The sequence below is a fragment of the Lepisosteus oculatus genome, chromosome 2 (assembly GCF_040954835.1).
Source record: "Lepisosteus oculatus isolate fLepOcu1 chromosome 2, fLepOcu1.hap2, whole genome shotgun sequence".
Classification (NCBI taxonomy): Eukaryota; Metazoa; Chordata; class Actinopteri; order Semionotiformes; family Lepisosteidae; genus Lepisosteus; species Lepisosteus oculatus.
Window position 1 is genome coordinate 74,561,222 of NC_090697.1, and position 217,536 is coordinate 74,778,757.

The 217,536-nt window shown below is 52.9% G+C and overlaps 6 protein-coding genes across 25 annotated transcripts; 2 read left to right on the forward strand and 4 right to left on the reverse strand.

Moving 5' to 3' along the window:
* Window positions 1-13,474: 13,474 nt before the first annotated feature.
* avpr2ab (arginine vasopressin receptor 2a, duplicate b) lies at window positions 13,475-36,318 on the reverse strand. 3 transcript variants are annotated; one of them, XM_069183354.1, is made up of 6 exons: window positions 35,420-36,318; window positions 26,725-26,824; window positions 19,399-19,757; window positions 17,516-17,761; window positions 16,618-17,050; window positions 13,475-15,289 (listed from the first exon to the last, which is right to left on the reverse strand). In XM_069183354.1, exons 1-6 carry the CDS (start codon window positions 35,459-35,461, stop codon window positions 15,090-15,092), a joined length of 1,380 nt encoding a protein of 459 aa, XP_069039455.1. In that variant the 5' UTR covers window positions 35,462-36,318; the 3' UTR covers window positions 13,475-15,089. The 3 variants fall into 3 exon arrangements, with proteins under 3 accessions (XP_069039455.1, XP_069039457.1, XP_069039461.1); XM_069183356.1 differs by lacking the exon at window positions 35,420-36,318 and adding an exon at window positions 29,690-30,073; XM_069183360.1 differs by lacking the exon at window positions 26,725-26,824 and having other exon boundaries at window positions 35,420-36,317.
* Window positions 36,319-67,389: 31,071 nt separating this feature from the next.
* On the forward strand, window positions 67,390-133,955 carry l1cama (L1 cell adhesion molecule, paralog a). Of its 6 annotated transcripts, none has more exons than XM_069183374.1 (30): window positions 67,390-67,634; window positions 90,562-90,669; window positions 96,113-96,471; window positions 100,843-100,857; window positions 105,323-105,428; window positions 106,348-106,541; window positions 108,006-108,128; window positions 108,297-108,467; window positions 110,949-111,060; window positions 111,550-111,734; window positions 112,675-112,806; window positions 113,077-113,220; window positions 114,948-115,059; window positions 115,252-115,409; window positions 116,718-116,877; window positions 117,309-117,433; window positions 117,671-117,772; window positions 119,246-119,443; window positions 119,895-119,965; window positions 120,803-121,028; window positions 121,658-121,773; window positions 123,163-123,421; window positions 123,922-124,044; window positions 125,469-125,645; window positions 125,742-125,855; window positions 126,657-126,806; window positions 127,580-127,711; window positions 128,059-128,131; window positions 128,588-128,599; window positions 130,034-133,955. In XM_069183374.1, exons 3-30 carry the CDS (start codon window positions 96,342-96,344, stop codon window positions 130,272-130,274), a joined length of 3,861 nt encoding a protein of 1,286 aa, XP_069039475.1. In that variant the 5' UTR covers window positions 67,390-67,634; window positions 90,562-90,669; window positions 96,113-96,341; the 3' UTR covers window positions 130,275-133,955. The 6 variants fall into 6 exon arrangements, with proteins under 6 accessions (XP_069039475.1, XP_069039485.1, XP_069039499.1 ...); XM_069183384.1 differs by having other exon boundaries at window positions 96,116-96,471; XM_069183398.1 differs by lacking the exon at window positions 100,843-100,857.
* A 496-nt stretch (window positions 133,956-134,451) lies between these two features.
* Window positions 134,452-152,173, reverse strand: LOC102685226 (structural maintenance of chromosomes protein 1A). The gene is made up of 25 exons (XM_069183402.1): window positions 151,806-152,173; window positions 149,588-149,776; window positions 148,972-149,084; window positions 148,399-148,602; window positions 147,372-147,610; window positions 146,694-146,952; window positions 145,995-146,135; window positions 145,634-145,716; window positions 144,683-144,890; window positions 143,185-143,370; window positions 142,475-142,654; window positions 141,792-141,938; window positions 141,178-141,315; window positions 140,908-141,024; window positions 140,700-140,806; window positions 140,228-140,369; window positions 139,892-140,037; window positions 138,725-138,878; window positions 138,401-138,514; window positions 138,166-138,322; window positions 137,741-137,895; window positions 137,065-137,216; window positions 136,425-136,494; window positions 136,163-136,273; window positions 134,452-135,896 (listed from the first exon to the last, which is right to left on the reverse strand). Exons 1-25 carry the CDS (start codon window positions 151,912-151,914, stop codon window positions 135,816-135,818), a joined length of 3,702 nt encoding a protein of 1,233 aa, XP_069039503.1. The 5' UTR covers window positions 151,915-152,173; the 3' UTR covers window positions 134,452-135,815.
* A 27-nt stretch (window positions 152,174-152,200) lies between these two features.
* On the forward strand, window positions 152,201-157,313 carry ribc1 (RIB43A domain with coiled-coils 1). 2 transcript variants are annotated; one of them, XM_069183407.1, is made up of 8 exons: window positions 152,201-152,453; window positions 153,733-153,957; window positions 154,638-154,867; window positions 155,351-155,465; window positions 155,672-155,790; window positions 155,989-156,210; window positions 156,714-156,880; window positions 157,070-157,313. In XM_069183407.1, exons 2-8 carry the CDS (start codon window positions 153,759-153,761, stop codon window positions 157,149-157,151), a joined length of 1,134 nt encoding a protein of 377 aa, XP_069039508.1. In that variant the 5' UTR covers window positions 152,201-152,453; window positions 153,733-153,758; the 3' UTR covers window positions 157,152-157,313. The 2 variants fall into 2 exon arrangements, with proteins under 2 accessions (XP_069039508.1, XP_069039513.1); XM_069183412.1 differs by lacking the exon at window positions 152,201-152,453 and adding an exon at window positions 152,561-152,717.
* Window positions 157,314-157,871: 558 nt separating this feature from the next.
* Window positions 157,872-162,657, reverse strand: hsd17b10 (hydroxysteroid (17-beta) dehydrogenase 10). The gene is made up of 6 exons (XM_069183422.1): window positions 162,569-162,657; window positions 161,493-161,657; window positions 161,009-161,173; window positions 160,726-160,854; window positions 160,125-160,233; window positions 157,872-158,787 (listed from the first exon to the last, which is right to left on the reverse strand). Exons 1-6 carry the CDS (start codon window positions 162,590-162,592, stop codon window positions 158,597-158,599), a joined length of 783 nt encoding a protein of 260 aa, XP_069039523.1. The 5' UTR covers window positions 162,593-162,657; the 3' UTR covers window positions 157,872-158,596.
* Window positions 162,658-164,715: 2,058 nt separating this feature from the next.
* Window positions 164,716-217,145, reverse strand: huwe1 (HECT, UBA and WWE domain containing E3 ubiquitin protein ligase 1). Of its 12 annotated transcripts, none has more exons than XM_069183485.1 (82): window positions 217,052-217,145; window positions 208,591-208,660; window positions 208,247-208,345; window positions 207,777-207,983; window positions 206,784-206,936; window positions 206,591-206,653; window positions 206,137-206,214; window positions 205,856-205,903; window positions 205,698-205,766; window positions 205,501-205,600; window positions 204,937-205,037; window positions 204,569-204,719; window positions 204,303-204,430; window positions 204,038-204,178; window positions 203,310-203,415; window positions 202,860-202,970; window positions 202,513-202,614; window positions 202,308-202,388; window positions 202,053-202,159; window positions 201,547-201,724; window positions 201,273-201,364; window positions 200,799-200,998; window positions 200,112-200,169; window positions 199,526-199,702; window positions 199,121-199,366; window positions 198,779-198,912; window positions 198,438-198,547; window positions 198,006-198,203; window positions 197,532-197,748; window positions 196,888-197,010; window positions 196,001-196,238; window positions 195,549-195,791; window positions 195,279-195,401; window positions 194,667-194,762; window positions 193,645-193,914; window positions 193,030-193,182; window positions 192,519-192,646; window positions 191,875-191,956; window positions 190,942-191,118; window positions 189,989-190,157; window positions 189,036-189,529; window positions 188,048-188,243; window positions 187,407-187,574; window positions 187,076-187,224; window positions 186,358-186,424; window positions 185,780-185,994; window positions 185,434-185,645; window positions 185,130-185,312; window positions 184,530-184,702; window positions 184,170-184,309; window positions 183,903-183,978; window positions 183,509-183,607; window positions 183,043-183,173; window positions 182,743-182,902; window positions 182,227-182,455; window positions 181,749-181,927; window positions 181,449-181,538; window positions 181,027-181,187; window positions 180,779-180,824; window positions 179,618-179,926; window positions 179,269-179,479; window positions 179,018-179,142; window positions 178,139-178,359; window positions 177,591-177,985; window positions 176,362-177,010; window positions 174,925-175,672; window positions 174,330-174,430; window positions 173,356-173,512; window positions 173,108-173,240; window positions 172,497-172,699; window positions 171,083-171,165; window positions 169,347-169,446; window positions 169,062-169,211; window positions 168,663-168,908; window positions 168,293-168,410; window positions 167,964-168,104; window positions 167,528-167,815; window positions 167,194-167,299; window positions 166,990-167,107; window positions 166,564-166,745; window positions 166,293-166,483; window positions 164,716-165,714 (listed from the first exon to the last, which is right to left on the reverse strand). In XM_069183485.1, exons 2-82 carry the CDS (start codon window positions 208,633-208,635, stop codon window positions 165,612-165,614), a joined length of 13,548 nt encoding a protein of 4,515 aa, XP_069039586.1. In that variant the 5' UTR covers window positions 208,636-208,660; window positions 217,052-217,145; the 3' UTR covers window positions 164,716-165,611. The 12 variants fall into 12 exon arrangements, with proteins under 12 accessions (XP_069039586.1, XP_069039581.1, XP_069039553.1 ...); XM_069183480.1 differs by having other exon boundaries at window positions 170,900-171,165; XM_069183452.1 differs by having other exon boundaries at window positions 170,900-171,165; window positions 172,497-172,710; window positions 173,107-173,240; window positions 188,039-188,243.
* Between the last annotated feature and the right edge of the window lie 391 nt (window positions 217,146-217,536).

The window sequence follows — 217,536 nt, forward strand, 5'->3', positions numbered from 1 at the left end:
GTATGGCAGGTATGTAGCCTGGTGCTTTGTGCCTTACGACTCACAAAGTCAATACCTACACAATAACCACTGTGTGTAGCAGCATCACCACCTCCTAGCCTGATCAGTTCTGCAAAACCACCACTGGGGGGCGACATAACTTCACTCTCTCAAGTGGTTTTCCATCTCGGGTTGGGCTCGTGAGTTTAAAGCAGGATGTGTCTGTGCACTGAGCACTGAACCCACACCTGCAAAATCCAGCAGGTCCCTCGTTTTACATCCGAGTTCTGGAAAAGGCTTTGGAAGCTTGGGGGTGATTGCATGCCACATGGAAGCAATTCATTGTAATAGGCTCCCGGGTGATGGGGAAGAGAATGTGGATCATTCCTCCAGGCTGGAGGGGAAACCACCTGGAGCCGAGTGTGCAGGGACAATATGAACCACTGGCACACTTTCACAGGGCGTTGGATACCTTCACAAGACAGCTCACCGAGAGATGAGCTGAGTGCACTGCGCGGGGCGTGATCAGAGCAGCTGGCAGAGAGGGCGGGTCCCTCTCACTCTGGTGCTTCGGGAGGGCTCTCCGCCGGACCAGGCCTGGACACCCCCGCTGCCCGGGATCCGGGCTGGAGCGTCCCGCAGCGTGGGAACTGGGATCCGTTCCATCTCCGATCCCATAGTGACAGGCAGCTCCCAGGCCACACTGGGAATTGGCCCCCTCACCCTGCTTAACTGCTCTGCTGATTCCGATCACATTCTGCTGCTTTCGCGTGAGAGAGGATTAAAACAGCTGCCCCGAGATCAAACTGAGGTCGCTGGGTGTCTGTGTCGGCTCTGCCTGGGTGAGATTTAAACACTGTTGACTGCTGGGTGTTTGCTTATCATCGTTGTGGATTGTTTCTCTTCGCTCTTAGGTCTGGTGCTCATTTCTCTGTCCTCTCGTTGTCTCTCTCCCTCGCTGGCTTCTTCTGTCCTGTCTTTCAAACTCAGACTGATTATTGTTGTTGTTGTTCTTATTAGACTCACTCTCTGTCCCTCAGGCTGCGACAGGAGATCACACACTGGGCTGCAGCTCTGAGTGTCCTCCCCCTGTAGGACTGGGGGCTGTTTGTGCAGGTGTGGGAATTCTGGGATTAGAACCGGTCATTTAAGGAAGAATGTTTGTCTGGTGGAGACTGGCGGAGAGTGCTCTGTGCCCAGAGTGCAGAGTCTGGTGGAGAGTGCTCTGTGCCCAGAGTGTGGAGACTGGCGGAGAGTGCTCTGTGCCCAGAGTGCGGAGACTGGCTGAGAGTGCTCTGTGCCCAGAGTGTGGAGACTGGCGGAGAGTGCTCTGTGCCCAGAGTGCGGAGACTGGTGGCGAGTGCTCTGTGCCCAGAGTGCGGAGACTGAGGGAGAGTGCTCTGTGCCCAGAGTGCGGAGACTGGTGGAGAGTGCTCTGTGCCCAGAGTGCGGAGACTGATGGAGAGTGCTCTGTGCCCAGAGTGCGGAGACTGAGGGAGAGTGCTCTGTGCCCAGAGTGCGGAGACTGGCGGCGAGTGCTCTGTGCCCAGAGTGTGGAGACTGGCGGCGAGTGCTCTGTGCCCAGAGTGCGGAGACTGAGGGAGAGTGCTCTGTGCCCAGAGTGCGGAGACTGGTGGCGAGTGCTCTGTGCCCAGAGTGCGGAGACTGAGGGAGAGTGCTCTGTCCCCAGAGTGTGGAGACTGGTGGAGAGTGCTCTGTGCCCAGAGTGCGGAGACTGGTGGAGAGTGCTCTGTGCCCAGAGTGCGGAGACTGGCGGCGAGTGCTCTGTGCCCAGAGTGCGGAGACCGGCGGAGAGTGCTCTGTGCCCAGAGTGCGGAGACTGGCGGAGAGTGCTCTGTGCCCAGAGTGCGGAGACTGAGGGAGAGTGCTCTGTGCCCAGAGTGCGGAGACTGGCGGCGAGTGCTCTGTGCCCAGAGTGCGGAGACTGATGGAGAGTGCTCTGTGCCCAGAGTGTGGAGACCGGCGGAGAGTGCTCTGTGCCCAGAGTGCGGAGACTGGCGGAGAGTGCTCTGTGCCCAGAGTGTGGAGACTGGCGGCGAGTGCTCTGTGCCCAGAGTGTGGAGACCGGCGGAGAGTGCTCTGTGCCCAGAGTGCGGAGACTGGCGGAGAGTGCTCTGTGCCCAGAGTGCGGAGACTGGCGGTGAGTGCTCTGTGCCCAGAGTGTGGAGACTGGTGGCGAGTGCTCTGTGCCCAGAGTGCGGAGACTGGTGGAGAGTGCTCTGTGCCCAGAGTGCGGAGACTGGCGGCGAGTGCTCTGTGCCCAGAGTGTGGAGACTGATGGAGAGTGCTCTGTGCCCAGAGTGCGGAGACTGGTGGTGAGTGCTCTGTGCCCAGAGTGCGGAGACTGGCGGCGAGTGCTCTGTGCCCAGAGTGCGGAGACTGGCGGCGAGTGCTCTGTGCCCAGAGTGTGGAGACTGGTGGAGAGTGCTCTGTGCCCAGAGTGCGGAGACTGGCGGCGAGTGCTCTGTGCCCAGAGTGCGGAGACTGGCGGAGAGTGCTCTGTGCCCAGAGTGCGGAGACTGGTGGTGAGTGCTCTGTGCCCAGAGTGCGGAGACTGATGGAGAGTGCTCTGTGCCCAGAGTGCGGAGACTGGTGGTGAGTGCTCTGTGCCCAGAGTGCGGAGACTGATGGCGAGTGCTCTGTGCCCAGAGTGCGGAGACCGGTGGCGAGTGCTCTGTGCCCAGAGTGTGGAGACTGGTGGAGAGTGCTCTGTGCCCACAGTGTTGAAGCTGGTGATCTCTGTACCCACAGTGTGGAGGCTGGAAAAATGTGATTTCTATCCATCTTCTAACCACTTTTTCCAGAACAGGGAAGGCAGTCTTCCCAGCAAATAACAGGCACAAGGTAGGATACACCCCGGACAGGACACCAGTCCATCACAGGGCAGACAGACGCAAACACAGACAGGCACAGGCTCACGCCTGAGCCAATTTTTTTGCAGAAGCCAATTAACCTCCCCCCACAGCATGTTTTTTTCTGGAGTGTGGGACAAAGCCAGAGCAAGCAGGGGTCAACCCACATGAGCACAGGGAAGAACATGCAAACTCCACACAGACAGCCGGGTCCCAACTCGGCAAGACAGCAGTGCCCACCACGGCACCACCGTGCCGCCCCTCGGCTTCCCAGGGCCGGACAAATCACGGCACAAACAGACAGACGTGGTGATCTGGAGATCGACGCGCTCTACTGAAGCCATTGCGAAGGACTGGGACTTTACTGACGTTACGACGCGTCTCCCGGGACCTGACCACTTCTGGCCTGAGCGCGGCGCTCCGGGGGTCCGGGCTGAGGTGAGGACAGGCGCAGCGCGGCGTGGAGGAAAACCGCTAAATCACCCGGGAAATGATATTCCGGTGTGCGGCCGTGGGAACCCGACAGCGTTTGTTCCGTGCTGTAGCTCACACGGGAGCGGGATTATTTTTCTGCTCAATATTGCAGCGTTTCAAAAAGTCAAAACAAGTACTTTAGCAGCCTGCCGTTTTAAATTGTACGTGACAGTGAAAACTTGTTAAGTAGATCTCGTTAGACGTGCTGTAATTCAGTCTGGAACACCGGCACAGGCTCCTTCTGAACAGCTTAATCAAATCCATCAACCGCTAACGGCAAGCAGACGCATCCCCGCGGACAGAAAGAAATATATTTAAAACGTCTTTCAGTGAGCCTGGATATTTTCTCCAAGTGTGTTTTATGTCAGACGGCAGACTTCACATCCTAGCACGATGTCCCGAGCGACACGGGCGTTTCGTTTAAAGTGGACTAGGAGACTATCACCATTTAGAAGAAATTATTGGGCTTTTTTTTCTTGCATTCGTTACCATTTCCTGAAGCAATAGTTGCGGGCTGATATAATGCAGTTAAAACCACAGGGGGCTGCACGAGATGACTAGGAATATTAACGAGCAGAAAGCGGAGTAATTTGCGATTATGCCGAGACGGGGGTCTCGCGGGTGAAGGTTCTGCTTCCTGCCGCGGGGCCCGGAGATCCGCGAGCCGCTGCGAGTCTGGGCCCTGTCTCGCGGTTTCGGACCCTCAGGGGGCATACAGGCTAACTGGTGCGAGATCTCGATTGTGCCGTGGGCCCATCGCGGCTCTGATATGGGGGAGGGAGGACTCTCAGGGGCCCAGTGCTGCAGAACAGCTCAAATAATTCCTGAAAGTAATTTAGTTTGGGGTACGGTAACTGTGTGGAGAAAGGTAACTGATATTTTCTTCGCTCAAACATTTTTTTGGGGGGGATATATATTTTAGAACAGGGGTACTGCAGTTATCCTTGGCACGTCTATTGCAGGACTTGGAGCTTTCCAGTAAATTCATTGCCGAACCGAGCCTTAATCGCTTCACAAGACCAGGTGCTGCAGATGGTTCCGGTGTTTCAGAATCGGCCCGATCAAAGATGTGGAACGGCAGCAAGCCTCAGTGTCTGTTCCACAGGCTAGAAGGGGATGTATATGTGCCTTTACAATTGTCTTATACGAGATTATTCAATCCGTCCTAACTCTCTAACCACTGGGGAGCTGCAGCAGGCTCAAGGCAGGGTACACCCTGGACAGGACGCCAGTCCACTGCAGGGAACACGCACTGGCGCCAGGGCCAGTTTTCCCAGAAGCCAATTACCCTCCCAGTATGTCTCGGGACTGTGGGAGGAAACTGGAGCACCCGGAGGAGACCCACACCAACACAGCGAGAACATGCAAACTCCACCCAGACAACGGTGGAGGGCGCTAACCCCGAGCCCCGCCGCTGTGTGGCAGCAACGCTGACCTGTGTCGCCCCTGTTATTGAAGAATTTTCTGAGCTCCTAGAGTCTCCACGCACGCACACACGTTCCCTTCGCACTCTCCAAGGCGTCGTAAGAAAAGTATGAGCTCAGCGCGTTGTGCAACAAAGTTCTGCTCAGCACGTGTGTTTCTGAATAACAGGGGCGAGCAGCAGGGGAAATCACAGAAAAGCGATTTTCCGGAGACGAAGGAAAAGTCCGAACCGAAGGGAATCCCTTGCAGGGCGCCGAGACGTGTGGGTTGATCAGGCTGGAAGGGAACGCGGAGCCCGGCGGTCCGAAGGAGTTGGCGTTCGGAACAAACCGCCTCTCGCCTCGCTGGTTTCCTTGCCTTTTCGCATTTGTGTCCTCGTCCTGGTCATAGTTTCAGATGTTGCACGCAACAGGTCTTAACCTCGTTAAAAATGTCCGATTTCCTTCTCTTCCCCTGGTGCCCTGCCGGCAGCTGACACGGTGCATTCCTGCAGGCAGTGAGACAGGCTGCTGCTGCCCAGAGGAATGTGAGAGGTCAGTCTTTCACCTCTGGAAATGCATTTCAGCTTGTCGGCACTTAGTAAACCAACACGTTTTGGTGTCTGGTTACCCCCTTTTCATTTATTTTTTGAATAAAAAGGCAGGATGCTAAAAAAAACGATGAACCATTTCTACCCAAGAAAACTTATAAACGTGACACTCTGCCAAGTGTCTTCAGGCAGGGCTAGGCCAAGTGACACCTGATAGTGCTGTGTTAGTGGCAGCTCTGCTTTATGCCTGGTGTTGTGTTGCCGTTGCTGGCGGTGTTGGGGAGGTACGTCTCTTTCCCTGCTGGACAGACACTTCACGAGTTCTGGGCCTAAAGAGCTCTGCCTTAGCAACACTTATGTTGTGATGACTCTGTAAATCAAGATAAATGTACCATAATTAGTGACAGGCATGTATTAAGTAAAATTCAAAACATAATAATGACTGGAACTTCAGTCCAGGAAAAAGTGAACGAACATATTCTTTCTTTGTTCCTGGTCTGAGGGAGACCAGAGTTCTGGAATCACAACGGGGAGCTGCAGGCTCTGGTGCAAGGCCGTCGAGCTCCCAATGTCTCTCGAACCCGCTCTGTTCCAGATTTTAGTCTCTGCTGTGGCACAGACCGCGGCGCTGAGCCAGAAAAGGAAATATATGACGTGTCGTTTTAAAACACACGTGCGGTAGACCTGAGCAGGTTTAATTTGCATGCCAAATGAGCTGCCAAGTGTGAAATACAGTATCCAGCAGCTGGTGCCGATATACTATATATACTGTACAAGCGCCTGCAGCTCACCGTAAAGCCCGGATCGGATCAAACTGCCACGCAGCAGGAGTTGGGAACATATCCCCAGCACCGAAGCCGTGAAAGCTGCACTGGGTGACTGCAAGCTGCTGGAGTCTTCCAGGAGGGGGACAGAGGGGGACAGAGCTTGCGGCAGCCGCACAAGGCACAGCGAGGTCCAGCGAGGGAGAGGAGTGGCACGGAGCCGAGGAAGAGGTAAGCGCAGTGTGGGAGACTCCCTCCCGGAGCGAGAGGGAGAGGAGCTGAGCGCCGCTGGGCCGGAGGGCTCTTTCTCTGAACTGTTCCCATGTTCCGGAAGACTGCTCACAGGGAAATTGAAGACAGATTTGTGTTTTGGAAAAGTCCGTGATTAGAGCTGATTTGATCCTGGCTCGGGACCCAGTTTTGTAACAGCGTACCGGGGAAAAGGTCGACCATCCGAGTACCTCCAGCGTGAAATCTGATTTGTCCCAGCGCTCCACCGAGCACCACCGAGCATTCTGTAAATGTCGTTGGGGGAGGAGAGCAGGACCACCAGGCACCGGGACCTCCAGGAGAAACACAATCGGACACCTTGTATGGAGACGGGCCGCCGCAGAACAGTGGTCAGGGGCTCGGGACCCGTAATCGGAACCGTGTGTCTGTGGTCCGCAGGCGGACGTGGCTGCAGAAAGGAACTCCACCATTGTTGGGGGTGACCCCACACCCTGGGAGGGGTGCTCATGAGTGTTCTCAGACACACGTAGGAAAGGTTACATGTGCTAATTCGGCCCACAGACCCCACTGGGGTTTCCAGTGATGAATGGATCCAAGGATCGAACCGTTTCTTGAAGGAAGCCAGTGTAGGTGTTCCAGCAATGAACAATGTCTCTGGGTAACTTGTTCCAGATCCTCACCACCCTTTGTTTAAAGAAATGCCTTCCTTCCTAGCCCGCCTCATGGTACAGAAACTGGAATAGGCTCCATTCCTGTAAGAGAACTCTAGACACAAATGTGGACAGAAAAGAGGACTTAGCACAAGCCACACAGCTTGAGATACCTCCTTTGTCAAACTTACCTGTGATATTTTCCCGGGTATTTTAGTTTTGAGTTGTCATTATTCGTGTTTCACTGTCTCAGTGATCTTCATCCTTACTGATTTTGCTGATGTCTGGAACGTGTTGAAGGTCTCCTGTGCCACTGTGTACGGACAGGTTGTGTACAGCATCAGGCCACCTGTAGGGTTCATATACAGCAGGGGAGGTCAGCACTAAGCCTTAATGATCAAAGTCATCTGCAGCACATAGACTGATTAAGCAACTGAGGATCCCTTTAGTGACTGAAATCTAGCCTCCAGGATTGGCCACTCCTGGTGTCCAGTGTTCAGACTCCCTACAGGGTTCATGTACAGGGCATCTCTATATGACTTGTGTGCAGTGGCAGGTAGCACACAGTCGGTTTAGCTCCCACTGTCATTTGTGTAAGTACTGTAATTACAGCTTGTCCTTTATAATTCTATGGGATTTGTGTGGAATAGCATGGATTCCCATAGGACTTGTAATGTGTTATAATGTTTCTTTATTAGCCCTATACAATTTCTTGCATGTGTTATGTGTTATAATGTTTCTTTATTAGCCCTATACAATTTCTTGCATTAGGAATTCGTCTTTTCGCATACCCCAGCTTTTCTCCATGGAGACACAGACACAGAGACAGGGAGAGAAGCTTGGGGTCAGAGCGCAGGGTCTGCCATTGTACAGCGCCCCTGGAGCAGTTAGGGTTAAGGGCCTTGCTCAGGGGCCCAACGGAGTAGGATTCCTCTGCCGGCCGTGGGATTTGAACCGGCAACCTTCCAGTCACAGGCGCAGATCCTTAGCCACAGAGCCACTGCTCCGCCCCGTGGAATAGCATGGATTCCTATAGGATTTGTGTGGAGTATCATGGATTTCTATAGGATTTGTGTAGAGGGCATCTTTATAGGGTATTTTGGAGTAGCAGGGCTTTCTATAGGGTTGTGTATTGGGCGTCTCTATAGGGTATTTTGGAGTAGCAGGGATTTATAGAGCCCTTGCGCACACACACACACACTGCCGGACAGGCAACTGGAAATTGGAGATTGCGATTCGGATCAACCCCTCTGCCCTCTGCTCCTCCTCCCGCCTGCTCTCTACCCATTTCCCTCCCTCTCTCCTGTCAGCCCGCCCCTCTCTCCCCCTCTAGCCCTGTTCCCTCGTTCGCGCCCCAATTCACCAGACCCTGTCTCTCCTTCCACCTCTCTCCCCTCCTCTTCCTCCCACACACCCCCCCTCCTTCCTGCCCTGTTGCCCTTGCCCCAGTGTGTGAGTGTGAGAGAGGCTCAGGGCCTTGCTTACTTTATCTTTTTGTAATTATGTGCAATTTTCATCATTTTGGGAAATGTAATCCTTTTAACATCACAGCTGGAGGCTATGTTTTTACTTGACTCCGTTTAATTCAGAGAGTGTTTGTCTTCTTCCTCAATAACCACATCGTGTGTGTGTGTGAGAGAGAGAGAGAGGCTTGAGTGAGGCAGGCAGATGGAGAGTGACAGGGGAGGTGGTCAGAGAGTGATACAGACCAGACAGTGAGAGAGTGAGACAGACTGAGAGTGAAACAGACTAGACAGCAAGAGAGTGAGACAGATTGAGAGTGATACAGACCAGACAGTGAGAGAGTGAGACAGATTGAGAGTGATACAGACCAGACAGTGAGAGAGTGAGACAGACTGAGAGTGACACAGACTAGACAGTGAGAGAGTGAGACAGACTGAGAGTGATACAGACTAGACAGCAAGAGAGTGAGACAGATTGAGAGTGATACAGACCAGACAGTGAGAGAGTGAGACAGACTGAGAGTGACACAGACTAGACAGCAAGAGAGTGAGACAGATTGAGAGTGATACAGACCAGACAGTGAGAGAGTGAGACAGACTGAGAGTGACACAGACTAGACAGTGAGAGAGTGAGACAGACTGAGAGTGATACAGACTAGACAGCAAGAGAGTGAGACAGATTGAGAGTGATACAGACCAGACAGTGAGAGAGTAAGACAGACTGAGAGTGATACAGACTAGACAGTGAGAGAGTAAGACAGACTGAGAGTGACACAGACTAGACAGTGAGAGAGTGAGACAGACTGAGAGTGACACAGACCAGACAGTGAGAGAGTGAGACAGACTGAGAGTGAGACAGACTAGAGAGCAAGAGAGTGAGACATTGAGAGTGATACAGACCAGAAAGTGAGAGAGTGAGACAGACTGAGAGCGAGAGAGTGAGACAGACTGAGAGTGATACAGACTAGACAGTGAGAGAGTGAGACAGATTGAGAGTGATACAGACCAGATAGTGAGAGAGTGAGACAGACTGAAAGCGATACAGTCTAGACTGAGAGAGTGAGAGATTGAGAGTGATGAGGAGACAGTGAGAGTGAGACAGATTGAGAGTGATGGGGAGACAGATTGAGAGTGACAAGGGTGACAGTGAAAGTGAGACAGATTGAGAGTGATGGGGAGACAGTGAGAGTGAGAGATTGAGAGTGATGGGGAGACAGTGAGAGTGAGACAGATTGAGAGTGATGGGGAGACGGTGAGAGTAGGAGAGATTGAGAGTGATGGGGAGACAGTGAAAGTGAGACAGACTGAGAGTGAGACAGATTGAGAGTGATGGGGAGACAGATTGAGAGTGAGACAGATTGAGAGTGATGGGGAGACAGATTGAGAGTGAGACGGATTAAGAGTGACAAGGGAGACAGTGAAAGTGAGACAGATTGAGACTGATGGGGAGACAGTGAGAGTGGGACAGACTGAGAGTGATGGGGAGACAGTGAGAGTAGGAGAGATTGAGAGTGATGGGGAGACAGTGAGAGTGAGACAGATTGAGAGTGATGGGGAGACAGTGAGAGTGGGAGAGATTGAGAGTGATTGAGAGTGCTGGTTCAGTATAAACTCCCCTTTCAAATATCTGGCTCTGGCAGTTTGAAAATGTAACTCAACCCAGTGCCCTGGCAGACCTGGCTGTCCAGAGAGGACTGACATTAGAAAGAAGAAGAAACAGAGATTGTAAGGAATTATGATTGTTGTATTAGAATGCCCACACCTGCTGGAATCAGAATGGCTTCCAATCCTACAGCGGGAGGAAACTCAGTAGCGCAGCCTGAGGAACAGGGACTGACACTCTCAAACACCAAACGTTACTGCTGCAAACGTGTGTTTCCTGATGGTTGTTATTGCTCAGGCAACACTGTAATCCACTGGTCATGCCACTGGAGCCCGCTGGTCAGGCTGGACTGGAGCCTGTGAGTGTGGCAGACAGGCGGTGGAGAGACGTGAGACAGAGCCGGGCGTGGAGACAGGAAGCAGGGCGGGCGAGTGATTTGTGCTCTCCCTCCTGCAGTGACCTGCTGACCCCACGGCCCTTCAGCTGTGGGCAAGTTAGCCCGAGTGTCGAGGAGCTGTCCTGTACCGTACGGGTCTGATGATGCATGTGGAGTGCTGGTTTGCTGGAAGCCGGAGGCGTCAGCGTCGAGTCCCTTTTCCTTTATGAGTGATCTGCAGACCTCAGGCTGGTGAGTAGTGTGTTGCTGGGCCAGTGAAAGAGGTCTGAGTTAGACAGAAGGTTAAAAAAACAACAATGGTTTATATTGGTCTCATCAGTGCGCATTGCCGATGGAACCACCCACAGAGAAGAGGGGCGCAGACCGATGCCATGCAGGCTGGTGCGCCCCAACACACGAGCCATCCGGGGGAAATCCGTCTTTGGAAGTAGTGTTTTATGAGGAACAGGGCCTCGGCTCATCGGATGCTAACTCTCTCTCTCTCCCGCCGGAATCCTGATGAGGAATCTTGCTAATCTTGGGCATTAACGAGTCCCAGAAATCCTTCCGCAGTCATGGCAGGAAAACAGCAGGACTTTCCGACTGATGATGAAGAATGACAACGGCACTTTCTGCTGCATTTCAATAAGTATACATTTGAGGTAGCTGCTCACTTATGTTTTGCTCTCAGTTGTTAATGTACAGCCACCTCCCCATAAAATAGAAAAGCACATAAAATATGTTGCAAACACGAGACGGGCATTTTTTGACAGGTCCCAGAAATCAGCATGGCTCGTGTCTTCAGGACTTATTTCCACCTCTGCTGTAGGACAAATGTCAACATCTCTATGTTTGCAGCACCTTGTTGTGTGTGTGAGGTCCCCTGGTGACGCAGCGGTCAGGCAGAGCTGGGGCCCAGGGGTTAATGCCAGAGCTGGGGTTCTGTTTGTATGTTCTCCTCATGTTCACATGGGTTTTTCCGGGTGCTCCAGGTTCCTCCCATGGGCCAAGAACATACTGGCAGGTTACTAGGCTTCTGGGAAAATTGGCCCTGGTGTGAGTGTGTGTGTCTGTGTCTGCCCTGTTATAAACTCCCTTGTGACCCTGGATTGGAGGAAGGGGTCAGATGATGGATGGATGGACAATCCTTGTGACTGTTTCATAGGGAACTTGCTTGGAAAAGCCAGGTGGAGGACAAGTTCCTGTTCCGGGGTCAAAACAGACGTCCAGATCCAGATCCAGATCCAGATCCAGCATCGTCGGCTCCACTGTGCCGTGTGAAATTAGCTGTGTTCTGTAGAGGCTGTCTTCCACTGACAGGCCGGAGGAACAGAAACAGAAAGTCTTGAACAGAGAAGATTCAAAATCCTCCAAAGTTTTGGCAAAGTCAACTTTCTTCAGTGTGAACTTTGAAGCATGAACCAGAGGACACAGTTTCCTCATTTAGAGGACACAACTAAAGTCCTAAGAAATATAACTAATTTGCTTGGAAGCCAATTTAAAACCTAGAACAGGAGAAACGTCTTGTTCCCCCCGTGGGTATCCACCTGGGTGACAGACAGCAGCCATTCTGCACCAGCTGCACCAGCTGGGTGAAGGAGTGAGAAATTAATTCACCAGTCCAAACGGGGGGATCTTTAGGGAGGGCAGATGGTTGAAGCCCAGAGTGGAATTTAATCCAGGCACTGGAGTGAACACCCCTACTCCCACCACAGTGTCCTGGGATCTGAGTTCCTGACCAAGCAGTCAGGACCTCAGATTGTTTGGCCCTTACTCTACAGCACAGTGTTGCTGGTCGCCATACTGGGGCGTTGTTATGGACATAACATTTCAGAGGGAGGAGCGCCCCCTACTGTGTCACCCACACCACGTACAGCAGCAGTCTGCGGTTTCCTGCTGATGTGTTCTACAGTTACACTGTTTCACCACCGAATGTTGAACAAGAACAGGAAACGGACCTGTTCAGTACAAAGCCAGGGTTGCCCTGCGTGCCCAGGGTCCTGAAATGCAGGGAGTGTGGCCTGAGGGATATTCTTCAGCGCAGACCGCAGGGGTACCTAGGGGGTTTCAGATTCAGATCTTTTTCATTTTTCAAACAATAACAGTGTGTTCCTGGAGAGGCTTTCCAAACCACAAAACCAGCCTTTGTAAGCTGCCATTCCAGCGGGACCTGCGTGGTTTGTGTTTCTGTCACTGCGCCGGCCATCGGGGATGATGACAATTATGCAGCAGAAGGGGAGCTCTTGATTCTTGGGAGATCAGAAGCGTTTTGGGTTTTTTTCCCGATTAAGAAGAAGAACGATTTCCCGCTCAGCGACGCGGACTTAAAAAAGTAAAGTGTATCTATCTGGAAGTGCAGACAGACTGCCCACAGCGTGTCAGTATTTCCTTCCTCGCAGACTCAAGCTCAAGGCCGAACTGTGCTAGTCTCGGAGTAGCTGCTCTGTTTTCATTTTTAATGGTGAGACCTGAGTGTGCTTATTCAGGAATCTGAAAACTGTGAGTCAGCTGCAATGTAATCCAGATACAAACAATTAAATTACAGCTTTTTACAAACTGTTACATATTTACAAAAACACATACCAGTCAGTTCCCGGCTGGGTGTGGCAGCGTACAGCGGTAATATGGGATCGATTAGACGAAAACTTGCTTTTTAAAATAAAGCGTTTTTAATTCGTTACACGTGGGTCCAGTTTACAAACTTTGACTTTTCCAATTAACTTCCCTTTTCACCCAAAGGCTTTATGTACAGTACTTGATTTGTGTTTCGAATTATAAAGTCTCCCAGCGTTGTTGTTTTTTTTAACTTTGCTTTTCAACAACATTCCAGGACTTGTGTTTATTTTTTTAGTCGAACAGCCTTTTCAGAACAAATCTTTGGTTTTGTTGACATCAAATAAAAATACTTCGCTCGACTGCAACCAATTGCACGTGCACTCTATCACTCTCGCGCACACAGGGTAAAGCTGAATTTATTTGGAATTTATCAGATGTGTGTGTGTCTCTTTGGGACTATCCACGGACAATGGGCACGTCTTTGCCACACCCATGGGAAAATCAAACTCCTAAAGCAGAACCACAAAACATGAAAAACCAAGGAAACACAGTGAATCCCAAATTCTACATTTTAATATAATACAAGGAATAAAATTACAACCTTCAATTCTAAGTCTCTCCTTCCATCAACTACTGTATGTCAGAAGAAAGCCTAAAATACACTGCTTTTTAAGTTTGGGATTTGTATAGGTTTGCTGTGCTCCGTAAAGTACTTCCATTATAGTTCTGATTGCTACTTTAATATTCACTAGGTACAACAACATCCAAGAGCTGAATGCCTTCTGTATGCTACTTGCAAACCAGAGATGGCCCTAAGGCTCCTGTTGCATAGTTATTTGCTCCGTGTCAAGTTTTAGTACGGGCTGCTGGCTGTTGCTAAAAGTATGCTTGTGAAGCAGAAAGACAACAAGACAGTTTCTCTTTCTCAAGCAGACACAGTGACCAGAATAAATGCTAGCAGTAAATCATAGTTTAACACCCCTCAGTGTGTTCGGAAATGTCCGGGTACAGTCATATCTGGTAATGGCTCCTATATAGGAGTCCCTGCTTGAAGTGGTAGAATCCCGAGCTGGTCCTGCACAAAGGCCTGAGAGAAACTGAGACAGCAGCAGCATCAATCAGTTCTGCATTGTTCTGTTTTTTTTTTAAATAGCATTTGATGGCAATTGGATAACAAAATAAGAAAAGGTAGGGGGCTTAGTCATCCTGGAACTGGCTAGGTGCCTGCTGTCTCCTGGTGACAGCAGTGACCAGCTTGTCCTGTTGGGCGTTGTAGTGGGATTCGTGACGTTATTATGATGAAGTGGAACCACATCACAGTTTGATCACAGTTTGCTCAAACATTGGCTTCTGCAATGACAGAATGTTTCGATATGAGGGTTAAAATCCTGCTCATACCCTGCACCTGGACGATGTATCCACAATCGCAGGGAATCCTGGGACGGCAGGGAGAGTTGGCAGTAAGTGGGACTCGGCGCATGCAACATGACGTTTCTCTTTTTTCCCTTGCACCCTGCTCTGAGGGCAGCTGATCCTCCTTCATCCCCAGTGACTGCTCAATTTGCAGAAAAGCAGGATAAATTCCCCTCCAATAATCTTGGACTCTGAGTGTTACTGAAGACCGGAGTACAAGTGTTTATTTGCCAAGCTCTCCTGCCCTTCTGGTGCCATTCTGCCTCTCACACATCTCATTCTAAGTCCCTCTGCCCTGTAGCTGCTGTCAGTCTTCAGAAATCCCAGGTTTGCAGAGAGGTCTCTGAGCACAGAGACTACAGCGCCTCTATTCTAACATTCTTCCCACTTGCAATCTGTATGCATTTTCACCTGTGCAGGGTACTCATGCCCAAACAGGTGCAGATGCTGCTACCGAACTGCGCATCGGCCATACGACTCCGGAACGCTCAGACAAGATAACTGAGTCGTGTTTTGCTGGCGCCCCTGGGCACGTCCTCTCTCGTTCCCTGTCCTTCAGTGCGCAGTGGGGTGGAAGTTAGTGGACGGTGAGTCTCCGTCTCTCAGCGCGCGGTCTCTGCCCGCGTCTCCCCATACTGCACGTGCACAGTTTGTCTCGGCGCAAGGCTCTCGGACGGCGGTGGGACCCGCGCAGGGGTCCCTGGTTCTGCGTGCGCTCCAGGGGGGCTCGGTGCCGCCTGCTCCCCGACCCAGTCAGTACGCGGTCTCCTTGATGGTGGTGGACGCCGTGGTGCTGGAGTCGTCCGGGAGGGAGTTCCTCCGCTTGGCCCAGCGCCGGCAGCAGAGCAGCTGGCCGAGGTCCCGGGACACACTGCTGGAGAAGGCGGTGTAGATCCAGGGGTTGGTGCAGCTGTTCAGGCTGGCCAGCAACATGAGGATGGTGAACGCCACGCCTGGGGGCAGGAGGGAGGACAGGCTGTTATGGCTGGCGCAGGTCTCAATTAACCCGTCATTATCCAATTTCCCTATTTAAACCCTCAGCTCACATGGTAACATCGCTCGGTATTAGGATCTCTTCCGCCTCCTGAGCTCACCTCGCCCTTTTCCTCCCAAGTCCCCTTTCTACCTCGTCTGGACTCCCTCAACGTCGGCTCTTTGGTTTTGGTTTTGGATTTCTTGCTTTTGCCTTGCCCCTGTCGGATCTGTCTGCCTCTCTTCTGGACTTGTCCCTGCCTGGAATAACCGAGCACTCTACCTCGCCGCCTGCCTTGGATACCTCAGCTACCGGAGACCCGCACAAGGTTCGTAAATGACACTGTTGTCACACAGGCAGTCACCGTTGTGTAGACGGCGTGTCAGCACGGCCAGCGCTGTTGTCAGGCTGTTGTGCTCCCAAGAGGGAACATTACAGGCAAGCCCCGTCTTCTCCTGTTTTCCTAATTAAACCTTTACGAGCGCCCGTCTCACACAGGCTAGTTTATTGTAACACAGCTGGCTTGCACATCCCAGAATTTGTTCTCTCTCTCTCTTTTTCGTGCCCCACCCATTGTTTTCCAAAGTTTTATCCTGGCGTTCCCTAGTGTTGCCCTACGGCACCGTGAACTCCAATGCTGAGCAACGCCGTGCTTTTACAGCGCTCTTGTCTGGTATGGTGACCGTGCTGGTCTGGGCTGTACTGGAGCAGACTGCGGGGAGTGAGGGAGGGCGAGGCAGGTGGAGAGGTGGAGAGGGAGCCGGCGAGAGGGCAGCTTGTCTCCCTCTCCACGGCCGCGCCTTGCTGCGGACTTTGAAGAGCAGAGCAGAGAAGGGGTTTACTGCTCCGTGCTGGCGAAAGAGGCGAGGTGTGGGAAATATCGAGGGAGAGAGGGGTGGGCCGAGACAACACTCGGAGATGGAAGCTTACCCTCAGCTTGCCCCAAAACCCCCAACGTTCAGCCGTAACACCAGCCTAACACCCGACCTTAATCTCGACGAACCTTAATCCACCCTTAATGGAGACGCTGAATTCTCATCCCTTAGCCTCCCCTACTATGAGCCATGACCCTACTGTATTTACAGTTTTAATCCCAATCCTTAACAGTAACTCCAAATATAAATCCCAAACCTAATCCATAATCTGATTTCACCCGTACCCTTGTTGCTGTAAATCCCTCTCTCACCCCAATCCCACCTCCCCGCCCTAGAATCCCGATTCAGTGCTCCAGAAGCATTCAAGCCCAATGCTGAACTAGTTAGTTCCTGACTCCTGAAACGTCCCCCGCCGGTCAGCGGGAATGGCTACCTTGGTTAGGGGGGTTGGGGTCCCAGGCGGCCCAGAGCTGGACGATGAAGAAGGGCGACCAGCAGATGGCGTAGACGAGCACGATCACCAGCGTCATCCTCACCGTCTTCGACATCGCCTTGGAGACGCCCGAGTGGGAGTGGTGGGAGTGGTGGGGGGGGTGGCTGCCCGCCCCCCCTCCGCCTCCGTTCCGGAACTGCAGGGCGATCTGGTTCTTCTTGACCTCGGCGGAGACCCTCTCCGACTTCAGGTAGATGTTGTTGTGGATCTCGCGGAAGATGCGCACCTGGAACACGGTGATGATGACGGTGGGCACCACGAGCACCGCCAGCGTCATCCAGGTGACGTACGCCTTGAGGCCCCAGGGCTCTGCAAAGTGGCCCCAGCACTCGAACACGCCGGGCGCCACCTCTGACTTGGAGAAGATGAAGACCTCGTGGCAGGAAGGGAAGGTCAGAAGAGAAACATTTCAGTGATCGCGGCCTCAGTCGGGGTCAGGCAGTGCATTTAAGACTGGGGGGGGCACTATTTACACAAAGAGTGGTGGGAGTGTGGAACAAGCTGCCCAACGCTAGTGTTAATACTAATACCCTGACTTCTTTAAAAAAATGTAATCCTGGGACCAATTAACAATGTCCTCTCATCTCCCACCTTTCTTATGTTCTTATTTTCTCCTTAGAGGAAGAAGTTGAGGTTGATTCCACACTGAAAAGCTAACAGATAAAACCCCACAATATTTTAGCACGTGTCACCTGTAGAAAGCTTCACCCGAAAAAGCCACGACAGCTTGGGAATGCTGTCTCTTCTTAACCTTTTCAGCGTGGAAGTAACCTCCCTGCCCGAGCCTCTGGAAGTCAAAGGCGCTGTACAAGGTGGTGCTACTGCGGGCGCAGCTGACCTGCGGCAGGCTGAGCACGAGGGACAGCGCCCAGGCCACCGTGATGGGAGGGTTCCAGCGCGCCGCCCCCCCGCTGCGGTAGGCCATCATGGGGTGACAGATGGCCTGGTGCCGGTCGAAGGTCATGGCCACGATGGTGTAGGACGAGGCGAACATGCCCACGATCTGCAGGTACTTCACCATGCGGCACAGGACGTCCGGACCGCGGAAATACTCCGTGATGTCCCACAGCAGCTGGGGCAGCACCTCGGAGAGAATAGGGGAGTCGGCCGGTCAGGCTGGAGGCAGAGGGCAGCAGCGTCCCTGCGTGTTCCTGTTCGCAGGTGTTTGTACAGCGCGACGTGACACAGCGTGTTCGTATTTAAGCCGCTCTCACACCAAGGTCTGCTCGGGTCACACATGACATTGATGTGTCCATGTTTGAACAGGACAGAGACTGAGGAGGTGAACAGGACTGTTCTACTGTACTGGGACTGTAGCCCCTATTGTAACAGGACTGTTCTACTGTACTGGGACTGTAGCCGCTATTGTAACAGGACTGTTCTACTGTACTGGGACTGTAGCTCCTATTGTAACAGGACTGTTCTACTGTACTGGGACTGTAGCTCCTACTGTAACAGGACTGTTCTACTGTACTGGGACAGTAGCCCCTATTGTAACAGGACTTTTCTACTGTACTGGGACTGTAGCCCCTATTGTAACAGGACTTTTCTACTGTACTGGGACTGTAGCTCCTATTGTAACAGGACTGTTCTACTGTACTGGGACTGTAGCCCCTATTGTAACAGGACTGTTCTACTGTACTGGGACTGTAGCCCCTATTGTAACAGGCCTCCTCAATCTCAGTCCTGTTACAGTAGGACATACAGCCACAATACATCACATCCTCAACATTGCCCTGTTCAGACAGCACCTGTAGATCTACAGTCCACTGATCACCTCCTCAACACTCTCCTGGTCAGATGTGACTGTAGCTCCATTCATGTGTGCTCCTATTGTCAGAGTCAGTGGGCGTGTCAGAGAGTTGATGGGCATGCCAGAGAGTTGATGGGCGTGTCAGAGAGTCGATGGGCGTGTCAGAGAGTCGATGGGCGTGTCAGAGAGTTGATGGATGTGTCAGATAGTCAGTGGGCGTGTCAGAGAGTCGATGGGCGTGTCAGAGAGTTGGTGGGCGTGTCAGGTAGTCAGTGGGTGTGTCAGAGAATCGATGGGCGTGTCAGAGAGTTGATGGGCATGTCAGATAGTCAGTGGGCGTGTCAGATAGCCAGCGGGCATGTCAGAGAGTCGATGGGCGTGTCAGAGAGTTGATGGGCGTGTCAGATAGTCAGTGGGCGTGTCAGAGAGTCGATTGGTGTGTCAGAGAGTTGGTGGGCGTGTCAGATAGTCAGTGGGCGTGTCAGATAGTCAGTGGGTGTGTCAGAGAGTCGATTCTCTGACTCTCTGCGTGTCAGAGAGTCAGTGGGCGTGTCAGAGAGTCAGTGGGCATGTCAGAGAGTTGATGGGCGTGTCAGATAGTCAGTGGGTGTGTCAGAGAGTCGACGGGCGTGTCAGAGAGTCGACGGGCGTGTCAGAGAGTCAGTGGGCATGTCAGAGAGTTGATGGGCGTGTCAGATAGTCAGTGGGTGTGTCAGAGAGTCGATGGGCGTGTCAGAGAGTCGATGGATGTGTCAGATTGTCAGATTGTCAGTGGGCGTGTCAGAGAGTCAGTGGATGTGTCAGATTGTCAGATTGTCAGTGGGTGTGTCAGAGAGTCAGTGTGCGTGCAGTGGCCTCAGTGGGTGTGTCTGAGTCAGTGGCACAGGTTGCACCGAGTCGTGAAGAGCTTTCCGACGTGCCTCCTGCTGTGCCCCTTCCCCAGTCAGACCCGGCCCAGTCCGGTTTACCTGGAAGAAGGCCACGACGAGGTCCGCCAAGCACAGGTTGACCATGAAGCCGTGCATGGGCGCGTGGTGCTTGCGGCGCTGGAGCAGCACCCAGAGCACCAGGCTGTTGCCCAGCGTGGTCAGCGCCAGGATGGTGGCCAGCACGGCGATCTCGGCCCGGGCGAGCTCCAGGTCCCTCTCGTGGGCCGGCAGCGCGCTGCCGTTCCCTGTGCCCTCCCAGCCCGGGTACAGGCCCCGCCAGAGCGTCCCGTTGTGGAGGGTGGCGTTTTCGAAACCCTCGGGCCCGGCTGCTGTCCTCCCTCCGTCACCAGCACCGAACCCTTGAGGATCTGACCGCGGCCAGGACTGATTGTCCATTCCTGTGGAGGAGGGAGGGAGGACACAGCCTGCTAACTGACAGGAATACACAGAGAAATAAGCAGCCGCAGGGCCCACTGAGTGTGTGTGTGTGTGTGTGTGTGTGCACAGAGAGAGAGACACAGGGCACAGAGAGGCAGGTCCTCTCTCCCAGTTTCCCACACTGCCATTGGACGATGTGGGACTTGCCGAATCCTGTCACATTCCCAGGCTGTCAATGAGTGAGGGAGACAGAGAGTCGTGGAGAGACTGGAAGAAATGGAGGAAGGTCTAATTTTAGTTTGGGAGAGTGCCTTTCTTTCTCCCTACCTGCCTTCCTCTGCTCCCTCTGGAGGAGCAGAAGTCCAGAGAGCTGTCACATCAGGGAGAGCCGCTGTATCCAGTGTATAACCAGTGTGCAGAGCCTTTGTGCCCAATAAGTGCAGTGTACAGAGTGCGCTGTGCTCAGTGTGTGCAGGTGTACAGAGAGCGCTGTGCTCAGTGTGTGCAGGTGTACAGAGTGGGCTATGCTCAGTGTGTGCAGGTGGACAGAGCGCACTGTGTTCAGTGTGTACAGGTGTACAGAGTGTGCTGGCTCAGTGTGTGCAGGTGGACAGAGCGCACTGTGTTCAGTGTGTACAGGTGTACAGAGTGTGCTGGCTCAGTGTGTGCAGGTGGACAGAGCTCACTGTGTTCAGTGTGTACAGGTGTACAGAGTGTGCTGGCTCAGTGTGTGCAGGTGGACAGAGCGCACTGTGTTCAGTGTGTACAGGTGTACAGAGTGTGCTGGCTCAGTGTGTGCAGGTGGACAGAGCGCACTGTGTTCAGTGTGTACAGGTGTACAGAGTGTGCTGGCTCAGTGTGTGCAGGTGGACAGAGCGCACTGTGTTCAGTGTGTACAGGTGTACAGAGTGTGCTGGCTCAGTGTGTGCAGGTGGACAGAGCGCACTGTGTTCAGTGTGTGCAGGTGTACAGAGCGCACTGTGCTCAGTGTGTGCAGGTGGACAGAGTAACATGCACAACCAGTAACTGTAATCAATTAATCCAGAGCTCAGTTCCTTTCTTATGCTCTAATGCGCAGCGAGGCTGGACGTGTGAAGACTGGCACAGCTTCGCAATGTGCAGTAAGGCCGGGCTCTGGCTGGTGAAGTGTAGTCAATCCTGGAGCTTTCCAGCCCCGGGAGTCACTGTGAAACTCTCTAAAAACCAGAGCAGAACACAGTTGTGGTGGTGAGACCCAGCAGCGCGGAAATCTGGCCGGCGCGAGGGGGTCGCGGCGGCGGGGCTATGTGAGCGCCCCGGGGCGGTGCGTGACGTCAGCCGGCTCCCTGGCGGGCCGCGGTTTGTTTTCGTGGCCTGAACCTCCCCTGCGTAGCTGACCCGTCCGCTTCTCGGAGGGACGGACGGATTCTCGTGTTTGTTTGTTTTGGTTTTTTTTTTAAAAAAAGCCCTCGACCCGAGAAAAAGCCCGAAAGAGACAGCTCCTGCTGGTCAAAATGATCTTCGCGGTGGGGGGTAGGGGCGAGGGGAGACACGGCCGCGGTTGCTGAGGCCCCTCGACTACCTGGCTGAGTTCGGAAAACCAGAGCATGAGGGAAAAAAACAAAGGACAAAATAAAGAAAAGAAGAGCAATAATAATGTAACGCAACGGGGGCTCAGGCGGGCGCCCTTGCCGCATCTGGTCGGCCCAAAGTATAGGTGGCTCGAACCCGGGACTTCCGCGTCTCTCTGCAGTGACCTAGCCCCGTGAGCTAGAGAGAGATCTCTTTACAGCCCAGTAGCTGTGGTCCTGCTATCACAGGGAAGGGCCGTGACGTCACCCGCTCTGGTACGCCGGCTCTTACACACAGTGCTTGTCGGCCGTAAGCGTTACAATGATATTAATAATAATAATAATAATAATAATAATAATAAATAAATAAAAAAACGCGTCCCCAGATTCCTGGCAACAGATCAGCCCGATCCAGTCCGGAGATCCTTATTCAAATTCGATAGGGCCCGGAGCTTCAGACTCAAATCGGATCCACTCCGGGTCGTACTGCGAGCTGTAGCCTGTGCTACAACTGCTGATCCGACAGAAAAACGATATGTATTAAGAAGTATAATAGCTCTACACATCCCGTTTAGACGGAGTTATAGTACCAAGTGTGAATTACTCAACTCCTAAAATTGGCTTGGATACAAGAGCCTGCAACTCATTAAAATACTAAATCCAGAGAAATGACTCTTTTCCACTCAGTCTGATGTGATGGAGAGCCTACCACGATATTTTCTGTACTTTCTCTCCAAAGATAGTTGGCTCTGTGCCTGGACCTCATTTTTAACACACTCACATAGCATAGGCACATCTGTTATTGCATACTGGGGGAGTGAATTGTGTTTGTGTAGCACCTATAGATAAATTTACAGGATTAACTAGGATTACATACAGCAAACACTCCCAAACAGAAGAGCTTATTTAAGGTTGCAGCACACATACAGTACAGTAGAACAGTCCTGTTACTATAGGAGCTACAGTCCCAGTACAGTAGAACAGTCCTGTTACAATAGGAGCTACAGTCCCAGTACAGTAGAACAGTCCTGTAACAATAGGAGCTACAGTCCCAGTACAGTAGAACAGTCCTGTTACAATAGGGGCTACAGTCCCAGTACAGTAGAACAGTCCTGTTACACTAGGAGCTACAGTCCCAGTACAGTAGAACAGTCCAGTTACAATAGGGGCTATAGTCCCAGTACAGTAGAACAGTTCTGTTACGATAGGAGCTACAGTCCCAGTAAAGTAGAACAGTCCTGTTACACTAGGAGCTACAGTCCCAGTACAGTAGAACAGTCCTGTTACAATAGGAGCTACAGTCCCAGTACAGTAGAACAGTCCAGTTACAATAGGGGCTACAGTCCCAGTACAGTAGAACAGTTCTGTTGCAATAGGAGCTACAGTCCCAGTACAGTAGAACAGTCCTGTTACAATAGGAGCTACAGTCCCAGTACAGTAGAACAGTCCTGTTACAATAGGGGCTACAGTCCTGTTACTATAAGGCCTACAGTAAAATGTACTGTAGAAGAGTGGATTTGCATGTTTAGCTGACTCTACACAGTATTCTACTAACTGCATGCCTGAGCTGTCACCCTTTCTGCTGCAGTGGATTTGGCTGTTGTGTGTTTAGGAGGCTGACCTGGGCACTTGTGTGTTAATATTCCTGCAGGTAGTGTCAGCAGTAACTACCAGTGGCCATCGAACAGCCTGAGGAGCGTTTCTCTTTCGTCTCTCACCCAGCCAGAGTAAAGGGAACAGGCCTGCGACACGAGCTTTATGTGTGGCGAGTGTGTGTGTGTATAAGTGGTACGTGAGCGCGTGTGTGTACAAGTGGTTTGTGAGTGTGTGTGTGTGGCATGTATAAAAGACACCTGCATCATCTTGTAAAATGAAAAAGTGCCCAGACTATTTGTATGCGACTAGTCTGAGCCCCTGAGGCATTTCGTCTGATTGGAGAAGAAACTAGTAAAATGAAGTAAAAATAGAATGTAACTCAACGGCTGACAGGACTTGGAAAGTAACTAGCAGTGTGCTGTTTGTTGTGTGCGGTACATTACAAATCCAGGCTCGGGCATTCCTGATGCCAGAGTCCCGGGGGGCTACAGGACACAGGTAATCAGGGATGTATAGACAGGGCACCAGCGCCAGGTTCTGTTCGGTTCAGATCGGTTCTGTCAGGAGTGTCCTGGTCCCGGCGTCGGCGGGGGTAGGTGTGAAGGTGCTAACTCCAGAGACAAGCTCGCGTTTCTCCATTAATTGTCTGCCTGAGTGGCAAAATGTCTTTAGAGACAGCCTACAGACCCCGCTCCGCCGAGCGCTGTATCCCAATCCCGGAGACTGGAGACAGCTGTGGGGTGTGGGGGGGTGTGGGGGGGACTCAGGGCTCATTCCGGGAAGGTTGTGGATTCACATCCCAGGTGGGACCCTGCTGCTGTCCCCCTGGGCGATGTGCCGTGGCCAGATCTCTGCAGTAGAGCGCCCAGCTGTGTAAGTGGATCCGCATGGAGGAGTGCTCTGTGCTCTTGCGGATAGAGCCGTCAGAAACGAGTCCAGCAACCCTCTTCAGCGCACTGGTTTTGATCTCAAACCACGGGGAGCTGCTGCGTGGTTTTCACGGTGCCCTACATGATGGGAGACAACCCCAGCTGTTTCGGGAGGGCATCCATGCGAGTCCCCAAAGCGAGAGTTTTTTTGGGTGTGTGCTCTTGTCACGCCCCACACTCTAACTCGGAAACGCCGTTCTGTCCCTGTCACATTCCACACTCTCCCTCGCAAACGATGTTACATTCCCGGAACCTCTGCTTCACAATCTCATCCCTGATTGAACCCATCACATTCTCACATGCATCAGATTCCTCATATTTCTCACTCCCTAACCAATCATCCAATCACACCCCTTTCCTTTCAGTATTTAAACCCCCTTCGCCTAATGGCAATAACACTATTAACACTATTAACAATAACACTATTAACACACAAGTGCCCAGGTCAGCCTCCTAAACACACTTACACCTTCCCATGCTCCCTAATGAGAAGCCTTTAGTAGTATTTGCCAGTGTGTGTTTCCAAGCCTTTTGACTGATCTCCCGTTATGAATCTTCTGCTTCCGCCTCTTGACCTCGCCTTCTGGATTTTGACTTTTGGATTGTTTTTGGATATCTCTCGTTACCGGACCCTCTGCCTCCCTTATCGACCCAGCCTTTGGATTTCGTCTTTTGGATCGTCCCTCTGCTACTCTGCGTCCTGTGGGATTCCGGTCGCGCATGAGGATCCTCCTATTCCACATATAGGTTCCGCGACAGCTCTGAAAGCTGTTTCAGCTCGATCTGCAGAACAGGCATGTGCTCGTTTAGAGAGGCACTCGTCAGTCATGACCAGTTGGGCAATCGCATCGTGATCATGTTCGTTTTCACTCAGATTTCAGCTCTGCCTCATGGTGCTGAAGTGGTTGGGGTTCTTTTGTCAAAGTTAACTCGGTGGATTCAGGATCGGCAGCGAACGTGCGAACCAGAGGATGTAAGGGGAAACTACAGGGAAGGGCACAGATTTCGTTTCCGATTTTTAATCCTTCGTGGGGCTTAGGAACAAGTTGCCCAGCCACGTTGTCAAAACAGATACGCTGGCGTCCTCCTAGAACTGGTTAAATATGATCCTGGGGTCAATTAGCAACTGAAAGAAAAAGAACAAACGTGCTCAGACTGTCTGACAGTCTTCCTCTTGACCCTCATTGTTCTCACGTTTTTAGTTGATAGGCAGCCCGACACGCCTGTTTGAACGCAGAGAGCTGGTCGCCATGGTGCCGGAGTGCCAACGCTCCTGCCTGTGGGCCTGAGCACCGTCTGTCAGTGTGTGCGTTTGGGCAGCATGGCGGGCTCAGGGTGTGTCTGGTGGCCAGAGGGGGCAGGAGTTTCAATTCTTGACCTCGCGCTTCTGGGGGGTGGCTGGATAAGGGGTCCAATGGAAGACGATGAGGAGCTGGGGCGGACCCTGACGGCGTGGCGCACAGCAAGGGGCTGTGCACAAGGGGGTGACGTTGTGTTGTGTGTGTGTGTGGTTTCCCACGGTGCTAGCAGGCTGTGTGTGTTACTGCTCTCACAGCGCAGAGAGTTGGTGGGGGGGGGGTCTGCCACCAGCTGCCCAGCCATGTTGCTAAAGCCCATACCCCAGCTGGAAGAGATCCTCCAGTTAGGGCAGGAGCCACTTCTTTACACAAAGGATAGTGGGAGTGGGAAACAGGCCTCCCATCCATGCTGCTGAAGCCCAAACATGCGGAGGAGATCCTCATTTCAATTAGCTACTGGAACCCGATGGGCTAAATGGCTCAGATGACCTCTCCTCACTTGTGACCTTTCTTGTGTTATGTCTATCACAGGTCCAGCCTGCCACACACACCAGATTTCACCAAGTCAGAAAGAAGCATATAAACTGCTTCAGTTGGCAGGGATGCTCATAAACAATCCATTTTCTTACAATTAAGATGACTCAACTTTATAAACTGTAGTTTTACCACCATGCTTAATTGCTGCCTAAACACGAAAGACTTTTTTTTTAATGTTTAAATCAGCAGTGATTTTCTATTTCATACCCCGCCAACAGGGGACGGGCCACTGATTACCTGTGTCCTGCTGCCAGCAGCAGAATGAGGACATGTGCCTGCACCCCTTTGACACACCCACCTGACAGAGCCTTTCGCCATGTGGCTCGGGAGCGGGCACTGAGTCACAGTGGGCCGGCTGGCGCCCACCAGGGGTGGCTCTGCTGCTGGAGCAGCCTACCCAGCCCTAGCAGCACCCCGGCTCCAGTAAGCTAATGACAGCTGGGGCATAAGCAAGCGAGCACAAGAGCGCCCCCTACGGGGCGAGCAACCTGTAAAATCTCAACGACGTGCGTGTGTATTTGCCATTTTTTTCTGTTAAAGAAACTCCCCTAAACTTCGGTGCTCTTCTGCAAGACAGAAGTTTCTGATTTCGAAGATTTGACTTGATTTTCTCCCTTTTTGCCACGAGTTGAACTTTTCACACCTATTTCATTCTAGGACGGTGTTTCTCCTAGGTTGGTCGAGTTCTGTGTCGGTCACTTATGCACAGTTTTTAGAGATTTGGTTGAGGCATCCTCCTTTGCCTTTCTGCACCCTGTTTATTTTTCAGCTTCCTGTTCCTTCTGTGTTTCGAGCAGGGTGCGTTTTCTCTCGCGCATGTCCTTTGAGTGTTGCTGCAGAAAGGCGTCTCGGACAGCGTGCGACATTAAACAGGTCCAACGAGACCTGGCCACACTTAACTAACAGTTTTTACTCTGCTTTTACCACACACTTAGTGTAGTTGGCATCCTCCGGTATGGTATCTCTCAGCGCCTCACACTGCTTTCACCACGATCTCACTCTGCTTTCACCACGAGACTCCACAGACGAGGTTAACGAGGAGCTGCTCTCCTGGGAAGCAGTAGCTGTCACACTTACCCCAGTCGGGCTTCTCCTTCACAGTTGCAGGCAGGAGAGCCGTGGGCCTGTCTCGTGAGCTAGGTAATGCCCTGGAGCTCGTTACCGACCCTTCCAAAGCCTGAGAAGAGGTGTTGTTGACAAAGTAAAGTTAAACAAACAGAATAAATCGCACGTCATAAATCGCTGCACAGTGCTGATTCTGACCCAGGCGGTCAGGGCTCCCGTCTGCAACTGTATACGACCCCCCCAGCTAGCCAATCTGTTTATAGTGTGGAAGCTGCTGACCGCTGAGCAATTGCAATTTGTGACCCCCCCCACCGGGGTCAAGGAATTTCCAAGAAGACCAGGCGGGCTGCCATTCACCCTGGCACACCCCATGACCCCTGCATCCTCCAGGGGGCAGTAGATAGCCCAGTTCTGCTCTCTGCCCCTGTCACGCCTGGGGGTCAGGCTCGGGAGCCAAAGAGCTTCTGGATTTTTGCTCCAGCTGGGGCTTCCCGATTAATACCATTGGCTCACGGGGACATACTGTATTCGTTTAGCAAGGTCTTTGGCGTGTGAGGATTTAAATGGTGTAATTGTACTTGACTCCTTTGGCACACCAGGACTGCACAGTAAGTCCTCACCTGTAAGCACCTCCTCATCACGTCCCTCGTTCAGCGTGCACCTGTATAGTCCACTGATCACCTCCTCAGCACTCCCCTGTTCAGACAGCACCTGTAGATCTACAGCTGACTGATCACCTCCTCAGTCTCTAGTCCTGTTACAATAGGAGCTACAGTCCCAGTACAGTAGAACAGTCCTGTTACAATAGGAGCTACAGTCCCAGTACAGTAGAACAGTCCTGTTACAATAGGAGCTACAGTCCCAGTGCAGTAGAACAGTCCTGTTACAATAGGAGCTACAGTCCCAGTACAGTAGAACAGTCCTGTTACAATAGGGGCTACAGTCCCAGTACAGTAGAACAGTCCTGTTACAATAGGAGCTACAGTCCCAGTACAGTAGAACAGTCCTGTTACAATAGGAGCTACAGTCCCAGTACAGACGAGCAGTCCTGTTACAATAGGGGCTACAGTCCCAGTACAGTAGAACAGTCCTGTTACAACAGGGGCTACAGTCCCAGTACAGTAGAACAGTCCCGTTACAATAGGGGCTACAGTCCCAGTACAGTAGAACAGTCCTGTTACAATAGGAGCTACAGTCCCAGTACAGCAGAACAGTCCTGTTACAATAGGAGCTACAGTCCCAGTACAGCAGAACAGTCCTGTTACAATAGGAGCTACAGTCCCAGTACAGACGAACAGTCCCGTTACAACAGGGGCTACAGTCCCAGTACAGTAGAACAGTCCCGTTACAATAGGGGCTACAGTCCCAGTACAGTAGAACAGTCCCGTTACAATAGGGGCTACAGTCCCAGTACAGTAGAACAGTCCCGTTACAATAGGGGCTACAGTCCCAGTACAGTAGAACAGTCCTGTTACAATAGGGGCTACAGTCCCAGTACAGTAGAACAGTCCCGTTACAATAGGGGCTACAGTCCCAGTACAGTAGAACAGTCCTGTTACACTAGGAGCTACAGTCCCAGTACAGTAGAACAGTCCTGTTACTATAGGGGCTACAGTCCCAGTACAGTAGAACATACTATTTTCCTCTACGCAGAGCCACTCAAAACTTCAGGACGGCAGGAACTGGGCTTAAAGACCATCCAAGAGCTACCATTCCTTTAACTTCACACTAAAGAGGCGCTGACCCGCTCCCCCACAGCCTCTTTCTCTTTAATTGTCCAGGGGGAGGTTTTCACTGCTGTTTGCTTCCTTCCTGCAATCTCAGCTGCTATCTGGAGAAGCCATCACGAGGAAGTCGTTGGCAGCAGTCGCCACAAGCTGTCGTTCAGAGCTTGTCAGGGATTTTAATGTCTCAATCTCCGGGATCCGACAGCTCCAGTCGGGCTGTGCCTGTGGGTTCGCTCCAGCTTCGTAGGTATGCTCTTGCACGTCACTCCGTTTGTCAGAAAGCCGCTTCTCCCTGGCACAGGTCACGGGATTCGGGAGCCCATCCTGGTCATTTGGGGTGTAAGATGGGGCGTCGCTCAGGGTGGGACCTCAGCGCACCGTGTGCCAATCACATGACAATAACCACCTGACACAGCCAGTGGGTCTCTGGGAAGCTGTAGGAAACCAGAGCTCCCAGAGAAAACCCAGTTGGCCACAGTGGGAGGGGCGTGCAGACTCCACACAGAATGTGCTCTGGACCACAATAGATTCCTGGGAGCCCGGGGAGCTGTGATCCTAGTGCCTTAGGCAGAATCACCACCGATTCTGCAAAAACACTGTTATTTCTTAACGGGAAAGAGCTGACCTTCATTAATGCTTGTCACCCTCAAAGGTGAACCCCTGAAGTCTATACGATCCACAGTTTTATGCTCAGCCCATACTATGTAGACAGTATAGCATCACAGCACTGTGTTATAATAGATCCACAAACAAAAAACAAAACAAAAAAATAAACAGAGGCTACGGTCACACAGTACAATAGAACAGTCCTGTTACAATAGGAGCTACAGTCCCAGTACAGTGGAACAGTCCTGTTACAATAGGAGCTACAGTCCCAGTACAGTAGAACAGTCCTGTTACAATAGGAGCTACAGTCCAAGTACAGTAGAACAGTCCTGTTACAATAGGGGTTACAGTCCCAGTACAGTAGAACAGTCCTGTTCCAACAATAGGAGCTACAGTAACAGCACAGTCAAACAGTGCTTATATTATTCTCTACACATGGCCAAAAGCTTCAGGAAGGCAACATAAAAGCTCGAAACCGGGTTCAAAGACCTGTCAAGAGAACGTGTCCTTTAACCTCAGACTACTGAGAATCCCGTAGACAAGTCCAGTCCATCTATATGGCACTCTCCTGCATGCAGAGCCAGCCTGATTACAGCAGGACGAAAACAAACCCTGACACGGTGCTGAACAGAAAGGAGCCAAACCTGTCTGAAGCGCAGAACAGCCCTGTCCGACAGAGCTCAGTGCAACCCGCCTGTTTCAAATCCGCCTGGGTTGATGTGAACTTGGAGAGGGGGAGAGAGGAGGGGAGGGGCAGGGGAACAGGGCTATAAATCCAATCCCAGCACCAGAACAGCTTCCCATCCTGTCTGGGGAGGAAACTCAACAGAGCTGCAGCCCAGTTCTCAGTGATCTCCTCACAATAATATGTTATAATTGTAGATATAAATGTCTAGTTAATTGTTATTTCTCTGGCAACGCTGTAATGCGTTGGTCGTGCCAATAGAGCTCATTGAATGTGAATTTAGGAGGGAGAAGCAGGGCTCAGGGCTCAGTAGTCCGTTCTTGGGTTTGTTGTTGAGCTGGGAGTCGGAGTCCAGCCTGACGCAGACCTGCACTCACAAACACGCTGTAATCATTAACTACCCCTGTGAGGACCACAGGGGCTCTGGAAAAACAACACTCAGCTCCAGCTGGGAACCCCATTCCCTCTGACACTCTGCCCCTGTATCTCTCTAGCTCTCCTCCCCATCTCTCACAGTCCTCTCTCTCACTCCCCCATCTCCCTCTCACTCCCCTCTCTCACATCTCCCACTGTCTCCCCTCTCAATCCCCCATCTCTCACACTCCTCTCTCACTCCCCATCTCTCACACTTCTCCCTCTGACTCCCCTCTCTCACTCTCACATCTCTCACACTCCTCTCTCTCACTCTCCCACCTCCCTCTGACCCCCTCTCTCACTCCCCCATCTCCCTCTCACTCCTCTCTCTCACTCCCTCATCTCTCACACTCTTCATCTCCCTCGTCCTCACGTCTTCATCTCCCTCGTCCTCACGTCTTCATCTCCCTCTCCTTCCCTCTATCCCGCTCTGTCCTTCCTGGCCTGGGCCTTCACCCTCATCCTCTCATCCTCCTTCGGTCCTTCCCACTGCCTCTGCTCTCCCCGACCTCCGCCAGCATGGTCCCGGGATCGAGGAGGAGGGAGGCTACAGTCTCTTGTTCTTTACAGGTTAGACAGGGGGGCAGCTTCTCTCTTGCTGTACGCAGAGGCACAGAGGTCAGTAGGGCGTAGATTAATGGACACTTATTATTTTTCCCTTTTTGAATTCCAAGATGTAAAAGGATCAAGATTCAGGTGAAAATCAGTCTTGTCCCATTAGCCCCTCCCTCAGGATTCTGGGCTCGGAGTCAGCGCGGCGTGGTCCGTCACACAGGTGCTTCTGGGCTCTGTGCTGGACACTGGACACTGGGGCTCAGGGCCGGAGTTATTTATTGGTAACAGATGCGTTTACACACTTGGAGCAGCTTCAACTATTTCCACACGGAGACAACAGCCTGTGCGTTTTGCATCTGGCAGGCAGGCAACCTGGAATGTGCATCTGGGATCACTGAGGGTGAAAATCCTATTGGAGCCATGAAAGAAGTTTTCCAGCCCGGGGTTTAGAGGTGGGCGATGCTGTTTCCTGATCCCGAAGGTTTTCTAACGAACCTGAAATGCTCTGGACTTGGAAACGAGTGCTCATCAGGGTCAGTGAAGTCAACATCCATCCATCCACTTTTCTGACCACTTCCAGTACAGGATTGCAGTGGAGCCACTGCCTATCCCAGCAAACAAGGGGCGCAAGGCAGGGTACACCCTGGGCAGGAAGCTCCTCCATCACAGGCCACACACAGGCACACACGCATAGAAAGGGACAACATACAAACTACACACAGATAGCACCCAAGGAACTGAACCCAGGACCTCTGCACTGTGAGGCAACAATGCTAACCCCTGCACCACCATGCCACCTGTGAAGCCAACAGTAGATTCAATTCTGCCATGACGAGTAGAGGTGGAATAGGAAGGAAGAGAGCCTCCTGTTAGCCAGGGGTAAAGATGGGGGATCTGGATGCTCTGATTTTCATTGCATCTGCCTCTTTACTGGCTAACCGGAAGGGCAATTGTCTCAGCTAGTCAAAGTGAATTCTGAACTGTAGCCAGTGTTCGGAGCGACCTGTGGCGTCTGGGATATCCCAGAAGAGGCCTTGTTAAATCTCCACCAGTTGAAAGCCGTGGAGGAGGGATAAAGTGCCCAGCTTTTTGCAACTACGAGACACAGAAAAGGCCAGTCGCAGTACATAGGGCTATCCGTGTTGTGTTATTAGCCTTGGGAAACAACTGAGACCCTGGTCTCTGTCTGAAGCCTGAAGAAAATAAATATGAAAACTCATAGGATCCAGCGATAAGGGATTGTGTTGTACAGGGGATGTTCCACGTTTCTCCGGACTTTCGGGTGACCTGTTGCTCAGTCTCTGGGTGTACTGAATGTGGCCAATGGAAGGCGCAAATGTCCAGGCTGATAATACCTGAAGCTGCTCCAGCTGCTGGTGCTGGCATACTGTACCTACAGTATGTTCCAGCGTATCTGGGGTGTGAATACATTCACAGCCAGCTGTCGGCCCAGTGTGGCCTCTCTGCAGTACTGCGCTGGGGCAAGAGCAAAGCACCAGGCCCTAGCTGATCGATTTACTGCTTGGTGAGCTTTCCCTGCTCTGTTAGTCCTGCTGACAGGCTCTAATCTAGAGGTGTACAGGACCAAAAGGTTCAAGATCCAAACCCACACCAAATTCACCAAAAAGGGCCTGGTTTCGGAATAGCAGATCAGTCAGGGGTGGTCAGTCTCGTCTCCGGGGTTTCCTGGCACTACACCCACTAATCAAAGTCACCTGCAGCACCCGGGCTAATTAAGCAGTTAATGATCCAGTCAGTACTTGGGCTACTGGGAGGTTGAGAGTCCTGTACTAGCCTGGTGTACTATATGTGCTGTTCAGAGTGGCTGGTCGGGCTGACTCTCAGTTTAAACACAGTTGTTTGCTTATGTATTATTTTATTTTTGCTAATTATTTTAGCATTCCTGGGGAGCCCCAGTCCAGTCAGTCCAGGGGTCACCAGCCCTGGTTCTGGGGAGCCCCAGTCCAACAGGTTTTGTAAGTTACCATTAAATCTCCAATTCCTACAGACATGGAGCAATTCCTTTGTGATTAATTAAGCAGGTGATTTGTTTCATTAAATAATTGATTTGGTGTAAGAAACGGAACTGGACTGGGTGGGACCAACGGGACTGGGGCTCTCCAGAACCAGTCTATACCCCATCGAAAAGAGAAGAATTCTGACAGGCTGTGGCTTAGCCTATAAACGGAGTGAAAACAGAGCAACACAGGGGAGAAAATGCTTGGTTTAAAACGAACACCAGTAAAAGAATCATCTAATTCTGAAAGCCCTAGAAAGGTTCGCCTTTCAACTACTCTGAGATAATTTAAAGTCCTTGTACTGTAACAATATTTTAAACTTTATTGTAGAAAGTGGAAAAACCTACAGTATGCCTGAGCACGTTTCTAAATTCCATAACAGGGCTCCTCCTTTCCTAATCTCTCTTCCACTGTGCAAAAACAAGCAAATATAGATTTCTACTGAGAAACCCACCACCGGAAATGCCCAGTAAAATTCTCTTGCGGGCTTCAATTCCAAAAGCGCAGCGATCTCAATCGGATTGTTTAGCGGTGGGAGCGAGGGAGAGTGTACAGTACAACCACTCCAGTTGGACCTGCAGCGCTACATCTCAGTGGGGAAAACTGTTACGCTGGCTATACGTGCTCGTGCACTGCACATGACATGTACTATAACACAAAACAATTGAATATACCGCCTGGAATACAGCCTAGGGCAAATGTGCATTCAATAAACTTAAAAGAGGCATGACTAGAAAATTACTAGAGTTTAAAAATAGTTTTATTTCACTTCGTGAAATTACAGCTACACGCAGGGTGCCAGCACCACTCTTGGCCTAGGCAGGTAGCGCAGTGTTAATGATTCACAGCGTGGAGCAGCGCCTCATGTGCTGTACTCTCCTGACTGGAAGGTTGTGGTTTCAAATGCCTGCAGAGACACTACTGTTGTACCCTAGAGCCCAGGCTCTAGTAACGTGCCTGACATGCGTCTAATTATAATATGTGATAATCAAATAGTTGTGGGAACTTACAAAGGCTTTATTCATATATTTCTGAATATATACCTGAAGAAGGCTTCACAGCTGAAACGTTGTGTTTTTCTCTCTTCTCTTTTCAGCATGGAATAAACCTATTACTTGTTCCTTCATACATTTATTCTTGACATATAGGAATCGCTATTAGTGAACACAGACAGAGGCCGCTCAATTAATTCTGTCACTTGTCAAAGTCGTTTTCTTCATTTAGATCACAAGGAGGGGAGACGCTCACATGAGCGACACGTTTTCGTTTTCAGTTTGTCTTTGTAGATTTTGCCGACATTTAACTTTGTTCACCTGTAAAAGTGTTCTGTCTGAGCATTCGAGTTTTGATCAGGAATATTCACTTTCATGCAATGCGGAAACATCACCTGTAATTCACCCAGATGGGGCATTTAATGGGGGTGGATGCTTTTACAGGGCACTGCATGTGCAGACGAGAATGTCATATTAAATTTAATATTAAAACTGCAAACGTTATCAGGAAATAGTTGATAACATACTTAGCATATCTTCAGAGTGACAGATCCAAAATAATCCTCCTTTTCAGTTCCCAGAGCAAGTTAAATAATTCCCATCATACAGTAAAAGCACAAGAATTATTTCAGCTAATCTACTTTACAAAAGTTGTTCTGAAGAACAACGTAGCGACAGAATTGTTGGGACAAATGCACAAACTACAGCGGAGGAAGGAGATTCGACCAAAAAATTATTATTCGACCAAACAATTATTATTATTATTATTATTATTATTATTATTATTATTATTATTATTATTATTATTATTGTTGTTGTTTGTCCAATGTCTTGACCCAAGGTGACTGACCTGGGTCACTGCTGGAAAGGCACTGATGCACTGGCTTGTAGAACAGGGTGAAATCAACTCTAAACAGTTTAAATAAACTCTAAACTCACAGAAAAATAACCTGAATATTCACAGCTGTAGAAGCCACCTTTGCAGGTGATGAATACATATTTGAAAGCCATTTTGAGGAGACCCATTTCCACATATCTTTATCTGAACACTGCAACTGTATTCCCCCCAAAATAGCCTGGAGAGACAAACCGATTAGGAAGGACATTCGTCAAGAGATTGACTAGTGAGAGTGACCGGGAGTGACCGGCAGGCAGTGGAGTGTTTGGTCAGTGGAATGGAGGCGGTGAGTCAGTGTTGACAGTGTGCTCACACACACCTACACACACCAGCGCCGTAACACCATAGGAGGGGTAAGAGACCAGGGCAGGCCGTTCAGCTAGTTTGGTAGTTAATAGTTAATTGATCCCAGCATCTCGCCCAGACAGTTCTTGAATGAGGCTATAATATCAGCTTCAACAACATGTCTGGGCTCATGTTGACTCCCACAGCATCTCTTCCTCTCTCCCTGGCCTGTCGACCCCTTTGCTCTGTTCCTTCTGTCCACTTCTGTCTCTCCTGTCCACCTTTCCTTGTCCCTCTCTCTGTCCCTCTTTCACTCTGTCTCTCTCGGACTCTCCTCTCTGTGCCTCTCTCCTCCTCTCCCTGCTTCTCCTCTCTCTGTCTCTCTGTCTGTCTCTCCTCCTCTCCCTGTCTCTCTTCTCTCCTCTCTGCCTTTCTTCTCCTCTTTCTCTCTCTTCTCCTCTCCCGGCCTCTCCTCTCTCTCCTCTCTCTGTCTCTCTGTGTCTCTCCTCTCCAGATCTCTCACTCACCTGTGTCAGTGCATGTTGCACTCCTGGAGAAACAGTGCACATTCGGCCCTGTGGTCCATCTTCTCAGAGGTAGAAGAAACTGAGTTGCTTGTGTCCCAAATGTTTCTGTTTCCTTATTTCTTCCTTCAAAGGTTCGTCAAACAGCAGAAGAAAATGGAACCAAGCCAGTCCTTTGCCTTCAAAAACTCAGTTGATAAAAATACTAATCCCATTTTTTTGAGCAGCCTTAGATTCAGACATATTTTGAAATAGTCGCTGCAAAGTTTTACGTGTTGTACTTCCCAGTTACTGCTTAAGAAATAATCCTAGGTCTGTGAAGTGGAAGATCCCAAATCCAGCCCAACAGAAAAGTGAAAATTGAAAAACAGTGAAAAAACGTGAGAGAGAGAAAAAGTGGTCCAGTCCCAATGCGCTTCAGCCCAGCCAGGAGGTGTGTGATTGTGGTGCCTGTGTGTGTTATTCAGTCTTCAAGCTGTACTGTCATAGAGTCTGTGTGTGATTGTGTGGGCACTGTAGTGTCTGTGTGATGGGATGTAGTGTCTGTATGTGACTGTATGCAAGCTATAGTGTCTTTGCGCGATTGTGCACTCTGTAGTGTCCTGTGCGTGATAGTGCACACTGTAGTGTCTGTGTGTTATAGAGCATCTACGCGTGATTGTGCATGCTGCAGTTTCTGTGTGTTACAGACAGCCTGTGTGTGATTGTGCATGCTGAAGCGTCTCGGTGAGTTTTACAGAGTGCTGTAGTGTGTCTGCGCGCGTATGTGCGTGAAATCAGATGTCTCGATCAGTGATCCTGCAGGCCAGTCTCTCTCCGGCTCTGAGCTCCGAGCTCTCTACAGGTCTAAGCGGACGGGCGATAGCTCTAAATATAGCCTCCCCTGCTTGCCCCTCTCCCTCCTCCCCTCTGCTGTCCTCTGTGGAGGAGGGAGGAGCGAGTGGGTCCGTTTCCTCTGCTCCTCAGGCTGGGAGGAGAGGTGCTCGTGGGGGGGCACTGGAGGAGAGGGGGGGTGGAGGACTGACACACAAACCTCTGCCAAGAGATTTTTGTTTCGTAATTAATATTTCAGGCTCCTGTCAGCAGGCGTGTCTGCCTGTTCGTGTCCAGTTTGTGGAGGGCGTATTGGAGATGCCTGAGTGTGTCAGAGTGCTTGTAACACAGTGTGTGTGGTTGGTCGTTTGCACTGTGTGCAACAGTGAATTATCAGAGCGTGTGTGCATGTATCGGTGTGTGCACCTAACAGTGTACAGTGTGTGCTAGTGTTTGTAGGTGTGTATCAGTGTGTACATGTGTGTATCAGTAAATGTGTATGGTGTTTTTTTGTGTTTGCAGGTGTGGATCAGTGAATATCAGTGTGTGTTAGTGTTTGCAGGTGTGTATCAGTGAATATCAGTGTGTGTTAGTGTTTGCAGGTGTGTATCAGTGAATATCAGTGTGTGTTAGTGGTTGCCGGTGTGTATCAGTGAATGTGTACGGCGTGTGTTAGTGTTTGCAGGTGTGTATCAGTGAATATCAGTGTGTGTTAGTGGTTGCCGGTGTGTATCAGTGAATGTGTACGGCGTGTGTTAGTGTTTGCAGGTGTGTATCAGTGAATATCAGTGTGTGTTAGTGGTTGCCGGTGTGTATCAGTGAATGTGTACGGCGTGTGTTAGTGTTTGCAGGTGTGTATCAGTGAATGTGTGCAGTGTGTGTTAGTGTCTGCAGGTGTATATCAGTAAATATCAGTGTGTGTTAGTGTTTGCGGGTGTGTATCAGTGAATATCAGTGTGTGTTAGTTTATGCAGGTGTGTATCAGTGAATATCAGTGTGTGTTAGTGTTTGCAGGTGTGTATCAGTGAATATCAGTGTGTGTAAGTGTTTGCGGGTGTGTATCAGTGAATGTGTACGGCGTGTGTTAGTGATCGCGGGTGTGTAAGAGTGCATCAGTGTGTGTGCTTGTGTGTGTCACTGAGCAGATAGAAACTGAAAGGCTGTGGCTCAGAGGGGTCCCAGCTCCAGCTCAGAGTATCGGCCCGGCGTCGTGTCCATCACTGGCAGACAAGACGCTCATCCTTTCCTCAGTGTCAGAGCCTGGCAGGGGCCGGCGCACACTCCCTCTCTCCTTCCACCTCTCCTTCCCTCCTTTTCCCTGCGTCCTACAGCTCCGAGGTCACCTCCTACATTCCAGGCGTTTCCCTCCCATCTCCGTCTCTCCACGGGACACGACTGACAGCAGAAGGACGGGAGAGGGGGGAGGAGGAGGGAGAGGAATGGAGAGAGCAGGGAAGATCGGAGCCCGACAGGCTGCTTATTTGCTTTGATCTGGCGTCTGGAAAGTTGGGGGGGGCTGGAGAACACGGGGACTGGAAGGGACGCAGCGGACTAGGGGTGTCCAGGCCTGGTCCCGCAGAGAGCCGGGGTCGCCCCTGAAGCCCCAGACTGCGAGGACCTGTCCACTCCACCAAGTCCTTCAGAGATCATGTCAACCGAGACTCAAACCATCCTGGAACTCTCTAGACCCACAGCTGCTCGTTTTATTCGGACTTAATTAACCCAGTTAACGTACTAAATTGAGCAATGCTCAAATTTAGATTCGATGAGTTGTGCTGGCAAGGCTGTTGAATTACGGTGTTTCCGAAGCTATAACAATTAACAAGACATTTACACCCATTTAAACCAATTAAATACCAGTGGTAGTAATATCTGAGAGGCTCAGGCTGGGACAGGAGATCACACACCGGGCTGCAGCTCTGCTGAGTTTCTTCCCCCTGTAGGATCAGTAACTCTGGCAGGGGTGGGGATGCTGGGAGTTGATTCGTTATTTGTTGTCTGAACAGAGCTCACACGTGTTCCTTAAACTGATGGTTTAAGGGTGACCCTGAAAGGCCTGCTGTGCTGTGGTTCACCCAGACAAGACTTGGGCGTCCCTGATTGAGACTAGAGTTTGAGACTAGAGCAGCCGTATCACCCTGCAGCTCCCAGCTGGCAGCCTGCTGGAGCTCAGCAGGTGGGAGCCTGGCCAGTACCTGGATGGGAGACCTCCTGGGAAAAACTAAGGTTGCTGCTGGAAGAGTTGTTAGTGGGGCCAGCAGGGGGCTGTGTGGGTCCTAATGCCCCAGTATAGCGATGGGGACACTAGACTGTAAACAGGCGCTGTCCTTCTGATGAGACGTAAAACCGAGGTCCTGACTCTCTGTGGTCATTCAAATCCCAGGGGAAGAAAGTAGGGGTGTAACCCCGGTGTCCTGGCCAAATTTCCCATTGGCCTTAACCAATCTTATCCCCCAAATAACCCCCCTCTCTGAACTGGCTTCATCACTCTGCTCTCCTCCCCACTGAAAGCTGGTGTGTGGGGAGAGGACTGGAGCATCATCCAGGTGGGGCTGCACACTGGTGGGGGTGGAGGGGATCCCCATTACCTGTAAAACGCTTTGAGTGAAGTGTCCAGAAAAGTGATATATAACTGTTAGCAATTATTATTATAATTGGGCAGCAGTGTGAAGCCAGTCAGGGCTCTGTACCCATGACTGCAACGCTGTAGTTAAAAAGCCTGGTGTGACGTAGCCTTTGTACCCTTGCAAGTACAGTACGTTGCTTTGGATAAAAGCATCAGCCAGCTGAGCTCATAATGTGTTGAACATTCTGCTGGTTTAGGGTGGATGCCTGAAGCAGTTTTGAGGCACCGCTGCCCTAGAGGGGTCACTTGGAGCCCTGTACAGCCTAGCCATGTTTTTGCTGAAGCCCCCAAAAATCTCATTCTGCAAGGCTGGGGCTGCACCCCTCCCTACCCCTCCTGCACCCCAATCAGAACCCTCCCCAGAACCGTTATTCCACTGACCAAGATCCTATGGTCATGGACTCAGCCCCTACTGACCGCTCCACCTCACCTGGTCACTTCTGTCCGCAGGTTCGAGGCGTGTTGGTGACGCCGCACGCTCCCAGTAAACGGAGAGATACAGTCACGGTTTGAAAGTGCAAACCCCGCACACGATCGCTCGCTCGCTCGCTCGTGAGAACAAGAGCCAAACTCTGCAGCTTTTTCTTCTGCTTATGCTGAAGCTCAGGCTGCGTGGTGCACCTGAGTCATACCACAGGCAGCAGAGGGGGACGGTGGTCCGGATTCTGGACCTGACGGCTGCAGGTTCAAATCCTGATAGGAATCCTAATTCCTGTTGCAAAATCCCTCCTGTGTGATTTGGAATTTGTTCCTACCCGGTAAAATAAAGGCGCAGGGAAAAAGGGGGAAATGACAGGTGAGGCATCTTTATGGAGACAGTACTGGAGGAATGAGTGTGTTTTGCTCCAGCAATTTTTCAATAAATTGAGGGGGAGATGAAGTTTGGCTTTGTCTGTCATAATTACCTGCTGCTGTGTTTTCTCTGGCTGGGGCAGCGCAGCACACGGAGAAGATGAATAAGAGCACGGGCTCTAACAGCCATTCCCAGCCATTATCTCTAATTTGGCCGATATTGTTTTAGCAAGAATAAATAATATTAACGATTACGATAATTGCTCATTTAACCAGGACCCATTAGAGGCTCTTGCTTATTGAAAGGATTACAGCTGATATTATTCTAAGAAGGACTACTGACATCATTAGTATCCCTAAGACCTTTTTCCACGATAAATTTGCAAGGTAATTCAGCAAGTTTACACAGGGTTTCATCTTTGCTCTACACTCATCTGCCTTTGTTTTTTTAACCATTAGCATTTATTACATGCTCATACCGCACATGTCATTATCCACACTCACCTGAATTTAATAACACAACTGCATGATATCACTAATACCTGTGTTACGGTTCTGCCAATAGTGGTGGCAGCTGTAATTGAACACCAATAGGAGTAGAAACAGTAGTAAAACAGTAACAGTAGTAGAAACCTTCGCTCTGCGCATGTGTCGTGAGATTATATAGGGAGTTACACAGCCCTGGGCTCACATGCTGTTGATGTCGTCACCCTGAGAGGTGTGTGTGTGCTGTGTGGTCTGTCTGGGAGAGCCAGAGGTCAACAAGCATGTTGACATGCAGAGCAGAAAAAAAGCACAATATTCATGTCTGAAATTGTTGAGTCCAATTAGGGTGCCAGTCAAGCACTTCATAGAAAGAAACACAAGGGAAAAAATACTTTGAAGGCTGAAAACTGAATTTTCTTGACACAATTTGTTTTTCCAACAGCTCTTGGCAGAATACTTTCTAAATGTAAAAAAGCTGCTTTTCCAGTGCAGGACTCACCTCAAGTAGAGCAGAGGAGAGGAGGGCCAGTGGAGTTTTTATCCAGGAGACATGGTCTGTATCCGGAGAGGAGACACACTCGGTACCCAGAGACAGGACACAGTCTGTATCTGGAGAGGAGACACACTCGGTACCCAGAGACAGGACACAGTCTGTCATCGCCATCGCCCTTCCTCTAGAGCGTCTGCTTCAGGCCCTGAGTGGCACCCAAGGGGGTGTTTGTGTCTGCTCCGTTTTGAACTTGGTGTTGTGTCAGTTACGGTCTCTGGGTAGCGTGATGTGGCGGGGTTCTGCCAGAGCAATAACAGTGATGAAGAACAGCCTGTAAGCCACAGGCAGTAATGGTCTCCAGGCTGTGCTGTACTCTCTCTCCTGGGGTGAAGTGGAGTGACTACCCTGTTTAGAGCTGAGATTTACGAGGGCTGGGTTAGACCATAACACAGCAGCTGATTCATTTCATTTGACAGGACGTGGGGTTTGAGAACCTCGGTGTGTCTTTCCTTCAGTAACTGGGTACAGCACTGTGTGTGTTTGAGTGTCGTTATGTGTCAGTGACAGTCTACCAGCGTGTGTGGCAGTACCTGTGTGTGCGCACATTCTGTAGAAAGCGTGTCTGTGAGTGTCCTGTATAACTGTACCAAACAGTGTTTGTGTGCAATAGTGTCAGTGTGTCCTGCAGTGACTGTGCTTACAAGACTTATCTTACCGAGATTGTGTGCTGACTTGTGTTTTTCATGGATTGTGTGAATGTACTGGCCTGCAGTGTGTGTGCGTTTCGGATTTTGTGTCAATGTGCTGGTGTGCAGTGTGTGTGTCTGTGTGTTTCAGAGATTGTGTTGGTAGGCTGGTGTGCAGTGTGTGTGTCAGTGTGTTTCACAGATTGTGTGCTGGCACGCAGTGTGTGTGTCTGTGTGTTTCACAGATTGTGTTGGAAGGCTAGTGTGCAGTGTGTGTGTCTGTGTGTTCCACAGATTGTGTTGGAAGGCTAGTGTGCAGTGTGTGTGTCTGTGTGTTCCACAGATTGTCTGCTGGCCTGCAGTTCAGGCTGTACAGAAAGACATTCCCTCCCTCTCATATGCAGGAGCCTGCCAGGAGAGGAGTCCAGCCAGCCCTGCAGTGAAAACACTGTAATGTCTGCTTAGAGACATGGCACGCTCACAGCACGCACATCAAGCAGAATCTTACACGATGCAACCCCAGGAAAGTGCTGCTGGATGGCCAGATATTGTCTGGTGCAGCGGGGCTCACTGGGGCTGTGTAGACTGGGCACACAGCAGTGCCAGTAAGGGCGGATGGGCTGCAGTGCTCTATTGACTTCTCTTCACCTGATCCGCCAGCTGCAGTATCTCATACCTAACCTGCAGGGGGCGGTCAAGTACACCCAGTCCTGCTTATAGACAGGGGCTACATCCCTGAGCTGATGACAAAACACACTGCACACTGGGAAAAAGCTCTCCTTTGCCACATTGTGCAAATCATCTTTAACATGCCAAATAACAAAAGAGCAGAAATACAGTGACCCTGCGACAATGACTGAAAGTTTCCTGTTTTCTGTTACAGAAAGGGAAGAGTATTAAAGTGAACATAAAGCACGTACTGTACCTTGACAGTCATCAGTGCAGTCGCCTCCAGGAAGACGTGACAAGGGAGCAGAGGTGTGATGGGAAACGCGGAGCTAAACAAGCACGAGCGGATTTTGAATGGGGCCCCGGAGACAGTCTGAGAAGCCTCTGGTCTCCTCGGCCCACTGGGAACTTTCTAGAAGCTTCAAGAACGTTTCCTGAGCCAGGCCTGGCCTGAGGCCACAAGCACAAGGAACCGCGGACGAGAAGGAGGGGAGTAAGCAGAAACGTCCTGTGTAATGTTAATGGCATTTAACCGGGTCGTTATCTTCTTGGTGCCCCAGTGTGGGAGACCACAGCTGTTTCCCCTCCTGGGCTTCGCTGCCTCGACTCTCTGTGGAGAGAGCTGCCTTCCTGACGCGGGCAGGCGTCACCTGCTTCTTCTGCGCAACAGGAGAGCCGCCAGCGCCCGCTGGGCATAGGAGTGGGATCTGCCACACCACTGGGGGGTGCCAGTGTACAGCACACCACGTATAATCTAGCCTGTATCCGAACCCAAGGCCCCGAGCTCGGAGGCAGTAGTGCTAGCCAGCAGGCCAGTGGGGCTAGGGTTAGTGGGGTTAGGGTGCACTTCTACCCCCACTCCCCACACTGCCCTGGGCTTTCCAGCAGCCTGTGCTGAGAGCGTGAGGCCATGCCCATACACACACCTGAGAGAGGAGAGATGGAGGGATAGAGGGGGAGAGATGGATAGAGAAAGAGAGAGTCGAAGGGTCAGAGGAGAGAGGAGAGTGGAGGGACAGAAGGAGAGAGAGAAGAGTCAGAATGACCCTAGAGGAAGAGCGAATGATGGAGGGATAAAGGGAGAAAGAGAGGAAGGGTCAGAAGAGAGAGAGATGGAGGCTCACACAGTCAGCAAACCCATTTCTGTAAACTGTAAGCTCAATCTGTCACCAGTGAGGAGAGCAGAGCAGGGGAGAGGTATGAGAAACAGCCTGAGCCAGAGAAAGGACAGATATTTTCTCTGGCTGGATTTTTAAATGTTTGTTTTAATATTTTTGGCTGTGATGGGTCTCCAGGGTTATTATCGCCCAGCTTGTCTAAAAAGGGGCCTTAATTTGCACAACACTTAGTTTGGAAAGACATCAAGAGAATCCTCTGGACTCCAGAATCCTGGAAAACAACAAGCTATTCTTGTTTCTGTTCTAAACTTGTTTTATTCTTACTTTTCTTGGCCGTCCTACTTGCTCTGCCTGTGCAGGTAAGAGAGGGAGGCATGAAAACACTCCTGTCTCCAGGCTGCTCGTTTGCACCAGGCACCCCCTGCGTGATGGACTGAGGTGGCGATCCCATCGGGTGCCCTTGTCTGTGCTCAGGCAGGCAGAGAGCACCTGGTCACATGGTCACCTGGATAGCACCTGGGCAGACAGAGAGCACCTGGTCACATGGTCACCTGGATAGCACCTGGGCAGACAGAGAGCACCTGGTCACATGGTCACCTGGATAGCACCTGGGCAGACAGAGAGCACCTGTGCACCTGGATAGCACCTGGGCAGACAGAGAGCACCTGTGCACCTGGATAGCACCTTGGCAGGCAGAGAGCACCTGTGCACCTGGATAGCACCTGGGCAGGCAGAGAGCATGTGGTTACGTGGTCAGCACCTGACCGCTGGGAGAGCACTCAAACACCCAGCTTTACCAGCCTCAGCTGACACTTTGAACATCCTATTCACTGCAGGAGAAAATAACACATCTGTGCTAAAGCCTGAAATGTCAAATGAAATTAAGCCTTTCATTTATGGCTTCTTAGCTTTAATGCGAACCACATCTGCTTTGTAACAATTTTACATTTTATTTACTGGTTTCGGCACAGACTCCACGTGCCCTGTGGTGACCTGGCTCGGCTCGCTGCTCCCCGCCAATGTGTTTCTGGTGAGGTCTCCAGGTGCCAGAAGTGCCTGGCTATCCAGCTGGTTCCAGATAAATCGCTTCCAGAAGAGATTCCACAAGGCGAATGCGCACCAGGGGGAGACTTTCGTGGCCGCTGAGCTCCCTTTCCATCTTCTTCTGCTGCGTGCATCTTCCCTCCTCCTCCTCTTCCTCCTTCCCTGCCTGTTTCTTTATCTTCATGTCCTTTCCTGGAATGGAGAGCGTCAGAAACCACAGGCCCGTTGAGTCCTCTTGCCAAGCTAGTACACCCCGGATCCAGGCTCCAGTGTTCATCCAACGCCCCCCGTCAACCCCCCGGAACTGTCCCACTTCGGAAGAGAGTCTGCTTCTCCTCGGCCTGCCCGCTCAGTCCTGCTCCAGTCCTGTTACAACAGGGGGCTATTGATTTCAGAGCCAGAGGTCAGTCATTCGTGTTCTGGGCCTCTCGTCAAGACACTGCTCAGAACTGTGATTATGATGAAGTTGATCACCATTCGTATTTATTTTTGCAATCCTGGGCATGTGAGATGAGTGTGTACTCTGAATGCTGTGGACTGTTTCTGGTTTGGTTAAAAACAGCGGGGTAAGTGTCCCTTTGTGCTGAGGCACAGCTTTTCCAAAACAAGTGAAGGAATCAATGAAGAGCGCGCACATACACACACACGCGCACACACGCACACACACACACACACACACACACACACACACACACACACAGGAAAAGACAGCAGGGTCTGTAGGAGAGAGTGGTTAATACACGCACTGCTGTACACACTGCACTGAGACAGAGGGGTTAATACACACACTGCTGTACACACTGCACTGAGACAGAGGGGTTAATACACACACTGCTGTACACACTGCACTGAGACAGAGGGGTTAATACACACACTGCTGTACACACACACTGCACTGAGACAGAGGGGTTAATACACACACTGCACTGAGACAGAGGGGTTAATACACACACTGCTGTACACACACACTGCACTGAGACAGAGGGGTTAATACACACACTGCTGTACACACACACTGCACTGAGACAGAGGGGTTAACACACACACTGCACTGAGACAGAGGGGTCAATACACAGACTCACACTGTACTGTAACAGAGAACAGAGACTGAGGAGTTAATACACACACTGTATAGAACAAGAATCAACAGGGTCACCACAACTGGAGCCAATTTGGACAGAGTTTCAAATGGGCTCCTTCTGTATTTCTTGCAACGTGTCTAAGTGTTGTTGTTTCCTGGATTCCTTTCAGTTGTTTTCCAACAAGCAGCCAGGGGTCGGAATGAGGAGCTTCCATCCCTTGTCTTCCCTCTGTTTTGCACCGTGATTCAGGATTCAGGAATTCGCTCAGTTCTCCCCCCTCATAGGTGTGGAGAAGGCTGCAGCCTCGTGTCTCAGCCCCCAGAGCTCTGCTGGAGCAGGCTGTGTAAACTGCCCTGCCTGCTACAAGAGGCCGCAGCGCTTTAGAGCTCTGGACTGGGGTTCGAATGCCGGGTGGGATACTGGGTGCTGTTGTGACCTTGAGTTAGGTGCAGCGCTTGGCTCGCTGCAGTACGACACCCAGCTGTGGAAATGGGAGCACGTGTAAGTCATTTAGGATTAATCGCGTCAGCCAGATAAATTTCTAAAATTACAGCCAGCCTGCCCAGGCAGGGAGCAGAGCTATTCAGCGTGAAAACATTCAGTTATTTATAATTGTCATGAGTCTTGTTATTTCCGGATCGGAGATGTGTTTGAAATTCGTTGATGTTTTCTTTTTTGGCTGGTCTGGCGCAGAGGGGAGCTCACCACCCCAACCCTTGAGCAACACTTCCTAGAAACCGCAGCTCGTGGCCGGGGAACACCGAGGTGTCCGGTGCCAAACAGGACGCCTGTCCTGCCGTTCCTGGCCCGGTCCGGTCCGGCCTGGCCCGGTCCCCTCTCGCTGGGCTCCCGAATTGAGCGTTTCTGAAATGGGAAAACAGACCCCAGCTCCTCCAGCCTGTCACTCTGCTCCGCTCCAGCGAAAGGGAGGTAATTAAACTGCCGCCAGAGTGTCTGTAATTAGCAGGAGTCGTCACCTGTCACTCTGAAACGTCTGTTTTTCATCTGCGAAGAACAGATGGTGAATTGCTCCGATCGGCTGGAAAGCTAAAGGCTTTTGGAACAGTGTAAGAGAAACACTACACAGTAGGATACAGGGGTGGCGCTGGGGTACGATACTGTACTGTGTCCCACACACTACTGGACAATACTGGGCAGTGGTGTACACTGAGGCCTGTGCTTAGACATGGCTGTGCTATTCCATGCTAAACGATATCGCGGAACCCACTGGCTGCAGGCATTGCTCTGGAGAGCTGGAAAACACTCACAGAGGCACTCAGGAGTGGCTCACCTGGTGATGCAGAATAGAGGTTAAAAATAGAGCAATAATTGATCAGGACTGTTGATGTATAGGAAGCTGTTGTGTACGATGAAGGTCACATAGGGCTGGTTTGTGTGGGTCAAAGACCAGGTACTGCTGTTATGTATGGGGTCAAAGGTCAAGTTGAGCTGTAAAGCGAGGGGTCAAAGGTCAAGTAGAGCTGTAAAAGGAGGGGGGGTGTAGAGCTGTTATATGGCGTTACAAAATCCAAATATAAAGTCACTCAGGTCGAGAACCATGAGACAGAAGGGTGGTACGAATCCTACTCCAGGAGGACCAACAGGAGAGACGTGTTTAAGGATGGAAGAGGGTCTGCTAGCCCGTGGCTGATCAGAGGTGGGGCGCTCCTGCAGGAGAACAATGGAGGAGGCCTGTCACGGCAGGGCCTGTCACGCCAGCTGCCTACAGATCCTTCCCCGGTTGCGAGGCGATAACCGGATTAGCGCACCGCGCCATTGAGGTCTTGGATTTCACCCCAACCCCCCGCCGCCAGCGAGACAGGACCAGCCTGCTCCAGCAGCTCTGGGCCTATTGTCCCCGGCGCGTGGCCCTTTGTGAACTGGGATTACTGGGAGGATTGGAGCGTTGCAGGGGTGCTGGAAACCCCCAGGGGGGTACAGAACAGTATGTGTGGGATGGGGTGGGGCGGAGTGGAAGGCAGGATTAATACACAGACGAGAGAGAGAGACACAGAGAGTTTGAATGTAGCACGTGTTGTACTCTACATCTACCACAGACTCTTAGTAATGGGCCTGAGTTCGATTCCAGGCTGGGGTGTCTGTCTGTGTGGAGTTTCTGTGTTTCTGGAGGCTTTCTCTCACTACTCCAGGTTGATTGGCTACTCTTAATTGTCTCGTTCTGAGAAAGATGTCCAACTGCATTTCATACAAGAGTTTCTGGGGTAAACTATTCAAGCTATGGAACTGTACTGTTCTGTAACTGTAGCCCCTATTGTAACAGGACTTTTCTACTGTACTGGGACTGTAGCTCCTATTGTAACAGGACTGTTCTACTGTACTGGGACTGTAGCTCCTATTGTTACAGGACTGTTCTACTGTACTGGGACTGTAGCCCCTATTGTAACAGGACTGTTCTACTGTACTGGGACTGTAGCTCCTATTGTAACAGGACTGTTCTACTGTACTGGGACTGTAGCTCCTATTGTTACAGGACTGTTCTACTGTACTGGGACTGTAGCCCCTATTGTAACAGGACTGTTCTACTGTACTGGGACTGTAGCTCCTATTGTAACAGGACTGTTCTACTGTACTGGGACTGTAGCCCCTATTGTAACAGGACTGTTCTACTGTACTGGGACTGTAGCCCCTATTGTAACAGGACTGTTCTACTGTACTGGGACTGTAGCCCCTATTGTAACAGGACTGTTTTACTGTACTGGGACTGTAGCCCCTATTGTAACAGGACTGTTCTACTGTACTGGGACTGAAGCTCCTGTTGTAACAGGACTGTTCTACTGTACTGGGACTGCAGCCCCTATTGTAACAGGACTGTTCTACTGTACTGGGACTGTAGCTCCTGTTGTAACAGGACTGTTCTACTGTACTGGGACTGTAGCCCCTATTGTAACAGGACTGTTCTACTGTACTGGGACCGTAGCCCCTATTGTAACAGGACTGTTCTACTGTACTGGGACTGAAGCTCCTGTTGTAACAGGACTGTTCTACTGTACTGGGACTGCAGCCCCTATTGTAACAGGACTGTTCTACTGTACTGGGACTGTAGATCCTGTTGTAACAGGACTGTTCTACTGTACTGGGACTGTAGCCCCTATTGTAACAGGTCTGTTCATCTGTGCTATGATTTTTTAGTTCTATTGTAAAAGGACTAAAAAGCAGTCATGGATACTTTCTTCTATACAATATATAATTAAAAATTGCTAAAAGAAAAAAACATAAGCCACGTTTTAAAAGGGAGAAGGCTATTTGGTGTGACTCATTTGGCATCATGTGTGAAAACACAATAGGCACATCATCGTTAGAAAATGTTGTACCTTAAGGTAACAGCAGTGAATCTTCCAGCTGTCCAGAACAGATTGGGCAGTAGGTCTAGGTGAGCATATTCCCAGTTCTGATCTGATCTTTCTGACAAAAAGCATATTCATTTTTACTTCCCCCTGGCGAGACATACAGACTCCATCAGTCTTCTGTTTTCTGCTGGCTTTATGAAGGAATCTGTCTCATCAAAATCATTTTAGATACGGTGCACCTGGCTTGCAGGAGTGGGTAGAGAGAGACAGCAGGACAGCGGAGAGAGGAAAGCAGAGGGATTGTGCAGAGCTGTGTCACTGACCCCATCACCCTGACAGCGCTGTACGTGACCCTGCCAGGACCTCTTTAACCTCTTCTTGGATTTGAGTGGGACAAGGGCTGAGATGGCTGGATGGGGGCTCAGATAAAGAGACAGGAGAGGAAAAGGAGCGAGAGACAGAGGGGAAGACTAGGAGAGAGAAGGGGGAGAAGAGATAGGTGGGCAGAGAGATACAGAGAATTGGGTCAGGGCCAGGTAAAGACAGAGGGGTGGACAGAGATAGAGAGGAGACTGGGAGAGAGAGGTGGACAGGTGGAGAGAGGAGACTGGGAGAGAGAGAGGATGACAGGTGGAGAGAGAAGTGGACAGGTGGAGAGAGGAGAATGGGAGAGAGAGGAAGACACGTGGAGAAAGAGGAGACTGGGAAAGAGAGGAGACTGGGAAAGAGAGAGGAGGACAGGTGGAGAAAGGAGACTGGGAGAGAGAGAGGAGGACAGGTGGAGAGAGAGGAAACTGGGAGAGAGAGAGGAGGACAGGTGCGGAGAGAGGAGGACAGGTGGGGAGAGAGGAGACTGGGAGAGAGAGAGGAGGACAGGTGGGGAGAGAGGAGGACAGGTGGAGAAAGAGGAGGACAGGTGCAGAGAGAGGAGACTGGAGGAGTGTGGTAGAAGGGCAGATCTTTATTCTTTATGAAGTGTGTCTTCAGTGACCACAGAGCGGCAGTGAGTGACCACTCCGGCCAGAGAGCCACAGGAGACAGGAGACTACTGTGCAGTGGCTGGATTCCAAACATCTGTGACGCCTTCCTCCCAAAGACAAGACATTCGGCCCAAAATTCCCTGACTGGGAAATAGCAGGTGGTGCGCTCAGTATATATATAGCCACTGCCCCGGCCCGAGGGACAGGGAGAGAGCTGGGCTTCATTCACTCTGGACACGATGCTCGTAAACACGCGCTGATGTGTTGTTGTTGTTATTGTTGTGGCTTCTGTTCCAGAACTGTTTTTCCCAGCTGGGAGTTCCGCCTGTTTCCAGGAGTCACAGCTCGCCAGCAACGTGCCTCCGGGTGGGAAGAGGGATGTCCCCTCCAGCTGTCCATTCTCGAGTCACAGCTCGAGTGTGTGACCGGCCGCGTGACTGCCTGACCAACTGCTTCGTTTCCCTGGCCTGCAGAGCAAGCTCGGTGAAGACAGTGTGTATGACACAGTATAGGCATATGCGCGCAGTATATACAGACGTAAGCTGTCCAAGGGGGGGCTGTGTCAGAGCTTATTGGCTGCAAAGGAGCAAGTGAAGGTTAATTCCACTCTGAAAAGTAGACAGGAGAAACTAAATGTTTTGGTTGTTGGAGTAACATGTTTCTCCTTTCTGTTTTCTCAGAGTGGAATTAACCTTCACATCTATCCATCTTCTAACTGCTCTATCCAAGAGCGCACACACTCTCACACCAGGACCAATCTTCCCAGAAGCCAATTAACCCACCGGTACATCTTTGGACTGCGGGAGGAGACCAGGGCACCCAGAGGAACACACACAAGCGCCACACAAGCACAGGGAGAACATCCAAACTCCACACAGACAGCACCCCAGGAACTGAACCAGGGGCCCCAGCGCTGCAAGGCAGCAATGCTGACAACTGTGCCACCCTTAACCTTCGCATTGCTCCATATCTAAACATATATACCTACATAATCTGCACTGGCCTGTCCGGACAGTGACATCTCCGCGCTGGGTCTCTGTCCCTCTGACCACCTGTCCCTCTGGCGCTGAGACTGTTTTGACCAGCTGCCCGGCGGTGAAGTCTGCTTCTGAGAGGCTGTTCCTGGTGCTGGCCTTTGACCTTTCCCCTGCCCAATTAAGGAGCAGCAGGGCCGGGCGATCTTAGCTGAAACAGCCCGCAGGTGAGAGAGGGAGGAAGTCAGGGCCTCCTTCAATCGCCCCAGCAGGGGCGGATTAACGCAGGGAGAGCAGTCAGCGAGGCGCGTGGAGTCGGAATTAAACCAGACGCCCGCGAGAAACGCTTGACATGAAAAAATAAAGAAATGTTCTCCTCCCTTCCCCCACGTTCTTTTACCTCGTCTTCCACGGCCAATCAATTCAAAACGCCTTATTGACACGGCCGATCAATTACAGCTCTGCTAAAGCATACCTGCAGTTAGCACTTTATTTGAATCCCAGCAGGAGATGATCTTACAAGGAAAACAGGGCAGTTATCACAGGAGCATTAACGATCCCCAGTGCAAATTGATTTCCTCTACATCAGATGTCTGAGCTCAAGGAGAAAATGTAATAATGTTCATACAAACAATGCACATGCAATTAATAAAAAGGAATCAATGTTGTCTTGGGGCAGAAAGTAAGTCAGGCACCCGAGGTTTGATTCTGGCCTGGGGCACCTGTCTGTGTGGAGTCTGCAGGGTCCCTGCAGGGATTTTCTTTGGGTGATTTGGATGCCTCCCACAGGACGTAGACCTGTTGTCCAGGCTGGGTTAATTGTGTCCCTAAAGCACCCCCCTTGTGTGTGAAAGGATGAGTGTGTGTGAGAGAGTGAGTGAGAGTGTGAGAGAGTGAAAGAGTGTGAGTGAGAGACTGAATGAGTGTATAAGAGTGAATGAGTGTGTCTGAGAGAGTGAATGAGTGTGTGAGAGTGAATGAGTGTGTGTGAGAGTGAATGAGTGTGAGTGAAAGAGTGTGAGTGAGAGAGTGAAGAGTTTGAGTGAAAGGGTGTGTGAGAGAGTGAAAGAGTGTGAGTGAGAGAGTGAAAGAGTATGAGTGAGAGAGTGAAGAGTTTGAGTGAAAGGGTGTGTGAGAGAGTGAAAGAGTGTGAGTGAAAGAGTGAGAGTGCGAGTGAGAGAGTGAAAGAGTGTGAGTGAGAGAGTGAATGAGTGTATAAGAGTGAATGAGTGTGTCTGAGAGAGTGAATGAGTGTGTGAGAGTGAATGAGTGTGAGTGAGAGTGAATGAGTGTGAGTGAGAGTGAAAGAGTGTGAGTGAAAGAGTGTGAGTGAGAGAGTGAAAGAGTGTGAGTGAAAGAGTGTGAGTGAGAGAGTGAAAGAGTGTGAGTGAAAGAGTGAGTGAGAGAGTGAATGAGTGTCAGAGAGTGAAAGAGTGTGAGTGAAAGAGTGAGTGAGAGAGTGAATGAGTGTGAATGAGTGTCAGAGAGTGAGAGTGAGTGAGAGAGTGAGAGTGTGAGTGAGTGTGAGACTCCAGAGTGTGTCCAGCCTCTCCACTCTCCTTCCCAGACCCCTCTCCTCCAACTGAACTGCCACTGAACACCCCCTCTTCTCTCTCTCCTCCTCTCCACATCCCCTCTTCTCTCTCTCCTCCTCCTCCTCTCCACATCCCCTCTTCTCTCTCTCCTCTTCACATCCCCTCTTCTCTCTCTCCTCTTCACATCCCCTCTTCTCTCTCTCCTCCTCCTCCTCTTCACATCCCCTCTTCTCTCTCTCCTCCTCTTCACATCCCCTCTTCTCTCTCTCTCCTCCTCTTCACATCCCCTCTTCTCTCTCTCCTCCTCCTCCTCTTCACATCCCCTCTTCTCTCTCCCTCCTCCTCTTTCTTTTTATAGCCCCTCTCTACTCTTTCTCTTTCCTCTTTTCTCTTCCTCTTTAAATCCCTTCTTCTCCTTCTATTCTCCTTTCCCTATCTCTTTAAATCCCTGCTCCTCTCTCTCTCTCTCTGGCTGTTGTGTAACAGTGCAATTAAAACACTGTGTCACCTGCCACTGTGACAGGAGCCTCGCTGTGTCTCCAGCCCACAGGAAACATCAGTTTTTCCATTCGGTTAGCTTCTGTTCGCTTTTTCCGCTGGGTTCACGCAGATAAATCAGCCTGATGTGGATTCCTGGAGCTGTCAGGCAGTGGCAGTGACCGTGACTGTGACCCGAGCGCCAGTTAACACTGCCGTGCTAACTCTCAGTTCAAGAGCAGGGTCAGGCAGAGTCAGGGTCTCCTGCAGAGCTGGAGCTGGGGTTAGGGCCCCATCAGGGGGAGGAAGGTGTCCAATCAGAGTCAAGGTTACAGAGGTCCAATTACAGCCCAGGTAAAGGGTAAGATTAGTGCTGGAGATACAATTAGCCTAGAGGGAAGGGTTAGGGTCCAGGGGACACTTGTACTTGAGATGTAGAGATTTGTTGATACTGTATATACTGTAGGTGTACATATTCTGGAGAGCTATGAACTGAACGGAAGGAGAACATGGCAGATTATTGAGGCTCAGTAACTCTGCACACACACACGCAGACACAAACACACACAGACTCAAAAGCACTCGCACGCACAGAACAGAAATCCAAGCACACCTGGTCCCAAGGGGTTGTGCGCACAGCCGAGCGGCCGAGAGAAAGCGCCAGCGTTCCTCAGCCCCGGAGAGCAGGAAAGAGGAAGTAACAGGGCCGAGGGGGGCGAGGCAGGTGCGGGAGACGGGGAAGCAGAGGGAGGAAAGGCGTCTGCTGCTTGATTGCTGTCTGGCTCTCTCCCTGTGGCCAACCAGCAGGCAGAGCTGGTGTTTCCGCCCCGGTGTCCTGCTGGTGCTGGTGCTTGCCTGCACTGCCTCAGTCAGGCCAGTAGAGCCCTCCGACCGGCCTTGCGCTGGAACAGCAGACAAGAGACAGGGAGAGAGGGGGAGAGGGGGATCTTGAAGGATTGTTTCCCTTCTTTCCCAAAAGCTAACCGTCACCCAAGCCAAACCTTCTCCAAAAACCAATCTCTTCGCTTCTCACTCTCCTTCCTCATCTTCTTCAATGCAATTCATTTCAATTCAAAGGGCTTTACTGGCGTGACCCGAGAGTCCTTCAACTGTCAGCGTGAACCCCAGGGGTGTCCAGGTGAGCAGAGCCCTCACTGTGTGGCTCTCAGACTGTCAGGGTGAACCCCAGGGGTATCCAGGTCCTGAAGCAGGCTGGTGACCTCACCCTTCCTCTCTCTATCTCCACCTCTCCATCAATTCCTGTCTCCCTCTTTCCCTCTCCATCTCTCTCCATCAATCCCTCCCCCCCCCCCTCCTTCGCTCTATCAATCCCTCTCTCCATCTCCCTATCTCTCCATCCCCAGAAAGAGGCAGATCGCTGTAGAAAGTTTGCCGTCTGGTGAGTGCAGAAAACCCAGCGAGAAAGTCAGCTTTTCCAAAGAATGTGGAAAGCAATCCCAGCCAGGGAGACAGACAGGGGAAGAGACAGGGGGAGGGAGGGAGGGAGGGAGGGATGAAGAGTGTGTGTGAAGATGAGTGCCTGCAGATCATGCCAACACAGCACTCTGCTGCACTGACCGGAGGGGAGAGCAGGGCTCTCAGGCTGGGGGAGACACAGGGCTGTCGGGGCAGGTTCAGAGGTTCACCGGTCCGGTTGGGTTATCCAGCGTGTCTGTTGTTCATGAACACATAATCCCCACCGAGCACTTTGCCAAAATAAGACATGGTAGCAGAGAGAAGAGTGATGAAGTGATCCACAAACTCACTGACACATCGAAGCACACATGGGCGCTGGTGCAAGAGGATGCGCACGCACACAGATGTCCAGGAACACACACCAGGAAAACACACTCATGTGCCTGCAGGATCAGTCACACACAGGATCAGTCACACACATGGAGAGGAGCACACACACTCGTTCACTGGAACATACACGCTAGTGTATGTGCAGGAGCGCACACACATATGTCCAGGAACACACACTCATGTGCCTATAGGATCAGTCACACACATGATTAGTCACACACATGGAGAGGAGCACACACGCTCATGCACAGGACATGCACTTCAGCCCGTGTGCAGGAGCACACACACACACAGACACACACAGCCACTGGGACAGAGCTCTGAACTCCCAATGTCAGCCCCCGGGGGGCGTGTGGAGAGGAGGGGGTCGGAGGGTCCTGAGTCACTGCCCTGAGAGAGGGATTAGGGACTTCTTGGACGTCTACATAGCTCTCTATTAAGATAATTAACCAAACAAGTCCAAACACCTGAAGCGATCGCTTGTGACATGAAGAATTTCAGAAATGGATGTTCAGCCTGTCATGTGCCCCAGCCACACGAAGGACAGCTTGCTCTAGCCACAGAGGGGACTCCATTGTTAACCTTGAGACAGCCAGCATCCTGAACACCCCAGATCCCCTGGGGTGCAGAGAACGAGGGGCAGGAAGACATGTCCAGGGGTATTTAAGAGACACACAGGGAAAGGAGGCAGGAGACTGAGAATCTGAGGTGGAGAGAAGGAGAGTGTGTGTGCGTGTGTGTGGTTACACGTGAATGGTTACATAGGTGTGTGGTGAGCAAGCCTGTATTTGTGTGCCTGTGTGTACTTACACACATGTATAGGAAGCAGGCCAGTATCTGCAAAAGTTTGTATGTGAATATGGTAACATACACGCATGTGCGGAGAGCTGGCCTGTATCTGTGTGTATATTTGTATGTGGTTACACACGTGTGTGGAGAGCAGGCCTGTATCTGTGTGTATATATGTAGGTGGTTACACACGTGTGCGGAGAGCAGGCCTGTATCTGTGTGTGTGCATGTGTGTGGTTACACACGTGTGTGGAGAGCAGGCCTGTATCTGTGTGTGTGCATGTGTGTGGTTACACACGTGTGTGGAGAGCAGGCCTGTATCTGTGTGTGTGCATGTGTGTGGTTACACACGTGGGTGGAGAGCAGGCCTGTATCTGTGTGTAAATATACTACCATGTGGTTTCAATGAATTATTACGATTGTTTAAGATGAAGCTGAATAACGCAGTTACAGCAAGAATAATGTGAATCCAGGGATTTCACAAAATCTTGAAATAGTTAATCAGGGATTTCCCAAATCCGGAAATATTCCAGTAAATGCATGAAACCCATCACAGTTAAATATCTCAGGATTTCCTGAATCCCACCTCGGTGTGTTGGCACCTACACATTATGAGCACTTTGGCAGTACTTGTCGTTCCCTCTAAATGAGAAGTGGAATTCGAACCCTTTGCCAGCTGATATTGGCATCCCGCAGGGTGCCTATCCCCAGCCGTCCCCCCACCAGTCGGGCCAGGCTGGTGAAGCAGACCCCGGAGCCCCCAGACTGGCCAGGCGGAGTGTCCAGTCATCACGCTTCCCGGGTGAGGTGGCCAGGGCTTGTTGTCGCTGATGGACAGGATCTGCACTGCGCTTCGGACAGCACAGAGTCAGAGCCCGGCCTGCTGTTCTCAGACTGGAAACACCAGGGCCTGTCAATGTTCCAGAAATATACTGCATCAGTCTGGATTCATCACAGACAAACATTCAGAACAGATAATCAATGATCCAATTCCCCCCCTGGCCTTTACCCATCATGGCCTCCTAATAACCCCCCTCTCTGAACTGGCTTCATCACTCTGCTCTCCTCCCCACTGAGAGCTGCTGTGTGGGAAGAGGACTGGTGCATCATCCAGGTGGGGCTGCACACTGGTGGGGGTGGAGGGGATCCCCATTACCTGTACAGTGCTTTGAGTGGAGTGTCCAGAAAAGCGCTATACAACTGTAAGGAATGATTATGTGCCTGCTGCCCATTAAGGGAGACATGTGTCTTCGACCTGCTGATCTGCCCTTCTGTGTCAGTAGAAGCAGGTGGAGTGCGTCTCTCTATCTGTGCAGTATGAAGGTTTACACACACACAGAGCCCCAGAGAGGCCCGGCACCCCCTGACACCGGCCCAGGGGACGAATCACCCCACTGCTGCACCAGGCCCTGGTGCGAGCCTGAGGCTGTGGGAAAAGGAGTTTGCATTCGCTGTTGTTCAGCAGTGTCTGAGCTCTGCGATTCCCTTTGCATTATGTTCAGAATTAAAGTATTACTGTTACTGATGTGTTTTTGCCAGATTCTGCTTTTTCTCTCCTCTTTACAGCCAATAATAATACTGATATTTGCTCTTGTCAAGAGAGAGTCTTGCTGTCTCTGTGGGCTGATTAATTAAGTGATTAATCACAGAATCAATGGTGGACGTGAATACCGCTCTCACGTTCCAGCCTGGTACACTACTCACACCCTCACAGATGGGGGGACAAGGGCGTCCCCTGCAGGAAAATGAGGATGGGGGGTGCTGTGGGTCTTCCTGGCTGAACTGCACTTTGGAAGGCAGTCAGAAACGTTCCTGGAGAGTCAGAGTTCGGCTCCGCTGGGGCCTCAGTACCCCAGAATGTTTCCTTGCAGATGTATTCCCAGTTGTGTTCAGGATACTGTTTTCCACACCACACAGATAGCGCAATCCCAATCCCTCTGGCGTTTTCCCTCGGCAGCAGTGTCCCATGAACATGTGGAATTCATCTCCTGCGTTCAGGATTGTGGCTGGGATACTAACTCATTCAGACAGCTCATTGAGAGAACCCAGCTTCTCAATAATCTGGCGCACTTGGATTACCTGCTACTGCAATTCTTCCCAGATGCCAACAAGCTGCAGTCCTGCCTTGCAGTGCCACAGAGCTGTGGGTGTGTGGGTGTGCCGTCAGGAGGCGACCCAGCCCCGGGACCACACCTGCTCCAGAGCAGGCGCAGAGCCCACCTGGAGCAGCTGGTCCCCCGAGGGCATACTGCAGGTACCCGGAATACTCTCCCAACAAAGCGATTGATCCCAGCGCCACATCACGCTGCTTCCCGAAATATCCCAGAGCACTGGCTTCCTCGGCGCGAAAGGAGATCAGAAATAGAGCCGAGCCTCCTGTCATCTCTCCTGGACATGCCGGCACTCAGGGAATGCTGGGGTCCTGGAGGGAAGTAACCAGGAAGATTGATCTACACAGTGACAGATACACAGTATACTGTATGTGGCGGAGCTCGTTCGGGCGCGGTGACGTCATCGCCCTCCCTGCGCGCAGCAGGGCCCTCAGCCACCTGGGCTGGGGGGGGTCTCCTTTAGCTCACTCGGCCGGCTCCCCGGTGCGTTACGCCGGAGACCCGGGCTCGGGGGACGATGCGGCGGAGGGCACGAGCCCGCGCGGAACTGCGGCAGTCACATGTACACAGATTCGTCTTGATGCAACGTAACAGTATCTCTTAAAATAACAGTATCTCTTTTAAAAAAAAATGCCACGCATCAGTAACCTCTGACCGAACACTTTTAAGTGTAGGGTTTCCCCACCAACAACAGCGTCTGCCCTCTGCTGCTTCTCCCAGGGAAATGGATCAGGCTCCCGTTGCACAGCGGTTTGATCCACGCCAGGATTTCCCGTGAGCCCCAGACTTCCGAGCACCTGCTGGATATCGCTAATACAGTATGTTCCATTAGCCCTCCTCCGTCTTCACATGGGTGTACTAGAAGCACACTGCTCTCCTCCCACGTCCTGAAACTCACGCAAGGAAGTTTGAACTGGCTGCTATAAATTCTCTGCGTGAAAGAAGTTTATTCAGGCACTCCCTGGGTTACTTAACACTTGACTTGCACAGATTCTTTCTACACAAAACCGTCATAAATTATTTCTGCACGGTCTGTGTAGTCCAGGAATGATTTCCCTTGAATTGTATTGCAGTAGTCACTGTTTGCATCTTATTATGCAATATACTTTATGCATGAAGTGCATGTGCATATGTGTGGATTATATGATGTATTTAATGTTTACAGTGTACAGTATGTGTTCGTGAGAACAGCTCGGTAGAGGAATCTACTATCATCACAGTAAGCAGTAAGAGCGCACAGGGCTCAGGAGTGAAATATACAGAATACACTGCCCCCAGAGGGAACTGTAGAAAAGTCCTGTTACCATAGGGGCTACAGTCCCAGTACAGTAGAACAGTCCTGTTACAGTGAGCAATGTACAGTACAGTATGTGTCTAGTCTAGGCCGCAGTGTGGAGCATTGATCAGGACTGTGTAATCCGTGCCCTTTGGCAGTGTATGTCACCCATCTATAGATCTATAGGTGGGTCTCCATGTCACACAACCAAGTTCTATAATAAGCCTGATTTTATTCAAGAGAGCGTTGCTCATTGTTACGTTCTGTTTATTTTTTGGCTGCCTTCCCGTGCGGGGGTCTATTTCTGGAGGTGGGCGGGTTCCCAAGTTGGGTCTCTCTCCGGCTTGGTTGAGGAGAGCGGTCCGGTTTTAAATGGCGGTACCGGACGCCCTGCGAGGCTGTCTGAAGAAGAGACGGCGGATTTGATTCTTAGCTGTCGTGTCGTGTGGTGTCGCGTCGGGATTGGTGTGGCACCCGTGTTTGTTTTTTTTTTAGTTTTCCGTTATAGCTTAGTTTAGTATAGAGTGGAAAGACAGCCTGCGGACCGAACACCTTCAGCAAACTTGGGTCTCTCCGATTTCAATCCAGGTCGAGCTTTATTGTCCCCTAGGGGAGATTTGTTTTACGGCACAGTCGAACACAACACGATGACCGATAAACACCAGCAAAGGGAAGAGGCAGTGTTACAGGAGATAAGGAACAAGAGATGAGGTAGTTACTGTGCATTGCCGAAGAGTGTGATTGCAGCGGGATGAAAGATTTCCCGAGTCTGTTGGTTTTACACCCGGGGGCACAGAGGCAGAGGAATAACAGAGTGTTAATTCGCAATGGGGTGGGCAAGTATAAAGGATACTTAAGATGATTTGACTATTCCCGATTATTTTGCCACTTATATTCACTAATTTACCCAACCTGTTACAGTTACCGGTACCTGTGTCGCCAGACCAGCCAGTGAAGCAGTATGTCATGACACTTTCAATGAATGATTCGTAGAAAAGTGTAAGAATAGTTGTATCTACCTTACAGTAGGTGCGTTTCCTAAGAGAGAAAAGTCTCCGTTGGCCTTTTTTATAGTGTAACAACATTTGTCCCATTTTAGGTTTAATTTACCTAGTTGACCTAATTTAGGGTAATTGACCGGTTCCTCTGCCTGACGACAAACTGCAGAGCTTTGTGTCCGAGTGTGACTAATGGCTTCTGAAGCAGCACTCAGAAACAGGTCTTGAGAAACACTAGTGGATATTAGAAAGCTTGAGAGTAAGAGGAGACCGTTCATCCCTTCTAAGCCCGTTCAATAGTTCACAGCGAATTGATCCCAGGATCTTGTCCAGCTGGTTCTTTGCGCAATAAAGTGATACGCCTTGGTTTACATCGAGGGTGGAAATGTTTAAATGTAGCTGTGCCTAGTAATATATATTGATTTTGATGATATACACGATGAGTATCCTGGCACGGCACATCTGCTACAGCCTCCGTGGGAGCCCCATCAGCCAGGAGGGGGCGCTGTAGGCCTAAATTTGTCTTGTCGGAGGACGGCAGTGTGTGGTTCTGCAGTGCGGCCGCAAGAGGGCAGTGCGCGGCTGAGCCATGTCAATTATCCATCGTGTCGCAAGTAATACATACAGTACAAGTACATTCAATACAATTCAAAATACTTCAGTCATCCCAGGAGGGCAAATGAAGCGGCAAGCAATGCAGCATACAGCACAAGACGAAAAACAAAGACGAAAAAAACAGGAAAAGGTATACATGAGTATAACAGCAAATGCACCATAGAAGTGATGGAAAGCAACAGTGTGCAGTATTAGGAAGGTATTGGTACATGGAGGTTTGTGGGAGGTGGGGGTGGTGGGCTCTGTCCAATCGACATCATTTACAGTCAAAGCTAAAACCAGTGCAAACATCACGAACATGAAATAAAACAGAACCTGAAGCTTGTGCTCTCTGGCAGCTGATCAAGAGACAGGAAAACTGAGTGGCCGAGACGGTACATGTCTGTTTCCCTCCGGGCTGCTCCAGGGAGAGCTGCTGTGCTGCTCTCCCACCGGCACGGCCTGGCAGAGCGCAGACGCTACTGTGCATCTGGAGCGCTGGTGCCTGAGCCTGCCCCGTCAGCAGGAACAGGGCCTGTCTCCTCACCACTGCTGTCACATGCCCAGAGACTTAGGGTCGCTGGCTTATTGATGAGTGTGGGGGGGTGGCTGCAGGCCTCCCTGCATTGCACAGGAGATCAGAATAATTGCTAACAGTTATATAGCGCTTTTCTGGACTCTCCACTGTACAGGTAATGGGGACTCCCCTCCAGCACCACCAGTGTGCAGCCCCACCTGGATGATGCGACGGCAGCCGTAGTGCGCCAGTGGGCTCACCACACAGAGCAGAGGGATGAAGCCATTTCAGAGATGGGGGTTATAAGGAGGCCGTGATTGGAGCATCGTCATGCTAGAGCACCGTGCTGTCCTCCAGGTATTTGTGTTCGGCTCCCTCTAGTGGCAGGAAGTGTTATTTCCAGCACCTGAAGTAGCTCCCTCCATGCGATTCGGACTTTAAAGACGCCCGTTCTGAGAGTGAAGATTGCTCCCTTCAGTCCAGCTGTTACTGGTGACCATCTGGGCCAGGCCTGCACTGGACCTGCCTTGAAGCAAGCTGCCTGAGCACCCCGCTGTGGTCAGTCTCAATCATCCAGTCAAGCACCCATGAGCTCACGGCATTACCAATCTCTCTCTCTCTCTCTCTCACACGTGTGCACAAGGGGCACTAGCACTCTGGGGTTCAGACACCGGTGCACCCGTGCAGTCAGCACCACTGCTGAGCCCAAACAGCTGTGCCTTCAGTGCCTACTTCACTGCCTGCTGAAAGTCTCACAACCACAACCAAAAAAAAAACCAAAGCAGGAAGTTGTGCCGGAGCTGCCTGAGCGCTCGTGCCCTGGCGTGTCAGGAACCCCAGCCCCAGTCAGAAAGGGGCTTCTCCACCAGACCCAGCCTCCATCCTCCCTGGTCTGCCGGCTCCTCTTCTCTCCGCTGTGTCTCGCATTCGGGTCGACCGCAGCCCCGGGATGCCCAGGTGGAAAGAATTAGCCGGGGAGAGGAGGTGATTAATTGCTCCTGTGATGGATGCAGCCCAGCTCCGGAGGCTGGATCTGCTGGAAGGCAGGGAGGAAGCACTCTGTGAAGAATCCTGTACGAGAGCCAGGGTCCATTAGCGCAGGCTGGTCATATGCCCCTCTTCACTCTCCATGCATAAATCAGGCACACTGCACTGGGAGGGCAGGGGGCTTCGTTAATATAATTAATTTAATGGTTGTGATTGGCATAATGGATAGGGTTTTCCACTGATTGAAGGATTCATTAACACTGCAGTTTCCATGTGGCTCCTGGATTGGTGTGCGGAGATCTGGGCGTTTGTTTCTGCCTGCTTTTGTTGTTTTTGTTATTCTGTACACGTGCACATAGACGCACACAGATACACATACACACAGATACAAAGAGACGCATTTACAGACATACACACACGCAGACAGACACACGTATACACATAAGTACACACAGACAGACACACAAACATGGAAAGAGGCAAACAGACACACATGCACATAGATACACATGTGTACGGAAGCAGACACACAATCATGCATGCACAGAGGCATTCACTCACAGAGATGTGCACAGAGACAGATCAACACACACAGATGTGCACAGAGAGAAACACACACTCACTGATACACTTTGACTCAAGAGCATTGGCAGACATGCAGACAGACACACACATCCACACAGAGACACACACACTTCCAAACCCACATTACACGGTCCTGGCAGACACACACGCAGATGACATATTGACAGAGACACTTAGTGCTCTGCTAAAGGGCAGCGTGGAACTGTGGGTGACAGCAGGTTACAGAGCAGCTCTCCTGAAAAAGCCTGATTCCCGCTGTCTCCCAGTAATGTCAGGCAGACGTCTTGCCCACGGCTGCCTCAGATGATCGAATCGGACGGACAGGCTGTTCTTGGCTTCTCATCCTAGCCCGGCTCTCCACTGGGTACTGAGAGGGCAGGAGGCTCCGGGGGCTGTCGACGGCGATGATGCTGCACTGTCACCACGATCTAGAGCCTCGAATCAAGTGAAGGCCGAGCAAACCAGCTCCTTTCTCCCATTTCAGTAATAATCTTGGGAACCGTGACCAAACCGTTCCTGTATCGCCACTGCCTAGCTGATGCTTTGTAGCCGGAGAACAGACGCAGAGCCCTGGCCGGCGGGTACTGACAGGGCCCGTGGCCTAGTGAATTCACCACAGCAGCCTGCAGGAAGACACTTGCACACAAGGGGTGGTCACACACGCCCAGGGTTTCGTGACCAATCCACTGTGACTGGCAGGCCTGGGCCATCAGTTCCGTGTCAAGCTGTGCTCGTTTTACCCTGTGTGTCAGCCACGATGGTCCGGCCAGCCGCCTGCAGGAGCTGTCTATCGTGTGGAGACAGTGGGCGACTCTGAAAGTCATCCAAGCAGTTTACCCCCAGAAAGAGTTGGACAGGGCCTTCTGGAGTATAGACAGTGAAGTAATACGCTGTAAGACAGACAGTAAGGCCAGGGCCTTCTGGGGTAAGGACGGTTTCCAGTGAAGAAATTCACTTGTAAGGGTGGTTGGGTTTTATAGCCCCGGGTCATGTGATCAGGACTGCCCAGGTGACTGCCACAGTTGGCAGGCTGGCAGATTACAGAGCACAGGGAGGGATGCTCTCAGCTCCCAGCTCTGCCGCGACTTGCCGGGTGGCTGCAGGCTGGTGGTGATGTCAGCGAGAGACGCCCCAGCCCTCCAATCGGCCCAGACTCGCCCGCCGGGCACTGCGGGGCTCTGAGAGTGTCATATGATGAAAGGCTCGAGGGGTGGGCATGCCAGAGGGGCTTTTCTGAATAGCTCGTTCTCTCCCGAGCGAGAACTGGCACCAGAAGCTTGGGGGTGACACATGCAGCACCCCGGTTGGTTAAGGTAGCCTGTACCAGAATTCCAGTCCACCGGGGAGAGAGGCAGGGAGGCAGCAGGGAAAGGAGCGAAAGCTTTCTGCGAGTATTCAGGCATTCCTGATGCGAAAAGGGAGGGGCTGCTATCACATATCTGCTGGTGGGCACAGGCTGGGGACGCAGGGAGATCGCAACGGAGACAGTATAAAGGTCAAAACAGAATGACAGAGGGAGAGGGGGAGGGAGAGAGAAACGGGAAAGAGAGAGACACATGGGACAGAGAGAGGTAAGACGAGAGAGGGAAAAGAGGATTTGAATTTGAACTGGGCAAGAAGAGAAGAGAGGAATGGGACAGGGAGACGGAGTGAAAAGAATGGAGAGAAGGAGAGAGGGAGACTGGGTGGAGAGTCAGCTCTTCTGCCTCAGACAGAATGTTTTTTTGCGGGTTCTTCTCAGCCATCCCTGGAGTCCGCTGTCCCGCGGAGAGCCACAGCTGTGTCCCCTGCCCAGCCTGTTCTCTCTCCGCGCCTGTCTCCCGGCCCTGTGTGTCCCCCGATGCCCAGCTCCCCGCCCTGCAGCAGGGAAGGAGGAAGGCCCTCTGGACGCTGGGCTCCGGGCCGCTCTGGTGACGAGCGTGTCATTGTTCTGTGAGGAGCCGGGTCCTCCAGCGACCTGCTCTCACCCTCTGCGTCTCTGTCTCCACGCGCACAGCCTGGCCACTCTGGGCAGCCGGATTCCCAGCTGGACGGCCGGGCTGTGGTCACTGGCCCCCACTCGTGGTCACAGTCTGCCTCTGCCCACAGCCATTCACCCTGGTACCATGGATGTCGTGTGAGGAAGAGACACACTGGAAGTCGCCCAACAGGTGGACTGCCTGCCTTCTCAAACGGAGAGTCTAAGTGGGTGCCACACTGCAGCGTCTCCTCAGATCCCTCTCGCTCGCTCGCTCGCTCTCGCCCCCCTCTCCTCGGCCCGTTTAGCTATTTGCTAATTGATTCCCGTCAGCAGTGGCTGAGTCATTCCAGTTGTAAATCCAATTACCGCGCCACGCAGCCCTGACAGTCAGGATCATCCCGGGATCACAGGCTCCTCTGGCTCGCCCCACTGACAAATGGCACCTTAATAAGCACATCCGATGGGAAGAACACAGAATTCCGATGTAAATGCAATGCTGGCTCTGCACTTTCCAACAAGTGCAAGTTCCCTGCCTCTCCTCTCTCCCCTTTCCCCTCTCTCTCTCTCCTTCTGGGATCATCCAGCTCTCCGATCTCTCCCTCCCTCCCTGTCTCCATCTCTCCATACTTGTACTAACGATTCAATGATTCCGTCGTGTAATTGCAGTTAATGAGCGTTTCGCAGTCCACTCAAACGTCTCTAGTCTATGGATCCTTCTGTACTTTGTGTTTGGCCGTTCCTGGGAACCCACGAGATTCCTGGGAACCCACGAGATTCCTGGGCTGGAGCTGTGGGGGGTTGAGTTCCAGAAAAAAGATGACTATATTAAAACCCCACCGGGAAAACATGGGAACCGTCAATCTGCTCCCCCGCTCTCAGTTCAGTAAAGGATCTCCATGTCTGAGGTTCTCCTGGGTCAGTCTGGGCTCAGCAGTCACACTGTGCAAACAGTGAGACCAGCAGCTGGATGCCAACAGAACCTGATGCTGTCTTTCCTTGTAGAAGGTGCACACAAGGACCAATACCTCCAGGACCACAGACTCTGTACACCCTGCTGCAGAGAGAGAGAGGGAAAGGGACACTCTCCGCCTGCTGGAGAGAGACAGACAGGAACTCTCTCCATCCTGCTACAGAGAGAGACAGAGAAGCAGTGAGAGAGAGAGAGAGTGAGGGTGCAGGAAGTGAACAGCAGACAAGAGAGCAGGCAGCAATGTGAAAAGCTGCTGGGGGTGGTGAACAGAGAGAGAGGAGCAGGAGGCAACAAGGAAACGCAGGGGAATTAGAGAGAGAAAGAACAGAGCTGGTCTGTCCAACCTTCGGCTTGTGCTCATCAGTTCTTGTCCGGCAGCCGGAAATTTAAAACTGGAGCCAGTTCTGCGTTCTGCTCCTGCGAAGACCCCAGGCCTCCTGTGCAGACATCCATCTGTCTGTGCGAGAGAGAGAGAGAAAGAGGCTTTGAAGAAGATTCGTGCCGATCTGTGAGGGGGAGAGAGTGAAAGAGAGGTGCACACGGGCCAGGGCAGAGACAGCAGGAAGAAACAGACCCTGATGAAGTACAGTCCTCCAGAGAGGACAGGCTCAGTCACCACAGCCTGGTAATAGACACTGGACACAGGCAGACCTGGCTGCTCAGAGAGGACAGGCTCAGTCACCACAGCCCGGCCGTAGAAACTGGACACAGGCAGACCTGGCTGTCCAGAGAGGACAGGCTCAGCGACCACAGCCTGGTAATAGACACTGGACACAGGCAGACCTGGCTGTCCAGAGAGGACAGGCTCAGTCACCACAGCCTGGCCATAGACACTGGACACAGGCAGCCCTGGCTGTCCAGAGAGGACAGGCTCAGTGACCACAGCCTGGCCATAGAGAAGCAGAGACAGATGCTCTTTCTGGTGCACTTTGTGAAATACTCCTGGAACAAGTAAATATTCTTCCCTAAAATAATCTAATCCCAAAATTCCCACACCTGCCAGAATCAGGGGAGCTTCCAATCCTACTGGGGGAGGAAACTTAACGGAGCTGCAGCCCAGTATATCACCTCCTGTCACAGTCAGCCTCACCCATAATAACAAGAATATGTTTGTGTTGTACGTGTCTGTAAACGTCTTGCACATTGTTGTTGCTTAAGCTATTGAACACTGTAATTCATTGGTCATGCTAATAAAACTCTGTGAATGTGAGAGAAGAGAGGGTGTGAGATAGTGAGAGGAGAGGGTGTGAGAGGAGAGAGAGTGAGACAGGGAGAGGAGAGTGAGATAGTGAGAGGAGAGAGTGAGACAGGGAGAGGAGAGGGTGTGAGACAGGGTTAGGATAGACAGTGAGATAGTGAAATGAGAGTGAGACAGGGAGAGGAGAGTAAGATAGTGAGAGGAGAGTGAGACAGGGAGAGGATAGAGAGTGAGATAGTGAGACGCTCCATATGTTAACAGTATATGTAAATGTTTGTTGTAAATGTCTGAAGATTTTATTTTACTTTAATTTTTTGTTTTGTTTCATGTTAATTTTGTTTGCTTTGGCAACACTGATAGTACCCATCGGTCATGCCAATAAAGCACCTTGAATTGAATAGTGAGAGGGGAGAGGATAGAGAGTGAGACAGGGAGCGGACAGTGAGATAGTGAGAGGAGAGGGTGTGACACACACCTTCCTACATTTTTCTGACGGCTTGCTCTCCAAGGCTGGCTCCTCAGTGCAGCGACACGGCCTGCCAGGCCGATCCAGGCCTTGTGCACCTGCTACATCACAGTAAACACACTCCCCTCTCGTACAGCAGGTGGCGCAACACAGGAGGAAACCCCTGCGTAACACAGGCAACGTGTGCTTTGTGCTGAGCGGAGCGGCCCGGCCGCACGGCACAGACGCGTGCGGAGCCGTACGTAAGCACGCAGGAGCGGACAGGTCCACCGCCGAGCCACCCTGCTGCAGCCCGGCCGTGCAGCTCCAGACAGACGCTTCCAGGATTCAGTGCGGCGTCACGCGGGCCGCACACACGCGGACACACCCACGCGCTCGCACCCCCCACACCCAGCGCCCAGCCCCGCCCTGCTCCTGCCTTCCCAGCCCGGTGTGGGGAATAACACTGGCATCGCTAGGGGGCGCCGCCCTGCTTCATGCTCATTATAGCCAGAAGTAATGGGTTCTAATGGCAACCCCCGCTGTCGCACACGCACACAAGAAAGCGCGGGGCTTCATCCCAGCAGACAAACAGAGGAGGATGTGAATGGACGGATTTTAAAGTGATTTCCTCTTTTATTTTGCGGAGGGGATGAGGGAGAGGGAGGGAGGAGGTGTAGAGGGAATAGAGGAGAACTGGAGAGAGACGGAGAGAGAGAGAGATGATGTCACTGCTACCCAGCTGCGAATCAGAGCGGGCGGGAGGGAAGGAGAGAGGGGTGTGTATCGTATCGCCGCAGCATCAATAAGAGCCGAGAGGAGAATTTATTGCGAGAAGAGGGAGAGACAGAAGGACGGACAGATACCGCAGGCTGACGGCAGACCTCGCTCTCGCTGCTCAGGTAAGGAAAAGAGCGGACTGCTGCTTATTGTCCTTCGCACAAGGGGCTGGTGTCGCTGAGGGACGGTGTATTCCGGTGGCTCAATCTGAATCTCCTCCACACCTCACCCCCCGCTAACTGCACCGCGCCTTGCTGTAGCTCGGCGATGCAAAAGAGCCCTGCCTCGCACCGAGTCAGTCTCGGGGACTGTCGTCTCCCTGGTGATAAGAGCACGAAGGCAGCGGCGCTCGGGGGCTGCCGGTCTTCCGCTGGCAGGGGTGGCCGGCCCTGCTGCCGGTACGTGTGGGGGGGGACGTGCCGTCTGCCAGCCCGGTGCGTGTGTCTCTCCAGGCGCCTCCAACGTGCCCCCCCACCCCGGGCGTTCTGCAGAATGGCCCCCCTCTGGCATAACGGGGGTCCGGCCGCCAGGGCGCCGTTAACGCACGGAAGGGGCTGGAGACGCGAGACGGGCGACGGGCGACGCGCACGGGCAGGGAGGAAGCGGGTCCGCGCGCTCGCCTCCTCGCCCTTTTTTTTCCCCTTTTGTGCTGGAGGGGCGGCCGGCGCCCTCGCGCAGGGGAGGGGGGGGGGGGGGTCTCGCACCGTGGCGGGTGCGTGAGCCGTCCAAACAGACCGAGCCCAGTCCCGGGCGTGTGCGGGCGTCTCCCCCGTCTGCCCTCTTCCCAACTGCCCTTCCGGCCGAAAGCCACGGGGAGCATATTCAATGTGGTGGTTTTATTTTTCCCTAATGGCTAATGTCATTTTGTTGTGTGTGTGTGTGGGGGGGGGTGGATTAATTCTTCCTGACGTGTGTGCAGCTAAGGCGCTTGGTGTCGAAGGTCCGAGAACCCCCCGTCCCCGTCCCGGTTCGGCTCGGCTCTGCTCCTTTGAGCCGAGGTGCTTGCTGCGGGACTGGCGGGGCGTGTCAGTGCCTGTCTGTCTGTGTGTGTGTGCGCGTCGGCGCGCCTGGGGCTGAGTGTAAACAGCACACGGCGAACGTGTCCGTGTGCGTGGGCGTGCTGCGCGCAGACGGGGGATGCCGCAGCAGAGACACCGGGAAAACACTCGTTCCCGTCCGGGTCCGGCTCGCCGCTGCCTTGGCATTAACGCCCCACCCACCCACCGCGGTTCGGCAGAGGAAGCCCCAGCGCCCGCAGACCCGTCGCTGCCTTCGGCGTTCGCGCACGAAAGAAACAAGCGCTGGAAACGCGTCTCGGCTGCTCTCCACCTGCTCTCCCGCACACGGGCTCATTCGGACTCGGTCACTCCCGCGCCTGCAGGGCGCCTCGGAGCGGCTGTTCCGACACCGGGGCCTGCCCCAGCGGTCCGGATCCGCGAATGAAGCGCGGTGCAGTTCGGGTGGCGCAGCGCGGGGAGGGTTCGGCTTGTCCTGAGGTGACGTCGGGTCTGTCTGTCTGGCAGGCAGCCGTACTTCTCCGCAATGCCTGCGGGGCACCAGCCCAGCTCCCCACTGCTTAACTGGACCGGTAATGAGCTTAATGAGCGTCTTCTTAATTAGATAAGAGAATAATGAACGGTGATGGGTGGAGGCAGGACTGGAGGCCGCCACGCACAGAGAGCGAGAGAGAGAGAAGGCAATCTTCCTGTGGGATGGACGTGGCCTGAAAGAACTGGCTGGGGTGCTGTACTGAACCCCACTACCACCATCACCCCCACCCCCACAGTCCATCTTTCTTCTCCCCGCCTCAACCCACCACACTGATGTCTTCGTCTGGCCCTGCATGACCCACGAGGCAGCGCTGCTGTGTTTGTGCCTGCTCCGTTTTGTGCTCGGTGTGTGGCCGCGCTTCTGGGAGAGGGTCTGTGTTGAAGCAGGATATGTTGTCTCCCGGGGGGGAGTGTGGATCCGACTGTGAGCGCAAGTCGGAGCGAGGAACAGAACAATTCGTCGATAATTCCGATTTGATTTCTTGGTACCTGGGGGGGGGGTTGTGCATTGATTTTCCATGGGGTTCCAGATGTGCGGTCAGGTGACTCTTGTAGCCGAGGAGCAGACGTGCAGCTCGGAGTCTGATCTCCCCTCTGAGACACCGGCCGGCAGGAACAGACTCGACCTCCTGCCCGGCGCGATCCCCTTTTCCTACACTGTCCCGTTCCGGGTTGGGAGGGCGCTGGGGGGCAAAGCGGGGGGGTTTTCCAAGCCCTAATGCTGGTCTTTCCTCTACGAGGGGATCCCCCTCCCTGGAGCCTGTTATTAGGGGATCCCCATTCCTGGAGCCCGTGTACCTAGGCAGTCCGCAGACAGTCAGGGCGCAGGATGGCTTTGTGTCTGAAATCTCTTCCTCTCACGATTAAAAATGTATCTGTTATTGAATTATTGATGTCTGTACAGTAGAAATGTACATGGCCCGGAGCAGCAGACTGCGTTCTCGGGACAGGCCCTGTCCTTCCGTCTCCGCTCCGGATCTCGGAACGTTATTTTCTTAGTGGGGATAACCAGCTGACTCCGACCGCAGAGGAGATTTCGTCCATTCCAGGTTTTCCGATGAGCTGCATCCTCTCCTGGGTGCTGGCTGACACCCGGACCTGGAGTTGTATCGTCTGTGCTTGTTCTGCGGTTCTGAGTAAAGCTTTTACAGACAGACGCGTTTGTCAACACAGTGTGATTCTGCTCCATGTGCACGGATTGTGAAAACCTGGACTGGATGAGCCTGCTGTGGAATGGGAATGAGACCCCACTACCTCCACCCCGAACTTGATCAATTAATTGCTCTGGACTATTGAGTAGGCAGCAGTTTCACCTCCCTTTGAAAATGTTATGGAAATTGGCTAATTGTCAAAACACCTGGAAAAGATCAAATGAAAAAGGTGATAATGGTATTTTATGGGCTAATTAATTAAGAGTTCAGTTGCCACGAAAGCTTAGAGACAGGGCACTTCAATTTTAGCTCACCACTACTTTGCATACAGTTTTGCATGAACTTGACAACAAGCTGCTGTTCTTTACGGACTTTAATTACCCAGCAGCTCGTTCAGAGCCCCGGAGGGGTCTGTGACAGGCTCTCTGACAAAACCAGTTCTCAAGGTCTCAGTCCAGCCCTGCACTGCGGCTGGCAGTGTCCCACGAATTGGGGATGAGAGAGAGGTTTTAAATGAGTGCACTTATGTGTGCATGTGCGCACACGTGAGCGCGTGTACGTGTGCGCGCGAGTTTGTGCACGAGTGCACGTGTGTGATGTTGTCAATCGATGTTCCACTACCTCCTGAGCAGAGGGCAAGCACGCCTTCTCCCGGTGCTCTTCCTCGCCCACGTTCCGCACGGGTTTTAAGCTTTTGCGAGTTACTGGAAGAGGTGGCGCTGCAGAGACACACCCACCTTGCAGACTGATGTCTCGGTGGAGGGGTGTGCCACACCTCGTGGCCTGCCAGGTTTAGTGGCCCGTCAGGACAGGTGGATTGCACACGCCAGCGTCGGGGTGTATTTTGGGGAGACGTGTCGTCTGCTCCTTCAGTTTTGGGGAGCACGATTGTAGAACGTAACGGCATCTCTTGGAACCCGCAACCTGTGTCCTGCGATGTTAAGACAGTGTTTACTGTGTATGGTGGGCGGGCACTGCGAGGGGACACTGCGGCTCATGTCGGGGGTCAGAGAGAGAGAGAGAGAGAGGGAGCGAGGGAGGAGGAGCAGACAGAAGAAAGGTGGGGGAGAGAGGGAGAGAGACAATGATTACATTTAAAAAAGGCTGGAGAGTCCTCCCGGTCTCTCCTGTCCAGTAATGAATTCGCTGTCTGAGAGAGAGGTGTAAGGTCACAGAGAGAGAGGAAGAGAGAGGAAGAGAGAGGGAGAGAGAGGGAACAGAGGGGGATAGAGAGGAATAGTGGAGGATAGGGAGGGAGAGGACAAAGAGCAGGAGAGCGGAAGACGGAGGGGAAAGAGAGGGAGGGGAGGACAGACGAGAGACTTTCCTGATTTGCAGAAAATCTCTGTTTAATCAGGGAATAATCACTAACCAGTCATCGCCTTTGACTAAAGGTTTTTTTAGCTCATCTCTTGTCCTTAACTCAGAGAGGACAGTGTTGGCGAACCATGTCTCTTCACATCTCTCTAATACATGTGCTGGCGGTTTGTACAAATCCAGCCCTGTTCTGGACAGTGCTGCTGCCCCTGTAAATCCGCAGCACATTCGGGCTCGCTGGCTCCCTGCCTTTTTCTCCTGGCATTTCAGGACTGATCTCAGCCGAGCGTCACGCTGTCTTGGGCTGGATAGTTCTCTCCCAGCGCAGGGGAGAAGCGCAGAGCTCTTATCTGGGCAGTTCCTTTACCCAGAGACACGCAGTTCGCAAATCGTTCCAGAATTGCATTTGCTATAAAGGATCAATACAGTCCATCTGATCGGCCTCCTGCCTGAGTGCAGGGGCCAGGAGACTATCAGACGATCTACTGACAGATTAAAATACACGTCTCCATTACAGGGGAGAGGGCGCCTGGCACGCCCTGGCATTTTAGTACTGAGAGCGAGGGAGGGAGAGAGAGGAAGGAAGATGGAGAGAGATGATGATGAGGGAGGAAGGAAGATGAAGAGGACGGAAGAGAGGGATTTTGTTGTAATCCTGTGTATTTAATTATTTTTATCTGCTTTGGAGACACACGATATTCCCTGAATCCAGACCTGTGACCCCAGCTCTTAATAAGGACACTAATCCTTTACTTAACCCGATGAATCCGTTGAGAGCAGATCCTCATTCATTAAGCTCTTTATTAAGGTAATCACCTGATTTATAAGGACGATTTCATTGTTTCCATCCCTGAAATTGAAAAACCGTAACTCTCAGCAGCTGAAGAAGTGATGACAAAATATCAAATTAATTGAACTTGGCTCAGTTAGGTAACATAGCACAGCTGCACAGAGAGCCGGAGGCGTGTGGACATGCAGGTCTGGGTTCCAACACTGCGGTCGCGCTGCCTGCGAGCCAGAGTTCGAGGAGACGGGGGGGCAGGAGTGCATTACTTTGATTAAAGGAGTGCGGAGAACAGCCCTGAGGGGGGGCCAGCAGAGAAACACAGGCACTGCGCCTGACAGGGGAGCTGGGAGAGAAATCACAGGACCGCAAGAGCAAGCACGGACAGAGGGAGGAGGAGAGGGAATCGGGGATAGAGAGGGAAGGCCTGGGTAGAGACTGGAGAAATATTACAGGTGTAGGGTGAACTGAGTGTCTTTACAGTCCTGTGCTGATCTGATGAGGGGAGGGTGAGTTTGGGGTTATGAGCTATACTGAGTGTCTTTATAGTACTGTGCTGATCTGATGAGGAGAGAATGAGTTTGGGGTTATGAGCCATACTGAGTGTCTTTACAGTCCTGTGCTGATCTGATGAGGAGAGAGTGAGTTTGGGGTTATGAGCCATACTGAGTGTCTTTACAGTCCTGTGCTGATCTGATGAGGAGAGAATGAGTTTGGGGTTATGAGCCATACTGAGTGTCTTTACAGTCCTGTGCTGATCTGATGAGGGGAGGGTGAGTTTGGGGTTATGAGCCATACTGAGTGTCTTTACAGTCCTGTGCTGATCTGATGAGGGGAGAGTGAGTTTGGGGTTATGAGCCATACTGAGTGTCTTTACAGTCCTGTGCTGATCTGATGAGGAGAGAATGAGTTTGGGGTTATGAGCCATACTGAGTGTCTTTACAGTCCTGTGCTGATCTGATGAGGAGAGAATGAGTTTGGGGTTATGAGCCATACTGAGTGTCTTTACAGTCCTGTGCTGATCTGATGAGGAGAGAATGAGTTTGGGGTTATGAGCCATACTGAGTGTCTTTACAGTCCTGTGCTGATCTGATGATGATGGCTGTGTGAATCTGGGATTATGGTGAGCTATACCAAGTGTCTTTATAGAACTGTGCTGATCTGATGAGGGGAGGGTGAGTTTGGGCTTTTGCTGAGCTATACCGAGTGTCTTTGCAGTACTGTGCAGATACAGTGATGTTGGTAACATTAGGAAATCCTGGATTAAGGATGCCTGGAGCTGTTCTGTATTCTCGGAAGCACAGGGCTATAAACTAATAAAAGAAGCATTTTCTTGAAGATCAGATCACTCTCTCGGATCCAGACAAAGTGGAGACACTGAGATTTCTTCCACATCCTGCTGGTCATTTCATTTCTGCCTCCTGCTCGGCTCTGCGCTCTCCTCTCCTTCTCTCCGTCTGTCTGCGTGTCTGTCGATCCTCTGTGCTTCCGGCCGGTCCAGTGGACCGGGGGCCTGCGGGATGCACTGGCCCACCCCTCCTGGACGGACCCCAGCCCCGGCAGAATGGGCTCTTTGTGCTGAACGATGGAAAGAATGTCCTCGCTTCCTCCTGTCGCTCTCCCTGGCACGGCAGGAACAGAGCACTGGGGGGCGTTGACCTCGGAATGCGTGGGGGACAGGGGGGAGGAGGAGGGGGTTGAGGAACGAGAGGAGTAATGGGGAGAGGAGGAGGAGGAGGGGGGAGAGGAGTAATGGGGAAGGGAGGAGGGAGAGGAGTAATGGAGACAGGAGGGAGGAAATAGGAGGAGGAGGGAGAGGAGTAATGTAGAGAGGAGGGAAAGGAGTAATGGGGAGAAGTAATGGACAGAGGAGGAGGAGGAGGGAGAGGAGTAATGTAGAGAGGAGGGAAAGGAGTAATGGGGAGAAGTAATGGGGAGAGGAGGAGGAGGGAGGAGGGAGAGGAGGGAGGAAAGAGGAGGAGGAGGGAGAGGAGTAATGGAGGGAGGAAAGAGGAGGAGGGAGAGGAGTAATGGAGAGAGGAGGGAGGAGGGAGAGGAGTAATGAGTAGAAGTAATGGAGAGAGTAGGAGGGAGAGGGGTAATGGAGGGAGGAAGAAGAGGAGTAATGGGGAGAAGTAATGGAGGGAGAGGGGTAATGGAGAGGAGGAGGAGGAGGGAGAGGAGAATTGCATAAATAATAGAGACTTGTTTTAGTCTGAAACTGCCATTCATTGCAAAGCTCATTTAGTTATTTAAATAGTAATTGTGATAGTTCTAGCTAGGCTCGGAGATGTATTTTTTAAAGTCGCTGCAGCTTTTATTGAAGTGGTTTTTATGTGAAACACGTGAAGAAACTTCCTACTTGTGTCTAAGAAGTCAATTGGGCTAATTGCTTAGTTGACAGCTGGGGTTTGAACACAAACCAGATGACAACTTTGTCGTCCACGCCCTTTGACCTCTAGCGGGGTCCAGTCCTGCAGCAGCCGAGTGCTTGGATAAATAATTCCCAAACAGACCCTGATAATGGGTTTCATTTGAACTCTTGGATTCTTTTCAGCTCCTTCACATGGATGGAATCATCTTTTAACTACTGCACTGCTTAGGAAACTTCAAACTTCCAGCCTTTGCCAGACGAAGCCTGTGCAGGCTGTATCCCAGCAGCTTGTGTCTCGGCTCCGGGTTCGTTTCAAGAGCTCAGCAGCAGCGAGGAGCTGAGCTGTCAAGGGGCCGGCGACGGCTTGTTTCTGTACTCTTCACTCTCTTTGTGCTGTATTGGTTTAGATTTAAGGTGATGGATTCGGGGGCAGCACGCTGGTGCAGTGGTCAGCACTGCGGCCTTCCTGCTCTGGGGTCCAGGGTTCAGTTCCTGGGGTGCTGTCTGTGTGGAGTGTGCATGTGCGCTTGGATTTCCTAGGGGTGCTCTGGTTCCCTCCCACAGTCCAGAGACATGCTGGAAGGTTAACTGGGGTCTGGGTAAACTGGCCCTGGTGTGTGTCTGTCAGAGATGCAATGGACCATTATCCTGTCCAGGGATGTATCCCGCCTTGTGCCCATTGCTTGCCGGGATAGGCTCTGTTTCCCCTTGCTGTATCCTGTTGTACCATGCTGTGCCCTGATTCACTGTGTTGTACCATGCTGAGCCCTGTTTGACTGTGTTGTTTTGTTGTGTTGTACCGTGCAGTACCCAGTTTCACTGTGTTTTGTGCAGTGCCCTGTTTGACTGTGTTGTACCATGCTGTACCCAGTCTTACTGTAGTGTCCTGTGCTGTGCTGTGCTGTGCTGTGCTGCAGGAGTTTGGCCCTGCAGGCAGCAGGTCAGCTGGGGTCAGTGCAGACTGCTGCTGTCGGTACCTGTGATTGGAGCAGCGCTGCCCAGCAGACACGACGAGGCAATTATCCACTCCTCTCTGCGCTCGCTGCACTGAGAGCTTTCCACTCAAGTGAGAGGCACATTACCGCATCAGCGTCAGTCTTGTACCAAATGAGCTCTTTGTTGTTATATACAGTGACTCCAGTAAGAGTCTGTACTCCAGGTGTGTGTGTGTATACTGGGGCTCCAGTAAGAGTCTGTACTCCAGGTGTGTGTGTGTGTACAGTGACTCCAGTAAGAGTCTGTACTCCAGGTGTGTGTGTGTATACTGGGGCTCCAGTAAGAGTCTGTACTCCAGGTGTGTGTGTGTATACTGGGGCTCCAGTAAGAGTCTGTACTCCAGGTGTGTGTGTGTACAGTGACTCCAGTAAGAGTCTGTACTCCAGGTGTGTGTGTGTGTGTATACTGGGGCTCCAGTAAGAGTCTGTACTCCAGGTGTGTGTACACTAGGGCTTCAATAAGAGTCTGTACTCCAGGTGTGTGTGTGTACAGTGACTCCAGGTGTGTGTGTGTACAGTGACTCCAGTTAGAGTCTGTAATCCAGGTGTGTGTGTGTATACTGGGGCTCCAGTAAGAGTCTGTACTCCAGGTGTGTGTGTGTATACTGGGGCTCCAGTAAGAGTCTGTACTCCAGGTGTGTGTGTGTACAGTGGCTCCAGTAAGAGTCTGTACTCCAGGTGTGTGTGTGTACAGTGACTCCAGTAAGAGTGTGTTAATCATGCACTCCCCTATACTGAACTTGGGCTGGGGAGCATCCCTCCAATTCTGGGGACCCCTCTGTTCTGCAGCACCCCTGTCTGTAGCGCTACGAGGGGTGTAATCCTGTCTGTCGGAGGTGGATCCCCATTAGGAGCAGAAACGCGTGGGCTGGGATTGGTGCCGCACTGTAAATACTCTCCATTCTCCCTCTAATTTAATTTCTCCCTGCCTCTCACATCCTGTTACACACGGTGTCTTATCCTGAGAGACTCTCCTATTGCTGGGTTTCTGGGGGGCTTAGTGTGCTCCTTACACATGGAGTAATGGGCTGTGACTACACAGACACAGTGTGGAGGGAGGGCTGTCAGCCAGCGTGGGGGGTGTGGGGGCGCGGGCACCCCGCGGGCCGGCCGGGCTGCAGTCCGGAGGCTGCTCTCGGAGGAGTCCCAGCGGGTGTCTGGGAGCAAGCTGAGCGAGCTGTGCCCAGGAGCCAGCTGGATCAGGGCTTGGGCACCGCGGCACAGCAGGCAGAGGAGCCAGGGGGCCTCGGGGAGGTGTCGCGCAGTGTCCCTGGGCCTCTGACGCACACGCCAGCCCTGCGTCTGTGATCCTTTGTGCGTTTCTTTAGTGCTCCGTGTATGTCAATAGCAGTGTCTGCTTGCTTGTGTCTGTGTGTGTCTGGCGTTGTGAGTTGGGTTGTGTCTGTGGGGCTCTGTGTGCGTTTGTGTCAATGCATGTCTAAAGTTGTGTGTTTAGCGCTCTGTGTGTGTGCGCATCTTTAATGCACTCTATGTGCATGTCTAGGGCCCTGTGTGTGTGTGCGTGGCTAGGGGTCTCCGTGTGTGCGTGGCTAGGGGTCTCCGTGTGTGCGTGGCTAGGGGTCTCCGTGTGTGCGTGGCTAGGGCTCTGTGTGTGTGCGTACAGTAGCTCTATAGGGTTAGAGGGATTATGTGCTGCTGATCCTGCTGCTCACACTGCCTCAGACTCCTAAAGCTGATTTGGAGCAGAAAGGGAAAACAGATTTCATGAAAGCTCTTTGAAACGGCTCTCTCTCTTTCCTCTCCCTCTCCCTCTCTGGGTCTCTGCTCCATGGCACATGCTCAGTACCAGCTTTACACCACAGCAGGCCACTGCAGGATCTAGTGTAGCAGTGTAGCAACGTAAGGTGCGATGTATCTATGTACCGTGCATTACAACAACTTAACACTGGTGTGAACATGCAAATATAAGACAGGCTACAGACAGTATGAGGCCAGTAGCCCATCTGGGCTGTTTGGTAATGTAGTGATCCGAGAATCTCATCCGGTGGTTTCCCAAAAGGAGGGTCTCGGCTTCACTTACGTGGCTGGACAGCTTGTTCCAGGCCCTCACAGCCCCGTCTATCAAGGAGAAGACATTGAGGTTTTCGGTAAATAGCTGCAAAGCCGATAAATCCTTTGAACGGAGTCAGTCAGTCGTCCTTAGCTGTCACTCCTAACAAGAGCAGAGTGGCAATTTGCATGAATTACAGGATGTGCCCCTGCACGCTGTGCTTGACATATTAGGGCCTGTATCAGTACTTTCACCCTCCCTCTCTCCTCTGTGCTCTCTCAGCCCTTCGCTCTGTGGGGCAGCAAAGTGCTTTATATTAATTAGCCGATGTGAGTCTCCCTCTCTTTGTTCACCAGTCAGTTAGACTGTCTCTGTCTCTCTGTCCGGTCAGTCAGCCTCTGTCTCCGTCTCTCTCTGTCCGGTCAGTTGATTGGTCATTCGGTCAGTCTCTCTCTCTCTCTCTCTCTCTTTCTCTCTCTCTCTCTGTCCGTTGGTCAGTCAGTCTTTTTGCTAAATCAGAAACCATTAATAGAGCATTTACAGTAAAAAAACCCACAACATATCGGTGGCCATTGCTGGACATCACATAGCACATTACTGTGAGACAGGCTGGCTGCCGGCCCCTCGGGCTGGGACAGGAGGTCACACACTGGGCTGCAGCTCTGCCGAGCAAGAAGGTGTGCGATTTCTGGGATTGGATCGGATGTCTCCCGCAGTCCGTCAGTCTCTCCGACAGTCTACCTGTCCGTTCCTGTCCCCTGAGCGTCTCGCCTTTTGTCGACCCGCGGCCCGAGCCATCAGCCTCTTGCATCAGCTGCTCCCTCCCGGGCTGGCCCCTGTTATTGTTCCCCTGGGCCGCGTGTCTTCGGGTCTTCGGACTCCACTTTGTCCTTCTCCCTTTGATGGGTGAAATAATGGATGTTAAAGGTCAAGGATTCGCTCCCTCCCCGAGTCTGTCCCGGCTGCAGCCAGGCACTGTGGAGTGGAATTCGAATTTCAATTTGAGCGGGGAAGGGAGTGGAGGTCAGTGAATCCCGGAGAAGGGGTGTGTTTAATCTGGAGCGGGCGGCCCAGCTCACAGGAACACACTCAATCTGCATTTCACGGGACGCTGGGGAGACGGAGCACAGTGTTCCGTCTTCCTCAGTGTAAATATTTGCCTTCTCTGTCAGCTGTTTGTATGATGAGTGAGGGCAATATGTGCCTCATTACAGCACCACTGGCTGCTCACTTGTTGTGAGACAGAGTGACGGAGAGACACACACAGGGAGTGTCTCTGAAATACATTTTAAAGTGTGGTCCAAGCCAGTGCCCTATAAGGCAGTGAAGTGTGGGGGTCCAATCGCAGACCAAGATTACCTCAAAAGGGACCAACAGCCCATTGAAGTCCTGCACAGAGGTCTGTAAAACATCCTCCGTGTGTAGAGAAAAACATCTAACGGTGTGTGCAGGGCCAAATTAGGCCTGTACCCACTGCTAATCAGTACGCAGAAGAGAGCAATAAAATATACACAAAAAAGCAGTGACTAGAAAGCCTACCACCACATGCCCTGCTGAGTCCAGAGCTGACGGGCTAATGACCACAGCCTGGCCTTAGAAACTGAGCGATACAGGCAGACCTGGCTGTCCAAGAGGACAGGCTCAGTGAGCACAGCCTGGCCATAGAGACTGGGAGACACAGGCAGACTGGCTGTCCAAGAGGACAGGCTCAGTGATCATACCTGGACATAGAAACTGAGTAATACAGGCAGACCTGGCTGCCCAGAGAGGACAGGCTGTGCTCCCACTGCCAGCGGGGAGAAGCAGAGACGAAGATGCCCTTTCTCGGCAGAGTGAGAAATACTCTGCGATGAGACAAACATTCTTTCCTAAATTGACTAATCATGCCAATGAAGCTCTTGAATTTAAACTCAAGGCAATTGTAAGATAGGATCAGATCACTTTATTGGCCATATACAATTTCTTGCATTAAGAGTTTCTTTTCCACATACCCCAGCTTGCTCTCCATTGTAGAGAGACAGAGAGAGGAGAGTAACCTATAGAGAGAAGCCTGCCTGTCACAGGTGTCTGTGCTCGTCACAGCACAGTCAGCCTGGTTGAACACTCTTCTCTGTCAGCAGCAGCCCCAGCCCCTGACGAGGCTGCTGATGGAGATATCTAAACAATTAGATAATTAACAAAGCTCGGGGAGGAGGGGGAGTTGAACTGGAGGTATGAGTGAGGTGCCGGACTGTTTTACTTATATAAGGAGGTTTCACATTTACCAAAGCATTTTTAAAATTATAAATCCAAAGTGTATATATGTATATATAATACACACTCCATACCTGTGTGTGCTGTGCAGCCATATTGACCACACACAGTGCACTACAGCAGAGATTCAAGCAGGCGGATTGGTGTCACTGTGTGTGTCTTTGAGTGCCATTGTGCGTGTCTGTGACTGTGTGTATTGGAGCCTGCGACTAAGTGTCAGTGCGATTATGTTGATGTCTTTGTGTGCTGATTACTGTGACTGTATGTGCTGCTTTCTGTGACTGCGTGTCAGTGTGTGTGTGTGTGTGTGTGACTGTGTGTGCTGGTTTCTGTGACTGCGTGTCAGTGTGTGTGTGTGTCGGTGTCTGTGACTGTGTGTGCTGGTTTCTGTGACAGCGTGTCAGTGTGTGTGTGTGTCAATGTCGGTGATCGAAGGGGCAGTTCGGAGCTACAGGCCTCAATTGCTCTCGTTAAACTTGGACTCTCTCTCTCTGTCTCCCTCACTCCATCTCTTCCTCTCTCTTTTTCCTGCTGGAGTCCCACACATGTGGCCCAGTCTCCTGTAACTCAGGCTCTTCCCAAGAGCTTCTCCCGATTAAGTTATCTGTCTGACGAGCTCATCACAGCAGCCTGAGAGCACATTCTGTGCCTCCCGTCCCCTGTGGCCTGCCATGCCCTTATAAAGCCAGGATATCTTCGGAGCGCTCTCTCTCCTAGCAGAGGTGCAGACAGTCTCGGATCGGACCCCCAAGCCACCGCCTGCTCTCGCCCCGGTCCCGGCATTGCATCAATCCCACTTTTCAGCTCCCGGCCCATGTTGCTGCGCCAGTTCCAGGAACTGGACCGTCTCCCTGTCCTGGTCTCCATGCTTCCCTGCCCACGGAGAGTCCCTGCGGGCTCTCCGGCAGGATCTGTCCCTCTCTCTCCCTCCTCCTGACACGAATGTTTCTTATTTTCCTTTTGGTGCAAAACGACAAAATTCGTTCTGACAGGAGGGTCGCGCCCCTCCTCCGTTCTGTCTCTCTGTGTGAATCTGTCGCTCTTTCAGAGTCGGTTCCTCGCCTTTCCCGTTCCTCCGTCTCTCTGTTTCCTTCCCTGCCTCGCTGTCTTGACACACATTTAAATCCAGAGGTGCCTCCAGGTATGGCAGGAGATCAGTGTTCCCAACTGATCTCCGTTATCCCTGATGTACTCCAAATATGGACTTGTCATCTCCTCTCCTCTCTCTGTCTCCCCCCTCCAATCTCTCTCCCCTCTCGGAGCAGTGCTGTGTGATCTGTTGAAACAGGTAGCCGAGACGTGCTCATTAGAGGGTGTCGGTGTGAAATCAAGAAATTCCTTCTTCTCAGTGAAGAGTCAGCTGAAGCCATCCTCGCTTTATCCATCAGTGATGATGTCTGATTTCGCCCAGCTCTTGGCATCCCAGCCATGGCTTGTTTTTTGCATTCAAGGTGCTGCCTTAACATGGCTTTGTGTTCTTTGTTCGTTGTGTCATCAAGCTGATCCCAGAGCAGGACCTGGGATGCTCTCTGTATGGGTTTCCACAGAGCTCCAGTTTCCTCCCACAGTCCGAAGACATACTGGTAGGTTAATGGGCTTCTGGGGAGATGGATCCTGGTGAGAGTGTGTGCCCAGTGATGGACTGACGTCCCCTCCGGGGGGTATCGTGCCCCTCAACCCCGAACAGGATAAAGTGGTTAGAAAATGGATGGATGTTTACAACAGCTTTGCTTGTACTGTAAATATTTGTGTGAACATACACACGCTACTCTGCACAATCCTTGGATTTCGCCTTGTTCTCTCACCATCTTTCCTTCTTGATTAAGAAACACAATTCTGTGATGACCGTCTTCTGCAATTGCAGCCCCTTTGTTGTAAAACAACAGTTAATCTTGACAGATCAGCGTTTCTTTTGAATGAATTGTGCTCTTTCATTTGAATGAAGGGTACAGTGTTTAGCTTTCTGGATCCGTAGGTCTGGTGGAACAAATGATGTTGGAGGCTAAGAATACCTGACTGTGAATCCATTAGAGTTGATGGGTCCTTATTCTCAGTAAATGTGAAGTATTCAGAATTTCTGCATGTTATCTGCTTGTGAAGAGCTGAGCTTGAATTGCCTTGATCATGTTTTTGAAGACTCTGATTAGTGTGAATCAGAGTTGCTTAATGACAGCCTTAATTTCTTCTCACCCAGCTCTATTAATAACACTCAAGATGTTATCATAGCAGGAAACTGAGGTGGAGGCTTTGAATTTTCGATGCTCGGAATACACATCAATTTAACCCCTGACTGTGCTTCAGATGCCTAAACATTGTGTGTTTGTGTGTCTATGTTAATGAATGCGTATGTGTGAGTGCACTGTGTTTATGAATGTGCGTGTATGTGTGTTTATACATTTGTATGAATGTGTGTTTGAGTCTGCACGCATTTGTGTTTGTGTGTGTGCATCAATGTGTTTGTGTGTTTGAGCATGTGTTTGAGTGTGCATTTTGTTTTTTTATGGGTTTGAGTCTGCGTGTGTACAAGTGTTTTCACGTATGTATGAATTTGTGAGTGTGCATATGTTTGTGTACATGTGTTTGTGTGTGTATGAGTGTGCCTGACATTCAGTGAGTCAGCAGCTCCATTTCGGCATCACTGGGTGGTTCACAGGTCTTTCTTCCCCAGGGGCTTAAACAAAGACACCCAGACCCCTCCCCTGCCTCCCCCCTCCTCTCTCTCTCTTCCTCCAAGTGCTGCGAGCAAGGGATCGCATCCTGTCACATCGCCTTGCTCAGGGTTCGAACCACAGCGGGTGCACGCACACGAACTGACACACATGCTCCTGTCACTGGGAGAGAGCGGGGGAGACGAGGGACGGAGGGAGAGAGAGAGGAGGGGGCGGAGAGCCAGACCGAGACAGAGAAGCAGAAATTTCAGCCTCTAGCCACTGTCTCTCCCTGGGAAATGAGAATAGAAACAGACATGTGGAGAGCTTTGGCCAGAGCAGCCACAGCTACACGGCCCAGAGAAGAGCTCAGTGACCACAGCCTGGCCACAGAAACTGAGCGATACAGGCAGCCCTGGCTGGCCAGAGAGGACAGGCTCAGTGACCACAGCCTGGCCATAGAGACTGGACACAGGCAGACCTGGCTGTCCAGAGAGGACAGACTCAGTGACCACAGCCTGGACACAGAGACTAGACACAGGCAGACCTGGCTGTCCAGAGAGGACAGGCTCAGTGACCACAGCCTGGACACAGGCAGACCTGGCTGTCCAGAAAGGACAGGCTCAGTGACCACAGCCTGGACACAGAGACTGAATAATACAGGCAGCCCTGGCTGTCCAGAGAGGACCGGTTAGTGACCACAGTGTCATCCACCCACCCACCCATCCATTTTCTAACAGTTTCTTCCAACTCAGGGTGGCGGGGGGAGCCAGATTCTATCCCAGCAAGCAACAGACACATGGCAGGGTGCACCCTGGTTGGACAGCAGTGCATTGCAGGCAGACATACTGTACAGGCACACACACACTCATGCCTGGGCCAGTTTTCCTAGAAGCCAGTTAACCCACCGGTATGTCTTTGGACTGTGGGAGGAAACCAGAGCACCTGAAGGACACCCCCGCTAAAGCATACAACATACGAACTCCACACAGACAGCACCCCTGTAATTGAGCCCAGGGCGCCAGGGCTGTGGGGCAGCCATGCTGCCCTGCATTATTACTGCTCTTATTCCATGTCATTGTCCTGAACTTTGACAAATGTGCATTATTTGGTCACGCTACTGAACGCGAGAGGAATTTCAGAAAGAATAGTCCGGCCGGAGAGACGTGCGGGGTGGCAGCAGGAGTCCGGGATCGCAGGAGAGGGATCCTTCTGGGAAGAAGGACTGCTCCGGCACGGGCTGGGCGTGTGCGGCGTTTACCCATCAGTCCCTCTGCGACGCGGGCGTTTTTTAGCCGCTCCTTCCCGCTGGAGCGTTTCGACAGCCCGGCTCCGCACCGGCGCTCGCGGGAGAGGGCGTCGGCATGCGGCGCTTCCCGGGGCGGAAGTCAGGCCGTCGTATCCCAGGCCCTCGGACCTCCAGCGGGGCCGGAAGCCTGAAAAGCATCCTGCTTGGCCCTGCCCTCTCGCACCGGGGATCTCTTCCAGCTGTTCCCTGCCGGTCTCCGGGAAATCCGCAAATCCGGGCCACCCCCCTGTCAAAAGACCGGTGCCTGGGGGGTAAGGGTCAGCCCCAGGGTCTTCAGGACTGAAGAGATTGAGTCCCCGGGGCCGGCGGAGACTCCAGAACCGCTCCTGCTCGCCCAGCGCCCAGAGGGCTCGTGAACGCGAACGAGCTCGGGGCGCCTTTCAGCGCCTCCCGCCCTGGAAGCAAAGATAGATGGAGGGAGAGAGAGCGTGTCTCGGGGAAGGAGAGGTAGAGGTGACAGAGAGAGGGAGGGAGGGTAATTAGGGAACTCCTGACGAGCCGCACCTCAGCGGAAACCCGCAGAGATGAAGGCGAGGGAGGAGGAAGGCTGAAGGCACGGAGGAGACGGGAGGAGGAGGAGGAGGTGGGGGAGGGGACGCAGTGTACTGTACAGTGGGAGTCGGGGGTTGTCATGGCAACGCCAGCGTGAGGCGGGGGTGTGGGACTGAAGCGGCAGGGAGTCTGAATAAGTGATCAGGGATCGACACGGAGAGGACAGGCGCTGCGCCCCAGCACGCCGTGTACACCCCGCTATCCAGGCCTGCCCGCACGCCACACCCCACTGCACGACGGGCACTGTACACACCGCCCGTCGTAAACGCCTCACTCCACACAGCATCGCTGCACACAGCCGCCCCATACAATCAACCTAAAAAAGCTCTGCATGTGCTCCACAGCACACAACAGACCGTATTCACAAAGCATGCTGTCCACACCCGCTACACACAACACACTGTATCACTCAAATGTGCAAATAGTGAACCGGGAGTAAACCATACACACTTCACAGAATGTGTGTGGGGAGATGCACTGGAGCTGGCAGAAGGAATGTCCTTCAGGAGTGTGTGTCAGTGTGTGTGAGTGTGTGTTCAGATATACTGTACTGGAGCTGGAGCAGAAGGAATGTCCTTCAAGAGTGTGTGTCAGTGTGTGTGAGTGTGTGTTCAGATATACTGTACTGGAGCTGGAGCAGAAGGAATGTCCTTCAAGAGTGTGTGTCAGTGTGTGTGAGTGTGTGTTCAGATATACTGGAGCTGGAGCAGAAGGAATGTCCTTCAAGAGTGTGTGTCAGTGTGTGTGAGTGTGTGTTCGGATATACTGTAGCTGGAGCAGAAGTAATGCCCTGAAGGAGAGAAAACTCTCTCTCTCTGTTACCAGCTGTTGATCACAGTGTCAGTGCGAGTTAGTGTGTGTGTTGAGATACTGCTGCAGCAGAAGGAATGTCCTGATGCAGTAAACACTTTCTCTCTCTGTGACCAGATGTTGATCACAGTGTCAGTGTGACAGGGCTCTGGTGTCTGAGTGAGAGTGGGTGTGTGTGTTGAGATACTGCTGCAGCAGAAGGAATGTCCTGATGCAGTAAACACTTCCTCTCGCTGTTGATCATGGCATCAGTGTGACGTGTGCCCACTCTACCAGCTCATTGTAACCTTGCCTGTGGGCACAGTGTGAGCGAGAGGGCGGGGGTGATGAGGATGGAGAGAACAGACCCTGCTGAGGGTACGACACAGGAGGGCTGCTCCAGTGGGGCAGAATTGGGCCAGAATTCAAGAACCCGGACCACAAGGACACATCCTACTGGATCAATGGGATTAAAGTACAACAAAAATTTAATGTTATCAGGCCCCAAAAAGACCTTTATCCCTGTCTCACCCAAGCGCTCACGAAACGCTCGGTGACCACCGTAGAGTTCTGGAGAGGACCGGCTGTGGACACTGGCCCGGGACAGGTCCATATCCTGCCGGAACTCCACCGATCTCTCTCTCTCTCCGCGTGCTCGCGTCATGCCATCATCACCCAGGTCACAGGATCGAGGGCAGTTCCGCTGAGTCACACACCCACACAGCCATGCTGCTGAACAACAGCCCCAGTGTCCTCTCGGCATCACGCACACAAGCACACTCTTTCTCTTCGTCTGTCTCGGCCCCTCTCCCTCACACACCAACTCAAACACCCCGGCCAGATCTCTCCCCTGGAGTCTCTGAGTCTGTCAGTCCGTGTGCTCACATAGACAGTGAGCCAGGCTGCCAGTGGGTCTGTCAGTGTGTTGGTCTGCCAGCCTGTTAATCAGTGTGCCAGTGATTTAATTGATCAGTCTGTCAGTCAGTGTGCCAGTGAGTCAGTTCAGCACGTGAATGTGCCAGTCTGCCAGGGAGTTCACGATGCATGTGCCGGTCAGTGAGTGTGTAAGCGAGTTGCTAAACTGCGATCTTTATCTCGTTACACCTGTAAGCCTTCGGTCACGTGACTCGCCCGCTTGCTCACCTGCAGTCTGGCTGTTCCACCTGGCTGTGAGCAGCTGCTGTGCTCCGGCCTGATTTGTAGATTGTGTGTTAATTGAGAACAAGCCATTTGAAAACTGGGGCTGTAAGAAGAACTGTTATTTTTTTTTCTTATGGATTTTGGCTTGCCGAACTGTCTCCCCAGCATGACCGAGCCTTAGTGTGCGATTTACTTACAGAATTCAGACGCCGCGTGCGGATGAGCTCTCAACATTTTAATTCCCGACTAATCCTCATTAAAGCAAATACAGCTGTAATCTGAAATTGGGAATTCCCGCAGGCTTTGTCATTTTAAAGCATGTTGTTTTTAGCATGCTGAGCAGGTAAATGCGCTGACCCAAACTCGGGATGAGCTCTGTGATCGCAGGTTCGAGCTGTGACCTGGGTTCCCCGAGCAGAGGTGCTCCGTCAGAGGGTGGGGTGGGATTAGTCTCTCAGGACTCTCTCAGCTCTCGCTGACCCCCTGTGGCCTCCTTGGTTCTAAGGCTCTTGGTGCTGTGGGTGAGGGACAGGCCTCTCCTCCAATCAGAGCTCACCGTTCAGTAAGGGGAAGGTACTGTGTGGGATGAATAATGCCTCTTCTCCAATCAGAGATGCTCTTCCAGTAGGGGGCGGTACTGCAAGTGAGGGATGGCCCTCTCGTCCAGTCGGAGTTTGATGCTCCGGTAGTGGTCAGAGAGAAGAGAAGTGAAAAACAAACTGACTGGTCTAATTTCTTACTTGAAAATCTGTTTGGGTATTAAAAAAATCGCTGGTCATTCTGAAGTGAAAAACGGCTAGGCTTTGTCAGCTTTATGGGACACGCGTCACAGACTGTTCATTTAAACCCGGCTTGATGCGCTGAAGCCTTTGTGAGGGTATCAGCTGAGCTTTGTTTTCTTTCCATCGTGGAACTGCCAAGCTCCAGCTGGGTCCGCCTGCCCTTGAGGACCTCACACAGTGAACCCCTTCCACCAAAGCGACTGGGGGGTGGTGGAGCGACTGCAGCTCTCGTCCACAGGGGGGGCGCTGTTGCCCAGTGAACTCAGGACAAACCCAGAGCAAAGTCCAGTCTGGTGAACCCCGCCCGTACTTCACTGAATGTCCCCCCCACCACACGGGGAGTCCCAGTCGCAGTCAGCCTGTGACACAGCCCGGACTTGAACTGGCAACATCTAGACTAGAGGGCACAGCATCTCTGCTGTGCCACCCATAATTGTTAGTGGTCCAGGAAAAACTCCGGAACTCGGAACCCCAAAATCCCAAGGGAAGCCTTTTAGGGATTTTCATATTTCCCACAGCCAGTGCCGAAGTCTCGTGACCATGACTCTGAGGCTTGTGGCTGTCGCTGCTCGGGTTATTGCTGACCCCATTATTGCTATTCTGATGGCGATGGCTTCTGCTCGGATGCAGAGGTGTTTACAGGTCGTTCCGGGAAAGGAGAAGGGTCAGTCCCGTAATGGCTTTTCCATCTTCTTTAATCACTTTGTCGGTTTTATCTGCGACTGTTACTTGAAAATCTGTTCTATTTTCCCGAGGCAAATGGAAGCACATTACTTCCGCCCTTTTAAAATGTTTTCTGCTCGAGCGCACCAGTCTGAGTGCGAGAGCTTGGGAGCCTGTGTGCGTGAATCAGGGAGAGAGGACACGGGGGCAGTAATAGAGAGGATTCGTTGTTTCTGGGAAGAGTCTTGACCCAGAGTGCTCTTCTCCCTGCTGGCAGTGGGAGCACAGTTAGTCCTCTTTGGACAGCTGGGTCTGTCTGTGTCCAGTTTCTACGGCCAGGCTGTGGTCACTGAGCCTGTCCTCTCTGGACAGCCAGGTCTGTCTGTGTCCAGTCTCTACGGCCAGGCTGTGGTCACTGAGCCTGTCCTCTCTGGACAGCTGGGTCTGTCTGTGTCCAGTTTCTACGGCCAGGCTGTGGTCACTGAGCCTGTCCTCTCTGGACAGCCAGGTCTGCCTGTGTCCAGTCTCTATGGCCAGGCTGTGGTCACTGAGCCTGTCCTCTCTGGACAGCCAGGTCTGTCTGTGTCCAGTCTCTACGGCCAGGCTGTGGTCACTGAGCCTGTCCTCTCTGGACAGCCAGGTCTGTCTGTGTCCAGTCTCTATGGCCAGGATGTGGTCACTGAGCCTGTCTTCTCTGGTCAGCCATGTCTGTCTGTGTCCAGTTTCTGTGGCCAGGCTGTGGTCACTGAGCCTGTCCTCTCTGGACACTGAGCCTTCCATAGCCTCTGTCATCAGGAACATAAGAACACAAGAAAAGTTACAAATGAGTGAGAGGAGGCTATTGAGCCCATCCAGTTAGCACTTCATTCATCCAAGGATCTCACCCAACTGTTTGCCGAGGGAATCCAAAGTACTGGCTGCTCCCCCTCACCCTCTTCCTGAAAGTCTTCATTGTGCTGCTCCTTTCCTGGCAGCAGAGAGCAGCCTGGCTGTCTCTTGTGTCACTCTCAGCTCTCCTAGCGGGGAAAGAGCTCTGTCAGGCAGCCAGGGTCTCAGCGAGTGTAGGGGCGGGACAGGACAGGCCTGGCAGCCTGGAGGGCATGGCTGGCTGGGGTCCCTGCCCTCTGCTCTGGCACGGTCGGTGCTGAAATGGGGACGCGGGACTGCGCACGGAGACTTCTCTGCAGTGCGAGACGAGAGCCTGGTAGAGCCGTGAGCTCACAAGAGCTGCCCTGGAAGGTGGCCGAGGGGAGGTGCGTGGCGATGGGCTGGCCACATCAGCTGCTGTCCAGGGTGCTGAATCTCTTCACCTCCCCCCAGGTCCTGCAAAGAGATGGGACTTGTGCTCCCCTACAAGCCCTTCCTTGCAGTGCCCAGTGAGCACCACATGGTGTCCAGTGTCCTGTTGAGCAGTATCCATTGAGCAGTACCCAGTGAGCACCACCTGGTTGGGCAGTGCCCTGTTGAGCAGTGCCTGGTTGGGCAGTGTTCGGTTGAGCAGTGTCCAGTTGGCCAGTGCCCAACGAGCAGTGTCCAGTTGGCCAGTGCCCTGGTGAGCAGTGTCCAGTTGGCCAGTGCCCTGGTGAGCAGTGTCCGGTTGAGCAGTGCCCAGTTGAGCAGTGCCAGTTGAGCAGTGCCAGTTGGGCAGTGTCCGGTTGAGCAGTGCCCAGTTGGGCAGTGCACTGACCAGCTCTGCATGAACCACCCAGGGCAGAGCCAGCAGTGACACCAGCAGCAGCAGGGTTTGGGGTAGCAGCACACTTCTCTCCATCAGTAACACGGTCCGAGTCTTTTTGGCAATTTGTGTTTTTACCGCAGTTCATTTTTCTTTTGGGGGTTGATTTCTCCTTGTCGTGTGAAAGTGTGAGCCCCCAGTGTTGCTCTGCAGTCTGATCTTCAAATAGATCGACAGGATGAATTAATAATCCTTTGCTCTCCAGAGCTCCCTCTGTGTTTAATTAGAACTCCTAACCTGGGAGGGAGCTGATCCGAAAGTGGAGTGAGCTAATTAAACTAACGAGGCAGTGACCCCTTTCAGCTTAAAGAAAAAGGTATTTTTTAGAGGGGGCGAGGTTAATATTTTTGCCTTTAATTTGATGGGATTTCACCCTGAAACGCAGACACTGGCAGATACATGCCCGTGGGCCACCCGGCTAGCGACAGCGACAAGTGTGACCCCACTCTTCTGCGATCGTGGTCGGACACCCCCCTGTTGAGTCTGCGGGCAGCTCGTCAGACAGGTCCCAGGAGGGCGGGGCTCGGCTCAGACCGGCTCGGCTCCCCCGGTGACTCCAATCCCTAGTGATCTGGGAACATCATCCGGCCGGCTCCCGGAGGAGCCCAGAGCAAGCCGTTTCCGTGGCAGGGAAAGGGATGTCGGAGTTTGGCAATACTGACATCTGCCACGCCCATGGGGAATCGTTTAATCCAGGGGTGAATTGGAGTTTGGATTCGATTTCACTGGACGCTTATTAGCCTCCTGTCCTGAGCTGTTTTCTAAGCTTGAAACAGGGGTACAGGGAGACTGCCTTTTTTAACCATAACTGATTTTTTATGTTTCATAATTTCTCTCTCTTTCTCTCTTGTCTCTTTCTCTGCTTGCGCCTCTGCCTCTCCCTCTCTCTCTCCCTCTACCTGTGTCTCTCTCCCTCTGCATCCCTCACTCTTCCTCTACCTCCCTCCCTCTCTCTCTTCCTCTCCCTCCCTCTGTCTCTCTCTGCTGCTGCTCCAGCTCTGAGGTCTCCCTTGTAGCTTCGTGGATTCCTGCAGTCCAGGGGAAACGGACACAGACACCTCTGAGGAGAGACCAGACACACACATACACACACTCCCTACTCTGGTAAGACGGGTAAAATGCTGAAATTTCATTTTCCTTTGTTGTAAGATGTTTCATCTCCTCAGCTGAATTGTGCAGTGGATAGAGGCCTCTACTGCATTTCTAAATGGATAGAATTTGGAGGAGAATGGAAAAAAATAATTTTTCGGGCAGCACAAAGAGTCCTTTATTCTTACCCCAATACTGCGGTCCCTTCATGACTGGCTGCTTAAAACTCCTAGCTCTTCGGTGGGGACTGAGGACCCCACTGTCCGCACGCACTCACTACAGACAGCTGGAGCCTGACTTGGCCAATGGTAGGAGACGCAGTGGACGTCAGTGTGAGTCAGAGAGTCGGTCTCACAGCAGTGACCACATCGTGAAGGATCTCACATTGCCCAGTGTAGTATTGATGCAGCTATAGTAAAACTATAGCTGTTTAACAGCCCCCCCTCCCTCTCCAGCTCTCTCTGCAGCTCATTAATAATTTAGGTCACATAGTGGAACTTCTCCTCTTTGATCTCTTTCTCTTTTTCTATCACGCATCGGTCTCTCTCTGTCTCTGGGTTTCTGCCTGCTTACCCTGATTCACAGAGGGTTCATTCAGTGCAGGTTTCCAGGCGCTGATAGCTGTAACAAGAGGCAGAGTGCTTTGCAGTGAGCAGACAGGAAGGTCCAAGACGAGTCAGGACCACAGGTGTTGCTCAACGAGAGCATCTGTGTCAGGCCCTGCAGGACGCGTCAAGCTGCCTGGGTAGTGAGAAATGATTGCTCACTCGTCACTGCGATGGCGCCTTCTGGGAAGAGGGGGCCAGAGGGGCCCGCGACAGAGATGATTCACACCTAAATTTAAACGATGAGCTGCTGAGCCCTCTGCCGATTCGTCAGCCTTAGTCAAGTAATTATCTGTCCATCTGAGGAGGATGACAGAGAAAAAAAATATTTTTTTGTTTTGGGCCTCAACTCCTGCATGATTTTTTTTGTTAAAACGTGCTCTTGTATTTAGAACAAACTCAGATTGAAAATCCAGGGAAGTCAGTGCATGAAGTTTGTCCCCACTGTACATTGTGTGTGTGTGTGTGATATTGACTGGTGGCAGTGCGTGTTATTGACTGGTCTATGTGTGTTATTGACTTGTGTGTGTTATTGACTGGTGGCAGTGTGTGTGTGTGTGAGATATTGGCTGGTGGCAGTGCAAGTTATTGACTTTGTGTGTGTGTTATTGGCTTGTGTGTGTGATATTGACTGGTTTGTGTGTGTGATATTGGGTGGTGGCTGCTTTTGTTATTGACTCGTGTGTGTGTGTGTGTTATTGACTTGTGTGTGTTATTGGGTTGTGGTAGTGTGTGTTATTGGCTTGTGTGTGTTATTGGGTGGTGGTAGTGTGTGTTATTGACTTGTGTATGATATTGGGTGGTGGCAGTGTGTGTTATTGATGTCTGTGTGATATCGACTGGTGTCAATGTGTGTGTGTGTGTGTGTTATTCACTGGTGTCAATGTGTGTGTGTTATTGACTAGATGGAATGTGTGTGTGTGATATTGACTGGTGTCAATGTGTGTGTGTTATTGACTAGAGGGAATGTGTGTGTGTGTCAGTGACTCCCTCACCAGTTTGGATGAGATTGCAGCAGGAGGAGGACAAGGGGTCAAATCAATACCAGCCCTCCTTTACCCCTCCCTCTCTGGCCTCTTCCCCGCCTCTCTCTTTTCATCTCCCTCTCTCTCTCTCCCTCCATCTTGACATCCTTCTCGTTCACCAGCACCCTCCTACAGATAACGATTCATCTTTTGTATTCAAGAATTGTTCGGTGAAGTATTGTTCAGGGTGCACTGCCTCCCTGTCTCTGTCCCTCTCTATCTCTTCTCCCTCGCTCTCTCTCATAGTCCCTCTTTCTTCTAAATAATTGATTACCATTATTCTGATCTGAGATTTCTCAGATTTAAGGATGGCTGGAAATGAATTAGCCTCCACAGCTGAACGGGGAATTGAGGGAAACACTGTTGTCATGGAAACGTGGACGGCAAAGTGGGTAGTTGCCCCCGGCAACCTTTATTGTCCCAAACCCAGTTGGATCTGAAGTTGAGAGAGAGCAGGAGGAGATGACGGAGAGGGACTCAGGCGTGGGCACGCTAGGACGGAGGGGCACTGTCAGACAGGTAGACGGCCAGAGAGGTACAGTATGTTATCTGTCTGCGCGTGTGCACAGGTGAGAGGGAGCCAAGCAGCCCCTCCACAGATGGCTCGCTTGGTAGTTAGCAGGTAATTGATCCAAGTAAAAAAAATCGGAGGAATCAGCTTCAACAATGTGGCTGTGCAGCTTGGACCAGACTCCCACAAATACACACATACAGGTGTGCATGGACACATACACAGATATGTTACATACAGTACACCCATCTACATATATACTTACGCCTTTACACATATACTTCCATCCATCCATCCATCCACATATATACAGTACTTACACCCATACCCATAAACTTACAGCTTTACACATATACTTACAGTACATACACCACATATATACTTATACCTATACACATATACTTACATACAGCCATCCCCATTTATAATACCTATACACATATACTTACACCCATCCACGTACTGTATATACTTACACCTATACGCATATACCCATCCACGTACTGTATATACTTACACCTATACGCATATACCCATCCACGTACTGTATATACTTACACCTTTATGCATATACTTGCATATGCCCATCCAAATACCGCATATACATATACCCATACGCAGATATACTTACATATACCCGTCCATATTCTTAAATACATAAATACACAGACATATATATATATACTGTACGTCTACACATACTGTACATGTCAGGGATGTATGAAACCACCTGCTGTTTTAGAAATGGCCATGACAGAAATCCTGTGGTTGTTTTTTTTTTTTTTACCGGTGCGTGTCTCTGCGTGTGCGTGCCTGTTTCCGTGTCTGTGCATGTGTGAGCGTGTGTGTGTGTGGGTGGATGTGTGTGCGTGACGTGTCCGCGCAGCGCTCTCTCTGTGCAGTCTAATGTAAGCTGTCACTTTGCATTGCCGCACTATTCATTCCTATTGACCTTTAACACCAGAGTGCTTGTTAAATACCACACACCCCCCCTCCATTAAGGCGAGCCCCTGGGGCCGGGAGGGGGAGATGGAGCGATTGAGGAGGAAGGGGAGAGATGGGGGGATGGAGAAAAAAGAGCGAGGGAGAGGGGGAGAAGGAGGGAGAGAGCGATACCTTCACGCAGCAGGGAGACCTCAGCATGGCTGATGTGCACTGAAGGGGAAGAGAGAGAGATGAGCAGATGATTGCAGAGAGACAGGTGGGGTGGGGCGGGAGATGTACAGAGAGGAAGGAGGGAACCAGAGAGCAGTGTGGAGAGGAGAGGAGGGAGAAGGTAAGAAAGAGATAATTGCGTGTATACGGAGTCACGGAAAGGGAGAAATCCTGCTTCTTCGTTCACAGACGGGCGTGCTGAGTGAATAACTGAACAAGACAGACAGCTGTTGTAGCTTTGGCACTGCTAACTCATCAGTCATGCCAATAAAGCTTTGAGCATTTCAATTTGAATGTGAGACTCTGCGCTACAAGCAGGCACTCCTACAAGTGCTGATCATGTCGCCGGATGAGAGAGAGAGAAGCAGTTTGGGATGAAGGAAAGGAGAAGGATCAGGGGGAGAGATGGGGATGGAGCGGAGAGGAAAGGCAGGAGAGTACGATAGACCAAAAACAAGGTTGTGCCCCAGTAGTAGTCGTGTCAAATGACTGTGTAACAGGAACTCAGCCCAGACAGAATGAAACTGAGAGCCTCATCGATCTGTCTTTCTCTCCCTGTCTAACCCGCCTTCTCTCTTTCCCACCCAAACACTCTCAGGCTAACACTGCCACTGAGCGTTCTCACTCTCACTTGGGCAGCATGCATCTGTAGTGTGTTTACACTGAGCTGGACCGGGTGTGTTTACAGTTCTGTACTGACCGGTGACGATGAGCTGGACCGGGTGTGTCTACAGTTCTGTACTGACCGGCCATGATGAGCTGGACCGGGTGTGTCTACAGTTCTGTACTGACCGGCGATGATGAGCTGGACCGGGTGTGTTTACAGTTCTGTACTGACCGGCGATGATGAGCTGGACTGGGTGTGTTTACAGTTCTGTACTGACCGATGATGATGAGCTGGACTGGGTGTGTTTACAGTTCTGTGCAGATTTGGTGATGATGAGCTGGACTGGGTGTGTTTACAGTTCTGTGCAGATTTGGTGATGATGAGCTGGACCGGGTGTGTTTACAGTTCTGTACGGACCGGTGACGATGAGCTGGACCGGGTGTGTTTACAGTTCTGTGCAGATTTGCTGATGATGGAGTGGTTCTGTGCTTGGTGTGCAATGTTGCGTGACTGTACCATGGGCTGTTTAAATATTTAACATCTCCAGCTGGGGAGATGGAGGGATTTGTAAAGAGAGGGGGAGGGGTAAAGAGAAAATGAAATAACATGTACAAGCCCCCCCCCCAGCTCCATCCCTCAGGGTTAGTCTGTCTGGTGGGGGGGTTCATTACTACACACTCCCCTCTGTGTTAATTATTCACCACCCCAACCTGTCCCATACTTACAGTTCTGTTACTGAACACTGACAGTCACAGCCTGTCTCACTGTGTCTGTGTGCTTCACTTTCTATCCCTGTATCTGTCTCACTCTCTGTGCCTTAGTCTGTCTGTCTCTCTCCCTCTGTAGCCTGTCTGTCTGTATGTCTGTTCCTGCGTACTCGGTCTCTCTCTCCCTCTTTATCCTGTGTGCCAGTGTATTCCTGCACTTGTCCGGGCTGTTTTCCTGTTTCCCTCTAATTGCTCGCACACGGTGCCGCAGGCTTGCAGACACTGGTGCAGCTCTTCCTTTGTAGTGCCATAGCCAGTACTGGAAACAAACCCCACCACCACAGTGTGCAATCCACCTGGGAAACACACAGCGGCCATTCTGCACCAGCAGCCCCACCTGGGAAACACACAGCAGCCATTCTGCACCAGCAGCCCCACCTGGGAGACGCACAGTGTTCATTCTGCCCCAGCAGCCCCACCTGGGAGACACACAAGTGACCATTCTGCACCAGCAGCCCCACCTGGGAGACACACAGTGTTCATTCTGCCCCAGCAGCCCCACCTGGGAGACACACAAGTGACCATTCTGCACCAGCAGCCCCACCTGGGAGACACACAGTGGTCATTCTGCACCAGCAGCCCCACCTGGGAGACGCACAGTGTTCATTCTGCCCCAGCAGCCTCACCTGGGTGACGCAGTGCAGCCATTCTGCACCAACAGGGAACCTCAGGGAGGCCATACTGTCCCTGCCGTTAAGCACTGCGGTCTGACAAAGACCTGAGTTGCTCTCTGCCCTCTCACCTGTCTCCCTCTCTCTCTGGACTCACCTGCTCCCTCTCTTTTCCAGAAGACGGCAGGAGGAAGTGAGTGAGGGAAAGAGAGAGGCTCTCCGAGCGCACTCACGCACTCCGGTTTTGCCGGGCTGTACACCAGGAAGAAGCAGACCCAGGAGGGAGGAAGAGGAGAGAAGAGGGGACGGACAGCGAGGGTGTTCTCCCTGCGTCGGGAGACAGTGGTGTGTGTGTGTGTGTGTGCGAGAAAAGAGAGTGTTCATGGGAGTGTAAGCTGACAAGACGATGAAGTTGCAGTGTCAGCGTGCCTCCAGTGGGGAGTGCTGTCTCTCCCCACTTTTCCTCTTCCTCGCACTCTTCCTCCTCTCTCATGCTCCAGTGCCATCCAGAGCTGTTATCCACATTCCCAAAGGCTGTGAGTACCCATTTCTATTATTTAAATATTATTTCCACTGCCAATGTTCCCCCTACTGCTGTCTGTGAGCTACTGTGCTCATATCTGATGTTCCTTACTGTGCTGAAGTTCACTGTGTGCTCTAAGTTACTAATTCTTGTGTCTTACATGATACTGGACTGGCATTATGCCCTACAGCAGTGGGCTGGACTCTGGTTGGTACTGTATGCTACAGCACTGGACTGGACTATACAGCATGCGTCTGCACTATAGTCTACATCCCTGGCCTGTGATCTACAGCACTGGACTGTACTACACTAAACTGGACTGGACTATACAGCATGGGTCTGCACTATACTGTAGTCTACAGTACTGGACTGGCCTGGAACTGTATTCTACAGCACTGGACTCTACTACACTAAATGGGACTGGACTAAACAACTATGGTCTACATCACTGGACTGTGATCTACAGCACTGGACTAAGTTTGACTGTACTGTACAGCACTGGACTGGCCTGGAACTGCATTCAACAACACTGGACTGTACTCTACAACACTGGACTATTATACTCTACAACACTGAACTGGCCTGGAACTGTATTCAACAACACTGGAATATTATACTCTACAACACTGAACTGGCCTGGACTGTACAGCACTAGACTGGACTCGGAGCACAATCCAGTGCTATTATAACACTGGACTAGATTGTTCTCTAAAGCACCAGACTGTACTATATAGCACTAGCTTGACCTGGACTGCATTTTATAGGCCTGGGCTGTGCTCTACAGCACTGGGTGTGCCTGGACTGTATCCTACAGGACTGGACTGGCCTGGACTGTACTCAGAAGTATTTGATTGTACTCTACAGCACTGGTCTGGACTATACATCTAAAGTGTACTTTACAGCAGTCTTCTTTCCTTACATTTCAAGGTGGTGTGGTCACCTACTGTATGTACTGTACAGGAGAGGGCTGGACTGTACAGCACTGCACTGCCCTCCATGATAAAAAAACTGGTCATGGATGAGCTACTCTGATTGTCCTGGTCTCACTGTACCAATCTGATGATGGGAGTTTTCATTTACGGAAGAGATCTATTTGGCTCCCATCACACACAGCATTACAGACTCGCACAAGAGCAGACACAGAGTGTCCCCCTCCCTGACTGTCTGACTCTTGTACAGACAGAGCATGGCTTCTCAGTCCAGGGCCTGCTGAGAACCAGTATCCACTGCTCTTTCTTTTGACTGCTCTTTTGAAATGTCAGATTTTATCTTAGTCAAAAATTATTAGAACCTTTAAGGGGTGGCATGTTAACACAGGGTGGTTAGCGCTGGTGTCTCACAGCTCCTGTGTTCTGGGTTGAATTCCAAACAGACTCCTTCTGTCTGGAGTTTGCATGTTCTCCCAACACCATGTTCACGTAGGTTTTCGTTGGGAGCTGTGCTCTCCTCCCAGCTTTCAACACATTGCTGGCTGGGTTCATTTGTGCTTCCCAGTTGTTTTTCTCCCTGTGCATGTGTGTGGGGGCCCTGGGATGGGCTATTTGTGCATCCAGGGTCAATCCTGCCTGGCACCCCGTACTTCCAGGCTAGGCTCAGGGTGCCATGCTCCCTGCCCAGAATAAACAGCTCCCTGATAAAGCACGGATTGATGAGTAACTTAAAAACTTGCAGGCGCAGAATGCAATTAAAAAATCAATGTTACATCATTTAAGTAATTGATAGTCCAGCTTGATGGAAAACCAGCAACCACTGGGGTCACCAAGGTGAGGGTTTTGAAGTCATGCCCAAAAGGGTAAAGTTCACAGTTCATAGATCAGGGCAGAAAGGATGCAACATCTCAGGATGCTGAAGATGACAGGAGGTTGGAGGTTAATCTATCCATCTGACTGTCACTTCAGCCCCTGACTTTGACCTTTTCCATGTGTCAGGAACAGAGAGAGCAAAATGGAGAGAAAGTAAAAACAGAACTGCGGAGAAAGAAGATGGGCAGAGAGGTGCAGAGAACGAGAGAGAGAGGGAGTGTGGAAGAAAGGTGGATCGTGGGGGAAAGAGAGACTGGGGAGAGGGCTGTAGGCAGGGAAGGGGGTTCAGGGAAGAGAGAACAGGCCAGGAGGCAGTGGGAGGGAGGGAGAGGTGGAGGGCGCAGTTTATTTCCACAGAAACAGGTTGCACTGAGCTTGTTTTAAATCCCGCTGGGACTCCCCCCCCCCCGCCCCCTCCTCCTTCCTTCCATTCCTTTCCTCTGTTACAGCATCTGTTCCTCCAGGAGGGGGAGGGGAGCGACGGACCAGACTGCCACTTGTCAAATCCCCTCCGGCCCCCCCTACATACACACCCCTCCTCACTGCTCCACTCTCCTCTCCACATCATCTGTCCCTCTGTCCTCCCGAGAGTGCACCAGCCTCTTCCTCCAATCTCCTTCCTGCTCTCCCACTGCTCCTGTGCACCTTTCCTTCCCGCCTCTGGCTCCTCCCACCCTCGCTTGCCTTCCTCTGTCCTTAGCTCCTCCAGTTTCTCCCTCGCCCTCTTCTCACCTCCCCTCTCCACACATCGGCCCTGCCTCTGGTCGTGGGAATTATTGCTCTCCTGGTGACGGTTGTGCAAGTCTGAAACGCAGTGCTACACAGTCTGTGACACACAGGGCGCGTGTGTCACTCAAACAGTCAGTGCGGTGCTGAAGCGGTTGCCATGGCAGCTGGGTGATGCTCTGTGTCATACTGACTCTTAGGGTGGGGTGGGGTTGGAAGGAGACTGAGAGAGAGAGAGGCAGGGAAAGCAACAGAGTAAAGGATAGAGGCTTCATAATAACCCAGATTACTCAATTGTGTCAAAAAAAATATAGAATCCATTCAATTTCACAGTCTATATTTTTTAAATCACACTTGCAAGCATGAGCAGCCGTCACGAATCCCACTCGATAAAGACATCAATCAAATTTTCAAAAATATATAACCGCGGACTTAACTCTGAAAGACCCATCCATTCATAAAAAGAGGCAAGTAAGAAGTTCTCGGAGTGTCTCAGAGCCCCGAGACAAAGAGAGGAGAGAGGAGGAGAGCCTGTGGTTTGTTGTGCTTAATTGATCAGTAATTGTGTGTTTCAGTGTTTACAGCATGCACTGGCACACAGCTCGCACGCCGTGTCATCACAAGCAGCAGGGATTCACAACCCAGTCACACAGCTTACACACACCCTGTGGGCAGCTGTGTTTCAGTGACATTGCAAAGGCGAGCAGGAGGAGTCACAAAGCAGCAAAATGTAAATCATCATCTCCAATCTGCTTGTCTGCTTTGCTAACACAATCTACCAGCGCATACAGCTCACAGGATTACTGGAAATATTAACAATTTTACTTACGAGCCCTTTTAAAAACACTCCAGGATCTATATAAGAGAACAGCCTGTGTGGAGTCTGGTCTTCAGCAGAGTGAGAAGGCTCTGTTACACTGTGTGGAGTCTGGTCTTCAGCACAGTGAGAAGACTCTGTCACACTGTGTGGAGTCTGGTCTTCAGCAGAGTGAGAAGGCTCTGTTACACTGTGTGGAGTCTGGTCTTCAGCAGAGTGAGAAGGCCAGAATCAACAGAATGAGTGCAATTTACCATAGTACGGGAGTTAAGTGCTGAGGCAGAGAGCTCTTAACTAAAACAGGAGTGACAGACTTCTGGATACACTGAAGTCTATTTAGGACCTCAGAAGATGCCCCAGTGAATAAGGCATTACTTGAATAAATAAATGTGTGTATCTGTATTTCAGCATCAGATATGTAGAATGAGGGTGTTCACGGAGCAGTGTTATGCTGAATGCCCATTAAGGGCTTCATTTTGGCACCATCACTAAGAACACTGAAGTCACCAACATTGTTTAACTGCCGTTGGGAGTATAATCCCAGTCTTGTCACAGTCTAACTTTTTGCATTTATATCATAACATCAGGTCTGCACCTTTAAAGCACTGATGCTGCAGCAGTAGTGTCTGGTTTGGGCTGCAGATCGCTGTGGGTGTCGTCAGAATGGCGGTAAACTCTGGGTCCCTGGCTGTGAATAATGTGACCATGCAGCAACATATGAATAGTAGAAAAGGTCCCTGCACTGAGCCCTGTGGTGCAGCCTCAGACTTCAGACTGCTCACGTTCATGGATGGGCTGCTGGTGCCCAAACAGGCGCCAGACCGACTCGGGATCAGTGCTGCAGGTGCAGGTCTGCATCCCCTCAGCCACACAACACTCTGGTAACCCCGTGTCTGTGCAGCCAGGCCAGCGCTTACAGCTCATGCGTCAGTGCAGAGTGATAACGATGTTAATAAGTGTCTTGTACTTGCCTGTCTGTGAATGTGCACCACTAACACCAGCGTCTTCCTCTGTCCCTGCTGCTGTCCCGGACCAACAGACAACAAAACGCAGAGTAAGTGTCTCGTCTTTTAATCCTGCCTCCCTGCCTTTGGGACTCTCTCTCCTCTCTCCCTTCGCTCTCTCATCTCCTCCACCTCTCTCCCTGGGAAACACATGTATCTCTAATCCATACTCATCTTGACCTGACGTTTTACATCATTTCTGGGAGGGTAAGGGAGGTATTTTTGGTTAAGCAGTGGCTTCCTTAAAGATGTAAAGACCTCCTCTCCTTTGTAACTGTTCTCATGGTCTGATCAACAGTGCCAAGGGCAGCACTGAGGACCAGCAGGACAAGAAGGGTATAAAAACCCAGAGCAAACACCCAGTAGCAGATCATTAGTAACCCAACAAGAGCCGTTCCTGTACTAGGCAGTGATCTGAATCCAGATGGAAAAGCCTCATACAGCTTAATTGCAGATTAAGGAAGATTGTAACCTCTGGCAAAAATAGTACGTTTGATATTGGTCATTAATTACTAAGCAGGCTGGAGTCCTAATTCTGCTTTTTCAGCTGAAGGATAATAAGTGCTAGTGTAAGGGCTGAGTGAACACAAGCAGACCTCAATGATTAATGGATAATGTGTGAGAACTGCAGAGCAGTGAGAGCAGATTCCAAGGAGCATGTGGAAGGTTTCATTCTGGTGATCATTGCAGGGAGAAGGCATGACTCTGCAAGGAAATGTGTACTAAGCAGAGACACAGCGATTAGCCTCGGTAGTGGAATCAGAGTGTACTATCCAACACCAGATGGTATCTGTTATCAGATTAGAAAACCTCAGAGAACTGATTGCACAGGACTGCAGACTCTGCTGTTCTTCAGTGGATTTAAAAGATGATGAATTGTGGGGGGAAAAGTGAGAAAACATCCCAAGTCTTCTCTGTTCAACATGACCTGCATGGACTCTGTGGGTTGCAGCTGATTGTGTGTCTTGGGGGTCAGAGCTTTTGCCATTTTCTGAGCTCGTAGTCTGTGATTATGTCTGGAAACACTGGCCAAATACCTGACCAGGATGAAAGACAACAGGGTGAAACTGACCCTGATGAAGTTCAGGCTCACTGACCTTAACCTGACCATAGAAACTGGGAGACACAGGCAGACCGGGCTGCCCAGAGTGGACAGGCTCATTGACCTCAACCTGACCACAGAAACTGGGAGACACAGGCAGACCGGGCTGCCCAGAGTGGACAGGCTCATTGACCTCAACCTGACCACAGAAACTGGGAGACACAGGCAGACCGGGCTGCCCAGAGTGGACAGGCTCAGTGACCTCAACCTGACCACAGAAACTGGGAGACACAAGCAGACCTGGCTCCCCAGAGTGGACAGGCTCAGTGATCACAAACTGGACATAGAACCTGGACATAGGCAGACCTGGCTGCCCAGAGTGGACAGGCTCGGTAACCACAGAAGAGATGACAGGCTGTGCTCCCTCTGTCAGCAGGGAAAAATAGATGTTGCCCTCCCAGCAGATAAAACAAGGTCCAAATGTAATGCGCTCATGACAGATTAGAGGGAAGCGTGTTTGATGGCACAGTTTTTGTACCGGCAGATCATTCAGGCACCTGCAGAAGTAGCTCTTCTCCTAGGCTCTAAATGCAGAACAACACTGAAGAATTCCTGGCCCTCAGTCCTGCTCTTCTGCTTAGCATGAATCACTAGTTTTGCCCGTCTGAAAGGAAGTTCCATTGCCATGTTGTCTGAATCTCTTCAAGCAGGAAACCCACAAGATAAAAACAGCTGCACTGAAGCCCATGATAACATCTGTCTCAAAAACAGGGATGTTAAATGATTACTTTCAGGAGTAGAGCAATGAAAACCAGCTTCTCTTAAGGAGACATGGGAGACACAAAGTATGATGTTTGGATATTTCCCCAGTGGCCAGTCAGCACACGAGCTGTTCGAATATCGCTATCTTCAGTGTCCTGAGATAAGATAATGACAGGGTGGCAAACCCCTCTTCTTCTCTCATGTCTGCTTGTGCAACCCTCATCTCCCTCGTCCCCACGCCTACAGCCCCCTGTGGTCAGATAGTCCTTTGGTGCTGTCTGTGTGGAGTTTGTATGTTCTCCCTGTGTTCGTGTGGGTTTCCTCCCACAGTCTGAAAACATACTGGGAAGTTTCTTGGCCTCCAGGAAGATTCTGGCCCTGATGTGAGTGTGTGCGTGTGTGTCTGTGTGTGCCCCGCAATGGACTGGCATCCTTTCCAGGGGTGTCATAATATTAATCCCTTCCACTTATATAGGACACTCAACACAAAGCGCTGTACAGGTAATGGGGATCCCCTCCACCCCCACCAGTGTGCAGCCCCACCTGGATGATGCTCCAGTCCTCTCCCCACACACCAGCTCTCAGTGGGGAGGAGAGCAGAGTGATGAAGCCAGTTCAGAGAGGGGGGCTATTAGGAGGCCATGATGGGTAAAGGCCAGTGGGAAATTTGGCCAGGACACTGGGGTGACAGCCCTACTCTTTTCGAGAAACGCCCCGGGATTTTTATTGACCACAGAGAGGACCTCTGTTTTAAGTGTAATCAGAAGGACGGCGCCTATTTTACAGTCTAGTGTCCCCATCACTATACTGGGGCATTAGGACCCACCCAGACTGCAGGGTGAGTGCCCCCTACTGGCCCCACTAACACCTCTTCCAGCAGCACTTCCAGTGTACCCTGCCTTGAGCCCATTGCTGGCTAGAATAGGCTCTGGGTCCCCCGCGATCCGGAATTGGAAGAAACAGTTAGAAAATGGATGGATGGAATAATGACACCCAAGAATGAAAAGTGTTGGATGTTTGTTGAGTACTGAGGTGGAGTGAGACCTGGATTAAACCCCAGGGCCCGCTGTGGAGTGAGGCGTTAACCACGGGGGGCTGTAGGCGTGGGGACGGGGGAGATGAGGGTTGCACAAGCAGACATGAGTGAAGAAGAGGGGTTTGCGTGTGATGCATGCACAGTATACAGCTCTGACAGCTGCTGTGGGCGATGATACTGATTTTGAACTGCGGAGGTGAGACGCTTGCCTGTCATCTTCCTTCCCCAACTCCAGTTAAGAACGTCCACCTGTTATTTTCTACACTGCAGCTATTGTACTTAATTACCTGTTGCTGCTGTTGTTAATGGGCTGTTGTGCAACACTGTAAGGGCCCAGTCAGGCCTGTAAGAGGAGGCAGAGAGAGGAGAGGGAGAGAGAGAGAGCGATGGAGGGAGAGTTTAACCTTCGTGACTCCAATATCTCAGAGGAGCCTGAAGGCTATAATATAGTAAATTTCATCAGATCAGAAATTCTTATTATCTCTGTCTCCAGGATGCCTCTCATCTGACTTTGAGGCCACGCATGGTTTTAATAAATCTCTCTGTCTCTCCAGTCTCTCTTCCTCCCTCTCCTATCTCTCTGTCTCCTCTCTCCATCTCCACCTCTCTCTCCAAAATTCAAATTTTAAATTCAAATTGTCTTTATATTGGCCTGGTGAGGTGAAACCAGTTTTTTAATAATGCGCATTTCATTAAAATGTAAATACATTTAAAGAAGAGACACGGGGTTTTTATAGAGACAATGCAGGACAGTGTAATCAAGGCCATGTTAAAAATATGTTAGAAAAATGACACTTATTTGTAATATCAGTGTTTTGCATTTATATAGCTTATGTCTCCCTGAGGATCTCCACAGCTTTTAAGAGATGCTAGTGGTCTGGCCCTGCCCATGTAGGCAGCAGCTCCCCCTGCAGGACACAAGTGGCAAGAGAGAGGAACTCCTCTGCCTTCTGCGCTTTAGATCGGAACCAGCTGGATTAATCTTACCGTGGATGGATTTCCTCTAGCAGAAGAGCATTGCAGTGTGACGGTCAAGACGACACCTCCTCTTGTGGAAATAACAGTTCTGTGTATGGGACAGGGTTAAACAGAGCTTCGCAGTGGACAGGAGAGCAAAGCTGTAGACAGAGGTCTGCTGGGGGATTAATTCCTCATAGTGTACAGGGGTGACGGGGACATACTCCCAACTGTAATTGTGTTAGTGCCGCTGTGCGAGAAAGCAAAACCTTAGAATCCTAGACCGAATCCTGTGTGCTAATCCAGTATGGGAATGCATTATTCCAGCCCTGCAACAACAGGCACCAACAAAGAATTTATGGTTCTTAGATCTTAATGTAAGAAGTTATTTTGAATAGGATTTTTCACTGTGCACAGCAGATAGGAACTATGTTTAACATCTGTTTAATAGAAACCAGCTTCAGCACGACGACTCCTGTTGCCACACGGGGGGGCACTGCCCTGGGGGGCTGTAAGGAATAAGGAGAACTAGAAAGACAGCGCCACCTGCTGGTCCACCAGTGTCACTGCTCATACAACAGAAGGCTGGCTCTCTGTTTGCCGTCTTCCAAGCCTGTTTCAGTAGAGGTCTTCAGATCACTTCCCGCCCTGTCTCTGAGTGCTGCGCTAGTGCACAGCAGTGTACAGTGCATGTGTTAACCCCCCTCTCCCTCTCCAGATGACCAGCCCCCTGTGATCACGGCCCAGTCCCCGAGGAACCTCACCGCCTTCTCCAGCGATGACATCACCCTCACCTGCGAGGCCTCGGGCTCGCCCAGCCCTTCGTGAGTGTGACCGCAGTGCCAGCGCGCGGGGGTGTATATTGTTCCTCGCCCTTCCCTCCCTGTCTTCACCGACTCGCCCATCTCTGGAGTCTGTGTTCCTGACCCCAGCCTGGTGGAGAGAACACCAGTGTCCGCGTGTGCTTGCGCGTTTGTGTGTGTACACGTGTGCATGCATGTGTGTACATGTGTGCGTGCAAGTGTGTTCATGTGTGCATAGGTGTGTGCATGCCTGTGTACAAGTGTGCATGTGGGTGCGTGCATGCATGTGTGTACATGTTTGCATGCATGTGTACATGTGTGCATAGGTGTGTGCACGGTTGTGCATGCCTGTGTACAAGTGTGCATGTGTGTGCGTGTGTGTGTGTGTGTGTGTATGTGTGTACACGTGGGTGTGTGCGTGTGCTTGTGCGAATGTGGGCAGTGGCTCTTGGGCAGCTGCTGCCAGAGGCACAGTGGGCAGTACTGCCCTGCCCTTGAGGGCCCTGGTCATGCACAGCCACTTGACATGCAACAAATACCCAAACCCTTCCACACCATTCCCAGCCATCCCGGTGCCAGGGGCTGCCGGGAATTCTGCCGTTCCGTGGGAAAGCTCCGGGAAGTGCATGCTCCGTATCTATCTGCTGATATCTGGACTGGTGCAACAGGTCCAGCACCTAGGTCACAGAGGGCGGAGTCCAGTTAGAATGGCCATTGGCCCAGCTGTGGGCACTGTGGTCAGGACCAGCCTCCTGTCCTCATCCCCAGCTCAGATATCGCAGTGACTGGTGTGGTCAGGTCACACCAGCCCCGGCAGAGGGTGTGCGTCTGCGAGATCAGAGCAGGAGTGCCCCCCCGTCTGTAACACCCCCCCTGCTCTGTCCTGGGACCCCAGTCCTTCAACTTCTCCTTGCCTCTCTCCCCCCCCCCCCCCCACCAGGTTCCGCTGGGTGAAGGACGGCGTGGAGTTTAGGCCCAGTTCTGACCACCGCTTCAGAACCCAGCCCGGTACAGGCACCTTCAGCGTCACTGCCGGCAACGGCCCCATCAGCGAGTTCCAGGGCACGTACCGCTGCTACGCCGACAACGCCCTGGGCACCGCCATGACGCACGAGACCCAGCTGGTGACTGAGAGTGAGTGCGGCCGGGCAGCACAGGGGCGCCCCTTCCCGGCGGGCTCGCACCCCCCTACTCCCGCTGCTGTGGGGGGCCAGAGGGACAGAGGCCGAGGGTGCGGCACAGCTCGGGGCTTGAACCCGCAGCCCTCTCGCCAAACGGGCCGCCCCGCCACCTGCGCGGGGTGTTGCAACAGGAACTCAGTTTCTGGAATTCCAAGATTCCGGACCTGCCGCTGGGCAGAGCTAGCGGAAAGTTATCCAGAATTTCTTCTGGATGCTCCCCAGCCCAGCCCTGCTTGTCTGCTGAGCTCGCCCCCAGCTTGCAGGAGGAAAGCCCCGAGCAGACAGGTCATTTCTTTAACAGAGGCAGGAAGCCTGCAAGCTCAGCCTGAGGAGTTTTGGGGGTAAAGAATAGAAATTAAGCTCTTTTCGGCTTAGGAAAGTTGGGAAGTCTGAAATTGCCTCACTATGAGGATTCCCTCGTCTCTGCTCCTGCAGAAAGAGAAACAGTCCGATTTGCTCAGGACTAGTCATGGTGCAATAGAGTCTAGTGTCCTGCACTTTTGCCACACAGCTCTGTATGTAATTCATTGAGTAATTAACATTAATTCTACGCTACAGAACTATACCGCACTGTGCAGAATAATTCAGCGCACATTCATGCACAGAATGGATTGCCCGTGGATCCAGTTCTGTGGCAGCTGGGGGCTCTTCCTGGCTCAGCACGCTTAAGACAGAGAAGCTACCTGTCAGTCCCTCCCCACCGTTGCCTTGACAACTGTTACCCAGGAAACTGGGCAGCCCATGATGTCACACAGCAGTCTCCGTGCTGCAGAGAAAGGGCTCCTGGGGGATCAATAGCTCTCTGTGTGTCAGGGTGTTTTTATACACGCATACGTGCAGCCCTGCGTTCACCTATAAAAGAAAACTGCAATCATGTTGCGTGGTCCTAGTGTCTTCGTGAGGTCCTGCTAGCCTTGCAAATTAACATATGGCCTTTACAGCAGCTCTGCTGCTCATCTCAGAACTGGGAAACCTGTCCAGGCAGCCAGTGTGGGAGTAATGTCAGAGGCAGCCTGATAAATACAAAACCAGTTCAGATCACAAACGATGAAACCGCTGTCTGTCTCGGTAGCCTTAGAAATGCACAAGCAGTCAGCACATCCAGGCATGAGGCAGAGGAATGTCTGCCTGTTTAAGGCTCGGAGCAGTGTCCTTCACTGAAGGAAGGAGAGGGCCGGGAGATTTTACCTGCGTTGTCTGTAGACACTATATCTAAATGAAGGAAGCTGGACAGAAGGGCGTTAGCACCCCCTAGTGGATGCTGTGGCTGTCTTTGGTTGGGAAGATGTGCCTCCAGTCCTATGTGTTTGTACAAAAAAACAAAACAAGTTGTGATTGCTCAGTCTCACCGTGCAGCTGGTTTTCCACATGTCAGCAACTTGCGCCTGACAGCAGTCCTGTCCCCACTGTGTGCCAGAGCCGCCGAAGTGGCAGAAGGAGAACATAGTGCCGAAGGTGGTGGAGGAAGGGGAGAGCGTGATCCTGCCCTGTAACCCCCCGAAAAGCATTGTCACCCCATATATCCACTGGATGGACGAATGTAAGTCCTGCTACCTGTTTGTCTTCCTCTCCTCCACGGTACCTCTTCCTGTCTGTCTCCGAGTCTCCTCTTGTGTCTCTTGCTGTTCCGGAGTCTTGCTCTCTGGGTCTGACTGGGGCAGGAGTCTACCTGTGGGTAAATGAGGCTCTTTCTCTCTCTCTCTTTCAGTCCTGCGGCACATCGAGCAGAACGAGCGCGTCACGCAGGGCCGAGATGGAAACCTGTATTTCTCTCATGTGACACAGAAAGACAGCAGAGACGACTACATCTGTCACGCCCAGTTCATCAGCGCACGCACCATCCTGCAGAAAGAGCCCATCAAACTGAAGGTCACGACCAGTGAGTGTTAGACAGCCAGGAGCACAGCTGTCTGAGCTACTGCCAACCAAACAGGAAGACACACTGAGACTGACACACTGAGTCTGAGACTGACACACACTGAGTCTGAGACTGACACACACTGACACACTGAGTCTGAGACACACTGAGACTGACATACACTAAGTCTGAGACTGACACACACTGAGTCTGAGACTGACACACACTGACACACTGAGTCTGAGACACACTGAGACTGACACACACTGAGACTGACACACACTCACACACTGAGACTGACACACTGAGTCTGAGACTGACACACACTGACACACAGACTGACACACACTGAGTCTGAGACTGACACACACTGACACACTGAGTCTGAGACACACTGAGACTGACACACACTGAGTCTGAGACTGACACACACTGACACACTGAGACTGACACACACTGAGTCTGACACATACTGAGTCTGAGACTGACACACTGAGACTGACACACACTGAGTCTGAGACTGACACACACTGAGACTGACACACACTCACACACTGAGTCTGAGACTGACACACACTCACACACTGAGACTGACACACTGAGTCTGAGACTGACACACACTCACACACTGAGATTGACACACACTGAGTCTGAGACTGACACACACTGACACACTGAGTCTGAGACACACTGAGTCTGACACACACTGAAACACTGAGTCTGAGACACACTGAGTCTGAAACTGACACACACTGACACATACTGAGTCTGAAACTGAGACACACTGAGACTGACGCACACTGAGTCTGAGACTGAGATACACTGAGACTGACACACACTGAGACTGACACACACTGAGTCTGAGACTGAGACACACTGACACACTGAGTCTGAGACACACTCTGACTGACACACACTGAGTCTGAGACTGACACACACTGAGACTGACACACACTGACACACTGAGTCTGACACATACTGAGTCTGAAACTGACACACACTGAGACTGACACATACTGAGTCTGAGACTGAGACACACTGACACACTCTGACTGACACACATAGTCTGAGACTGACACACACTGAGACTGACACACACTGACACACTGAGTCTGAGACACACTGAGACTGACACACACTGAGTCTGAGACTGACACACACTGACACACTGAGTCTGAGACACACTGAGACTGACACACACTAAGTCTGAGACTGACACACACTGAGACTGACACACACTCACACACTGAGACTGACACACTGAGTCTGAGACTGACACACACTGACACACAGACTGACACACACTGAGTCTGAGACTGACACACACTGACACACTGAGTCTGAGACACACTGAGACTGACACACACTGAGTCTGAGACTGACACACACTGACACACTGAGACTGACACACTGAGTCTGACACATACTGAGTCTGAGACTGACACACTGAGACTGACACACACTGAGTCTGAGACTGACACACACTGAGACTGACACACACTCACACACTGAGTCTGAGACTGACACACACTCACACACTGAGACTGACACACTGAGTCTGAGACTGACACACACTCACACACTGAGATTGACACACACTGAGTCTGAGACTGACACACACTGACACACTGAGTCTGAGACACACTGAGTCTGACACACACTGAAACACTGAGTCTGAGACACACTGAGTCTGAAACTGACACACACTGACACATACTGAGTCTGAAACTGAGACACACTGAGACTGACGCACACTGAGTCTGAGACTGAGATACACTGAGACTGACACACACTGAGACTGACACACACTGAGTCTGAGACTGAGACACACTGACACACTGAGTCTGAGACACACTCTGACTGACACACACTGAGTCTGAGACTGACACACACTGACACACTGAGTCTGACACATACTGAGTCTGAAACTGACACACACTGAGACTGACACATACTGAGTCTGAGACTGAGACACACTGACACACTCTGACTGACACACACTGAGTCTGAGACTGACACACACTGAGACTGACACACACTGACACACTGAGTCTGAGACACACTGAGACTGACACACACTGAGTCTGAGACTGACACACACTGACACACTGAGTCTGAGACACACTGAGACTGACACACACAGACACACACTGATGCACTCTGGGAGTGCTGTGTATGGAGAGCAGCAGCTCTTGCACTGTCTCTGGGCTCCTCTCCCCGAGCTCCTGGGAGCAGCTGGGCAGGGCACCAGAAGTCGGGGTCACAGCTGGACAGTTGTCCAGTTTGCTGGCACTGGGCCCCTACCCAGTGCCATACAGGAGGAGGGTGATGTTCTGCAGTCTGGAATTTAAGACCGATTCCTCTGGGGCTCAGGGGACTGGGCCCTGCAGAGTCCTGTTTCTTGCCCGCTGTTTTTCCACGCCTGTGTGGACAGACCGGGGCGCCCCGATGTGCCCCATCTGTCTGCGCGAGGCGAACCCCACCCCCTCTCTCTCTCCCCAGCGAATGCGATGAAGAACAGGAAGCCCAGCCTCCTGCTGCCCAGAGGATCGCAGAGCACCCACATGGCGCTGAGGGGTCAGACCTTGGAGCTGGAGTGCATCGCCGAGGGGCTGTGAGTCCCTCTGTCACGCCTGCACTCACTCCATAAACCTCACTCTCTCTCACTCTCGGGATCACTCCTCCTCCAGTTCTACTCATGTGTTTCCTACGCGGGAACAGTAAACACGGTTTCAGACATTCCCAGTACAGACACATTATTGGATATTAACAGACATCACGTAATCCGCACTGTAAATCATCACTGGGAGACAGGCTCAGGGTCCCTCGGGCTGTGACAGGAGCTGATACACTGGGCTGCAGCTCTATTGAGTTTCCTCCCCCAGTAGGAGCGGGAGCTGTTCCGATTCTGGCGGGGGTGGGAATTCTGGGATTCGATGCGTTGTCTTCGGGGAGACGGGCCGTCCTTCGCTCTCTCGCCTCCTGGAGCCTGCGCTGGGCAGGCATCGCCGTCTCAAGGGTGCGGGCGGAGACTTGTGCGGGGAAAAAGGGGAAATGTGTCAGGAAGCAGATTAGCCGACCCTCCCGCCTGTTTCTCCCCCAGCCCCACGCCTCACCTGGAGTGGGAGCGGAAGGACGGCGACCTCTCTGACGCAAGGGCCTCGCTGCAGAGCTTCGGGAAGCTGCTGCGCATCGAGAACGTGGTGGAGAGCGACGATGGGGAGTACCAGTGCACGGCCAGCAACGACCAGGGCAAGGCAACACACATCTTCACCGTCACCGTGCAGGGTAATGACTCTCACTCGGGGCAATAACTCCCCCACTGGGCAGTACTCTCACTCGGGGTAATAACTCTCACTGGGCAATACTCTCACTTGGGGTAATAACTCCCTCACTGGGCAGTACTCTCACTCGGGGTAATAACTCTCACTGGGCAATACTCTCACTTGGGGTAATAACTCCCTCACTGGGCAGTACTCTCACTCGGGGTAATAACTCTCACTGGGCAATACTCTCACTTGGGGTAATAACTCCCTCACTGGGCAGTACTCTCATTCGGGGTAAAAACTCCCTCGCTGGGCAGTACTCTCACTCGGGGTAATAACTCCCTCACTGGGCAGTACTCTCACTCGGGGTAATAACTCCCTCACTGGGCAGTACTCCCACTCGGGGTAATAACTCTCACTGGGCAGGGTAATGACTCTCACTCAGGGTAATAACACACTCACTGGGCAATACTCTCACACGGGGTAATAACTCCCTCACTGGGCAGTACTCTCACTCGGGGTAATAACTCCCTCACTGGACAATACTCTCATTCGGGGTAATAACACACTCACTGGGCAATACTCTCACTCGGGGTAATAACTCTCTCACTGGGCAATACTCTCACTCGGGGTTATAACACACTCACTGGGCAATACTCTCACACAGGGTAATAACACACTCACTGGGCAATACTCTCACACGGGGTAATAACTCTCTCTCTGGGCAATACTCTCACAAGGGGTAATAATTCTCACACGGGGTAATAACTCTCTCACTGGGAAATACTCTCACATGGGGTAATAATTCTCACACGGGGTAATAATTCTCACACGGGGTAATAACTCCCTCACTGGGCAATACTCTCACAGACTGGGTGACTCTCAATAGGCAATACTCACACTCAGTGTAAGACACTCACACAGGTGCACAAGTATGAGTATGCAATGCTGTGTCTTGTCAGCTGCCCCCTACTGGACACGTGTGCCCGAGAGCGGTCTGTATGCACCAGGGGAGATCATGCGCCTGGACTGTGAGGCTGAAGGAATCCCCACTCCCACTGTGCGCTGGAGGATGAATGGGCAGTGGCTGGATGGTGAGTGTATCTTTAAATCTGTGCTACACTCTGACTGTACACACTGCACTCTGACACGCTGGAGACCACTGTCCTGACTGTACACACTGGAGACCACTGTCCTGACTGTACACACTGCACTCTGACACACTGGAGACCACTGTCCTGACTGTACACACTGCACTCTGACATGCTGGACAGTACTAGCGCAGAAGCTCCAATTGTCCTCTCATTGCATATGTACTCTGGCCTGCATATGCATTATGACACCTGTGTCCCGTGCTGTTGCAGAGATAGAGAAGGATGATCGCCGCCGTGTGGAAGGGGGCACTCTGATCCTGACGGACGTGCAGTTCGGGGACACAGCTGTCTTCCAGTGCGAGGCCAGCAACATACATGGCACCATCCTCACCAACACATATACCCACATCATCAGTAAGTACTTTTTGTCCCCAACTCTCTGTTTGCATTAATGCGTTAATATCTGGTGTGTTAGTGATGCTCTGTGTGAGGAGGAGAGATCTGGTGTGTTAGTGATGCTCTGTGTGAGGAAGAGGGATCTGGTGTGTTAGTGATGCTCTGTGTGAGGAGGAGGGATCTGGTGTGTTAGTGATGCTCTGTGTGAGGAGGAGGGATCTGGTGTGTTAGTGATGCTCTGTGTGAGGAGGAGGGATCTGGTGTGTTAGTGATGCTCTGTGTGAGGAGGAGGGATCTGGTGTGTTAGTGATGCTCTGTGTGAGGAGGAGGGATCTGGTGTGTTAGTGATGCTCTGTGTGAGGAGGAGGGATCTGGTGTGTTAGTGATGCTCTGTGTGAGGAGGAGGGATCTGGTGTGTTAGTGATGCTCTGTGTGAGGAGGAGGGATCTGGTGTGTTAGTGATGCTCTGTGTGAGGAGGAGGGATCTGGTGTGTTAGTGATGCTCTGTGTGAGGAGGAGGGATCTGGTGTGTTAGTGATGCTCTGTGTGAGGAGGAGGGATCTGGTGTGTTAGTGATGCTCTGTGTGAGGAGGAGGGATCTGGTGTGTTAGTGATGCTCTGTGTGAGGAGGGATCTGGTGTGTTAGTGATGCTCTGTGTGAGGAGGAGGGATCTGGTGTGTTAGTGATGCTCTGTGTGAGGAGGAGGGATCTGGTGTGTTAGTGATGCTCTGTGTGAGGAGGAGGGATCTGGTGTGTTAGTGATGCTCTGTGTGAGGAGGAGGGATCTGGTGTGTTAGTGATGCTCTGTGTGAGGAGGAGGGATCTGGTGTGTTAGTGATGCTCTGTGTGAGGAGGAGGGATCTGGTGTGTTAGTGATGCTCTGTGTGAGGAGGAGAGATCTGGTGTGTTAGTGATGCTCTGTGTGAGGAAGAGGGATCAGGTGTGTTAGTGATGCTCTGTGTGAGGAGGAGGGATCTGGTGTGTTAGTGATGCTCTGTGTGAGGAGGAGGGATCTGGTGTGTTAATGATGCTCTGTGTGAGGAGGAGGGATCTGGTGTGTTAGTGATGCTCTGTGTGAGGAGGAGGGATCTGGTGTGTTAGTGATGCTCTGTGTGAGGAGGAGGGATCTGGTGTGTTAGTGATGCTCTGTGTGAGGAGGAGGGATCTGGTGTGTTAGTGATGCTCTGTGTGAGGAGGAGGGATCTGGTGTGTTAGTGATGCTCTGTGTGAGGAGGAGGGATCTGGTGTGTTAGTGATGCTCTGTGTGAGGAGGAGGGATCTGGTGTGTTAGTGATGCTCTGTGTGAGGAGGAGGGATCTGGTGTGTTAGTGATGCTCTGTGTGAGGAGGAGGGATCTGGTGTGTTAGTGATGCTCTGTGTGAGGAGGAGGGATCTGGTGTGTTAGTGATGCTCTGTGTGAGGAGGAGGGATCTGGTGTGTTAGTGATGCTCTGTGTGAGGAGGAGGGATCTGGTGTGTTAGTGATGCTCTGTGTGAGGAGGAGGGATCTGGTGTGTTAGTGATGCTCTGTGTGAGGAGGAGGGATCTGGTGTGTTAGTGATGCTCTGTGTGAGGAGGAGGGATCTGGTGTGTTAGTGATGTCCTTTGTCAGTTATTGGATGATTGAGTTGATGGTTGGCTGGTGAGGGAATTGGTGGTTTTATTTTAATGTATTTTTGTCATTAGTTTTTAGAAAGTGGGAGTAAGACCCACACACTTGTTCCCACTATTTTCTGCCTCTCCAGACCTGCCACCCCAGATCCTGACAGAGAGCGGCCAGGTGTACCAGCTGACGGAGGGGCAGAACGCCTACCTGCCCTGCCACGCCTTCGGCTCCCCGAGCCCCCGGCTCATCTGGTGAGGAGGCGGGGCACAGAGACGGGGGCTATAGTGCAAACATTGTTTGATAAAATTGTTGATAAAACATTTTTCTGTCCAATTACTTCCATTTTACACATCATGTTTAGTGTATTTCGTAGCGTGTCACCGTGTCAGTGTGTTGAAGTGTGTCTGATGGTGTACTACAGTGTGAGCTGTTTTGTGTTTCAGGGAACATGGGGGAGAGTCTGTTCTCTCGAACCCGCGCATGTCCCAGTTCGCCAATGGGACACTGAATATCTCGGATGTCGTGCGGGGAGACAGTGGAGCGTACATCTGCAGGGTGGAGAACTTCAACATCAGCATCAATGCCACACTGGACGTGTTCAGTAAGATGACCTGGTGCAACTGTACACTGCTGTACACACACTGCTATACACAGAGCTGTACAGCAGTGTGTGTGTTAACCCCTCTGTCTCAGTGCAGTGTGTGTGTACAGCAGTGTGTGTATTAACCCCTCTGTCTCAGTGCAGTGTGTGTGTACAGCAGTGTGTGTATTAACCCCTCTGTCTCAGTGCAGTGTGTGTGTACAGCAGTGTGTGTATTAACCCCTCTGTCTCAGTGCAGTGTGTGTGTACAGCAGTGTGTGTATTAACCCCTCTGTCTCAGTGCAGTGTGTGTGTACAGCAGTGTGTGTATTAACCCCTCTGTCTCAGTGCAGTGTGTGTATTAACCCCTCTGTCTCAGTGCAGTGTGTGTGTACAGCAGTGTGTGTATTAACCACTCTGTCTCAGTGTAGTGTGTGTGTGTGTACAGCAGTGTGTGTATTAACCCCTCTGTCTCAGTGCAGTGTGTGTATTAACCCCTCTGTCTCAGTGCAGTGTGTGTGTACAGCAGTGTGTGTATTAACCCCTCTGTCTCAGTGCAGTGTGTGTGTACAGCAGTGTGTGTATTAACCCCTCTGTCTCAGTGCAGTGTGTGTGTGTACAGCAGTGTGTGTATTAACCCCTCTGTCTCAGTGCAGTGTGTGTGTACAGCAGTGTGTGTATTAACCCCTCTGTCTCAGTGCAGTGTGAGTATTAACCCCTCTGTCTCAGTGCAGTGTGTGTACAGCAGTGTGTGTATTAACCCCTCTGTCTCAGTGTAGTGTGTGTGTGTACAGCAGTGTGTGTGTTAACCCCTCTGTCTCAGTGCAGTGTGTGTGTACAGCAGTGTGTGTATTAGCCCCTCTGTCTCAGTGCAGTGTGTGTATTAACCCCTCTGTCTCAGTGCAGTGTGTGTGTACAGCAGTGTGTGTATTAACCCCTCTGTCTCAGTGCAGTGTGTGTGTGTACAGCAGTGTGTGTATTAACCCCTCTGTCTCAGTGCAGTGTGTGTGTACAGCAGTGTGTGTATTAACCCCTCTGTCTCAGTGCAGCGTGAGTATTAACCCCTCTGTCTCAGTGCAGTGTGTGTGTACAGCAGTGTGTGTATTAACCCCTCTGTCTCAGTGTAGTGTGTGTGTGTACAGCAGTGTGTGTGTTAACCCCTCTGTCTCAGTGCAGTGTGTGTGTACAGCAGTGTGTGTATTAGCCCCTCTGTCTCAGTGCAGTGTGTGTATTAACCCCTCTGTCTCAGTGCAGTGTGTGTGTGTATTAACCCCTCTGTCTCAGTGCAGTGTGTGTATTAACCCCTCTCCTTGCTCCTCTCTCTCCCAGACAGAACAGAGTTTGAAGAGGTCCCCGCTCCTCTGTTGCTGCAGCCTGGAGAAAAAGCGACGTTTCACTGTGTCGCCCGAGGCGACCTCTTGTTTGAACCTCTGCAGATCGTGTGGCGCAAGAACGGCAGGAAGATCTTCAGCTCCGACGACAGCGACAAGTGAGGAGATCTGGTTGACCGACAGGGAGGGGAGAGGGCTGGTGACCCCGCTGACCGACAGGGAGGAGAGAGGGCTGACCGACAGGGAGGAGAGGGCTGGTGATCCCGCTGACCGACAGGGAGGAGAGAGGACTGACCGACAGGGAGGAGAGGGCTGGTGATCCCGCTGACCGACAGGGAGGAGAGAGGGCTGACCGACAGGGAGGAGAGGGCTGGTGACCCCGCTGACCGACAGGGAGGGGAGAGGGCTGACCGACAGGGAGGAGAGAGGGCTGGTGACCTCGCTGACCGACAGGGAGGAGAGAGGACTGACCGACAGGGAGGAGAGAGGGCTGCGGTAGTGCCGTGTGTGTTGTGCTGGGTGATGCATGTGTTGGGTGGGCAGTGCTCTGTGGTGTGGGCTGGGCTGTAACAGTGTGTTGTGTGTCCAGGTACACCTTTACAAAAAGGTCCCTGATAGTGACGGACGTGGAGCTGGCTGACATAGGTCTGTACACCTGTGTTGCCATGGGGAAGCTGGACACCATTGAGGCCAGTGCAATGCTGACCGTTGTGGGTAAGATATCGCTGACTCTCCGACTGGAGTGTTTGAACGTGTTTATTCATGTTCTGTTTCTTTCATTACTAATTGGATTTTAGAAAAGAGGTTTAATCTCAGCAGATCTCAGGGAGGGTGCTGTGAGAGGGAAGGAGAGGGGCTTTTGTCTTGTTTATTTATTGTGGTTTATTCTTGATGTTTTGATCAATTGAAAACTATGAACATGTGAAAAAAGTCTCTCTCTCTCTCTGACAGACTACCCAGATCCCCCCTTTGCTCTACAGTTGTCAGACCCGCAAAGCCTGAGTGTGAGGCTGAGCTGGACACCTGGAGACAACCACAACAGCCCCATGCAGGGTGAGGCTCGCCTGGAGACACACACACACACCTGAGTAACACCTGGACATACACACATGAGCAACACCTGAAGATTCACACACCTAGAAACACACACACCTGGACATACACACACCTACAGATATACAGTACACACCTGATTGACACCTGGACAAACATACACCTGGAGATACACAGGGAGGAGAGACACCCCAGCAACACCTGGAGATACACATATCTAGAGATACAGTACACACACCTGAGCAACACCTATAGATACACACACCTGAGCGATGCCTGAATATACACACACCTGGACATACAGTACACACACCTGGAGATACACACATCTGTATGACACCTAGACATACACACTCAGAGGTACACAACCTGAGCATATCTGGACATACACAAACCTGGAAATACACACATCTGGAGATACACACACAGTGTATCACACAGTCAGCTGGATTTACACACACCTGAGTGACATTATGTAAAACACCTGGTTATATACTCACCTGAGTGACACTGTACAACACACACCTGGATATATACACTCCTGAGTGACACTCTACAACACACACCTGGATATATACACTCCTGAGTGACACTGTACAACAAACACCTGGATATATACACTCCTGAGTGACACTGTACAACACACACCTGGATATATACACTCCTGAGTGACACTGTACAACACACACCTGGATATATACACTCCTGAATGACTCTGTACAACACACACCTGGATATATACACACCTGAGTGACACTGTACAACACACACCTGGATATATACACTCCTGAATGACACTGTAACACACACACCTGGATATATACACACCTGAGTGACACTGTACAACACACACCTGGATATATACACTCCTGAATGACACTGTACAACACACACCTGGATATATACACACCTGAGTGACACTGTACAACACACACCTGGATATATACACTCCTGAATGACACTGTACAACACACACCTGGATATATACACACCTGAGTGACACTGTACAACACACACCTGGATATATACACTCCTGAGTGACACTGTACAACACACACCTGGATATATACACTCCTGAATGACACTGTACAACACACACCTGGATATATACACACCTGAGTGACACTGTACAACACACACCTGGATATATACACTCCTGAATGACACTGTACAACACACACCTGGATATATACACACCTGAGTGACACTGTACAACACACACCTGGATATATACACACCTGAGTGACACTGTACAACGCACACCTGGATATATACACACCTGAGTGACACTGTACAACGCACACCTGGATATATACACTCCTGAGTGACACTGTACAACGCACACCTGGATATATACACTCCTGAGTGACACTGTACAACGCACACCTGGATATATACACAGCTGATTATAATGACACAGCGCCTCGGTGTCCCAGCACTGATGTCCCTCTCCTCTTCCTCCCGGTCTCTCAGAGTTCGTGGTGGAGTATGAGGAAGAGCGGACGGGTCAGGGCGTTTGGCACGAATTGACGAGAGTGCCCGGGGACTCGACCAGTGCCTTCCTTGACCTGTGGCCCTTCTGCACGAGCCGCTTCCGGGTCATCGCCATAAACAAGCTGGGCAAGGGCAAGCCCAGCGAGCCCTCGGACAGCTACACCACGCCCCATGCTGGTGAGCGCTGGGATGTGCGCTCTCACAGAAGAGCATTCTGTCCTAACCGGCTCTTTTTGGGGAATGCCTGATGAAACCAATTCGACAGCTTTTTCATTTAGACAAAAGGAAATAATTGAGTTTTAAACAGATGTACGGGAAAGGTCAAAATCTCATCTGGCCTACGTCTGAAATGGAATGTTTTCTATTTGAATTGCTAGTCCCCCCAGTGAAACTCAGTATTTGAATCTCGGGTTACCCCAGTAAAACTCCATATTCAAGCCACGAGTTACCCAATAAAGCTTTCTACTCAAATGACAAGTTACCCTAATAAACCTCTCCCATCAAATCGCGAGTTATATGATGTGCTTTGTGCAGATTTTATTAAAAACGAACAGGCCACAGTGTGTCTGCTCTGAGGTAGTCAATGCCAATGTGCTGGAGAGCTAACTGCCCCTGTCTGTGTCACCAGCCCCTGACCGCAACCCCAGAGACGTCACGGGTGAAGGCACGTCCGCTGACAACATGGTGATAAGATGGAAGGTACAGCCCACCCCCCCACACACACCCCCACACACACCCCCTCTTTCTCTCAATTCAATTCCAATTCAATTCAATTCAAGGTGCTTTATTAGCATGACCGATGGGTACAATCAGTGTTGCCAAAGCAAATAAACAAAACAAAAAATAAAAGTAAAATAAAACCTACAGACATATTACAGACATTTACAACAAAGACATATCATAAAATATTTACATATACTGTAGACAGATGGAGCATTATTGGGAGACAGACTCACTGTTCCTCAGGCTGTGACAAGAGCTCACATACTGGGCTGCCAATTCAGCTGAGTTCCCTGCTTCCTGAACTTGAACTATATAGATGTATTTATATATTGCAATAGTTCAGGTGGGCAGCTGCGTCAGCAGGCGTAGGCTGCAAAGGAACAGGTAAAGGGTTATTCCAGGCTGATAAGAGAAGAAGGAAAACACAACGTTTCGGCCTTGGAGCCTTTTTCAGGTGTGAGCTGAAGTATGAGGTGATGTCTTTCTTCTCTTATCAGCCTGTAATAAACCTATTACTTGTTCCTTTGCAGCCTACGCCTGCTGACGCAGCTGCCCACCTGAACTATGCAATATATAAATGCATATATATATAGTTCAAGTTTTTTTCAGCCTGGAATAAACCTATTGCTTGGTCCTTTACATATTGCAATGTTAGTGCGCACTGTTGTGCAGTGAGGGTCTATTAGACGGCCATCTGATCTATAAATGTGCAGTGTGTACAAACGCCCATTCCCTCTCACTCTGAGCAGATTGCAGTGCTCTGTGTGTGTTAAGCTCCTCTCACAGTGTACATGTGTGTTACCCCTCCTGCAGGACATGCCTGCGACAGAGCACGGAGCCCCTGGCTTTCAGTACAAGGTGATGTGGAGGCAGGCCTCAGGGGAGGAGCCCAAGTGGCACGAGAACTTCACAGAGTCGCCCCACTACGTGGTCACCAACACGCCCACCTTCACAGCCTATGAGATCAAAGTGCAGGCGGTCAATGACCTGGGCGAGGGCCCGCCTGCCTCTCCAGTGATCGGCTTCTCCGGAGAGGACAGTGAGTCAGCCTGCCCACAGGGGGTGCCCTCACCAGGGCACTCGGAGTGTGTGTCCCTGTGTCTGTCCCCACTGTGTGTCCCTGTGTCTGACCCCAGTGTGTGCAGAGTGTGTGTCCGTGTGTCTGTCCCCACTGTGTGTCCCTGTGTCTGACCCCAGTGTGTGCAGAGTGTGGTTCGTGTGTCTGTCCCCACTGTGTGTCCCTGTGTCTGACCCAAGTGTGTGTCCGTGTGTCTGACCCCAGTGTGTGCAGAGTGTGTGTCCGTATGTCTGTCCCCACTGTGTGTCCCTGTGTCTGACCCCAGTGTGTGCAGAGTGTGTGTCCCTGTGTCTGTCCCCACTGTGTGTCGCTGTGTCTGACCCCAGTGTGTGTCCCTGTGTCTGTCCCCACTGTGTGTCACTGTGTCTGACCCCAGTGTGTGCAGAGTGTGTGTCCGTGTGTCTGTCCCCACTGTGTGTCCCTGTGTCTGTCCCCACTGTGTGTCCCTGTGTCTGACCCCAGTGTGTGCAGAGTGTGTGTCCCTGTGTCTGACCCCAGTGTGTGCAGAGTGTGTGTCCCTGTGTCTGACCCCAGTGTGTGCAGAGTGTGTGTCCCTGTGTCTGACCCCAGATCTGTCCGTCTGTCTCCAGCTCCGGTGGAGGCCCCGATGAACGTGGGCGTGGAGGTAATGGACAGCACTACGATCAAGGTTGCGTGGTCCCAGGTGCCTGGAGAGAGTGTGAAGGGACACCTACTGGGGTACAAGGTATGGGGAGACCAGGAAGACTGTATTACACTGCACAGACATCAACACAGCCCACTGCATGTTGCCTGAACCACTCTTCCTCTCCATTCTCGTCCTTTTCCCACGCTCCCTCCTCCATCTTCACTCCTCTCCCTCTCTCTCCTCACTATCCTGCTCTCACATCTCTCTTCTGTCTCTTGCTTAAACTCCAACTCTCCCCTGTCCCCTGCTCTCTCGCAAATTTCAATTCTCTTCTCTTATCCCTCTGACTCCCCTCAATCCTCTCCTCATCCCACCTCCTCTCTCTCTCAACTCTCCCGTCCCTCTCACCCCCTCAATCCTCTCCTGTCCTCTCCCAACTCTCCCATCCCTCTCACTCCCCTCAATCCTCTCCTGTCCTCTCCCAACTCTCCCATCCCTCTCACCCCCCTCAATCCTCTCCTGTCCTCTCCCAACTCTCCCATCCTCTCACCCCCCTCAATCCTCTCCTGTCCTCTCCTCTCTCTCCCAACTCTCCCATCCCTCTCACCCCCCTCAATCCTCTCCTGTCCTCTCCTGTCCTCTCCCATCCCTCTCACTCCCCTCAATCCTCTCCTGTCCTCTCCCAACTCTCCCATCCCTCTCACCCCCCTCAATCCTCTCCTGTCCTCTCCCAACTCTCCCGTCCCTCTCACCCCCCTCAATCCTCTCCTGTCCTCTCCCAACTCTCCCGTCCCTCTCACCCCCCTCAATCCTCTCCTCTCTCTCCCAACTCTCCCGTCCCTCTCACCCCCCTCAATCCTCTCCTGTCCTCTCCCAACTCTCCCGTCCCTCTCACCCCCCTCAATCCTCTCCTGTCCTCTCCCAATTCTCCCGTCCCTCTCACTCCCCTCAATCCTCTCCTGTCCTCTCCTCTCACTCTCAACTCTCCCGTCCCTCTCACTCCCCTCAATCCTCTCCTGTCCTCTCCCAACTCTCCCGTCCCTCTCAACCCCCTCAATCCTCTCCTGTCCTCTCCCAATTCTCCCGTCCCTCTCACCCCCCTCAATCCTCTCCTCTCCTCTCCTCTCTCTCCCAACTCTCCCATCCCTCTCACCCCCCTCAATCCTCTCCTCTCTCTCCCAACTCTCCCGTCCCTCTCACCCCCCTCAATCCTCTCCTGTCCTCTCCCAACTCTCCCGTCCCTCTCACCCCCCTCAATCCTCTCCTGTCCTCTCCCAATTCTCCCATCCCTCTCACTCCCCTCAATCCTCTCCTGTCCTCTCCTCTCTCTCCCAACTCTCCCGTCCCTCTCACTCCCCTCAATCCTCTCCTGTCCTCTCCCAACTCTCCCGTCCCTCTCACTCCCCTCAATCCTCTCCTGTCCTCTCCCAACTCTCCCGTCCCTCTCACCCCCCTAAATCCTCTCCTGTCCTCTCCTCTCTCTCCCAGATCTACCTGAAGAGGCTGGGAGGGGTGGAGGCCGGCTCGCGTCAGAAGCGTTTCTCCAGCAAGCGCGGGGCGGGTCACAAGGCTCCGCACGGGCCGGGGGGGCCCGACTTCAAGGTGGTGACGGTCAGCGGGGCGAAGGGCTTCCAGGTGGTGAGCGGCCTGCGGCCCTACAGCCGCTACACCGTCAACATGACCGTCTTCAACAAGATAGGAGAGGGGCCGCCTAGCGAGCCCTTTGCCTTCAGCACTCCAGAGGGAGGTGAGAGGGAGGGAGGGGTACTGTCCGACATCTTTATATTCCATTTGAGAATGTAGGGGGGTGGCGGATGAGAAGGGTGGGTGCGGTAGTCCAACATGTGCTATCTTCCATGACTGTAAAGTAGTAGCAGACCAGGCTTCTCTTCAGCCTGCTGTGCGTGAGAATGAAGGCAGATGTAAGTCACCTCTGGAGGGCCCGAGCAGGGGTGCAATTGTCCTTTGGTGCATGGGTGAAGGCCATAGCACACCTGGCTAATGTGTCATTTCATACAGCCGCACGGGTTTACAGACAGTGGTTGGGAGGTAAGAAGATACCCAACAGGAAGATGAGTTCAGGACTGAACCCCTTGCAGAAATGGGTCGGTTTATGTGTCTTTGCGGATGTGGCTGAAACCACAAGCACAGGCAGCTGTAATGATCTCTTCTGGGGGCGAATCGGCCTGCTGTCGGGAGCTTTCTCTGGTTGGGCTGGTTGTTCATTGTGCTGTCCGTGTGTTGCAGTGCCCAGCCCGCCTGTGTCGCTTCACTTCGACAGCCCAACGGAGACGTCTCTGACCCTCCACTGGGAGCCCCCTGCCCAGCCCAACGGCATACTGACTGGGTACATACTGCAGTACCAGAAACGTGAGTGTGCTGCTCTCACTTCCTTAACCCCTTTCATCTTCCCCTCCTCCATGTCCCCCCCTCTTGATTACCCTCCCCTGTCTCCTCCCCTTCCCCTGTTTCTCCCCTCCCCTGTTACCCTCCCCCTGAGTCTCACCCTCTCCTCCTCTGAGTCTCCTCCCCCTCTCGATTACCCTCTTCCTGTCTCCTCCTCCTCATCATTACCCCCTCCTCCTCTGAGTCTCCCCCCTCTCCCTGTCTCCTCCTCCTCTGAGTCTCCTCCCTCTCCATCACCCTCTCCATGTCTCCTCCTCCTCTGAGTCTCCCCCCTCTCCCTGTCTCCTCCTCCTCTGAGTCTCCTCCCTCTCCATCACCCTCTCCATGTCTCCTCCTCCTCTGAGTCTCCCCCCTCTCCCTGTCTCCTCCTCCTCTGAGTCTCCTCCCTCTCCATCACCCTCTCCATGTCTCCTCCTCCTCTGAGTCTCCCCCCTCTCCCTGTCTCCTCCTCCTCTGAGTCTCCTCCCTCTCCATCACCCTCTCCCTGTCTCCTCCTCCTCTGAGTCTCCTCCCTCTCCATCACCCTCTCCCTGTCTCCTCCTCCTCTGAGTCTCCTCCCTCTCCATCACCCTCTCCATGTCTCCTCCTCCTCTGAGTCTCCTCCCTCTCCATCACCCTCTCCATGTCTCCTCCTCCTCTGAGTCTCCCCCCTCTCCCTGTCTCCTCCTCCTCTGAGTCTCCTCCCTCTCCATCACCCTCTCCCTGTCTCCTCCTCCTCTGAGTCTCCTCCCTCTCCATCACCCTCTCCATGTCTCCTCCTCCTCTGAGTCTCCCCCCTCTCCCTGTCTCCTCCTCCTCTGAGTCTCCTCCCTCTCCATCACCCTCTCCATGTCTCCTCCTCCTCTGAGTCTCCCCCCTCTCCCTGTCTCCTCCTCCTCTGAGTCTCCTCCCTCTCCATCACCCTCTCCCTGTCTCCTTTCTCTGAGTCTCCTCCCTCTCCATCACCCTCTCCCTGTCTCCTCCTCCTCTCCATTACCCTCTCCCTGTCTCCTCCTCCTCTGAGTCTCCTCCCTCTCCATCACCCTCTCCCTGTCTCCTCCTCCTCTGAGTCTCCTCCCTCTCCATCACCCTCTCCCTGTCTCCTCCTCCTCTGAGTCTCCTCCCTCTCCATCACCCTCTCCCTGTCTCCTCCTCCTCTGAGTCTCCTCCTCTCCATCACCCTCTCCCTGTCTCCTCCTCCTCTGAGTCTCCTCCCCCTCTGAGTCTCTCCCCCTCTCCCTCTCTCCTCCTCCGAGTCTCCTCTCCCTCTCCATAACCCTCCCGTTGCCTGTGTCTCCTCCCCCTCTTTAACACCCCTTTAGAGCCCCTGTCTCTTCCCCTCCCCTGTGTCCCCTGTCCTGTCCCTCCTGCCAGTGGTCATTAACCCTCCCCTCCTCTCTGTCTCACAGTCCTGGACAGCGAGGTTGGCGAGATGGCAGTGAGCCACTATCAGTCGCCACTCGTCAGGAACGTGACGCTGACGGGGCTGGACCGCGAGCGCACGTACCGCTTCTACCTGCGGGCGACCACGGCCACCGGGGAGGGGGAGCCCATCATCCGGGACGCCGCCACCTTGCTGGAAGGAGGTGAGGCGCAGCCGGGCGACGCTGGCCGGACCTGAGACGAGCGCCCGCGGGAATTCACCCCCCTCCCTCTCAATCCCTCTTACCTGCCGCCCTCAGGGCCTCCTGCCAATATCAGCTTCTCTGCGGGCAAGACCTTCGCCAACTTCACCTGGGTGTCGGGGGAGAGGTACCGCAACATCGGCTTCCACATCCACTTCCTGAACAAGAACGGTGAGAGGGGAGGGAGAGGGACTCCAGTTCGTGGCTGATAATTGTTTTCTTTATTAATCCCGGCACTGAAGTGACCCGGGCCCCCATCGTCGCTCAGCTGGTTCAATTTGCGGACCTGAGAGCAGGCTGAGCTTGGCGACTTGCGGGTTCGAGCCAGGGTCAAGTCACTGGCCGGCTGTGACCGGGACACCCTGCGCAGGGGCGCTCAGTCAGAGGGCTCCCTCGGTGACACACCGACCCCTGTGGCCTCCCTGCAGGCAGAGCTGTGGCTCTTATAGACCTCTCCTTCAGTCTCCTCCTATCAGAGCTGATCCTCCAATAGGGGGTGGTGCTGTGGGTGAGGGACAAGCCTTTCCACCAATCAGAACTGATCCTCCAGTGGAGGGGGCGGTGTTAACAGATGGGTAGGTGGGAGGAGTCTGACTTCCTTGTTGCCCCCTACGTAAGGTCATGAGGGTCACGTGTGAGAGCCGACACGCAGATGTAACAAAAATAACTGGGGACTTTAAACTTGGTTTAAAAATGTAAGCGGTCTGTGCATTCAGGCAAGGTGCTTCGCTAAAAGGGGAGTGGGAGGGGCGCTGAATCTTCACTGCGCTTTGGGAAAATCTTTGATTTTCAAGCCTTAATGTTTTACGGCTGTGCTCTTAAATGCAAGGCTGGGACCTGTGTTTGGGACACTTTAAACAGAGGGGTAAGCTAGCGCAAGCCCTGTGTGCTCTGTGGCGGAGCTCTGCGCGCACCTGAGCGGCGTGTGGGAGCAGCAGCCGGTGAGCACGTCCGACTGTCGTTGTTGTGCAGGTCAGGACCCGTGGAAGGTGTCGGAGAAGGTGAACTCCAGCCAGGCCTTCTACCAGCTGCAGGGGCTGCACCCTGGCTCCCAGTACCGACTGAAGTTCATCTCCCGCAACGACACCTTCTGGGAGACGGAGATCCAGACGGAGGGGCCTGGTGAGACTGCCGCGCGGGCAACGCGTCGGCCAGATCGGTGCATGAGTAAATCGTGACAGGAGAGGACCAGGCCGTGCTGTGTCACTGGCCAGCGGGACCAGGATTCCCACAGGGCAGCGCAGCAGTAGGGTCGGCCAGAGCACATGGAGCCACATGGAGGCTTGTAGGGACGTCAGCGTGGGCCCCAGTCAGCGCACGCTCGTGCCAGGGTGATCCGCGCTCCGCAATCCACCCCTCTCCCCCGCCAGCCTGGGGGCAGGAGGACCGAGGGCTGGGCGTGCCTTCCTCCAAGACACACGCCTGTCGGAGCCCTTCGCCAGTTTTCACCACCTGGGGGTAGCGCTGCGGCTCCCGCTGACGGCGCTGCAAGGCGCGAGCGCGTCACAAGGGGGCGCAGTCTCTGGACACCCTCACAGCCGTGCTCAGCCCATGCCTGATCATGGTGATGTGCCGGCGCACTCCAGACTCACTGCAGCAGTGGCCCACACTCCACAGGGGCGCTGAGAGAGCAGCCACAGTCTGCCCAGGTCAAGCACGGAGAAGAGTGGGGCCGCACTCGGCTGTCTGAGTCCCCCAGTAACTTCCTGCTGCCTCGGACCAGCCAGACCCATACTGCCAGAACACAGTGGTTCCATGCTACAACTGTATTAAAAGATGCCTAGAATGTGGTCTTCCTGTATATACAGTTTCTCCGTTCCTCTCTCTAATAGTGTTGAGACTCCATGATGTTAAGAGATTGACTCTTTCTCTCTCCTTCCCCTCCTCTCCCTCAGGGCCCCTGGAGGAACGTGGGGGCTTTGCGACTCAGGGCTGGTTCATTGGGCTCATTAGCGCCATTGTGCTGCTTCTGCTTGTTCTGCTGATCCTCTGTTTCATTAAGAGGAGCAAAGGGGGCAAGTACTCAGGTACACAGCCACATGACATTGACACAGACCTGACAGAGCCACACGGCATGATACAGACTCAAGGTACTGTCACAGCACTGATACAGCCACACGGCATGATACAGACTCAAGGTACTGTCACAGCACTGATACAGCCACACAGCATGATACAGACTCAAGGTACTGTCACAGCACTGATACAGCCACAAGTTACTGACACAGCTACATGACACTGGCACAGTACTGGCGCATAGTGACACAGCCACATGTTGACACCGACAAAGATAGATATGACACAGACACAACACTGATACCACCACACAGCACTGACTCTACAGACTCTGACCTTGTCTGTTCTCTGTCTGCAGTGAAGGACAAGGAAGAGGCCCATGTGGACTCAGAGGCTCGACCCATGAAGGATGAGACGTTTGGGGAGTACAGGTGAGACTGGCTATTACACCACTGAGCTCTGTGCTTACAGGCCTGTAGTTGGCCTAACCAGGTTCCAGCTAGCTTTGTACTGAGCGTGTGCAGGCAGTGGGGTCCTCAGGCCCCACCCATGAGCTTGGCTGAGCACTGTGATTGGCTGAGCCAGGCTCCAGCTGCATGTGTACTGAGCGTGTGCAGGCAGTAGGGTCCTCGGTTTCCACCCATGAGAGTTTTCAGCAACCACCCTAGTGAGTTTTCTGTCACAGCTGCTGCTCAGGACACAGAATGGGGCTCTAGAAGTTGATGGCTAAGGGTATTTTTTTTTAATACTGCTTTTTCTAACATCATAGCATCAGTTCATGTCTAACTGTTTTAATGCTCTTGTTTTACTAACATCGCTTTGTCTCCCTCACACCCTTGTTCACTGGCTCTTGCTCTTGTTCACAACGCTGTTCCTCTGGGTGGCAGATCCCTGGAGAGGTATGCAATGTGTTGCCTGCCTGTCACCATGTCAACTATGACTTTTACAAGGGGTGATTGTATGTGGTGTGTTAGTGCTCAGCAGTGTGCGTACTAACCCCTCTGTCTCAGTGTAGTGTGTGTGTACAGCAGTGTGTGTATTAACCCCCCTGTCTCAGTGCAGTGTGTGTATTAACCCCTCTGTCTCAGTGCAGTGTGTGTGTACAGCAGTGTGTGTATTAACCCCTCTGTCTCAGTGCAGTGTGTGTGTATTAACCCCTCTGTCTCAGTGCAGTGTGTGTGTACAGCAGTGTGTGTATTAACCCCTCTGTCTCAGTGCAGTGTGTGTGTTAACCCCTCTGTCTCAGTGCAGTGTGTGTGTACAGCAGTGTGTGTATTAACCCCTCTGTCTCAGTGCAGTGTGTGTGTTAACCCCTCTGTCTCAGTGCAGTGTGTGTATACAGCAGTGTGTGTATTAAGCCCTCTGTCTCAGTGCAGTGTGTGTGTATTAACCCCTCTGTCTCAGTGCAGTGTGTGTATTAACCCCTCTGTCTCAGTGCAGTGTGTGTGTACAGCAGTGTGTGTATTAACCCCTCTGTCTCAGTGCAGTGTGTGTGTATTAAGCCCTCTGTCTCAGTGTAGTGTGTGTATTAACCCCTCTGTCTCAGTGCAGTGTGTGTGTACAGCAGTGTGTATTAACCCCTCTGTCTCAGTGCAGTGTGTGTGTTAACCCCTCTGTCTCAGTGCAGTGTGTGTGTATTAACCCCTCTGTCTCAGTGCAGTGTGTGTGTATTAACCCCTCTGTCTCAGTGCAGTGTGTGTATTAACCCCTCTGTCTCAGTGCAGTGTGTGTGTACAGCAGTGTGTGTATTAACCCCTCTGTCTCAGTGCAGTGTGTGTGTACAGCAGTGTGTGTATTAACCCCTCTGTCTCAGTGCAGTGTGTGTATACAGCAGTGTGTGTATTAAGCCCTCTGTCTCAGTGCAGTGTGTGTGTATTAAGCCCTCTGTCTCAGTGTAGTGTATTAACCCCTCTGTCTCAGTGCAGTGTGTGTGTACAGCAGTGTGTGTATTAACCCCTCTGTCTCAGTGCAGTGTGTGTGTATTAAGCCCTCTGTCTCAGTGTAGTGTGTGTATTAACCCCTCTGTCTCAGTGCAGTGTGTGTGTACAGCAGTGTGTGTATTAACCCCTCTGTCTCAGTGCAGTGTGTGTGTATTAAGCCCTCTGTCTCAGTGCAGTGTGTGTATTAACCCCTCTGTCTCAGTGCAGTGTGTGTGTATTAACCCCTCTGTCTCAGTGCAGTGTGTGTGTATTAAGCCCTCTGTCTCAGTGCAGTGTGTGTACAGCAGTGTGTGTATTAAGCCCTCTGTCTCAGTGCAGTGTGTGTGTATTAAGCCCTCTGTCTCAGTGCAGTGTGTGTGGATTAAGCCTCCTCCTCTGCCCTCCCTCTCTCAGTGACAATGAAGAGAAGCACTCCTCCGCCAGCCAGCCCTCTCTGAACGGTGAGGTGAAGCCCCCGGGGAGTGACTACAGCCTGGCGGACTACGGCGACAGTGTCGACGCGCAGTTCAACGAGGACGGCTCCTTCATCGGCCAGTACAGCGGCCGGAGGGAAGGCCAGGGGCCTGGAGGCCATGACAGCTCGGGGGCCACGTCTCCTGTCAACCCCAACCATGTAGGGGTACCCCTGGAGTGAGGGACAGATGCCCTTGACTGAAGGACAGGCCGACAGACCGGGACGCTGACCAACGGACAGGCAGACACAGGAATTACTGTCTGATCTAACAGACACACTGACTATCTGACTATCTGAACAGCACTGGTCAGATACCCAGGTATACTGACTATCTGACCACTGCTGGACAGGTGTGCAGACACACCAACTATCTGACTGGTGCTCTACAGGCGTGCAGACACATTATCGACTATCTGACCGGTGCAGGACAGGAGCACAGACACACTGACTATCTGACCGGTGCTGGTCAGACACACAGACACATTGACTACTTGACATCTGCAGGACAGGAGCACGGACAAACGTACTATCTGACCAGTGCTGGTAAGACACACAGACATTCCAACTATCTGACCACTGCAGGACAGGAGTGCGGACACACTGACTATCTGACTGGTGCTGGTCAGACACAGACACACCGACTATCTGACTGGTGCTGGAAAAGGGATGTGGACTGATGGACACACAGGGAAATCGATATTAAAAAAACGAGGTTGAAAGATGGAGATGTAAAATATTCTAAAACGCGGACACCTTGCTACTCACACAAGCAAGACTGCAGTCTGTAGGCCAATACACAGACTGAGACTCCCGTCCAGACTGACAGACACTCAGCATCCAGACAGATCAACCTGCTGCATCTCATCAGATTAATGAAACTCCATTATTGTTTACAGATCTCACTGCTTGGGCCTTTTTCAGATGTGCTGTGTGCCTGCCCCCCTTGCCTCTAAGTTATGGTAACTCCCCAGTTTTGAGCACACAACACGAGAGGTGACAGCAAGATGAAACAGTGAGAGAGAGAGAAGTTTACCAAGAATTCCCTACTTGGGATATACACAGTGGGACAGGAGACACAGGGAGAGGGGAGATAATCGATGAGTGGTAAATACAGACAGGAGGACAGGAGACGCAGGGGGAGAGAGAGAGAGAGGTAGGTCAACAGGGCAGACGTGGAGACAGAAATGTGTTTCAAGAAATGAGAGTTGTGTACAGAATCCTGGAATAAGGCAGTGAAGCACGGTAAACTCATTTTACCACTTCAATAGGGGCAGTGAAGCACGGTAAACTCATTTTACCGCCGTAATAAGAGAGGTTAAGCATAGTAAACTGGCTTTACCGCAGTAAAGCATGGTAAATCAATGTTACCACAATAATAAGTGCAGTAAAGCATGGGAAACCGAAATGTTTACCATTGTAATAAGAGCAGTGAAATGTGGTATACCAGTTATACCACAGTACTAAGGGTAATGAATCACGGAATAGGTTTCAACAGTAGCAAGGGCAGTAAAACATGGTAAACCAGTTTTTACCAATCGTTCACAGGCGCAGCCTTGGTGCATTCCAAACCCTGGTGTATGGAGTACGTGTTATCGTTGTGTTTTTTTTCTTACTTTTGGACTCGGTCTCACTTTCCGCGCTGGCGATGCGACTGTGGAGGAGTCTTAAGGAGGGATTGTGCGTGCGTGCGTCTTGTCCGGACTGCTCTAGCTGTCTCTTCCCTCTCACTTTCTTCATCGCCAGCCTTGTTTCCTTGTTCCAGTGTCAAAATGCCTTAATTTTTTTTTTTTAAAACCGTTTCTATTTTCCTTCACGTCAACCGCTCTGTGCACTTCGACCTCGGCCCATAATCTCATATCTTTGTACTTTTGTATTTTTTTTTTTATTTGAATGGTGTATTTATAATACATATCCCGCTCACCGTATGTATCAATACATGAGAGATATATATATCTATTACCATTATTTAATCTGTTGCCAGATCCTATACTGTGTGCGTCTGAGGCTTTGTGTAGCAATGTTGCTGTGCTGAACAATTGTGTCAGTCCCAGCTATACCAGGTTCATGTTTTTGACGCCAGGGCTTTACAGAAATGGTGTCTCTGGGTGGGGGGGGAGGTTGATTGTTAAGGTTCCCAGGCTGGTCCATTGGGGTGGAGGCAGGCCTAGCGCCCCCTGGTGCTCAGAAGGGTTAGCCCCGCTGCAGAGACCGATTTATCGCAGTGCATCATGGGACTATATCATTTTTTTTCTTGTACAACCCAAGAGCTGCTCTCCAGGTACACAGGGGTGGAGCAGGCCAAAGTTGTGCCGTCTCAGTTGGGGGGGGGTCACGAGTTGTGGTTGTGGGCGTCTGCCTTCCCAGATGAGGGCCCGAGCCAGTGGGGGCAGGATTCCCAGCAGGCATTTGGCAGGGAAGAGGTGTAAAACACACACCAGCCTGTCCTTGGTTTACAGGCAGGAGCTGTATAGCTACAGCAATCACTTAGTATTCTTTCCTAAACACTAGAAAACTGTACTGTTGCAAAAAATAGGTTTGAAAGCAGGTGGGATCATGTACTTTCTTGTGCAATTTCCCCCATGTCCAAGTTCTTTACTTGTTATCCTTGTAACAGCTGGTGCCCCACCCTGCCTGCACAGTGTCAGGGTGACTGACCAGCTGTAGCGATTGTCTGATTCCAGAGATAAGACGCCCACAACCCAGCCGTGACTTTGCACCAGGGCACCTTAAGGTATAAAACTCAACCTGCCTTAAAAAGGTTCCTGTACCCACAGGTCCCACCAAAGTTGTAGTCCCTCAGCGAGGCTCAGTTCAGGAGCATTGGGGGTGCTCTCTGGGCCGCTGTCCTCAAACCTCTGGTGCTGCAGTCTCTCGGGGGTGGGGCAGCCGAACAGTCTGGGAAAACTGTGGTCAACGCCATTTCCTGCGGTATCCCAGCATGCTCAGCTTCCAGCTGCTCATGTTACTCTCGCAACAAGAGAAGGCGATCGAGGCTGTGAGCCAGCCCTGCTGGGAACTATCCCGGAAGGTGGCTTAGCAACCTGTATCCCCACTGTAACGCTAAAAAAAAATAGTGCTTTCCGATTGAACGAACATGTTAAAAAAAAAAACCCAAGGTGCAAACAGTTCACGAGAGTGGGAACAGCACAAAATAGCTTTGGGAAACTGGGAACCAAGATCGACGTGCACTTTGGAGCCCGTGTCCGAAGTACAGTATGTGCCCAGGCAGTGAGGCGCTGAGCATGGCTGGGCTTGGGGAACAGGAAGAGTTGGGGTTGAGGTTGGGGGAAGAGCTCCTTCGTGAATGTAAATATAATCCCAAGAGATTGTGGAATAATGTCATTTTTTTTTAGCTGTTTTCTGCAAATGTTGAATTTCTTTTATTTTTAAAAATATTTCTGAAGTGTTTATTTTTTTATTTGGCTCTTTTTTTTCCTTTTTCATTTTGTATGTTGTTTGTAATTTGGCTGTTTTTAGCATTTAGGAAAAAAATAGTCTCCATAGTTACTTTAGTGATAGACAACTTGCAAAAAAAAAAAGTAAAAAATATGACTCGTTAGAAACTATTACAAATGAGAGCAAAAAAGAATTTAAAAAAGAACTGATGCTACAATATTCCTGACAACTGCATTATCAGTGTATAAATATTCTTGTTTGGTATGTTATGTAATTCTCTCCCTTTCCTTTTTATATATAAATAACAAATGCAAAAAAAAAACAAAATATCAGCAAATATGAATAGGACTGATGACGAAGGCATCTGCAGCGTCTTTCTCAAGGGCGACGGAGGGCCCACTGACATTGTTCGTGCTTACTGCGTTTGCCGCGCTAACAAATGAATAAATAATGATTAAGCGACAACTGTGAGCTTCGCTGATTTCTTGTGAAAGAAGACAGGCTGTCTGTCCAAGTCTCAATGAGCCAGACAGCTGATTGCAACACACACTCTGCTCATCATACCTGGGTAAACTGCAATGGAGGAGCCATGTTAAAGCTTATGAGCTTAAAAAAAACCATAAGAGGTGGACTTCTGGCTCTTCTCACCCACATGGTAGCTGCTACTTATTCCAAAGGTGTCATTTCCTTCTTTCTTGAAGGAAAATTGGGGCATTGGTTCAATTAAGCAGCCAAGTGGCTTGTTCCTACAAACCACCAGTGAAGATGTGCATTAAAACCAAGTACAGGAGACACGTCTCTACCTAAAGACTGATGAACATTAATATTAGTGAACTGGTGGACCGGGACAGTAAGTTTACAAAACTCTCAGTTCATCTGTATCCATTCAAGTCTAATTAAAGATTATAGCCCTTTGGACTGTGGCACAGGCGGCCAACACACACTAAAAACCACTGACTGATTTATGGTGTTCTTTATGAGCATTATTTATTCAATATGCAGACCACACATGGGTTTAAAAAAAAAGGGAGTGAGCTTGTATCAAAGGTTTGGGGGAGGGAATAGATACCTTATGCACAATACGGAAAAGTCCTTGAACAACAAAGACTCCCCTACAAAAAGATTTTATTTTAATCATAATTTTACAAACATTAAACTACAACGTTCCAGGTGCCAGACTCCCTCTAGTGCTGCAAACTGTCCAGATACAGCAGAATGAATCTACAGGGCTTGGTCACCTTCAGGTTTCTTTTTTTTAAACAATTTTATAGAGATTGATTTTTTTTTCCATACATCCTTATAATCCTTTGACACAATGGTCTGTCCCTGCCAGAGGAAAAACTAAGTTTCCTACTTGAGTACAAGAGGGATAACACAATTGTAACAAAATGCCATGAGATTCACTGGGTTAAACATTAAAAACATGAAAAAAGATGCGCATCAGGCTCTCAACATGATCTGAGCTTGTGGATACTGAACTACAGGCAGGTTTACACCGTGTTCACTCTGTTAACAACGAGCGTAATGGCTGTGAGCAAGGCTGCTGGCGTCACACCCTCTCAAATCCAGAGAGGACTGGGCTGCTGCTGTTTAGTGCTTGCTGTTTAAATTGCATTAAATATGCTACAAAACTGCCTGCAAACACTAGACAACAGATCCTAAAAAACTCGGCACCCATTTCCACTGATGTCCAGCACCACCAGCAACAAACACCCAGTAAAATAGTGACTCCAAGACACAGCGACGGCCTACAACTCACACTGGCTGCATCATCTTATTTGAACATGATTATGTTAACTCTTGTAAAACTGTACTTCTACTACAGACCCAAAACTGGTGTGAAACTAAGATCACCAGCAAAGTTTTTAAAAGATTCTCTTCTGAATGAAACAGGAATTAACAGGTAAAACCGACCACACGGTTAAATCCTGTTCGCGATCATTAACCGGAACTGAAAAACAGAAATAAAGACACCCTAACCATGGACCGATGATTAGGAAAGGCAGCCTTGCAAGCCGAAAAACTTTAAAAACACCCTTTTAGGTGACAGCTGTAGGCTAAAGATGTAAAAGAGGATAAATTCGAGAAAAAAAGAGTCAAAATGCAGAACTCTGAAAGGAGACGGCGCTGCTGCGCCGGGGTCTGTTCAGGAACCTGCGCGGTGCAGCTCTCCGAGACACTCTGCAGCGAGGGGCTCTGCCGTGAACAGACGCACCTTTCTGAACTGAAATAAAAAGTGAGCGACCCCCCCCGACTGGACTGTGGTCGGTCAGCAGGCGCAGCTGGAGGAACGTGCCCGCGGGGGTCACTGCCTCTGGTGCAGCCCTACTCGTTGGGGGCAGGGTTGGCGTCGGGGTACTGGGACAGGTCGAAGGTGAGCACTTTGCTGATGACGCAGTCTCCTTGCTGCAGGAGGGAGAGGAAACAAAGGGAAGGAGATGAATTGATGTGTAGCGCACAGTCACAGCAAAGCACAATGGCAATCTCCTTTCAGACCGTGTTATTCACTAACACATGCAACTTCAAATGGAGTTTTAGACAATGTGCTCATATCAGTAACTTTTCAATCTCCTGCTGGCCTGAGCACAGGGACACGTGCTGGGTGCAGTGTGTGCACAGGGACTCCATTCCCACTCCCTTGCTTCGTGCTGTGTGTTGAGGGGGATGCTGACCTCAGGGTATACGCCGATGAGCGAGTCGGCCTTGGTGTAGAACTCCTCCTTCAGGGAGATGACAATGGCCTGGAAGTTCACCACCGATTGGTCCTTAATGTAGTTTGCCACCTGCAGGACACCACCCACATTACAACAAAGCACCACACTGCCACTGACACACAACAACACACTTAAGACAGACCCACTCCACAGATTGCTATTCAAGCCCAAATTCCCCGGAGATGCGGTGACATGCACAGTCTCCTCGATGGCACCCCACCTTCCCGATGTTGGTGTTGTCCAGAGCGGCGTCGATCTCATCCAGCACGAAGAAGGGAGCCGGCTTGTAGCTACGAGAGGAACAGGAAGACAGTCACCACAGAGCAGGGCTCCTCACTTGTCTACTCAGGGCCTGTATCTCCTCCTTTCCCTATCGCCCAGCCCTTCTCAAATTCGAGGATGAAGCCGAAATAATAATAATCCTCACACTTACATAGTGCTTTCACAGTCCATTCAAAGCCAAGACAGATAACTACTGTCTCTCTTGGTCTCAGTGTGAGGGACAACTGCACATATGATAACTCGTCTGTCTCAGTGCAGTTGGTTTACAGCAGTGCATTAAACCTTCTCAGTGTTGCGCATTAACCTGTCTCAGTGCAGTGTATTAAACCTCCCACTGTTGCGGATTAACCTGTCTGTTTCAGAGCAGTGTATTAAACCGTCTCAGTGCTGTGCCTTAACCTGTCTCAGTGCATTGTCCAGCAGTGTTTTGACCCTCCTTGTGTAGTGCATTAACCCATTGGTCTTAATACAGTTAAGAGTCCATTAACGCCCCATCCGTGCACCCTTATTCCCAGTATCTCTCACCCTCCCCCCAACCTCTCATTCTGACTCGTCCTATGTCTTCCTCCCTCCCTCACCTGTGTATGGCAAACAACAGTGCCAGGGCAGCTACAGTTTTCTCCCCGCCAGACAGGTTGTCCATGGGCCGAAACCTCTTCCCCGGAGCGACACAGTTATAGTTGATCCCGTCCAGATAAGGCTCCTCTGGGTTCTCTGGGCCCAGGAATGCCTGAGAGGACAAGAGATGAAGGATCAGAAACAGAAAGAGCCAGTGTATAGAATCATGTGGTGTGTAGAATTGGGTATGCCTGTACGTACTCAATATGGGTATAAGTGTGTGTGTTTCTATTGCTATCAATGTGGAAATAAACTATAAAGAAACACCAGGGAACGTGGGGAGGACATCCACTATTACACCTGAAAGTGACAGGACTGCAACTGTCAGGTCTTCTTTTGGAACCTCACTGCATGAGGGTAACAGAAGAGTAAATGAAAACAGAATGAGAAGCAGGTGTACGTTTCTGTGGGGTGTGTGCCTGAGCAGGAATGCAAGTTTGTGCGAGCAACACTATGGGCAGGGTGTGCTAGTGTGCTCGTGTCACTATGGGTGTGTGAGTCAATATGTGCCCGAGCAGGAATACAGGTGTGTGTCACTGTGTACATGTCCCTGTGGGACTGTGTGTCAGCCAACGTGTGCCTGAGCTCCAGTGCGTGGCACTATGGCGATGTGGGTGTCACTTCGGGAGCGCTTGCCTGAGCACTGCTGTTCCTGGACAGGGCCTTGTAGATCTCGTCGATGTTGGTGGCCACGGACTCGAAGCAGGCGTTGAAACGGTCGAAGCGCTCCTTCTTGATCTGCTCAAAAGCCTGCTTGGCCTTCTTCGCTCGCTTACGGGCTGCCTCAAACTCTGGGGACGGTGGGGGAGACAGGAGGATGTGTGAGAAGGGATCACGCACGTGCCCAAAACAGCCTCTGATCCAAACCGCCCCCAACCCCATCAACTCTACTCTCGCCCCGATTGCGCTCGGTCCTCCCCCAGACTCCCCCACTCCCTCGCTGTCGCTCCTCCTCTCCGGTGCCCTTTCCCTGAACCTGGGACCCCAGCCTCTTTCCCTCGTGCCTTTGTGCCGACACGCATCTCCGGGTCCCTCCCACTCCGCCCCCTCCCCCGCCTCACCGTCGCTGGTCTCCTGGAATTTGTCGCGGACGCTCTCCAGCTTCTCCATGGCCTTCATGTTGGGGGCGCTGATGCGCTGCAGGATGCTCTGCTGCTCGTTCAGGCGCTGCTGCAGGTTGTTCATCTCTGCCTTGATCTCATCCTCCGACTGGGCGTCCTGGCAGAGAGACAGGGGGTCAAGACCAAGCAGAGGGGACAGAGATGGACGGGGACACGCGGACGGGGCGGTGCGTACCTTCAGGTCTTCGGCCAGAGCGCTGTAGTCGATCTCGATCAGAGCCTCCTTGGCCAGCAGGCTGCTGGACGTCTTCTGACTGCTGCTCACTGACTCCTCCGCCTGGGAGCCCCCCTGAGAGGGGGAGAGACAGGGATGGGGGGCAGACAGGAAGTGGAGGAAGATGGAGGAAAGCGGGAAGATGGGAGAGTAGGAGAAAATGAGGAAACAGAAAGAGGGAAGGGTAGTTATTACACACAGAGCGGTTATGAATTTATATTTCCACAGCTGGTCATTGGGTAAAGCTGTGTAGCTGAATTGAGTGCAGAGTGTACAGGGGTGTACCTCCTCCTGGCTGATGTCCTCCATGGTGCCAGACTTCAGGGGCAGTCTGATGTCTTGCATCTTGCAAGCCTGCAGCAGGTTGTGTCTGTCGCTGCGCTTCTGCTCCAGCTTGGTCTCGATGGCCGTCACCTCCTTCTGCAGCTGGGTCATCTCCCTGAGGCACACAGCCTGGAAATATAACACTGCACCACACACCAGCTACACAAACCCACAACACTCACTAAATTATGCAACAAGGACACTGCACAGCGCAAGCAATGAGAGGAGATACTGTGTAACAGACGACAACACACAGTATAACAAGTATAGCATACCACAGTGATGCTACACATCAGTCTTGGATGAATAATAATTCATCCCAAAAAATGGTATAAAAATAACATTTGATAATCAGCTATGACAATCTCTGTTGTTTCAAGAGCTTAAACCAATATAAAGAATAAATTATTATTATTATAGGCGAGTGCAGTATCTCAGTGGGTGAGGGCCCGTGTGAGGGCCCGTGTGAGCCAGCGCAGTATCTCAGTGGGTGAGGGCCCGTGTGAGCCAGCGCAGTATCTCAGTGGGTGAGGGCCCGTGTGAGCCAGCGCAGTATCTCAGTGGGTGAGGGCCCGTGTGAGCCAGCGCAGTATCTCAGTGGGTGAGGGCCCGTGTGAGCCAGCGCAGTATCTCAGTGGGTGAGGGCCCGTGTGAGCCAGCGCAGTATCTCAGTGGGTGAGGGCCCGTGTGAGCCAGTGCAGTATCTCAGTGGGTGAGGGCCCGTGTGAGCCAGTGCAGTATCTCAGTGGGTGAGGGCCCGTGTGAGCCAGTGCAGTATCTCAGTGGGTGAGTACAGTGTGAGGGCCCGTGTGAGCCAGCGCAGTATCTCAGTGGGTGAGTACAGTGTGAGGGCCCGTGTGAGCCAGTGCAGTATCTCAGTGGGTGAGTACAGTGTGAGGGCCCGTGTGAGCCAGTGCAGTATCTCAGTGGGTGAGTACAGTGTGAGGGCCCGTGTGAGCCAGTGCAGTATCTCAGTGGGTGAGTACAGTGTGAGGGCCTGTGTGAGCCAGTGCAGTATCTCAGTGGGTGAGTACAGTGTGAGGGCCTGTGTGAGCCAGTGCAGTATCTCAGTGGGTGAGCACAGTGTGAGGGCCTCTGTGAGCCAGTGGAGGAGAAGGAGTTCCTTACTTGTTGGCTCCCCCCAGCTTCTTGCGGATCTCCTCCATCTCGTGGTTCTTGTCGTTGACCTCGGACTTCTTGGTCAGGTGCTGGTTCTTCAGGTCCTGCAGCTGGGCCATGGTCTCATCGATGATCTTCATGTGCCTCTGCTCCTCCTGCCGGGACACAGGGAGAGAAGCAGAGAAAAAGAGAAAGAGGGAGAGAACACGCATTACATTTCGTCAGTTCCCCGGGTAATCTGTAGAGCTCAAGTCTCAGCACGACGCGGAGACGCCGTCTCTCGGTGTCCGGACGAACGCCGCAGCGCCAGAGGTGGTCGAGAAGGTGGGGCGCTCACTACCGTACCTTCTTGAGCCTCTCGATCTCGCTCTCGTCCTTGCGCACCGTCTGCTCCCACATCTGCACCTTCTCCTGGTCCTCCTTCAGCTGGTTCCGCTCGTAGTCCAGCTGGATGCCCAGCCTGGTCTTCTGGGTCTCAAACTCCAGCCTGGGGGACGGGGAGGAAGGGGGCCCTTAACACACGAGCTAATGAACCCGGAGGAGAGAGCTGAGAGGGGGCAGGCCACTGCAGAGAAGAATGGGGGGCAGGAAGAGTGAGAGGGGAAATGGAATACTGAGGCAGAGGGGAGGTCAGGGGTCAGGGGGTGTTAACCGGAGGAAGGAAGAAGGAGAGAGGCCAACAGGATTTTTTAACGTGCAAACTAACATACACAAGAGCCATCTCTTTTACAGACAGGAAAACAGATCCCAGTTAAACTTCCATGCTCAGACAGGAGAGCCGACGCAGGAGGGTCAGGCGCGCGCGTGCAAGACTGACCGCTTCTTGGCGATCTCATTCTGCCTCTTGACCTTCTCCTCCTCGAACTCGCGGATGTTCCTCACGCCGATCTCTTCGCAGAACTCCACGAACACCTCGTCCTCCACCTGGCGCACAACACACAGGGCGCGAGAACACACACCGGAGTCAGGGCGGGGGCCGTGCGGCGGGGCCCGCGGGCGGAGACGGGGCGGCGCGCACGCTGTACCAGGTTCATGCGGTCTCGCAGCTCCTTCATCTCCCTCTCCCGCGACTGGATAATCCTCTTGATGTCATTGATCCGGGGCCCGAAGTTCGCCAGCTCGCTCTCCAGCTTCGACTTCTCCTGCAGACGCGGGGAGGGACAGGGGGCGCGAGAGTGAGAAAGACGCACAAAGGAAAAGGACGAGCAGCAGCCGGAGAAGACAGGGGAGAGCAAGGAAAAAGGACGGTATTAGAAGAGGGAGAGAGAGAACGTCACGACAGCACAAGCAGAGACCTGCATGTTGAGGGAGAGGTGCCGGGTCTTGGTCTGCTCCAGGTCGCTCTGGGAATACTTCAGTCTCATCTGCAGCCCGTGGGCCTGGGACTGGACCTGCCGCAACTCCGCTTCCTTTCGCTTTGCTTTCATTTGCTCCTGCAATACAAAAGTCAGCCCCAATCAGTACAATAACGCATTAATACAGGCAATACCGAATTAGAGCTGGAGGCTACAGTCCCAGTACAGTAGAACACTCCTGTTACAATAGGAGCTACAGTCCCAGTACAGTAGAACAGTCCTGATACAATAGGGGCTACAGTCCCAGTACAGTAGAACAGTCCTGTTACAATAGGAGCTACAGTCCCAGTACAGTAGAACAGTCTGTTACAATAGGAGCTACAGTCCCAGTACAGTAGAACAGTCCTGTTACAATAGGGGCTACAGTCCCAGTACAGTAGAACAGTCTGTTACAATAGGAGCTACAGTCCCAGTGCAGTAGAACAGTCCTGTTACAGTCCCAGTACAGTACACTAATAAGCACTATGCCGATTTGATCCTCTTCTGTTTTCCAGTGTTACGTTCATCTCTCCCGTCTGTGTCTCCTTGTTCCTACCACGCTCTGATAGTTTCACCTTGAGCTCCTCTGTGAGTTTCTCCTTCTTGTCCTTGAGCTTGTCAACGGCCTTCTCGTCCCAGCGACGGGCCTTCGCCTTCAGATCGCTGGCGCCACCCGAGATCACACCTGACTTCTGGAACAGGGTCCCGTCCAGGGCCACCGTCTGAGAGAGAGCGAGAAACAGCTGGGGTCAGCAAAGCACTGCACGCTGCTGGACACTGCCACAGCACTTACAGAGACAGAGAGGAGGTTTAAACACTGCTCTGCACAAACACAGCACTCGGTCTCCATCCAACACTGCGTGTCCTTCATGGACAGGCTGAAGGAGCTTGAATCTATCTTGAAGAGAGAAGACTACATGGAGAACCGATTCAGGAATTCAAAATCTGCAAAGGCTTCGACAAAGTCAACCCCGTGGCCTTCAGAATGAAAAGTAAAACATGCACCAGAAGTCACAAGGGAAATTGTATTTAAACCGAGACTAGGAGACACTTCTATACCCAGAGGTCTGTTGGTGTGTGGAACAAGCAACCCAGACATGTTGCTAAAGCCAATACCTGTTTTTTTTTAAGAAACAATTGGCATTATATCAGTGTGTGTTTTAATCAGTGGGGCAGGATCGCAGTTTGTGCAGTTGTGTATCAGTGCGTGTTGTGCGTCAGCCTCTGTCCCCAGCGCCGGGGCTGTGTTCCGCGTCACCTTGTGCCGGTGTGGGCCCCCGAAGGCGATGCGGCGGGCGTCTTCCACGTTGTCGCAGACCAGCGCGTTGCCGCAGGCGTACTGCAGCGCCTTCTTGATGTGCGGCGGCTCGTAGCGGATGACATCGATCACCAGCTTCGCCCCGCGCAGCTCCCGCAGCTTCTCGTCCGTGGGCTTGACCTGGGGCGCGGGGTGAAAGGTGAATGAGAGCGTGAGAAACACGGGGCGGGGAATTAAGTGTTAACTTTCACCAGCGTGAAGTGTGTTGTTTGCACAGTCATTACACACTAGGGCTCCTGAGCAGCCAAAGCACTAGGCGGAGCTCCATGATCACAGGTCACAGGATCGTGTCACCAGCTGACTGTGGCCAGGACTCCCCGGACACCGGCAGCCAGTCACAGGGTGGGATCAGACAGGCAGGGCTCTCTCAGCAACACAGCAACCCCCTGGGGTCTCCAGTGTGCTTGGGGGCTTCTGTGGGAGAGGGACACGCCTCCCCAATCAGAGCAGACAGAGGCTGGAAGGAGGGCGTGTCAGAGGGGTCTGCCCACGCCCCCTCCCCTGTGTGAGGTCACGGGGGTCACAGCCGAGAGCCAACGCGAGAAACACATAACTGACGGATCGCCTTCAGGTGGGTGTGGCAAAGATAACTGGGGACTCTAACTTGCAAAGAAATACCAGACACGCCGACAGCACAGCATCACGGGTACCTCCAGGTAATCCAGGGGCAGGAAGGTCTCAGGCTCTCCTCGCTGCTCCTTGATGTACTGGATGCAGTCGCGGCCCGTCTTCTCCGAGTCCACGATGATGGCGTCCATGTTCTTCCCCAGGACCTTGGTGACGGCGATCTGGTACTTCTTCTGGGTCGGCTGGCAGAGGTCAATCAGCCGGCCGTACTGAGAGACGGGGAGCGGGAGACGCACTTAAACCACGCAACGCTACCCGGCTCGTTCTGTCCGCGCTTGAAACATCGGCAGAACTACGAGGTGCAGAGGACCGTCAGAACTCGTGACGTGGCGTTTTTTACGTTTTTTAAAAAAAGCAGCATCACTGCTGTGAAAACTAACTTAACGACTGGATTTAGAGGATACTGGAGATCACTTGCATGTACAACGGTTTGTGAAAGGATTAAAGAAAATGTTCTTCAGTGCGCTGTAAGTTTAACCTGATGGTGCTATCACCCAGCTGCAATCCTGTACAGACACAGGCATCCCCCATCATGCTGCAATCCCCCATCAGGCAGGCTCCTCCCCCTCTCTCTCTGATCACGCAGGCTCCTCCCCCCTCCACAGGGAGGCACCCCCCCCTCTCATCAGGCAGGCTCCTCCCACCCCACCCCCTCAACAAGCAGGCTCCTCCCCCCTCCACAGGGAGGCTCCTCCCCCTCTCTCTCAACAAGCAGGCAACCCCCCCCTCTCATCAGGCAGGCTCCTCCCCCCTCCACAGAGAGGCTCCTCCCACCCCCCCCCTCAACAAGCAGGCTCCTCCCCCCTCCACAGGGAGGCACCCCCCCCCTCTCATCAGGCAGGCTCCTCCCACCCACCCCTCAACAAGCAGGCTCCTCTCCCCTCCACAGGGAGGCTCCTCCCCCCTCCACAGGGAGGCTCCTCCCCCTCTCTCTCAACAAGCAGGCAACCCCCACTCATCAGGCAGGCTCCTCCCCTCTCTCTCAACAAGCAGGCAACCCCCCCCTCTCATCAGACAGGCTCCTCCCCCTCTCTCTCAACAAGCAGGCAACCCCCCCCCCCTCATCAGACAGGCTCCTCCCCCCTCCACAGGGAGGCTCCTCCCACCCCCCCTCAACAAGCAGGCTCCTCCCCCCTCCACAGGGAGGCTCCTCCCATCTCTCTCATCAGGCAGGCTCCTCCCCCCCTCTCTCTGATCAGGCAGGCTCCTCCCCCCCTCTCTATAATCAGGCAGGCTCCTCCCCCCCTCTCTATAATCAGGCAGGCTCCTCCCCCCCTCTCTATAATCAGGCAGGCTCCTCCCCCCCTCTCTATAATCAGGCAGGCTCCTCCCCCTCTCATCAGGCAGGCTCCTCCCCCCCTCTCTCTGATCAGGCAGGCTCCTCCCCCCCTCTCTCTGATCAGGCAGGCAACCCCCCCTCTCATTAGGCAGGCCCCCCCGCCCCGCCCCCATCAGACAGGCTCCTCCCCTTCCCCAGGAGCAACCTGCCCCCCCCAGTGCAGACAGCCTCTCTGCTCTCACCACAGAGCCGGGGTAGAGCCTCTTGATGCTCTCCATGATCTCCGCCTTGCGCTGCTGCCGGCTGTTCTCCTGCCGGTCGATCCTGGCGTCGCCGAGCTGCTCCATCACCTGGTTCAGCTCGGTGTTGATCTCGTCGATGCGGCGCTTGGCCTGCTCCACCTCCTCCGTCAGCTCCTCCTCCAGCCGCTTCTGCTCATCCAGGGACTGCCTGCAGGCAGAGGGAAGCAGGGGTTGGACATGGCAGAAGCCTCGCACGTCCAGGAAAGCTGAACTCCAGCAAGAAAGACCGCCTGACATGGAGCCTGGAGGCTAACGATACAAGCTCCGGACTTGTAGGACGGACAACAGCTACCATCCAGTCCATCCCACGGCAGAGTTTAAACCCCATTCGTTTTTAAATGGACTGGCTGATGGAAAATTCACTAAAAACTTGGAATGGTGCACTAACGCGACACCGAGACTCCTAAAGTGTGACAGCTGTATGAGTGTTGGGACAGTAGATCAGGCTTTCCACTAGGCGGTGCTACATACAACCTGACATTAGGAAACTACTTGTTACTGTTGATGCAACAGTACAGCTTAACACGGAGGAACAGAGCAGCTCTTGCAGTGAGAAGTGGGTACGAATATTAAATATTAATTAGCTTGTGGACCAACTACTTCAGGAGACAGACTCTTCATTGTGCCCTTTTGCACGAATGCCTGCATCCAAGCACAGTTTATTAGGGCTCACCGGCGGTGGACACCTAACACTGACCAGTGTCAGAAACATGGATCTGTATCAAAAGAAAGGACCCGCCAGACTAGGGCAAGAGACAAGTAGTGTTTGTAATGAAGTTTTCAATATTTCTTATGACATGAATCAAAATAGTTTGAATCCCCCCCCCCCATCGGCACACGTCGTTGGGGCAGACAGTGCCCCCGTGTGGCAGGGCTGCGACATGACCGTACCGACTGGTGGTGATGTAGTCCTCCAGCTTCTCAATGCGCTTCTGGTTCTCCTCAATCTCCCGGATCTTCTGTTTGATCTTGGCCTGAAACAGAAAAAGAAAGCTTGCTCTCCTTCCATTGATCGCCGCCCTCAGTCCCCCCCCCCCCTCAGTCCCTACCCTCCTCTCAGCCCCCCTCAGTCCCTCCCACCCTCTCCAACTCCCCCCGCCCCCTCAGTCCCCTCCCACCCTCTCCAACTCCCCCCGCCCCCTCAGTCCCCTCCCACCCTCTCCAACTCCCCCCCCACCCTCAGTCCCTCCCGCCCCTCAGTCCCCCCCACCTTCTCCGACTCTCCCCCAATCCCCCAACTCCTCTCTCTCACCTCTGTCTCCACTTTCTTTCGCTCCTCCAGGTCCAGCCGGTCCTGGTCGGCCTTCTGGTCTCGGTTGAATTTCTCCAGCTCCTGCGCCAGTGTGGCAGCCCGCTTACTGGCCTCCTCCTTCAGACGGTGGTACTGTTTCACCTGCGAGGGAGTGAGGGAGATGGAGAAAGACGCTGAACAAGAGCTACCCTGCAGCACGCAAACACTGCACAGCTGCTTAGTCCCCCATTAACATCTGACTCATCTTCTGAGTGCAGTCTTGTGCCTGATCTCTTCTTACATCTTACATCCTCTTTATCCCTCCGCCTTGCCTCAAAGATGACGTTGGCACTGGCTGTAGGTTAGCATAGTACCTGTCTCTTCCCCAGGGTGAGCTCCTGTCTCTCTCTCTCTCAGTAGCTGTCTGTTCCCCAGGGTGAGCTCCTGTCTCCCTCTCTCTCTCAGTAGCTGTCTGTTCCCCAGGGTGAGCTCCTGTCTCTCTCTCTCTCAGTAGCTGTCTGTTCCCCAGGGTGAGCTCCTGTCTCTCTCTCTCTCAGTAGCTGTCTGTTCCCCAGGGTGAGCTCCTGTCTCTCTCTCTCTCAGTAGCTGTCTGTTCCCCAGGGTGAGCTCCTGTCTCTCTCTCTCTCAGTAGCTGTCTGTTCCCCAGGGTGACCTCCTGTCTCTCTGACCCTCTGTTCCCAGCTCTCTCTCCCCCAGTACCTGGTTCTCCTCCAGAGTGAGGTCCTGTCCCTGGCTCTGGGCCTCCTCCTCCATCCTCTCCTCGAACTCCTGCTTCGCCAACTCCACGGCAGCCATCTCGCGGTCCAGCTCCTCCATGTCGGCCTTGCGCTTCTTGTACTGCTTCTGGGCGTTCTGCAGAGACTTGCGCGCAGCCTCCAGCTTCTTGATCTTGTGGGCCGTGTTCTCCTTGGCCTTGATGTACTGCGGCCTCTTCTGGTTCAGCTCCGCATCCTTCTCCCTGGGAGAAAGGACAACGGAAAGTGGTGTCGGGGCACAAGCAGGAGCCGAGGAAACCATTACTGCTCTGCTGCAGGGAAACCCAAACCTGATGCCAGAGACCCCCGATGAAGCAGGTTTTCTATGTCACCAATTCCTAGATATGGAATGATTCCACTGTGACCAATTATACCGATATGTTACATGAAGAAGTGTAGGATCTTTTGGACTATAATCCAAGTACTATTACTATGACTAAGGAGTACTTGGTTCTCCTAGATTATTTGCCTTAGTGGAACAGACTGCTTGCTTTGGTCATCTGGTTGAACACCCTTCAGGTGACTGATGACCGTCAGCAACAGGTGACCTGCAAGAGTATCTGGACTGGGGCTCTCCGGGACCTGGAAAAAACAGGCTTTACAGGCTGTGCCTCTCTCTCACTTGATCTCCTTCTCCACGGTCTGCTGCTCCCTCATCATCCTGCCCAGCTCCTTCTTCTTCTCCTTCAGCTCGTCCTCCACTTTGTCCATCCTCTTGCGGTCCTTGTCGATCTCGCGGTTGCGCTGCGCCAGCTCGCGGTTCAGCTTGTCGATCTCCGCCTCGTTGTGGTACAGCTTGAACAGCTGCAGCTGCACGTGGGCCCGCACCACCTCGTCCTTCAGGCGCTGGTACCGCTCCGCCTGGGGGCAGGGGCAGAGGCAGAAAGAGCGCAGAGCAGGAGGAACAGACAGGAGAGAAGATGATGGGCGAGAGAGAGAGAGAAGGACAGAGACAGAGGGGGGTCAGGTAGAGGCAGTGAGAGAGAGACAGAAAGAGAGAAGGACAGACAGAGGGGGGTCAGGCAGAGGGATAGGTAGAGGCAGTGAGAGAGAGAGAAAGAGAGAAGAGAAGACGGAAAAGACACGGGAGACAGATGAACGGAGTGAGAAGAAGAGAAACAGGAGGATCAGGCAGAGGGATATGTAGCAGCAGTGAGAGAGAGAGAGACAGGGAGAGAGTGTGAAGAGAAGAAGGAACAGACAGGAGAGACAGACGAACACAGAGAAAGAGAGAAGGACAGAGATGGAGTGGGATCAGACAGGGAGATGGGTAGAGGGCGCGATATAAACAGAGTGTGGACAGAAAGGGGGACAGAAATAAGAGAAAAGGAATGAGAGAAGACGGATAATTAATAAAGCTGTACATTAGAAGACTGTATAGTATATATAGTATAGTGCCACAAAGAAGAGCTCAAAAACAGTAAGATTAGTCTGTACATTATTTCTTTTTGTTGTATTGCATGTATATATTCCCTAAGAATTACTTTTGCTTCATGATGTACTTTTACTGTGTTAAGGAGAATAATACATGTCCCACAATACTTCTGTGAGAGTTTAGCCTGCATTTCCGAGTCCCAGAGCTGAACCCCCTCTTGTATAGGGATCCCTATGGGACCTCCGGTGTATAACGCAGTGCCCGGCACTCCAACCTCCTCCTTCTCCTGCTTGGCCTCCTTGCGCTCGGCGGCGATGTTCTTCTTGCGGTGGTAGTTGAACTGCGTGTCCTCCTCGGCCTTCACCATCTCCTTCTTCCTCTTGTCGTACTCCTGCGCCAGCTCGCCCGAGCGCGAGATCTCCTCGAACAGGGCCGTGCGCTCCTTCGGGTTCTTCATGGCGATGGACTCCACCGCGCCCTGTGCGAGGAAGGGAGGGGGGGGGGGGTCACGCCTGGTCCCTTGAACAGCTCAGAATCCGATATTCACAATCTCCGGACTGCGACTGAAGCAACAGTGGTGCCTTCTTCTTTACAACAAGAAGAAACCGAGAACCAACAGCTGATGCTTTCAACACGAATGCAACTCCACCCAGCAATCGACATATGGCAGCCTCCCGCACCACGACCAGAAAAGGAGCAAGGTGGGGTGTCCCTGGGTCCCCTGAATGACCTGCCTGGTACCCAACAACTGCATCAGGCCACCCCAGGCTCTGGTCTTGGGGGGGGGCAGTCGATCTGGAGCACTAGATTCGGAGGCCGGCAGGACGGGCGACGCCGTCAAGGGTACCTGGAAGACGAGGAAGTTTCTGGCCTTGATGAGAATGCCCAGCTTCTCCAGCTCCTCGCTGTACTCCGACAGGCCCACCACCTTGCTGTTGATGCGGTACTCCGAGGAGGAGCCTGCGGAGCGGGGAGGGGGGAGGGGGGAGAGGCACAGGAGGTGGTGAGGAGGAGCACGAAACACTGCGGCCCCGCCTCGCTTCCGGAACCGCCCCGCCCGCGCTCAGGCCGGCAGCTGGGAGAGCGCCGCTTTTCCCGAACACGCCCGTACCCATCGGCAGAGGAGTGCGTCGTGAAACCCTGTGAACACTACTATTGCACACACAGAGGCCACTCCGCTGTGTGGCTCATTTAGGTCATCCAGGTGCGCCACAGCACCGAGTCTGAATACCTGGGCAACTTTCGTTCAGATTATCTACCGACTTCTATTTGCTTCTTGCTGCGAATGTGCGCGTGACAGATCACCAGCTACTTCAAGGCGCCATGACCGCAAGCTATAAGGCAGTGCGGGCACTCAGGCAGAGCACCGGGCACCGTGCCGATGATGACCCTGCTGTAGCTCCTCTCCCCTCGCGCCCTCAGACGCGGCGGCGTGGCGCCTCCCTCTAAAGACACGGGCGTACCGATGATGACTCTGGTGAAGCTCCTCTCCTCGCCGCTGTCCTCGCAGTACACCATGCTGACGTAGGCCCGGTTGGCAGCCGGCTTGCCCACGGGCGCCCCGTGGATCAGGTCCTTCAGCGTCTTCACGCGCAGGTTGCTGGTCTTCTCCGCCAGCACGAAGCTGATGGCGTCCATCAGGTTCGACTTCCCTGCGGGGGGGGAGGGTTACACGGTGAAGGAAGCCCAGGGGTCAGGGGTCGACGGGCCACTCTGCCTGGCCCCATTGTAAAGACTGGGCACTTCACCCCGGCTCAATCCAGAGCAGGAAACGACAACCGACGGCCTCATCGGGGCTGAATTACTGCACATCGGCCTGGACAGTGCAACTGCACACAGACACAGAGAGGAGCAGAAGGAAGCCTGCACACGAGAGGAGGCCATTCAACCCATCTTATCAACTTCCACTCTGTGATGAGCAACTCAATGGCACATTTTCCTGAGAGCTGGGATTAGGAACAAATCAACATTAAACAGAGAAGCAACTTAACACTCAGGTACCAAGTGAGCTTATAAAGGGCATTTATTTAGGGCAAAGAATAGGAAACATTTCATGACACAAAGGGCTGTGGGAGCAGGGAACACGCTGCCCAGCCATGTTGTTAAAGCTGATACTCTGGCTTCTTTCACGGAACAGCTGGAAGACATCAATTGGCAATGAACTACCAAGCAGCCACAGCTGGTCCAAATGGCCTCCTCTCATTGGTCACCGTTCCCACGTTCCACTGCAGTCGTCGCCCCAGTTAGTGAACCTCAAGCCTCACGGATCTCAGGTGTGGATAAACTTACAGCATTTGAGTCCTCCCCCCCCCCCTAATGGGATCCCCTCAAACAGACTGGGCACGCAATGCAATGCAATGCATCTTCTGGAAAAAATCTCAGACAGACAGCTTTCCAGATAGCCAACACGGCCTCAAATCTCAGGCTTTAGCTGCCAGAGCAGAGCTCCCAGTGTGGAGAGCCCCCTGCGTGGAAGAGAGCCCACTGCTCTCGGTTGGCCATACCAGGTCGCTTTCATCCTGGGTGCAGCTGCTGTCTGCCATATCCAGCACCCCACTGGGAGTCTCTATCCGTATCGTCCCCGCAGTCTCTCCTCTTCTCTCTTGTGGGGACTCTCGATTAGTCCGTCTGCCCGGGCACGGGCTCGGTACAGCCTACCGTGAGCGCGATGGTGGCGATTTTGGTTAAAGTGATTTATATGCAACAGCTTGTTGACCGTGTGGTTCACACTTCACAGCGAAAGGGATATCGAATCACACAGGGAGGGACTGCACGCCTGTCTCTGCGAGTACGTCTGCCTTCTAGTCGCTAGAATCTCGTGTATTTAATGCATTTGCTAGGTAATCCTTAATTTCCTAAGGTGAACACTGTACCTCCACCGGGTGAATTAAAGCTGAACAAAGAGGCAGAAAAAGCAAACACGCCTTGTGCATCTTTCTTTGTCGAAAGAGACACACCGACAACACTCAGGTGATTAGCGGTACATACTTTATACAAGAACTACGGCTCCCGTTTTCAATAATTCCAGTAACTGTGAAAACAGGACGGCGTACACTCAAAAACACCGAACAGGTCTGTTAAAACGGGTTCTTGCATCCCTACAGAGAAGCTGCATTTGTAAAAGGGAGTTACGTCGTTGCGTTATGAAGAGTGCCGAGGACTGCGTCCTGCCGAGACGGACACACACACACGTGTGTGCTCACACAGCCAGATGACGCGGGGGTACAGGACAGGCATGTCTGCAGAGCGACAGGATCTACCGGCGAGGTCGGACAAGCCCGGTTACTCGGCGGCTCACCCCGCGGCCCGGCAAGAGTGCAGACAGCGCCTCTCCTGCCGCCGACGAGCGGCGCCTCAGCTCCCCGCAGCCAGCCCGCAGACTGACAGAAGCCCCGCACTGACAGCCCCTCTGGAAATCCCTGCGCGTCCCAAGACAAGCGCATCACGCACAAATAAGCGATTCACACTCGGGTGTCTGCAGAACGGCCCGGCTACAGAAATGAAACCGGGCTTCATATGCAATACAACCAGAAACCGTGCAGGAATTCGTCCCTTCATAAACCCGCCATGCAGAAACGGAGGCCTACTCCACCCCCGGCCTCGAGTAGCGGCTGGGTCCGCTCTCCGGCCGCCCTGAGACGGCCAAGCCCCGCCTGAACGCCGCCGACTGTGCGCCCTTACCCGATCCATTGGGGCCGATGATGGCTGTGAACTTGTGGAAGGGCCCGATGATCTGGCGTCCTTTGTAAGACTTGAAGTTTTCGATCTCTATCAGTTTTAAATACCCCATTTTTAAAAACGTTTGTGCAAACGAATTTCAACGTCCGTATTCCTGGTTCAAATGTTTATCTGTAAAATGTACTCTCACATACAGCGTTAACCGCCCCCTCTCTCCTGCGCAACCAATAGCTTTATTTCTTAGGAGATACGATATCTCCTTCTTTAGATTTTATATATCTATCACTAAAATGATTTTTTTTCATTAAATTATATTTCAAAAACCTAAATGAAAACAATTACTGCCGGAGCGCGCGCGCAACCGGAGTAAAAACAAACAGCAGCGCCACCCCTGCTCTCGCGAGCTCACGCGGGCAAGCACGCATACGTCCAAACCACACGCAAGACGTGCGACGCCAAGGCCGGCCATCTTCCTTTTGGGCACCACCTTCAGTCGACTTAAATGGGAGTGAGGGCACATTACAGGGCGAGTGGTGGATTCTCGTTTCCATAGGAACCCCAAGCGGCTGACTAGAAACAAATCAATTGGAATTTGCTCTGGGCACACATTAGTGGAAGGAGCTACCTGGCGCAAACGCAGCCAAAACCCTGGTAAGATAAGTGTTTTTTTTCTTTCTTCTAGCAGATAACAAATGCAAACCAACCCATCTATAAACCTCTGTTAGACTTGGCTTGGATCACGGCGGTGTGTCGCCTTGAAGCAGACTGCAGTGGGGTTGCTGTACAGCTGTTTATAACAAAGATAACTTGCGAAACAGAATCTCACCGCAATATTGGAAAACAAGGCTCCCTTGAGCAGATGAATTTGGACGAAAACCTATATTCGTCGCAGAGATACAGATGCAGACCACACAGGTAGCAAGCGTGGGTCCGGGAGAGACACTATGCAGTAAACTTACTAAATTCTCGGATTCCAGAATAAAGATTCCGTTCTCAGCTCCTCTGCTTCTACACACGGATCAATTCTAATTTTCATTAAAGTAAAGCAGAGGGAAATCCACTATGTTGACTGTAGCTGCCTTAGAGAACTTCGACTACTTGTATCGGTTGCTCATGTAGTCTGGGCGGAATACAGAGGGTCCACTCCCTCAGCCCAGGACTGACTGACCCCAGAGCAGCACTGTCTTGACTACTGTCTTGTCAGGAGGCCAAGAGCACGTTCTTAGGGAGTGACGGGTCTGTCTTCTCTGCTGAAGGCCAGACAGCACGCAGCTCTGGACCGGGCGTTAAAGTGCCCAGGTCCACTCCACAGATATTCCATTGCTGCAGTGAGACTGAAGTGTCACAGGACAGTGGCCGTCCCCTGCAGCGTACAGACAGCCCTGTCCCACGCCCAGGGAGAGCGTCCATGCCAACGTCACTGGATGCTAATGTGTGAAATCAGGGACCAGGGCGTTTCTCAAAAAGAGTAGGGGTGCTCACCCCAGTGTTGGGGCCAAATCTCCCCCTCAACATTACCTATCAAGGCCTCCTAATAAGCCCCTTTGAACTGGCTTCGTCACTCTGCTCTCCTCCCCACTGAGAGCTGGTGTGTGGGGAGAGGACTGGAGCATCGTCCAGGTGGGGCTGCACACTGGTCCCCATTACCTGTACAGCGCTTTGTGTGGAGTGTCAGAAAAAGCGCTATATAAGTGTAGGGAGTTATTATTACTGTTGTTTCAGGACTGAGACACGAGTATCACCAGAACTTTATGCAGAGCAGCACAAAACATGAATGTAAACATGTCCAGAAAAGCACTATATATAATATATACTTAATGAGTAAATATATAATAACAGTCCTCACACTTTTATGTCGAATCCTTACGATGTATGTAAGTGTAAGGATAATTATTATTTATGCTGTTCTGATGTTATTGTTTTTCTTCAGTGTGTGTGGCAGTGCAGTGTCGCGGGATGTATAAAGTAGACCTGCCTGTAGATGGCGCCCTCGCGGCGGCGGTGGAGCGCCGGCGGCTGGCGGAGGCGCAGCGGCGGAGCCGGGTGTTTAACCCGCGGGTCCGGACCCTGGGGGTGGACCTCCCGGGGCTGGAGAGGCAGGTGGAGGAGCGCCGGGTCCTGGAGGAGGCGGAGAGACGGAGGGACCGCGCCTTCGGTGAGAGACAGGGTCATAGGTCACACCCCCACCTGGCTGAGTGTCACTGTCACCCTCTACAGCAGTGTGTGTGTTAACCCCTCTGCCTCAGTGCAGTGTGTGTATTAACCCCTCTGTCTCAGTGCAGTGTGTGTGTACAGCAGTGTGTGTATTAACCCCTCTGTCTCAGTGTGTGTACAGCAGTGTGTGTATTAACCCCTCTGTCTCAGTGCAGTGTTGTGTACAGCAGTGTGTGTATTAACCCCTCTGTCTCAGTGCAGTGTGTGTGTACAGCAGTGTGTGTATTAACCCCTCTGTCTCAGTGCAGTGTGTGTGTACAGCAGTGTGTGTATTAACCCCTCTGTCTCAGTGCAGTGTGTGTGTACAGCAGTGTGTGTACTAACCCCTCTGTCTCAGTGCAGTGTGTGTATTAACCCCTCTGTCTCAGTGCAGTGTGTGTACTAACCCCTCTGTCTCAGTGCAGTGTGTGTGTACAGCAGTGTGTGTATTAACCCCTCTGTCTCAGTGCAGTGTGTGTACTAACCCCTCTGTCTCAGTGCAGTGTGTGTGTACAGCAGTGTGTGTACTAACCCCTCTGTCTCAGTGCAGTGTGTGTGTACAGCAGTGTGTATATTAACCCCTCTGTCTCAGTGCAGTGTTGTGTACAGCAGTGTGTGTATTAACCCTTCTGCCTCTCTCAGATGCACTCAGCCTTGCCCAGGATGCAGTGTTTGTTCAGGGTCAGCAGGAGGAACAAGAGACTCGTGCCCAGCTGGCCCGGGAGCTACAGGAGTTTCGGGCAACCCAGCAGTGCCCCAAAGACTCTCGGGACTTTGACCTTAATGACCCTCGTGCAATACACAGCGATTCCCCTGCCGGTCTCACCGACCCTGATGCCCAGTATGGGCCAGCCAGCATGCAAAGATTCGAGGTCAGCCATGCATAAAGACAGCACAGAAAAACATTTAGGCAGAGACACTCACTCAAAGAAACAGAGAAAGACAAAGACAGAAAAGAGCCTTGCAATCATGTCATTAGCACAACACATCCAGCTCCTGGTGCTGGTCTGTGTCTCTGTTTTTAGTGCTGTGTGTCAATAGTCCCAGTGCTTTCTGTATGTGTCAGAATTTGTAGGGCTCTGTGTTTGTCAGTATCCTCAGTGCTCTGTGTGTCAGTATCCTCGGTGCTCTGTGTGAATATTCTCAGTGCTCTGTGTGTCAGTATCCTCGGTGCTCTGTGTGAATATTCTCAGTGCTCTGTGTGTCAGTATCCTCGCTGCTCTGTGTGAATATTCTCAGTGTTCTGTGTGTCAGTATCCTCGGTGCTCTGTGTGGCTGTATTCCTAGTGCTCTATGTCTGTCAGTATCCCCAGTGCTCTGTCTGGCAGTATTCCCAGTGCTATGTGTGTGCTCAGGGTGAAGATCCAGGAGAGAAGGAGAGGAGGAGGATACAGAAGGAGGAGAATGAGCGAGTGCTGAGAGCACAGATTGAAGAAAGGGCCAGACGCTGCCAAGAGCAAAACCACAAAGGTGCACACTCCTGGACATTAGTTAATACACGTTTCATACTAATCAGGGTGTTTGTGATATGGAGTGTGTTTACAGTGACAGTGTGTGAGATGTACAGTATGCTCACAGTGACAGTGTGTGTGAGGTGTACAGTGTGTTTACAGTGACAGTGTGTGAGATGTACAGTATGCTCACAGTGACAGTGTGAGGGATGTGCTGTGTTTCAGAATCGGTCAGTGAGAGACTGAGGCTGCTGGAGGACCTCAGGGCTGTCCAGCTCAGTGCTCTAGAGGAGGAGTGCAAGAGAGCTGCCCAGACTGCACTCACTGACTACCACAGGGCTCAGGTACTGCTCTGTTCTGTCCTGGCCTGTATTCTGAACTGCATTGTACTGCCATGGTTCGGATTGGACTTCACTCAGCTGCACTCCACTTCACTGGGATGGCCTGTGCTGTACTGTCATGCGCAAGGCCAGGGCTCTCTGGTACACTGTAATACACCGCAGCGAACCGCGCAGCACTGCTAAAGTACACTGTTCCCCCAGGCGGCGGAGCGCGCGGAGAGAGAGAGGGCGGAGCGGGCGCGAGAGGAGCAGGAGAAGCTGGCGGAGCTGCGGCAGCAGGTGACCTCTGACCTGCTGACGGAGCAAGCGGAGGCGGGGCTGGCAGGCGGGGGCCGGGTGCTGACGGACCGCTGGAAAGGGATGAGCCCCGGGCAGCACAGCGCCATCCTGAGGGAGAGACAGGAGCAGTGCACCGAGAGAGAGGTACCGAGGGGGAACCCTGGGGTCAGGGAGGCGGAGGAAGAGAGAGGAGGTACATACGGCATACACCGAGAGCGCAATATGGAGACGGGGAAGAGGAGTGTGTGGAAAGACCATTATTTGGAATCAGTCTGGGGTGGGTTGGGAATTCTGGTCCGGAGGGTAGAGGGCCGCTTATTGATCCCCCACCGCTAACAGCAGCAGAGATCTCCCCTCCGAGTTCTGACCAGGCCCGGCCTGTCTTCGCTTCTGCTGAGACCTGACGAGAGCAGGCTGCGTCCTGGGCCTGCCCGTCTGGGACGCACACGAAGGGCGCTGCTCGCACCGGGCTCCCGCTGGCCATGTGGGAACGCTGGGGTAACGGTGGCCATGTGGCGCCTCTCACTTCCTCGTGGGGGGGGGCTCCGAGGTACCGTAGCACCCTCGGGTGCCCCGGGGCGTGTGACTCGGGGGGGCCGAGCCCTTGCCCCGATGCTCAGCGGCGTTCCTTTGCTGCCTCCCCTCAGCGGCGGCGGGCGGCGGAGAGGTGGACGGAGGCGCAGTGGGGCCAGCTGCAGTCGGTGGCGGCGAGGAAGGCCAGGGAAGAGGAGGAGAGCGCGCTGGAGAGGGCGAGGGAGGGCCGAGAGCAGCTGGCCAGATACAACGCGCAGCTGGCCCAGGAGCAGAGACTGCAGTGAGTGGAGCAGCAGTTAGCACAGCCTCCCGACAGCCACCCACACCTGTGGTCGCTCAGAAACTCAGTCTAGCCGACCCAGAGCCCCAGAGAAAGACCCCGGCACAGCTGCAGCACTGAGCTGGAGTGATCTGCTGTTTCAATCAGTGTGTTTACACCCCTTCTCTCTCTCTCTCTCTCTCCCCCCAGCCAGCAGTACCTGGAGAAGGAGCTGTACACCAACCAGCCTACAGCTCACTACTTCACACAGTTCAACACCTCCTCACGCTGACGCACATAGAGCTAGACACACACACACTGACGGCCAGATACAAAGCTATATTCACACACACTCAGGTATCCACAGACACCAGCTCACCAAGTTTATATTCCCAGTTCTCCTGTCATCGAGCCTACCAGCACAGAGCTGAATAAAGTCTAGGATGGTGCTGAAGCACTCTGGTTCGCTGTCTCTGTGTGTGTTGTGTGCTTGCAGCTCACCTGCTGACTTCACCTCCTGGGTGCCGTGATCAAGCACTTAACTGCTGCAAATTGAAGTCCTCCGAAAGAGCTCCACTCATCTTAAGGCAAAGCTCGGCTGTGAATTCAAATCCATCCATCTTCTTACCACTTCTTCCAGTTCAGGGTTGTGGGTGAACGGACTCTGTCCAGTAAACCCTAATCCACTGCCGGGCACACACGCAAACTCACCCTGGGGCCAATTTTCCCAGAAGCTTATTAACCCACCAGCATGTCTTCGGACTGTGGGGCGAAACCAGAGCACCAGGGGGAAACCCAAGTGAACACAGGGAGAACATGCAAACTCCACACAGACAGCACCCCAGGAATTGAACCCAGAATTCCCGCACTGTGAGGCAGCAGTGTTAACCCCTGTGCTGCCTGTGAAGTCAAATAATTATTAAATAAAATTCCATTCTACTCGTCAAAGTTCACAGATGACAGTTGTCTTTTACAGGCAAAAAAACTCAGACGAAGCAACTTTCATGAAACGGACGATTTAAAAACTATTTTATTTTTACTATTCAAGAGTAATTTTGTAACTTTACAAGACTTAGTGTAATCATCAGAAACAGCCAGAATTCCTCTCACAGCCCCTGTGTCCAAGATGACTCCAGACTCGATCTCCTGCCCTAGATATGACACAGCAATACAACCAGTTCAATTAATACTAAGCCATCTGCACTGTACCCCTGCTGTCTACCCATCTCTCGGGCCTCTCCTGGTCTGCTGTGTGTGGCCACTACTCTGTGCAAACAAGAGTGGCGCTAACAGAACCCCTCAGTGTTGGAACACACACAGTAGCACAGTGAACGTGGCGAGAGAGACGAGATGATCCCTCATTAACACAACAGGACAGGAGACACAGTGAGAGAGACCACAGGGGAAAAGATCAGTGTGAAACTCAGTTACTGATTTAATGAAATGAGGATGTATTCAGTGCACAGCAACAATTTCAGAGAGTCATGATTTGGTATGATTTTGCCTCTGCAGTCCTTCATACAGGAGCCCCAGTAAGAATCAGTACGCCAGGTGTGCTCCAGTGTTTACAGGGTTCTGATAAGTATCAGGTGTAGATGCAGACACAAAAGCTTTTACAGCAGCAACTGAGACACAGACTCACAGACTCGAGGGCTGTCTTGATATGAAAACTGGACGGTATGTCAGCGAAGGAACTGTGAGAGACTGCGTCTCTCCCCCCGAGCCTCACGCGCCCTCTCAGGGCTGCATGCGGATGGCCCCGTCCAGTCGGATGACCTCTCCGTTGATCATGGGGTTCTCGGTCAGCGCCTGCACCAGGTGGGCGAACTCCGCGGGGTCTCCCAGCCGGCTGGGGAAGGGCACCTGCCGTGCCAGGAAGGTGCGCACCTTCTCAGGTAAGCCCGCCAGGAGAGGGGTGGAGAACAGGCCTGCGAGGGGAGGGAGAGAGGGGTAACCTGCACACACTCTGCTGGCACTGGAGGCCCAAAGGTCAAAGTCCCAGCTCTGCACCACGCCGGAAGAATTCATTTAGAATTCCTCACATTTATATATTGCATTTCTGGACACTCCACTCAGAGCGCTGTACAGGTAATGGGGATCCCCTCCACCCCAACCAGTGTGCGGCCCCACCTGGATGATGCACCAGTCCTCTCTCCACACACCAGCAGAGAGAGCAGAGTGATGAAGCCAGCTCAGAGAGGGGAGTTATCAGGAGGCCATGATGGGTAAAGGACAGGGGGGAAATTTGGCCAGGACACTGGGGGTAACACCCCTACTCTTTTTGAGAAACACCCCGGGATTTTTAATGACCATGGAGAGTCAGGACCTCGGTTTTACGTCTCATTTGAAGGACGGCACCTTTTTACAGTATAGTGTCCCAGTCACTATACTGGGGCCTTAGGACCCACATGGACCGCAGGGTGAGCGCCCCCTACTGGCCCCACTAGGGCAGCAGCCTTAGTTTTTCCCAGGAGGTCTCCCATCCAGGTACTGGCCAGGCTCCCACCTGCTGAGCTCCAGTGGGCTGCCCGTTGTGAGCTGCAGGGCGATACGGCTGCTGGATCACTGACATGCCTTAATTTCTGCACAATTAACCACAGGAATGTCCGAAGTACCGAACAGACGTCAGTCTGTCCAGAACACTGAGGCTCGTGTATTACCTTCTGATCATCAATGTACTGATCAGAGAAGGAGCCGTCAGTGCAGGCTGCAGTAAGAGACAGGGGCTGTGCTTCGACAGAGGCGCTGAGCCGAGCAGGAGGGGGATGGAAGGAGTGGGAGAGATGGGGGCTCAGAAAAGGCTGAAAGAACCAGGCGCAGGGTCTCAAGACTCCAGCGTTCGCTTACTCGGTCACCCCTGTTCAAAGCGGATAGCCCCCAAAAGCAAGAACAGGTACCATAATGTCAGACCAGTGGTTTATACTCTTTAACAAGATCCCACAAACCATTAGAGAAATTCACAAGGTGTTACTACTGTTGGACCAAAGCAGTGGTAACCCACTATTGTGCAAATGATAACATGACCTGGTCAGTTACACACTGAAAACGAAATTTGTTTGTTCAGCAAATTTGTTTTGGGGACATACCTCTACTGCCCCACATGCAATAAAATACAATTAATAGCAGAAAATAACCAATTCCCCTCAGTGTCACCCCCCCTCCAAATGTCTGCCTCAAAACCACTAAATTACGAAATGCAGCAAGAGTTTGAAGGGGAGCTTTAGTCAGTAATACAAACCCTCAACCCCTAGGGGGCAGTACTGACCTGGAGCGATAGTCACCACCCGGATCCCCATGGGTGCCAGGTCACGAGCGATAGGAAGGGTCATTCCCACAATGCCTCCTTTCGAGGCAGAATAGGCAGCCTGACCCACCTGGAGAAAAAGGAAGTCAAGACACACATTGTACAGAGCTGTGCACTAACACTGTATACAGCTGTGTTTAGACAGTGCTGCACAGGTGTGTTTAGCAAGGTGAGGCAGTTCTGCACAGGTGTGTTTAGCAGGCAGTTGTGCCCCGGTGTGTTAAGCAAGGTGAGGCAAGTTCTGCCCCGGTGTGTTTAGCAGGCAGTTCTGCCCAGGTGTGTTTGGCAAGGTGAGGCAGTTCTGCCCAGGTGTGTTTAGCAGGCAGTTCTGCCCAGGTGTGTTTGGCAAGGTGAGGCAGTTCTGCCCAGGTGTGTTTAGCAGGCAGTTCTGCACAGGTGTGTTTAGCAAGGTGAGGCAGTTCTGCCCCGGTGTGTTTGGCAAGGTGAGGCAGTTCTGCCCCGGTGTGTTTGGCAAGGTGAGGCAGTTCTGCCCAGGTGTGTTTGGCAAGGTGAGGCAGTTCTGCCCAGGTGTGTTTGGCAAGGTGAGGCGGTGCTGACAGACCTGCCCGTCAAAGGCAGCCACGCTGGCGGTGTTGATGATCACGCCCCTGTGTCCGTCGGCGTCGGGCTCGTTCTTCCCCATCTCCCCCACTGCCAAGCGGATGACGTTGAAGGTGCCGGCGATGTTCACCTGACAGAGATGCAGAGACGTGGGTGCCGGGAGAGACAGGAGAGAGCAGGCCCTGCCAGTCCTCCGCACCTCTCCATCCACCCTCCTCCCGCCACCCCCCACCCCGCCACCGCCCCCTCTCCCTGCCCCGGTGCCCCAGCGGCCCCCCTCTCACGGTGATGACTCTGGTGAAGTCCTCCAGGCTGTGGGGGAGGTCCTTCTTCATGTTGTAGGTCTTGACCGCGACAGCGATGCCCGCACAGTTGACCGCCAGGTCCAGGCGGCCGAAGCGCTCCTTGGCCATGGAGACAGCCGAGCGGACCTCCGACTCCGATGTCACCTGGAGAGAAGGGGGGATAAGTGCTGCTGCACCAGGACTGAGGCTCAGACAGTCCGCAGGGCTCAGGCCGCACTCACACACACTCTCACCGAGACCAGCCGGCGCGCGTGTCTCACACACACTCTCACCGAGACCAGCCGGCGCGCATGTCTCACACACACACTCACCGAGACCAGCCGGCGCGCGTGTCTCACACACACTCTCACCAAGACCAGCCGGCGCGCGTGTCTCACACACACACTCACCGAGACCAGCCGGCGCTCATGTCTCACACACACTCTCACCGAGACCAGCCGGCGCGCGGGTCTCACACACTCACGTCAGCGGGCGCGAAGGCGCAGCGCTCCCCGAGCTTGTCTGCCAGGCTGGCGCCGTCCGAGCTGGGCAGGTCCAGAATCACGGCGCTGGCCCCCTGACTGACCAGGCGCTCCACTGTGGCCCGGCCCAGACCTGAGGCCCCCCCAGTCACCAGCCCCACCATTCCCTGACACAAAGACACAGACAGGGAGACAGAGAGAGTTCAAGATATAAAACTGTACACAAGTGTCTCAAGATGGCAAAATCCATTGTGAGCTTTCTCTTAAATATCCTGTTACCTACTTTTACTGTACTGGGACTGTAGCTCCTACTGTAACAGGACTGTTCCACTGTACTGGGACTGTAGCTCCTATTGTAACAGGACTGTTCTACTGTACTGGGACTGTAGCCCCTATTGTAACAGGACTGTTCTACTGTACTGGGACTGTAGCTCCTACTGTAACAGGACTGTTCTACTGTACTGGGACTGTAGCTCCTATTGTAACAGGACTGTTCTCCTGTACTGGGACTGTAGCCCCTATTGTAACAGGACTGTTCTCCTGTACTGGGACTGTAGCCCCTATTGTAACAGGACTGTTCTACTGTACTGGGACTGTAGCCCCTATTGTAACAGGACTGTTCTACTGTACTGGGACTGTAGCTAGTAGGACTTTCCAGTGAAGGCACCTGCAGGCAGGTGACGCACGGGTTTAATTTCATGTTTTGCCCAGAACGGAGCTGGACTCGGGCATGAACTGGATTAGAGGCAGTTTTAAGCGCTCACTGATCCCCCCCAATCGCATGAAATGGTGGCGTGTGCTGTAATGTTTTGGTCCCAACTTACAAATATGAATATCAATTCGATAACAAAACATATTTAAAATCTGCTCCATCTTTAAAGAGAATTTAATTCTGACACAACCATACAGGTATTGAAAGGGACTTAACTACTGCACGTTCTTCTTAAAACTGCTCCCACCCTCTCAAACCCGGCCCGACATGAATTAACCCCCGCGCTGTAAATATTAGTACATATTTAAAAAAACATGCAAAGCGCTGCGCCACCGATACTTTCACTCATTTTTCTCTCTCCCTCACCTTGACGCTCCTGATAGCCGCCATCTTTGTCCGCGCTCTCCAACACCTCCCCCTTCTCCGGGACGTAAAATGGGCGGGGTCTCAGCTGGTTACCAGAGCAACGCCGACTCCTCTTGCCAATCCAGGCCGAGGGCTCCGCGAACGCCCCGCCCCCGTGGCAAGACGTACGGCGTCGACTGAATTCACGTTGCTGGTGGATCTGAAACATTTTATCTTGCAATATTAAACTTTAAGAACATAATACGATGATACATTTTGCACACTAGAGGGGAACATCCCCCCCCCCATGCTGTTTTGCACGCCTCCAACACCATAAAAAGCTAATTAGGTCAAAACACATCATCTCCGATCTCAGGCTGAACATCAGTGCAACATGTGATGATTAGACAAACCGTCTGTCTAACTCTCAGGCACAGTCGCCAGTAACCCGACTGGCAACCCAATTATAAATAAGCAATGAAATTACTATTATAATAACTAGCAAACAGGATGGATACCAGAGCTAGAGAAATCTTTCCTGCTACTCATGTAATAATAATAATAATAATAATAATAATAACTCCTTACACTTATATAGCGCTTTTCTGGACACTCCTCTCAAAGCGCTGTACAGGTAATGGGGATCCCCTCCATCCCCACCAGTGTGCAGCCCCACCTGGATGATGCGACGGCAGCCATAGTGCGCCAGTACACTCGCCACACTTCAGCTATCAGTGGGGATAACAGAGTGATGTAGCCAATTCATAGAGGGGGATTATCAGGAGGCCATGATTGGTAAGGGCCAATGGGAAATTTGGCCAGGGCACTGGCCAAAGGGGTAACACCCCTACTCTTTTCAAGAAACGCCCTGGGATTTTTAATGACCACAGAGAGTCAGGACCTCGGTTTTACATCTTATCCGAAGGACAGCACCTGTTTACAGTATAGTGTCCCTGTCACTATATTGGGGCATTAGGACCCACATGGACCACAGGGTGAGCAGCCCCTGCTGGCCCCACTAACACCTCTTCCAGAAGCAACCTTAGTCTTTCCCAGGAGGTCTCCCATCCAGGTACTGGCCAGGCTCCCACCTGCTGAGCTTCAGTGGGCTGCCAGCTGCGAGTTGCAGGGTGATATGGCTGCTGGCCGTATGTATTACCAAACTACTCTCCAAGCGATGGCCTGTGAAACATTCAATTCCTGACAGAGCGCTCCTACCTCAGCACTGTCGACACAGAACGCTGGCGAGAGCTACACGCGCCCCTGGGCGGGCAGGTCAGCGGTTGCCCGGCGCCTGTCCAGGACGGAGCCAGGCCCAGGCACCGGGGCAGGAGGCTCGGCCGAGGAGCCCAACGTGCGAAGCTGCCATCTGTCATCTGCCCCATGATGACCGAGCGCCTCCAAGTCAGACTCCGGTGCCCAAGCTCGGGTGAGCTGGGCCAGCCATTGCTTTTTAAAGGTATCGTTCCAGGGGTCTGCGGGTGTCCTACCCCGCTGTGTAGTGAGGACCGCCCGCTGGGACAGGAGTGCAGCCAGGTCAGCAGAGCTGCGCTCTCATTACTGAGAAGGAAAGAGTGACTCTCCTGTGCCCGTGGTATGACAGACCCGTACACACACACAGACACGTTCCCAGAGCCTCCAATTCCTGCCCACTCGCCTTTTATATTTCCACACCCAGAGCGGTAATTCTGCCTATTTAACCGCTGCATTAATTAGTCTTCACCTAGCAACACAGGTGTGAAAACTAGATTTACTCAGCTGCTATCCCAGGTTCCAGTTAAAGGAGCGGCTTCCAATACGGTGTCGCTCAGGAGAAACGACAAGAGTTCCACTTAAAACGGGGTCTGGTGCCAGGAAACCTGGAGTGTGGAGAGTGCGATATCCCTGCAGCTTTGTGCTGAAGTCCTTCGACAGGTTCTTTCAGATAAGTTCCCCATAACCCTCACAGCAGCGGACCAGAGCCTGACTGCCATGAATGTGCCCCACAAGGGAATGATTTAAGAGGATTCAGGGCTCAGGGGGTGAAGTACAAACTGGTCTCGGGGTATCAGAACCTCAGTGTGGTGGAAGAAACCCACCCTCCGCACACTGAACCTCAGTCACTTCCCTGTATAAGCTGGGCAGCACTGGCGCTTCCTAACTGGGAGGAAAAAACACAGAAATGGGGCTGTGGGATGACGGAGTTCATACTTTATTAATCGGGATGAATTCATTAGCTGTTATTTGGGGCACAATGCCAGGGGCGACGCCAAAGCTGGGGGAGGGGGTAGCAAACGCCTCAGTAAAAGCCCACAAACAGAACCAGGACCCAGACAAGAACAGTGTCCCTGATCCACCCAGAGGTCCAACACATCCCTGCCCCTGCAGAAACAGCCGAGGACCCACAGCGGTGTTCTTCTCTTAAGTCATTTTTAATAACAATAATATTTTTCATACAGGTGCACTTTTTATTTTTTGTCATTTCTTTGCAAAAAAATCATTTTCAAACTCACATATTTACTTGTCTATTTTCATTTCACCTTTTGTTTTTTTTACCCCCCAAGCTCAAAAATAGACGGGCTGCAAACCCAGGACAGAAGGCTGGAACCTAGTGACTCGCGCTGCTTCTCTGGAAACCCCCCGAGGAGGAGCCGCCGATCGAAATTCTTCATCATCTTCGTCTTCTTCATACCAGCGCACGAAGTACTCGCACCCCCGCGCCATATTCCCACCCTCCCCACCCGGCAAACAAAAAAAAATCTAATCAAAAGGGTTGAACTTCTTTTCTTAGTTTTGCCCTTTCAGTTGCTCAAGACACGTCAGCTAGGAAAAGTCTCTCTCCAGGCACAAAGCATCCCCATTAACATCCGGTAAAACCACAGGAAATAAAGTCTCGTTCCTCGTTATCCTCTGCGTCGCAGTCTCTCGATCTCTTCCTCTCTCGCCACCCCTCTCCGTCCCAGGCCGTGCAGAGAGAGAGAGAGAGGCTCTGCTGGGGTAGGGTGTCTGTGCACTCGTCCTTCTCGCCTGTCCATCAATGTCTCTGCCTGCTCGCCTGTCTGTCTTTCTGTCCACGTCGGTCGGTCTACGCCAGTCCGAAGCCCTCGGAGCACTCCTGGATGGCCAGCAGCAGCATGTGTCTCAGTTTCTCGTAGCTCTCGTAAGCAGGCAGGTCCAGCTGGTTAAAACTGCAGATGGAGCCGGAAACAAAGAATCAGTACTGGAGTAAGAAGACGCAACCCAGCAAATATTTCAGTTCAACTCATGGAGGTACACTGCGTAAACAGAGTGCATACAGGTGTGTCTGTCAGTGGAGTAGAGGGTATATACTGCTCAGGTCAGTGTATATTACCAGGTGTGTGCAGAAGGCAGTCTGTCAGTGGAGTAGAGGGTATATACTGCTCAGGTCAGTGTATATTACCAGGTGTGTGCAGAAGGCAGTCTGTCAGTGGAGTAGAGGGTATATACTGCTCAGGTCAGTGTATATTACCAGGTGTGTGCAGAAGGCAGTCTGTCAGTGGAGTAGAGGGTATATACTGCTCAGGTCAGTGTATATTACCAGGTGTGTGCAGAAGGCAGTCTGTCAGTGGAGTAGAGGGTATATACTGCTCAGGTCAGTGTATATTACCAGGTGTGTGCAGAAGGCAGTCTGTCAGTGGAGTAGAGGGTATATACTGCTCAAGTCAGTGTATATTACCAGGTGTGTGCAGAAGGCAGTCTGTCAGTGGAGTAGAGGGTATATACTGCTCAGGTCAGTGTATATTACCAGGTGTGTGCAGAAGGCAGTCTGTCAGTGGAGCGGTCGTCACGGTGGATCTGAAATTTCTGGATTCCGTTCATGCCTTCCAAGGCGGCAAAGCCCTGGAGCGGGACCTTAGAAGTGCCTGTAACGAACTGGAGGAACTTGGCCCGGTCCGCCTGGTCAAAAGAGCGCAGGGCCCTCCAGAACCACTGGATCTGAGCAAGAGAGAGACGGTATTAATGAATGCGCTGTGCCGTATTCATAGAGGAGGGATGCACACAGCAAGCCAGGGTACCTGTATGGAGCTGGACTGGTACTTGTGGTACTCCGTGTTGGCCTTGAGGTCGTCGATGTCGATGGTGGGCAAGCCGGAAATGAGCAGCTCCAGCTCCTGCTCCGTGAAGATCGAGATCAGGCGCTTCGGGATGATCTCGTAGAAACCTTCCAGGAATGCCGCCAGCTGCTTCCGGATAGCTCCTGCACAGAACAGAGGTGGGGGTGGAGAAAGGCATGTTCATCCAGGCCAGAGTCAGCACAGGTGAAAGGTCAAAGGCCATGCTCCCCTCCCAAAAACACATCTAATCACCATTCCTTCAGTTTCCTCACTTTTTTGCCCATCAAGTTTTCCAACCCTTCCCAAAGCACAGATAGCCATTTTGTAAAAATGGACGTCCATTTTTAACTCCACTACACAGGAAGTGCGCGTGCGCCTTTCCCTCACCTGTCATCTTCATCTGGCAGACCAGGTGGACGTACTCCTTCTTGTTCTCCTCCGTCACCAAGATATTGGCTCCGTTGGGCTTTAGATCCCTCACCTCGCACACGCCGAACTCCTGGACCTGAAGCAGGGACAGAACGGAGACTGAATAAGCACTGCCCTACACACACGAGGCGCTGAGAGAGGGCTGTGGGCGGCGCCTGGTACCTCAGTGCTGAAGGTGAGCTCGTAGCCCAGCGTGGACACGTCGTTCTCCAGCAGGTATACCAGGCCCTGGTAAAAATGGTAATCTTCACTCTCCATGTCCGTGTACCTGTCAGAGAGACAAGCATGGAGCCAAGAGCGACACACAAGTAGGGACAGGGCGGAAGATCTTGGAAGCCTAGCCTTAACTGTGCACAAACATTTTCTGGCATATTAGCCATGAATGACAGATTAGAAAGGCACCTCCTTCACTCTTTTAAGGGTCCTCTGGTTTCGGAAGAGTGCAGGGTGCCGTGTGGTTCAGGAGAGCCCGAGGGGTGTGCTCCAGGTACTGTACCTGACACTCTTGCCCAGGATGTGCTTGTAGAAGCTCCGGGTGAAGTAGCACTCCAGCAGGCGGTTGTCATACACGGCCTTGGCGACGACGCGGCCCACGAACTTGAAGTAGCTGAGGTGGTTGGGGTTGCAGTGCGAGGAGGGGTTGATGGTGTAGGTGACGCGGTCTCCGGGAGAGGTGCGGAACAGCGCGTACATGGGGTTGAACATCTCCCGGGAGATTATCATGTACCACTCTCGCAACAGGCCCCCCGCGTCCTGACCTTCTTCACCCTCGAACACGATGTAGCTGAGACGGGGAGAGAAATGAGGGCTGATTACAGTTACACCAACACAGGAATGGGCAAACAGGTACACTGAGTGTGTACAGCATGTTTATCTGCATTATAGCATCTCAGTATTCTAGTGTTGCAGTGTCTCAGGGTGGGGAGACTCACAGCCTGTTCTTCATCTCTTCAGGGCTCTTGCGGTGCAGCTCACGGTACGAGTCCTCGAAGACATGGTCCCTGCGCACGTGTACCGCCATGTCCTCCTTCCTCAGCCCCTCGTCCAGGCGCTCCAGCTCTTGGCGGAAATACCTGGACGAAGAAAGGACGGGAGAAGGAGGGAAGAGTGTTCAGATCCGGCTGCCACACGGGCTGAGCCCTGAAGCTGACAAGCGAGGAGACGCGCAGGAACGGCCTGGGGGAGAAAGAGCGGGGAAAAAAACAGGCAGAAAACATAAAAGGAGGTGTTCAGAAAAAGCAGAGAGCGAACTCAGCCCTACTTGCGCTTGACGTCGAAGTCGAGGATGCGGATGTAGTCGACCAGCACGGCGAAGGGGCCGTCGGCCAGGTGAGTGGTGGACTGGCGCAGGATCTGGTTCAGAACGGTCCGGTGGGTCTCTGCAGACAGAGGAGGAGGAGGAGGAGGGCAGGGGAGTCAACAGATGTACTGCGTTGAGACTGGTGTAGAACGTAAGTCACTGTCCCTGCAGCAGGGTCTCAGTGTTTCAAGACCTGGATGTGTGCACCGGTCTCAGTGCGTCTGCCTGCAGAATTCTTCCCACTATTCCCCGAGGTATTGGCCCCAGTTTTTGTCCCTTTAACTGCCCTGATTTCTTTCCGGCACGTGTGGGCAAATGCGCGTGCGCTCACCGGCGAAGCGGAGGAACTTCTGGGTGTCGGGCGGGAGGTTGGCCGAGATGTGCATGGAGGAGGGCTCCCGGGAGAAGAAGGGGTCGAGCGAGGAAGGCGTGGCAGGGGTGAGGGGCGCGGGCGACAGCGGGGGCGGCTCGTCCTTGATGTGCGCCAGCTGGCTCTCCCGCGTGTCGCGCACGGGCGGCTTGCTCTCCCGCTCCGTGGCGTGGACCAGGAAGAAGGCCTCCACGGCTGGCTGGAGGACTGAGGTCGCGGGAGGGAGGAGAGCAGAGAAAAAGACAGGTTAACACGCACATAGAAGTCGGTTACGTTATCACGCACTTCAACAGAACCAAGTGTGATGGGGAAAAAAAAGTGCATGATGTGCAGTATGCACAGCGTGTGCGCGTGTCTCACCCAGTACAGCATGCTGGTCATGTGATTCCTCCAGCTCCTTCAGACACTCTCCCAGCATGTCCCACAGCTCGTCCAATAGGAGCTGCTCACTCAGGAGGGGCAGGTCAGGCAGCTTCTCCTCGCGCTCCGATTGGGCACTGTTCTCTCCACCTACACGGCAACATCATCAACAACACAACCGTAAGGTACCGAAGATCACCACCCACACTGCAGTCTCAAAATACACTGGCATCTGTCCCAGCCACCTACACAACGCAAGAACTTGAGATATCTGGGTTTTCTAACCTAGACTGGAGGACTCCTGGCCCAGGGGGGACGGCTGGTCCACATCCATTGGCGAGTCATCTCTCTGGGCAGGAGGGGGCTCCGAGACGGCAGCCTCCGACTGGGAGAGAGAGAGAGTGGGAGGAGGCAGGAACAGGCAGTAAGGATGATTGGAAAAGCATTGGGAGAGAGAGACAGGGAAACAGGTTAATACAGAAAACCACATTCAGCCAGCTTGCAAATCTGCAACCAGTGACTGACTGCCATGCACAGCCACACAACAACAGACAGCCTGAGAAAAATGTGCAGAGAAAGGAATCCACAAAGAGACAGATGAACAGATAAGAGAGAGAGACATGAAAAATGAGTATTCAAGGAAAAAAAAAGAAAAGAGACGAGAGCAAGAGACAAGGGGACAGGAGGCAGTACTGCTTTGTTTGCGAGAAGGAAAATCAGGCTATGAATCACACTGTTCAGCCATTCAGTGAGCATGCGTCAGTCAGTGTGCAATCCCAGCCAGGGTCCGTCAGTGGTCATCTCGGGCAGCCAGTGTGTCAGTCGGTCAAGTCCGCCAGCACGTCAAGAAATGAGTGTGTATGCAGGTGTCTGCATGTCTTGCTTCTCTGTCAAGATGAACTGAACGGAATATTTCCGTTTCACATGTGGTGCACAGGGTATGTGGACGTTCCAGTATTAATTTCTAACTCACTCCACTGTAAATCAAAGAGAAACTGACAAAAACTTAAATTAAGTCAAACCAAACAAGTCCCCGCTCAAGTTCAATCATAAACAGCTCCTCCCTTTCATAATGATGGCTCAGCCCAATGAGAACAGCCTCTCATAACTCGCCCGAGAGGGGCGTGCTGTGACAACACGAAGGGCCACTCGCACGGCCGTATTTATGGACGTCACTCCAGACTTCACCCACTGGCCCTGCCCTGACAGCTGCATTCAGGCAAACGCCTCACATTCCTGGAGGAAAGCAGACTGATCTAAACAGTGGCTCAACCACAGCGCGGAGGTCGCAGCTCACATACAAATTCTGGCACAGATTCAGTCATTTTCCACATTCTCTGACCTTGGTTCCCCGTTTGACAGGTGGTACAAGCGTTTTGGGGGGTATCTGGCCCAAAACTATTATTGCAACACTCCTTTATTTTTACAGCCTTCCTGAAACCCTTGTCCGTCATCCCATGGTAGAGGATGAGTAGTAAATAACAGGCAGAGCCTATCGATAGAGCCTGCCTCATGTTTGTCCTTGACCTCTCCCTTCTGCTCGGGGACAGTAACCCTCGGGCAGCCCTCAGGGTCCTCTCACACGGGACCATTCAGCCACAGCCCTGGCAAACAGGATCCAAAACGCAGGACAGGCTGGCGACCTAGCCCTCCCCAAACCAGACTTGTGTTGGTGTAGCTTCCCTCTAGCCTCTCCAACGGTCACTTTGGCCTCAGAGGTCAACGGCGCGACCCAGGAGCCCGAGGGCCCGTCGAGAGGGCCAGCAGCGGCGGCGGCGATGGTGGTGGAGGCGTCGGCGGCGGAGGGAAGGGCTGGGGGGGGCGCGGCTCATGCTAACCGTAGCGGAGCTGGCCGTGCCAGGGAGGGCGACGCTCGGAGCGCCGGCAGCGGCGGCGGCGGCAGCAGCAGCGGGGGGCGTGGAGCCCGCGGGGGAGGCAGCCGCAGGGGCCGTGCTGGGAGCGGTCGTGCCGGCAGGGGCGGGGCCCTGCTGCAGGCGGCGGGCACGCTGCCCTTCCCTCACCATCTGGATGATGGCGTCAGCCTCCGCTTCCAGCTGCCGGACCGCCGCCTGGATACTGCTGGCAGAGCCCAGGCTGGAGGAGCCTGACGGGGAGGAAGAGAGAGAGTTTATTATCCCCAGGGGAAAATTATAACGGATACACACTGTTCCTGAACATCTGAATACAAGACGGAGACATCACATCTACTGTACATGCATAACTCATTACAGGAAAGAAAACAAGTCATGACATTTTACACATCGTTTAACAGTCACAGCATAAATGGCTTATACTGACCCCCTGCCATGTCCCCTTGCCATTTAACTGCTTTAATAGATAAGGGAACAGATGAATATTTGTATGGCTCTGATCTACGACAGAGGGAGTGAGTGAGCATGTAGGAGGGGGAAGGAAGCAAACGAAGGCTATTAATAAACTGTGGCTGGTGTGCGCAGAGAGGCAGGGACAGCTCCTAACAAGTTAGCACCGTCAGGAGTGCTTTCTCGCTAAACGAGTACAGAGTGCAATCAGCCTGGCCTGGCTGCGTGCGTCCCGCCAGCAACACCGGGTCGACGAGGCAGGGTCGTGCCGCGGTAACGGAGGGGAAACCTCAGGAGAGCATCTTCTCAAGCCACAGGGAAATCTCAGAGAATGAAGGTGTTAGGTTCTGTTTTTTTTTTTATTCCCTTCCTGTGCGAGGTGGGTGTGTCCCTAAACTGGGTCTCTTCTCTGGATTGGCTGAACAGAGCGGTCCGGTACGGGACATCCGGAGGGTGTGTGTGTGTGGAAGAGAGGCGGGAGAAGAAACAGCGAACACGCCAGGCGTATCGGATGTGTTTTCTTAGCAGCGGTGTAGGGCTGGGATTGTTGTGGTATCCGCGTTTTTTTTAACGTTTTCCGTTATAGCTTAGTTTAGACGGAGTAGAGAGCTTGCGCAAGACTTTGCTTTGGCTTTGCCACCCCTTTCTTGGGAGTCAGGTTTAGAGGGTATTGGGTTGTAGAATAGTGTAATTAGTGTTTTTTTGTTTGTGCATTTCCGTCCGTTAAACCCTGGCATATGTTAATCCCCATTCGCCCCTAGACTGAGCTATGCTGGGGACGTAACAAGGGCAAAGCTGGTCTTCATAAAATCAGGCCCAACAATGACCCCCTGCCCCCCTTCTGATAAGACCAGCAAACTTTCACTTCTTGAAGAAAAACCCAGGCTACACAAACCCCATCGTACAACAACTTGGTCACGCAGGAATGTTCATTCAGCCTGACGCCTCTCAGGTGTGGGAGAGGGGAGCCTTCGCCCCCGAGACAGGAAATCTAGTGAAGCCGTAAAAGTCACTACACAAGAGTAACTGGACCGGGGCTCCCCAGGACCGGGCCTGGAGACCCCTGCTCTACAGGACCCCAGGGTTCCCCAAGCGGGACAGGCAGTGTAGTTACCCAGTCTGCCGGTCTGCTTGGCCTTCTTGTTGGCTCTGCGCGTGTCCTCCCTCAGTTGGATGATGACCTGCAGGACCCTCAGGAAGAACTTCTGCGTGGAGGTCTTGGAGGTCAGCGAGCTCATGGAGGGCAGCTGCAGCTCACGGCCGCCCAGCGTGCGCTTCTGCGTCGCCACGATCACCACGTTCTCCGCCGTGTCGAACCTACGCCCCCGCCCGCGCGCGCACACACAAACACACAGGTTAACACCACGGAGATGATAAAACAGCCATTACAGAACACTGCATGCGTCCAGGTTCCTATATGTGCAGTGTTAAGCAGCGTCTGAGTTTGTCTTGATCAATATCTCCGCGCATTGGTACTAGTGACTCTGCGGTTGTCTCTCTCTCAGTGTGCCAGTACTCGCTGTTTGTATATCTCTCTTGGCGTGTCTGTATCCACACCTCTTTCTATATCAAGGCCTCTCTGGGTCAGTATAAATCTCCGTGTGTCCGTATCAGCTCCTGTGTTAGGATCTCTCTCCATGTGTCCGGATCAGAGCTTATCCTGTCGGCAGCCGCCTCCTTTTCTCCGTCTCGCTCTGAAGTCTTTCCCACTAGACCCATCCTCACCTGCTGGTCATCTTGCCCTTCAAAGGTGTGCTGTGTGGAGCGTCGTTTGGTGTGCCATCAGGGGAGTGGGCATCTGCCTGTGCTCTCCTCTGCTGCTCCAGGTTGTACTCTCTCAACTCTGCCAGGAGAGTGCCTGAGGAAGAGCAACAGGGAAGCATTACTCCAGGTAACCTGCTGTACGGCAGCACTGAAAAGGTGAACGAACGGCCGCTGGGTTCACTGTGCCCGGGCACATCAGCAGTACGGACCGATCTGTTTACAGAGGGTGTAGCCCAGCTGTCGGGCTCCGCTGAGCAGCAGCCTCAACACCGTGTCTCGGGTCGCTGCGTCGCCCCGCGACAGCTGCAGCAGGATGTTGGCTGCATCCTCCAGACCCTCCTCTGAGCAGGAGTGTGACGTCAGGACCTGCACACACACAAAGCAACACTATCAGCACAGGAACCGAATCGGACACACGGCAACGATCTTTTGCTGCTGGAAGAGGTGTTAGTGGGGCCAGCAGGGGTCGCTCACCCTGCGGTCCATGTGGGTCCTAATGCCCCAGTGTAGTGACGGGGACACTATACTGTAAACAGGCTCCGTCCTTCGGATGAGACGTAAAACCAAGGTCCTGACTCTGTGGTCATTAAAAATCCCAGGGTGCTTCTCGAAAAGAGTGTCCTGGCCAAAATTTCCCATTGGCCCTTACCAATCATGGCCTCCTAATAATCCCCCTCTATGAACTGGCTACATTACTCTGCTCTCCTCCCCACTGACAGCTGATGTGTGGGGAGCGTTCTGGCGCACTATGGCTGCCGTCGCATCATCCAAGGGGGGGCTGCACATTGGTGGTGGTGGAGGGGATCCCCATTACCTGTAAAGCGCTTTGAGTGGAGTGTCCAGAAAAAGCGCTATATAAGTGTAAGCAATTATTATTATTATTATTATGAACAGAAAATCCTTAGTCACCCATCACCTCAAGATTCAGCAGAAATATTTTCATTAGCATAAATATATCTGAATACATGAATACATGAAAACTGGCTCTCCTGCAACAAGTCACTGTCCATGCAGATGTACTCCATCCACAATAAAATATCCAAGTCCTGCTCACAACAGCCTGCAGCTCACGATAATTCCCCAAACCGCAGTGAAACGGGTGTCTGATCGCCATGGCAGCGGGATGCATTTGCCCCCCGTCCTTGTGCATCATCGCCCACCTCGGGGTCCAACTGCCTCTCACCTCCACAGAGAGCTGGAGCTGCTTCTCCGTCAGCCCCGTGGAGGCCATCTTGCTGTCGCCCACGGGGTCCGAACTGCGCACTGGGGACCGAGACTTGACACCTGAGAGAGAGAACAGGGCGAGCACGACAACATGAGGAGGACCAAGGGCAAGAGGCGGCTTGTCGTTCGATTCGCGAGCATCTAATCCCCGCGTGTCCCTGAGGGAAGCCAGGGTATATCGGCTTCAGCAGCGACACGCGAAGGTCGGATAAAGACGTGGAAAAGAGAGGGAGACAAAAGGGCTAAAGAGAGGTACAGAGGAAGACCCGACATTAAGATGCCAATTATTAACAATGATACACACCGGACATTTAGCAAATCAATACACACTGACACCAACTGGGCATCGCTATGCACAATAAAGCTGGCATGAAATGCTGACACAAAAATCATACACAACCTAATCCGACCGTTTCCATGAGTCTACGTGCATCTCAGTGGCGCAGGACAGCAACAGATGCGCTAGAACGTTTGGCACAGAAAGCCCCGGCTGGGGCGCGCGTGACGTCAAGATACCGGTACCCACTGAGCGGCCTGCCACGGCAGTTTCTTACCAACAGGTGTCGCTGTAGCAGCAGGGGCGGCGGCGGCGGAGGGCGGCTGCGTGGGCGCGACGGCAGCAGCGGGCTGTGATGGAGCCAGGGGGACGGCGGCCGAACCGGGGGCTCCAGCGGCCGTGGCGGGCGCCCCGGCGGCCGGGGTGGGGGCAGCAGCAGGAGTGGACGGGGCGGGGGCAGAGGCCGCGGGGGCCGCGGGGTGCCCAGGCCCGGGTGGCACTTCGGTGGCTTTGTTGTCAGGCAGAGCTATGGAAATGAGCGACAGCAGGCGCAGGAGTTTCTCGGTGAGCAGCGAGCTCCGGCGAATCACCGGATGGGAGAGCATGTTCATCAGCTGGCCCAGAGGGGAGGCCTCAAGACTGCCCTGCGCGCCTTCCGACTCCCCGGCGCCCCCCAGCGGCAGGGTCTTCATGGACGCCTTGCCCTTGCGGCTCACGTTCATGTTGTCAAGTTTGACCAGGAGATCCCAAAAGTCCGTGGAGATCCCGAGGGCCTGTAGGGTGCCGCCACAAGTCAGGGAGGTGGGCTGGGGGGAGGTAGGGGTGGGCGCGGGCGTGGTTGAGGACGGGGTCTGCAGAGGGGTGGGGAGGGAGCTGGGCTGGCAGGGGGCTCGACCACCCCCTCCCCCGCCCCCTCCTCCTCCTCCTCCTCCTCCACCCCCACCGCACAGGCGATCCCGGGGGTCGGGGTCACAGGTCGAGGGCAGGTCTTTACAGCGCTGCTGGGTGAAGTGGCTGGGGAACACCTGGTAAGAGAGAGATCGAGAAACTGCTGAGGGGAGGCATCAGGTGTTTTCAGAGAGACAGAACTAAAAGACAAGACAGGAAAGTGAGCAAGAGAGAGAAAACTTGCTCAGAGACTTAGTCAAAAAGTAAGACTGGGCGTGATACAGTCAGAATCTTACAGTCAAAAAAAAAAGAGACTTTTCTAAGGAAACAGTTATTTCAAGGTAGACGGAACCATCCTAACAGTATTTGACTGAAAGTGTATTAACATGCTGTCTCACTCACGGTTTGGTAACATCAGGATTTTAATAGGCTGGAAAAACTAGTCAAATGAAGCAGCAAACCAAATCGCCTTTCATGTTCTCTACAAACGGGGGGTGGCAAAGAAAGCAATGTGTATTATGGATCGTCTCTCTCTGCCCCTCGGCTGCGAGTTCATACTCCTCCCCCTTCAGGAGACGCCTCTGCGTCCCCAGGTCTAATACTAACAGACCCAGAAAATCTTTCATCCCCACTGCAAACTCTTTTTCAAACAGTGGATCGTAACCCTCTTCTCCCTTATCTTACTGTAACGCTGTTTCACCGACTTCCTGGCTGGTGAGATTTTGTCTCTCGTTGCGTAGCGGTGTTGGGAGTATCACCCCAACGGGGCAATAAATCTTGAACCGAACCGAATGACAGCATGGCGGCGGGCAGGAACGGCGCTCACCTTGGCGAGCTGTATGAGCGTGTCGAGCACGTGCCGGCAGACCACGGGCGCCGCCTGCGGGTGGATGTGCACGGTGGACCCGCCCCCGGCGTGTCGCTCCGTGTGCTTGCGCCCGCCCGCCACCGAGCGCTGGATCTGGAAGATGTTCGTCCGGCAGCCCAGCGCCGCGTCCATGGAAACGGAGAGCCAGGAGAGCTGGCTGGAGCTGCGGGACTCCACGCGGTTCAGGAGGTCCAGAGAGGACGGCGCGGGCCCGGGGGCGGCGGCGGCGGACGATGAAGAGGAGGAAGAGGGCGGGTGGAGGCCGGCTGGGGCGGAGGATGCCGCCACCAGTTTCCCAGAAGCCCCCGTCAAACCCCTCTTGCCCCGCTCGTCCTGGGAGGAGGAAGGGGCGGGCGGGGTCGGCCGGGGCGTCTCGATGCACAGCTCGCTCTCGCTGCTGCGCTGCAGGATGGACAGCAGGCTGCGGATGACCCAGCCGCGCGTCTGCGAGTGGTAGCAGAGGTTGCGCAGGACGCGGTGCAGGCGGCTGGTGTTGAGCTTGGGCTCGTCCACGAAGAGCAGCACCAGCAGGCAGGACAGGGCCTCGTGGTCCAGGAGCAGCCGGCCGCGCAAACGGAGGAGGGAGTCCACACTGGAGCTGGAGGGGCTGGGGGTCAGAGAGAGAGAGGGACAAATACTCTGGGATTAGAGAAACATTCTTCCCCAGATTTACAAATGAATCCCGGAATTCCCACACCTGCCAGCATCACAACTCCCAATCCGACTGGGAGAGGGAGGAGGGAACTCAGTTGAACTGGCAGCCCAGTATGTGATCTCCTGTCACAGCCTGAGGAACAGTGAGCCTGTCTCCCAGTAATGCTCCATATGTTTATATGGAAATATTTTATGATGTCTCTGTATTACACACGTAGGCAAATGTAGATTTTTGTATTTGTTTTGCTTTGGCAACACTGATTTTACTCATTGGTCATGCCAGTAAAGCACCTTGAATTGAACTGAACTGAGAGGGAGGCAGAGAGAGAGAGGGAGGAATGGAAAGAAAAGCAGGGTTTGCAATTTCCTCAGAAACTACTGCAGGTGACACCCAGGTGAAAACAGTAACAGAAACAATGAAGACAAGCTCAACACTGCTCTGGCCACTACAGGGGGAGAAAAGACGTGTCCAAGGCGTTACGGAGCGGAGGAAAGAGCTGGGGGCACGAGCGCAGGCACGTTTCCTTTCTCACCGCGTGTGGGTGCCCGAGCCGCCCATCTGGAAGGCGCCGCCCCTCTGCACGGCGAGCCGGGTGTACTGCACGCCGCGGTTGCCCCCGAGGCGGCTGGTGAAGGCGGGCGAGCGCAGGATGGCGGACAGCGCCGAGGAGCTGCTGTGGCCGAAGAGCCGCTCGTGCATGAGCTGCCGCTGCCGCGCCTCCTGCTCGCGCCGCAGGGCCTGGGCCTCGGCGGCGATGTCGGGCGGCATCACGGCCAGCACGCTGTCCTCCATGTCCTCCAGCACGCTCCGCCGCAGCTCCGACGGCAGGGTCTGGATGAAGGTGACGGGGTCCATGTGCTGGTCGCCGCCGGCAGGCGCCTGCGAGAGCTCCCGCCGCTGCTGCTCCGCCCGCTGCTGCGCCAGGACCTGGGGGGGAGAGGGAGAGGGGCGTCAGTGCGCTGCGGAGAGAGGGAAGTCGCCAAGAGCCCAAAATCCAGAGACGGGGAGGAAGAAGAAAGCGGGAAGGTGGTGTAAAAAAAAAGAGAGAGCTTGCGAGTGGGAAACGAGGGCAGGACTGACCTCTTCCTGGATGGCGGGAGGCAGGGCGGCCAGGAACTCGGGGCTGACCTCTGTCACCCCTGCACTTCCCACCAGCGGGGGTGTGGGAGTGGGCAGGGTTGTCGTAGCGACGGGGCGGGCAGGCGGCCGGATGCCCAGCTGGTTCTGCAGAACCTCTCGCCGGATATCCTCCGGGAGGGCTGCCAGGAAAGAGGGATCGACGCCCTCTGGGAGATTAATCCCTGGGACAGAGAGAGGAGCAGTGGGGTTAATGCAGAAGGGTTTACACTACTGAGACGGCAGCTCACAGCCCCAGGTCTGGGGTCTGCGCTTTCTTTTAGACTCCCGGTTTTACTGTTTCGGCCCTCAGTCCTGGGACTTCAAAGCCCTTTGTTTCCAACACCAGCACACAGGACGGTAACCAGCCTCTGCCTTCATCTGCCTGCTCCTCCCCGTCTATGACTCGGCAGCTCCTCACAGACGAAGAGTTTGATAAACTGGCAGGTGGGAAGAGAACCTATTGCATCAAACGTGCCCACCAGGAAATTTATTTCCTCCTCCACAGGCCCTGCAGGCTATTTCGGGCAACATGCCTGAATGGGGGCAGTTTTGAGAGCCGAACATTACAAATCCCAATCAGCTAAACGAGAGCCAAAAGCATTTTTAAAAAACAGGCTGCAGATAGAAAACTGAAATCAATAAGCCTGTGAAGAAGAACTCGGCTAAAGCACAAATCAATAGACAAAGGGCTTAACACAGAAGCTGGGAAGGAAACCATTGTATAGTCAGAGAGTTTACAACTGATGGAAATAACCACTGTGACAACAGCAACAGGAAAGGAATAATTTGGACGGGAACAGTTTAATGCCCATCACATTGACGCTGTCTAAGTGTGCTCACCTGCCAGCGGGTCTTCATCCTCATTGCTGGTGGAGGGCAGGGGCTCTTCCTGGATGGCCTGTGATTGGCTGTCAACGGTCTCACCCTGAGGCAGGGTCTCTCCAGGGGAGGAGACAGGGGCGGAGCTGCAGGAAGGAGGGAGGAGAATGCAGGACTTACAAGTTGCCTAAATGCATACATCATCTCGTATGGCAAAATTAGGCACTGCCACCTTTTTGTGTGTGCGTTTCAGGGTGAATCTGAGCACTGACCTAACGTCTCCCTCTCTCTGGCTGTCGGGCTCCACGCCTACCCCACCCCCCGGCAGCTCCCTGGCTCCCTCATTGGCTGTTGCCGTGGCGGCAGGCTCCTCCAGGGTCCCGGCAGAGGCGGGGCTGCTGGTGTCCATCGGAGACCCTTCAAGCTGAGAACTGACGGCAGTCAGCGCGTCCGAGCCCTCGACGCGCTCCGGACTGAGAGAGGCTGGGAGAGAGAGACGGGGGAGAAAGTCTCAGCTGACGACAGTCATTCAAAATCAGCAACGTTGTGTCTCAGCTCTTCAAGTGGCTCTCAAAACGCCACATTGTCGTCGGGCAGTCCGAGTAAGCCGGTCCCGCTCACCGATGGTGGGGGCGGGGGACATTTCCATCTGCGTCGCCTCGGCCTCGCTGCTTGGCCTATCAGACGCCGGCAGCTCTGGGAGCTCCGCCCCGGACAGAGCCGCCAGCGCATCGGATCGTGTCTCGGACAGCAGCCCTCCCTGCAGGAGCTCCGCGATGGGCTGGTGCTGCTGGGCGACTGCGGTCTCCAGGGTAACCAGGGCATCGGGGGCGGTGGGCGTGCCCTCGCCCGAGGGCGGCGCGGTCAAGAATCCCTCAGATCCCCTGGGGGCGTCGAGGCAGGACGACACACACTGGGCCTGGTCACCCTCTTAAAAGGCAGAGGGAGGAGGGAACAGAATGGGAAGGGAGGAATGGGAAAGAGAAATAGTAGTGAGGGAAACAGCAGGAACTGCAATAAAAGCAACATCTGGCAACGTCAGCATCTGAGTCTGAAGGATTATTACCCCAGTTCCCAGTATCTCATCTCCTCCGTGTTCCTGTGGGATTTTGGGTGGGGGGGATGTGTGGAGCTGCTCCACTGGGGAAGGCAGTAAGTTGTATAGTTATCTCCGCAAGGGGGCACGCATCCCAAACCCCAACAACAACACAACTTACTACCTCACCCCAGCAGAGCCCTGGTCCTCCTCTCAAGAGCTACACCCAAAGGGGGGGAGGGGGGGGAGAACAACAAAGACGCACAGACAGCGTACAACATGTGCGTAAACGAACCACACAACCATACAGAAAAAACAGACGCATTGTAATATACTGTAGCTGATATCAGGCCAGAGCTAGTATCTGGCGAGGCTACTGCTGTACACTCTCCATGCAGAGCTGATCTCAGGTTCTGACTGGATAGTAGTGATCGATCTTCTCCGCGATTGACTGTGGGGCTCTTTCCTTCTTTTACTCCTCCTGCCAGAAGCGATCTGCTGCTCTGCGGGTCGCCGTGGGAAAGACAGTAGGCTGTATAGTTATCTCCGAGATCGGGTATGATCCTAAAACTATACAAACTACTACCTCAGCCCACAGCGCCCAGACTGTCCGTCCCTCGGGTGTCTCCGCACTCAGTTAAAAGGTTGCCAAGTCCAGTCAACCACTGTGGAAAGCCTGCAAAAGTGATGCACATGTTGCTTGCAAAAAGGAGAGAGACAAGTGTGTGAAATGCGAAGGCACGTACCAGCAGAGTTCTGTCCTGTAGCACCGACGGCACGCATGCCCGAGCCCTGTTGAGTTAAAAGGGCAGAGGTGAGACAGACTCAGGGCATTGCTGTGCAAACCCTTAACTAAAGCCCACACACAAAGAAACGGGTTTTGACTGGAAAACAGGGTGAAATGCGGGTGATCGTATGCAATCGCTTCTGCAAAGAAGCAAGGGTGCCAACTTGAACAGGAGGCTCGTAGGAATCTTGTCCTTTCTTCGCTAACCTGTAGGCTCTGCTCCCGCCCTTCCTCTCCTCCACTGGGCGCTTTCTCGCTCTGCTTGGCCTCCTCCTCCTCGGCCAGCTGCCTCCTCCTCTTCTCCCTCCTCTCCTCCAGCTCCTCGTCCCTCAGGCTCTCCAGGTGCTGCATGATGGGCACCTTCACCACTGAGAGGGTAGTAGACGAGGAGAAAAAGGCACAGGGAGGGAGGAAAGGGACACAGAGGGGGATATAATAAGACCAGCCACAGAGAAAGAAGCGGTTATTCAAGAGTTTGAGGCTGCACTGTGAACACTGTAGTGGAAATTCTGAATGTTCAAGACCGTGTCCTCAAGAATCTAGTGGGCATATGGGTTATTAGAAAACTATTAGACAAACAACAGATTCAGGGAAGTCGCCTACGATGGACAACAGACCGAGTGTCCTACCTGCCACGCAGTCGTGCATGCTTTCAGCATCCAGCACTTTGCACTCATCGGTCCAGCGGGTCAAGGCCGTGGGGATGCTGGACAGCGTGCCTGACAAGACAGACGGTATGAAAGATAAGACACAGACAGGGGAGCCATAGGAACACAGAGCTGTCCTTCCGAGCTGCTTCATAGTCTCGGCCTGATTCCTTGTCCGATTGTGGCTCTTCTCCCAAAAACCACCCCCCACCCCCTCCACCAAATCCTCCCTCGTTATTCCATCCTCCCCCCCCCCCCTTCCGCTCTCCCCACCCGCCTCACCAGCCTGTCCGCCGGTGCTGCTCTGCTCGTGGAAGAAGTCGTCCAGCAGCTCGTCGTCGGAACGGGCGATGATGTGCACGTCGTCGTTGCCGACCAGGAGCCGCGCCCTGCCCCGGGACTGCAGGGGCAGGCTGCTGGACAGCTGTAGGATGTCAGCCGCGGCGCTGGGGCCCAATAACCTGGGGGGCCAGCAGAGAGTGAGAGAGGTGCAGCAGAGCAGGTGGGGGGAGGGGAAAAGGGGACCAGGCAGAGGAGGAGGAGGCAACAGAGGTTAGAGAAAAGGGGGGAAAAAAGAGAGGAGGGCAGGAACAGAGAGAAGGAAAAGGGAAACAGAAGAGAGCAGGTAAAAAGTTAACAAGACTGTACAGAAAGAAAACTGCAGAACACAAACACATGCACACCATATGGAGATATGGGGGGAGCAGGGTGCTCAGTAATTGCAGCCAAGTGACAAATACACCCCGACTGGGAGGGGTACCTCTGCAGGATGAGGGGGGGGTTGGGCTGTCGGTTGCCAGGGTAATGCACGTGGATGGTGTGCCCGGTGTTGGCGGTCAGCTGGCGTAGCGTGCGCTGGCTGCGGCCAATGCCCTGGGCCAGCCGCCCTCCTCCGGCGCCGCCCCCGAGAGTCAGGGTGCTGTGGTCGGCGTGTCGCACCATCAGAGGATGGGTGCTCGGGATATTGCCGGGAGAGGGAGGGATGTCAGCTGGAGAGAGAGAGATAACAGAGACTATTTTTAAGCCAAATTAAATATACCATATCTCTGTTCCAATCACATCATTATCAGTGTCTACACTACTTTTCACCCCGTGTTGCTGAATTGCATCTAAAACAGTTTTACATACAGCGTTATCTTTTACTGGTGGGGAAACTGCTATCCTTGCGATCCTGATGATTTCCGTGCAGTGTATCAGCAGCGGAAGGCAGTGCCATTATCAGGGAGTACTTCCCTGTGTTATAAACTTCGCTGCCGGTCAGGTAGCACATTCTCACCTGTGGTGGAGAACATGTTGTCAAACTCGATGATGAGGTCGTCGTCGCGGTCGAACCTCTCGAACCGGATGTGCGGCGCAGTGTTGATGTCGGGATAGTCTTCATCCAGCTCCATCTCTGAGCCGTCGTCGTCATCATCCTCATCTCCCTCCTCGTCATCCTGGGAGGGAGGGGGGAAGAAGATAGAAAAATAAGGGGTTATGATACATTATAGCCATAGCCTGTATGATACAGAGAGAATTCTCTCCAGGGGCTGTCCGTTTTCCACCCTCAGTTTGCAATCTGTGTACAGGGGCTGACCTGGTCATCCTCCTCCTCTTCCTCCTCCTCCTCTTCTTCCTCGTCCTGGCTGTCCTCGTCCTCATTGCTGCCGCTGCTGTCCTCCTCCTGTGTATGCTCCTCGTCCTCTGGCTCCAGGATGTTCATGGAGTCTGAGAGCCAGAGTGCGGACAACAGTGCTGTTACTGCAGTACTACAGCAAGGAATCAGCCTGAACACTGTAGAGGAGTCCTGCCGTAGCAGGTAATAAAGCCACCACATACAGAACAGAGGTGTTGTCATGTTGTACTTGTACAACCACTATATTACTTTTTGTTGCAATGCAACTCCAACAGTATTGGAGGAAAGGGTCTATTACATTGTAATTACACTGGACATTCCAACACAACAAACAGATGACCCGGTAATTACAGAGTTAGTACAGCGCTGCTGCACTGTGTTATGTTATTTCAGTTGGTGTTACGACGTGTTATCATACAGTCATTACCCTCTCGGTTGGCCTGCAGCGTGGAGGCCTGGCTCAGGTTGGAGGGAGCTTCATCCATCAGAACGTCCTCCTGCGACTCGTCCTCGCCGCTGCGGCCCACTGTGTGACAGGTCCAAGAGCCCATCAGTTAAGCTGCTCTTTTCAGATTCTCAAATGATGCACACATGCTCTCTCCTGTCCATCCTGCTCCCCCCCGCCCCCTTCTCTCCCTCTCATTTTCGGCCTCAGTTGACAACAGTTCTTCATTCTCCCTCGCCCCTTCGCACTCCTCTCCCTTGTCGACCTGCTTTCCTGCTCTCGGCAATAATACCATCACCGGATCTCTCCATTTTCCTTTTTTTCCTCCTCCCCAAATCCATCCCCTCCCTTCCCCACCCCTCTCCCTGCTTCTCACCAATGATTGCACTGTTCACAGTCCCAGCGTCTCTCTCCAACAGCTCATCGATCAGGTCCACCAGCTCGTTCTCCACCTGGAGCACACAGAGTTTAGACTTGAAGCCGCGAGTCACATATTGTGTAGAAAAGCGAGTGCAGTGTTACGCACAGAGGTGTGGGCGTGTGGTGTGCAGGGCTGCACGGTGTTACACACTACACATTGTACGGTTGCGTGCCGGGCTGTTGTGTAATTTGCTGGGTGGGGCATAGCCTGCTGTGTACTGACCTGCATCTCCTGCGTATTGAGGACCTCGGGCTGTCCGGCAATCACCACGGTGTCCCCCTCCGCCTCCCCATCCATGAGGTCGTTGTCCGTCCCCGCTGCCGGGGTGCTGTCCTCCTGCGGCTCAGCCTCTCCGGGTTCTCCTGAGACAGAAGGAGGAAGGAGAGGTAAGGAGTCTTTTAAATGTTCAGCAGTCTGAAATATCAACGACGTGAGACCTCGTGAACTCGGCTGGGTTAATTTAACCCTCCTGATCGGGGTTTTGGGTCAGTGCGCGTGACCCGTGCCCTGCGCGGCGCTGGGTCAGTGCGCGTGACCCGTTGACAAGCGTGGTCGAGGTCAGTGTGGCCCAGCGTGCGTTACCTGTGTCCTGCGTGTTGCTGTTGCTGTCCCTGGCCGTTCCGGCGGTGTCCTGCTCAGTCTTGCTCTTGCTGGAGGTGCTCTTGCTCCCAAACAGGCTGCTGGGCTGGTTCACGATCCGAGAGAGCGTCTCCAGAGGCTTTAGGGCCGCGTTCACTGTGTTGGCCATGTTAGGACTGAGGGGGAGACAGACAGGCAGGTGCTGTCAATGAACACATTAGCTGCATAACGCTGCTGACACTCACACCATCAATTAACAGCAAGGTACACACCAGAAAGGACAAGAGGCAGTCACACTGAGCACATATGCACCCAGTTCATGCAGAGATTACCATTGGCCCAATTCATCTCTCCGGTGACCTGCACAAAATTCCAATTGCTTTCGACAAATGACTGACTACTTCCTCCCCTGGAGGATGTTACCCTCGCAACTGTGCTTCAACGTCAACGTTAGCCTCTAGGACCAAGAATAAGGCAATCATCCCATCCATTACATTTTTAATGAGGTAAGGAATCAACCCCGAATTCCTTGAGGAGGTCTCCCGAAATCTACACAGAGACAGTGCGGAGCACGCCGCTTGCCGCGCGCGCCGGCGCCTGTACCTGGACAGGTCAAGGCTGTGGGGCACCCGGGCCAGGTCATTGACCAGCCCCTTCTTCAGGAACAGCCGGATGATGTTGTTCATGCCGTTGTGCTGGGTCTTGGCGGCGGCCGTGCTGTAGAAGCTGGAGGTGGAGGGGCAGGACTCCATGATGGTGCTGATAATGCACATCACCGCTTGCAGCCTGCGGAGAGGAGGAGGGGGAGATAGGATTAATATGATCAAGGGGAGGAGAGCGTGGAGAGAACAAACACACAAGAAGACGAGCAAGAGGAAGACGTGCGGGTGCGAAGCGCGCCGCTTACCGCGCGTGTTTCTCCGTGCTCTCGGCCATGGCGAGTGCGCGGCTCAGAGCCGCCTTCACCTCATTCACCAGGGCGACTTGGGCGTCCGTGCCGGTGCCCGCGGCTGCCAGGCTGGCCAGGAACAGCCGCGCCAGGGCGGGCGTGTCCTTGTCCTCCGAGTTCTGAGTGTGGGGGAGCAGGTGGTCCAGCACGAACGCCAGCACGCTGCAGTCCTGGAGGAAGAAAGGACGAGAGTGAGAGGTCGAGACGCTAGCAGACAACAGACAAACAAAAGGACAAGAAAGAGGGAGGGAAAGCTGGAAACGGAGAGGGAGAAGGAAGGGACAGGAGCGGGAGAAACCCTGACCTCTTTGATGAGCTCGCTCTGGCCGGCCGTGTAGCAGTAGGAGGCGATGAGCGTGGCGATGCCCACATAGGAGCGCACCAGCTCGGCCAGCAGTCGCAGAATGGTGGAGGTGGGCATCAGCGGCTTGCTGGCCTTGGCCTTGACTCGGGGGTCCTCTGCTGCCCGCTCCCCCTCCCGGTCCTTCTTCCCATCGCGGGCCTCCTCCGGAGTGGAGGCTGCAGGAGCGAGGCGGACACAGAGGGGTGAGTAACATGTGAACATGTGCTCCCCACACGGTAACGCGGCACTGAGAGAAGGCGCGCACGAGCGACGGCGCGAGGGCGTGACCCAGCATGGAGAGCGGGCGCAAGAGAGAGCCGCACAAAGAAACCCAGCTCTTACCACGCTGGGCGGGCCTCCCCATCCCAGCGTTTCGGCAACACCTGGGTACACGAAGCACAACAGAGTACTTTCAGAGCAGAGAGGGAGAGATGCTTCAAGCTGTCGGGGCAGTAAAGCCCGTGACAAACTGGAGAAGGGGCAGAAGGATGAGAGCATACAGAGGGTACAGTGCCAACAGGGCCAGCAGACAGGCTTACCCTCTCCCTGTGGGGTGCCGGACTGGGAAGACTCCGCTGCACTGCTGTCAGCTGCAAACACCTGGGCCTGGAGAGACAGGGAAATATAAATTAGTCTTCGGAAAGACCGGCAACCGTACAGACACGCACTGTGAACACCTCCCCAACCCCACCAAAACACTAAAGGCACTGTTCAAACACTCGCGTTGCGCGCACACACACACTGGACTCCCTCAGCACCACTACCCCCTAAATCTTCCCCTGCACCACTCCACAGGCTGAGGGTGGCTCTGTGGCTAAGGATCTGCGCCTGTGGCTGGAAGGTTGCTGGTTCAAATCCCGCAGCTGGCAGAGGAATCGTATTCCGTTGGGCCCCTGAGCAAGGCCCTTCACCCCAACTGCTCCAGGGGCGCCGTACAATGGCTGACCCTGCGCTCTGACCCCAGGCTCTCTCCCTGTCTGTGTGTCTGTGTATCTCATGGAGAGCAAGCTGGGGTATGCAAAAAGATAATTCTTAATGCAAGAAATTGTAAAGGGTTAATAAAGCGATGATATTATTATATTATTCCCCTCCCTCACTCCTCAATGTTCTCAGACCGACTGGGGGACGGCCACACACAGACCAACGCAAGGCGCACTCCACGTGAGAGAGAGACTGACATGCACACCACATGCGTGCACTCACACAGACAAATAGGAAAATGGGGCGGCGGGGGGGGGGGCACAAAGGCAGACTGACATTGATATTGAAGGCCGTCTGAGCGTCGTAGTCGCTGCCCTGGCGGGTCAGTCTGTACTGCTGATAGACGTCATCTCCCACATCCTGCAGCATCTGACACAACTCCTGGCTGCCCGACGCTGCCACTCCTCGGGGCTCCCCGCGCTCCGCTGAGGGGGAGACGGGCACAGGGGGGGGAGGAGGAAGACAGAAAGCAGAGACGAGAGAGAGAGAGAGAGAAAGAGAAAGAGCATGGGAAAGACATGTTAATGCACATCTGCCACAGCAGGAAGACAGATTTCTGTACTTTTACAATCCGACAAGACGCCCGCCCCCTCCCCGCCTCTCTCACCCTCCTCCGGGGCGTGGTATGCGGCCAGGGCGTTGAGCATGTCGTAGATGACCTCTTTGATGGGCTCGGGGATGGGCGGCAGTGGGGACAGCTTGAGAGGCGTGGTCTTCACCAGCTGCACTGCATTGGGGCCCTTAATGCGCAGGTTCTCGAACTCGTCGTCGGAGGCTGGGGGGGGGCAGAGGGAGAGAGGGAGGGAGGAAAAACAAGAGAAGGAAAGATGAGGGAGCGATGGAGGGGAAGCAGAAAGAGGAGTGGGAAAGCGGTCTCGGCACAAACTGCCCGGGAAGGCCTGACCCACCTATGCATTTATAATGAACACATCCGGGTCAATGCATTGCTGTATTTTGAACCCCGTCATTAACTCGCAGCAGACCAGCATGTTTGTTTACAGCTTTTTTCATAACGCCATTAGGTATTTTTTTTGTGTACGTCACACACTCCTGTCACCTTCGTCCACTCTCCCTTTACCCCCTCTGATTTTCTCTACCCTGCAAGAACTTTCCCCTTTCCCCTTCGTCTTCCAGAACCCCTCTCCCCCCATTTCACTGCACACCGCAGCGCGCCAGCCTCTCGGCTCGCCCGGGGGGGGGGGGGGCGTGTGAGGTGTCTCGGGCCGTCTTCCCTCTCACCCCTCTCACCGGTCCCTGTTCCTCGGGGTGCAGGCAGGGCAATGCGGATGCAGTTGGTGGCCACTTCGGTGAAGCACTCGGGGTTGCGGCAGGCGGCGGGCCCCAGCACCCGCAGAATGTAGTTGATCTCCCGAGAGCCGAGGCTCCCCGAAACCACGCCGGACGTGGTGCTGCCCGCCCCGCTCGTCACCGCTGACCGCACCACCTACACGGGCACAGACCAGGCGGGGGAGGTTAATGATATGAAACTAGGCAGGCCCCAGGGAGTCAGATGGGATGTTCTACCTCCACAGCCTAAATAAATCCCGTCCCTAAACCAAGGCTGCCTTTTTTTATAGTATTTTCACTCCTTTTGGGTGAACAAATGAGGTGCAAATCTAAATAATTGGCTTTTTTCAAAGCTTAAAGGTTTTGGCCAATTTCTTAACTTGAAGAGCAGGAGATTAACTGCTTACATCCCAAGTCCATCCCACAAAAACCTTTCCCCCCCCTCATTCTCCTGACTCTGTACCCTACCACCCTGCCACTTTCTCCACAGTGTTCCCGAGCATGGCGGGGGTCCTTGACGATGTGCCAACTTAAAACATTGTTCAAAGGAACAAGAGGGGGAGGTCCTGTTAGAAATCTGCCTTTGGCCTGGCTTGAGTGCACTGTAGCCTCAGTTTAAGCCCTGAACCAGGCCTCTGCTGTCTATATTTACAAAGTCATGACAACACGGGTAAGGAAACTACCTCTGGAGGTCTGTGACGCAGAGGAGTACTCAAAGGTTAAAACAGACACCTGCTGCATGCAACTGTCTCAGAAATAACTGGTGTACGCGGCACCTCAGGAGTAACTGAAAGGCAGGGATGACGTTATCGGGAATAGCCACTGGGCCATAAGTGGAGGTGTTTTCTATGATTCCAATACGATTGGCAATGGTCACTCTTAAACCCCACCGACAGGTGTCAGTCTGTACCCCACCACCCTGCCAATGCACCCCCCCCGGAGGCAGTACCTTCTCCATGGTGTGCTTGAGCGTGGCGGGGTCCTCGATGATGTGCCGGAAGAGCAGGGTGACCAGCGGGGTGAAGCCGTTGAAGCCCGAGCTCTGCGTGAGGCCGAGGATCATGCGCGTGCTCTTCAGCTCGGCGAACATCATGGCGAAGTGGTGCGTGCGCGTCAGCCGCAGGCACAGCCGCAGCGTGGCGTGGAGCGTGTCCGGGTCCACCGGCACGCTGATCATACTGACGCACGCGCGGATCAGGACCGTGGTCATGTCCTCGGAGAGGCCCTGGATCACCACGCCCGCCTGGGCCGGTTCCGGGGGGCTCTCCTGGGCGGGGGCCGAGGAACCGGGAGCAGGACCGGCGGGCCCGAGCTGCACCGGGGCTGGCGTGGGAGTGGCTGCTGGTGCCGAGGGTGGGAGCAAGCTGGCGGTGGTGTCTTTCTCCTGCTGCTGCTCCTTCTCTTTGGTGGCAGGGGTCATCTCTACTGCTGCAGGGGGCGGCACTAGTACAGAGAGAGAGGAGGAGTGAAGGAGACACATGGACAGGGCGGCCAGTGGGTCCACCTGTACTGAAAGTCCAGTGTCAGTACACGACCTTGGCCAGCTACGCTCTCTGCCTCCACCTCCGAAGTTCAGCTTATAAGTTTCTTCCATCGCGTCGCTAACTTTTAAGGTAACACTTTTCAACATGCAATGACATTCTCCGTCACTAGAGATTGCAATAAAATCCTGACCCTTTATTCTAGTTTTGTTACCGTGATATTCAGATAAAATAGTTTGTTCGTGCACTGCAGAACATTACAGTGAGAGATAATAAGGGGTCAGGAACATGTCGTTTTACATTTTACCCTTCTAAAATAAGAGCTGCACACTCCGTGGGGAAAAAAAAAAAAAAGATTCTCTCTGGATTGCACCCCTCTTGCAATCGGAGGGACACCTGCTTGAGCCTGTGCCAGCCTTACCCGTGTCAGAGTGTGGGTTCTCAGCCTTGGCTCTCTCTCCAGCCTCCTTGCTCTCCTCCACTGCCCTCTCCAGCTCCTGCCCGTTGCCATTCTTGGAGGCCTTCCCGATGCGCGGCACACGCTGCACGGTCAGCATCACCGGCCGCCGGTTCCCCGTCTCCTCGTTCACCTGACGAGCGCAGGAGCGGGAACAGAGGGGAAAAGATTCTTTCAGCCATCTCGGCACTCAACACGCTCAAAAACAACAGGCCAGGATGTTAAGACCTCTGTTTTGATGTGTACATCACAGAACAAAAAGCACAGGACTGAACAGCTTAACCTGAAGTCCAGTGCAGCACTGTGAATCCTGACATGGTGCATCAACACAACTTGGACATCATACCTTGTATGACAGGTAGCAGACGGCTTCATCTGGTGTAGCACTAATCTCACAGCAGCTTATAACAGTAAGCACAGCAATGTACAGGCAGCAGACGGTTTTGTCTGGTGTAGCACTGGCCTATAGCATGCTACTGAAGTATGCATCACTGTGAATTCTGAGTACAATGTGCAGCACAGCAGCTTACAATAATATATTGCTGGTAATACATGGTTTTGTCTGGTGTAGCACTGGGCTATAGCATGCTACTGAAGTATGCATCACTGTGAATTGAGTACAACATGTAGCACAGCAGCTTACAGTAATGCCCAGCAGGCAGCAGACGGTTTTGTCTGGTGTAGCACTGGCCTATAGCATGCTACTGAAGTATGCATCACTGTGAATTGAGTACAACATGTAGCACAGCAGCTTACAGTAATGCCCAGCAGGCAGCAGACGGTTTTGTCTGGTGTAGCACTGGCCTATAGCATGCTACTGAAGTATGCATCACTGTGAATTGAGTACAACATGTAGCACAGCAGCTTACAGTAATGCCCAGCAGGCAGCAGACGGTTTTGTCTGGTGTAGCACTGACCTGCACCATGGTGTTGAACTGCACAGTATAGCGCCTCCTGCCTGCAGTGAAGCGCACGCTGCTCTCGCCTCCCCGCCAGGCAGTGTCGATCGTGCTGTTGTTGCTGGCGCTGTAGCTGCACCAGCGGCCCGACCGGTCGTCAAACCAGCGCCAGTTATTACCGTTGGGCTGCAGGTACTGGTGGCGCAGCAGGGCGGGGGTGGTGGGGGGAGAAAGGGATGTCAGATCGAGCAGCGCCAACGTTATCGCCCTCATCGGCATACCCGGGGTCATGATCGCAGTCTGCCTTCACTGTCTAGCTGTCCTCTCATTACTTAATCTGAATGCTTCTGCATCCATTTTCAGCTCTCCTGTGCCTTGAGATGGCCAAGTCACTCATCTTTTATTTCACTAATTTTCAGTTTCTGGAATAAAGCTCTTATAAAGCAAATTATTAGAATGCTCCTGTTCCAAAGACTAGCAGAGCCCTGGTCTTTTAACACCCTTATAAACCCAGGGTTCAGCCTCAGTATTCTCCCTTCTCCTGCACACACCTGCTCTGGAAGGACACCTCCACAGGAGATACCAAACCTGGAAATGAGCCTCTGTTTTTGACAAAGTCTCTTTTGCTGTCTATCAGTAAAAGTTAAAAATGTAACAAAGAAAAATTAACATAACCCATCAAACAAAGCATGGTTTAGGAAGAATAGAATACGCAGGACTCAAAGTTCTTCCAGTTGTTCACAACAATTTCTTTGTTTCCAGCCTTTCAGATTTTCTTTTTACAATTATGTTACCATGACACAAAGCCCTGAGCAAACTCTCAAAAACGCAAATTATTGCTGAATTTGCATAGATAAAGCAACTTCAATCAGAATCTGCACTTCACGATGCGATTTTACTCGCGCCTCGTTACACCTGTGCCAGGCAGCTGTGTTTCTCCGCTTTGCCCACCTTATTCATCTGAGCCCTGCGCTTGGAGGACACGGCTGTCTTCTCGTAGAAATCGATCAGCAGCAACACTGGGGTGATCCACCTGGGTGGGGGCAACAAGAGACGGGACACTTTAAAATCTGCAAAGGTATTGAGGGCAATGAAACACCGTGGCACGAGCCTACAGAGTTTCCTTTCTCTTTAGGGATCAGGGAAAACGGTGATGCCCTCCCTCTCGGACCGGACTGTCCAGGCAGCTGCGTCGTCACTAGACATCCACGGAAACAAACCGATCGCCTGCACGAGAGCTGAAACACACCGCAGACTAAGATACGTTGCCGAGCGCAGAGAGGAACCACGTCTCCACTTGGATTAACCCTGCCACAGCGGGACACAGCAAAACCACCTGCCACATGCACTTGCCTGTCCAGGTCAATCCCCAGACATCAGATGGAGTGGTCTGTTTGTGTGGATGTTGTGGGTTGCATATGCATGGATACCATTCAGTGAACACACTGGCAATGCCTGGACAGCATGCTCAGTGCAGGGTTCCCACCCACCCACAAATCTATGTCTGTAAATAAAGGTGAGTGTTTACATTTATAAAAAAGGGTTTAGTGGTGTTAAGTCCACTAAAAAATAAATTGCAAGGCTGTCCGTCTTACTTGGGCGTCTGAACCTCCTTCTGCTCCTTGGCGGCCTGAAGGCAGGGCTGCACCACCTCCAGAAGCTTAATCAGGACATTGAGGATCCCACTGGTTTCCACCACCCGCGCACATGACAGCTTCAGCTCCTACACCGAGAGAGGGAGGGAGAGGGAGTCAGCCCACAGTGCCGGACAGACAGCGGCAGAGGGAGGGAGAGGGAGTCAGCCCACAGTGCTGGACAGACAGCGGCAGAGGGAATAAGCGCACAGTGCCGGACACCGGGAGAGGGAGCAGGTGTTAGTGTACAGTGCCGGACACCGAGGGAGAAACAGAAATGGGCAAGACGAGGATATCACTGGACACAGATGCTGCACTGAGACTTGAAAAAGCAAAAGAGTTAGGCTGATTCTCCACTGGACACCGACACTGCAGACATACGAACAGAGAAATAATTAAATACATGCTGTTGGGCACAAGCACTGAACTTGGGGAGGAAAACGGTGTGTGTGTGTGTGTGTGTCTCGGATACCTCAAAGAGCAGAGTGAGCAGCAGGATGCGCGTGGCCAGGTTAGAGGCCTGTGGCAGAGTCGCCATTTGGCTGGTCCACTCCGATACGGTCTTGGTGTCGCTGGTGGTAAGCGGAAGGGCTGCTTTGATCAGCACATCGGCAGCCTCCCACACCTGCAGAGAGCAGGAGACACAGGGTGAGCAGTCCTCGCAGACAGGAGCACATAACACTTGTATATTATGGGTTACAATTACCACAAGGCAAATCGTAGCCGTCTCAAAACGTATTAGTCAACACACAGCTTGAAGGTGAAAAGTCGGTGTATAACACAAATACAAATATACCAGTTTTATACCTGAACACTGTGTAAAACAAGTAATAGGTTTATTCCATGCTGGAATAAACCTTGAATTCTGGAATATTCCATATTCAGCATGGAATAAACCTATTACTTGTTCCTTTGCAGCCTACACATGCTGACGCGGCTGCCCACCTGAACTACTACTGTGTAAAACAGGCACATGTCAGACACTTTTAAAGCGTTTCATCGCACTTGTGCACAAGACAAATACGCTGAACAACTAGAGCGCTGGTGTTAGGATGCGTGTATCACAGGTGCACCCCCGTGGCCTCACCTGGTTGACCACCTGGCGCAGGATCATGTCGCGGTACTCGGGCCCGTTCCTCTTGATGGCGGTCATGATGAGGTCGCACACGCGGTACACCGTGTCCGGCAGCTCGTCCAGCAGGTGGAAGCAGCCGGGCAGCATGGTGTCGGTGAAGTTGTGCAGCTCCGTGGAGTCCAGCGGCTCGGCCTCCAGGAAGCGCTCCAGGCACCGCCCCTCTTCCTCCTCCGCCCGCTCCCGCGCTCGCCGCTCCTCCTCCTCGCGGCGACGGGCCGCCTCCTGGGGGGGGGGGGAGCGATGTGCCGTGGAGAGAGAGACAGGCAAGCAAGGGCAGAGAGGAAACGTTATTGGAGAAATATTGAGAGAGAGAAGGGAAAGGGGAAGGCGAGAAAGAAGAAGATGGAGGAGAAGAGAAGGAGAGTCAAAAGAGTAACAGACAAGGGACAACAGAGAGGGGGAAAAAGGTTTATTGACAAACGCATGCAATAGGCGCCGGTGTGTGTGGTAGTGTGCGACCACGTGCAGCTGACCCTGTGTGTGGCCCTGTCTGTGGGTGTGCGTAGCAGGTGCCGGCGTGCGTGGCCCTGTGTGTGCGGTGTGTGTGCGGGTGCGTGTGGCCCTGCGCGTGCGGTGTGTGTGCGGGTGCGTGGCCCTGTGTGTGCGGTAGGTGCCGGTGCATGGCCCTGTGTGTGCGGTGTGCGTGGCCCTGTGTGTGCGGCTGTGCGTGGCCCTGTGTGTGCGGCTGTGTGTGGCCCTGTGTGTGCGGCTGTGCGTGGCCCTGTGTGTGCGGCTGTGCGTGGCCCTGTGTGTGCGGCTGTGCGTGGCCCTGTGTGTGCGGTAGGTGCCGGTGCGTGGCCCTGTGTGTGCGGCTGTGTGTGGCCCTGTGTGTGTGGTAGGTGCCGGTGTGTGGCCCTGTGTGTGCGGCTGTGTGTGGCCCTGTGTGTGCGGTAGGTGCCGGTGTGTGGCCCTGTGTGTGCGGCTGTGTGTGGCCCTGTGTGTGCGGTAGGTGCCGGTGCGTGGGGATGTATTACCTCTGGAGAGTCGGAGCGCTGCTCCATGGAGACCTCCTGGCCCAGAGACATGGCAATGGCCCTCATCATCTGGTCTTCCTCTGACATGCTCAAGTCCTGCGCAACACATGCACACACATCGCAATCACCACACAGCACATGCGAGACACCACAGCATGTGTGTACAGTGACGGTGGGTGAGTGTGCATGTGTGTATGGTGTCTGCAGATAAACGTTATATATACTGTCGATGTATGTAAATACATGTGCACAGCCTTCACAAAGACGCATGTAATGCCAAAAATTAGGTGTTTCTGCGCGGTCAGATGCAGGCTTTGTATTATATTCCCTGTATGCAAAAATGTTTTAATGAAGCTCTTCATATTGTGTCAGTCCAACCCCTTCAGTTGAAGATCTGTTCATCCCAGCAAGCGGTCAAGTGAAACACAGGGTGAAGATACAACTCACTACGTTGTATGTAGCATCTGCAGCATCTCATCGATTCTTCAGGTGTGAATAACGGCGTGTATACAACATGCCCTGGCACGGTGTGAAACAGCGTACCGCAATGCAGTGCGTGACTATATTGTTGTGGTAGTGTGCAGGTGTGGGTGTGAATGGCAGGTGTCTTACCCTGACCACCCCTCCAAGCAGTGGGGGAGGGTGCGTCAGCAGGTACTCGGTGGCCTGCTCCATGGTGCTGGTGTTGAGGAGGGCCTCCATCGCATGCTCCCGGGTAAATCCCATATCCATCAGCTGAGAGAAGGGAAAAGGGGAAGGGATGGAAAAGAAACTCAATCACTGTAACAAACCACCCACCCTTACCCCCTTGCAACCTAAACACTCCAAAACCGCAGGCTGTCATAGCAACGCCCCCTCCCGCCCTCCCCTCTTGCCTCGTACCTGCTGCAGCTGTTGCTGGTTGACCTGGGGCTCCCTCCTTGGGGCGCTGCCCTCTTCAGGTGGGGCGCTGCCCTCCTCCTCAGCGGCGCGGCCCCCCTCCCTCTCCTTGGCCAGCCTCTCGCGGATCGCCGGCTCCCCCCGCAGGATGTGACACAGGATGGCCAGCATGGACTCCGCCATGCGCCCGCCATACACCTTCAGGGGCTTCCTGTTCCACAGGCTCTGGATGCAGCTGAAGGCCGCCTGGAGAGAGGGAGAGAAGCGAAGGAGGTCATGGAAAGAGGTCACACAAAGCGGCACTTCAGCATCACAGTGAGAACACAGTCCCTTGGGGTGCACAGTCTGGAAGATGGAGGCACAGAAATAGGACTGCGCTCTCAGTCAGAGGACCAGACAGACGTGGGTAATTATTCTCTTGTTTAACGCCTCCACACACGCACGCACACACTGACCTTCTGGGTGACGATGAGGAAGCGGAGCGCGCTGAACTGCGGCGTGTTGGGGGCGGCCCCGGGCAGTTTGGCGGGCAGCGCGTGGGGCGAGTCCAGCACCGTCGTGGGGTTCACCATCTTCTCCACCAGCATCAGCCAGGCGTCCAGGAACTCGCCCGTCCCGTCCGGCAGCTCGGTGTGCTCCAGGCCTTCCGATATCGGGACCTTGCCGCCCATAGAGAGCGCCCAATTAAAGGTCCTGCACGGAAATGACGGAGGGGGTTTGGGGAGAGAGAGAATGATACAAAGACGTTAGGGAACGCAGCTCTGGCTCATTCCGTTGTTGGAAACTAAGGAATTTCCAGAATCCAGTCAGAAGTCACATCCCTCCCAGGATTCAGCACCAACACAATGGCTAGGCAGTATGTTTCACACATCCCCAGCACCTCTGAGCTCAGCTGCACTGAATTTCCATCACTGACGTAATGTGCCAAGAGGCTGACGTGCTCGATCAAAGCGGTCCTACGCCGTGGCGCCCTTGCAGGGTGAGACGAGAGCGAGGGTCTAGTGTGCCTTCATGAACAGGAGCATGATGGGAAAGCGGGAATGAGGACAGGAGTGGGGGAATGGCATGGCACAATGTCTCAGTGTCTCAATGGCGGGGAGAAACCAAGAGATGCATGCTTTCTGCTGCACTGTGAGAAATACTCTGGGATGAGGATTGTGAATTTGGGGATGAATTTTTGCCTAATCCTAGAATTCCCACACCTGCCAGAACCAGAACAGCTTCCAGTCCTACTGGGGGGAGGAAACTCAATAGAGCTTCAACGCAGTGTGTGACCACCTGTCCCAACCTGCAATTCAGCCAATAAAGTTCCAGCTGTCAATACAGTCAAAGGAGTGCTCACTCAAACAGTGCGTCGTGTCCCCCGGAGCAGAAGAACTTCTGCAGCATGAGGTGATAGGGGTACTTCCTCTCGTCAAACAACATGGGGGACGTGAACCCCACTGAGCAGATAAAGAACGTCAATCTGAAACGAGGGGGTGAAACAAAGCAGGACAGGGAGATGGGGAAAAAAACGTAAGCTTTTTTTTTTTAAATCAAGACATTTTAACTTGTTACATTGAATGTGTTCTCTCCCTAGTACCAACACTACCAACATAGAAGCACCACTTCTTCAAGTAAATAAGCCAGAAACACCTAAACAGCCCACCCTTTAAGTCTTCCAGTTTAACAGCAACATCAAATGATAAATTTAGATTTAATGCTGCAGTAATGCTGGCCTTGCTAATCAGCTGAAGAGAGTGTACCCATCTACATAAAAAGGGCTGATCTCAGAACCAGTGCACTGGAAACAGTACTGTTAAAGGTCCTTAACCCTGGCTTTCAGGGTCTTCATCTCAAAGCTGGGGTACACAAACTCTATATGTGGCATCTGAGGGTACCACTTTCGCTCGCTTCCTCGGCTTGTCTGCACTCAGAGCCCCTGTCCCCCTGGCTCTGGCGCTTTTGTCACGCAGGGGCCCCAGACTGGCCCCCCTTCCTCCTCACCTGAATCGCGGGGTGGGGGTGTAAGGCGGCGGCTGCCAGGACAGGCCCTTGGTGAGCAGCCGGGTGAGGGAGGAGGCGGTGGCCCGGGCGGCGGGCGTGGGCGCCGTGCTGGCGCTGGCGGCGTGGTGACTGCGGCGCTGCCTCACGGGGGAGCCCACGCACAGCTTCACCAGCAGCCCAAACAGCTCCGCCAAGGCCCGGCCCAGGCGGGAGGAGGCTGGAGGAAAACAGACCAAGACAGCAGGGAGGGGTAAAGGGCTTCGTCCGGACTCTGGTACTCCGCCACGGTGTTGAAACAGAGAGAGGAAAGTCTCTACGCTAAGTGCGCTCAGATGGGAGTGGAGAGAGAAAAAGAGAGACAGAGACCCTCAGAGAGCCAGAGAGAGAGAGAGAAGCAGGGAGACAGAAAAAGAGGGCTGGCTGGTCTTCGTACAGAAAAGAAAGAAGGGGGGGGGGGGGGGCAGAGAGTCTTACCAGAGAGCAGGGGCTTAATCTGTTTGATGCGGGCGGCCATGGCAGGGGTCAGCTTGGACTTGCCCTTGGCGTCGGCCACACTGGGCTCGTCCGTCTCCATGGGGGCCAGGGCATCGCCGTCCAGGCCCATCCCCTCCAGCAGGCCCTGCGCTGAGGGGTCCGCGGTGCCCACTGCCGCTCCTGGCTCGGGGTCCCCTTCTGCCGAGAGAGAACGTGGGGGGGGGGGGGAGCAGATTAATATCCACACTTCTTTACCACATCTACACCATGATCACTCAATAAGAGTGAAGAGAGAAAGACAATGAAAGACAGGGGAGTAGCTGAATGGAGTGACAGAGATGGAAAGAGGGATCGTGCGGCTCTCAGAACAGCTCCTGGGTGCCTTGGGTGTCCACTCGCGTGTTTTGGGTACCCGTGCCAGCTCCTCCTCACCTGTCCTCCGTGCCCCAGCGGTAGTCGTGGTGGCGGTCCCCGGCGCCCGGTCCTCTTTGGGAACCAGCTTCTGCATGTCCGCCTGGCCAAACTCGCAGCCCGGGGGCAGGCTGGGGGAGACAGTATGGAGGAACAGTATGGGAGAGTGAGAAAGAGTCAGGACTGTATCCTCCACCCCCCTGAAATGCCACACTCTGAACTTCATGGAAAAGGAAGAAAGTGAAACATCTTGTTTGAGTTGCAGCAAAATGCATCTCCTTCAGCTTTGCAAGGACAGTTGTACCAGAGATGGGAGTACAGGTTTAAGGACAGACAACAGCAGCTACAGACGCTGCCCTCACCTGTTGGGCGTGCAGAGGGACAGCAGCACAGTGCTCTCCCACACCAGGGAGCAGTAGAGCTGGCTCAGCTTGTTGAGCACACTGAGGCCCAGCTGGGAGCCCCACTGGTTCACCGAGATAGCCCTGATCTCACTCTGCAGGGGAGGGAGAGAGAGAGGGGAGACGGTCACATACTGCGCAAAGGCAAAGAGAAAGATGGGGGTAATATTGTCCAGAAAAGGGGTTTTAGAAACACAGCAAAGAAAACTTGTCAGGAATGATACAGTATATTTACACACAAACTGAGGTCTTAATAACCGTTTGTCTCTCATGCGTCACCATGACCCATGGCCTCCTGCTCACCTGGCCGACGCGGCAGGTGTGGACGAACATCATGATGTAGGCGTGCGCGGCCGTGAGCGCGTGCAGCAGCGGCGTGGCGTGGGCGGAGAGCGTGGGGTCGGGCAGCGGCGCCGCGGCCGCCAGCTCCCGCAGCAGGACGGAGCCCCCGGGGGACTCGATGGGCCGGTGCAGGGGCTCCAGGGACGACAGGATCCCCTCCAGCTGGCACAGCCCCTCCTGCAGCACCTTCGGCTCGTGGGACAGGGTCTGGGCAGGGAGGCGAGAGTGGAAAATTAAAAAACGGGAGCAAGGAGAGGCAGAACAACAGAGGGGAGGATGGGGGTGAAGGAGAAGAGAGGGAGTCCCGATTACATAACCCCCAGTGCCTCGCTCCCCGTCTATCCCCACCGCGCCCCAGTCTCTCACCAGTATGCTCTTGCAAACTCCAGCCACAGCCTGGCAGGCGGCGGAGGTGGGGAAGTCAATTGGCAGGTTGGGAAGGCCCAGGATGGACACCAGCGGCAGGAGCCCCTTCTGGCTTACAAACTCCTGGCAGTGATCGTCCGTCGTGTTGTTGCTCAGGATCGACTCCACAAACTTCATCTGTCGGGGGAGAGCAGCCATGCACACACAGGGGTATTACTGCTCTGGCACTACTGCAGAGAATCGTTTCCACACACAGCACACACACAAGCTGCTTCTTCACCTCACCAAACACATACACACCAGCCAGGAGGCTAAAAAGACAGCACTTCCTATCAATGGGCTCGTTCTGGGATATTACATTTCCATCTCCCTGGAAGATAGCGATCTAGCAGGATGTCTGTTAATTAATCCCTATATGTGTGAGAACGCCTGGAACAACAGCCCTGCGTTTACAGGAACTCACAACACCGGCATGCTTTAGGGGAGAGTGTGGATGGGGAGTGACCCCACAAGCACCACACACAGAGACAGATCTGTCTCCCCGCTGACGCAGTGTCAGCGTGCTCAGTGATGCCTTTCCACTTACCACATTCAGGATGTAGTCCATTAGTGGGATGGGTATCCGCTCCTCTGTGCCCACGACCCTGCAACAACACAGTTTAGTCTGTTAAAGGCAAACCCCACGTAGAGACTGAACCTCATGGTCACAATCAGTCTGTTGAAGATCTGCCACCCGTTCTGCTCTCTCTCTTTTCCTTGTCTTCTTTCTCTCCTTCTTCGTGCTCAGTCTTATGCGTTTGGTCCTTCTGTTCTCGCTCATCAGTTAAGACTTCAGGTTTCACAGGTTTACATCGACACTGAAGTCTTGTAACGTCTTTTTACATTATTCAGGTTCTCTGTTCTTTTTGGCCATTCATTCATTCCCCTGCTCTGCTCTGTGGATACTGCATTTACCTCTATACTGTCTATTATACCAGAAAACAAAAAACCCTTTGGTGGAATAAGGAGTTCTGACCTTTCTCCTGTGTGCTTAATCTCCTTCCCTCTTATTTGCCATTGCTCTCAACATCATACTCCTCCACAGTCAGAAGACTAATTCTCTTCTTCCTTCTTGTTTCTCTCCTCTCTCCCCGTGTTGTGTGAAAGTAAACTGTTCCTCTTTTTCTCTCTCTCAGGTTAGCCTTACTGGCGCAGCAGAGGAGTACTCTGCTGACCTGGCAACCATTTTACCAAGACGTATGAACACAATGACCTCCCACTCTCTCTCCCTTACTGTCGGCTGCTCTCCGTCTCCCCGGGCTGGGCGAAGGTGTGCAGCTGCTCCTCCTCTTCCTCATCCTCGCTGGACGCCTCCTCGGCGGCGTGGCTGGAGCGTGGGGGCGGGGCCGACACCGACCCATCGGCTTTCTGGATGGACGGCTTCTGGCAGATGTACTCCGGGGCGCGACCCAGGTTACAGATCTCTTCCAGGAGCTAAGACGCATGAAGAGAGAAAGCAACATAAGCCCCATGGGCTAAAAGTGACCGATCTCTACCGCCAATTTCTTACTTTCCTCACTTCCCCCTTGTTTCCATGTAGCGCATAAGATTTTTGCCATGTGTGTGCACAGCATCCTGCGGCACAGTTCCCTCAACATGTCAGTACTGATACCCAAGAACCCCCGCACCTGGGAATTGCACTCCAGGACAATTCCAGGTCTTTTTTCTCCCACTCTCCCACCCTCCGCCCTCTCTGTCTTGCTCCAACCTTGATGATTGCAGTGGTGGCATCAGTCTTAAGCGTGGGCTGGTGTCTCATCAGCTCGTCTACAGCGCTGCCAAGGTTGGACGCCGTGTCTCCTGGACGAGACGGAGCAAGAGAGTCAGACAGACGGAGGGAGGGAGGCGAGATAGGAGATGGAGAGAGAGTGGCAGAGGGGTGAGAGGGAGGAAAAGGGGACGGCCGGCACACGGCTGTGCACTAACACGGAGAGAGAGAGGGAGAGCAGCTGGCAGAGCCACGGCTGGCAAGGAGGGCTCACCCAGGGGGTCGGAGCTGCGCCGCCGGCGCATGGCAGGCAGGTAGTCGGGCGACAGCAGCACCTTGAAGAGCCGTTCGAAGGGCTGGCACTGCACGAAGGACTGCAGCCCTCGCGCGTTCAGGCACAGCGCGCTGAACACGTTGGGCAGGGAGCCCAGCACCTCCCGTGTCGCCGGCACCTGCCGAGACAGAGACTGTGAGAGACAGGGAGAGAGGGAAACGGAGTGAAGGGGGAGGGGGGGGGGGGGGGGGAGGGAAGGGAAGGGAGGGGAGGGAGCAGGGAAAGGGAAGAGTGAGCGAGACAGACGAGGCGAGAGGGGAGAGGGAAGGCGCAAGTGACAATGAGCAAGAGAGCGGCCCGTGAGGTGAAGTGCGAGTTCGACTGTCAGCAAGGGAGGGCGCAAACCGGGCGTTTTTGGGGCTCAGCGCTGAGCGGGCGTGATAGGGGGAAAGAGAGAAAGAGACAGAGGGAGCGAGGGAGGGGAGTCTGCGCCTGTGTGGACTCACGTCTTTGATGAGCAGTGCGTGCAGCATGACGTCAGTCAGCCCGTTGTCCTGCAGGGAGGACAGGAGAGAGGGCTCCTGGAACACAAATACCGTCACCACCTCCGTCGCTGGGAGAGAGAGAGAGAGAAAGAATGGGAGGGACATTTACAGACCGACAACTGCTTTTTAATTCAGGTTTTAAGACCGTGACTGTTTGAGAGTGAAACCGTGAATCTGCCATCACTGCGCAATCCCCTGCTCAGAGTCAGCACTCACCCAGAAGGAAGAGAGAGGGGCCGTAGTACTCCGCATTGCTGATGATGTGTTTCAGTGAGGTAGGCAGGGACCCATCCATTACTGCACAGACAGGGAGAGAAGGAGGATGATGAGAGTGATAAGACCAGGGTAGTAACTCACCAGGGTAAACTTCTTAATTAGAACTATCTTGCCCGCAGGCATCCAACAGAGAGGAACACAGTACCGTGCCGGATCCCATCGGAGAAGGCGGGGTCCTGGATGGCTTTCTTCAGGAAATTCAACATGGACTTAAGCAGGGCAGCTCTCTGAGGGATACACTGTACACCTGGGGAGGACACACAAGCCAGGACCTTTTCTTTGTATATGTTGTATTTTTGAATCCTTTCATCATTAAATAAGCTATAAAAAAATCAAAAGACAATTCTACACTCACGACAGCAAAATGTGCTAATGCAACGAACTGAAATGGGCAGCACAGCTCAGTAGAGAGCAAGAAGCCCACAGTAGTAAGTGAAGCAAGTCCGCCCGCCACAGGCCCCTGTGTTAAGCATCAGTCGGCATTGTGCTTACCTGCTCTGGGCGTGTAGGCAGTGCTGCTCTGAGCTCGGGCCTCGGTCTCGGCTCTCTGCTCCACAGAGGTGGAGGGTCCAGGGGAGCTACTCTCCATTGCTACATCAGCAACTGGGGAAAAAAAAACAGCAAGGCAAGAAAGAGTGAGAGAGAGAGGAGAAGAGGAGGTGGAGTGAGAGGGGAAAGCAGAGCCAGAAACATGGAGAGGGATGGGAGAGGTTAGGACAGGAAGAGACGGGTGTAAGAAGGCAGGCAGCAAGAGCTGCAAGATGGAAAGACTAAAAGGAGGAGGAGGCAGGACTAGAAAGATAGGAAGATGGGAGAATGGGGCACAGTGAGTGATGAAGACCTCAAAGAAGAGAGCAGGAAGGCAAAGAGAAAGGGGCACTGAGAAGAACAGGAAGGAGGAGAAGGAGGACAGACCAAGTGGGTTGGCAGAAAGAGACTGACCTTCCATATCGGTCTCCATCTCCTCTGTCTCCGTGGCCGTGCTGGGCCGCTGGATCTTTGGCTTAATGACGAAAGGACACTCCTTCCGGCACAGGTCCACCTCATGCTATTGGGCATCAGAGAACACGGTCAGACACACCCCACAGCATAGAGGGAGCCACACACAGCTATGTGCAGGTCAGGCCTGCATCTCATCCGACCACATACAGGAGACTGAAGGAACCTATATATATATATCTCATGAGTTAGCAACTAAGCCCTCAAGAACTGCTTAACCACTTTGTGCATTCCGAGCAGACCTACGTTTCTTCCTGGTGGTGTAACGTGGCTTAGCAACATGAAAGGGAACAGGGGTCTTAGCTAATTGCACAAAGGGTGACCCCACCCCCTAACCTTCTGACCTTGTTCCCACCTTATATGGTAACAACCCGCTATGTTTTTGAAATGGCAATTTTGCACATCTTCAAGAATAAAAGCCTGTCGACATCATTAGGAAAGGGGGTGAGAGAGACCAGGTTGACCTATTAATGTTGTCTGTCCTCCTTTCTGTATTACAATAAAGAAGTCTCCAGGCTGATTAACCAGTGTTGTGCGGTTCCCGAGGAAAAGTGTCTAACAAGATGCAGTGCAAACTGAAGCTCACGGTTGAAAACGTTGCAGGCAATCTGCCGGGGACAGTGAACAAATGAACTAACAGACCCGGGGCGCGAGGCTGGACGGACACTGACCTCCAGCCTGCAGATGAAGATGGACAGCCCGCTGTGGGACTGGAAGGCCGCCATGTCCAGGTTGGTGATGAGGTCCACCACCCTGACCGCCCGCGTCACGAAGGTGATCTGGTCCTGCTCGTCCCCCAGGAACTTTATCACCTGGAACAGACAGGGGATGCCGAGACACTGAGAGGCGGACACACCAAGCCGGAGAGGCACCGACTAGCACCAGGACGCTGAGGCGGGACACAGAAAAAACCGAGAGGGGTGCTCGTTCGCTGACCTTCAGCAGGGCCTCCATCATGCCGCAGGAGACCAGTGCCTCCCCCCCAGCATCGTAGCTGGCCAGGTGGTACAGGAAGGAGAAAAGGGCCGTGGCAAACTGATGAGGATAGGGTTCCATCATGGGGTCTGGGCAAGAGAGAGAGAGGGAGAAGGCCACATGATTGGAACAGGCCAGGACCCGACTGATCCATCAGCTAGCTCCAGCTCCTCCAGTTAAACCCCATTCTCGGTAACCAGGGTTCTGCACCTGTACGGTAAACCTACCAATCATGGCCTGTATGCAGTTCCTGACCAGCACGGGCAGGAACCCGTGGTAGGAGGCCGTTCCTGTGCAGTCGATGATGTTGCTGAGTTTGGGCGTCCTTTCCAGATGCACGATGGACGTCAGGGTGCGCAGCGAGGCCGCCTTGATGTCCTGGAAACACGGGCGGGCAGGTGAGGAGAAAATAACTCAAGACACACAGAGAAGGACAGGCAGACAGGGATGGGAAAAGAAACGGACAGGAAGAGATTCGTAGAGGAGGCAGAAACACAAAGCCCAGGACGAGAGAGACGCGGGTCTACTCAATGCAGAAAGGTTGCCAAGCGAGAGGAGGCCCGAGACCAAGAAAAGGAAAGAAGGCTCTTCTCACCACCAGCTGCTTGTCTGTGATCTGCAGGACGTCCACCAGCTCCTCAATCAGCCCGTTGTACAGGATACTGTTGGCGGACTCCTGCAGAGCGTTGGAGTATACTGCAACACACACACACAAAAGGTATGACTGAAGCGGAATCAAACACTTTTAAAAAAAATCACAACTTATCACTACTATGGTGAAGGCAAAGTTTGTGGGCGACGGGGCCTTCTCTCGCTACGCCCCCAAAACTCTGGAATTCCATCCCCAAGGATCAGAGACTAACCTTCCCTCAAATCTGACAAATCTCAACTCAAAACCTTCCCTTTCAGTGGGGCTTTTATTTAATTGATTTGCATCTTGCACCACACCCAAAACCCTTGTTTTCTTTATCGCCCATCATCGTTTTTGTCATGGAGTACAGCGCTTTAAGAGGCTACATTAAAAGGCGCTATCTAAAATAAAGTTACTCTCTAGTACAGTCGTAGATTGGTTGCAGCTGTGAGCACCACAGGCAGAATCCGAATCACAGCTCATGACACTGAACAGTATTTAACACCACCGCCCGCGTCCGTGCCTCACCCAGTATGGAGATGGCATGCAGCCTCGCTTGCACTGCCTGCAGCCTCTTCTTATGGTTGGAGAAGCCATGAGCCAGTCTAATGTGTGTGAAGAGCAGGATCTGAGAGAGAGAGAGGGGGTGGCAGGGTTAGTGCACCTGACACTTCTGTTTTTGCACCGAAGCAGCTGCGCGGGTGAGAGTCTCTGGCCCGGCCCACCTGTTTGTCCTTGGGGATGCTGTACATCATGGTCAGGGACTCCATGATTTCCGAAGGGCTCTCCGAAATCTGGAACGGGCAGAATAGCCGGGGTCAATGAGAAACGTGGGTAGAAACGAAGCACAACAATAATGACCACACCTATGAGGTGGTCTTACCTTGTCCAGCTGTTCAATGTGAATGTAGTGTAGTGTGTTACTGGTTGACTGGGGGAGAGAGAACAGAGGACACAGGGTTAATGCGGGTGTCTGGCAAGCTGACAAACGGTCACTCACTCATTCTTACTCCTCCACCTTCTGATCATCCCCTCCCTCCGGCCTCTGCCACCATGCCTCTGACTTCTCCTCCTTCCTCCCCTGTCCCCTCCTCCTCCCACTCTTCTCCTTTCCCAACACTCTCCTCTCCCACATCTCTCTCTCCCCAACACTCATCTGCCTACCTTCCTGTCCACCTTGACCTCTGTGCTGGGCTCGGCATAGAACTCGAAGTGGAGCGTCGTCGCGCTGGGCGGGTACTTCTGTTAACACAGAGAACGAAAGGGAGAGAGAATCAGCACCGGATCAGCAGCACTACACGACGAGAGAAGCCTCGTTTCTCCCTCGCGAGCGGTTTACCACACATGGACCCCATGTTTGACCGCTGGACACTCTCATCCATATGAACAGTCTTTACAAGCTGTCTTTGCACACCGGCCTTCTGTGCCACACCCCTACGCAACTGTCTCAATACAAACCTCGCAACAGCCCTACCCACATTCTCCCCAAACTTCCTGCGTTTTCATTTCCCTCTCTTTTAACTTTTCCTCTCTGCACACCTCAGCCTTTTCAGGCCTGGGAACGTGGTTTTTCCCCAGAGGTATGGGAAGGCTGCGGGAAGACCCTGCAGGAACTCACCGACATAGGCAGGTCCCGGCAGCATTCCGCCAGGCCGAATCCGTTCTCCTTGCCTCCCCAGCTCTGCAGACAGACACACAGGTGGTGGTGGGGGGGGGGGGGGGAGAGGGGGAAGAGAGAGAGAAAACAGGATAAGAAAAGCAGCAGGCTGACGAGCACACCCGAACCCAGGCAGAAAGTCACGCACACTAACCTCGGCGAGGTGCTGCAGTCTGGCCAGTAGAGGCGCCCTCTTGTCCGAGCCAAGCCGGGTGATGTAGTTGGACCTCTTGCTGAAGACGTACAGCAGGTTGAGCACAGCCAGCACCACCTGCATGTCACACGACGCCAGGAGGGTGGTCAGGTGCTGCAGAGGCCCATGGGAAAGAGGGGGTGGCAGCAGAAAAGAAAGGAAAAGGGAGAGGTAACAGGATAGAGACGAGAATGAGAAAGGAGAGAGAGAAAAAAAACGTCAGTTTATTTCACAGTATTACAGCGTATTAAAAGTGTGTGAACAACACCTCTACAAAAATGTTGGACATTCTCAAAGACACTAATAGCAGCAACTCCCACGCAGCACCAGAACTAACGAAAATACAATCACAATGTGATAGTCTAAGACCTGGATAGGCAACTCCATGACTGTCTTTGTTGCCAGTTAGAGAACAGGAATCATTACATACAAGAAGATGCCATTTGGCTCATCTAGCCCGTTCTGTGGTTAGCAGCTCTGAACAACTCAGCTGGCTATTTCCTGAATAATATCATGGCTGGGGAGCTTCTTCCAAACCGTCCGCCAAACACCTGGTTTTCATTCCATCTCATACCTTAATGACTTCTCCGAATTAAGTGAACAAATTAGTTGACTAAACCACAAGTAAAACTGGCTGCTTGATCAAGGCCTTAATCAAGCTCTACATGAGAGGAACGTCTAGACCAGAGGGCCACGGTTTCGGGCTCTCTTTCGTTTCGAGCCTTTAGCCTCAATGGACAAGTGGAAGCCTTCTTTTGCTCCCAATAAATAAGCTGGAGGTTTAAAGAGACCTATTAAAATCTCTTCCGCGCAGCAGCCACTGAGAACCAGAGCTGGGCACCCCTGCTCTAAAGGAAGGGGCGCAGCACTCAAGGCCTGGAGGTTCCTACATCAATGGAGGACCCCTGTGAGATAACAGTGGAATTCAATCCCCCCGTGCCGACGGCGCAGTACCTCTATGGAGCTGTAGAGGTGGCGGGAGAAGCTGTACTCGATGAGCAGCGCGGTGAAGTTGAGCACACCCAGCAGCAGGCTCTTGAGCTGGCCGTTCTCCGGCCGGTCGCACACCAGCATCCAGGACATGTTCTCCACCGTCTGCCCCGCGTCGCACAGGATTCCATCGAAACGGTCCAGCAAGTCCACCCAGTGGTACAGCTCACACTGGAGAGGGGCGGGGGGGGGGGGATAAGGAGCAGGAGGAGGGGGACGGAGGCAGAGAGGAAGGGAGAGGATGACACAGCGAGAGCAGGGAGGAGGAGACCAGGAGAGATGGAGTGAGAAGGAACGAACCACAACAAGAGAACAGGTCAGAGGGAGGGAGATCGGAGAGGAGATTGGGACAGAGGAGAAAAGACCAAGGAGTAAGTGAGGAGTTTGCTTGGGCTGCAAGTACTTGAGCTTTCAAAGTCGTCTCAGTCTCCTACCTTTCCAATGTTCCATGTCTTTATCTGTTGCAGTTCCAGCAGAAGCTGCTCGTCGCTGCATGCTTTCAGCTTGTCTATCAGCGTCCTGCAGTCCGCAGGCTGCGGGCAAACAGACAGGGCAGGTCACTCGCATCACATTGATCATCCCGAGCCCGTGTCAACACTAAATTAACACAGCTAGGGGCGCCCAGCTCCTCAGAAGTCTCAAATAAATCAAACCACCTTTGATTCCGAGAGAGAAAGCGAACTGGACGGAGACAAAGAGCGAGGGACAGTAAAAGGGGCTGTAGAAGAGGTGGAGAGAAAGAGGTGCAAAGGGAAAGTGAAAGACATCAAAGACTCACCGCCTCTGTGGGGGTCTTCTTTAACTTGCTTCTGTCTACTTTCATTGTCACTAGTTTCTACTTTCTGCTCCTGCGGGGGAGAAGAGAAGGAGTTGAGAGGGCCAGAGAAACTCTCCATGCTGCTGCCCCTGTGAGAGGGCTCCCTCCTGCCAGCCCCAGTATTTCAGCCCCAAACACCAATCCTCTAGAACTCCACCCAGGGGAAGGAATAATACAGGGACAGCTGTGCTGCTTTCTCTCACCCCCAACATTTGATGTAGTAAAAAAAAATCTCAAATATCCCTGTTATTTAGCTGATGGGAGTCACCACTGCAGATTCTGGCCCCCATTAAAAACTGACAGCTGACATTATCTCCAAGCAGCCCCTGTGAGCCTGATTTATGAACTACATTATGAACAGGAAGTCCCTCAGCACATCAATATTGCTACTTGCTCCACAGCACGCAGCCCAGGTCCAAGAACCCTATTCCAGCAGGTCATGCGCTTAAATCGGGCATTTCTAAAGGTTCGGAGCAACCAGGCTAATTAATTTAGCAAGCTCACTCCAGTCAAGGGAGTCCAGGTTTCCAGGACGTGCAGGTTTTTAATTACACAACCTCTAAATGGCTGCACTGAACATTAACCACTTAAGTCACCACAGTGCAGCTGTTCGGTCTCCAGAAGTCGTCAATTTAAAGGTGACCTGTGAACCCAGCTGGATTGGGCCTCTCCAGGACCAGGACTAGCCACCACTGAAACAGAGCCTCGGTCTGTGCCACCGTCTCTCCAATCACTCGAAACAACCGAGCAAACGGATGCTGGTGCTCGCAGTTAGCAGGTGCCATCTCATTCCCAGTCTCCCAGCGACAGAGGACTCATTCAGCCCTTTCGGTTCGTCACCAGTGCTCACATTTATCGTGGGTCTGCAATATGACAAACGGCCCAAGCAGAAACAGCCACGCGGAAACATGCGGTAGACTCAGAGACACGCTGACGTACACAGACAGCCCCGGACCCAGCGGGACAGCGCAGCACCACACAGATCTGCAGAGCGCAGCCACTTAATGAAATTAAACTGCCGGCACCGAGAGGAGATTGATGGGAGGAGAGCACCCTGCCAGATCAATACAGCCGGCCCTGCCAGGAGCGGGACCCCGCCCCCCAATCTCGATCTGCCTCGTTCACCCTCCCTCTTCCTCTCCTTAACTCTTCCTTCCTCGCCTTTTTGCTGAAGCTGCCTCTCCTACCTTCTCTGTCTCGGCCTTGCTCCCCCTCCCCAACACTGTTTCAGTCCTTCCTTTGCCCTGCAACAGACGGGCTGTCCTGGAAACCTCGACAAAATGCATGCAAAATATCCAAAAACCATAGGTGCAGAGATGAACGTGCTGTAGGGTGTGGTAGCACAGTACAGCACCCTTCACTCTTAAGATGTGTTGCTCAGTGCTGCAATGTACCGCAAAAAGAAATCTACTTTGCTGCTTGCAGGTTCCAGCATTGATCTGTAGACATCATACTCTGAACACGGTACTGCTCCAGCATTACTCCGCTGTCTTCATTACTGTTACACACTCTATTGCTTTATAGCACTGTACAGACAACACTGTACTGTACTGGACTCGACCAATGCGTTCCAGACAGCACCGAACTTTATTTGCACTGTACTGAAGCATGCTACTTTACTGTAGCGTACTGCGCCGATTTCCACTGCACGGACAGTGTGCAGATACGTGAATTTATCATGGGTTGCCACGAACGATTCACCAATCTTTTATGAAACACGAGGCGATACGACCCAATGACGGCTGCCAAACCCCCAGGAGCACCACGACAGCGAGACCAACCAGCCGCCAATGAATCAGGAGGCCAGCTTCCGCTGCCACAGTGCACTGTGGGAAGACGCGGCTGCCACAAGTTTAACACCATCGGCGGTTCAGAAACAAGAGACGACAACCAACTCAAGGAACCAATTATTAAAAGGGAACCGAGGGAATTTCAGTTAAAGGCTAAGGCCAGTGGGCAGTTATCCAGTTTCCTGCCCACTAAAGTGAGTGGTGCCACACGAGGAAAACAGACCAGACTCCCGCTGCGCAGCAGCTTGGACTGGTTTTGCGTTTATTTATGGGTTGAAGACCCCTCTATATATAAGCCAACAGCAGTTACACATTTCCTGAAAATTACCTAAATTTAAGTAAATCTGTATGGACAGACACGTAGATTTACTTTTCTTCTTCATTCAACACAGAACCAGAACCAGAGCCTGTACCTCCTACGAAAGCTGGAAATGAACCCACCTGCTACGTAAAGGGAACCCGAAAGCCAAGGACAGTCAGTGATAGAGGACGAGGACAAACGTGCGTGAATTAAGCGCCGGGCAGCTCGTGAAGTTCATTTAAATAGACTGCTTCATCAGGCACGTCATCAGGCCAGCATGCACAAGATCCTACGGCTCGCCGGAAGACCCGAGTGGATCACGACAGAGTGAACAGAAAGCGAGCTCAGTTCGTTGCGAACTGTGGTCATCGAGCAGGGGAGGAACCTTCTTTAGACTAGGCTCACTAGATTCAGCACTGACAGCTTATTTTTTACACAGAGAAGATCATGACAGCATGGAAATAAACTGATGCACCCAGGCTGTCAGAATACAGAGCAGGAGAGCTCCACTTGGCCGAAAGAGTCCGCGCCTACTGTGAAATTCGCCCTGTATTCTCAGAAACCGGGCTCCCATAGGGCAACTCTCCCTGACAAGCTCCCAGTCTGGGCTCCACTGGTGACGCAGTGGTTAGCACTGCTACTTTGCAGCGCTGGGGCTGGAGCTGGGGTGTTATCCGTGTGGAGTCTGCACGTTCTCTCTGGGCTCACATACGTTTCCTCCCACAGTCCAAACACATAACGAGGGGATATGAACTGGCTTCTGATAAAACCGGCCCTGGTGTGAGCGTGTGCCCTGCGATGGACTGGCGTCCCGTCTCAGACGTACCCAGCCCTGCTCCTGTTGCCTGCTGGCCCCGGCTCCCCTTTGACCCAGCACTGGAAGAAGCTGCTAGAAAATGGATGGGGAGATGGAAGTTCCTCTTAAAGATGAAACTGCCACCTCACTGCTCTTCATCAACAGGCGTCACTCATCAAGCTGAAGGTCCGAGTGCTTCGGCCCTCCCTCTGGCCCTCGGGCTCAACACCCCGAGACACCGAGCGGAGCACCGGAGATGTGCGGAAGAGGACGGACAGCTCGGACGGCGAAGCCAGTAACCCGCCGTCCGCACCTCGCGGACACGCTCGGTAGCACCGAGCGACCCGTACGCACGCGGAGCGCACGCACGGACACGCCGCTACACCCACCGCGCCGGCGGACAAGACGGAGCAGCTGTGGCAGCAGCCCACAAAAAAAAAAACAAGGAAAGAATCTCTCCCGCAGCACCCCGAAACCAAAAACGTTAATCACCCCAGAAAGAAGACCGAGATGAAAATGGGGCCGACAGTCAGGATTCCAGGTTCCGCTGGTCCAGGCGGGACCCCAAGGGCACAGGAAGGGTTGACCTGCCAACAGGAAGAGGCGCTGCGTTTCCGGCTGCACGTGTGCCCTAGGAAACCGGCTTCTTCGGGGACTGCCCACGGCTTTGACCTCAATACCCTCAGAGGTCCCGTCTGCCTTCGGATTCCATCCAAATTGTCCAATTCTGAGCCCGTTTGGTGGCCGGAGCGGTCCGGACCAGCTCCATTTGGGCGCGCCCTCCTGGTGGCGTCTCCAGAAGAACACACAAACTCCACACGGACAGAACCCAGGGCCCCCGCGCCACCGTCCAGCACGACAGCAGGAAACAAATCCTTGGAAACGAGTGCCCCCACACACCTTCCAGTGAAGGGCCCGTTCCAGCGGCGTCACCGAAAGCCTTACGGGTTCGAGGGGGGGTGGGGGGGCGTTCAAGCGACAGTCCAGCACTCGGACACGTGCAGACACGCCAAAGGCCGACTGTGCTCGTTCAGGTCAGGAAGACACTGCCGCGGCTCCACACACAACGTTTGGAAAGCGCAGCTGCCGTCTGGACACCCAGAGCACCAGCACAACACCGGGGAACATCCAGCCACTTTCAAAACGTTTCCTCCTATGCGGGGGAGCCAGAGCCTGTCCCAGCAAGCAACGGGCGCAAGCCAGGGCACACCCCTGGACGGGACGCCAGTCCATCGCAGGGCGCACACACTGACACACACCCTCACACCAGGGCCAGTTTTCACAGTTATCACACCAGTATGTTTTCGGACTTTCAGAGGAAACCAGAGCATCCGGAGAAAACCGAAGAACCCGTGAACCCAGGGGGAACATGCAAACTCCACGTAGAGAGCCCCCCACGTACAGAAATGAACCCAAGGCCACAGCAGCAATTCTGATGACTCGGCCATTGTGCCAGACAACACCAAGAAACGCATCTTTCCAAGCTGGACACGCAGCAGAGAGAGAGACAGACAGACATTCACAGCCTTGCCGTTTTTAAAAGGAACGGCACCCATATGTCCACTGGAGGCCAACGGATCAGACTCTGGCAGAGCTGCAGGGCTGGCCAGCTGCAGGCCGCTGTACATCAACCAGCGCCAGGAAACGCGCCACCCCTGCCAACCTTCCTACGAGCGAACCCGAGCCGACGCCACTGCACGTACAGTTACACGCGTCTGGGACGCCCTGCTTCTTCGGTCCGATCCGTACCAAGACAGGAAGAGCTTGACCGGCTGTCCAACGAGTGGCCGGTCAGCCTCAGCCTGGAGCATGGAGCATCAAAACACTGACAGTCACAACAGCAACACGCCCAGCACAGCTCAGCCTCACACACCGCGCAGGGCCTGACTCAGACGCTCGCGTACGAGCTGGAGAAGCTGGGTCCAGCTGCTCAGCCACACAACACGCAGAGCAGGCGATAGGGCCCGCGATGATCAGACTACACTGCGAGCAAGGTATTACTGCGCTCAGACACTCTTCAGCAGCAGCAGCAGCAGCAAGTGTGTATAGCGAGATTTTCAGCCTTCTTTTGAGACCAACGTGTATATATTATTCGTTGCCATAGTGATCGGTGAGCACAGGCACATACAACACAAGCGGACTAAAAGGGTTAAAAATACAGCTGCGGACCGGGCTTCTATCCTTTATGGCTGCTTATTCCTATTCAGGGACGTCTCCAGCCCGGCGCTGCAACGGTCTGGGCTTTTGGCGGCGCGGCTTTGTAACCCGATAGCCGCCTGTGTTTTCCCCGCACTCAACAGAAATCAAGCGCCCGGCTCCGACTGAGGCCTACGGGGAAGCTGGTTTCCCACAGCCGGGTCCCCGTTTCACGCACCTCGCCCGGCCTCTGCGTGCACACACACGAACCGAGCCGCGCTAGCTCTCCAGGTCCCCCCCACCACCACCACCACCACCCCGGGGCTGGGGCACAGCCGCCGTGCGGGCGGCGTTAGGCCCCGGGCTGCGGTGCTGCAGGCAGACCGCTGAATCATCGCGCACACGGGCCTGCGGAGAGCGCCTGTGCGGTCAGGGCGGTCGAGCTGCGCTGGTCAGCAGCGCTCCGGGGGGGACTTCCTGCAGCGGGGCCCCGCTCCGCTACTCGTCTTGCGTATAACAAATAAATAAAATAAAAAACCGATCAGGGTGCCGCACCGCTCGTCTCTTCTCTCTCTGTGGCTCAGCCCGTGTGAGGAGCCGCCAGCGGCGACTGAAGACCATGTCTGCGCCCTCAGTGCGGTATTTCACTAGCACACTGCCCCTGACACCGACACTCAGCTGCGCGTTTTACTGGAGCAGGGAAGCGCCCGGCTCAGGGGCGCAACGGGCTGTGCCACACCTGGGATTTGAACCCGCATCCCTCCAGGTGCCAGTCCCGAAACCCCCGACCCCCCCCTGCTCCACGCCGCTGCCCGGCTCTCCCTGTGGACTCCACCACCCCGCGCCGGGCCCGGAGCCACACACAGAACCAGGCCGTTTCAGCACCGAAACGGTTTCGGCGCCCCACTCGCGCCAGGCAAACCACGACTTCACCGCCCTGCCCGGCTCTCAAACAGCAGCGCTCCTGTCAGAGTAACTCTGGGGATGGCTGAGGGTTCAAACAGCCAAACAGAACCATTGGGCTCCAGGACAGGGACCCCCAGAGTCCTGCTGCTGCTGGCTTCCATCCCAGATGGAAACTGAAGCTCGTTTGCTTCATCAAAGACTTAAATCAAATCAAATAAAAAATAGTTGCTCGACCGGCACACCTGCAAGATGCATTTTCTGCTCGGGAGTCTAGAATTGTGCATCACTCACGAAACGCAACAGTTAAAACATCCAACGACCAGCCTGCTTAAGAGCTGAAAACAATCACGCAAAACACAGCAAATTCAAATCAACCCTGACGTTTCGGGTTCAGCTGTGGAACAGATCTCGGCTGTTTGGGATCCCCTGAAGAACGCCCCAGATCCACACACCCAAGCCAAGGCCCGCAACTAAAAATTAAAACACCAAGACCGGACCAGTCTGGACTCTCCCCGTCGGTGTCTCCGAAGGCCGGCAACAGCAACACAGCTTCATCATCATCATCACTGCACCGTTGATGAAACAGCCGATCTAGAGCCGTTTCTGAAAGGAGGAAGGCGAGGAGACTCTTCACAGACGCTGCGCTACCCGCGCAAAACAGGGCTTCCTGTCACAACAGGAAAATTGTGAAACTGACTATCGGAAACATTTTCTGGCCCAGCGACGCTAGGCTGGGAGAAGCGCTGGGCCAGACGAGGTCACGGCAGCCCTTGATGTTAACCAAAACAAGAGAGATCCTGGGACGGAGAGAGAGCAGGATGCTTTAAGGGCAGGAGAGCCTCACAGAGGGCAGAAACCGCCCGCCCAGTGCTTTGGAAATAAACACACACTGGCATTTATGCCACTCCTGCTTCTTCTTTTCAAGCCGGGAGCCTTGTTCGCATCCGAAAACCGGCCGTCAGCAACCGGACAGAACTCTCCTGTCCGCCACAGCTGACACGGCCGTCCGTGGAGCAGGTCCCCGGAGGATCGCACCCGTCTCCACGCTGCGACTCCAGCTCACACAACACACACGCTTGAAGGACAGGTGTCAGCGCGTCGCAACATGTCGCACCAGCGAAAAGGGGGGCGGGGAAGGCTGGTCCGTTACACCAGCCGGCCTCCCTGTAGGTATATATATATATTTATTTATTTATTTTTTTAATCAAACGCCTCTTTCCCAGAGCCATGACGAGCCCTGTCGGCAGAAGACGCCGGCGAAGGAGCCGGAGCCGGAGCCGCTGCTGCGGCTCAGCTCAGCTCAGCTCGGCTCGGTTCGACCCGGCCCGGCGCGAGGGGGCTCGCCCCCCCCCCCCGCCGTACTGCAGCAGCTCGAGCCCTCCCCCGGCACACGCGCGCGCTCCCCTCGCGGGCGGCGAGGCCCCCCAAGCCGGCGGCTCTCGCGCGCGCGGCCCCGTGCCCCCCTCGCTCCGCTCCGCCGACGAACGACGAACCGTCCGGCCTTCCCGCCGCCCCCCCCTCCTCACCAACCCCTCTCTCTCTCTCCCCCCCCGACAGCACACCGTCACCGCCGGTACCGTATCGGAGTCACGGCGGCCCGGGCCGGGCCAGTCCTGTCCAGTCCGCCACTGAAAACCCGGCCGGCCGCAGCGCAGAAACACGTTCAAAAACAACAAAAAAAATCAACAACAACAAAAATGTCGCCTCGGCCGGGCTCGACACGGGAGAAGCCGGCGCACCGGCCGGCCGATGACTGGCCGGTTTGCGCCCGGTGTGGAGAGGACAGGTACTTGGGATTTTTTTTTTCTGTTCTAAAAAAAAAACACATGAAACAGCGTGCGGACAGACGCCAGAGCTCAACCCAACACGGCCCACCGAAACCTCACCTCCTCCTCCCCCCTCTCTCCTCGTCTTTTCTCCTAGGTGTGACTCCCCAATATTTTAATCTCTCCTGTACCCCTCCTCCTCCTCCTCTTCTTCCTCCACCGCCATTCGCACTCGCAGCAGCGTCCCGACCTGAAGGGGTACCCCCTCTCTCTCCTCCTGTACCCCCCAAACCCGCCGCCCCCCTGCGCTGCTGCCATTGTCACTGACCTGTCATCCTCCTCGCACACCCGCAATCTCTCCCTCTGCCGCTGCCTCTCCCCGGTCCCCCGGCTCGGCCCTCCGGTATAACCCCGCTTAACCCTAACACCCCCCCACACACACACAAACACACACAGCGCTCGACCCAACCTCCCCCCTCCGCCTCCTCAGCCCCCCTCCGATTCTAAACTACTTTTCACTCAGAGATTGCAAATTAAAAATGGCGGTTCACACAGCAGTCTGCCCGGACCCAGAGAGGGAAAAACCTCTGCTTTCCGCGGTCACCGTCCAACACAGACCCCCGGCGCCCCTCACCCTGCGTTCCCGGGATTTCTGGGTCCCACTTCCCCCGCTCCCGAAACCTTCAGCCCCCCGTCCGCCGACACAAGAGCAAATCTAATCGGTTACCTGGGGCTGCGGCTTAATTCGCCTCCGCCATCTTACACCAGCGAGCAGGAGAGACACAGGGCTCGCGAGAGTGCGCGGGGCTTCCTAAACTGTCAGCGGGGCGCTCCCACAACGCCCGCCATCTTGAAATCAGAACGAGGCTCCGCCAGCACGCCTATCTGGCCGCCATGAAGCAGCTGAAATCCTTTTCCCCCCTACACGCCTGCGTTGTCTGAAGACGCTATTATGTTATAGCACGGAACAATGCAGCCTTTCTCCTGCTTCGGTACTGAGGAATGTATATATCTACGCCTATACCCTGAACTGTACGTACACAAGGTAAAAACAGTGGGTCTCTGAGGAACTTAATGTTGTCAGTGTTCTTGTCCAGCGAAGTCCCACTCTTTGCAAACAGTGACCCCGTAACTGCAGTTTGTCAGCTGAGACAGAGACATGAAGAGGCCGTAAAGACTCATGTCTGTGATGTCTGCTTTCAGACACCACGG

Excerpts from the sequence above, each read along its gene's own strand:
- avpr2ab (XM_069183354.1), bottom strand. The coding sequence starts at position 35,461 with ATGTGCACTGTTTCTCCAGGAGTGCAACATGCACTGACACAG. Across the intron at positions 26,825-35,419 it reads TGCAACATGCACTGACACAG|GCTTTGGAAGGGTCGGTAAC; the intron begins GTGAGTGAGAGA and ends ACCTCTTCTCAG. Across the intron at positions 15,290-16,617 it reads CCCCAACCCCCCTAACCAAG|GCGTGGCGTTCACCATCCTC; the intron begins GTAGCCATTCCC and ends TCCTGCCCCCAG.
- hsd17b10 (XM_069183422.1), bottom strand. The coding sequence starts at position 162,592 with ATGGCGGCTATCAGGAGCGTCAAG. Across the intron at positions 161,174-161,492 it reads GCGCCTTCGCGCCCGCTGAC|GTGACATCGGAGTCGGAGGT; the intron begins GTGAGTGTGTGA and ends CCTTCTCTCCAG. Across the intron at positions 160,855-161,008 it reads ACTTCACCAGAGTCATCACC|GTGAACATCGCCGGCACCTT; the intron begins GTGAGAGGGGGG and ends CATCTCTGTCAG.
- ribc1 (XM_069183407.1), top strand. The coding sequence starts at position 153,759 with ATGTATAAAGTAGACCTGCCTGTAGATGGCGCCCTCGCGGCGGCGGTG. Across the intron at positions 154,868-155,350 it reads CCAGCATGCAAAGATTCGAG|GGTGAAGATCCAGGAGAGAA; the intron begins GTCAGCCATGCA and ends GTGTGTGCTCAG. Across the intron at positions 155,466-155,671 it reads CCAAGAGCAAAACCACAAAG|AATCGGTCAGTGAGAGACTG; the intron begins GTGCACACTCCT and ends GCTGTGTTTCAG.
- l1cama (XM_069183374.1), top strand. The coding sequence starts at position 96,342 with ATGAAGTTGCAGTGTCAGCGTGCCTCCAGTGGGGAGTGCTGTCTCTCC. Across the intron at positions 111,735-112,674 it reads CTTCACCGTCACCGTGCAGG|CTGCCCCCTACTGGACACGT; the intron begins GTAATGACTCTC and ends GTGTCTTGTCAG. Across the intron at positions 119,444-119,894 it reads CTACACCACGCCCCATGCTG|CCCCTGACCGCAACCCCAGA; the intron begins GTGAGCGCTGGG and ends CTGTGTCACCAG.
- LOC102685226 (XM_069183402.1), bottom strand. The coding sequence starts at position 151,914 with ATGGGGTATTTAAAACTGATAGAGATCGAAAACTTCAAGTCTTACAAA. Across the intron at positions 148,603-148,971 it reads GAAACTTCCTCGTCTTCCAG|GGCGCGGTGGAGTCCATCGC; the intron begins GTACCCTTGACG and ends TTCCTCGCACAG. Across the intron at positions 145,717-145,994 it reads GAAAGAAAGTGGAGACAGAG|GCCAAGATCAAACAGAAGAT; the intron begins GTGAGAGAGAGG and ends TTTCTGTTTCAG.
- huwe1 (XM_069183431.1), bottom strand. The coding sequence starts at position 208,635 with ATGAAAGTAGACAGAAGCAAGTTAAAGAAGACCCCCACAGAGGCG. Across the intron at positions 204,179-204,302 it reads TGATGGAGGCCCTGCTGAAG|GTGATAAAGTTCCTGGGGGA; the intron begins GTCAGCGAACGA and ends TGTCTGTTCCAG. Across the intron at positions 195,792-196,000 it reads TCCTCATCGTCACCCAGAAG|GCGGCCTTCAGCTGCATCCA; the intron begins GTCAGTGTGTGC and ends CCCTCTCTCCAG.